The 288,358-nt window shown below is 47.6% G+C and overlaps 2 protein-coding genes across 4 annotated transcripts in view; one reads left to right on the top strand and one right to left on the bottom strand.

Annotated features, from left to right (window-relative positions):
• Positions 1-55,998: 55,998 nt before the first annotated feature.
• Positions 55,999-187,738, bottom strand: PAX5 (paired box 5). 2 transcript variants are annotated; one of them, XM_030968636.1, is made up of 10 exons: positions 187,644-187,738; positions 180,580-180,745; positions 176,143-176,340; positions 171,685-171,749; positions 169,625-169,753; positions 138,282-138,457; positions 115,083-115,212; positions 87,633-87,734; positions 63,883-63,969; positions 55,999-56,374 (listed from the first exon to the last, which is right to left on the bottom strand). In XM_030968636.1, exons 1-10 carry the CDS (start codon positions 187,687-187,689, stop codon positions 56,298-56,300), a joined length of 1,176 nt encoding a protein of 391 aa, XP_030824496.1. In that variant the 5' UTR covers positions 187,690-187,738; the 3' UTR covers positions 55,999-56,297. The 2 variants fall into 2 exon arrangements, with proteins under 2 accessions (XP_030824496.1, XP_030824497.1); XM_030968637.1 differs by lacking the exon at positions 187,644-187,738 and adding an exon at positions 184,730-184,939.
• A 24,832-nt stretch (positions 187,739-212,570) lies between these two features.
• ZCCHC7 (zinc finger CCHC-type containing 7) overlaps positions 212,571-288,358 on the top strand; it is a 93,742-nt gene continuing 17,954 nt past the window's right edge. The window contains exons 1-8 of one of the 2 annotated variants that reach the window (XM_030969018.1): positions 212,571-212,653; positions 213,304-213,343; positions 216,062-216,164; positions 217,848-218,564; positions 274,257-274,300; positions 275,437-275,562; positions 276,569-276,739; positions 284,889-284,924. In XM_030969018.1, the coding sequence (XP_030824878.1) occupies positions 216,155-216,164; positions 217,848-218,564; positions 274,257-274,300; positions 275,437-275,562; positions 276,569-276,739; positions 284,889-284,924 (1,104 nt within the window). In that variant the 5' untranslated portion in view covers positions 212,571-212,653; positions 213,304-213,343; positions 216,062-216,154. Of the gene's footprint in view, positions 212,813-213,303; positions 213,344-216,061; positions 216,165-217,847; positions 218,565-274,256; positions 274,301-275,436; positions 275,563-276,568; positions 276,740-284,888; positions 284,925-288,358 lie in introns of both variants that reach the window. The other variant, XM_030969017.1, reaches the window with a different exon arrangement.

The following is a 288,358-nucleotide window of genomic DNA, read 5'->3' as shown; positions in this document are numbered from 1 at the left end:
TACCAGGGTGGGATATGCAAACAATGTAAGTTAGCAGATAACACTGGTGTTACCTGTCAAAGAGAAGATCAAGCCTTCGGGACATTCTGAAGATCAAGTGAGCACTCTCTCAGTGTCCACATGAGTGTTTAGTCTGAGTCAAGTTCTTAAGGCATTCTGTCCCTCCACTGGCTGAGCCTACAGGCATCAACTAAATACCCCAGCTGGGGTAGGGAGGAAACCCCAAAATGACATGGCTTTCCAGAAGGACCTTGACAGGACTCATTACAGATATTGGCATTTGAACATCTTTGCAAATCTAATCCAAACTGCTCAGCTGCTGGAAATAAATGGAAATAAAACAAACCACCTGTCTTGGTTTGAAATATAGGTGTCTGCTAAGGAAGGCAGGAGCCTCCCTTGGAATGGAAAATATGTCCCCCTTCCCTTTGAATTATTATAATTTTGAAATTAAGGGGCTTTCAGGCAAAGACACAAGAAAAGGAATAACAGTTCTTTACTAGTTTGTATAACAAGACAAACAAACAACAACAGTGGCAGCAACAACAAACAAAACCGGAAACCCAGTAGCAGCCTTCTTGACCGCAGGCACTTCCCTCTTGGTGTACTTACGTTCACAGCCAGCAGGGGCACTAGCGGCTCCCGGCCGGGCAGGGCGGGTGCGATGATTCCCCATGGCTGCAGGGGGCGCTGTGGAGCGAGTTGGTAATGTCGACGCAGCTGGCAGAAAGGAATGGAGAAGGAACTTCCTTCACGAACTCACAGAGGGAGCCGATCCTGGTGTCCTGTCTGAATAGCAAAAGGACTTGTAGTAGGAACCCCTGAGTTGCTAGATGGGAAGGCGGGGATAAGCACAGCCCCGGAGCGGTAGATGAGATCTATCAGAAGCTGTATTAGAACTCTCCCGGCAGGCTGGTGTCAGTGTAGTGAAAAACCCAGAGCAGTGGCCGAGGAACAGCAGGGGGGCTGGGCATCAACAATCTGGCTGCAGAACACCAAAGGGAGGCACTGTCTGTGAGGGGAAAGGGGATTGGGGGTCCCAGGGGTTTCCCCTGAGACACGTATGAAGATGGTGAAAGGGTTCTTTGTTTGGTGAGGCAGGGTGTTAATAAGGTCCCAATGCAACGGCCCCTCTTTAGAGCAGAGCTCCACTCACAGTAAAAGGCAGCAGGAGACAGAACCCTGCAGTGAATTCTTCCCACAGCGACCACAGCCTTCGCCTCTGAAGCCGAAAGAGAGACTGAGCTAGCAGCTGCCCCAGGTCCTTCTTTCCCAGTCCAGTTCTAGAGGTATCTCTGTCCCTCCGAGAGAAACCCACAGATAAGAGAAGTTCGGCCAGATGCCCTCCTCCCCTAAGCTTGGCAACTTCTTTTGTCTCTCTTAAGTACCCAGTTCTTATTGTTCTGTAGCAACAAAATGGGGGGAAGTTCCTATGAGGAAGAAAAAAACAAACGGAGAAATGCTTAACTCCAAAAAACAAATGGAGAAACGCTTAGCTCCAAAAATATTACATGCTGTTCTAGAAAACTGGGGTGGGAACCTAATAAAGGTGTGTGGCTTCAGTGCTGTGTAGAGACAAATGTATAAGGAAACTTTGGTGGAAGCCCAGGGAGGAATAGACCAATGGGTTGAACTACAAATCTGCTTTGTAGAAATGTTTTTTCAAGATTTTATTCCTAAACAGGAGGTAGAACAAAGTGATTCTAGCATGCCAAAACCAGGCAGATCCTGAGAGTCCAGAGGCTTTAAAATGTCTTTTTATGGGAAGAAATTGGCTTCACATGCAAAGTCATCAGCACACTGAATTGTTAAATCAGCTGTCTGAAATCAGAGCTTTGGAGTCTAAAATAGACATTTATTATGGACAAAATAGCCCCTTTCTATGTCCATACGTGACATGGAAATACTGTCACTTGCCTTGGAGACATGAAAGGCATTCAGCCAGGTCACATTTTTTTTGCCTAGCAGCAGACATGGCTATAAGCACAAGAACAGTAAGGAACGCAGTGCCCAAAAACCTTCCCTACATTGAGTCAAAGGGCAGGCACTGGTGCCCAGAATCTTCAGGAACAAATAACATTGTCTTGGACCTCTAAAGGATCAAAACATGAAAGCAATCAAAGAGGTGACCAGATGTATCTATTGAGTCCCAAGTATCACTACATATGAGACATCCACTGAAGCAGGAGATCCTCTTTGATGACAACATATGAGAGCAGTGACAGCTCTCAGGGGATCCATGGGAGATGGCAGATGTGCAACAATTGACAACCACCTTGGCAGGGACTTGACAAGAGTAGAGCCTTTGTGCCTCAACAAAGTCTAGTTTTCTCTGTAAAAGTAACTCGTCTTCCTCCTTTGCTATTGGTTGGAATGTTAGTGCAAAAAGGGAAAAGCATGAATTGCCCAGCAGCAGCAGGCAGCTTCTAATTTCTCACCTATTCTTAGCAAATGACAGAGGGACAGGAAGACTGACTCCAAACCTGTCCTGGACAGGCCTCTTATACGCAATATTCTGGGGCTGCAATAGCTACCATAGCTTGGTGCAGAGATTGAATGTAAGGATGGTTCAGCAACTAAGTTTTATCTCAGAGCCCTTCCATAGGTCTCACACAGAGGTATTTTGGACGCTGGATTTATCCTTGGATGTAGAACAGCATAGAAAATGAAGAATAAGAGTAGAATCCCTTTTCAGCTTTGAATTGCAGATGATATCTCATAACTATCACTTTTAGAAAGAAAAGGAGAAATACTTAGCTGGGGCCTATCACAAAATCAACATCCTTCAAGCTCAAGCAGAGATCTGGAAAAATAGTCTCCATCACTAATCTGAATCCAGTTGTACCTTGATGCACTTCATTACAGCATTTTTCAGGAGGAGTGAGAGAGACCAATCTGATTTTTATTTATACCTCAACATATGTTCTATTCTTAGAGAGGCTATAAATGGGCTTGCAGCCCTGTCCCCAGGAGATGGCTGGGGGCTGAGGAGCCATCAGGGCAGAGAAAGCCTCCATGATCAGACTGCAAGTTCCTACTGTTATAAATGAGGTCCCCTATGTCTAATTTAATAAACCACAAACTTAAAATTTAGAAGCAGTTTTAATTGAGATAAAATAATAATCCAGTAGTTCAGAAAAGAAAAGTTTAGCAGTGGTTCAGATAAAGCATAAGTAAAACTGACCGGGGTACAAACCCGACAGGGGTGCAGGGAAGGCTTCCCACCCTGCCTCACATACAAAAGGTGTTATAAGTAAAAAAAAGCTGACAATTTTTAAAAAGGTAGCAGAGTGAACAAGTTAAACCAGCTGCTGCCAAGGTGGAGTTCTACCTGTTTGCTATTGTAATTGCCGGTTGTTTTCGTTAACTACTCCTTTGATAGCCCTTCTCCTTGGACAGTGAAAGGAGGGGACATGAAGAGGGGACATCAGAAGGCCTGCAAAATAACTTCGCCACCAGCATGCCATAGGAAGCCACCCCACCAAACTTACCAAAAGACCCCAAAAACAACGAGCCAACACAGAATTAAGAGATCAAAATGATGTCTGGACGTGAGGAACAAAGTACCGAGCCTGCAGAGATGCTGAGAACCTTTGTTGCCCCTCGCCCTGAGCAAAGACCTCAGCTGGAGCCAGGACTCCGGGACGGCAAAACCCAAAAGTTGCAACACGGGGTACATCCCCACTGCTGTCGTGAGGAGGGGACCCCCAGCTCTGCCCCCTAGAGGACAAAGCTGCACATTCCCCCTCCTCCGAGCCACCCTGGGAGCGACGACGGTGAGACCGCGGACCCGTCGAGCTTCCCAAACTTAAGCTGATCACTTTTAATAAAGGCATTAAAAAGGAGAGAAGATCTCCTACCCTGTTTATTTCAAAAGGCAAAAGGATCCAAACACAACTTATGTACTGTATGCTAATACATGTTCATCAATATTCTCCTGTAAATCTCCTCCTATTTTCGATTCTTGAGATTTATGTCACTATACTACAGAGTGCATACTCCACCTGTTGCCAAGGGGTCGTTTTGGCTTTTTGGGGTCTTTCCAGAGGAAGGCTGACAGCCTTCCTCGCTGTCCTCTGAATAACCTGGCAAGTTGGGCATGTGCATTAGGCTTTGTTTTATGTAAGTACTACTATTTTAGATTCCCTATTTGGAATTGTCCCAGCTTTATTCATCTCAAGGCTGATGCTGCCTTGGGAGTTGTCTTAACTTTGCCAATTCCGCTTTGGAAGTTTTCCTAACTTTGTTCATCCTCAAGGCTGATTCTGTTTTAGGATATTGCTTATCTCAATACTCCATCTTGTATCCTATTTTCTCATGAACATCTGAAAACATCTGTTTTGTGACACTAATTATGTATCATTTTCCACTATTACTTTTTAACAGATATTTTCTAAAATACCAATGTAGTTACAATTGTCAGCATGAATCACATTCATTTCTCACACTACCCCTCCCCCCCACCCCCCGAATTGTCCACTTGCCCACTTGTTGGTGGGGCTAATGCCCGGATGGCTGCAAAGAATGCTGGGGAAATCAAGCTGCGGGAGGAAGTTTAGGACATAAAAGTAGCTAACTGCAGCACAATAGGAGTCCTTTTGCTTTGCGTTGCTAGGTGGGGGCGGGGGCTCACTTGTAGGATCCGCTCGGTACGCCCCCCCGCCCTTGGTTTTTCCTTCCTGTGGTTGTACTTCCCTGCCTTACCGTTCCCACAAACCAGCTTGTCATCGTGACGACCTTGTGCTACACTGCCTCCCCAGCGGAGCGGGCGCTGCTCCCGCCAGCCGCCCCGTTGTGCTTCCCGGGCACAGCCGCCTGTCGCTGGCACCGGCTACACCCAGCTGCGCCCGTGCTCTGCAGCACGAGCCCGCTTGCATCCAGCCACCATGCACGGCCGGCACCGCTGCTGTGTTTCTGCGCTGCCCGCCTGCACCGCCCTGCTGAAGCACCGGCCCGTGTCGGCCAGCCTGCCGCTGCCGTGCCCGCAGCCGCCAGCCGCCCGCCCTGGGAGCCTGCAGCTGCTCCAGGATTGCGCCCCGGCCAAGACAACCTGCTCCCCGCCGACAGAAGGAACACGCAGCCTCATACCGTTTGGAAATCGCGCCCAGCCCGCCACGGGACCTGTGCAAATACACTGCAGTTTGCAGCGCGCAGGCTCCAGCTGCTAAGCTGATGCTGACAAAGAGCTTTTTGTGGTAACGCTGTCCCTGACTTCTGTTTCTTTATCTCTCTTTCCCCCTCCTTGCTCCTTTTCCTATCTCCCTTTAGTAAAAACACTTATCCTTTTTATCAACAAACGTTTCTCAGATATAATATGGCTGCACTTGCACTTTATTTCTGTCCGAGAAATCTATCAAAAAGAACCCTTCCCAACTCTCCCTTTTATAGATGAATGGGACGAAGGGACAAAGTCAATGTTATAGTCACTACTTACAAAAGTAAAACATCAGCAACAACTTGTGGTTTCCATTTAACGCCTGTGCAAAAGACTTCTGAATCACTCTAATGATTTCACTCCAGATTTCTGAGTGCAGGTGTAATAGAGATTTAAAAGTAATTGGCTGGGAGAAAGAAGATACTGCCCTGAAGAGTGCAGGTTGGTGCACTGGATGGTTGTTGTAGATACCTTTCCCCTGCCCTCTCCCCCCTCCCCTCCGTTTTAGTGGAATCAATGTTTTTTATTCCATTAGGAATTAGTCGCTGAACAAAGCTCCTAGTGTAGCATGTTAGAGCTGCTCAGGCTCCTAAACCAAAGGTTTCTGGTCCTCACTCATATTTCCCCCTCATTTCTCCATATATTTTAAGGTGAATTTACCTGAATAATTGATATGCTGAATGATTGGTGGGCTAAAAACCCCTGAGAGGTAAGCTCTTCTAACACACCCAAGTTCACCTTATTTTTGTGTTGTACCATTGTCTGTCCCCCAGCACAAAGTTGACTGACCTCCCTAGCTGCAGATGTAGCTAAGGTAGCTAAGCACCCCGAGGGCACCCTGGATGTTAATGATCTCTGGATTCAGGATGCAGGGAGGGAACTGGGTAGTGTCAGGGAGGGGAGAAACCTCCAGTCCTGGTATCTCCATGCAGAAGTGTCCCACTATGCCCATGTGCTGATCTGGTAGAGAGCTCCCGATCTGGGTATCTTGTGGGGAGCTGTAGACCCAGCTGAGGGTCAGGAGAGTATGCTGGGGTTTCCAGGAGACTGTGAAGATGATATGAGTCCATGATATGAGTTCACTGAGAGCAGGTGAGAGGAAAATCTGCAAGTGGGCATGCACACAGGAGAGAATTCTGTTGGATGTAAGAATTTCATTGCCGTCAGGATTGACAGTTTGGCATTAACAGGTGGAGATAGAAAACCCCCAACACATGGAAGTGGCAAGATAGCCCCATGCCAAGTCAGGGTATGGACCCCTTGGTGTTCCCCTGGGGTGTCAAGCCCTTGTGGGGCACCCCTGGGTCTGCGGAGGACTTGTGCATGGTAATCCCCCTTCTTGACTGTAAGGGGCAGAGGCAGTTACCAGCCTCAGATACCCCTGGGTCCCCTGCAAGGCAGCTATGAGGATATATGCTGTGAGCACAGTGAGCCTCTACATTTCCTCCATCTGTTTTAGCTACAGCAAGGCTTCCTCCCAGATGGCGCTAATTTTACAGCAGCTGAAGATGTGTCCTGAGGCTCTCACCTTAGTCATGTACCCTTTTAACTTCTGATTTCCTGGATTTGTCACACACCCTGTAGATTAAAACATAGTATTTTATCTCTGAATCATTAACTTTTGTTGCTTTCTTACGCGCGCTTTAATCTTTTTCTGCTCCAGACAGCTCTGAATATAAATAGTTCAATAACACATGTCCTCTTTACTTAAAGACTGTCATTTATATGACTGGAAGTATGAATGTGCAGTATGTTAACAGTGATGCCATAAAGAGGCTAAAATAATTAACCACTTTGCTGGAGTTAGTGGATTCAAGGGCACAGGAACACGTTCATAAGCTCATGCTACAAGTTTCAAGAATGAGGCTAGGAAATGGGAAAAAGCAAAGGCTTAAGTAGATAGTTGGCATGAAAGGTTTGGTCAGACAGTGTGCAAGCACCTGCTGAGCACCAAGGACTGCAAATACTTGTGTGGGTGCATCTCCTAGACCTGTAAGGACCAGCAAACAGCAGCTGGTGCAGAGGGATGCCCAGGAGAGCCCAGACTCATCCAGAGGGGAGCAGAATGACAGCAACAAAACTAATGGAATTCCTCCAGAAAAAGAGCAGCATGCTATCTCTGCTACTGCTTGGTAAATCTCCAAGTGACAGGAAAGGCGCTTCTAACTCATGTGGCAGTAGAAACCTTGTCTCTGTGTCTTCATTGTATGCTGTGCTGCCTGCTCTTAGGGTTCTTAAGAGACTGTCCAGTTCCACTCCCTGCCATGCACAGGGACACTTCCTGCTAGACTGGGTTGCTCCAACTTGTTCTTGAAGACTTCTAGGCATGAGGCAGCCGCATCTTCTCTGCACAACCTATACCAGTCTATCACCACCCTCACAGATATATTTCTTCCTAATATACCATGTAGTCCAGCCCTCTGCCAGTATGAAGCTATTCCCTCTTGCCTCCCTTCATGCTCTTGTCCAAAGTCTCTCTCCAGCTCATCAACCATGGGGGCAACCTGTGAGCTGACTTGCATGCCATAGGTTTAAATGGTGCAGCTGGTCTCAGTGGCTCATAAGTGGTGTGTGTGTGTCTTTTACAGTTGCTCCTGGGTTGTCCTTCCTGTCATTAATCAAAGTCTTGAGGTCACTGTTCTGTGCCTCCATGAAATGTTGGTCCCATAGACTGCTGACTGAAATGCTCTGACAGATGCTGAGACTGGATGGCCAGAGACTTCAGCTGCAATGAAAAGTGCAGCCAGCAATGCATCTGTTCACTGTCCATGGCCGTGAACATCGATACTGAAGTCTGCTGTAAAGTGATGTTAAACATCATGGCATCTGCAGCCAATGGTATTTTCTGACCACATCCTTCCCCAGTCACTGTCTGGAACAACTGCTGGTGGTATCAATGGGGTGCTTGCCTCCATTTGCCCGTGACTCTGCATAGTCTGCTTGTGGAGTTTCCCTTATAAATATTGCATAATGGGAAAGAAGCTGCTAGCTCAAGTAAAGTATTACAGGCTTAAAGTAAAGTATTACAAGGGTTCACATTCCCCAAACTGTGGCATTCCAGCTTAGGAGAAGAAGCTGAATGGATTTGAAGTGAAATCTGTAGCAAAATGAGCTGAACCAAATCAAAACTACAACTCCCCTTAATGAAAGTACACACTTGCCCAAGAGGTGTTTGCTCTCCTAGAAATGCTAGTGGGGAGGGAGAAGAAGTGTATTGGGGACTATAATTATATTTCTGGCATGTTGAGATTGATGTGTAGGGCACTTAAGGGTTATTTTGGTGTGGAAGTTGGAGTTCCTCAGGTTTTGCCCCTCTTCCTTTGAAGCTAACCCCAGGTTTAAAGCAAAGCCACTGACACATCCAGATGAGTCACTAACCCTGACATTGGGAATGATGCCAGGGATAACTAGCAGCTACTTCTGCAAATCTAAATGTTTCTCACAGAGTACATTGCTGTTATTCCTAGGTACCTAACTTTCTCTATCACCATCCTGGGGATGAACTGTTTCTTGACTGTGTGAAGTTAGATCTCAGTGTCACATCTCTCTTAACTTGCCAGATTTTGTCCAGCTTGTTCAAGACACTGCATGCAAGTTTTCTGAGCTTCAGGAGAACCATGCACAATGCCTAAGACTAGGAGATAACCAAATCAGGAATTCCTGTGGAACATAGCTCTATCACCCTGGAAAAAATTCTATCCTAAAACAAAGGAATAGATGCAAGGAGGGTAAGAGAGGATGCCATACCCAGACATAACAATGGACATAACAAAGGAGCAGATGGCCAGAAACATTTCTACTTACCCATTATATGCATTATCAGTGTTTGATTGTCCTATGTAAGACCAACTTTTTTTTTATGTTTTCTTTTTTTTTCTTCAGAGGTATCTTTTCTGTCTCTTTTTCCAGTCCCCTTAACACTGAAACAATGAGAGTGCTATCACAGATTACAGGCAGGTCAGAGAGGGCAAATTACGTGCCAAAATAGTCTCTCTGAAGGGTCTTGTTGGTATAATGTGATAAGGTATGTGATAAGTCAAAATTAGTGTTGCATAACATTCTTCCAGTACTTGTTGTAGTTATTGTTGCAGTACATGGAGTGACTCACTTTCTGCCAAGCTGCTGCTGGTTTCTGCTGAAACTTTCCAAAGGCATTTGTTGGTTTATTGTTCACTAATTCCTGCTTGTTATTCCTTCCTTTTTAACCAAGACATGCTCACTTTTCCTTGATGATATTTCTCTGGATTAAATGCAGAGAATTTATATATAATTATATATTTTTATTATTTATATAAATATATATATATTTATAATAACAAAATGTAATTTTATTCAGAGGAATAAGAAACTAATAGAAAAGTAATTCTGAAAGCCTAATGACTATTAACCTAAAAGGCTAATAGAAAAGTAATTTTGAAAGTCCTAAAAAGGGTAAGAAATTTGATTTATAGGGACCGAAAAGACCTAAAAGTCTAGAGCCTGTGTGACCCGTGTCTGGAGATCTTGATGGAAAACAAATGCTTGGGACTAGGCCAGGAGGAAAGGGTAAAGTGTGCTGCTAGGCCAGTTCCCAGGAACCAGCAAGCCAAGACTAAGCATAATGTGTTGGACAATACCCCTGTGCATTTGAGAGGACTGGGCTGTGGGCCTGTGAGCTGATTTACCTGGGGTGAAGATCGAGCCAATGTGTGGTAACCGCTCCTGTAGTCTAGTTCTGCAAGGTCAGAAATAGTCATGAAGGGTTTCTGCTGGCACCAGTGGGACTCAAGTGATCCAACCCATGAGGAGGAGGCAGACATTGTTATATATTAATTACCAGTAGTAAAAACCAATTGTCATGTCCTGTTTCTTCCTTCTAAAGAAGTAGTTGCAGAGGTTTTTGGCTTCATGCCTCAGAGGATAGCCTTTTGGTGGCATTGCTGTTGGAGAGACTACTCTGTTCACCCGGTGTACTGCCTCAGCCACTTATGTTTTATCAGTTATGGAATACAGAATCATAGAAACAGCTAGCAGGCTAACTAGGCAATTACCACAGTTGTTCATTTTTTAAAGGAAAAAACTGTGAGGAAGTATTTCTGATACTTTGTGATAGTCATTCTTCTAGTTTGAGTATCAGCAATGGCAAGAGTATGTGCAGATCCAGTCAGGCACATTGAGAGGAGTGCCTGATTTGTCTTAGATACTGTGACATCAAAAGCCTTCCCTTCTTCCCTATTTCTCCATTATCTTACTCCTCAATTACTCCCACTAATGTGTTCCCTCCCTTGTACATGTGCAAAAGGCACCAGATACGCTGTGCAACCCAGGGTGCTGCCCAGTGTCCATGTTTATCATTCATATGTTCCTGCACTACTGATACACTTCCTGCACCCCCAGGGAATAGGATTCAGATTAAAGGAAAAATGTAGTTGGCCAAAGTGAACAATTATATGAAACAAAGGAAAATAACTACTACATATACTTAATAGCAGTCAATTATTATGAGTTCTGGACCACTGTTCAGGCATAGAATTACAAACCTTAATTATATTGTCACCTTTCATCTCTGATTGCCCACAAGTGAATATATTTACTGTAACTCCTGCTGATGGGAGGAAATTGAGGGCATTCCAAGTAAGGTGGGATAGGAGAGCTGGGGAAAAAAATGAGAGTCAACATGATGATGGCTGCACAAGTGGGCAACAACTGTATTCCAGGACCTTATAAATTAAAAATACTTCCAGAGAGACAAGTACAAATTTGATGAATTTTGTGCTTTTCTTCTCCTTCCTTCCCACTTCCCATACCCTTGCCACCACCAGCATTGCCTCTCTAATTTGAAGTAATGCCTCCTATCAGATCATTGTCCCTGCTTTGTCACTGGCCTGTCACAATGCAAAATCTGTCACACTGGGGCTCTGGAGAGGGTGGGTGCTGCTGCAAGAGGTGGCTGTGGGTCCGTGCCAGGACAGGGTGATTCTGCTGGTCACAAGCACAAATGTTGGATGCTCAGGATCTGCAAACTGTGCAGCTGGGCAGCCACACAGCACTGGTGTCTCCTCATAGAAAGCGAAGCATTTTGGTACTTGCCTGAAATCTTCCTATTGGGCTGAAGAGGTTTGCCTGTTTTTCTTTTTTTCTCCCCCTTCATTCTGAAGATTTTTTTCAAGACCTTTCAAACTGGCAGTGTGTGAGCAGAGGTGTTCCTGATGAATGAAATTAAGGGGCCTCATTAAGGGTTTGCTCCCCACTAGCATGCACACCAGGGCTGAGCTCAGCAGAGCTGGATCTGGACCTGCCAACAGCGTGTTTTTGACACGTGTTGCCATGGCTACGCAGGATGAGTTAATGTGACGGAACCGGCACACAGAGCAGAGGGCTTGCTGCGGATGCGGCCAGTGCACATGGCCATGTTGGAGGCGGCGCACGTTCACACCGGTTTATTACCCTCATGTAGCGGCAAGACTTCCTGCTGTGGTTTTGAAAGCTTGGGCTTCCAACTCTATCTGAGCTCGACGGCTGGGCTGTGCCACCACTGCCTCAGCCCCTTGGCTGCCTGCCAGTCCCTGTGCTGGCTAGAGAGTCGGTGCTTGCACCCTGAACTTGTCTCCACCATGGACACCACAATTAAGGCAGAGAAGGGATGGCTGCCCAGAGCTGGAAGCCTAGACAAACAGCATCAAACCCAAAGTTTGGTGGTTGACCCTGGCTGTCCAGGCTGCAGGGTTCTTTTCAGCCAGCTTTACCAGCACCCTCATATCTACCCACAGACATCATACTCTTATCATCTGCTTTCTCACGTTTTCTGTGATTAATTTCTTTTTACCGTCATATTGTGAAAAACTGCTCTCCTCTATTTAAATATTCAGTGCAGCATCTTTTGTGATTTCCTGCAATTGCAGTATATTGACCTCTGAATTTCACAGCTGGTTTGTGCTGATTTACCCTATGAAGCTTTCTCTCTGTTGTAAACATTTATGTGTCTATCCTGCACTGCCACTGTGGCTGCTGATAGCTGAGCCATGTGAAATCTAGTCAGTCATTACTGCTCGATCTTTGCTGACATAAAGTCTAAAAAGCACTCCTGGTCCAGGGTTATCGATGGGGTTTTACATCATTCAGACAGACCCATGGACTTGTGGTCACAAACTTCCCATTGGTGCTGGTGTGTTCGTCTGCCAATGTAGATTCTGGCAGCTTGAAGAAACATGTCGAGCAAACTGGGATGAGGAACCCTATTTTGCTGTGGGTTATATTTTTTTAAATTTATATTTCCATAAAGTGAAACTCAGGCTACAACTTTAACAGGTGAAAAAAAAACCACACAACATTTTTAACTCTGTGAAAGGCCAATAGCATCTAGTGAAAGGCATCACTGGGCACATCAGGATTGGACTAGAAGATTGGTAAAAGTTCCTTCCAACCCAAACTTCTGCTATTCTATGATTCTATCAGAAAGTTGCAACACAGCTTTATAAATGGCTTAACAGAATAAGAAAGCAAGAATAAAACTGAGGAAGTGAAAACAAATTTTATCGCCTTAGAAATACATAAATTCATTTGATTCTGTTGAACTATCACTTGTTTTTTGTAAGGTTGCTTGTTTTTTGATTTTAAGTAATGGATCCGCTTTGTAATACATTTTGATGCTGGAACAACTGCATTTTCTGGCTGACAGCTCTCACCCAGACTCCTGAAACTTTCAGAAAACCTGTTTACCTGTACTTCTAAATAGAAAAAAAAAATTATTAAGAATCTTTAAAAACTGATTGGATTGCAAAAGCAGTCCTCAGCAAGAGCAGTTCATTGCCATACCAGTATGCAGGAGGTCTAGTGCAGCTGACAGGCTGCTGTGACAACTCCTGGACATGATGCTCCATGTGAGTGTTCATTAGCCCTGTGGAAACTCCCCTTACCTGGCCCATTTCTGGGGGTGGTTCAACTCTTACCCATCATTCATCTGCTCTAGCTCATCCATGGGACTGTCACCACAGTTACTGCCAGGGGGACCTGCGAAGTGTCAAGGGCGACTGACGACATGTGTCTGGGCTAATGGTCACTGGGGACCAAGGGGAGTTCTCTCCTAGATCTTATGTGTGAGAGGCAAGGGCTGGAGGAGTAGGGACGCCTTGCAGGTCAACAATTATATTTGCCTTTTGTGTTGGCAACAGGGTTCTGGTGCTTATGACCATGAGATTCTCTTAGAGAACTGAAGCCTGCCTGAAAGAGATGGGATCCGCCCATCCAAGCGCAGAAAAAGTATCTTTGGCAACAAGGTGGCCAGTCTGATAGAGAACTGCCAACTAGGACCTGTAGGGTGGAGAAGGGATCACCAAAACAAGGTGAGAAAGTGGTAGACAAACAAAGAATATGGGGCAGATGAAGGGAACTTGCTATCAACAAAACAGGGCTAAAAGGGGGTCCGTCACAGGGGTACCCACATAAAGCAGAAAGACCCTACTAGAGAGAGTTGTGGAGAAAGCTTTCATATCCTTTTTGGGAGACCAGCATGTGGGGGTCCTGCTTGTGACAGTGGTCACAAGGGTTTTCAGGTGAGGTGAGAGACGAGAATGTTGACTCCATGATCAGAAGGCTTGATTTATTATTTTATGATATATATATATATTACATTATAACTATACTACAAAGAAAAGGAAGGAAAGGTTTCCAGAACCTAGCTATGCTAAGACTAGAATAGAAAGAATGATAACAAACCAGCTCTCTCGGACTCTGTCCGAGATAGCTTGGTCCTGGATTGGCCATTAACTATAAACATGCAAGCTGGGCCAATCCAGACGGACCTGTTGCATTCCGCAGCAGCAGATAACCATGGTTTACATCTCGTTGCTGAAACTTCTCAGCTTCAGCAGGAAAACTCCTAAGAAAGGATTTTTCATAAAAGGAATGTCTGCAACACCCGCTCTGTAATCATCCTACACCAACACATTCCACATGGGACATGACCAGGGGAAATGAGGGTTCTGTTGTGCTTTAGCAGAATTATACTGTCATTGGGATCATGGAAAGGTGGTGATATATCTCAAAAATTCTGCACTGAGTGAATATGAGCTCTTCAGAAAGGACAAATTGGGAATGCAGGCAGGGAGACGTGAGAGAAAACAAGTCTCTGACTTGTGACAGGTGATGAGGCCAGTAGGAAAATCAGGGCAGGGTGTACTTAGTTTTGGTAGGGTGGAAAAGGTAGGCAATTGTTAAACAATCTGTATAGAACCTTAAATCCATGGCACCTGATGGGATGCATCTGTAAGAGCTAAAGGAGTGAGCTGGTGTCATTGCAGCGCCTTTGTTGATTAACTCTGAGAGGTTGTGGTGATATGAAGAGATGGAAAGAAGAAAACAGATGTCACTCCTTTATAAAGAAGGAGAAGAAGGAAGATCCTGGAAACTACAGACCTACCAGCCTCACACTGATTGGTTGGTAAGTAATAGAGCATATATTCCAGAAAGCCATTTCCAAATGGATGGAGAAGAAAGTGGTGACTGTGAGTTGTCACTATAGATTTACAAAGGGAAAGCCATGGCTGTCCAGCCTGATAGCTTCTACAAAGAAAACGCTCAGTGGAGAGGGAGAGAAAAAGGGCTGTTTCTTTGACTTTAAACAAGGCTTTGAACATTACCTCCCATAAAATACTCCTAGGGAAACTGATGAAGTGGATAAATTAATTGAGAGCTGATGAAACAATGGGTCCATAATGATGTTATGAGTGACAAGAAGTCCTGCTGGTGGCAGAGACTAATGGTGCACCTCAGGGACTCATACCATCGTCAATCTCCTTTAACATTTTGGCTAATAGCCTAGATGATGGGGCAGAGTGCATCCTCAAAAAATTCTCAGGCAGTACAAAGGTGTGAGCAAGTAAATGTGCTGCCTGTTAGAAGGGGCAGGCAGAAAAACTGGACAAAGTGTTCTACAACGAGAAATGTGGGGAGGGGGGCACCTTCTGTGGAGGAATAATCCCAATTATGGACAAGCTGCAGAATAATGGACTGGGAAGTAACTTTGCAGATCAGAAGCTCAGCATCCTGTTGGATAGAAGGTGAAAGTGAGCCAGTAATGTGTTCTCATGGCAGAGAGGGCTGATTGTCTTTGGTCTACATTTGGAGATGTCATCAGCAGGATGTGATTCTGCCCTTTGCTCAGCACTGATCTGGACTTCTGGCTACAACACTGTGCTTCTCTGTACAAAAGATACAGACCTACTGGAAGAGGTCATTAAAATGCTGGAGGCACAGGAGTGTATAGTCATATAGGGAGAGGCTGAGAGCACTGGGGCTGTCCAGCCTGGGGAAAGGGAGGTTCAGGGGAGATCTTGTCAGTGTGTACAAATACCTGATGCAGAGGAGCAAAGACTTCAGAACCAGGTTTTCACAGTGGTAAGCAATGACCCAATTAGAGTATATTGACAGAAGATTTTAAAAAAATTCAAGAAGCCTCAGGCTGTGCCAGGGGAGCTTCAGGATGGACATCGGGGGAATTCCTTCACAGAAATGGTGGCTGAGCATTGGAATGGACTGCCTACAGAAGTGGTGGAATCACTATCCCTGGACATGTTCAAGAAATGACTGGACATGGCACTCAATCCTCTGGTCTGGTTGACAAGGTCATGATCAGTCATAGGTTGGACTATGTTAATGGTCTAAGAGGTCTTTCCAAACCTGACTCAGTAAGTCTGTAAAAATAATTTTCATTTAAACAAGAAAAAAACTTTGGTGTGAGGGTGATTGAGCACTGGAACGGGTTTGTTCAAGAGAAGTCATGGTGCCTCCGACATACTCAAACCCAGACTTGACTTGGTCTGGAGAAACCTGCTGTAGGTGAACCTGTGATGAGACAAGGACTGGACAAGATGATCTCCAGAGTTCTCTATTAACCTCAGCCATGCTGTGATCCTAGGATCTTCCTGAGGCACAAGTGACAGAAGACCTGATCTGTGGAGTCTACATCCTGTTGACCACACTGTCAAAAGATGGATGCTGGAGGAAAAAATCCATGTGGGCACAGTCCTGCACCAGAAAGAAGCAGAAACAATGTCCCTTTTTCTAGGGTGAATCCTCTTTTGTGCAGCTAGAGTAAGAGAAATTATCTTTCCCTCATAAAAACATTCAGAGTTACCATGGAGGGTCACTATTGATCAACCATAGACCTCAGCTTACTAATTGTAGACTCCAGTTGGGCACAGGAATGTGTAGTAGATGCTGTTTCCTTTTTATTATCTATGTAATTTAGAAATAGCTGAAGATCAAATATGGACCTAGGCACGTTATTATTGCCACTATGTGTTTAAATCACTCTTCTTGATTATTTGGATTTACTTATCTTCTTCACTCTTGCTTTAAATTATTTTGCTAGTTTAGGGTTAGATGTTGCCATTCCAACATATAGCAAGCAGGTTGGTCTAACAAGAGCAGGTCCACTCTGGTCTATAAAGTCCATTTAGTTTAAATGTTACAACAACTAACCTGAAATGAGAAAGTTTAAGAAAAGTTGTCATGTTTCTCTGCAAAGATGCTTTGCAAGCCTGTGCTGGCCTTTACGCCAGGAATTTTCATTACTTTTAAGAAGAATAATCATGTCAATGAGTGAATGTCAGTAGATGAACACCTCATCTACTTAAAGCCATGATATCCAAGCAAAGCTAGTTGTTCTCAAATTGGGGCCAGGCTCCGTGGTGAGGGGCGGGAGGCTGTGCACAAAGGCTGTTCTCTCTACTTCACCTCTGACCACAGCAGTCACAGCCTGGAACAGCACAGGAGCTACCATCTCTCTCTGCTCAGGGGAGCTTGTAGTTCAGCAAACTGAAAGACAACTTTTTATCATGCCATCTGCTGCACACTGGCTCCCTGTGAGGAGCAACTTTGGTGGGCATGTTGTAATGTAGGGTTGAGATGGCACCAGAGGAGTCCATGTTCAGCAGAGACATTAATGCCAGTATCCATTCGTGCCAAAGTAATGAGGGGTAAGACCGCATGTCACAGTCATTAATGAATGGTGAAGTTCTGTACAGGACTTCTGAAGCTTCACATTTTTGTTCAAAGGCTCTGATCTGGGATGGTTTTCCAACAGGGAGGAGTCTGCTTTTCTCCCTCTCTCTGCCCAACTTGCAGTGATTACAAACTGAAGTTTTGACTCCAGCAGCAGCTGTCTATGCTTCTTTCTGACTTCTTCCCCCTCCCTGAGGCACAGAACCCTCTACACAGAGATTTATAAAAGAAAATAAATTACTGCATTCTCTAGATTTGCCTTCTAGTCCTGGAAATATTCTTTGCCGATAGGGGAAAAACTTTCTCACTTAACTGCAAAGTGAAAACCAATGTTTTCATTTCTCATTGTTATTCTGGAACATACAAGTTTAAAAAAGAACACTAGCAAACAAATTTAGGTCAAATGGTAAAAGCAATACTGCTGTGGTTGATGCTGTTTAAGCACCTCATATTCTAATCCTTCTATTGCAAGAGCAAGGAAGTAAAGTCTTTTACTGCCTAGGGGCCTGAACAGACTTGAGGGGTGGGCCAGTGCAAACCTCACAGACTGCAGCAAAGCAAAGTGCAAAAGTCCTACACCTGTGCTGGGACAATCCCAGCTACATCTACCAGCTGGGCAGAGAAGTGATTGAGAGCACCTCTGTGGAGAAGGACTTGGAGGTGATGGTCGATAAAAACCCAATATGAGCCATCAGTGTGCACTTGCAGCTGAGAAAGCCAAAGGAATTCTGGGCTTTATCCAAAGTGTAGGCAGCAGGTTGAAAGAGGGGAATCTGCTCCTCTGGCCTTGTGAGACTACCCAGAGCACTGCATATAGTTGTGGTGCATCCAACATAAGAAGGACATGGAACTCTTGGAGCAAGTCCAGATGAGGCCATGAAGTTGATAAGAGGACTGGAGCACATCCCCTATGAAGACAGGCTGAGAAAGGTGGGGCTGTTCAGCCTGGAGAAGATAAAGTTGTGTGGAGACCCCATAGCAACCCTCCAGTATCTAAAGGATACTTCTGGTACCTACAGAGAAGCTGAAAAAAGATTCTCCATCAAAAACTGCAGTGACAGGACAAGGAGAAATGAAGGAAAATTGAAAGAGGTTATTCCAATTTATGTTAACTATTAGGAAGAAATTTTCCACTCTGAGGGTGGTGAGATACAAGAACAGGCTGCCCAGGGAGGTTATGAATTCCCCAAGCCTAGCAGTGTTCAAGGCCAGGTTACATAAGGCCTTGAGCCACCCAGTCTAGTGGCAGGTGACCTTGCCTATAATGGGAGGTTCAGACTAGATGATCTTTAAGGTCCATTCAAATACCTTAACATTCTACGATTTTATGACTCTATACCTGCTGCCTGAGGGCCCTTCTCAATCAATTCCTGCTTCTGGATGTTAATGGACAATGCAAGCTTTGGCCTTGACCATGATGGTGGGGAATCCTCCGGAAGAAGCTCATTCTCTTTCATGCTGATGGTAGTGATGGGTGACCTGGATGCTCATCCGTACTGCCTGACCTGGCTGCAGCCAGGCCAGGGATGGAACCAGATGATGCTGTTCACACAGAGAAGGGAATATTGTAGAAATCACAAGAGCAAATGTGTAGTGATGTCTTGCTCATGATGAGAAAAGTATGTCTGGTTATGACCCAGTTTTCACTAAGTGTACCAACTAATGGAGCAAGAGACAGAAAAGATTTCTGAAGTCCACCTGAAGTGTAATTCAAACCTATCCTGAGAGAGGTCATGATAAGTAAGATAAATTTCTATCTTTCCTTTCCTTTACAATATCAACCTTTGGCTTCTAAAAGTTTGCTTAAACAATGATAGTTTGCTGGTGCCTTCATGAACTCACTAACTCTCTAGGGCTACAGATATGTCAGATCTTGCAGCAGCTGGTAGAGACAGATACATGTTTCTTGGTCCTTTGAAAAAAGCTCTGGAATTAAACACTCTAGGCAAAGGAAAGTATTTTATGGAGCTTTTTGTGATAGAAAATAGCTGTTCAATTCTAATTTCACTAAGGTAGTGCCATTGATGCTTTAAAAAAAATCTTCATTTTCTATCAAATGTTCTAGCTTTCTGTACTGCTTTCATTAATAGCTGCAGACAAAATGATGGGATGTTGGCCTGTAAGAAATTCCTTGGATGCAAGAGGCAGATAAAATAATATGCATATTTTTCAGATCAAAACACTGGTTCTGCGTCTGCAGATATCCCATCCCTTACATCAAAGAGTGTCAGTTGAGAAAGACATGCATGGTCAGACTTGCAAGTCTGTCCCACCCCTTTTTACTAGTTCTTCTCACTCCAGCTTTTCTCCAGGTGTCTTCTTGCTTTTTTAATCTCTTAGATTTCCTTTGGTGATCTGGTGTGTTTCTTCTTCAAGTCAATGCTGCTTTGCAGCTCCATGCCCCAGACAATTAGGTGTTTTCTCTTGCCAGCAAAAAGCTGCAGCCGCTGAGCATCCAAGACTGATCATTGTAGACTGTGGAGACTTGGGATGAGACCCTGAGCCGACAGAAGATCTGTTAAAATGCAGTGAAGGTCACATGGATTTTTTTTCTGTAGGTCTCTGCTCGAAGAGCCTCAGATTCTGTAAATGTTTTGAAACAGAAGGTGTTTGGAAAGTGGTTCTGAAAGGCTTGCACAGTAAAGTTTTCATCTAATTGAGAAATTCTGAAATAAATTCTGTTGCCAGTACAACCTAACTCTAAATATTCAGAAACAAGAGATCTTTCCAAATTACATGTAACTCATTAATGTCCTTGTCATAGGTTTTGTCAGCCCGGACTGACAGCTCCTGAGCACCAGGAAGATATCTGTGTTCCCTAATGAGGCCCTTCCTGGTGACAGATAAGTGCAGTGATCATTTGTGCCCCGTTCGCTAATCACTTCAGCTCCACTAGTTGGCTGGAAAGACTGTGTCCAGTCAAAACGTGTGAAGCATGTCCCTCCTTATAGAGCCCAGTGCTGCTGCCAAGCCTGGCTGACCCCCAGGGACCAGCCTGAGCACCCAGCTCTCTGGTGCTAACTTTTGATATGATGCCACATCTTCCTTCACCTGAGCCACAGCAAGGTATTCTTGGGACAGAAGGAGCAAAGGAATGTTAAACAGGGAATGGTGCTTCTTCAAAGAATGAAAATTTTATTACCAAAATGAAAAAGAATACTTTTCCCTTTGGTTGTATCAGCTAACTAACATTTTCAGAGATATAATGGGAAACAACTTTTTTGCTCCCTGCTGAAATAAATAATTTTGAAACCTTGAAAGAAGAAGTGCATGAAACATGGAATTAGCTTACTAAAACTAGATGGACAGGAGTTTGGGTTTTTTGTTTTGTTTTGTTTTGTTTTGTTTTTTTTACAAAAGCATTACTAATTAGAAGAAATACCAAAGAAAACTATCTGTGAAAATTTGATCTAGCAAAGGTGTGTTGATGCATTTCCCTCCAGAATTACAGGTCACCTCTCTGACAATATCTCTGCACATTTTATCAGTAGTTTTTTAGATTTCACTTTTTCTACCTTTTAACTAATAAAGGCTGACCCATTTAAGGTAACATCTTGCCTGAGCCAGGAGCGGTTTCACTCACTGATATGCCTTGATATTGTAGAAGACAGCCAACAAGCAAGCTTCCTGGAGAAGCATGATTGCACCACACCCCTTGGCTCAAGCAGTCAGGTTCATATAATCATGGAGTTGTTAAAGTTTGACACAAGTTCTAGGGTCTTTGAGCCCAACCATAATACCAGCACCACCATGTTACCTCTAAATTTTGTTCCAGGCAGTTGCTTTTTCTTGGCATCACTAGTAATACTGGCTGTCATTTCTCCTACCTCCAAAAATGCTACTGTGACCAGTCTGCTCTATGTGGCAGAGGTTTTTTCTTCACTCAGTTTTTCGTCTTCAGAGTTTCTAAGGATATTAACACCATGCAAGGCTGACAATATGAATTCCGACAGAAGATAATTGCATGAGTCCTTTGTTGCTGAGCCCTTTCAGTGTCTCAACACTGTCAGTTTCCATTTTTTTCAAACACTTGTGTCAGAGGTGCCCACCACACACGGGGAGACCAGGAGGTCCTTGGCCAAAACTGCTTTGAAGACTGGAACAAGTGTATTCTCAGAGAATTAATTTTTTTTTTTTAACAAAATGGAGATGGATGGATGGATGGATGGATGGATGGATGGATGGATGGATGGATGGATGGATGGATGGATGGATGGATGGATGGAAATGCAGGTTCCAAGGTGTACCTCAAGCAAGCTAATGCCTCATGTGAGGGACCAGAGTGGACACGCCATGATCAGAGCAGCCCTGGGTCCCACAGGGGTGGCAGGATCCATCCTGTGTGATGGAGCCACAGCTCCTTCCTGTGTAGGCATGAGTTTGGCAGAGGGAAGCTGACTGCCCTGGCAGCACTGGCACAGCTCTCTGTGGTCAGCACCGTGCAGCTTGACATGGGACAGGGCTATATCTCAGCCAGACCCAATACACACAGCAGCACCACTATTCCTGCAGAGGAAAAAACAGGCACAAAACCCAGCAAAACTTCAAAAGAAGGTGGTGCATATGTTTCCAACAAGAACTATTATGAACATAAGGACAATTTTTTGCTTCTTCAGGCATCCTTTTGGAAGAGCCTGTCCAGGGTGGGAGGACAGTACCTGAGGCTCTGCGTGGCTCTCAAGACATGTGAAGGGTCCCGAAAGAGAAGTTTCCCAGTTTTGCCTAGGTACATTTTTTTACAAAATCCCTTGTCTGTAGCATTCTTGTGAGCGTGAGTGGTCAAAAATTCCACACACACATACTTTAGAGTTATTTCATTAATTTATTTATAGTCCCCCTGCATTATTCATAATCCCTAGTGGCACTTAATAACATGGGTTAGAGGTGGCCTTGGCAGTGCTGGGGTAACAGTTGGACTTTCTGGTCTTAGAGGCCTTTTCCAACCTAAGTGATTCTATTATTTTGTGATTCTGTTTCTCAGTGCTACCAACCGATGGTTCTTCATCCATCCAGGAGCACAGACCTAGATTAATTTCTAGCTTTAATGAGAACCTTTATGTCATTATGCCATAATTTTTTTTGCTTGTTCTGGCTATTAGCCAGAATTAGCCCATGAAGTGGGTCATGAACTTTTTCAGCACATTGTGGTTTAAAACATTCATTTTACCCAAAGAGGGAGGTCTCAGCATATGTGTTAATTTTGAGAAAATCAGAAATTTCTGCTACAGAAACTTCCAAAAGATATTTTTAATTTTGGAATCTTTTTATTTTAAAGCAACGTAGAGCAGCAGTTTGAGGTTTGGTTTGGTTTCTTGGGAGAAGGGGGGGCAGAGAGTTGGCAGAGGGAGGAGGGGTTCCCTTAGTTCCATTTTCATGCTTGCCATATTTCGAAGTGCTATAAAGAATGCAAAATAAAAGTATTTGAAAAGGCTTCAGTTCCCCTATGAAATGCCAGGGTTGTGGAATGCCACCTTTCAGAATCAAATCACTCTGAATAGTAATTCTAGAAATACTTATTTCACTCTGAATCAGAATGACAAATTTTGAAACCCTGGTGTTTCTCTTAAGCTAGAAACTGTAGATTTTGCCTGGCTAACAGCTTTCCACACTCCACCTGCTGTTCATTCAACATGCTGAACATATGCTTGTTCATATCAACAATGCTGATCAGGCCAGAGGGGAGTTGGTAAGGGGCTGCTTGAGTAAATATTTCTTTCACTTCCTACTTCACTATTTAAGTTTCCATGTTTTCTTGTGTTGTCTCAAGATTTCCTCTCTAAAGGGCTGATCTCCTGCAGCATTTTGCTGCTGCTGTGACCCCAATACAAGATGCCAAGCTGATTCTCAGTCCTTGCTATGACTCTGTCCCCAAAGTAACAGAAGCTGTGGCATTGGAGCACCAATGGTAAGGACAAAAGGAAAATAATTTGACCAAATCAAAGGTACAAACCCAGTAGCTTACATTTTGACTGCACTGTGTTGTGTGTCCAGCCACTCTAATGTCTGTGGGATGCACCAAGGGGTGATGCTGACAGGCAAAGTTTAACTCAGTATTCCTGATAAGGGCTGCAGGCAGGGACAAGCAAATATTCCTCTCACAGGGACCAAAGGCAGCAGGCTGTCACTATTGCAGCCCCTGCAGAGAGCCCTCCTCTCTGGGAGGCATCTTACACCTGCAGCCAGTACCTGTGTTTGCCACATCCACTGTCCTGATCAGGACACTGTCCTGATGCATTGGTATAGGGAGAGCCAAGCCTCAGCAGGACACAGGGCTGACAGTGTTGTGGGACTAGGTGGAGTAGGAGATTGTGCACAACTGAGGAAAAAAAACAGAAAAAGAGAAGTTTAAAAATGTGGTTTTCAATGAGCTGAACTCACTCATATGCATCACTCCAGGAAGCCCAGGAGAGTGTCTCCAGTAACTCTCATCTGCTGGGGAACACATTGAGTGGAAAAGTAAAATCAGCCTGAGCCTGACCTGCAGACTTGTGCTTAGGCTGTGTGACCTTTTTTCTCCCCAGGTCAGCACTGCTGTCCTGGTTCCAGCCACTGATGCAGGAGGCATAGGGATGAGAAAACTGATGTTGGTCTGGAAGTCCACCTGCTACCTGGCTGACACAGCTCCACTGGGAAGAGAAACAGCTTCCCAGTCCACCCATCACTAGCACCAGGGCTGGCCAGTGACAGACTTATTGCTTCCCAAAGTAATGCCACCTGCCTGATAAGGGAAGTGGTGACATCCATGGCAGGCAGTTTGGCTTAGTTAGTTCATGGATACCCTGGGACTGGCAAGTAATTGCTGGTTTCTTGCTTCAGTAAAATTTGGGAAAATAGGTAGAAGAAACATGGATCTTTGCTATCCTCTGCTATCATATTCAGTCAAGTCATTAACTCTACTCTCTTCCTAGTCTGCCTCCAGTTAGCCGTTAATTTCAGGTGCTAAAAATGTAATTTAGTGTCTGCACGAGACCAAGAAGGAGAATATAATTCACTCGACTGCCTCTTATGGGACCTGTACATAAAGCAAATGAACCCAGACTTGCTGTTATATAAAAGTTGGTTTTAGCAGGGGAAAAAAATCAGTATAAGCAGACAACTGGCAAAGTCAACTGTCAAAAATTACAAGCTCAAATGGACTCAGTCAAAAACACTCTATCTCCAGTTGAAAGGGCTAGGTATTTGTCAACCAGGTGTAATTAGAATCTGATGAAGTGCTATGGTGTCACAACATAATGCATGCAACAATGTGGCCTTGATATAAAGCCCTTTTCCTTCCCCACGGCATCCCTTCTGCATCCTCAGATTTATGTAGCGTCTTGGCCATGGGCAAGTGAAATGAACAGTTTAGAGCTGACAGAAACAGTTGATGATACCTCCATGTTTAACCCAAAAAGAAGGAAAATCTATGGATGCCCATTCAACCTGAAACTCTAAGAAATCATTAGTAGGCCAAGTTCAATGATGATGACAAAAGAAATTTAGGGGTGAAATGGAATTATTGGCATTTGCTTAAATTTGCCAGTTTCGATAGCACAGGAGACAGATCTGTGCTGAAGAGCTTGCAAGAGGAAATATAGTTCAGGGTATGTACACAGCACTGGGCTGGCAACTGCTGAAATGACAGGCATTGACCAATCCTCTCCCTGCCCTGGCTGGGCTCAGCTCAGCTGCTCTTGGCTGTCTCCTGGTGAGGAGTGAAATCTCTGTCCATCATCTAGTTCATGTGCATGGGAGGGAGTAGCCACCTCCTAAGATGTCTTGACCTTAGGATGTCTGAGGACTTTGAAGTCCCTTTTTGTCAGCAAACCTGAAGTGGGACCAATGTGATGCCTCCAAAATATGTTACCTGTCTCCTCATACAAGATGCCATTCTGTCTGTTGGGCCAAATTTTCACAATCCTTCTTCAGGTCAGGGAGGGTGCTCTTGTGCTTCTGGTATCATGAATGCTTTGTTGCTGGTTTGGGTGGCCTGTTACCCTTCTGCTGAAAACTAAAAGCAGAGTAAGCGGTGTTCAAATTCAGCCCAAGTCTGATGCACACAAAGCTGTTTCCTTCCCTGTTGCAGCATTACATGACCTTCCTTATGGATTGTTGTTCTCAGTAAAGCATGAAGTCTCCCAAATACTTATGAAATGTCAGGTTTCAGTTTTATTTTAAACTGGATTGTCCAGAAGCTAAAGGATGGTCTGCAAATGCAGTCCTCCCTTTATGAAACCCTAAGCACAGAGAAGGAAATTCTGCCCATTTTTAGCCTTTCTGGTTTAGTTTTGGTTTAAAAATTTTGGAGAGATTTTATTGGGTTTGTATCATATAAGAAAAAAGAGTATTACTTCCAAGTGGCAGATAGATTAATCTAAGCCTAACTGACAAAGGATTATAGAGTTCTTCCTGCAAAAATAAACAGATTTTTGTCATTAACGTTTCAATTTTTAAAAAACGTTATCATTATTGTCTTTTACTTGATACTTCATGGTAGAACTTTAATTTCTTTGGGCTAAAGCTAGTCAATTTTAGAGCTATGGTTTTTGACAAACCCAGAAAATATGTTCCATTGTTGGAAAATCCCTTTGCTGACTATTACCGTCTGTAACCAATCAGTCCCACTCTTTATACTTTGACTTAGTTTCAAGTATTGTGTCCTGGTTTAAAGGACAGGTGTCTGCCAAGGAAGGTGAGAAATTCCTTTGGAATGGAAAATATGACCCTCTTTCCCACAAATTATTGTAACTTAGAAATTACGGAGCTGTCAGGCAAAGATATAGGAAAAGGAATAATAGTTCATTACTAGAATATAAATGTATATCTATAAAACAAAGCAAACAAATAACAACAAACAACAGCAGCACCAACAAACTAAGCTACAGTCCCAAGCACAGACCCAGCCCCAAGCATAGACCCAGTCCCAGTCCCAGTCCCAGTCCCAGTCCCAGTCCCAGTCCCAGTCCCAGTCCCAGTCCCAGTCCCAGTCCCAGTCCCAGCCCCAGTCCCAGTCCCAGTCCCAGCCCCAGTCCCAGTCCCAGTCCCAGTCCCAGTCCCAGCCCCAGCACAGTCCCAGCCCCAGTGCCAGTCCCAGTCCCAGCCCCAGCCCCAGTCCCAGTCCCAGTCCCAGCCCCAAGCCCAGTCCCAGCCCCAGTCCCAGTCCCAGTCCCAGCCCCAGTCCCAGTCCCAGTCCCAGTCCCAGTCCCAGTCCCAGTCCCAGTCCCAGTCCCAGTCCCAGTCCCAGTCCCAGTCCCAGTCCCAGTCCCAGTCCCAGCCCCAGTCCCAGTCCCAGTCCCAGTCCCAGTCCCAGTCCCAGTCCCAGTCCCAGTCCCAGTCCCAGCCCCAGTCCCAGTCCCAGTCCCAGCCCCAGCCCCAGCCCAGTCCCAGTCCCAGTCCCAGTCCCAGTCCCAGTCCCAGTCCCAGTCCCAGTCCCAGTCCCAATCCCAGCACAGCCCCAGTCCCAGCACAGACCCAGTCCCAGTCCCAGCCCCAGTCCCAGCCCCAGTCCCAGCCCCAGTCCCAGTCCCAGTCCCAGCACAGTCCCAGTCCCAGTCCCAGTCACAGCCCCAGTCCCAGTCCCAGTCCCAGTCCCAGTCCCAGTCCCAGTCCCAGTCCCAATCCCAGCCCCAGTCCCAGTCCCAGTCCCAGTCCCAGTCCCAGTCCCAGCCCAGTCCCAGTCCCAGTCCCAGTCCCAGTCCCAGTCCCAGTCCCAGTCCCAGTCCCAGTCCCAGTCCCAGTCCCAGTCCCAGTCCCAGTCCCAGTCCCAGTCCCAGTCCCAGCACAGCCCCAGTCCCAGTCCCAGTCCCAGTCCCAGCCCAGTCCCAGTCCCAGTCCCAGTCCCAGTCCCAGTCCCAGTCCCAGCCCCAGTCCCAGCCCCAGTCCCAGTCCCAGTCCCAGCCCAGCCCCAGTCCCAGTCCCAGTCCCAGTCCCAGTCCCAGTCCCAGTCCCAGTCCCAGTCCCAGTCCCAGTCCCAGTCCCAGTCCCAGTCCCAGCACAGCCCCAGTCCCAGTCCCAGTCCCAGTCCCAGCCCCAGTCCCAGTCCCAGCACAGCCCCAGTCCCAGTCCCAGTCCCAGCCCCAGTCCCAATCCCAGTCCCAGTCCCAGTCCCAGTCCCAGTCCCAGCCTCTCTCGGCACTTTGCCCTCCGGTGCAGTTCCGGGCACCGCCAGCAGGGGCGCCGGTGGCTCCCGGCCGGCAGGGGATGCGGTGATTCCCCCGCGGCTGCAGGGGGCGCTGTGGCGCCAGCTCGGCCGCCTCTCCCTTATGGGGCAATGGCGGGTGAGCCAGCGGCAGAGGGAGGAAAGGGGCTTTCTTTAAAACTTCAGAGACCAGCTGGTCTCAGTGCCCCTCTGTGTGGTGAAATGCACTGTAGCAGGAACCTTGGAGCAGCAAGCTGAAACGAGTGGCAAACAAAATGTAGCAGATACTCTGTAGCCATAGCAGGAGCCATGGGATGTCCTGGCAGGCATGGGCTGTTGGGTTAAGTATAGTGAAAAACCCAGAGCACTGGCAGAAAAATAGTGGGGCTGGCCAGTGGTAGCCAGGCTCCTGCGAACAGCCAGGAGATGCTCCCTCGGAGTGGGGGTGAGGGGGTTGTGGTCCCGGATTTTCCACTGAGGCACCCAAATAGATCGTGAGGATCCTTCCCAGTGAGACTGGGTGGTGAAAAAAGGTCCCATTTCAATGGCCACTCTTCCAAGCAAAGCCTCACTCAAAGTAGGAGAAGCAGTAAATGGCTGGACTCCATGGTGGCAGTGAATTTTCTACACAGTACCAACAACTCGACTGTTCCCCTCCAGCCCAGTCCCTAACACCCTCTCCCCCACACCTCCCCAAGCCAAATCTTGCACTGTCTCTGCTCTTCCCAAGAGAAGGCCCCTCAGCTATAAGAGTGCAGCCAGCTGCACCCTCCCCCTCCTCCCTGGCTCCATCTTTTATCTCTCTTAAGTGTCATCATTATCTCTTAGGCAACAAATGGTAGAAAATTCCCTGAGATAAAGAAGAAGAACAAAAATCCTAACTCTAACACATTGCCATCCAACATTTTTCCCTCAGTTTCTCCAGAGGTGGTGCCAGAGGTAGGAAGGTACTGCTGCAGATTGGTGAGGGTAGATATAAACTGCAACCCAGCTCTGCAGGAATGCAAATGAGGCAAAAGCTCCCCTTCATCTCCACCTGTGGTCACACACCAGTCCTTCCTTGGGATTTCTGAAATTTCCTTTGATCTTGAGGATTATGAATATCAGAGGGCATCTTACCTCATTAGGACCCTCGTATGGTAAGAATTGCAGGGAAGGATTTTCAATCTAATGCTTTATTTATTTTCCTTTTCTTTAAGGGATACAAACCATCCAGCTGAAGTGCCTGTATGGGTCTTCTTTTCTTCCCCACACCCAAGGTCAGGCAAGACACTAAAAATGGTGGATTGTTCTGCCATGGAGACATCAGACAAACTGCTCACAGTGTGGCAGTTTGTCTGGCATAAATATGGTATTGCCGGCAATAAAATATGTTTTCATGAATCCTGCTAAAGTGAAGCCTCCCACTGGGAGAACACTTGTCTACCCTGATTGAGGGACGTAGCTTCTGTAAGGGCATGCAGTGGATGAGAGCCAGGGGAAGGAGGGTGCTGCTGGGTGAACAAGGACTTGTCTATCCTGCAGGCACCAGGAGGCTGAAGGCTGGGACTGTGTGGTGAGGACATGGTTCCTGATGTAATCCTCAAGAACGCTGGACCACTGCAGACCATGGGGTGAGTTAACCAGTGGAGATGTGTGTATATGTACTACTCGTGTACACATAAAGCAGCAGACACGCAATCTTATCACTTAATTCCTCTGCTGCTCCTCATTACTGTTTGCAACAGCAAAGAAAACATTTTAAACATACCTCCTGCTGTCTTAGTTCTACAATAATCCATACTTTAACAAATTCTGGCACATGTAGTAAGCAATGTGTCTATAACTAATTTCTTACAAAATATGATGGGTCTGTTTCCCCTTGATCTCCTCATCAGAATAACCGCTTGCTGTTTTTTTTCCCTGTGATTTTAAATTCACCTTCTTGCTTCATGCAGTGAAGCAGCTTGAGCAGACTTGAGAACTTAAATGGCATCAAAATAGTTCAGTTATTAATTTCCACACTTACAGTTCTGTTTAGATGTCCTAATCTGCAAGCCCTGTGATGAAAGAAGCACTCATGGGTGTGCTCAGTAGATTTTCTCCTGCTCTTCATCGATGACAACCACTCATTTCCCATGGCAGCTCTTTCATCTATATACTCCCATTCTCTAATCAGGTATAAATATTTGCATGGTGCTTCCCACCTTTCTCAGCAAAAATGAAGACTTTTTTCTCGTGAAGGTTGGATTTATAAAGATGGAATGGCTAACCTGGAGAACAGCCCTTGGCAGAGCTCTGTGCAACGGGACAGCCACTCTGAAGAGCAAGTGTGCATACACAGAGCTTCTTTAGTTCAGCTGTTAACTTTGCCCAACCAACTTTATTCAGGGGGGTCTTGATATAAAACACAAAGATGTTAATTCACTTTGGACATGGCTTCCTTGACAGAAGCTGTGAAAAACTTGTGTTTTTCACTGGAAAGTAGTAAGTTGTGGCTCCAAAGTCCCAGATACAGAAGGAACCATCTCACCTAAATGCAACTTTGGGTAGAAGATTAAACTGGGGCTTTTTAGCAGAAGATAAACTGTAAACTAAACTAAACTGTGTCAGGGTTTAAGGAGATGCTGGAGGAAATGCTGGTCTTGGGGTAACAGGGCACTCCACAAGAGTGTGTGCTGGAGTGCAGGATCTGAACTGCAGACTTACTGGCTACGTCGTACATTCTCCTCTCACCCTGCAGAAGAGGTAGCAGTGGTGCTTTGGAAGCCTACAAAGGCTCCACAAACAGTCCTGAATGTGTCTATCCTGAATGTCAGGTGCTGGCATAAATATGGTATTGCCTGCAACAAAATATGTTTTCATGAATCCTACTAAAGTTGGAGGAAGTCCTCTGTTTCTTGGAAGTCTGTGCTTCTTGGCAGACAACTTCTCTGGCACGAATAAATAAGAAGTTCATAATTCACTTTAATAAAACAATTATTCTTTTTAATTAAGATAAGCGTCACATACATTTGCTAGCAGTTCCTCTATGCCTATCTGAGAACACCTTGCCATGAGAGACTTCTATCAGAACTGACTTTGCAACTAATAATATAGTCTTCATCACTTAACTCAAAAGTCCCTATTGGCTTTAGCACAGTGAAGCATTAAGGAAATGAAATATTAAAAAAAAAATCATACCCTGAAGTTTGATTTGTTGAAAGCATTTCCTAAACTGACAAGCTACATGCCGTGTCTAGGAAACCCACAGGGAACTTTCAAAACTTGAGCAGCAGTTTCTAATCACTGACTATCATTAGCATTTTAGTGAATAGATTTTTGATAAGAAAAATCTTTGCCCTGTGAAAAAAAGAGAACCAAATAACCTGACATTTTTAGTGCAAACAGAACTTCTCTTTAATTATTCCTTTAGCTATCCTCTAGGCACTGGGCGCAACAGTGAGTGGTTCTGTTGTGCTCCAGCAGACGGTCCAATGTTCTGAAAGCAAATGCTGACATCATGCCAAAACTTTACACAGTCACTTACATATTATTGTCATGGGATATGTCTTCTGCCATACACAGAGGTGAGGCAGAGGGTGCGTTCCTATGTAGATGGCAGATCAGCATTTCTGGTGGACCTCATGGCAGTTAAGCTGTGCCAGTGGTGTTTCACAGCTACCTGTAGTGCAGGGTGTTGCATCATGAGACCACAGCAATGTGGGTGGGACCCCTAATTCGGGACAATACTGGAAGGTACGCACTAGGGCAACTATTGCAGAGAAAGCTTTGGGTGTTACAAGCTTAAGGACATGGAGGGAGTTTCAGTTTTCTTGCAGGCTGTTTTAATGGACTCAGGTCAGCACGATGAGGTTCAGCAAGAAGTGCTGGATCCTGCCCTTGGGTCACAACAGCCTCAGGCAGCTTCAGGCTGAGCAAGAGTGGATGGAAAGTTGGAGAAGGACTTGGGTGTACTGGTTGACAGCCCAGGTGTGCTCAGGAGGCCAAGAAGGCAAATGGCACCTGGCCAGTATAAGGAATAGTGTTGCCAGCAGGCCCAGGGCAGTCATTGCCTCTCTGCTCAGGGCACTGTTAAGATCTCATCTTGAGTGCCCAGTTTTGAGCCCCTCAGTTCAGGAAAGAGACTGAGGTGCTGGGGCATGTCCAGAAAAATGGATTGGGCTGGGGTAGGGTCTTAGCAAAAGAGTGGCTGAGGGAGCTGGAGAGGCTCAGCCTGGGCAAAATGAGGCTCAGGGGAAACCTTCTGTCTCACTACAACTCCCCGACAGGAGGGTGGGGCCAGGTGGGAGTCATGCTCTGCTCCCAGGGAACAACAACCGGACAAGAGGAAATGGCCTCAAATTGTGACAGAGAGGTTTTAGGTTAGATATTAGGGAAAATATCTTCACTGAAAGGGTTGTTCAGCCCTAATTACAGGCATACAGGCTGCTCAGGGCAGTGCTAAAATCCCTATCCCTGAAGGGTTTTAAAAGCCATGTGGGTGTGGCACTTGGGTACATAGGTTAATGGTGGCCTTGGAAATACTGAGGGTACAGTTGGACATTATGGTCTCTGAAGGCTTTTCAAGCTGAAATGATTCTTCAGATGGGAGGGGAGGACTAAATGGATAGAGAGTAGGGTTAGATTAGATAATAGGAAAATTTCTTGACAATAGGAGTGGTGAGGCACAAGAGAAGTTGTTGATACCACAGCCCCAGAAATGTTCCAGACAAGGGCTGGAATAAGATGATCTTTAAGGTCCATTCTAACCCAGGTGATTCTATGATTTTATGAATCTATGGCTAGATGATGCCCTGAACTTGCATCTACAGGGCTAGAGAAACCTGGCAGAGGTGAACGAAAGTCTCAGTGTTATAGAAATTGTCCCTAAACAGGGGAACCAACAAATGAAGCAGAACCAGGACCAGGTTTACCAAGATGTTAATCTCTGCACAGCTGAATAGTTGTGCCTGCCACAATCCCTGCAGCCTCAATGGATCAAGAATCAGGACCAGCAGTTAGTATGGATTAGAGAACAGCCCAGCTGGGCTGCCAGCCACTCTTCACCCTGGCAGACTGTTCCTCCTTCATGTATCTCACCATGAACTGCAACATTTTTTCCAGCTTTTCACTGGGTAAACATTACTTTCCTGGGCTGTGAGAGTGCTTTAGGTGCTCTCGCCAAACACCATGGCATGCACCCTGTCAATAAAAATAACTAATCTGTTATTTTTAGAAATTATTCTAAGTGTGTGGCCAGAAAGAGAGATGGGGCAAGTCCTTTGTGATGTGAAGAAGCAGTGCTGAATAATAGCCTTTGGGTTTCACCCCTTGGTGTTTTAGCATGAACTTAGGGACTGAGGCTGGAGGAAGGGGCTACCTCAGCAAAAGCAGTGCCAAGTTTTCCTTGAGATGTGGCTGGCCTTGCCTGTATGCAGAGTAGGACAAAAACTATGGATTTGGAGAAGGCTCTGGGAAGGTTGCCAGAAACACTCGCTGTCATCCACTGTGCTGGAGTCTACCAGGGAAAATTGGTTGAGGACTCACCGAGGTCAGCAGCTCTGCCTGGCGTGCCTTCACCCACCCCATCACTGCTTGCTTCTGCTGGTGATAGGCAGGACCACATCAGGCAGGGGTCAGCACTGAACTGGGAAATGTGGGTGGGAGCAGGACCTGTGGGATAAAGCAAGGACAAGTGGCACAGGAGGTCCTGCATGCAGCAGGTGAAATGCTCACTCAAAGCCACCCAACACATCTCTGGTTTCCTGAGGGAGAACATGGCTTCCAAAGGCTGCTTTATCCATGGGCCCTGTCCCTGCCCACATGCAGCAGAGGACACATCGCCTCAAGGCTTGGCCTGCCTACAGGGGAGTGGATGGGGCATGGGAGGGGACATGGTGGAGCAGGTAGGACTGTTTTGTGGGGTCTGAGCAGCCCTTGCTGTGGTGTTGGGTGTTTTTGGGACCAAGAGGGAAAGGAGAGGGCTGGAGCTAGGGTTGAAGTGCCACGGCTGGATTTTTTAACAAAGATGAAGTAGAAGGAGACATGAAGAGCTCACAGTGCCTTTTCTCCTCTGTCCCCACCTCTATGTGCCCAAGTTGCCCGTGGCTGCTCAGCCGCCTCCCACCTGACAGGGAGGAGGCATGGGTCTGACAGTGTTCAGTGGAGAAAAGGGATGGGGAAGAGACAGAGGCGGCTACAATCCCCGCTTGAAGCTGATAATTAATAAATGAAATGCCCTGGGACTCCACTAAAGCTTCCTCAGATGACTTATCTGTCGTGGGCTCGGCAAAGCATTAAATGGCCATTTTCTGACAGAATGACTTCACTGCGCCAGAGCTTCCTTGACTTTGTGAGGAATATTTCTCCCCTCCTCCCACCCCTTGTTTTTTTTTTAAATCTTCTCTCTTTCTTCCTCCCTCCCTCCCTCTCCTTTTCTCTCTCCCTGGTTGACGGCTCTAGTTCATTTCTGCCTATTTAATTGGGCCCCGGATGAATTTACTCGACAGGGCCATTCATCATGTGGCAGCGGCTGGCGGACGAGCCCAGGGGGAGTGGGGCTGACAGCTCCAGCAGCCTTGGATGCTGCCTGACTCTGGAAGTTCACATATTTGGGCATTAGTGCAGCTATTAGTTTAACAAGCTTCGTTTATCCCTGTCACTACCACTTCAGCTTCCCATGTAATAATTTGAAATGTAGATTACTGCTAGACAAATGGGACAGAGCAAGAGTACACAGGAGGGAAAAAAGTGACATGGATTGCTTGTTACGAGCTGGCTTTTTTTTCCCCCTTCCCTCTTTTAATCCCTTCCAATGTGAATGCTTTGATTAACTTAATATTCACATTATTTCTACTGTAAGCAGTTTGTCACCTGTGTACTTCCCTTTTTAGAAAATAGTTGGTAGGGATTTATTGACCCAAAGAAGAGGTTTAAAGCAATTATACAGGTGTCCAGGGGCCAAGGTCTGTGCACACACAGCCTCCTCCATAGGAGCTGCTGGAGGTCAGTCTCTGCCAGCCAGATATACCTATGGACTCCAAACCTGAGCCTTTTAAGGACAGGTCTGTTCTGCATGGTGGAATTCATCTAAGATGTTGCAGCAGAGCAACATAGCACATTTATTCAGCCTTCCAGCTTCTGTTTCCAAGGCTTCTGACTACCATGTTGGTTCTGCGCTGTAGGAGTCAAAATAGAACAACTGTCTCCAATGTTTAGAGACAAGTGTGGTTTGCCACTTCTAACCCAGGAGTAAAGGTGATGCTGCAGGACCTCCACCCCCAAACCTTCACAGGTTTTATTGCACTCTTGTTGAAGTTCAATGCATAGTACCTGAGGTGGGAAGGCCAGAAAGAGACACATATCACCTGCCCTGTCTCCCAGAATGAGAGAGCTCTTTATACCATCAGCCTTTCTCAGCAAGTCCAAGGCCAGCACCAAATTTGTCTTTTGAAGCTACACCTAGAGGAGTCAACAGCGAAAAATTCCTTTTTTTGCAAAGGATCCAGTTATCCCCCCAACTTAAATGTGTTCAAGATATCCTGTGTTTGTCCAACATAATTCTTGATTCCCATTGTGTCTCTGCTCAGTGCAGGAGCTCTTCTCTGCTAGATTGCAGCCTGGTGCTCAAAGCTCAACCTTTTCAGACCAGATAGGTCAAGCTGTTTTCAAACTGACCCTTGGAAGAACCAAAGGGGCTGCTCTTCCTTCAGTTTCTCAAATCAAGGTTTCCAGGCTGTGAGTTATTCTAGGAGACTTATAAAAAGCCATGTCCAATTTGCCTATGTATTTCCTGACTCCGAAACACTTTCCTTTGCTGTGGTACTCAGAACAGAGTTCCCCAAGCCCTACCAAGGGCACCCCTAGCCCATGTCTCCAAGTATCAAATCTACACAGCTTTTAAATGACTCCAGGGATGGTGACTCAACTTCCCTCCTTCCTACAAGTCTGGGAACATTTAATGCACTTACCTGCCTGAGTTTGCATTTCATCATGCGAAAGATTTATTTGTCAAGTAAAACCAGCATACTCTGCAGATTTTACTTATCTACCAAATCAGATACTCCACTAACCTGTGGCACCTGACATTATCACTATGGTATTGGGAATTCCTTCCTGCTCCCTGATAGAGCTAAGTGGGGTTCACAAATTCTGCTCTGGGGGAATTCTGATTATTCATCACTCTGGTCTGCACTAGAGCACAATAAATCACTAAAACCCAGAAAGTTCTTCAGATAATTTTCTATATTTGAATTCCTTTGGAGACACTGACAAATATAATAAGAAAACAGCCAAATCTTCCTAAATGGAAGTTGCCTAAATTCCCTGGAGTTAGAGATAGGTGCGCTCTGTATCTCTGGAATTGCAATTATGGTGGAGAACTCCTTGCACGGAACAGGCTGGCAACTTTTTGGATGTGATCACTGGCATTACCATGATTTGCTTTTCTCCCACTCTTTCCTTATTTGCACAGTAAGATCTCCAAGGTGCTGCTTGTGATATGTTGTTATCCCTTTCCAAGTCACTGCAAAGTGACACAATTCATTTATCCCTCTCTCTTCTGCAACCCTGAGACTCTCCTGGGGGCCTCAGCAGCTGGTTTCTTCCCTTAATGAAAAGCGCTCACAGGTCCGTGTCAAGCCCAGAGGCAGCTGATTTTCTTTCATCATCAACAAGCTGGAGTGTAGCAACCAGACAAACAGCCACTGTCCTGTTCCTCCATCACTATGTCTGGGACAAAGAGGAAGGTCCTGGCTTGACCCTGGGACAAATCTCAGCCTTTCACTCCTGGATTTGCTTTGCAAAACCCCTTCAGGATTTCTCCTCTTCTCTATCCTATTCCACCCTTGAAGATCTTTGGGAATGCAGCAGGAGACCACATCTTCCTGTAATGCAGGGTATACTGCAAGAGATCCAGGGTCAGTGGGAGGGGGAGCTATTCTGGGGGGAAAACCCAGAATGAGAAATAAGGGGGGGGGGGGGGGATGTTGGTGGGAGACCAGACAATTGCAGTGATTAATGGGTGCTTTTCTCTATTGGAAATTGAACTCTTGGAAATTCAGAGTTCTGCAAAAGACAGAACATTCCTGGGCTTCCTGGCTGAGCTGGATCTCAGAGTCCCCAGCCATCTGTAGCTTCTGCCCTGCTAGGATGGGTCAGCCCCAGGGTGCCCTCAGGGCTCTGGCCTTCAGAAACAGAAGAAAATACATTGGTTTAAGGTCCTCCAGCTTGCCTGTCCCTCCATCTAGAGAGCTTCTTCCCTAGCAGTGCAGCTAGTGTTTGTCTGCTCCCTGGATGGCTTCCAGGCTACCCCAGGCACCTTCATCCATTTGTTACTAAATGCATCAAAAATAATAACTTCTCTGAAGCCACATTAGTCAATGCAGGAATGCTGGAGCTATAACTGAGCACATCTAAGGTCATGTGGTTTCTGACCTGTGTCACCACTTGAAAATCTTCCCAGGCTGTGCTGAAAAACTCCTGGTAAGGAGGTAGGACTCACTGATCTCCAATTTCCTGCAGCACCATTTCAATCACAATACAGACTTAACAAAATTGTTCAGAAGCTAGAGTTTTTTGGACACCACTTCCACTGGAATGCCTGTGACTTTGTAATGAGGTGAATTGGATCTTCCAAGATGGCAGTGCCACTGTTCACACAGTAGTCTCTTCTTTGCAGATGGTTCAACAGAGGATTGTTCTCCAGTACCATCTATTAGGAATCACCAAGTTCCTGGGCTCTGATGAACCCAAGGCATGCCTTCTGACAACAAATGCATCCTGTTGAAATGCACATGTGAATCCAGCTGATACCTCAGAATGGGAGTTATTTCCCCACCACCCACCTGTCAAAGCTGAAGATCTCAAAGCTCCTATCTCCAGCATTTTTCTGCTCCATTTCCAGGAGGTGCTGGCTCTTCTGGAGAAGGGCAGTTGCAGACCAAGTGAAGAACAGATGACCCTGATCAGCAGCACCACGATTTGTTGCTAGTTTTGCAGGCACTTCCCTCATCCATTCTGGCTCTTCTCCTTTTGAGAAGAACTAGGAATTGTTGTCTGTATTGTAATTAATTACAAGATATCATTTAATTATTAATCAGCTATTAAGTAACCATGAGTAGTTTTAGAAGGCTTTACATGCTCCCTAATTTTGCAAGACAGCTTTTCTAAATGAAAATATTTTTATACCCTAATGAAATGCCTCTTTGAATAAAAGCAGGAACATGACACATACAAAGTCAGGGAGTAAGCCCTAAGGCAACATATTGAGTTCTTCAGATGACTTCTTTCTTCTGAATTACAACACATCAATTCTCTATGAACTGTGAAGGGAAGTTTTTTAGTCTGTCAAGTACCAATGCTTCCTCAAACTTGCATCCCCTTGACCCTCTGCAGCTTCTACAATTACATGAAAGTAGTTCTAGGGAAGTAGAGGCCGAACTTTGCTCCCAAGTACCAAGTCACAGGTCAGGAGGGAACGGCCTTAAATTATGCCAAGGGAGGTTTAGTTTGACTATTTGGAAAAAAATTCTTCATTAAAAGGGCTGTGAAACCCTTGCAGAGGCTTCACTGGGCAGTGGTAGTGTCACCATCCCTGGAAGGATTTAAAAGATATATATATGTATATCTTATATATATATATATATGTGGTGCTTGTAGACACGGTTTGGTGGTGGCCTTGGCAATGCTGACCTGATGGTTGGACTTGATCTTAAGAACCTTTTCCAACTTAAATGATGTTATAGTTCCATGATAATTCTCTTCTTTCCAAGCTAGCATGGAGCAGGATTGTGTGGAGTGAGCTAAGCAGTGCTCTTGGGTACTTATGAAAGAGTGATTTTCCATCATCTGCTGTGGTACTGACACCCACCTGCCTTGGAGATATGACCCTTCCTTGTCTACTCTGAAATATGGGGTTTTCTCCCTGGTTTGTTTTTTCTACAGGATTTGTCTTTGCTCACCCTTTGCAAAACACATTCTACAGCATCTTGCATGGTCACATATGTCACATGGAGAGAATTTGAGAATCCCATTTTAAGGTTGTCTGAGGTCTGCTGAGGCTAAACTGTTGCTGCTGTCCAATCAAATCCAAAAAAGCCATGATGACTCCTGGAGGCACACCAACAAGACCACTTAATTCACTAAGTGTTTAGCCATGGATAATCATTCTGAGTAAGTAGAAAATGTCAGACTCATAGATGCATCTGAAAAGGAGATTTTCCTCACCAAGCAGCAGTCTTTCAAGCACTCTTCTTCCCAAAGAATTGGGGACAAACAAGAGTGATTTCCCATCTCAGGAAACAGATTTCCATCAAACAATAATCCTGACCCTAAGTAAGCAGGATTGGTGCAGGACAAATAAAATCTGGTGTATGTTGTTCCCCTTTACCTGACATGAAAAGCTATTAGCTCCTAGCAGAAATTATACTATGTGAACAGATCCCACCAGAACAGCTATTTGGACTACTTGTGATTTTCTATTTGTTTATTAGATTTGAGACCCAAAAGCAAACACATAATCCACAGCTTTTCAATTAGTGGTGGAGCGTGTGTGTACTGAAACCTCATTTAACCTCAGGAAACTTCCCTCCCCATCTGCCAAACATTTCTCTTTCCTTTATGACTCAAGGCTAAAAAAAAACCCCAAAACCAACTTCACTCAACATTCAGGCAGTAATTATGAGATTGTATTTTACAAATGGAACATAAATAAAATTACATAGCTAATTAAGATGTATCATGAACTGAAGCTCATTTCTATGATACTAATTGCATCTTTCACCTCCCTGTTAAATGGATTTGATGGTCTGAAAATAAGCCATTCATTTTATGCAGGGGAGATTTCCATGAGCAGCAACTGCTGGCTGTCCAGTGGGATGTTAGGTGTCCCTAGTTAGACCAAAAAATAACTGGGTGAATTGATGACCCTTTTTACCAGTCCTTTGAGGAACGTGAATTTGAATGTGTCAGATATTTTTTCTGCCCCAGCATCTTCTTTTGCAAGACACGCCTGACCAAAGGAACAAAATTCATTGGAACAAGGCAAGTTTTTAAAAAACACTTACCTACTTCCACTTTCCTGCACAGACTAGACAGGTTAAAAATTGGCTTGGGCACTGCCACCTTTACATAGTAAAAGTCATCCACAGCATTTGTTGTTTTAACTCAACAAGTAATTTAGCTTAGTAAGTTAAATTCAAAACAAGTGAGTAGCTTTAGTATCGTAATTGTTTACAATTCTGTACAATAGACAGCTGCCAGCACCATGTGGCTCAAGAAGGTGTATTAGTTATTGCTAACATAAGACCTGGAAAGCATGATCTGAAGTCTTCACTCTGCAGAGGGTGTTCCTTACAGACTTGGCCAAGTCCTAGGATCTTCCCATTCCTTCCTCGCAGTAGGGATGCAGTTCTGTACATGTATGTAAGTGTATTTAGTACCTCTAATACAGACATCAGTCTGGAATTTCTGAGGACTGCCTTTCTAACAAAATTCTGAAAATCACCACATGAGGGACAGAAATCTAGGATCTGAGAAAGAGAGGGACAGATGAATTTTTGAAGATTGGATGCTTTAAATCCTGCATTGAAGGAGAACAGAGAGGCATTGCTATGCCATTGCAGGCAGGAAGTGCTTTGGCAGATCTCTGTGATCTCATGCCATTCTACTCAGAGGTGCAGGAGAATGGGACCTGCACTGGCAGGTGACCCTCATTCCTCCAGTTCTCATTGGAAAGTGTTTCTCAGCTATTAGCAGCTCTGGAGAAAGGGCACAGGATCTGTGGAGGCTGAAGTACACCCCCAGGAAAACTGCTACTTTTCTCCCAAAGGGCTGCTCCTGTTTGAACATGAGGTCCAATTTCCTGTCAGTGATAGATAAAATGTCCATTGTGTGGCTTTTACACCAGGCAAGAGAAACAGTGCAGATGCAAATGTTGCACATCTGATGATTTGAGACAATTTTTGCTACAGAAAGAATCACACATTTGGAGAATGAAGCACTGTTTCAATGAAATATGGGATAGATCTCACAGCTGGCAGGTGGTGATGAATGGTGGTATTAAGCACTGGATCCAGCAGCCCAGGTGAGGTCCAGCCAGACGAAGCTTGAGCATGTGCTCCAAGGAGGTGTGTGCACAAGCACACATTTATGTTCACACATGTGAAGAGAGTGAGCCACACAGATCAACACAGACTCATAAAGCACATACATGAACACAGAGAAGACCAGTTCTTCTCTTGTTGAGTAGGACAGAGTCCATCAGTGGGGATATATACACATCCCTTCAAGAATATATATCCCTCCAGCAGTAGACCACAGATTTTGTCTGCTTGGTAGTTGCCCTTGTATCCCTGAGCCTTCCCTGGGACAAACTTGTAAGGGCCCTGTATGAGATGTTATTTCCAATGGGTTCATATTTTGGTTCCCAACTGCTTCTCTTCCCCTGTGCTCCTCTGGGCTTGTAGAAGTGGGTATTGAATGGGCACCATGGATGTATGTCAAGAGCAAAGCCAGATGACAGGGCTTTTCAGGGATTGGTTTCGTCTGTGTCTGATGCACTCAGCTGCATCTTCTGATTTTCGCAATTCTGGGCTTCTGTTCTGGATTCAGACAGTACATAGGGTCTGTGACTGAAGTTACAGTTTGCCTTAATGAAACTTTACTCCATTAATTATTCCAAATGCTCATATTTACAGAAATCTGACCTCTCAGAGGTGGCCTGCAGAAGACAGGAGATCTGGGGTATCTTGTTTTGGCATCCTGGTTCCAATTTGTCTGACACTTCAGAATACCTTAATTACAAATTAGAGATGGATAGAAGAAATTGCAATAATCCCTGCCCCATTTAATGATTTTGTTCAACACTGTTTCCAAAGTGCACAAATACCATCAGGACCAGAGTGCAAACCAGCCCCAGGAACACCACTTGCTCCTGGGAACATCACCTTGGCTCTGGGAATTCCCATCAACTGGCATTTCCCTCTCCTCACCCTGGCCCCTGCGTCCTGCATGTTGGGTCACCCACATAGAAGTGACGAGATCCCTACAGAAGCAGTGCCCTAGCTTCAAAAAGTGGAAATTTTTCTTATTCGTTTGCCCCTCATTCCTCTCCATGTATTGCCCGTTCTGGGTGTGATTCTTTACCTGTTCCCAGTAATCACACAAAGCAGTGGAAACAGCAAATCATAATCAATGCTGTTTCTTCCTATTACAAAAGAGACATTATAAAGTGAAAACACAAAGATAATTTTATTTTTAATAATTTTATTTTTACTAATAGTCTAATATGCATATGAGAAAGGTATTTGGCATTTTCTACACCTCCAACTCTTTTCTTCATGCATTGCTGAGCAGGCTGTACCAGAGTTTAAATCCATTTAAATCCACTTAAATCCACTTCAGAACTCAGTACATACACAGCCAAAGGATTTCATGATACAATGGTACTTCCTAGTTGTGCTTTAAAAATTTAGCCATTTCTTTCCTCAAAGTTTCCTGGTTGGAGAAGTAAATTACTGCTAATAACGAAATTCAAATCAGACCTGATATTTAGAATGAGGTAGACTGTGCCACTCTACTTACCTCAGCAATTTGTAGGCTTGTGTTGAATATTACCAATACTTACTAGAAATGGCTTTGTTTTGCTGTGTAGCAGACGTTATCCTGCCCAAAGCTCCTCCAGAGTTCTCTCTTAGCTGTTGCTTGTCAAATGCTGTCTTGCAATAAGCTACTGATTTTTGCATTTTATTCCCTAGATGAAGTGTATTACAAATAGACAGTGTGATTAGTGTTGCACACTGAGCCCATGATAGGAAGGCTTTAAGGACCAATCAGCACTATAAGGAGTTGTTTCAGCAGTCAGACCTTGCCCATGTCCCACATTGGTCTCATCCCTCTTTGGCAGCAACACAGTCCAGCTCCTGGCACCACAATAAAGTCCTTCCTCCTCTCCTCTCCACCACCAGCCTTGTCCCCAGCTTCACAACACTCCCAGCCTTTTTCTCTTTGGGGCCCTTGTTTGCCTCACTGACACAAGAAAAAACTGCACAGGTGTCCATGCTTTCCTGCCAGATGGAACGATCATGGGAAGCCTGGGGTAAGCAGCTCACAGAGATGGGCCCTGAAGGAGTGGATGGACTGACCTCAGGCAAAGTGCATAGTGCCACCCATGTCAGGGTTTACTCATTCCCATCCTTGACTTCCATTCTGCTAAGCAGGCAAAAAGGCCTCTCGTCCCACTAAACAGGGGCAGCACACCTGCCCTTCAAACAAGGGCAGCCATCCGCCATTGCAAGGCACCCAGTGGGCTGCAAAGTGACTCCAGGGCCTGTTTTCACAGAAAGTTGAACACTTTTATGTATTTATCCTTGAAGAGATGTCCCTTTCCTATGCCTCAGCAGCTGGTCACTGGCATAGTAGTGGTCCTGACACCCAAACTCCATCCTGCGGAGAAGGTGAAGCACACCACACAGGTAGCCCTGTGTGTGAACTTGCCCAAGCAGAGTCACTGGGTGGACTGAGTAGTCTGTGGGCCACAAACTGGACAATGAGCGAGGAATTAAGGTTTCAAGTCAGCTGGGTTTGTGATGTGCTCCCTCTTCCAGCCCCACATCTGAAAACCAATGACAACTTCTGAGGAGTGTCAATGCCACTCTCACAGTCCTTGCTGCAGTACTTATCATGGGATCAAGGGTATGTGGAACATTTTCCTGCATTTTCCCTAGCTGCAGTGTGTTTTCTAATCCTTAGCAGAGTAGTTATAGTGCCCTGAGCCACTAATGCCCTGTGAGAGCCCTACTTCTAAAACAGCAACTGCTTCATCAGAAACACAGGAGAAACCCTTCCTCCATTCTGGATTCTCAGCACATTTCGGGGCCCTTGTTTGTTCAGATAGCAGTCTTATAATTCCCTAATCAAAAAAGTTTTAAAAAACTACTGTGTTTTCTGAAAGTTGTTGTCCTATTCAGCAAAGAATCATCTCATGTCCTTATAACTTACACCATTACTCTTCTTGATTAACAACAAAAACTGATGAGCTGGCCTTTCCAGGGCCCATAAGCAGAATCAGCCAAGCATAAAATATAAGAGAAGGGAAAACAATTAAAAGTTATTTTAGTTGTTACATCAGAGTTGAATGTTATATTTGCTTTTTTTAACCTGTACAGTATGAAAACTTCTGCTGCACACACATTTCTCTTCCAGCGATGGTATGTGGATATACTGAGTCAGAGTTTCATATTGGTCACATTAGTTATGGACTAGTAAGCAATATGCATGTGATAGTTTTCAGCCTTCCTTTTGTGATTGTGAAAGAAATGGACAGGCAGAGAATTGTTATGTTAGCTGGGACTATAGGGTTTATGGGAGAGGCCTATCCAGATCTTTGGTCCTTGCAAGGCTCTATGTGCATGGTGGTATTTCCAGCTGAGAAGGAGCAGGCAGAGAGCACTGCAAGCTGACAGTTGTAAAGGAAAGAGGACAGCCCCTTAAACGTGGTGCAAATACAAGTTTCCGCATTTCACGGGCAAGCTCCAGGCAAGGTTGTTGTCCTGGCAGCTAAAAAGCTTTCCATTTAGATTCAGACTATAAGAGAGGCAGAATGTGGTGGTACATAGCACTGAGGAGGAAAGGGCATGGCGCAGGTGTGCCAAGAATATGAAAATAATATCAACCAGGTACAACTGTCTGCAACATAGCAAGGAGGGAAGTACCATTGGGGCAGCATGCATGCTATTCATGAAATGCATGGCATGAAACAGGAAATTGTAGTGACAATTTCAAAAAACACATAAATCACAAGAAGTAAAAAAATTAGAAAGCATCTTGATATTATGCTGTGGTTGTGTCCTAAGATACTTTATTTTACAGAATATGTTCCTAGGTATAATAGATTTTAAAGAATCAGCCAAGATCTTCTCATTTAAATTTTTATTGATTATATAATAATATATTGAAAAATCATCCACACACTGGCACCTACTAAATAGGTGCTGAGGGAGACATCCAGCAAAACCAGCCAGCAGAGATTATGTGTGAGGGAGAGACAATGTCCAAGCTGAGTCTGGAGGTCTGAGTTCTGCAAGGACTTCCAGGAGCTGGATTTCATGAAACTTGGGGCCCCTTCCAACTAAGAATGTTTCTAGGACCTTCTAAGGTTCTCCAACACTTCCAGCTGACTCCAGAGCCAGGCTGTACAGATAAACCTACAGCAAGTTCCTGCAGGACTGGCATACAGACATCCAGAGATGTGAGGCTGGTGTGCCAGACTCCTCCCCTTTCTTACCATATAGACACTCTGAATTACATTTTCCTGTGCTAATGGAACATTTTAGTTATCCTATGCTTGCATCAGCTGTATATAAATGAAAAAGACCTTAATATGTTTGTTAATGAAAAAGTTACAGTAATATATTAAAGAAGAGTTTATTTAACTTTATTTAATTTAAAGGCCACTTAGTAGACTAAGCCTTAATGATCTACAGTAAATGTATTTTTTCAAAAGATTTCTCCATTATTGGGTATTCTTAGACAAGACTCCACATTTCATATATAGGATTTAGATAAATTGCTGCTCTGGGTAACACAGTGTGATAAGGAGACATTAATTCATGCTAAATTACAAAGACATTCCTTCAGAGGAATTATTCTATCCCTATGAATATAAAAGACAACCTCTCTATCTGGGCATTTCCTGGGAAGTGAGACATTCTGTGCATTACACCAAACTGCACATGTATTCATTAAAATAACATTAATCACAATGACTACATTTGTCAGTTCCACCTTAATTAAGCATTGCTGCCATAATGGACAATTTAAAGAGTTATAAGAGGCTGTTTACAAGGGGGTTAATAGAGTTAGAATTAAGTGGTCTTCTATCAGGTGTGATTTTCCAGGTGCTGTGAGGTGGCAGAGGCTTAATAGGAACATAGGATGGAAAGCATGACTGGAGCATCACCCTCATGATCTGAATGTGCTACCTGCTGGCTGGGATGGAGTGCCCTGGTTTTGGCTGAAATAATTTTCTTCCCAGTACCTGGTGCAGTGTTGCGTTTTGGATTCAGGATGAGAATAAAATTGATAACACATGCATGTTTGGTTGATGCTAAGTAGTGCTTATCTTAATTAAAGGACTTTTCTTTTGCCCACAAATTGTTCCATTTCCCAACAGAGAGAAGGTGAGAAAGCAGCTGGGAGAAAGCACGGCCAGGGCAGCTGTCCCAAATTGCTCAAAGGGATATTCTGCACCACAGAATATCATGTCCAGCATATAAATTAGGGGAGCTAGCCAGGAACCAGTCCTTCCTTCCACAGGGCACTTGCACGTTTTAGCACCACTGTGTTTTTTGCACATACAGATGAGATTGCACAGCATGATGCAAAAATTTATACCTTTTGGAAGTTCTCTGTGGGATTCATTCCTATTCTGTTGATATTTCTGCAAAACATGTCCCCTTGCTAATTCCTAGCCTTTACTTGTATTGTGGGTTGCTGCAGACTGCCAAATTCTCCCCATTTTGCTGTGGGTGGGTCAGTTTTTCATGTGTATGGTAACAAACATTGGCTCTGCAGTTTTGGCTACATTTTCAACGCTTATTGCATTGAAGCAAGGGCATGTAATTCAGTTTCAGGGGGGCCCAAAGCCTCTTGTCCAGCAGGGCTTTGGAGGGAGAACGAGTGAGAGTTACTACAAATTTGTAGGCAGAAAGAAGTCCATCTAGCTGAGTGGCAGCTGGAGAATGCTTGTCAGTTCACTGTTCAGGTATGATCAGTAGCCCCACTGCTTTGGAAACACTGCTGTAAAAAGACACTTCCTAGAGGCTTCAAGAAAGTGAATGTACATATAAGGAATTTTCTTCCTAGGGCATTTCAAATTTTTGGGTTTTTTTTAAAGGAAGGAAAATAGATCATGAAATCTTAAGACAGAAGCCGTAAGTCATCACCAGCTGTCTGTGACATTATTTCCAGATGTTCCTGCTCTTAGCCACCATGGCCCACTGCAGGAATCCTGGCAAAGGAGCTGTCACTTTGATCTCTTTGTACCAGCTTCTGTGTACCCACCATCTCTGCTCCTGTCGTTCCTGGCTGGACTGCATCTTGCCCTTGTCTGCAAAATCTGTTACAATACAGAGACATTCCTTTGCTTAACCAAGGGTCTGCATTTCCTATTCATTAGAAGTATAGATGACAATTCCCGGGCATCTTGAACAATGGCCATTTGTATGAAGGTTTGAGCTAAAACCATATTTGCATCCTTGAAGGGCATTCTCACTGAAGAAAGCAGTATGGGGCCTAACACCTGAAGAGACAGGAGGATTCCATGCCTCTCACTGCAATTTTGTCAGGTCTAATCCCACTGTTCTGCTACCAGCAGGCTGCCTTGGCATTTCACATCCAGACGTGGAAGGGCTTAATGAGGAACGGGCACTGCCTGCCTGCTGCAGGACATATGACTCATTTCTCTTTTAACCTAGCAAGGCTGAAAGACAGCAGAAGTACAAAAAGTATAAAAAACAGAGCAAGAAATGGCAATCCCTGCCATTGCACAGGACAGCCACCACATGGCTCCCAGTGTTCCCCTGTAAAGTCCCTTTGCTGCTAGGCCATGAATCTCTACTGAAAGCTGACTGAGCACTGGCACAGGCTCTGCAAGGAAAAGTCAGTTTGGTTCATTTACTCACTGCCATCCTCAAAAAGTGCTGCAAGATGCACTAGGGCAATCTCAGAACCATAGAAAGTTGGAGCTAGGAGGAGATGGAAGAAAGCCTTGTCTCTGGGGGGACTTTGCCTGGCAACCAGTTAATGTCTCACATGAGGCAGGCAGTCAGCAGGAGATCACCAAACACACTGTACCCCAGTGTCACCCTGTTTTTTTAAGATTTTCTAGGCCTTCTGATGTTGACATTCTTGTGGTGAACTTTCTCAGACACTTTCTGTAAATAACTGATTGTTTTGTCTTCTTTTATGGAGGAGGAGAAAGTTGATGGACTGTTGGTTTGACCAGTGTCATTGGAGAGGTGTCCCTGTCACCCTCCAATCCACTGTCACTTTTGGAAAACTATAAATGTTGGAGTCGGAAAATAAACTTTCTCTTTCTTCCTTCACCGTGAGAACGGTGGCGTGCTTGTGCTCTTTCGTGTCTTATAGCGACACCCCAGAGACATTCTCCAATCAGATGGCAAAAGATCTCTACCAATGGACTGCAGTGGGACACAGAACTGGGCCAATGGTGTCCTGCCAGCAGGCTTGGGGCTGTGGAAACTTTGCTTTCTGGTTTGGGGGGGGGGGTGATTTGGTTTGGGGCTTTTTGAAGCTTGCTTTTTGAGTGGAGGCCGTTTTCTGAGAGTTGTCGTTTGGGAGCTTTTTTGAGACTTTTTGGCTTTGGGCTTTTTGAGTGTAGGGGCCTTTTGGGTCATGTGCCTTTTCCTTTGGCTCCAGCTTGCCCACTGGCTCACTACTCACTTGCCCAGGCCCCAGCCCGTGTTTTGTCCCTTTTGCCCTGGCCCCAGACTGCATTTTGGCTCTTGCTCGCTCTCATGTCTGTCCTGCCTCCCCGTGTCCCTGGCCAACGTCCCGGCTGCTTCGTCTCTGCGTCCCTGCCTGAGCCGCCTGTGTCCAAGTCCACCATTTCCGAGCCAGCCCGCCGCAGCAATCCTCGCCGCCGCCCTGTCCGGGGCTCTGCGCCCGGCCCAGAGCGCCCCTCGCCGGGGGTCGCTGCGGCGGAGCCGTGCCCAGGCGGGCAGCGTGCACAGCCCCCGACCTTCCGTGGTAATGCTCCCTCTGCCTCTGCCTCTCCTTCTCTTTCTCTCTCCTCTCGCGGACTCCTTTCCCATTCTCCTTCCTTCTTTTCTGTCTTTTCTAGCCCTTTGTTTTGGGTAACTACTTTGGCTTTTTGGTTTCTTGTTCTCAGATACTATGCTTGCCTCGTTTGGCTTTATTTCATTCCTGGCCATTCATTTTAAAAAGAACTCCTGCAGTTCTCCACAGTGAAATATGACAATGGCAAACACCAGCTTGCAGCAGTGAGCTGGGCAATGGCACTGGGAGGTTGTTGCTTCAGTCCACATAGGGTGGGGGAAGTGAAGGGCTATTCCAAAAGCTGTGCATCTCAAAGAGCTGCAAGGTGCACATGGTGCATGAAGAATGCAACAGGACATCAGGAGAGGAGCAACAGGGGTGGAGCAAAATGCAACAAATCCAGCCTGACTGGACAAGTACTGCTGTGTGAACTTGGCAATTATGGAAAACTGATTTTTGAACACCTGTTCTTCTTAACTGCACTCCATTATACTGCATGGTCAAGTGTAAGAATACCCACTCCATTCTGAAATACAACTGCCTTGTAGCATCCCTGCTTTATGCTGCCAGCACAGACTGCAGGCTTCTTCCCAAAGGGGAGCTTGCTGGTTAGGATGTATGCTGCTGGTGGACTCAATTCTGCCTCTCTCTGCCCATTGTCTATGAGCCCAATGACTATGATTTTATTTATCTACAATTATTTACTGAATTGTGAAAAGTTCTGGGAGTCCTACTTGTTTAAAACTGAAATGTATGGTACTGGGACACAGACCCATTGTCCTGAGCTTCCTGGAGGACTTTAACTGTCAAAATCAATATCAATGTTTATTATAAGGAGTGCATTGCTGTAGAAAATTTAACATGGTCAGCAGCTCAGTGTTCAGGTAGCCTTTTGTTTAATCCTGCCAAAACAGAATGGGAGAGGAAAAAAGGAAGAGTGGTAGTGACAAAACTCAAGGGTTGAGACAAAAACAGGTTAACCAAAGGATGGAGAAAAATAAAAACAAAGGCATCCATTCACCACCTCCCACAAATAGACTGAGAGTGATAGGAGTCCCTAGGCAACATTTGCTTTTGAAAAACTCCCTCCACAGTTTCTGCTGGTGAGTATGGCACTGTATTTTACAGATATCCTTTTGGTCAGTTGGTGTCAGCCCTCCAGTTGCCCCTCTACCAGTTTTTTTCCCACCCAAGGCATCTCTCTGACCCTTGATACTATGCTAGTTTGCTCAGTGAGAGCCAGTTTTTGGTGTGTTACCAACCCTGTTTCAGCCACAAATCAAATGGCACCATACTATGAAGTAGCACCATACGGCTGCCATGAAGGTAATTAACTCCATCCCAGCTAAATGGGGTACACATATCATCCTTAGGAATTCAGACAGTGTGAGGGTGAAAGTTCTGGACACCTTCACTGTCATTCCTTTTTTGTCAATTACATGGCTTTGTTGGGACTTTGAGCAACATGGCCTAGTGGAACATGTTCCTAGGTCAGGGGCAGGGAGAGTCCTTCCACCCTCCAGGGCCCAGTGCAACCCTGTCTCATCTGGGGTCAGCAGTTACACAGGCAGAAGCTGAGGTCTTCCCATCTGTCCTACACTCTACAAGAGATTTTGGCTTGGAGCAAAAAGGCTGCTGGGGCAAAAATACACATGCCTGGGAGCCTCTTTCCCTCAGCAGCCAGAGGACACCCTGTCCCACAGAAGAATGGTTGGCAATACAACAGAGCCCTGCTCCAAAGCAGGGAAGGCCTTAGCAAACCACTGTGGTCTTCAGACAGGAGAGATGCCTTCAGGTTCTTCTGAAAAGTACCTGACTCCAGTCCCCAGCAAACCCTTCTGTCTTGCACCTAGGGTTGTCCTGGAGGGTGCCTCTGCTCCATGGGGAGAACAATCAGTCCACAGGACCAGGAACACTTGAGAACCTGACACCCTTCACCACCACTGACCTCATAATTTTGTGGTGGCCTGAGCTCTGCCACAGCATGGAGCACCTTACTGGGTCCAACCATGCTGCATTGGGGAGGGTGTTTGGTGACACTGGGCTGCAATGAATGACCATCTCTAATGGATGTTTTGTTCTGAGGGCCTTCGATGTCCCACTTCAAATGCAACTACCTGGTGATTTTTCCTGAGAAAGGCAGGACACAAGGTGAGGACAAGAGTGAAATCAGGCATTTTGAACTTAAAAAAATTACTTTTATTTTAGGAACCAATAAAATTATGGTAAATATTTACAAATAATTATCTCACATAAAGGTTACATAAAACCAAATGTCCACAAGTAACAGTCACTCTCATGAAAAGACACACAGATATTGAACTACGCCAATCTTATTGCATGTTTCTTCAACTAATCTAAAAATAAAAAGTGTTGCAGTCAACCATTTAACTTAGAATAAAATCACAAATTCCAGTATTGACAGGAAAAAGAATTAAAAAAAAAAAAGAAAGGAAGAAAAAAACCCCTTCAAATGGCCCCTCCTTTTTGACCCATGCCTTAGCACCCCTGGTCCCCAGCCCACCTCCCTTTCCGCTACCCAAAACAAAACCCAAAATAAAATCCCCAAAATAATGTTCGACATCTTTGGCAAATTGGCACCGCTGTAATTACATTCAAATATTATAACACACAAAAGCAACACACAGCACTAAGGAAAAAACACCAAGATTTCAAGTTTGTTCTTTTCCTACTAGAAAAAAAGAATACAAAACATACACATTTTAAGAAGCATTTTTTCATCTGTTTTGCAACAGATGTTATCCCCTACTTTCAAAGGCAATTCAACTGTTATTTTTAGGATTTTTTTTGTAAATTATTTTTTGTTTGTAAGTACTTCTCAAGGTGAGGAGGCATTTCTTTTTCTCCCTCTCTTTCTTTTTCCTCTCTTTTTAAAGAAGTAAGGTTCAATGCAGGCATTGCAGACTTTGGTGGATACAATAGATATGTATTTCTTTGATGCTAGAAGTCCCTAATACATAGTTGTTTGTCTGTAAGAAAAAAAAGTTTGTCCTTTTTTTCTTGGAAAGGAATTCCATTTGCAATGAAATGAGTTTCTGTAATTTCAAAATGTACAAAGGCCACTACAGAAAGTGAAAAACCAGGACAAGATTTTTTCCCCACAAGAGGCTGAGCAAATGGAAAGGCAGGTCTAAATGCCCACCGGCCATTTTTCCCACCTAATTTAGACAAGGCAGAGCCAGAAACCCTGGACACAGGGGTCTGGCTGGGTGGGGTCTGGGGCTGATGCAGGACTAGGATCCACGTCTCCACAACCCCTGCAAGCTTCTGAGATACTCAAGTGTGCCTACACATACAGGTGTGTAGACAGAAATTCCTACATGCATGCCTGGTCACCCAGAAATGCTGCAGCTGTGTCCAACTCAGTCCTTTCAGTCTGGCTCCCACCATGCAGCTTCTGCATTCTGTGAGCCTTTCATGGGACTGGTGAGGGAGGCCACTGCTGGAGCTGACACCTATGCCAGCTGTGATGCCAAGGTGAGCAATGTGGACACCACTTTGACATGCTTTTCACTCAGCATTTGCATGTCAAGTCTCATTAACTCAATCAAAAAAAGATCATTAATTGCTTTTGATCCTTTCAGATCCTTTCGTTTGTCATACTGTGGTAACATGTACCTGTGATAAGAGCAGATCTGAGAAACTGCAGGGCTTCCTAGCTGGCATCCCCAGCCTTGTGTTGCTACTGAGCACTCTGCCTCCAGAGCGGAGCGGCGGTTGGCTGCAGCTCAGAATGCGTGCCCAGTGCCTCTGTCAGTGCAGGCTGCCTGGCCCAGCCCTGCCTAACAGCACCCACATGTGACCATCACGCACGCCTAGCGAGACTTCGGGGCATGTTAGCCAAGAGCTGCTGGTCATCTAACATCTCATCAATGAATCCAGAAGAAAAACCAGGTTTTTCTAGAATTTGCTGGGACAGAGTCATGGGGTGGGTCAGCCTAGTGCTCTGCTACCTCTTGGGCCTCATGCTTCCTAGCGGCACATGCATGCAGAGAAGAGCAAGGTACTGGGAAGGACACTTGGTCAGAGCTATGTTGGAGCCAGTGACAGCTACACAAATTGACTCTACTACAGGCCACAGCTCTTGAAGCTGTGGGTACCCACGTCTGGAAATGAGCAAGAACATTACATGGCTTCCTTTCTCCTTCAAACTGAAGGATGTGTAAAATACATAAATTAAAGAAAAAGAAAACCAGGAATATAACCCCATTAGCTAAGACCAGCATAGCAAAGCATTTATCAACATCTGGTAGCTGCTAAGACCTGGCACAGTGGGGCTATCACACCTCCCCACCTCCCCATGCTGCTGTCTCCCATTGCACTGCCCTTACTGCAGCACCAAGAGGACTCAGTCACAGGGAGTCAAGGAGGGGTGACAGATTGTGAGCTCCATGTACCCTGGTGCTGCTTCTTTCCTCACCATCTCTTTTCCAAGTGCCTCAAGCACTGATGTTGTTGTACCAACTGCCAGTCCAATCAGAGAACTTCTCAGACATCTTGGAAAGAACAGTCACTCTCTGGCCCCATGACACCAGACCCCCATTGTTTTTCTACTTCAACAGTGATCAAAGAAAACTTCTGATCTGTTGATCCAGTCTTGAGACATCCAGAGCTCTGCAGTCAGTAGAGCTGCCTAACAATAATATGTCCATAACTGAACCTTCAGACACAATGATAAACAAACTCAGTGTCCACAACATTTTGTGTCTTCCTTGTTGTCATAGTCCGACTGCATTTAACTGAAGGTTTCCTCGACAAGTCAAAATTCCCCTCATTCATGCAATCCTGATTCTGGCCTCTATTGACTTAGTCTTACAGCAGCATTTTTCCTCTTCACCTTTCAGATTTAATTTCTTAGCCTGTGTCAGCAATGTATTTGATAAAATTATTGCTGGAGTGTCAAGTACTGGAAAACCCTCCATCTAACCAAGCCTGTAACAGAGTTCAGTGCTGAAACTGCCTGAAGGCACTTCATGGGGTTGATTTCTGCAAGGGTTTAGTAATGATTCACTGCTCCGCAGGGCACTGAAGGAAAGGATTAGCAGGGCACCCCAAACCCTAGCACTGGACTGGCTGTCTCCCCTCCCTGCAGCCCCTAAGGATCATTTGCTTCCCATCTCCACCTCACACAGTAGCCCCTCCCCCATGAAACAGTGAGGCCACAGAGACGGATGGAGGCAGGCAATCCTCTGTCCTCCCCAGATGACCACCTTCTACCAACAGTGGCTTTCAAAGATGCCCCCCAAGGAGGAGGATTCCCACTGTGAAGACTTTCCTCAGAAAGTCTTTCTGAGGAAATCAGTTCGTAAATCTCAGGTGAAATATTCCCGCAACCAGAAAGTACTGTCAAGAAGCGCCATTTCCAGCAGCATGGCATGAATACTCCATGGTCTACCTGGTACTGGCTGTTCATGACAGATAGATGTCCCAGCAGATGTGAGTGAGCCATGGCTGCCATGTTTTGGGAGATGGGTCAGGCACAAGTCCCTGCTTCACATGTACAAGGGTGGGAGTTTTGGGTTTCCCCTCAGTAGCTGTCTGTGCATCCAGAGTACCTGGGATGGAGCCCACCAGTATGCCTGGCAGGCCAAGGGCTGCCCTGATGAAAGCCTTGAGACCAGTCAGGCCTGAGCACATTCACACATCCATCACCTGGAGGAAACACACCTGTCATGTCTTTCTAAAGTCCCCAGCCCAACTACAAGCACTTCTGGCATGAATATAGATATAACATCTGCTGAAATCTCATGTTTGGTCTTCTCAACATTATCTGAATTAATGTAGGTCATAAAATTCATGCTGCTGAGGAAACAAGTAAAAGTAATGTGATTGCAGGAGAGTAGGCAGAGTGGGTGAAGGACCCAATGCCAATGAGCTGCAGTTCCCTCACTGGTCATACACACTTTTTTAGGCAAGCCTGATGGTGTCCCAACAGCTAGTGTAACTCAGCACACCTCTGCTCCAGATACATCACCAGCAATGGTGGTCAAACCCTTGTTTCTCATCTCTTCAGCAAAGGCACTGGACAGACACAGCCCTTCCTGAGCTCACAGAGAAGGTGCATGTGCTTAGAGTGGAGACAATGCACATCCCTTGGCCAGGGTCGTGCACAGGGACAAAAATGCCCTTTCCAGTATTGTCCAAGGAGTGAAAGCAATCATGGGGTATGCAGAGAGTTATGAACCCAAATCAGGGCTTCAGAAGATTCCTTGTATAAATTTTCCGTGCTGTAATTTGTCTTTTGTGAAAAACAAGTGTGTATCAAAAATTAATTGCTGGAAGAATAAAAATAGCACTCATTTCACTGATAAGTTTATCACAAAACTTACTTCTGGGTTAGTTTAAAAGACTCTGGCTAAAATCCCTGATGGGACCTATGAACATCATGCTGAAATGTCACTGAGCTAGTGGGACCTGGATGTCTCCATGCTAAGGATTGGAACACATCTGCCCTGGAAAATTGGAAATGATGGCTGCATTTCCATACCATGAGAAGATGCCACTGGAATGGGAGAAGGAATCTCTCAGCAGATCAGTAGCCACTACAGATACCAGATATGCAGCACAAGTGATGAGGTGGGAAGGGAAAAGAGAGAATAGTGTTAACTCAGCAGCTGCCAGAGAAAGGTTTGTGCAGCTGGAACCTGGTGAATACCTGCTTGAATGTTCCTCCACAGGAGTGCATCTCAAGTTTGACACCAACAGCCTTTCTTCTGCAGGCAACCACCAACAGAAGAGCCCAGGCAGCTCTGGGTGGATGAGGATGGTTGGGTTGGGAGTAAGGAGGCTACAGCCAGGTCTTCATCTTAACAGGACCAGGGGGCTTCTCCACTGCCCTCAGGAGGGAAGGGATGGGGTCATGCCCATCATCCTTATATGGCTGGGGTTGTCTGTGCCTTGGTCTGGGCTAGGGGGAGGCTTCAGGGAGAGATCAGCAGTTCTCCTGGCTCCATGCAGAGGCAGTGATTGGTGTAGCTCCTTAGTGGTCATTCATAGCTGCTCTGCTCTCTTAATTTAGCCCCCCACAAGGTGCATATTGAAACGTGTGACTATTAGTGCTTCCTATTCAAGTAGGAGGGAAGAAACACAGAATTAGCAGAGCAAAAGTCCCCTCAGGCATGTCTGGACTACAGTGCTGGAATCTGCAATGCCTTCACAGAAATGTACAGACACCCCGAAACAAGTAATTTCCCTGTCAGCTTGGCTTGGAAAGTGAGTGCAGCTGCCCTCATGCCTGATACCCCCCACTCAATATATGCACTTAACAGAAATCATAACCACAGTATTTCTCTGCCTTCCCCTTGGGGTTTTCATGACTGGGATTTAGCACACAATCTGTAGAGATATATGTAAGGTGTCAACTGTTATTTAGGAATTCTTTCCTGGAATTAACTTGAAACCAGTGAATTTGTTCCAGTGTTTAGTATGATGACAAATGAACATAAATTAATATTAAGCAGTAAAGTATCACAAGATTGCCTATGTCTTTCAGTTGCCCATGTGTTTGATACCAGCATATAGCATGATCACACACAACTGTCAAATAGGATGCTCTATATAGAAACAACATCAGCCCAAAATACAGCTACAATGAGTGTTAACCTGGTTCAAAGTTGCTTAAAGCTTACTGAGTTCTTTGAATCAGTGCACCAATTTCAAAACACACTTTTGGATGTGTTTTGACTTCATTCTTGTACAGTGTTGCTGTTTATGCTTAAGCTACTCTTACAGTAATACAAACAAGCAAATATTTACAGTGGTGTGCTTGCGTAAAGTTGAGCAGACTGATTTTTTCTTTGCCACACACAAAAAAAAAAAAAAAAAAAAAAAAAAAAAAAAAAGAAGAAGAAAAGAAAATTGCCTTAAGTCTCACAGCCTGTTTCAGTGTGCAGCAAGAGGGAGCTGCCCCAAGGGGAGCTGCTCACACCTCTTCCTTATCCCCAGATACAGCCATGGCACCCGCAGGCGATTAAAGCAGTGGCCAGCCGGCTGCAAAGAACGTGAAGCTACCACACAGTTTTGACCACACAGAGCTCCAGGAGTGCCACTTCCTCCTGTTTCTCTGTTTGATTCAGGACCCAACCAGATTTAAGAATACAATAATCAGTTCAACAAGCTTTAAGAGCAAAATTTCAATGATCATGTTCCTACTAGGTACTTTCTCCTTCCCTTTTGGAGAGGCTGGCATGGTGGCAGCAAGATGAGTCGTCGCGGCTCTCCCAGATGCGTGTGCCGTCAGCGCCGATGCCCTGAGCGCCGGCGTCAGTGGCGGTCATAGGCGGCGGCAGCAGCTGGTGCGGCTGCTCCACGGGCTGTAGCGCTGTAGTAGTAGGGGGAGCCTGTGAGAGATGAGACCACTGTGAGGAAGACAAAGGTGGAGAGCTGCCAGCTTGCAGTGTTCTGACAATGGGTGATAGAGAGCACTCCAGCCAAAGCTTCAATGAAGGCTGGGTAAATAGAATGAAAATTGCATTCATTCATTCATTCTGCATGAGAAGAAGGCTAGCACTGCTCTGCATTGCTGCTTGCCATTCAATACCTTCTTCCATTCCTTCACTCAAAACATCAACTTCATTTACTTCATGAAAAGAAGTTAATTACTTTTCAGAACAGAAAATCAAGATATTCCAACCCCAACATACTACCATACTCTGACTTCTTTTAATTTTCCCCCTCCTTTTAGAAGGAGGAGGTTGACCCCCAAAGTATTCCAATTATTTCAATGAAAGCACTTGTTTACCAAGAAAAGGTCTGAAAAATATTGGTGAAAATTCTCTGTCCTGCAGGGCTAAGCACTGGTGGGTAGGATGATTACCCAAGGATTGCCAGGACTATTTGTTTGAATGAGGAAGAGTCTTTGGTATCCAGAGATACCAAACTGTCCAGCCAGCACCAGTTTTAAGAAACCTTCCAAGCACACCTGCAATGAAAGCAACTCCAATCCACCCTAAAAAGGGAATTTTCTCTCTTCAAGGTGCTACCAGTTTGGTGTGGAAGTCACCAGTGTCTTTGAATCAGTGCACCAATTTCAAAACACACTTTTGGATGTGTTTTGACTTCATTCTTGTACAGTGTTGCTGTTTATGCTTAAGCTACTCTTACAGTAATACAAACAAGCAAATATTTTGTCTTATACAAAATGTCTTTATACAAAAAGGGAATTTTCTCTCTTCAAGGTGCTACCAGTTTGGTCTGGAAGTCACCAGTTTCACATGCAAGAGATGTGAGGCACATCACAGTGTGGAAAAACCCCTCTGGAAGGACTCATACTCAGCCACATTCATCTGAGACCATCAGGGAGGTTTGGATGAGCAACAATGAGCCAATGCAAGTAACAGCTCTGGAGTAGTAAGGGCTGCAGGGTTTGTTTTCATGAGTGGCCCTGTCTGAGAGCTGCCTTCCATCCTAAGCTCCCTGCCTTCAATACACATGGGACAGCAGTCTATCAGACACTGTGAAGGGTCTTCACAGCCCTGGATGTGACTTGCTGCAGAAGCAGTGACTTCTGCTGCTTCAGTGACACAGAGGAGCTGGCCCCACCAGGAAAAGGTGATGCCACCACCTCAGTGGGGACTGTGGACCCCTTAGGAAAGCATCAGTGGCAGTGAAGCCAAAGGTGCATTTTTTGGTTGTTCCCTTCCCATCCCAGACTAGCAAACACTGCTCCTGCAGGTCCAATGGTTGCCCAGCCCCTAGGCATGGCCTGAGTGTAGCAGTGCCCCAGTCATTCTACCACCATGGCCCTGCACACCCTCTGGAGCTGGAAGGGGAACCCAGCTGGCATGCCTGGTGCTGTTGATAACGTGCTCTGAGCTGAGTCAAGAGCCTTCCCCTCTGGGAGGCTGGAGAGCCTCCTGCTGTCTCCTCTTATTGTACAGCCTCCCGAGGAACACTTTGCTGTTCACTCCAAAATTATCTGAGTGATTACTTGAGGGCTGCTGGTTCAAAAGCCCAGGCACAGAGTGAGAATCACACAGGGATTTTAGGCTACCCTAATCCCTAAAATCAGGGTAATTTGCTGTTAACCATTAGCAAAATGCAGGGCTACCTCACTGCCGTGGGTCCAACAGGCTCAATCTGACAGGCAAGCCCAGCTGTTCCTTCTAGGCTGCTTTTGTCCAGAGAGCCACATCAGGAGATCAGCTCAGCTTTCATCACCAGCCTCCAGCTTTTCATTTCCAAAGGAGCACAAGCTAATACAACCAAAAAACAGACCACAGGCAGCATTTGCTCTTGCCCAATATGTGCAATGTGCTGCTCAGCACAGTTGGTCAGAGAAGAAAACTTCATCATGGTCAGTATCCTACCACAGCATGTGGCACTCTGATTCTGGAACCTTGAGGGATCAGAAACAGAGGACTTTGGCTACTGGAATGTGTCTCCTGAACTGTGCTGTGGCAAAACAGGAGCTTGTACACAGTGTGTGGGTCTGTGTTGTCCTCAGTTGCATCCTTACTGATGCAGACATCCAAAATCAGACAAACCCACTGTGAAGTGTTTAAACAAAGTAAAGCAATCTTCAGGAGTGTGGTCCTAGCTGACTAGAAAGACAGTTTTACTGTACACAAGAATACTCAAAGAGAGTCCGTGAAATCACTGACCGGGATAAACACTTGCAAAGATGTCTTTATACAAACTCCTAGGCAGGAGTCAATCTGACCTAGGTTTATTTACTAAAAGCAAAAATAATTTAAGCCATAGTCAATGGTGTTAAAGCAGATCCCTTCAGCAGGTCATCATTCCACTTATGTTTACACAAGTGTAGTCTTGTGTTATCAGTTGAGGCACCACAACTGCTATCCTGGGTTGGACAGATAGTCTTCTTCCAGGTAACTGACATCAGGTTAAGGAGCCCCAGCCTCACGAGCTGTATTTCCTGGAGAATACTGGAAAGCTTCACAAGGACAGTGAAAACCATTCTCATGGGTAGCCTAAAATTAAATGCTGTATACTTCATATCCCAGCCAAACTCAAGCCACTGAAAGCAGATAAAACTTCCCTGGTTGAATTGGCTACTCTTGAATGAGCAAAGGCAACCTTGAAATGTGCATGCCATGTCTAGCTGGGGTTTTGAGGATGTTCTTCGGGAGCTGCCCTCTTGGGGTGCCCAGTTTGTTGGCCCATGTCCCCTCATGGCCAGTCCAGCTGCACAGACGTCCCTGGGGATCATGGCAGGCAGTACCTTGAGGTAAAACAGCTCACAGGCCAGTGCAGAGGCAGGTGGAATGCTGTCCTCACCCACCACAGCACCAGGAGCTCAATGTGGAGCAGGCACTGATGGTGGTCATCAGAGATCCCAGTCCCCACTGGCATCAGCACTAGCACTAGTCATGGCAGCTCAGCTCAGGCAGGAGGAAAAACACACAGGTGGAATCCAGCGGCACCAAACAATTTCACTCTGACTCATGGAGCAGTGTGTGGGTCCCACCAGAGCTGGATGCAGTGCTTTCTGAGGTTTTGGGGTAAATGGGGTCTTTTGAGGGTCAGAGCCTTTGTTTTCACACTCCCTCTTCCTCTACATCTGTTCTGACTCAATGCAGCTACAAAAAGCCCAATATTTCTCCCATGCATTCCAAAGGCCTTGCATTTCTCTCAAGTTAGATTTTGCCAGTTTGCCTTTCAGCTGTGCAATCAAATAAGCTTGTATTTAAAGTGAAAAATGAAATCACTCACTCTTCCTGTCACCATGCCCCCATCCAGAACAGACTAGTCCATCCTTCTGTCATTTTTCCTTTCTAATTCATGCTATCATCAATTTACTTCTTGACACAGTCATTTCTAGTGCCTACTTGTTCTCTAATCTTTCCACAGAATCCCACAGAGGAATTGAATCTAATCCTAATTGAGAGACTCCAAGCCCTGCCCTTGCATGATGCCTTGCCAGAACTGGCAGACATGGCCCGGGGATGGTGCAGCCAAACCCCCCCAGCCCACACACAGGGATCACATCTGCATGTGAGCAGGGAAACTGCATCAGACAGAACCCACAGTGAGCAGGATTCAGGCAAATGCTACAAGACAACCAAAACTGACTTTTTTTCTTCATTAGACAGTGTTGCTGTTATCTGTCCTTACCAGGCACATGTTGAGCTGATCCTATGCTGGTGTCCACCAGTACGTGCCAACAGCCTGAGCCCTAGACATGCATGTTTGCCTCTCATGCGCTCATGCATGTGCCTCTGTGTGCATCCCTGCACTGTACTGCTTGCAGGTCATTTGCAGGACAATATGGGGAAAAAAATAAAGGAAAAAGATGTTCCTTCCCTGAACTCTTTGTCTGGCTATGAGATGGAGATACCCACTTCAGCCACTAAGCCAGACCATACAAGTGGCCAGGGTTTATGTCCTCTTCCCAGCACATTCCCGCAGGAACTTGGGGACTGTCCTCACTCTTGCTGTGGTTGAGGTCAGACTGAGTCATTCCCCACAGCAAACATTCTCTCTGACACCAAGAGAGGTGTGGGCGCCACCAGGGTGATGCAGGATGCAAGAACATGAAGACACTGCAAAGCTGCAGCAGATAACTGACTTCTGCCCCTGCTTCTGTTGACCATTCTAAAGGACTGTGGCTTGATTGTCTGCTCTTCCCCAGGAGCCATGGGGCACAGAATTTGGGACTGCCCCAGAGCAGAGGGAGCACATTCCCCCATCTGCACTGGTTTCACGACAGCTGGGACAGAAGAGGCTTGGTGTGTGGTGCAGAGGTGAGAAGCATCAAAGCCAGGGCAGAGCAGACAGCAGGGTAATGGTGAGTAGCTGGTGTTCTGCTGGGGCCAGACAACCTATTCCCAGTGTCTGCATGAACATGGTTCTGCCTTCCCCTGAAGACACCACCACACACCCCTCCTTGCTGCTCCACACATACGGGACAAAGACTGGGGACTAAAAACCAAAGCTTTCTCAGTATTCTCATCTCTCTCTTTTTACTCTCCCCCAGATATAATTTTTCAATCCAAGTATCCTTTCCTCCACTTGCAAATCATGGCATTTCTGCTTTTAGTTCCTCTTTCACAGGTCTCAGACTTGTGTGATTGCTGTGGTGCAATTCTTCCTTGCCAGCACAGGGAATTAATTGAATGTAGGTGCTGCTAAGTGCTTACAGTATTACACTTTCATCTCAGTGAAAGGAGCAGGACTTTGTAAAACAAACTGTGTCAGGCAATGTACCAGTCCTGATTAATTTTGTCAAGGTTTCTGCTTTGAGGCTGATACTGCCAGAGCTTGTTCTCGGGAGAGAATTACTAAATGCACTCACGTATACTCCTGAGAGGAGTGGAAGCATCCTGGATATAGTTCAAATTAACCTATTCTCCACTGCGTGTGCCCAGGCTCATCACACAGCACCTTCTGAGCGTGCAGGGAGACTTGGAGCAGGTTTAAAGGCCCTGCCACAGACTCCTACTTGCCCTAAAGTACCAGTGGGATTAGCAGGCATTAGGGAGAAGGGATTGTAGGATCAGCCTTCGAGTGACAAAGGTAGAGCTGTGGATAAGAGGGATCTCTGTAAGGCACAAGAGACATCTGACCCACTGACTGTAGTTGATTGCAGACACATTCTTGATCAGATCATACCACAGTACCTGGACCTACCCATGGTCAGACAGGGGATTCCCTCTCCAGGAAACTCCAGCCCCCCCAGTTCTGTGATCAGATTGAACTGAAATGGTAAGTTCATCTTTAGGCTCGCTGCAGAACAAAAACTCATGTTTCTTTTTTTTTTTTTAATGCTGAAATCAAAGTATATTGAAGAGGACAAAAATAAGGAAGCCAAGATTATATGTTTTACGTTTTCCAACAGAAAAAAAAATCAGCATTGACATTATAGCATGAAACACTTCAATTTCAAAAAAGCTACAGTTTCTGGAAAAATATTATAGCCTCTGATTCTTTTTGCCCTTGCCTCATTTAAACACATGTTCACAGCATGCTGCTGGGTAAATGCATGAAGAAATCTGCTGAAGAAATCCCCTCCAGCCAGGGAATTAGCTTTGCTGTAAGAAGCACACTATGCCCATAACCGTTCATATGTCAAAGATCAGTCAGAATTTGCCCCCAAAATGCATGATCCAAAAAGGAAATGAGAAAAAGAGGATCAGTGCAGAAAAAAGGATATGGCACAGGTAAAAGGTCCTGGCAGCAAGCAGTTGTCTCATGACTGGCCTCTGTATAAAGTCTTCTGCTGACCCAGACCTACCCATCTTCAGCATCTTCAAGGCATCACAGGGACCTACCCTGCCCAACACTGTGGACAGCATGCTCTGAGCTGGTACAGGTCCATCACCTCCAATAAAGAGCTGAGCAGGCCATGGCTGCAACCTACTGCTGACAGAATGGAAGGGCCACTGCCCACACTGGTGGGGTTGCTCAGGAATGGCTTTGGGGCGGCTCCAGAAAGAGTGCACACCCTTCTAATGGAGGTGAATATCCCCAGGCAGGAAGATAGTAAACAGCCCAGGAGCCTCTCCAGAAGTCCTGTCTTCATGCAGAAGAGCAGGATGAGAGCTGGGTTGTCATTTACTTTTAGTATCATGCCAATTTCTTTAACACTTCAGAAGGAAACTCTTTTTTAAGGGTTTTTTTTGTTGTTGTTGTTGTTTTACACAAAACCTGGCTTCCCAGGCCTATCCATGATGCAGAGCATTGCTGAAGCAGCTTTCCTGATTCAAAAGGAGCTGCAAAATGAGAAATGAAGAAAGCATGGTGTGTGCTCTTGCCTCTGGCAAAAGCATCTTCCCCATGCTGCTCAACCAAAATTCTGCCAGCACCACTGGCTGTGGCCATGGAAACAGTGGGTTTAAGCACGGGGACTCCCCTGGCTTTGTGCAGCTATGCCCATCCATATTAGCTGAAGATCTGTCTGTTGATTTATGATGGAAGCGCTAACAAACCCTTAAATGTGGCACAGCAAATAACAGCATTATACCAGCACCATGGCATGAGAGGCAGAGGCTGTCTATTGCTCCCGAAGGATTTGTTTAAGGACAAGAACCATGATGAATACAGCCTGGGTGGTTCAATTACATGGGGACTCAATTACTTAAAACAAAGAAACTGGATGAAAAAAGTATGACAAAAATTCAAAATTATTTCACTGCTGGAGGTCACATATAACAGCCCTGTCATCCATAAATCTGGAAATCTCTAAGGCATGCTACTCCTGTGTTGAGAGATGACAATTAATTGGTATTTTACTTACCTCATCCATGCAAATTATGCAGGGAAAAATTCTAATTACTGCATGCTACATGTATATAAGGTCAAAGTGGGCCAGCTTTTGACGGGGTGTAAAATGGATTATGTTTATCCTTCACATGAGGGCCATGATCCTGCAGGAGTTACAGGGCTTCTGTCTCCCATTGCTCATAAGGACCATGCTGGCATCAGTGAGGCTGTACCAGTGGTCTCTTGCTGAGGAGAGATGGAGTGGGCATACACACAACTGGGAAGCAAACACAACATGAGATCAGGGAGAAATGCAAAGCACACACACAAGCAAGCAGCAATGTCATAGGAAGCAGTGGAGCTTACAATTGGCTGCAAGCAAACTGACATCACAAGTTTTGTCTGAACAGGGTCCCATACCCTCAAAAAACTTGGTGACCCTGCTTTCCAGCAATACTCTATGTCTCTGGATGGATTTTTGTCAGAAGCAGGAAGACAAGACATTTGGGCCGTCTTGTTGGCAAAGTGAACCAAGAGTAATCATGCATCCCAGTGGGGACCTGCAGTCCCATTCTGGGTCTAAACATGACTGAGGACAAGCTAGGACACACATTTTGCCCATCCCAGGGCTGGACAAACACTGCACACCTTGCACTGATCTCTCTAGACAGGGGTGAACACTTACCCAGGAGTCCAGGGTTGGGAAACCTCCAGGAGTCGTTGTATGTTGAATATTGTGGGTGGCTGTATGGGCTCCCAGAAAACTCGCTCCCTAAGTTAAAGAGATAAAGACAGAATAAAAGGTCATTTGATTTGAGATGACAGTTACCATTTTGATGTAAAGGGGCTCTCCAGTGTGTGCTCTGCTCTACTGACAGCCACAGTAAAAGCACTGGTGGACACTCTACCTTGAGGAAGGGGAATATGGAATAAAGGATTAAGTAAATGGTGCACACATCTTTTACGTGTCTTTTTTGTGCTGCAGCCCAGGCCTCTGGGACACACTGATGGGGCTGGCCTTTGCCTCTCCAGCCCTACAGGACTCAGGTGAGAAGCACAATACAAGGACAGAGCCGTCCAGATGGTCTCTGCTGCAGGATAAGACGTACCAGACAGTTTCTAGAAATTGGATACCCTTCATGGAAAACTTGTCATGGTCACAGATATTTCTCCAACACTGTAACCCAAGGAGAGGGATGTTTGCTTTAGTTTCAGACAGATTTGAACCCTGCAGATAAAAGCACAAAAAATGCTTGAAAAATTATGGCTATTTATCTCCCCATCAGCTCGCATTCTTCCCATCTGTTTGTTCTCTTCATATGTCACCTGCTTCATACTTCAGTTGCAAGGTCTTCAGAACAGAGCCTTGCACCATGGGGCTGTGACCTGGCCCCTCCACCACACAAATGCCAACACTGCTGCTGTTTTATTAGGAAATATTCCTTGAATTACAGATTTCCTCCTCTCTCTCTTTGTTCCTCCTTCCCTTCTCCCTCTCCCACATGTAAATATATAAAAGCACGGCACAGCAGGAGAAAGGGTATGTTTCCTAAGGCAAGATTTGAGGGCTGACAGGCCACAGCAGATCCTTGCCACGACCTTTGCCTGCTTTGGTCCTTGGCGCTGGCATAGCCATGACCCCATATCCAGGAGCTGCCATAACCCCAGCTAGGCAGTGGACCCCTGACAGTGTGTCCTGAGCAGCTCAAGCACCCTTGTCCCGTACAATCTATAGACCCAACCTGGAAACCACATCTGGCTCTCCTGGCCAGTGAGTAGCCATGGTTTTGACCGTTTACTGGCACACTGGTGCCAGGGAAGAGGGGATGATGCTCTGGTCACCAAAACATATGGTAAGGTCCAGGATGGCTTGATCTCCACATGATTCTGCTTCAGTGAAAACAAGCTGCCTCTCTGCCTGCATCACAAGATGAACAGACTGAGTGTGCTGACAGCCGGACCAGCCCATCACTAGTCTGCTACAGGAAGTCTCTGTTAGCATCTCTTCCTTGTTTCTTTTCTGCAGCCCTTTGGACCCATGACACTTACTAGGAGCAACCTACTCTCTCTCCCCAACACAGCTTCCATAGAGAGAAGGGCCAAAATATGCAGCAGCAAGTGCTTCCACACTTAGCACACCTTGCTGTGCCAACAACTCTTCACAAGCTCAGAGTAGGGTTTTCCTTATTGCCTCTAAGGAATGGCAGTAGTTCACCCTGTGCCATGAAAAATTGAGCTGTTTCAAACCTTCCTTCACAGGGAAGTACATAGTACCTACAATTCTTCTCAGCTCTGTCCCTATGGCTGATGGATGACTTCAGTGCCTGAAGGTTACCTCTGTCAGAGTGCTCATTCTAAACGAGTAAGGCACAGCAAAGTTGACAATGCCTAAAGAGATGCTCAGCATACTGCAGCCACTTGACATACTGCAGCCAGTGGCAAGAGCATCCCCATTGCCTTCCACCAGACAGGGATCCCTCTCTCTCCTGCAGGACACAGAAGCTTCTCTTATGTCCTTTCTGCCTCTGCATCAAAACACTTGAGGCTGTTGTCTCACCCAGAGTCCTCCCTGATTTTTCCCTGCTTCTATAGCTCCTGGGCATCCTGCTCATCTCTGGCCCAGCCTGTGTTTCTGGTATTTGCCCAAGCCTGCAAAGCACACAGGCAAAGGTCTGTCTGGGAACTTCACTTGTGAGAGTCACAATTGTTTCCCAGGCCTGAAGTCACGGTCACATTCTCCTGCCAATGTGTGGCACACTGAAATCCTTTCATTCTCTGGGTACCTGTTCTACAAGAAGGCTATCACACACCACCTTTCCCAGGGGTCTCATTTCTTCCTTTCCACAGGGAAGTGAGATTTTCAAAGGTTTAGCTCTGGTTGAGTTGCGCAAAACAGCTGTGCTGCCTGACTGACATGACACACAAAAGCAGATGGGAGTGAGCCTTGCTGCTACACCCTTCCTGAGAGCTGTGCAGTGCATGGACCCAGGCACAGAGTGGACAGGACAGGAGATGTAGATCGCTGTTGTGGGCTCTTTGCACAGAGCGCACAGAAAAGCTTGTCCTGTCATTCCTGCACCAGGAGCACTCCAGGCTTGGAAAAAAGCTCACAATGAGCTGTTTTATGCCTGCAAGAGCTTCATCCCAAGGGGAAGCATTCTCCCCTTGGACAACATGACACCTCATTTTCAGCTCTCCCAGCACTCTCCTTTCCCTTGATCCTTTCCTCCCTTCTTCCATCCCCCTCTCCCTCCCCTGTCCTATTCTCCTGGAGCTGCACAGACACAGTCCATTCCATGCTGATGCTGTGCATGCCATGGAGTGGGCAGCAGCACTTTCCAAGCGTTTATCACTGCTGCAGCAGGGCTGTGGGTGGGAATGGGCTGACATTTCATTGTTTCATCCTCTCCTGTCTTGCCCTCCTCCCCCACCATCCCCACTGCCCTCCTCCCCACACTCACACACAGACACACATCGCGGACCCTCTCTGGGGGATGCTCCAGTGCCTGTCAGGCTGAGGCTTCCAATTCTCTGTTTTTTATGCCTCAGTGGTCAGGGTGTCAAGCTCCTGCAGTACAGACCAGCCAGAAGCCCGAGGAGTCACTGAGCACCATCAGCTCAGTGACAGTATTGCTCACTTCTTAACATACTCTGCATATCCATCAGCCTTGCTGGAGCAGGGGGAGGGGAAAAGAAAAAGAGAGAGAGAGAGAGAGAGAGAAGGAGGGAAAGAAGGAAAATGAGAGGAAAGAAACATAGAAACGTGGAAGAAGGGAGGGGAAAAAGAGAAGTGGGGGAGAAAATTTCAAGCCCTGTTTATTACCACCACAACACTTGGGCAGACAAATGGTACAGCCCTAAGTGAAACTAAGGTAGATGAATGAACATTGCATGACTGCTTCACAAATTTCACCAGATATTCCAACGTCCATCAACTACACTTCTTGACAGCACTTCTTAGCAGACAGCCCTCGCCCCATTCAAAAACAAACACCACGGATCAGCCATCCAAGGATGCACACACGCGCAGTATGTTGCGCACACTGACTGTCACAACATGAGGAAAGGGTGGGAATCACACACATGCCTCCTTCATGTAATATGAAATAAGCTTTCTCCGCCGTAGTTCTCACCTCCATGAAACACAAAGACACAAAACAAAGGATTCCTGTGAGAGTTAGCTCACCTCTTTGACACAAACCTGTCTCTACACTCCACATACGGCTTTAGCCCTAAAGGGGTCAGACCGTTCCATCATGCTCCCAGAAGTAGAGGTGAGGGGAAAGAACAAAGGCTGATTCCCAATAACACTGCTGCTACAAACCAGTGGCAAGCCCCGGGACATGCAGTCCACCCTGAGACAGTGGGACAAAGATAGACAGTCGGATGGTGGTGGATGGGCCTTCTGCTGCTGCAAAACAGTACTGTCCACTCTGCTGCATTCTTTCTCTGGGGACCCCAACTCATGTTTATCAGTCTTCTTGATTTTAAGGTAAGCTTCCTGAAAGTCTTCTTCCCAATTTGTAGAGAAGCTGAAAAGCATTTCAAGAACGAAGAAATAAATGAAAAAATATCACCATGTTTTTCATACTCCTGTGGCTTTAGAGAACTGCTGCTGCAGGCACATCCATGTACCAGTAGTGGGAATGGGCCAAGAGGGTAAGGAAAAACTTTGTGCCCTGCAGAAAGGCAGAAGGATGTCAAAGCATGACCAGCTCTGACAGAGGCCATGTTCAGCCAAGGTGTGGAAACTTCCCAGGATGGAAAAAGCCTGACCACTGTCACTACACTACATCATTCAACATGTAGAGCATCTGGCTGCAGCCCTATGAAGCATAGCAGTCATGAGTCCTAGGACTGCGCGACAGCACCAGCAGAAAACAGCAGATTAGTCATTGTCCAGCTGATGGTACTTTTGGACTGAAATGCAGAATTTGTGCAAATAGTCTGCAAAGGAGCTTCATATGCCATTTCTAAGTATAACACATAAGAAAGACCTCATGAATCAGAAGCTCCAGAGCCAGTACAGTGCAACAGGAATGTTGGAGGTTAGGACTTTTCCTTTTTTTTTCCTTCTCTGAGGGAATTTTCTCCCATTTGTTTCCTCTGAGATGATAACTATGATACTTAAGAGACAAAAGACGTGGCTTGGAGGAGGGGGGCTCTAAGCTGGGGGGCTTTCTCTCAGGAAGTGCACAAATGTTCCAAGATTTTGGCTGGGGAGTGAGGGACTGCGCTCCGCCTTAGCTCTCGCCCTCACTCTCAGGATCAGAGGAGGGACGGTCATGGTCTTGGTGCCAGGCTGCTGCTGTGGGGAGAATTTGCCATCACTGCAGGGTTCTGTTCTTCACTGCTTCTCCCTTTGGTAAGCCTTTGCTTGTTGAAGCCACCATTGAACTGGGACTTTTTCAACACTGGAAACAACCCTTCCCATCTGCTCAAGTGCCTTAGGGGAAAATCTGGGACTACAACCTGTCCCCCCTCCAGAAGGAGCCTGGCTGCCACTGCCCAGTCCCGCTGTCTTCTGCCACTGCTTTGTGCTTTGTGCTACGCTTTACCCAACAGCCTGTGTCTGCCGAGACCCCCACAGCTCCTGGCATACCTTCGAGTTCTTGCTACACTTTGTTTTGCCACCCCAGATATGGTCGCCCCTGCTGTTCCAGCCTGAGGCTCCTGCTACAGTGCATTTCAGCAGCCAGTGAGGCACTAAGATCAGCTGCTCCCCATGCATTTGCCAAGGAAGCCCCTTTTCTGGAAGCCCCTTTTCGGGAAGCTCCATTTCTGGAAACCCCTTTCCTCCCTCTGCCGCTGGCTCACCCGCCATTGCCCCATGAGGGAGAGGCGGCCGAGCTGGCGCCACAGCGCCCCCTGCAGCCGCGGGGGAATCACCGCATCCCCTGCCGGCCGGGAGCCACCGGCGCCCCTGCTGGCCGTGCCCGGAACTGCACCGGAGGGCAAAGTGCCGAGAGAGGCTGGGACTGGGACTGGGACTGGGACTGGGACTGGGGCTGTGCTGGGACTGGGACTGGGACTGGGGCTGGGGCTGGGACTGGGGCTGGGACTGGGACTGGGACTGGGACTGGGACTGGGACTGGGACTGGGACTGGGACTGGGGCTGTGCTGGGACTGGGACTGGGACTGGGACTGGGACTGGGACTGGGACTGGGACTGGGGCTGTGCTTGGGACTGGGACTGGGACTGGGGCTGGGACTGGGGCTGGGACTGGGACTGGGACTGGGACTGGGACTGGGGCTGTGCTGGGACTGGGACTGGGACTGGGGCTGGGACTGGGGCTGGGACTGGGACTGGGACTGGGACTGGGGCTGGGGCTGGGACTGGGGCTGGGACTGGGACTGGGACTGGGACTGGGACTGGGGCTGGGGCTGGGACTGGGACTGGGACTGGGACTGGGACTGGGGCTGGGGCTGGGTCTGGGACTGGGGCTGGGACTGGGACTGGGACTGGGACTGGGACTGGGACTGGGACTGGGGCTGTGCTGGGACTGGGACTGGGACTGGGGCTGGGACTGGGGCTGGGACTGGGGCTGGGACTGGGACTGGGACTGGGGCTGGGACTGGGACTGGGACTGGGGCTGGGACTGGGACTGGGACTGGGACTGGGACTGGGACTGGGACTGTGCTGGGACTGGGACTGGGACTGGGACTGAGGCTGGGGCTGTGCTGGGACTGGGACTGGGACTGGGGCTGTGCTGGGACTGGGACTGGGACTGGGACTGGGGCTGGGACTGGGGCTGGGACTGGGACTGGGGCTGTGCTGGGACTGGGACTGGGACTGGGACTGGGACTGGGGCTGGGACTGGGGCTGGGACTGGGACTGGGGCTGTGCTGGGACTGGGACTGGGTCTGTGCCTTTGTTTGTTTGTTGGTGCTCCTGTTGTTTGTTTGCCTTGTTTTATTTGTTTGTTTGTTTAAGTAAAGAACTGTTATTCCTTTTCCCTTATCTTTGCCTGACAGCTCCATCATTTCAAAGTCATAATAACTTGAAGGGTAGGAGGTAATATTTTCCATTCCAAGGGAGGCTCCCACCTTCCTTGGCAGGCACCTGTCTTTCAAACCAAGACAGAACCATCTACATGCCGACAGACACGGGTTCGGACACTTTTTGCTGAGTTTTCTCAGACACCAGGTTTTTGCACAAGCATTTGGGACATGGAGAAGCCATGAGGAACATGGGGGTAGAAGTTTGGTATCCATGTAACAGTTACTAGTAAGGCGGGTTATGCAGCTGCAGGTGATATAACATGAAGGTATGCAATGGACTCTCCTCCCTGCCACAGCCATGTGACAGCTCCCAGCTGTCACCCAACAGGGAGAGTGACCATGATCAGGCAGCCATGCCATCCCTTCAGCCAGAGTTGTTGCAGCCTCTGGTTTCTCCACTAGTGTCCACTGCTGGGCCTTTTTGTTAATCAAGCTCTGCATTTAGGACAATGTGTTACTCAGCCCTTCCATCTGGCAAGAAATGAAAAGAAACCAGGAGAAATGGTATTCAATAAACACAACTGCTTAAGAGACAAGAACAGAAGGTATGGGGACAAAATGCGGAGTTAGGCCAGAGCAGCAATATCTTCAACATTCCTTCTGGGGGTTTGGGATAAGTTTAAAAGCTATCTGCTGTATTTGTCCCTAGGTTGGTTTTCTGCAGACAAACCCATCTCCCTGTATGTCTATACTCCTGGTGCCTCTACCTTTCCCTTCTGCTGAGGGATCTTACTGTTACTTTTCAAAATTAACATTCTCATGACTTCTATTTGTTTTCTATAGTTTTATTTTGAGGAAGTAATCACATGGATCATAAATTTCTTCAGCGAATTCCAATAACCATCATTACCCTGGTAAGCAAAGACATGCTTGAATGCATGGGGAGCAGGCATAAGCACTGCACTGAGCCAAGTGTTCACACCCACACATCCCTGGCTGACTCTGTGAGGCAGAAGCTATCCAAACACAGTCTGGAAATTTGTTACATCAAAGTTCTGCTGGCCACAGGGCCAGTCACTGCCTGAGCTGAAGGATATAAATCAAAGCAGAAGCTTCTTGTCACCCTGGGCCAATACCACCCCAGAGTTTCATGATCCAGCAGTTCAGGCAACATCCCACATAAAGTCAGAGGGACAAACAACTATAGGTTACCAGGAAAAGGGTCTGGGCTTTCAGTAGAGAACAACAGCATGGTTTTCCCTCAGTAAAATAAACTTTCCTCTCCACATCAAGCTATTGCAGTGATTTAGGGTGAGAGAGAATGAGGTTTGCAGTCCTGTGTAGGAAGCTGCTGCCTCTGAAGCTCACAGGAGTCATTCCACTAGAAGTTTTCCCCATGAAAAGGAGAGCTGGGAAAAACCTTTCAGCTGATACTCCACATCACATGTAAAAAATGTTATTTCACGTCACTAACATATTTTTGACAATTCAGACAAAACACTTCAGTGAGAGTCATGGATTTGGGTTTGGTTTTTGTTTTTTTTTTAAATCAGTTGTTTTCCAAACAAATATGTTCCTTTTAAATTCAGAGAAATACTAAATACTAAATTTCAAACTGAGGTCAGTGAGGCTAAAAAAAAAAAAGAAAACTTAGCCAAAAGTCTCAGTGGTAAACGAACCATACCTTTGAAAGGAAGAAAAAACTGTACCTTTGAAGAAAAGACCAGAGTAATTCTTATTGTTGGTTTTTGTTTTGATTGAATCTTGGACTTTCTTCTAACTTCAACATTCATTAGCAAATAGCAGGATCAGAGATATACATTGCTGTAATCCAAGAATATCAGCTGCATTTAAGCAGGGGGAGTAGCAACCCTGGGCATGCCACAGGCCAGCCACCGTCATCTGCCAGGTGTTCTGGTCCCTCACCTGCTCTTTGGGCAGAAGTCCCACTGGAGGAAGGAAATGGATCACCCTGCTTTCAGCTCTGCAGACCAAGCATGCTTGGCTGCCAGCTTGCCTGCTCTAGACCGAGCAGTATACATGCTGCAGAAGTGCCAAAAATGGGGCAAAATACCAAACTACACTCCTACTGTAACAAAGCAGGTATTTCCGAAATAGCGTTGTCCCCCCCTCACCCCCGCTGGGAAGAAGCTGAGCAGAAAAATACCCTGTATCTAGCAAAAGCCTTCCATGATCCATCCCATTTGTTTCAATGAAGATACTCAGGGTCATAACCAACTAACACCCAGGACAAGCCGGTGGGATTCATAGATGAATCTTTGAAGGGCAGGCTTGGAGAATGTTCTCAAGACTGTGTCGCCAGAAACTATGCCAGAATGAATGTCACATCCAACATATGTCAATGGATGCTGCAGCCAGATCCCCCAGAAGGATCTGGCAGCCTGGGGGGCCAATATGCCCCTTTCAGATGCCACTCTTGTGCCCATTCCTGCAAGCAATGCAAACACCACCCCAAAGAGACATATCTTCACTCTGAGCAGAGTGACGCATGATGGAGCCCACGTGGTACTTGGGCTAGCATGGGTTGTTGTGGGAAGAAGCTTTAATAAAAATAAATGTTTCCGAAGGAGGCTGAAAAACGTCATTTTGGAAAACCTCTTCAGTGAGTAGATTCAAAAAAAGGGAGCTGCTTTTCAACACACCTGAGGTCCTCTGCATCAAAATGGGAAGCTGCTCTGATTGAACCTGCACTTACCTGGCATGGTATCGAGCAATCTATTTATTCTCACAGGAAAGAAGTGAAAAAAGCATTATAATGGAGAAGTGGAAATGCTTTCAGTACAATTAATATCCCACCATCAGCCTTTTTTATTCCAATGATGGAATTGAAAAGAATAGATTTCAGCAGAAGAACAGCCCTCACAGATGTTTATAAGAAAAACTTAGACAGGACAAAACCTTCACTTGTTGATCTTAAATGAAAAAAACCCTGACAAACAGTGAGTCCTTAGAGCAGTAAGCCCTTTACCCATGTTCTTTCAACACAACACAACAAAACTACATCAAATATTTCATCTACCTTTAGCCGAGACAGAGTGTCTGGAGCTGTGATGTGCTGCAACCATCAGGCCAACCCCAAGATACTGGCATTCACAGGATCCTAGGCAATGCCACTAATCTGTATTAATAATTAGACAGCATTCTGCCTGTAGGAATAACTACCAGAAAATGTGGCAATAATTGTTAGTTACAGGGGCCAGTGGTACAAGCCAGACTCTACTTTGGCTGCTGAGCATCTGCAACATCCTCCTTAAACAAATCTGAACAAACAGAGGAATACTTTTGTTTTGTAAGAACTATTTTCTCTCCTAAAAACATGAGGAACGACACACTTTTCTTTTTCCCCAAGAAGCTACAATATATACATTTCTATAAAGAAATATACAAAACTATACACTTCATGTTCATTTACCTACAGACACTATCACAGCAATCCAGCTGGATGCCCCCTGGAGAAATGCTGGGGACAAAAGCCAGGGTCTGCTCTCATAGCAGGTGGGGTATTGCACACAGAGCCAAGGGGACCAGGCATTCTTTTTCTGGGATGTCAGGGCTGCAGCAGCAAGGGTGCACATACAGAAACACACCCCACATATAAGGACAGACACACACACACACTAACAAGACCTGACAACATGGACACACAGATATGTGCATGCTCCTTACACACGCAGGCTTGTAAATCCACTGGCAAATCTGCTGTAAGTGGATCAATGGATCACTTATAATCATCTATGACCCCTCATACACTCACACTCACCAAAAAAACATCCAGCCCATGTCTGTCCCATCTTGAAGTCATTGATTAACCCTTCAGAGAGTGGCTGAGGTGCAGCCATCTCCTAAATTTTCACCCATGTGATTTCAAAATGAAATTAGCCCCTACTTTGGCTAATTGCTCCTGCACATCAGGCAAGGAGAAGTTTATTACAGTTGAGAATAAACATTGTCTTACATTCAGAGAGCATCTCTGCAAAGTTCCAAGACCCATCTAGACTGCCAATTAACTTCTAATGAATTTGAATATAATTATGTGGTTACACAGTTTGGCCAGTCTTTCTCCCTTATTTTATCTTTACATTATCCAACACTGGTCAAAGATGTAGTATTTTAACAGTTCTGAGTGGGCTGTCATATTGTAAGAAAACATGCAGATTTTTGTAACGCTACTGCATTTCCAAGAAGCTATGAGGCACAGAAATCCCATCGATGACTAATGAGTTGTGGGTTAAGGTGGACGTACCTTGCTGAGAAGTCACTGTAGTATTCTCGACCCGTGCTGCCTGCCATAAAATTTTAATGCTGCTTCTGACATATTTATGAAATACCTCACCTAGTCTTTGCAGGATGACAAAAAGATTTACATCTGCAATTACTGCAAGCACATAGGTTTTAGCTATGCACTTTAAACTTTTGTACACAAAGGTATTTAACTTTAATACAACAAAGGTAGGTGGTGCCACAGAGCAACCATATTGGAACTGCATTAGGAGAGATTCATTTCTCTATACAAGAGGACAATTGCCCAACTCATCTGAATATAAGATGGCATTGCAATTAATTGCAATGAGGGATTCGCCCCTTGCCTCTCAGCTGCCACTGTAGAGTCATCTCCCCTCTCCACCAGCCACTAGCCTGCAGACTCTAGGGATCCCAGGTGCACCTAGCATCAGGAAGCTGCACTGTGATATCAGTGATAACAAGATCAGCAAGATCAGCAAGCCACACTTGGCCATGTGCAGAGCCTAAGCACCAGTGCTGCCAGATATGGGGCTAGGAACACACTGCTGTTCTGTCTGGCTGCTGCAGCTGCCCATACCAGACTGTCTCTCCTTAAGCCTGGTTGGTGGGGCTGCTGCAACCCTCTCAAAGCCCCCTTGCACCCTGGGCAGAGTACAGGTGAGTGGCAAAAGGTGGATGAACATCACAGAGAGAATGCAGGGCACTGAGTACACAAAGGGGCAGGCTAGATGAGGGTCTCAGAGCAGACAAGGGACATGTGGCAGATGCGAAGCACAGAGTGGACAAGGGTCATGGAGCAGACAAGCAGCACAGGGGATGCATCCACACAGAACACCACTCCATGCCTTTGTGCCTATGCACTCCCAACCTGAGCAGAAGCAGCCCTGTGACACACCAGGGCAGTCACCATTTTACCTTCTTTGCTCCAGACTTACCTGCTTGGTAGTGCAGGTGGGATGAAAGGTAAACAACTGACTCAGAGAAAGTAAGTTTTGCAATATGGATTCATCCCAATTTGGTGTAAAAGGTCACAAGAAGTATATTGCGGAATTAAAATATCTGAGCTAGGCAGCAGAAATATTGCAGTTGGATCAGGTGAAAACATTCCACTCCATGCTTCATCCTGACTTGAGCCTTTTCTATAACTTCAGCCTTCATAATGACACTGCAACATGCGGCCACCTCCAGGAATTACACAATTTACCTCATAGCAGAAGATATAATGTTACATGCCATAATAACATAGACTACAAATATTGTAAAGCCTGGAAATCAAACATTTTGGCAACTTGATACATGCACATTGCTGCTGACATGGAGGCTGTCTTCAATTATATTCTAATGCAGGTGTGGGAACACGAGCAGGAAAGCATCTGCGTGACTGAGGGAGCATCCTCCCACATCAGCACTGTCTCAGGCATTCCTCTACTGCCCCAGTCCTCGGTGACTCCCAGACCCCATCATGGACTGGCCATGGCTCACCTGGGACTGGTACAGCAGCCCCAGGAGAGGGCCAGGTCCTGCCCTTTCTGCCAAGGTGGCAGCATCATTGAGAGATGGAAAAGTCTCCTGTGCTCACCTCCTGTGTAGATAAACTCTGTAAACTGAGCATCTGTAATCTCAGCATCTCAGCTATTCTGCAAGACCAGGTTTTCAGCTGCAGGCTTCATCTACGCCTGGTCTGGGCTTTAGCACACTATCAGGGTCTGCTTTCCCCACTTTGTGATTGTGGGAAGCTTGAAATACAGACACACATCCCCAGAAGAGAGAATGTCAGGTCTTCTTTCTGACACCAGAGATGATGCAAATGAATGCCTAAGTGACAAAAGACAGATAATTTCTCAATTAATTTCCACTGCACTGCTTTGCTTCTACACCACATCCACATTACAGTCATCCATTAAAGGCAGAGAATAAAATCTTGTCAGTCAATCTCAGATGTCTGGGAACGTGGCAGCTCGGTCCTCTGGCACAACAGATGGGACATTTTGCTGGTAAATTCTTGGTAGCCTACACCATTTCCAAATAATGTCTGCAGCTGCTTAGCCTGATTTGATCCAGCTGAATCAGCCAAAAATGGTACCAAAGAAGAGAAGACACAGGAGGAGAAGGAAGTCTCCTTCCACACATAGCAAGTTAATTCTTGATGGCATCATGATTTGTCATGGTACATGCCCCAGGGGACACATGGCTCCTAACAGCCCAGTGCATACCTTACAGGGACCAAGCTCCTCATTGCCATCTGGCATTATGTTTCCTGACTTTAGTAAATGTGCAAGAATCAAAGACAAGCTAGCCTGAGCTGAGATGGCTCTTTCACACTGAAGAAGGCTGGTAAGAGAAAAAGATGGGGCCACACCAACACCCTGTGCCCACACCTTTAACAGACAAAGCAAGCAGGCCTTCTCCCACCTGGGCATTGTTTGTCCCACCATGGAGTCTGTGCACACCTCTCCACACGAGTAAGACATCCCACGTTCAACCAGCAGTTACTTGTGACAAGCTGCTGGTGGGGTAAAGCACCTAAGACTGACAGGATTTAATGCAACTGCTGCTGAAAGGACATCAAGTCAGTACAAGAGTGCAGCTTTTAGTCTTTTTATGTAGTAATTGAAGAAGCGATATTTAAACTTCCCAGCTTACTCTACAGTCACTGCAGAGCCTTATCCCAAATCTACTGAGGTCATAAAAGACTGATGACTTTTTCTCATCTGAAGTGCCCCGGTGCCATATTTGCTGACAGAAACAAATGAACACATACCTCTTTCTGGAGACTTCTCACTACCTCATGCAGGCTGTCGCTCTTCTCCTGGCCCAGAACATGCCTCTCGTGAGTAGGAGACACATCCTCAAACTCTCAGCTCCTGCATCCCCTGTCCAGGGGTTCACACCTGCCTCCACACAGCTGACCACACAATAGGTTTCCAATACAAACACTGCTTCCTACAGATTAATAGCCTCTGCTTCAAACTGTGTTTTCAGAGGAAATTTCTGCTGTGGAAAAGGGGCAGTTCTTGGAGCACCTTCCTTCATTTTTACTACAGTATGCCATTTTGATTAAAAGTCCTCACTTGATTTTCATTCTTTCTGTTACCCCATTTTATTTCTTTTGCACTGATCACATTACATTGAATTGCACTACACTGCAATCTATTGTAATGTCCAAGCATTTTCACTTGTTTTGATAAAGTCTCAAGGAATCCAGAAAATCCTGGGAAGAGAATACTTTATCATAGCATTTCAATTTGTGCCATAGGCTTAAGTTCTGAGAACTGCAGTTTACCACAGGGCAGATGTTATGTGTTCAGACAGTTCTAACTGCAAGCAAACCCTCTCCAGCAACAATCATAAAGAAGTCAAACCTACCATCTCAGAAAATAAGTCCAGCAAGTAGCAAAAATACTGAATTCATAAACAACAGCCTGCAGGAGAATGGCGGCTAAGTCCTCTCAAAACCTCTACAGGGGTCATCCTCCCATGGCAGAGGGGAATGTTCAGGGAGCGGGGGATGCTTGGGTTCAGGATCTAGCCTGCAGCATTTCCTTGGCCACAAAAATGCTGGAAGCAGGAGGCTTCCATCTCATTACAGGACAACTTCTTGACACCTTGAAGCTGGGCAGAGATTGAACCCCTGTCACCCTGAGCTAGGCACATTGCTCAGTGCATACAGAAACCCAGGCTGGGGATGGTGTATGAGAAGCCCCCTCTAAGACAAGAATCTCAGCAAGAGGTGGGCTAGCCAGGGTCTAACACTCAGGAGGAAAGAAAACGCATCATCCCAACGCTCACCACATGCAAGCACTGGACAGTTGGCCATTGAGCTCGGATGTGATGGGAATGTAGACTTTACTCTCCCATCACTGTTACCAGCTGCCATGCTGTGAGGTATGGCAGAAAAAGAGCAGCATGTCACATTCCTGCCCATGGACACAGTGGGCCATGAAGTGCTTTCCACTCTGCTTACTTTGGGGATCTCGGCATTTGCTCATTGTCAAACGAAATTTGTCTGGAACTGCCTGATTGATTTGATGGCTAGTCTGGCTGCTTCACACACCCCACATGTAAGGTCATCTGATGCCTGAGCCACAGCTGGCAACCCTGACAGATGCTGGGCACTTTGCAGGGCTCAAAGCTCCGACAACTTGCTGTTCTCAACCATGACACTTTCATAGTCTCCAGTTTTTTTAAACTCTGTGCTGACATAACACAAAGGAGACACAACCATGAAAAACAGAATGAAATTATAATCTGTGTTGTGTGCTCTCACATGGCTATTTCTCTTCTCTGAGAAACCGCACTACGTGCAAGGCAGTTGAGTTCAGTCCTGCAAGTCCAGGTCAGCTCTAGCTGTTCCTTCCTTGCTCACAGGCAATGCCTGTGTGAGGCTCAGAACACTGGTGCTTGAATCACAGAATCACAGACAAGCACAATGGTTTGAGTTGGACAGAACTTTAAAGTTCATGTAGTCCCAACACCTGCCATGGAACTACCCCAGGAACTGTACCATTCCACTATCACAGGTTGCTACAACCCCTTCAACCTGGCCTTGGACAGTCCCAGGGATGTGGCAGCCACAGCTTCTCTGGGCAACCTGTGCAATGTCTTACCACTCTCATAGCTCTGCTACACTAATCCAAGCTGCAGCTTTCCAAAATCAGAACTATTGTAGGTCTCATGGCTTTCTGATTACAGTTATCTTTTCCTTATTGTGATTTCACCAAAGGACAGCTGTCTGTAATGAATAAACAAGAGCAGACAGGAGTGGACCCATGAAATGCAGAGGATGCAGCAGTGTGCCTCACCCTTGCCATGACACATCTGGCTGGTCAACAAGCTGTCTCAGCCAGCACATTGGGGATGCATTATCTGGTCAGCCATTGTCAGCACTGTCTTTGAGAGCCAGCAGAACAATGATCTTTTAGCAAACTCTCTGTAAAGCTGTTCCTGCCTTTGCAAAGGAGGATTGCAGTGCCCCTGCACCCTCTACATACAGGGAGAGTGTCCTTAGTGCCCAGAGGGGACCCTGGGAGCTGCCTGGGTAGGGGTGAACTGATCCTGCATAAGACAAACTCTTAAAATCAGACCCACGTGCCAGGACCTACACAGCATATTAGTGAACTTGTAACACATCATCTTTAAATTTCTGCCTCTAGATATTTTGGAGCAGTTCATTGTAGCTGCCAGCACACGGGGTCTCAAAATTACTGTATTGTAGAGGACAGAAAAATGTTTAGTAACATAACCTCCCCTTAAAAGGAAAGAAACAAACCAGCAACAAAAGACTTCATAAATTCTCACTATTGCTTTTATAACCACCAATCTTGCTTAAAGGTGGGCAACACATCGGACCCGTAACACTGAACAATCACTAACAGAGAACCATTCTCAGCTGCCACCAGGGTCCTTCTGTGGGTACCTTGGAGAGGGAATGGTCCCATGGCTCCCTTCTGGTGATGCAGGTCAGAGCCCTGTGCCACCAGCTGCATGCCTCTCTCTCTCCTCCCATCTTCAGGGACCATGGGCAGACATTGTGCAGCAGCATCCCATCACTGCCCAGTGCACCATCCTCTGCAGTGATGCTCCATGAGCTTCGCAGCCACACACAACCCAGAAGTCTTGGCTAAAGCTCCAGAAGAAATTACCACAAGCCCTGGTTTCCATCCCTCAATACTAAAAATCCCCAGCCTCAACATTCTGATCCAAAGAGCAGCTTAACTTGAACACTGGTATCTGAACAGAGCACCCCCCTCTCCCAAGGGAGCGTCATTCAGCTCCTGGAGCCCCAAACCCTGGCACCATCCTGGGGTGGGGAGGGGACAGTTTTGGCATGGAGGACTGGCTGGAAGATGCACCCCAACCCACAGCCCCCTATGTCACCACTGCTGGCTGACGAGATAGATGGATTTGACTGAAGGTAGCCAAACTGTCACTCAGGACGGTACTCTTCTGGCTGGATCTACTGGAGGATGGGCTTGCCTGAGCCTCTGTCAGGGATTTCAAAGGGAACAAGCAGCTGAGTGGGGATCTGACAGCTCTGCCGAATTAGGGCTATTTGCATGCTAATTTCTACCGTGCTTAACTCACTGGCAGACCTAGAGCAAGAGGCAGCCTCTGCGTGTTTGGAACAATGCTTGACTGATCTAGCTGCGTTAACGAGCAAATTATGGTAATTTTGTTATTACAAATGCATAGAAATTTCCAAAGAATAGAGTGATACAATATGTTTTCTCTCCTCCTCCTCACTCCTACATACAGACCTCTTTGTTTATACACACTTCACCTTGCTTACTTATGTTTAGATATGCACAATGTCTTACCTCGACAGGAGGAGGCAGAAATTATGGACAGAGCAGAGAGGGCCAGCAAAGCAGAGTGGTCTGCCTTTGCCATGTGTGGGACACTGGGGACCACATCCTCAGCTGGAGTAAAGAGCAGAGAGCCTAACTGACCCCAGATGAGGATTGCTCTACAAGGCAAAAGTGGATCAGTAGATCCAAAGGCTGTAGGCTTTCCAGCATTTCATCTTCCTGCCCTCTTCAGCATAATTTCTAAGTTAATTCCATGAAATAATATTTGACAACATCATATTGAAAACAATATAGATTTTATCTATATTCTGTGCAAGCACAGTAATTACATTCCTGACAGATGAGAACCAAAAAGTCTCTAGACTTCCAAGATTCTGGCAGACCCTCATGCAAAATGTATACAAGCAGAGTATAAACATATACCATCTACCTGACTGTTTCATTATTAATTAAGAGAATAATTTGTCAGCTGGTACGCAATTTGCCCCAAGGTATTTGTGATGGCACGTCACATACTCCATCATAGGTGATGAAACTTCTCTGGGATTTCTCTCCCAAGACTACAAAAGGGTGGGGAGACACTTCTATAGCCTCAGACCTGGGGAAAAATGCAAAAAGTTGCTTAACCAGAGAAAGCCACATCAGCACTTCTGCCCTTCAGTAGCAGGCCTTCTGACTGTGGCATTGAAGCTTTGGATATTCTGGAGAGCATCTGCAGGGGCTGAAGTTGTCTTAGGGGTGCACCAGTGGACATCTGGGTTTGGGTTTGAGCTGCATGAGCTGTCAAAAAGGTGCAGGTGGCTATAATCCGAACACACATACTTATCCCAGTCACAACAACAGCATGGAGCAGGTGGAAACAATGGCACACTTGGGCATCACTTCCAAGCTCTGAGGAGGTAACTTGCAAACTTTCTGCTGCAGCAAAGAATTGTTAAGGTTTATTCCTCATTTGCTTTAGGTCCATCTAACATAAGGGGCCAGAATCTCCTTTTACTCTCACTGTCCAGAACAATGTCAGTGTTCAAGTAACAAAGCAGTTCCAGCATTATGCTGGACAACAGAAGAGGACCTGGTTCTCTGATGCCCTTTGACATCCCACATACTGCAATTTGGTTCTCTGCCTCTGGTTTTAGGCATTTTATCTCTCAGCTGCTTCTCATTTATTTCCTAAGTATTGTCACGAGATTACAACATGCTGTTGCCAAACTTTGGCAAAGGTAGAGCCAGATCAAAAATAACTAAAAAAACATAGTTTAAAAAACCCTAAAAATAGTTTAAAAATAACTAAAAAAACTATGAATAAAGTCTTCAGTGTGCCAGTGGATCCAAATTCCACCAATCTCTACAGACTGGATCCTGATAGTCCCACTCATCCAAATGTCTGCCTCCTAACCCCTCCAGGACACAAGGCTGGCATTCTGGCCCCCTGCACCCCTTGCTGCAGGCAGGGTGCCAGTGGACTCAGGAAGGATATCATCCCTTGCAGACTCTGTATGAGGAATAGCCCAAATAGGACAAAGTCAACACAGCCTTACTACTCCTCAGCCTCAAAATCTGCCAGCCACAATTAAAAAATGCATTTGAAAGCCACATGTTTTGTTTGCAACATCATCTCCTTCCCCTTCACACATTAGAGTAAGCATCTTCTCCTAGATAAAAGATTGCTAATGACAGCATTGGTATTTTTTATGCCTTTCTTTTCAAAGCCCAGTTTTGAATGTCAGTGTTTTCAGGTCCCTTTAGTCGGGTAATTGCACATAGACTTCTTATAAAGGAAATTCATTTGTTCAGGGTCACTGCATGGTTTTTCATTAAAAACAAATTACCGGTGTTCAGAAAGGACATCTGGGTTTCAAGAGTCCCATTAATGACTATATTCTCAGCATCACTGTTCTGGAGAGTCTACCCTTTCCTGTCACCCAGTATGCAGAACCTGCCAGGAGAGGAGGGGATGGGGTGAACAGCAGCCCTGGGGAGGGGAAAAGGGGTGGCAGAGCAGGGGCTTCAACCCTGGAGTTGTGAAGAAGGAATGGGGGAAGGAGACAGAAACTGAGGGGAAACAGGGGTTGCTGTCCCAGCACTTCTAACTGGGACAAGAACTGGAATAAGGATAAGCAAGTTATCATGGCTACTTGCATATTAGCAGCATCCAGCTCAGATGCAGCATCATAAGCATGACGGCAAGGGCACACACACGCTGGTGAACACAGGTGTGGTTTGTCCAAACCCCTGTCTCAGCAATGAAATTGCTGCAAACCCTCTGCCCCAGTGCTGTCAGGGCTCAAATGGGACACAGCTTCTGGGATGGGTTGCTTGGAGCAGGCACACATACTGTAGCTCTTGCACCACTCCTCATGTTTCCCCTCTGTACGCTTGCTGATGACAACCATCTACCCCACACATGGAAGAACACTGACTTTCACATACTTCTTGGGAGCAAACAGATGGACACGAGTAGTGATCTGTGAGGAGAGACCTGAGCCGGTGCTGGAAACAAGCTGGTGGTTTGTGAAGCTACAAAGGATCAAGGAAAAACCCCAGGCAAGCAGCACTGGTCCCAGCCAGCATGCCAGCTCCAATCAGCAGGGCAGCAGAGCCCATGAAGGAGGACTAATAGCACTGGAGAGAAAGCCCAGCCTTCCAGAGGTGAGGGAGATGTGGCACTTGTATGGTGTCTGTGACTCCAACAGCTGCTTCAGAAGCTGTGCTTCCATTTGAACACTTCACCTTAGGAAAGAGCTCTGAGGCCCCCACACTGGCCACAGAGTAAACCCCCTAGAAATATTGCATTTCCTAGTGCGCACCCAGCTTGCTTCTGCTGAGCTCCCAAAGTGAGGTCTGAGGCAGTAAAAGGAGCAGAGGAGGCAGAAACTGCAAGCAGAAGACAGCACCATCTCCATCCAAAGAAGAAAACAGCCACAGGACCATATCTCTGTAATGGAGCAAGCACTGCCTGGTGGCACAAGGCTTCATGTTGTAAGTACATGACCGGGTGGAGAAGATGCAGTTTGCTCCAGCCTGCTCTTCCCCAGATATTTTCCTCCAGAAAGGAAAAGCTGCTGGGAAAACACTGCTCCATGTTTCCAAAGCAATAGCACCTTAGGGGCACAGTCACAGTGTGTACAAATAGTAACAACAGTATCAAATTATTGGGGATAATTTCTGCATACCGTATCTTAGTAACCTGTGGGATCCTGCGCCCCAAGATGATGCTGAGGGCACGAATCTAGTAGGAACCAACAGGGGATTAAAGCTTTAAACAGATAATGAAAATACACAGAGAGCTGCACTAGGCAAAATGAACATTTACAAGGAATATAAACTTCCATGTTCAAGGCATCAGCCACCAGAAAATGAGGGTTAAAGAGAAGTGTTCATTCTGTACAAGCTGCTCCAGGCACTTCTATGTCCCCTCCCCCAGGTGAGATTGCTGGCTGTTCCTGGGATCCTGTGGCTTCCCATGACATACCGCATGATAGAGTCAACGTTGATGCTTGCTCCCAGCATGTCCAGGAATAGCAATAGTCACCAATCTTATGTTGGATCTACCCACCTTCCTCCTGTCATTAATAGTCTCCCAGAGGAAAAAGTGAGTCAAGCATGGGGCATGGAGCACAGGCAAACAGGATGCCAAGCCAGGGGCTGGAAGAAGATTCCACTGGACTGCTGCAGAGTGAGACCATGGTCACAGGATGGAAAAGGAATGTGCAAAGTGATTTTTCCCAGTCTCTGGGTAGACATTAGGATCTTTCCTATGACAGAAAAGATGTCTATAGGGCCCCCTCCAGCCTCAAAGTGGGATTCCCGGCTCAGTCATTTAAGGGTAACTAGAGCAGAAGTGTCTCCTCTGTGTGGACTGATGGCACCACTCCTTTACAGAGAGGGGCCTGATCTCCATCTGTAAACAGCTTCCTGACTCCATCCCCACTCACAGTATAAGGCAGAAACATATGAATTTCTGCAGCACATTTCCAGCAGTGCCTCAGTTGAAACACTGAGTCATGGAATGACCAGTCATTTCAGGATGGAAAGGTCTTCAGGAAGTGCAGGATCAGCAATAAGACCAGGGCAGAATACTCAGGGTTTCACCCACCATGGTCTTGAAAATCCTCAAGCATGGAGACTGCACAACCCCTCAGCAACCTGTTCCACCACTGGGCTCACCTCCTGGGGGAAAAGTTTGGAGACTTTTGTCATACCCGGTTGCATCTTGCTTGTTTTGAGTTCTATCAGTTATTTATTTGTTTTAAGGGGGCTCAAACCAGAACTATTCCCACTGTGGGTCCATAAGTTCCAAGTGAGGGGGGATAATTTCTTCTCTCCAGCTCCTGCCCAGGACAATGCTGATCATTCTCACAAGCAGGGCAAATAACAGACTGATGGTCAGCTCTCAGTCTGCCTCATCCCTGTAGCCCCTCCAGGAACTAAACAGTCTTCAGCCTGTTTTGTAGCAAAGTGCTCCTTTTCCTGGTGCAGGATCATTTGGTTTGTCCTTGCTGGGTTTCCCGCTCCTCCCCAGCCTATGTGCCTCCACATCACCGCTCTGCTCTAGAGCCTGCTGATAGCATCATGCAGGTTGGCACCCTCTGAACACTTGACAGGATGGGTTCTCTTCTAGTTGTGGATGAAGCTGTGAACCAAGAGAGACCTCCAGCCGTACCCTGCAGTTCTATGCGTAGTACCAGCACCCACCTGGAGTGTGCCAATAGGCACTACCTCTGAGCTTGACCACGCAGCCTGTTGTTTTCCACCTACGTATACATTTGTCCCCACCGTGGCATTTCACTTGCACCCTGTGACATCAGAGCACTGTGGGTGCTGGCACCTCAGCACAGCTCAGACAGCTCCCCTCCAGTCAATTCTACAGGGTGACAGCCACCAAAAGGCAGGAGAAGCTTGCAGGGCCATGGCCTGCAGAGGAAACACATTCATGGGAGCCTCAAACAATGCCAGCCGTCAGTCCCTAGAGCTCCAGACTGAAATCAAACCACGTGTTTGCTTGTTTGGTTCCTTCAGAGAAATGCATTTGAATAGTTTATTCTCTGCCATAGCAGACAAGCCATATAAAAATGGAAATTCACTGCTGATATGCAAGTCCCTTGTTTTGCAGGAAAGGAAGGAGGAAATGTGAAATTTTGAGCATGTGTTTGAACAAGTCATGGAGATGCAGCAGAAACAGGCTCCTATGTACCTCCTTGCCTGTGGGAGAGATAAGGAAGGACCTGGGTCTGGCAGGAGGCAAAAGTGCTCCTGCTAGGATGAGCTGTGATGGGGGCTGGAGAAAAGATAAGGACAGAATATGAAGCTGAATCCACACATCTTGCAATTGCAAGAGAGTGTGAAGGTCTCCTGTGTCCCATAGGCAAGCTGCAGACCCCAGTAGGTGTGGTACACCCAGCATGGTAAGGACTGGGTTTACTCATATCAGCAGGGGCAACGGCCGTAGCAACAAGCATGCAACAAAACACTGCTTATGCGTTATCATGTATACATTTTTCCCATGTCTCTAACCACTTAACTCACACAATTGCTTAATTACAAGCAGAAATTCAGGGCTAATGATTAAAAATCTAATCAAGGAAGCACATTTCTAGCAAAGGCTTCAAAAACTAGAACAAGGCAGAGGCAGGTCGTGAGATGAATTCCTGAGAGCCAGCAGAACAAACGCATGCCTGTGCTTGGGCATGAGAATTTGGCCATTTTGGAACAAGCAGAGATGTGCCAATGGTAGCAGACTGTGTCTGTCACCTGCCTTACTGTCAGCCCCTCAGGGACTATGGTGCTTACCCTAGCAAGGCTCTAAAACTGGTCCTGCAAAGGACAGGAGTCAAAGAAGGATTGAGAAGGCATTTTGGATGCTAGTTAGCAAATTCTCACTTAAATGAGACAGAGAACCTACAGGAATTGCAGCTGACCTTCACACTAGCTGGAGCAGAAGGTTGTTATTAAAGGAACCAGTGAGAGGAACAGTGCAGTTATTCAATATAATGGGTCACACAAGCCTATATGTAGTTAAAAATAAAATCTATTACCTGGGAAAATCAGCTCAGATGACTCTACATCACTGAACCTATACTGTACCTCCTCTGGCTGAGAACCATTAAGCCCCACATCCTGCAGCTCTGCCAACCCACCCTAGCAGGTGCTCCCAAAGAACGGGTAACTGCCCAGAAAAGACAGGAGTGCAGTTGCCCCACTACTCCTTGCTGCCAGGACCCAGAAGTCACCATCCTACTCTGAACTGAGTGTGGACCTGCAGCCAACAGTGCTAAAGGATGGCATCAGTTATGTGACATACCTGCAGAACCTGCTCTGCCCACCCCAGGCACCTGCACAACTTCTGCTTCTGCTGCCACACAGGCAAGCAGTAGCCAGCAGCTGGCTCACGTAGCAGTAGCAGTAGCAGCTGCTGGCATTTCTGACTGCAAGGTTCCAAAATGGGAAGGAAATTACAGAAGTAGAGTGTCCTGGGAACAACCTGGCATCCATTCCCATGAGTCAGGTTTGCACGGAGGAAGTCTGAGGTCAGGACATGTCCAGCCTCCAGGGCCAATGGCCTCACCACTGGGGCAGCACAGAGGGACAGTGCTGGGAGAAATCTGGAGAGTTACAGCAAAGCCTGAGTCAGGTGAGCAGAGCCTGGCACAGCCCAATATGGAGCAATCTCCAGGCTCCACAAAAGGGTGGCTGGAGCTCCTTCAGCACTTCAGTGCCAACACTTGGCTTTGGCACTCTGCAGGCTATGCAGCCTCCTGTGCTGGGGAGCCTGGTCCTACTTCACTCAGGATCACTCCACACCTACCCTTTGGCACTGTGGCTTTTACCTCAGCACACAACATTTACAGCACACAACATTTCTCTCCTGAAATACTATTTGTTTTCCTTTTACGTTTTCTTTCTCCCCGACTCTGAAGACTCACCAGGCACCATTCCTGTCAGTGCTGGAGCGGAGTAGCTGCCCTGTCCAGCAGGAGGGACGTGTGGAGGGTATCCTGGGAGGGTTGTACTTGCCAGCTCGCGACCTGAGAAATCAAACCAACAAATCACCACGTGAGCATTGCGACAAGCAGGCATGGTTTTACATCTCCCCAAGCACCCAGAACACAGCCATGCATTTGTCATCACTGCTCTGCGAGGACCAGCATGGGATTTCCATCCTGGCAGGGAGGGCAGGCACAGTTTTGTTTTCTCTATAAGCTGCCACAAAGCTCCAATAAAGTGCAAGACTGGAAGGTGAAGAGCAGAGCTCTGCAGGGAGAGGAACACACCCGCCTGAACTCCAGCTGCTCACCCCTACTCCCAAATTCCTCTAAAGCTTAGATTTGTAAAGTCAAAAGCAGTGAAATGGGAAATAACACAGATCTTAATGACATTTTGCCAGAAAACTCCCTAGAAAATCACATGCAAAAGCTGAGACTGTTTGAGATGTAAATACAATGCAGGCATCTGTTTTATCTCTTGTTAAAGAGAAAAAAAAGGAACAAAAACAAGGCATTGAGACATGAAGGTGGTTTAAAATATAGTTTGTCACAGTGCCAGAGGAAGAGTTAAATTTACAGACACAGCCTGATGCACTGCTCTTTCCTTAGCTACAGAAACATGTTTTAGTCAAGTACCAACAGTACTTCCATGGAAATAACCCCACAAAAGCAGAAAGTGGGATGTCTTCCATCTATTTCTGCCCCTGGACCAGGGGTCTGGGCTACCCCCTCTTCCTTCACCCTCTCCCAGACACATCTCCCATCACCTTCGAGGACACGTGTCTGCTGGCAGTGCAAAGACAGGAGGTCAGATATCATGGCTCACAAAGAGCCACAGAACTGTTTCCTCAGTCATGCCTGGACTCTGCTCCTGTGTGGAGCTTCTGGAACTGTCACCATCCCTTCATGCTGCCGCAGTGAGATTTTGGGTAAACCACTGTCACGTGTGGCCACAAGAGACCCTCCAGAAGAAAGGGATGCTCCTGTGATGTCATCAGGCAGGATCCATCCCTCACCCCAGAGGAAATCCTGGAGCTCAATCATGGTCTTCCGGGCTGCCACGGCATCCTTGGGCAGGACACTTAGCCAAGGACAAGTTGCTTTCAAGACACACACAGGCGCCTGGTAGCACTGACCCTGCAGCACCATGGCTTGGTCAGCAGCTGGACGTAGGCTCTGCAATCCACTCCCAGTGTGAGCACCACCCACACTACTCAGGCACCACTTCAGTTCACGGACCTGCCCCTTAGACCAGCCCCCCTGGCTCTGCCAACACCTCTGCCAGCCTGCCAAGTGGCTCCTTCAAGGCCAGGGGAAAATAAGGGGTCCCTCAGATCCAAAGCACAGCTCAGAGGCAGTGGCTATGCATGAGATGTTATCTCTGAAAAGCTGAGTGTACACCTCCTTTAAAAGAAAGGGACTCTGGGCTGCATGAAGCACCTGGCCCTTCCACTCTTCCAACCTCTACAGGACAGGGACCACCTGGCACCAGTCAGCTCCAAGATCCTGTTGGCCCAAACCAGCTCATTAGCAAAAATCAAGTTCCTTCCTTAAAAGGTAGCATTTGGATCAGCAAAAGTTATGTGACTTTGCTGATTTTAGCACTACTGACAAGAAAAAAAAGCACAGGTTCTCTTTTTTCACATTGTATTCTGTAGGCAATTGCTTTTAAGAAAGCCAACTTTTTTCAGGTCTCCAGAACTTGAAGAGATTGAAACTGAACGTTTTTACAAAAGCCAAAACAATTATTTTTAAAGTTTTTTAGTTTTTGTTTTTTTTTTGGTAAAGATTTTGAGCCCTAATTTCATTTTGATCTAAAAATCAAACTTAAAAATCTTCCTTTTTTGATATCTTTGAAGAAATGAGACTTCATCTGATGAGACACGAGACAGGTACACAAGTAATTGCAAATTGTGGGTCATAATCTCTGGGTCACGGCCACAAAGACTGCCTCCCCCTACCCTCAGATGAAGGGGTACATGCCAAAACTCTAGTATCACTGCAGTGATCTCTTAGCACATGCCCCACTTTCCTCCGCACTCAGTATCTGCAAATCAGGATGCAAGCTGTTCCTCTCAGGCCCTTCCTACAGAATATTTATGGTGCATTCACATCCTAAAAGAATTTAAGGTTCAAAACAATTGATTAATTTGTTCTCCAGTGCTAGGGAGAAGTCACGTCCCTTACGGAAGGGCATAATGAATTCTAATTATTCAATGCAGGCAGAAAATGGTTATTTTAGATTAAAATGTTCTCCCCTTATCACTGCCCGGCTTCCTTCTCTCCCACACAAAATTAAATGCTTTATGTCACCTCTACAGTCTGGAGAATACAAAAGTATCTGCAGTCTACATAAAGTCAGTCTCAGAAGCCAAGTTCACTGCCAGAGCTAGCAGGGACTCAGCTAACAGCTGTCCCTAAATGCAGATGAACATTTCACAGGCTGACTACTGCCATCTAGGAGCCCTCTGGAGACCCAGGAGGGAAAACAGGGCTCCTCCCTTCCTTGGTTGTACGGCGTCACTACAGAATGGCACAACACGTCTGCGCCCAAAGGTGCCTTGACCTGTGGGCAAGCTCCCCCTCCCAAACTGCCCCACACCGACTACACCCCACTCCTCACTTTCCATAGGTATCATAAAAACCTTGACATTTACTTCGGTATTTTGAAATATTACAAATAATTCACTTTCTCCAAACCACTGCCACACCCAGAATGACCAGGATCACTGTCAAGGGTACTGAGCAACATAACCATCACAAACCACAGTTAAACAAGTAGGACCTCTTCTCCGCAGTCAATACAGAAATATCACCCATTATCTATTCCACAGGTTTGGGCCGGTTTCCATTACATCCCATTTCCAAATGAAATGTTCTGTCATGTGTCAACCAACCTTCCTTGTAGGGTTCCCACAGCCAGGTCTCAGGTGGGGCTGAGGGGAGGCTGAGGGGGCTGACCAAAGGTGACCAAGGGCATAGCTGCAAGTGCTGCGATCCAACCTCATCCTGTGAATTCCATCCAATTTGCTTCCACCAAAAAAGAAAGACTAGAGCCATCCCATTCTCTACGAGATTTTCCCCCGTGCTGGCAAGCTTCAACTGCACTAAAACAATTGATTTAAGAGAAAAACACCAATCCACCTAGTACAAAGAGAGATTAAGAAGCAGCCTCTGCTCCAGGCTGTTCTGCCTTTCTTATACAGCAATGCACTCAAGAGGAAATGAATATCTGCATTTTAGCAGTGGGCCACACAGACATAGGAACCTAGGTCTCTTCAAGACATATTTTTTCCTGAATGTCTTTGTCCTGTGCAGAGTTAAAGATGGTGCAGAAGTATCTTTGGGCAGAGCTGCCTCCTTGCCTTGCTGTGCTGGTATTGTGCAGGACAGAGCAGCTCAGCTGCCAGCTCCAGCCTATAGAGAAGCTCAACTAGAGCAGAGCCTGGCAGGATTTTCCAAGGTAACCAACAATCTTTTTCCAACAACCTCTGCCAACAATTTTAAGCTCCATGTACCAAAATACCTTTCTGAGTCTTTCCTACGGTAGCCTCCCCATGGAGAGGCTGGTAGCCCCAGCAGCATTGGTACCTTCAGTGGTATCTGCTGACCTGAAACTGGTACACCTCCATGACAGAAGGAGCACACAGCAGCTCTAGTGCCCATTCTGCCTGGACTCTACCATCTCCTTTACTACATCACCTCCTCCAGACTGCTTCACCAGGCTCCTTCAGGTCCTGGTGAACATCTCCAAGGCAATGCTGACCCAACACTCATCTGATTTCCAGAAAGAAAATGTCTTAGGGGGAGCACGAGTGTTGTCATTGTGGAGAGTGGAGCAAACACCTCTGCTATGGACACGCCTGGGCATGTCAAAGGCTCTGCACACAGAAGATAGTCAACAAATGTCCATCCCTCCATTCACTAGGAGCTGGTAACACCCACAATGAAAGCAAATTATCATTTTGCAAAGAAAGTGTTAATAAGTAATTTTCTTCCATGAAAGAAATTTTGCCACCAGCTACAGGAGAGCTTAGCAGCAACCCCTGCACAGATGAAGCAAGCAGCGCTTGGGCATCAGCAAATGTCCCCGCTGCAGGACAAAAGCGCTGGGGCAGAGAGCAGCCTGCAGCAGCAAAGGGCTCTCCTCCCTCCAAACCACAGGGAAAAAAAAGGGAGCATTTTAGAAGCATTCCTCAATCCATCTACCTTCTTTAAAAAAATCAAAAGGCGGCAAAGAGCTTTTCCAAGTGTGTCTTGGTACACTACTGTGTGTAAACGTGAATCCAATTAACTTCAAATTTAACTACTAATGAAATTATCTCATTTTGCTATCAGCTCAGCTCTCATCCATGGCAGTAATTAACCACTGGGGGTTGTCACTCCCAGACACATGACACAAGGACTCCCCCAAGCTCAGGTGCTTCAAACCCGTGCAGAATTCATTACCCTGACAGTGTGAAAACCCTTCACTTTCAATACCACAGGGCACCAACACATTTTTTCCCTTTATCTAACAGATTGTCGGTAACAGTATGAAAGAAATGAGCCCACTGGACACGTAATTAATTACAGCAAAGGATACATCAGAAAATGTACGGGGTTCAGGTGGTGGAAGGGGGCTCACAGAGCCCCTTTGCCACTGTCTCACAACCACCAGCAGGGCTGGTGATTTTCCTTTCCACGATGCACCATGGTCTGCACTGAGGGAAGCCAGGCCTTTGCCCCTGCCCCGTGCTCACAGCAGGTGTGACTGCCACCAGCTCAGGAGCATGGTCAAGATTGAGGCAGCACTTTGGGTTAATGGGGTAATGCCACCTCTTCAGAGTCAGAGGTTCAACACAAAGAGGTCAGCAATAGTGAGAAAGTCAGTCCAGCAGTAAATCCTCCCACGCTCTTTGCAGGTATCATTACAAGACACCAGACCATGTGAAATGGCCACCCAAGGTAGCACACACCCCTGTCTGAATTACACAAGGTACCACCCAGCACCAGAGTGCTCCACCCAGCAGAGACCAGCACTGCCCTAGGCCCCACTTCAGGCATCCCTGCCCAAACCTGATCCCCCACAGACCTGTCCACAGCACAGATCAGACTCCTCCCTCCCAGATCCACACAGAGGCTGCTGCCTCACCTGATCCTTTGTGTCTTTCCAGAAAACTATTTTTCAAAATGCAGGTTTGCACTAGGCAAACTGACAATGAGGAGATGCTACCACACCAGCCCACAGAGTTGTCCAATGAGCTGGGCAGGTGCTTCCAAGCACCATCCCATTCAAACTGGGGTTCTACAGCTCCTTGCCTGGCAGCCTCTGTGTGTAAGGAATCCTTATGCTGGCTTCGTGCAGGAATGCCATGAAGCAGCTGCAGCAAGGCTCCAGCAGAATTGATAAACCACTTCCAGAAGGCATCCCAGACGGATTATCTTGGCTTTAGACTGTGCTCTCTTCAAAATGACCTTGCACGGTCTCTAAGACTCCACAATGTGATGGGAGGAGGATGGCACCCCTGCTGCGGTCATGTTCCTGGTCCTGTCACACAGCACCTCCCTCGTCAAGTGCCTTCAAACATTGCTGGCAGAGGAAGGACCTGCACGGGTGCTGTTCTGCTGCTAGGACCCCAGAGGACTGCTGGCCCCAGGTGCCTGCGCATGTTGCTCTCTCTTTGGTGGGCTTTGGCAGCCGTCTTGCCATAGCAGGCACCTGCTATCCCAGATATGAAGAAGCTGTGGTGCCTTACAGGAAGGGATGTCATTGCTTAACACCAGAAAGAAAAAGTAATTGGCAGCAATACTTTTTGGGTACCACTTCATCTCTGGGCAGCAAGTCCAAATTTCTAGACTATTTCAGTGAAATTGGTTACCAACACTGACTTTTATTCTGAAAAATCTGGTTCCCACTCATAAAAGCTCTTTTTCTTCTGCTCAATGAAGAATTTGATCATGCTAACCTGCTTGTTTCAACTGTTACCACAAAGAAAATGTCTTTGTGAAATGCACAACGCTGTCATCAGGAAAAGACCTGATGAGTTCCATCAATTGGCTCTTGGTCCCTTTGCCACCTGGGGATGTGTGTGAGTCACCCAGGGTGTACCCAGGGCAGCAGCATGGGGCATTGCAGTACCCAAACAAGAGAAAAGCATGTCCTAAAAGAGCTGTCTGGTTTTATCACACACAAAATACTGCTCCACAGCAGCAGCACACTCATTACTGCCTCAGGGTCCAAGGCCACTGAGCACATGCCCCAACATTTGGTCCTGCCCGAAAGTCGCTCAGACTCTGTATCCCATGGATGCCTGCAGTACAGCATTTCATGCCATTCCACTGGGAAAGGACATGTCACCAGCACAGGACTCCAACACACTGAATCGCTGCTGTTAATGAATAACTCCCCTCCTGTGCTCATCTTGCTCTATTTGTGGACATCAAACCAGTGTGGTGTGCTTACCATGATGAGTTACCTCTCCTGCACCTAATTAGAGGCAGATAAAACAGTGGTAACATACAGATCACCTGTAATGATTTTGCTGACTCGATTATTCTTCTGACAATTAGCTCTGGCTGCCAAAGCCTCACAGGAATGTCAAAGTCTACTTCCTACAAAGCAGGTAATGTCACAGGTATGACCATGAAATCAATAATGAGGCACAGCTCTTGCAGAGGGCATTCAGGTCAGACGGAACAGCCCTTAAATTAAACATTGATAAGCAGAACACAATTATCCATCATGTTTAAGTGCCTGCGTGAAATTAGCAGCCAGGGAATGGGAGCAGTGGGGGAAAGATTAGTGGAGGAGGTATTGAAATGCGCAGTGTCCACTGTGACTGGGGCTTCAAGGGCTCATGACAGTGGCACCGTAATCTGCTATCACAGCCATAAAATTCAGATTAAGCACACTGCACAGAAACAGGGGCTGCAGATGTGGGTCTGTTTTTCTCCTCATCTGCAAAGCAGCAGCAGATGTTTACAGCACTCCAAAGCTGCCTTTCATAGCTGGTGTCTCTGTTATTCTTTCCATTGACCCAATTACACTTTTAAAAGAGAGCCAGGGCAGGTAAAAAAGAAAGGAAGGAAGACCAATGCTTTCTGTCAGAGCAAAAATGCAGTGAGAAAGTACAGATGAATACCCCAGAATGTTTTCTCTGTGATTCCTAAGAAGGAGTCCTGGAGCTACAGAGTGTTCTGCCCTCAGTCCCATCTCCTCTGGACAACCTCTTTTGTGCTGCTGCATAAAACTCCTGTTCCTTCTTCTGTGCAGAAACAGAGCTCTTGCACCCTGTAAGAAACTCAATATTCCAGCTTGTCACATACTTTTTAGGGTTGCTAGGATGAGAAAGTTTTTTCTGCAGATCTGAGATGCACCATCATCCACCTTGATCTTCAAAGACCACCTGGTTCTCTCATCCCTCCTGTAACACATGCAAGGTTAGAATTCCACAGGTTGACCCCTTCATTCAACGCACACACTCACAATGCATTGGAGGGGGCATCTGTGTGGAAAATAGGGAAAAATACCCCAGGCAGACAACATCTTTGCAAGAACTCACTCTCACCCTAATTCTTGTGTGGCCAACAACTAGCCACACATTAAAATGCACCCGCATAATTTAGCCTTTCCCTGGCCCATGATAAATGACATCTTCAGGCCTTGCAAGGTTTCTCTCTGTTGAGCCCAGGTGAGGCTAGCAGGCCCACCAGCAGTTGGGGCATGGCAAGGGTCTCAGGTGCTCAGAGCTCTGCGTGTGCAGGGATGTGGGAAAGTGTGGGTATGCATGGGATGCATGGCAGAATGATGGAAACAATCCCACCACATTACATATATACACCACCATAACTTTATCATCTATCAAGGGGACACCAAAAGGCAAGGAGAGCAGATGGAGGTGAGAGCAAGGGTGATGAGATCTTGTGGGCAGACACGTGGTGGTCTGCGTCCATTAAATTCCTTTTGTGAGGCCCTTCCCCTCCCACACCTGCCTGGAGAACAACAGAGGAGCAGCAGGTTACAACCAGCATGGGGCATCCTGAAGCAGCTGCAGCAGAACCCTGCAGAAGAAGGTTCTTTGGGGGAGGCTGAGTCTGCCTGGCACAGCCTGCAAATCCCACAGAGGCCCATGTCCCTGCACAGCTACAGCAGGCCTAAACACCGGGAACTGCTCCCTTACTGAAGAGCACAGTCCCTCCCAAAGGAGGGGCCAAACAGACACACAGTGAGGAGGAGGTGGCACACCACAGAGGTCATGTCACATTTGCCTTTGAGCCAGTGCCAGACAAGAACTTTAATAATGAAACCTTTACACTAAGAGACAGAAATGTAAACCTGGAGTTTATGTAAGCAGAGAGCTGTTCATTTGCCATTTTAACGCCAAGAAGTTAATGGGTGTATTGAAAAAGTTCTGAAGATGCTAGAACATTTGATTTTCCTTTTTAAAAAGAAGTTAAATCTTAATTTCAAGATTAAAATTACTTTGCTATGTAAAATTTAAGATAGTGAGGACTGATACAAAAGGTGTCACAAATACAGCCAAGAAGCGCACACTGCTCTGGGCTGGTTTTACCTTATTTAGTACTTTCTGTTGTTAAACTTTCTTCAGATCTGGATTTCTTTAAGGAGGTATTTTGTTTGTCTATTTGTTGGGGGTTTGGTTTTGTTGTTTGTTTTTTTTTTAATATGAAATAGACCTGAACAAAGTAAAAATCTTTAATATTTTCGCAGTTGTTGGATCTGCAAGGCCTTGCCACAGCCAAAAGGATGGACCTTCATGAGCTCAGCGGGGACCCACAGAAAAGGCTACAGAGGCACAAGGACCCAACAGCCTAAGCTTGAATAAACCCCCACTTGTTCCTGGTCCAGGGGTCCGTCCCTCCACCAGTGTGGCAGAGAAGCACGTTCACAGATATCAAGTTTAAAGAGCAGGGGAAGGCAGCTCATTCTGGCCCTGACAGGATGGGATCTTCTGTTAGTTGAGATCTCAGAGATGAGACTCTGCTTACATAACACTGAAACTGGGTTTCAGGTCTGGTCAAAGTTTCACTCTTCCCATTCTTATTTCCACGGTTCACAATGCAAGGCAGGAAGAGCCAAAATTGCAGGCAGTTAGGATGTGGGAACTGCTGAAGCAGTGTGAGGGAAGCCAAGCAAGCTTCCAGAGGTTCTGGAAAACAAATGGAGCAGTGAATGTGGATTGGAAGCACAGATACACAAAGGTGTGTATAGGACCAAGACACACATGGGCTTGTCCTTCTGCTCTGGTCATTCTACTGGTGCCAGCTATACTGATCTGCAGTTTTCAGTGTTTCAGAAGGGATTCACTGCACACCAAGTGCTCTTCTTGGCAATTTGCATTAGTTTGAAAATGACATCAAGTGTTGTCTACAAAGGCAAAAAGCCCCATGTGTCTACTTATCTGAGAGACCAGTTAGCCTCCTCCTGTCAAACTGACATGTTTACAGCAGAAAGAAAAGAAATCCCACATAAAAAGAATGGGCTTACCATCATGGCAGGTCTTAGCCTACAAAATGTTATATTTTGGTTGAGTGCCATTCATCATGCAGTGTAATTCACAAGCAGCAATGAAATAAAACTTTCAAATAGAAATAATAAAACCAACTTTAAAGAGTTCAGAATTAAATAAATGCAAAAGAAACCAAATTCAAAAGCCAAAATATAAAATAACAATTCCAAACCAAAATACCTCTTCCTGCTAAAATGTAGGAAGTGCAGTTTGGCTGTTTTTCTGCTGTTGAGTAACACGCTTCTGCATTTCATATCACCTCACATCTTTGGTCTGATCAGCCTTACACACCTCACAACCACTGCCAAATTAAAGAAGGGGTTTTTTTTTTGCGTTATTTCTAAAATGTACTGTAGCCAGCATGCTACATGCAGTGAATGAAAGAAATAGGAGAATTAAACCACGCAATGAAACAGCTTTCTGACGAATAAAGCTATGGAGATTTTAGGCTCCATTTACTCCTCAATCTAATTTTGCCCTCCAATGCACATTATGTCTGAAATGGGATCTCTTGTGGTTTGATCAGTGCTCTTAACGCATGCAAAAGCAACATATTCCCTTTATTGTTGTTTTCCTTCTGCAGCACAGCAATACTTCTAATAAGAGCAGCACAGCAGGCTTGGTGAGACTGTCTCCACAATAATCACTGTGCTGCTGGAAAGATGCAGGATGACCAAGAGGATCAGCAGCATGAAAAGTTTGTGGTCTGGGGATCCCTGTTCATGTAAATACACAGCTAGAAGCTAAACACCCCAGAAAAATCAGTAGGGGGACTGAGTTACCAAGAGATATTTAAATAAAACATTTTCTCTTTTCTTCTTTTCCACTGTTTGGATTTTTTCACATGCCCAGAAGATGTCTTCTAGCTTCTCTTTGCAATGAAGAAGACTAGAAGGAAACTTCCATCAGTATGTCAAGAACTATGAACTCCTCTCACTGTAACAAGACTCCAGATAAGTCCTTGGAGCTACAAGGGAAAAACCAAACAGGACCTGTAGTATGAAAAGTAGCATTGTTAGCATTTCCCTGTGGTGGCATGGATGCTTCCAAAAATGAATGGATATGTATGGCATGTATGGGGAGAGGTGGCTGGCCTCCAACCTCTGCCTGATCACAAAACAGAAATCCAGACTTCTGCCAACCCCACATGTTCAGCCCATTTAACAAACATTTAACAGTTACGAAAAGGGACATGCCAGCCCTAAGGAGAGGTCCTGCACATTACTGGGGTCCACAGCCTTGGCTCAGGCTGGTAGCTGCCCTGGGAACAGAGACAATGCTCCCAAGGGAGGGCCTCCTTCCGCAGGGCTCAGATCTTCAGGATTCATCCCACAGACATGCTAAAAGACCTTGTTGTCCATAGGTAGCTCAGAGGGCTCATACCAGACTGTGCAATCCCAGGACCTTCCCAGGCACTGGGAAAGTGTGCAAGGAAAAATGGAGATGGCCTTTGAAGCACCAGATGCCACCATGGCCACTTCATGAAGGGCAGTGAGAATGCTAATGACCTGATACCCCACCCACCATGGGTGGGGCTGCCACTACCTGGGATGTGCTGTGCTGTGATCGCTGTGATGTGAACTGCATCAAAAGGTCCTATTGGTACAGGTGCTGCTTCAGAGCATCTGTATGACTAATTATATGATATGATTCATATGATATGATATGATATGACATATTATATGGTATGATATGATGATATGGTATGAGATATGATGATATGATATGATATGATATGATATGATATGATATGATATGATATGATATGATATGATACATTATGTCATATCAGGAGGGCCAGGGCAGCCCACCTCCTCCTCCCAGCCTGGCAGCTGGGGTGATACTGCACCCAGGTCTGAGAAGTACACAGGGTGGCCTGGAGAGGGTACTATCCAGGCACGCCTTCAGGCTGCAGAGCCCTGGGTCCCTGCCATGTCCTGGTGGGCTGGGATGATCCCCAGATTCATGATTCCCAGCCACGTGTGGGAAAGCAGGTAAGCTGATCCAGCCAAGCAACCAGGAAAGAGGGGAGGACATGGCTTTCCAGGGACCTTGTAAAGGACAGCACTGACATCCAGAGAGCTTTTGGGAGCATCAAGAGCAGAAGGAGAAGCCCAGACAGCACGCAACCCTGCCTCAGTGGGAATCCCTTTGGTCCCAAGCCACACCCTTGCACCCCCTGGCAGCACCCAAGGACTGATGATGCTCTGGCAGATCACATCCCTGCTCAGGACCATGGTGTGTCCAGCCAGGCTCAGTGCAGTGCTGCTGTGCCAGGAGTGCCAATGCTCAGCCAGATGCCAGGCAACCCCGGGCTTCACTGTCCTACCTGCTGCTATGCAGACAGGCACCTGCCCACGCAGGTGAGCCCTGTCAATGCTGACATGCGTGAACAGGACCCAGCAGCCTGCTGGTGCATCCAGAAACAGGAAGACATGAGTAATTGACAACTGGCTATTCAGCTTGCTACATAAGCACAGAGGAAAAGAAAATCCAACAGCTTCCACCAGTCTGTCTTGCAGTGACATTAAACCATTAAACCCATGCTGAAATTTTTCATCTCACAAAGATCAATATTTGTGATCTGCATCTGGAATTCATCTGAGATGGAGGCATTTCCAATCCAAGCATCATTGCTAATGTCATGAGTGTTTTTCTACTCCTCACAGAACAAATATGTACACTCTCAATTTTTACACCTTAATTAGGGTTCAACAAAGTCCAAGTCAACAACCTGTATGCTATTTTTCTGCTATTTAATGTTTTTTTTTAATCCTGGAATAAGATAAAAAGCTGAAATCAGGCACTTTACCTAAATTCTGTGATGGAAATAGTGAAGCTATGGAAATGTTGACACACTGGGGGTTTCAGTATTTTCCACCAAATATTCTCAGTTGTCAAGTGTGAAATGTTTTACTCCATTTAGCTGAAGGAACCTGAAACATCTCATTTGAAATAACTTTGAGACAAAATTGCATTTTTCATCTGCCCCATCAAGCAGCACAACCAAATTAGTATTTCCAAGTCCCATCTCTTTCCCAGCTTTCTAGTGGGTAGATAGCATCTCATGGCATAGTGAGATATGCATCTCAGCTGATGCACCATGTAGTTAAAAAATTACAAATGTGTGGATTACTTTATGGGAAGCATCCTCCAGTGAGTTCAGGCCAGAGAACAGAAGGGATTGTGGAAAGGCATCTTGCTCCAAGCCCTGTGTGATATTTCCCTTCTGCCACATTCAAGTAGGACTGAAGCAATCCATGAGGGCCAGCACCAGGATGGGGGGAGGCTGTAGGGATGCCCAGGACCATGGGACATCTCCACCCACCCCAAGACCTGGGGGCCATGCAGCCTGCCTGTGTCTGGGTGAGACACTTGGGGTTGCTTGATCCTCAGCCATTACCCTTCAAGTGGGAACTCCCAGCTCACATTTTGACCTGCCTGCTCCTCAGCTGAAGACAGCGACCATGGACAAAAACAGGATAGGAGAGTGGCCAGAGGGGGTCCCTGGCCAACAGCGGCCATCATGGTGTCAGGATTTATAACTGTATTAAATGGTATGACAGTTGGCCACAATAAATCAGCTTCCCCTCTTTCCAAATCACAGACAATAAAAGGTTTGGCAGTGAAAGTAATTCATCATCATAAAGACTTGAGACGTTCCAGCCTTCAATTTCACTCACATTCTCAATACACCAGAGAGGAGTGTCAGAGTTTTAGGGGAGAAGAAAGACGGGGAGAGAAGAAAGGGGAAAATAATTAAAAGAAAACATGAAGAAAGATTGGGCAGGAATAATTAGAAAGGTTGGAGAAAGGAGTACATTCAGGACAGCACTTTAGATGATGCCGCAGAGCTGTTCTGTTCTCTGCAGGGCGTATGTGATGCTGAGCAAGGTTGATGTGCCCCTACCACTCCTATAGGTCCACGGGGAGGAGGGGCTGGGACAGTGTCCCAGAGGGATAGCCAAATTTCACACTCACTCCCTTCCTCTCCCAGACCTGTGGCGCCACCGCTGATCCCTGCTGCCTACAGCCTCTTTATGCCACTTAGTGGGGACAGAGGAATGAAGGAGATGACAGCGGCTGGTGCTGGTGGAGCACCATGCCCACAACCATGGCAGTGCATTCTCCTCCATGAGGACTGCAAATTCATTCTGTATCCACCCAGCAGGAGGGACCTCCCCTGCTGCGCCAGGGGCCAGCTGCAGCCAGAAGAGCTCAGAGCAGCCAGCACAGAAGGGGAGAATTTTGTTGAGGGTCTGCAGACTGTGTCTTGCAGAGGGAAGCACAGAAGTAACTTTGTGGTCTACAAGCCCTTGGGTGACACGATGCACAGGAGCAGTGGCTTTCCATCTCTCCAAGGGGTCAAGTACAGGGGATAGGCACTCCTGTCTACCACATGCTGGTCAGGGCAGGGAGGCAACGTCACACAGAGCACCACAGAGCTGCTTTATGCATGTCACAGTAGGGCCCAATGATATCCTAGTCGTATGTTCAGAACTTAAGATCATGTCTCATGAAAACCTGAATTAATATCAAAACTTGAAGGTAGTGAAGTCCCCAGAAGAGATGGATAAAATCTGTCTCCTGAGTAGGGAGGATGCACTCATGGATGAGTGTAAGGCCACAGCAGCTGTACCTCTTTTGGTCAAAAATCTGACTGCAGAATGAACACTGGTCCCTCTAGAGTGGACAAAGCCATTGGGATGCTCTGGGGCAGGACACAGGGATTCGTGGAGCACCTCCTGGTATGGCCTCGGCAGCTGCAGGCGAAGACACACAAAGCAGAAGTGTGCTCTGCAACCCTGTACCGCATGTTCATGCGTCAGGTGTGATGTATGTCCCGTGTGTCTCTGTTACTGCCAGTATTCCCTTATTCCTGCCATGACCATCCCTAGTGCAGCCCCACAGGGAGAGATGGACAATGCTCTGCAGAGAACTCAGGGGCCAGATGCAGCTTTGTCACCCAGGCTAGGCTGGGCAATGCCCTGGCTCCACAAGATTCATAGTTTGTGATTCAGTGTCTATACCAGACAGCTTGGCTGTCTCTGCATCAGCATGGGGGTGAAGCTGGACCTGGATGCATTTGGAACTGCCTTTACTGGCTAGCATACACAGCTCAGGCAACAGAGGACACAATTTTCCTACAGTGTGAACAGCTGCCAGACCTGTTCAAGGCTACACCAAGGCCTGGGAATAGCTTGTGTCCATGTGCCATATAACTACATTAACAAGGACAAAAGGAGCAAAAACAAGGCCTCTGTTTAGCAATGAGCACGTGATTTGCTGACAGTCTTATCCACAGCCCCCAGCATCACTCCTTATGGACCTTGCAATTAGTGCAGCTGTAGCAGCAGCTGCTGCCCCCCCCACCACATTCTTCCACACACTACATACTCTTGCAGTCTAAGTCCCAGTGGTCAAGGACCATCCTTCCCCCAGGAGGATGCTAACATCTGGGGAGACCACAAGGTCTGGACCCAAAAGTGCCAGAGATGAAGCCAGCTGGGGAGGGGATAACCCACACATCCCTCTTTAGAGGGATACTGCTGATACATGAGCCTTTTTCAGCAGTTAGTGTTCAAAAAAGGTATAATGTCATCACAGGGCTGTGCTCAAGGATTTCAGATTGTTGTAATGAATGTACAGTGAAAAGAAGGAAAATTCCAGAGGGACCCCAACACTCCTTTCACTCTCTTTACTGAATTTACTTTTGAGCCACATCTGTGTGAAAATCACAAGCCAGGTGTCAAGTCTGTGGCAGCACAGGCAGTCCCCATCCCTGCTGATTCTTGTGGGATTTCCACAAGTGATATTCCTCACTGCTGGTAAATGTGCCAATTCTATCAAGCAGCTCAAAGCCAGGCAACTTGTATTTTGATGAAGTGCCAGTTACATTTTTCTTTTTTTCTACTTCATTTTTCTTTTTGTGTATTTTTTATTACAGTTCAACATTTTTAGGAGAAATTATACAAAACCCAAAATTCACACATTTTTTGCCTTAATGTAACATGAAATCCTAAAGAAACAATAGTTCATTGCAAAAAAAAACCCCAAACAAACAAAACAAACAAACAAACAAACAAAACAAAACAAAAAAACCCCATAGGCTTATAAAATCTCTATTCTTGGTTAACACAGTGTTTTCCAGGGACAGAACTACAGGAAGAGCTCTTTCAAAGAATAGAGAATGTAAGCAAGAACTTTCCTCAAAAAATACACTGCAGCATTATTAAAACATTACTTCAAACATTTTACACTTTGCAGTTTTTCTTTCTTGAGTCATCTTAAGTTTCACCTAGATTTCTCCCAGATTTCTCCTAGATTAAAAAAATTAAATCATGCTCACACCTTCTTAATGGTAGGAAGGTGTGAGGACACAGTAGACAGCAGGTATCCTCCTGGCACACTCTCCATTGCTCCAGAGTGCACAAAAACCCAGAATTGTCTCTTTTATGATTTCCTCTACTCGCTTCCCAAAACTACTGGCCTGATAGCTCACAGTCTATTCACTGCAAACACATAATCTCTCTAACTGGTCAGGTATCATTTAAGAATTAATTTCTAGTAAGCAAATAAAGGCCACGTATCATCAGTGGTAGAACAGAACTGTTTACATCAGAAAAGCTCTCTAGGATCACCGAGTCCAGCCATTCCCCAGCAGTGCTGAGGGCACCCATAGCCCATGTCTCCAAGTGCCACATCCACATGGCTTATAAATCCTTCCAGGGATGGCAACTCCACCACTGTCCTGGGCAGCCTGTGCCAGGGATGAACAGCCCTTTCACTGAAGATGTTTTCCCCATATCTGCTGTAAGCCTTCCCCAGCATATCTTGAGACCGTGTTCTCTTGTCCTGTTCTTGTTCCCTGGAGGCAGAACCAGACTCTGACTTGGCTCCACCCTCCTGTCAGGAGGCTGTAGAAAGACAGAAGGCCCCCCATGTCTCCTTTTCTCCAGTATGAGCCCCTTAGCTCCCTCACCACACCTAATAACACTTGAGTGCCAGACCCTTCCTGGCTCCATTAATTGCCACTGGACACATTCCAGCACCTCAATATCTTTCAGAGGTCTTCAACAGCTGCCATCAAAACAACTACCTTGTCCTAGAAACAACTTCTGCAGCTTCACTCAGATTGCCACTAGATTTTATTGTTGTGGTGTGCAGAAGCACAGATGTCAATGCATCCTGCTACTCACCTGGAAATATCATTTTGGTGGCTTGCACAGAAACTCTCAAATGTTTTGTTATTGTTGTGAGCCAAACGAAAAAGCAATTCAGGAAGCATTTAGGCTAATTAGAATACTTTCCTTTCCTTTCTTTATTTTCTTTTTTATTATTATTATTTCCAAATTAGAGATCTACAACAGATTTCAGCATTTATCTGGCAGTGAGAAATTCTACCTGTCAGCTGAACTAGCCATTGTAAAAGCTGCCAGCCAGCCCTGAGCACCTGAACCCCCCGGCAGCCATGGGGTGGGTGGCACAGCTGCGTGTGAGCATCCCCAGGACCCAAACACCAGCATGAGACACTGTGCATGAAGTCTGCAGAGCACTTTCCACCCACCAATATGGAGCTGGCTTGACATCCTCTTTTTTTCAGGGTGCTTCAGACTGCTATAGGCACAAGACGAGGCTGCTCAGCATGCCTGCAGAACAAGCTCTAGGCCCACCACAATAAGGACCACCACAAAGGCACCAGACCCTCTTGTCTTAATCCTCCTGCTATAGCTGCTCAATTTAAAATTGCATTTATTATCCATACCACAGTGGTATTTGGGGCAGGGGGAAACAGATTTAATTAATTAGACATTGCAAAATCCTTAAGTAAAAGATGCTATGTAAATGCAAATTGTTATTATACATGCTTTGCACCAAAATATGTTTACCATAGTTAAATTCAACATTTAAATCCACAGCCAAACTCCCAACAGAGTCAGACTGTACATCATCAAAAGAGGCAGTTAATAGCCTGGGTCTTAGTGGGGTACAAGTGCCCTCGTTTGCTTTCTCAAATGCACTTCTTCTTTAATAGCAAGATAAGAATTCATAAAAATGGAAAAACTCAACAGTGTCGCAGTTAGACTCTGTCTTCTCATTAAAAATTACACTTTTGTTTTTCACATTGGCTGCTTTACACAGGAGTTTATGCGGCCTTTTCTCAAGTCTTTAACATGGCAGATCCTATTGTGAGTGAGGAATAGATTATTGGGAAATGTATCTGCACTTTTATCCCTTAAATGTAGAAACTAAGCTGTGACTCTTAGCATAACTCTTCACTATAAACTATCCATCTACCAACACCAATCCGCACTTCAAAACAGTCCTGCAAAAGTTAAAGTACAATTCTGTGATTATATTCCATGTTTAAACAAGATCAACATTTCCAGGTAGGGACAGGTTATATGACAGGTTATATGACCTGTATATAGCCTCAGAAGAAGACTTTTTATTGTTATTACAACTAGGCAACAACAACAACAAAAAACACCAAAGCATTTTTCTAGAAGAAAAATGTAGTATTAACAAACCCAATTTTTTTTTACTTTCTTCAAAACTGTGCTAATTTGAGGATAGGGACAGGAGGGGAGGAAAAAAAGAAGGAAAGAAGGAGTTGTGGAAAAGTTACATTACTCTTATTTCAGAGAGTTGGAACAGGAAGTACAAATTGAAGTAACTTTTCTTTGAAAAAAAAATTTTTAATCTTAAATCAAAATAATGCAATTCCTTTCAGTCCACTGGTGAAAGCACAACTGTAAAACTGCTGCTGACTACCAGCTGGATAACAATTTTACCCCGTATCTTCAGGTGACTCTTCTTTCTCTCTCCAGGGTAGGTCCATCCCACCTGTGCAGGTCCAGCTTAAACTAAGCACTCCTCCTTCCCTCAATAGTCATTGGAAAGAAACACGCATATTCTGATGAGAATCCCCAACCTTATATGCAGAAATTCTTTGGACAAGTCACCTTCTGCAGGTGTTTTCTTCTTTCCACCTGGAGCTTTTGCTACAGGGATGACCAACCACAGAGCTCCTAAATGATGAGACATCAGCAAAGACAGCCCAGTGCTGTGCCACTGTGAGAATCAAATATATGCAGGTAACCAAGGGGGCCAGAATCCACAGCTAAAGTATAAAAAGTAGATTTATTCCATCACCATGCTGGTACTACAGGGATAAATACACTGCTAACTTTCATCTTAGCAGAGACAAAAAGTGTGTGGGCTGTTCCCAGCCTCACATATCAACAGGCCCGTGTAACACTTCACAACAGTGTGAATTTCTTCTGTGCTTGTATGATCTCTGCTTTTTTCTCTCTCCCAAGAGAGGGAGCTCAAAAATGCCTGAAAGAGGGTCTTCAAATCTCTATAAACATCTATGTTATCTCTACACAGAAATTCTATTTCTCAGAAAAGACAGAGTATAAAGGATAGAGGATAATTTATGTTTTCCCACACTGTTATTCTCCAGACCTTGGCATTTCCAATTGCAAAGCCACCTAAATTGTCATCCTCCTCAACAGATCTTTGTACAACATTTTTGTCCCAGTCACTCTTAAAATACAAAGTAGTAACTGCTACTTGTTTAATGGACAAATAGTGTTTTCTAATGAAACCAGGTTTCTCATTGTGGTCAGCAAGATCTGGATTTAGACCTGAATTCATGATAATAAACAACCTACAACTGCCGAATCAGCTAGATAGGTTCATAGGTTCTTAGGTTCATTGTTTTTGACTACAGTAATGTACAAATTAAAATAAACATCCCCTTTCTCCCCCAGGAACTGCCACCAGCAGATTTCACAACGCTTTTCCCATCATTATTAAGGCATATTTTTACTTCTTCTTAATGAATTACTAACCCTGTATCACACTTTTGCACCTCTAAAATAATAGCAGTCTTCACTGTAAACATCAGGTGTGCATGAAAGAAAGTTCTGTTTCAATATGTATTCCTCAAAGGCATCTATTTGGAGCTTTTTTTGCTCCTAAATGTCACAGTATTGTTTCAACCAGACACAAAAAATACGTAGTTGTCTCAGATGCCCATCAAAAATGGTCCATAACAGGCAGATCAAATACAGCTCAAGACAGAGGAAAAGCATTCCTTCCTTGGCTCCTGCCAGCATTACATTCAGAAAGCAGAGTTAAACTTTAGTCTTAAGCACAGCAAAACTAAAAATTAAAGACAAGTGGAACTTGGGAAGAGATTGTGACTTAGTTCTGACGTGGGATGAGTACCCAGAATCCAGCTAAGACCCAGCACAGAAAGTTAGCCTTTCCTTCTTTTGTTGGCCAAAGGGTTCAGTCTGTGACCACATTCCACCTCACCTATCCAGACTGGTTAAATATTCTATATATTGGAATAATTACCAATATAGCGAGACGGGACATGCCTTGGCTTGTCTGGCCCTTGCTGCTGAACCAAACAGCGGCATTGTTGTGTTTCACCCCAGAGACACCTTTGGCCAGCTGGATGCTGCAGCTGGGTGCATGGAGACCAGCCCAGGCTTGCAGGAGCTCAGCTTTACCTTGGTGGAGAAGCTTTAAGGCCATGGTGAAGGAAAGGAGTCGGTTCTGATGGAGGGTTTGGATCCAGAGCTTTATCCTGGCCCACAGGCCTCTGAATGCAGCAGCAGCTCCAGCAGAACTCCCTGAGCCCGTGGCTGCTGCTCCTTTAACCCCGGGGAGAGGGGCAGGGAAGGGGTGGGGAGCCACCAAGCAGGGACAGGAGGGGAGGGACAAAGGGACAAAGGACACCTGGATGGCCCAAATGTCCCCCAGGGGTGGAGGGCATCTCTTGAATCTGCCCATCACTCAACGCCCTTCTGGAATGCCAGGATTGACAGACAGTGCTCAGCAGGGGTCAGGGAGGGAAAGGAGAGGTGGCTGACACACCTGGGGAAGAAATCTTCCAGGAGAAACCCAGGGTATCTGGGGCAAACCATGACATCACACCACAACAATTCTACCTGGATGTGCATACCTCACCACATACTCTTAAGACTGAACCCTTAATTTTTCTTGTGTACCCCTAAGACTGCTAATTTCCAAAGCCATAAAAAGAAATAGGCCACATTTAAAGATATTTACACAACCCAAATGTCCTCTCTTCTGCTTACACTCTCCCAGCCATTACCAGAGGAACACAGCCCTTACAATCTTCATCAGAGAGGTTCTGTCAGGTCAAGAATCCCAGGGAAGGAGTTTGAAGGCTGGTATCCTTTCCTGGTCACTAGAAAGCAATAGGAGAAGATGAAATGGTCTCAAATTGCACCAGGGGGGAACCTTAGATTGGACATCTAGGAAATTGTCTGCGCTGAGAGGGCTGTCAGGCACTGAAACAGGCTGTCCACAACAGTGATGTCTCTGGAGGGATTTAAATGACATGTAGGCATTTGGAGACATTGCTAATCATAGACTTGGCAGCGCTGGATTAGTGGTTGGACTTGATGATCTTGGAGACCTTTCCCAAACTAAATGATTGTCTGGCTGGAAAAAGGAAAAGAATACAAAGATTCAAAACCACCACCCCCAAAAATGAAGCAATGGAAAGCAAAACCTCCATATTTTCCTTCCATGTTTTGTGGTACCTCTAAAATGTTCCCTTAAAATCATGTACAAAAAGCAAAATAAATTATGAGAAAGCTTCCTTAACCACCTACTCCATTTTCATGCCCCGGCTGGTACAGGCAGACCCAGAAGGTACCAGTGGTCCTAGTAATATGGACTGCAGGCTGTCCCACAGCCACCCTGGGCCCAATCCCACCAAAGAAGCAATGACACACAGCTCTACCCAGAAGCATGGAACCACAGAGTCAACCACAGAAACACAGGACAGCTGAGATTAGAAGAAGTTCTGGAGTTCACCCAGCCCAGCTAACTTGGCTATGCAAAAAAGTAGGTGTTGAGTCCAAATTCAATACCTAAACTCTAGCCTGTGGAATCAGGGGGTTTCCCCAGATCCCTCCAGACAAAGTCTGGTTTCTAGAGATGAATCCTCCATCCACAGGCTGAGAATGATCTGTTACCACTCTTCTGGAAGTGATCTACATCCTATTCCCACTTGTTTTCTTGTTAAAAAAAACAAGTCCTTTTGGATTGCATTGAGCTAAGTGCTGAAATACATTAGTCTTTAATCCTGGCAAGAGCTCAGCCTGGGATTTTAGAGTAGTGATTTCTTTCCTCTTACTGAAGGCCTCAGAATTCATGCAGTTCCACCATCTCATACGTAGATTCAGAAGGGACAAATATTACCTTCCATTCAACAAAACCCGGCAAAACAATGCTCATAAATTGCAGTTACATCATGATGGCACAAACAAAGTAGCATGAAGACTCAGGAAGCAGATGAGACTGAGCACTCCTAAGGAAAAACACATTGAGAGGCTAACTGAGCACTGCATTTCACCACAGAACAGTAGAGAGAAATGTCTTTTGACCTGCATTTATCCCATTTTAGCAACTGTTTTCCCTAACTAAAAAAACAGAACATTATTCCAGGAATATGGATTGCTAAACATAACCCTGTTACCTGCATTAGCCACAGATCTGTGCCACATACGAATAACTAACTACCTGGCACAATGTACTACACCTAAGATGTTGGATACATCCACAGTAATGAAAAGGTCAGGCTGATCTTCCCAGGGGTGGAGGATTCTGCTCTATGTTCAGTTCAGCTTCACATCTGGGATCACCTATATCTAGTGGCAGAGACCAGCAATGCAAGCCAGAGCAGATAACGGAGATGACAGCCATTGGGAATGTCTCTCTTTCTCCATCTCTTCCAAATAATAAACTGATGCTGATCCTGCTCTTGTTCTCTTTTTCTCACCTTTTTCATATGCATACAAAATAGGCAGCAAAGTCCATGGATTTGGCTCTCCACAGCCATTGTCTACAAGGCTGACCACAAAAAGAAGCAAGGAACATAACACTACCAGCTGTGGCTGCAAGTTTGCACACAGAAGACATAACTTGTCCATACTTGGCAGAGTCTTGGTCTCCTCCTGCATGTGAGGAAAAGTGGGTGAGCCAAGGGTGATAGAGATGTCCCAGCATGGAAGAAGACCAGGCTCCTCTACGCCATCATTTGCTAGACAAAAAGCCCACTGACAAAACTGTGCCCTGTGACACTTCTTTTAATGGAGTGATACAGAGTTCCCATCACCAGTCCAGTAAATGATGCTTCTCTGCCCCCGGGTGAGGTAAGCCTGATCAACAGCCACTCCTGGCTCTGCAAAAACATACTGACCCTGCTGCTGGACACAGACGGGCTGCTGCAGGTTCATCAATCCACCCACAGCGCAGCACTGGAGAGTCATATAAAGTTAGCAGTTTAACGCGGCTTTATCCTCTCAAAGTGACACCAACCATGCTGAAATCAGCAAGTCAAAGCAGGAAAAATGCATCTGGAGGTAATTAGTAACAATCACAAGCTGCTTGGAAACTGCTGACAACAGCAGCAATGTGCTGGGCCTATGTCATTGGCTTGTAAATAGAGAGAGCCCTTACAGGCTGTGGCAGCATGAAGTGACTGAAGGGATTTTTTTAACTTATTGTATAATGTGGTATAAAAACAATGCAAAGAAAGCAAATGGTTCTCTAATCAGAGATTTCGCTGGTGACCCACAGCACAACAGAGGTGGTCGATGAAGCAGTACTGAGAGCTGTGACTACATTTCTCCTTAGCAGCAAGTATTAGCATGAGTGTCAATGTTTAGCAACCCTTTAGCTTTCAATATCTATCCCATATGTTTGGATCTGCCAGCTGGCTAAGAGAGAGAAATGTTACATTTTCTACGAACAACTGCACAGAGGATCTTTGCCATCTTAAATCTCAACAATGCTTTGCCACCCACAACACAACCTAGTAACAAGAGCAATGAAAAACTGCAATCATAGTTCTGTTCTCAGACATACTTCCAATAAATTATTTTATAATCTTACAGATTTAAGACTGACACCATGAAAGAGACTAAGTTCTCTTCATATCTGGCAGCCCAGAGTACTTCAGTGCTTCTCATAAAGTTTAAGCTTGAACAGCATATACAGCTATAGAAAAAGACACAAGTGTTCCTGGCTCAAACTCATGGTTTTCATATTTTAAGTTTTTTACCTACTTTTCAGCCTTACCAATAGCCCCATTCTGTGTTGAAATATCATGCAGTTGTGTTCACAGCTCTGCTCCACACACACAACCAGAAAAGTTCCCAGTAGAAGCAATGTTTCCCACCACTGCTGCTCTGGGTACCATAACTCATTTGGCAGTGTTTTAAGCAGCTCTTGATCTCATTATACTGAAGCTGTTACAAAATTGTTTATAATCTGGAATGTCAACACAGAAGTGAGATTGACCTCAAGGCAATAACACCACCAAACACAGACTTAGGACTTTTGCTGGACTTTTATCCAATTAACCCTCACTTTTACAGTGGAAAACACACTACCTAGCATACTAAAATATGTTGCCCCCAAGGCTTTCAAGTTCATTCTCTGAGTTTGTTCACATACATCACAGGACAGCCTGTGTGAAACAAGGAAGAGTAGAAACACTCAAAAAAAGACAATAAATTAAAACCAATGCAACTTCCTGAATGTCAAGAGAAGACCAGAGGTAAGGCTGGCCATTCCTTCTCCAGTAAGGAGCAGTTCACATTGAAAATGCCATCACAGATCTGTGAGGCTTAGGCTCTTCTGAACTGAGCGGGGCAAGGACAAGGAGGTGGTTCTGGCAGGATTTCTCTGATGAATAAGGGCATTACCACTGAAGTGGGGCTGATACAAAGCTGACCTTTCTCCAGAGATTGTTACCTTATTGATACCCTATCATCCCCTGCCCATCCCAGCCACAGAACACTAAATCAATAACTGGATTTTACCACAGCTTTGGTCAGGCCACAGACCACAAAAAAAGCTCTGAGAAGGCAGAATAGGTGGTGTTCTTACAGACATTTGTTGGACCTAGCACTCATAACCACTGCAGTGCACCATTTCCCAGCTCCTGATTTTCAGAGACACCTACCACAGATTAAGGTCCCATGGCAATATGCACCTTACGCTTACAGAGGAAATAGGGTCAATAAATGTGTCTCCTTTTCCAAATTCCCTGTCCCACAAAGGAAACAGGATGGGTAAAGAGTTGTGACTGAAAAGACGACTTATATTACGGGAGAAAATAGAGGAATCTGTCCAGAACTACAGTGGGAAATGTACCAGCAAGTGTACTGTAATGGACATGCCTTGCACATTACAAAGTATAGCTTGCTATTGAATCCTCCCTGCTCCTGACAGCCTGCACAGCCCTTTCAGCTCCTCAGGAAGCCTCAGAGTAGGCACCATGACTCGGGCATACAATATGGGCCCAGATTGTGATGAGGATTTCTGGGTGCTTCCAGTGCATGACCACCAGAAAACAATTCCTATGGCTATTAGAAAGAGAACATGAAAGTATAGCAGATAGACAATTTCCTCCACAAACCTATCAAAAGGCATAGGTTTTAGAAGACTCCTGATATGCTCATGTAAATCTACATTTTTGAATGCTGTTGATAGAAAACTCTACAGCACTTTCAAATTAAAGATATAAATACCCAATGTCTTGAAGAATGCATTCTGTTGTAGCTGTCACTGTGGCATATTTAAGACTAATGGCATTTTTTTTTCTAGAGCCTGCTGTTCATAAAGCCCACTCCATGTTTTTGAGGAGAACTAGCAAATTTAATATTTGGAACCTTAGCTCAAGCGTAGGTAACATCACAGGGAGAACCTCTGTGAAATCCATATTGAACTCTGCAGCATCACCTCTGTAATAGGTTTTACTCTAACAAATGTGATCAATCAGTTCTCTACACTCTAAGGAAGTAGCAATGTGAGACACGTAAGAAGTGCTTAAACCATGGTAAAGAAAGAACTACCAGCCAAAACAGTTTTTGGCTGAACCTCATTTTGGCCAGGTGTAAATCCTGGATGAGCAGTCCCTTAGAAGATGACAGAGGCTATAGTTAGGTCTCTCCAAAGCCTTCCTTTCTCCAGCCTGAAAAATTCCAGCTCTGTCAGCCTTTCCTCATAGTGAGGTGTTCCAGCCCTCTGATCAAATAGGATGCCTCCTCTGGCCTGGCTCCAGCAGCTCCACATCCTTCCTGTGCTGGGCCTCAGGGCCAGAGGCAGCTCTGCAGGTGGGGTCTCACCTGAGCAGGCAGAGGGGCAGAATGGCCCCTCCCTGCCCTGCTGCCCATGCTGGGGGGTCAGGCAGCACAGGGGGGTTTCTGGCTCCCAGCACACATGGCCAGGGCAGGGACAGCTCTCACCCACCAGCACCCCAAGCCCTTCTCCCAGGGCTGCTGTGAGTCTGTTTGTCCTCTGGCTGGATCAATCCTGGGAGTAGCCCCAACCCAGGCGCAGCATCAGCATCTGGCCTTTTTAAACTTCATGAGATTCCCATGGGCCACTCCTAGGCATTTTCCAAGTCCCTCTTGGATGGCTCTATCTTTCAGGGGTGTCATGGCACTCTCAGACTGGTGTAATCTGCAAATCTGCTGAGGGTGCCCATGATCCTTCTATCTGTGTCACTGATGAAGATATTAGATAACACTGGCTCCAGCACAGACCCCTGCTGGACATACAGATATATCTGTATCAATGCTGTATCTCTTTACATCTTACAAGCCACACACCTCCAGAAGTCCCTCTTTCTGTCCATCCCCATCCATCCATCCATCCATCCATCCATCCATCCATCCATCCATCCATCCATCCATCCATCCATCCATCCATCCATCCCTAGACACCTTTCTTATCTGTGAGTCCAACACTCAAACCACCCATTCAGAACCAGACAGATATTGAAAGAAGTCTCTCCTATCCCTCTTCAAGGTACACATGTATTTCTTTCACTCTCCAATCTCTTCTGAATTCTCCTAAACTTTGTCAAGGAAAGCTGAAGACTGATACTTTACTGGGTTAAAACAACTTTGTAACAACACTTGTTTTCAAAACTTCTCCTATGCTGGATGAGATTTTAAGGCATTAAAGACATTGTAATACTTTATAAAAAACAGTATAATCTTCCACAGTTGCTACAAAATAAAGCATTACATCCAATCTTTGTCAAAACAGAGAAAATCCAATGAAATTTGCACCAATTAGACATAGAAGTAACACACTGAGCTAACATTCCTATGAAACACAGAGCCTTTAATTTTAAGAGCCCTCCTTTCTTCTGACTTGCACAACTAATTTGGGATACAATTTAATAATTAGCTTACCACTTGGCCAATTTTCTTGCAAGCAATGGGGTCAGTCCCAAATAAATAGGTGACCAAAGCATTTATCAGACCCTAGCTGTTTCTTAACTCTTGTCTACACCTGCTGAATAAATGCAGATGATTTGGCATTCCTTGAGCAAACAGCCTTTGGTTTTCATTTAAATGCTCAACTTTAGTGCACGGGTACAATTCAGAAATGGTATAAAATGAGCTTCCAAAATTCAGGCTAGTTTGAACTGTCATAAAAACTCCATCCAGTCAAACATACCAGGCACATTTATGAAAAAAATAGCTCCAAAGCCCAAAAGCAGAGGCAAGCATTCTGCTTTTCAGTGATGCGGTGGTATTCAAGATGTACTTTTGGGGTGGAGGGGCACATCCTTTCCTGAACAAGAGGATGGAGGTTCCATCTGTCAGCTACAAACATACACAAATGATTTACTCAAGCCATTCAGCTCTTTCAACAAGAGCTCCTATGAAATCACATTCAAAAAGAGACTTTTTGAGCAAATTACTCCACATATGACACAATTCTTCCATAAAGGACCTCATCATGCAATATGAAGGTACAGACAATTCACACTACTTACCAGTGTTTGAAAATCATTTACCTGTGACAATAGGATAGGACTGAGGCCCAGGAACACTTGCTCCCAAATCTGCCGAAGTAGGGCTGGTTATATTGGCCTTCATGTCATCCAATCCACCAGCTAGTGAGGCCATGGCTGAGTATTCTGTTGCCTGGAAAAAGAAACAAAAGACATTTTAGTGGAAATAAATTCACTAATCAAGAGGTTTTTTTGCCTCAGCCAACAGAAAGTAGATGCAATACAGAACTCAAAAATCCTTTGTTCAGCCAGTGTTAACGGCACTGCCCATTTACACTGGGCTTTTCAACATTCAAACTGTTCAATAAGTGGGTCTGTGCTTATCACCAGTGTTCTGGGAGAACACAAAAATAGGTTTACTTTATAAAACCAAAGACAAACTCATTAATATGTAACAAGGCTTTCCTGAAAGAGGAAAATTTGTATATTACCTGCCAAGTGCAAGCTACTTTCTATTTAGGAAAATGTTCATGCCTCTTAACCTCCACACTCTCCACATTTCAGTGCTGGCACTTAAGGGGACATGCACTAATGAGAAGGTGGGAACAGGTTTTCCATTTCCCTTTTCTTAGGAATGTTGCATTTCTTCATAACTTACAGGAAAAAGGTATGTATATACAAAGAGTTTGCTTAATGGATGCATTTGTAGATAACTGTTTCTAAATCCAAGTTATTTAAAAATAAATCACCTGACTCTAGTAAGAACACTGTGCCATTTCCAAATAATTTCATAATCTCATTACCTGAAAGAGGCTATGGTAAGCAAGCACAGATCTCAGAAATCAGAGTGTTTGTGTCCTATAACCCTGTTTAAGTCTCCATTGCTGCAGCGTTCTATAGCCAATGATACCAATACATGTAACTAAAGGATGTATATACATATGGCACAAAGCTTATCTTCATTTGCCCTTTTTCAATGATTTTTTATTGTCAGGATCATTCCACAAATCTGTGAAGTTTTCTTTCAAAGTTCTCTGTTCCCTGCTATCTGCCCTTTAAGTTTTAATCCCCTATTTGTGAGACAGCAGTCATACCCATATCAACTGGAGATTGACTTCAAATAAAGAACTACAGTGGGAACAGGAAACTGAAGAGCAGCCACTGTGATGCCAGTCTCTAATGAATTCCTGAAGATTAAGTCAATGCAGAAGCAGTGCAGAGATGAAGAAATGCAGATGAACCCAGGATCACATGGGGGTTTTTTGGGTAACCAAAACAAAACTCAGAAAAACGCAGAATCCCAGAGTGTTTTGGACTGGAAGGTACCTTAAAGACCAGTTTATTGTATATGCCCCCTCCCATGCAGGGACACTTTCCAGTAGACCAGGCTGCTCAAGGCCCCATCCAACCAAGCCTTGTACAGCTCCAGGGATGTGACATCAAAATAAGTTAATTTTTTTTTAAGGAAACAAAAGCTGATCTGAGTGAATACATCTTCCTTCTTCCCGCAAGTTTCTCTGACAAGCCAGCACATAATGTGGTGCTTGCCACTAACTCAGTACTTTGCCACTAACTGAGTACTCAGTACTCAGCCAGGAATACATGCTGGTATCTCTGTAGCTCAGGTCTCACTCAAACAGAAGGTAATTTACATGGATATAATCCTGTATTAACAGTTCTGTGTAATAAACATGTTTTTTCTGCAGACACCATTTGCATGAGTTAGGAGTACAGCCAGTCACCTTGAAGGATCCCCCATACAAACCTCTTGCAGATGAGCAAGCTAAATACATTTTACCAGGGACTAGCTGCTGGCCACCCTTGTCCTGCACCCAGCCCATGCATCTGAGTCCTCTGACTTGTTTCCTAGAATCCTACATAACCATTGCATTAAAGTTGTACTGTTCCTCAGTTCTTTCAGCTCAAGCCTCCTCCAACACCCTCTGTGCCCTCACTTTTGCCTTGCCATCATTCACCTAGGCCGTTTTCTCTACCACCACTGCTTCAAAGACTCCCACACCTCTGACTCATCCCCACTTCTGCTCCTGGGAGAGGACAGCCCTGGGAATCTCCCTCCTCTGCAGAGGATGCTGATAATGGTACCAGCCTTCCATCTTCCTGGAAGTGCAATCAAAGCTCCTTCTTCTCATTCAGCATGCCACTATAATGCATTTCTCAGCCTTCCCACACCATCCCATGTTTTCCTGAGTCTCCAACCCCACCTCTCCCCTATGCAGGGTACATGCACATATGGAGGCACTGCTAGATTTTTTCTTTCCCCAAAACCCTAATCTGGCAAAACATTAGAGAAACAATAGCCCTGCAGAGACATCCCAAGCAGCTGGGGATGCACAAGCATGGATGGGCTGGCAGCACAGCAGAGGAAAAACCTGTCCTTGTGTGCTGTTGTTTGGAATTTCTGGTATCTCTAGAAGAGCACATACAAATCCCTGGGGAGGCATGCCTGAATTCACGCATGTTGCTCTATGAAAGCCATAACCACACCATATGAAGACTAGAAAATCTCTTTGGATCCTCCCGTGAGGAAGATCCACCCCTCCCAACAGGCAGAGAATGAATGTGGTTTCCCAATTACGAAGTGAAAGCTGCACACGTGTAGTTTGGGAGGAAGCACCTAGCTGGAATGGGATCCTTGCCACGGGTCACGTGAGGGGACTGAGGAAGGAGGTGCACATCCCAAACTACAAACCCAACTGGAACCAGCCTAAGCCCTCAACTACAATTCTCAGACACAGGAATACATAACTCCATAGCTTGCTTCCCTTCAGGAGTCCAAGGAACTGACCCTGGGAGAAAAGGGACCAGAGTTAAGACTTTTAACCTGGAAAGACCTGGAAGTACCATGCAAATGACCTATGAGTAGCCCCCTGAGCTTGGAGAAAGTGACCATTTCTAGTGTCAACCAAGCAGCAATCAGAGTTTTGCATAACCTGGCAGGAGTCACAACACAGGTACCCTGTACTCTTCCATGTCACTGCACCATAGTGAGTTGGTGCAATATACAGTGGCACAGTCCCAAACCATGGAACATTTGCAGGAGGGACTGGAAGCATTACGGTTGCTCAGCACAGTGTGGATGAAGAGCCCATAGACAAGCAGCACTGTGGTAGGAATGAGCTGAAGATGTGCAAAATGGAGATCTAGGATCCTTCTCTGCTTTTGGTCCCAATAACTTCCTGCAGATGGGAGCTGCATGTCTTTTGCCATGGCCCAGCAACTTTTCCCAGAGGTAAGAATAGCGGGATTTTAAGGGATTTTCTGACTGTAAGGGATTTCCCAACTACTTTACTGTGCCCAGATCCCTTCTTGGAACGACCATCAGCTGAACACTAGCAGCCACAAGGAGCAAGCACTGACCACTGCTTCCAGCACTGAGGCAGAAGGGCAGGCTGAGGGGCAGCCCTTCTGATTGCCCCTCTCATCATGCATTCCCAGTGGAGGAGCAACCCCATCACATCGCATCACATCACGTCCACCTCTGCAGTTATAGTTTGCACCACAAAGCAGTGGGGTCAGGGCCAGCACGGGGCTGGCAGAGTGGCAGTGACCAGCACTTGCCTGTGGGCAGAAAAGAAAACATAGTGCTGCCAACAGCAAGGCACTGCAGAGAGGTGATGGTCAGCAGAGGCATCTTCTGGCCCCCAAGGAGTGGGGCATCAGGAGTGCAGAGCAGAGGAGCCTTCACCCTAAAACCACACTATGGGTACTGTCTGCAGCTCTCCTCACTCCCATGGAGGGACCAGGAGACTCCAGAACCCCCTGAAAAAGCAAAAACCCCCTCTCTTACGCTGTGGAGTCACAGTGTTTGGTGTTGAACCACTCATGAGGGGTACAGTGGTGTCCCCTCTTCCCATTCCCCCCAGGCAGATCTCTTCCTTTCAGGCATCCCATCTGGAGAGGAAAGGAAACCCCAGGGGAAGGCAGCACTCATGGAGCAGCCCCTCACCCCACGGCCTCACTGAGACCGCTCTGCTGAACCCTTCTGCCGACCCTTCCCAGGAGGTTCTCCAGCTAATTGGGGTGGCAGCAGCAGAAGGGATCTCTGATTTGGCTCCTGCACTTGTGTGCTCTCACTGTTGCTGGTGAGAAACAGCCCAGAATGACCATCATGGCCAGGGGTCCCTCCTTGTGCAGCCAGGAAGCCTGACCTTCTGCTTGGTAGGTGAAAAAGCAAGAGACGGGTGTTCATTACCCTAGAAATTACCTGAAAAATGACTGCCTGCGGTTGTACCACGCACTGTCTCATCAGCATGGAGCACCACTGCCATAGCATGGAGGAGAGAAAACACAGACATGTGAAACGAGGTATATATAAAAGAGAGATTGAGAAGGACAAACTGAAAGGAGGGGCAAGACCAGATCTTGTGTGCTCCCCTGCCCTATCCTACTCTGCTCTGGCTCGGCTCTGGCGGACAGAGCTGGGGGGAGTGGCTGCAGTGGTGAGGAGAGGAGTAATCTCTGTGTGCCTGTTAGCAGCAGCACAAGTTCTCTTGCAGCACAGGGTCTGCACAGTCCCTCCCCATTAGACGTCTCTGCGAAGTGCAAACAGGAAGGTTTCTGCTCTAAGTTTTGAATCTACCTCCATTACAAAAGTTTTATTTTTAACTATTAATCCCTTGGAGTGATGATTGTGATAGGCAAATGGTACGAAAAAGGGTGCAGGAAAGTTTCATAACTGTTTTCAAACCTACAGTACAGTAGAGAGGCAGATCTGTGCTGCACTACAGCAAAGCAGAGAGGGAGATCACAACCAGCTTCACCCTGCACTTTTTCTGGTGAAGATGAATGAATGTAACACACCAAAAAGTCAACCTACCCTCTGTGTACAGAAATTGTTTCTTTTATATTTACCTGGGATTTTATCATAAAGTGTCAGGAAAAGATGGATACACAGCAGGGAACAAGGCCACTCCCTGAAACACCCTGGTTTTTAGGTACCAATGTGGGAATGTCAGGGAGCTACGAGGCTGGAATGAGCCCTGCAGCAGTGCTGCAACCCATAAAGTGTGAGACAAATGTATCCTCTTTTCATCTCATCCCTTTTGTGGGGCACAGACCTCACAATGCTGCTGAAAAGAGACTGCACCAAGCAAAGACAGAGAAGAGCTGTCTGCTGCACAGGGCAAATGGCCATTAAAATGAGCCAGCTGGGGTCCACTGGGACCTGCACATGTTGCTTTTTTGCATCTGCTATATATTCCAAATCAGAACATCAGGCAGGCATGAAATAATACCTTCTGTGTTCTCCGGCCAGTGGCACAGCCCACAGCGCTGCTCAGGATGCAGCAGCAGCAGCAGCAGCTCAACAGGAGCTGAGACCATCAGTGCAAGGTGCCAGCTTGGGGTTTCAGGGCTTAGTCTGCCTCCTCACTTACCATGTGCTCTGCCTTCCTTCCTGACAGACGTGGTGCATCAAGAGCCTTCATTGCTAAATAAAACACTGAGGTCCCTGAAAGGCACAATGTTGTCCCCCAAATCACATCCACCACACCCCCTGGTCATCCCTGATGCCAGCAGCAAGCCAGACCTCACAACAAATATCTCGAAGTTATCACATCTTAATATTTTTAAATTAATTAATAAATAGAGGCAAAAGTGGCACATGCCAGGCAGGCTGTCCACAGAAACCCACACAGCAGCCTGACAAAGGGAAAAAATTTGTAATGTTAGCTGTGGTTCAAAGAGTTTAATCCAAAGCAGCTGTAATTCATCTCCCCAGGCTTTCAGAAACCCAGCAGCGCTTGCAGCTGCAGGCACCACTGCTGCTCTGCCTGGAATTTCATGGGAATGGACAACCCAGCCTAATGCTCTCCTACTCAGCCACCCAAGATATGGGTGGGAAAGGCTCCTGGAAACCTATACATCAAAGTCTCACCATGCTGCCTTCCAACCACCACCCCATTTAATAATTTACATGATATTCCCTGCACTGAGCACTGCTGACACCAAACCAAATCCTACTTTGGAACAAAGGTTATTTACACATCTAACTGGGACTGAACCCTAGTTTCTCTTTGTTTTCAGCCACATTGAGCTCATTGCCATCTCACAGAACGTGGAAGTTTGGTTTCAACCTTTTTCCCTAAGTTTAAACTGGGTATTTCTGAACCTCCCTTTCACAATACATATATTTTTATAAAAAGTTAACAGCTGTGCTTCATTTTAGCCCAAATCCAATTAGGATTGTACACATCCCCAGACATTCCTTTGAAGGCAGTGAGAATTAGCTTGTGCACCCTGCCATGAACACATTTACCCTCATACTTCAAAATAACTGACCTGTTTTTGACCCAATCTTCACATTATCTGCATAAGGGAAATTATATACTACATTTTACATTTCTACAGTACAATTCATAAGTGGGTGCAGATATTCTCAGATTTTCCAAAGGGACACCCAAATCAAATCTAAATGCCAAGAATTTACCTGTTGTTTTTCTTTTATACATATAAATAGCTGCATTTCCATTCACTCTTTGTTTCTCATTTTCATTTTGTTCTAATATCTGCATGTAAATGTCTGAAAATAGCATCTGTAATTGAAGATTATGAAGTATAGCCAGCTCCTGACAGGCTGCTAAGGAAGATGGATTATCCTCATTTTTCTGTAAATTTTGTCAATTTTGGAATTCATAAGCTATCAACACTGATCAAAATGTGACTGCACAGCTGTGTCAAAGCGGACAGCGCAGCACCGGCGCAGCTCCGAGGACAGCTCTCCCCAGCCACTCAGCCAGGGGCACACTCTGCAGGAATCCTTCCCGGCTGCCTGCGGTATCTACATCCCAATCACACTGCCCCCTCCACCCCTGAAAAAAAAAAATCAAATAAATAAGTAAATTGAAAGTACGCAAATTCTCTGGTGCGCCAATTCAGATCACAAAGCACAATTTATTGCATGTTCTCTCTTTTTATTTATCCCTAAGTAGTAAACACGATTTCCATTCAGGGGGTTCGTTATGTTCCACTCCTACCAGACAATCACAGCACACTTGAGGCAATTGTTTAGCCTCTTCCTCTCAATTTTCCCATTACTGGGAGTAAGTACTGTTGGGACTCTTTAATAGCCCGACTGCAGCCCATATCAATAACAGATGAGGTTTAATCGTCCAACACAAAAATTATTTAGGCTCAGTAAGGACATTCAATGTCATTTGCATAATGGCATTTCTATCCTGAGCACCTAACCCATCGTGCATAAACAAGACCCTGGGACCATAAATAATAATAAATCATGACGTCCATGCTCCTCTTGCTATAATAGGAGCCTCTCTATGTAGAAATTATTTCAGCAGGAAACGGGCACTATAATTTTAAAGACATGTGGCACTGCACAGGCCAGTAAATCACACCCGTGTGCACAGTCACACACACACACGTGCCAGTGAGGCTGCCCATAGCAAACAGCAAAACCCCATGGAGAAGCAGCACAGAACACTGCCCATGCTGGCTGCTGGATATGTTTTTAATATTGTTTCTTAGTCAGAGGTAGCAGGCTGAACAAAGCAACGCCTGAGTAGTGTGTGCAGTGCCTGGGCATGTGCTCGATGGACCTGTCAGTCTGCCAAATCCCTGCTGGGCAATCCCTCATGCCTGCTGTCCTTGGATCTCTGGGAAAGTCTAATGGGAAGAGAGCACTGACCTGCAGATGCCTAGATGGGTATTTTCCAAGCAAACCCTCCATGGGCCATTGCAGTCCCCAACGCCCAGCAGGGGCAGAAATGCCCAGTGAACTCTCTCAGAAGCATTGAGGATGAAATGCCCTCCAAGATCATTGAGTCCAACTGTTAACACTGCCAAGGCTGCCACTAAACTATGTCCTCAAGAGCCATAAACTTCCTTTTGTTCCAAAATGAAGCCTCCACTGAAAACCACGTAGGCCAGCCCAAGAGTGTTAAGTGTACACAACAAGCTAAGGTGGCTTTCCAGGTTTCAGTCTCGCCTGGCCACTAACAAGCACCTGGATGAACAGAAACAGCAACTCCACCACAGTGCCAAAGCCAACCTCTGTTTCCACCAGGATTTACTAGTTTCAACCTCATATATTTATCCTCAACAACTCTAGCACCTCTCTGTATAACACAAAAAATTGCTGTGTCTCCTGCCAGACACAAAATTATAGGATGACTCACCCAAGCCTCCACCCACCCTCATCAGCACTGCCCAATCCTGCACAGGCTCTTCCTTTCTGTCTCCATACCAGAGCCTCCCAGTTCAGTTTCTGCTGAGAAAAGCAGAAACTCCAGAACGGATTTTGTAGAAGCCTGCTCCCAGTTTCAGTGTTGCAACACCAGTGCCTACAACTGCCCCAACCCCCTCCAATTTCTTCTCTCCAGTCCTCCTCTCTCCAGCCTTCCTCCTCTTCCCATGGCTGCCCTCTCCTCCTTTGCACACAAACTTATAGGGGCATTTCTCTTCTTCCCTCATTTCCTGCCCTCTCCCCAGCACCAACTGAATTTTCTCAGCAGCCTCCACCATCCTATGTGCAATGCTAAAAAGGAGGCACCCAATCAAAGTAAAGCATGAGACACACAACTGAAATAAGCATAGCACAACCCACCCTAGTGGAAAAGCAGTTTACTTTTTGTAAACCCAGTAGAGAATTTAGGCTTTTATGCCTTAATTGCTACAAGATATTGTTGAAAAATGCTGTTTCTCAGGACAGGAACTGGACACTTTGCCTCTCAACACTAACATTTTCAGCCAGAGGAGGAGGGAAAAAATACAATCCTTGATCATGGTGGCCCCTCTACTTCCACTTAAGCACTAAGCATGACTGTGCAGAAAAGAAAACACAACCCTCAGCACAGTGAATTATTTCCTTATGGAGAAATACGAATCAGAAATGTGAATGCACTCTGAGAATGCATGAGGCTGGCACCAATATTGCCAGATCTTCAATCCATCTCACCGATGGCTCTTGACTTGAGAAGTCTTGTGCAAATTTTCAAGAACACTTGGTATTTGGGTAATGCTTTCACATGAACTACCCAAATGTGTTTCACAAATGCCATCTGAGAATCCTGTTATAGCATTTTTTGTATCATACTAAGCATTGTGTACAATAAACTGGTCTCAAAGTGGCGATTACCAAAACGGCAGATTACCAGGGTCCAAGTCTCACAGGGAGCCAAGGCCCCTGCAGTCACTGTACCTACAAAGGCACCAAACCTTGACACAGGGGAAAGCCAACAGAGAAAGCCACAGAGTTTGGTGTTTTGTGGCATGTCGCAAAGTCCAAGCTTAACAAATCCACATCAACTCATGAACTCCTGTATTTCAAAGCCAAACACCAAGCCAACACACATTCTTCATTCTCCAAAAGACTTTTGCTTTTCCTGTTTGTGCCATCATCCTGTGGAGGTCAGGAGCCTTCTGCCTTCCATTTTTGGGGGGTAAACTTTCCCTACAATGCTGAATTCCCCATCAAATCCCCATCAAATTCATCAATATAGAACTGATGTTATTTTCTAAAAAGGGCAAAAACAAACTAAAAAAAACACATTAAACAAAACCCCCATACTTTCCCAAAGCTTTTCTTCCATTTCTTCACCTTCACCTGAACTAGAATAGTAAAGGGCCACAGTATCGCAGGCCAGTTTTCAATACAGTGTGTTTATGGAAAAGACAAAAATCTTAAAGGTCTTTTCTAATCTGTATGATTGTATGGTTCTGTGCCTGGGCAGGTAGGAAATATAGGAAAAAGTAGGCTATTTGGAAAAAAAAAGATATTACAGAAAGGTTTGTAAGTCATTGGAATAGGCTGCCCAGGGAAACGGTGAAGTTACTATCCCTGTAAGTGCTCAAAAACATGTGCGTATGGGTGAGGACAGGGTTTAATGATGAATATGGTGGTGCCATTGGGCTGACAGATGGATTTGATCCTAAAGGTCTTTTCCAAACTTAACAAGTCTGTGATTCTATAAGTGCAAATGTTGTTTTCAGAAGCATTATGCGTCACTTTCTGATTACATGTCCTTGGAGACATGGGATTAGAAAGGCAGCAGGAACTGAACAAACTGTGCACTGACAGCAGGCAAAGTGACTGGCTTGGATATCTTAACCAGAGTGTTTTGTCCTGAAAACAAAAAGTGCCATGATGGCTGCTGGGAATGTGGAGTGGGGGAGATGCTCCCTGCCCTTCATGCATGCTGCAGGCATGCCTCATGCAAATGGAGGCCCTGGGCAAGGGAGTGTCAGGGGAGTGATGCAGTATTTGCTTTGATGCCCTTGCTTTGGGCAGGGAGATGGGCTCCTCACCTTCAGAAATATACCTATGAACACCAGAAATTGTTCACATATTGGTATGAAAAATTAAGCAAAACACAGACAAGCTGACAAGTCAGGGTACCTATGAGGTGCTGGCTCCAAGTAAAGAGACTCTGTCTGATGACACACAGAGCCTATTGCTGCTGGATGCCCCACTATCATGACAGGCTTCAGTGATGGACCCTCTATAGAGAAAAATCATCAAAGACAAAAGATTTTAGTGAAACATTTCAGTTTTTATCAAAACATTTTCTATTGCAAAGACAGGTCCAGCCAGGCACACTGGTGTTATAATAGTCACTATTCTGCTGCTAAAACTGCAGAAGACACCTGGGCACCACACCTCGGCCATGGAGCATCACCACAATCAAACAGCATCAGGCAACCAGAAGGAAATCCACCACCAGTATTACCTGAGCACCTCTTCCACCCCAAAAGCTACTCCAGTTCTTATGCCAGAGAGGTATTTGGGGTTATATTTTCAAATATATATATTTTCAAAATTTTTTAAAATATATATATTTTAAATATATATATTTTCAAAATTTCCTCTCCAGTCACAAGAACCAGAAAAGAACCACTTGAACAAAAACACAGACACAAGAGCTGTGCAGTTAACAAAATCTCCCACTGTTACCAAGCCTCACAGTTTGATAATGCCTGAAAGTCATTCATCAGGTACATAATCTGATGACAATCTCTTGTGTAACATAATTTAATTCATTACTTAATCCTGTGTTGCAATTATTTGGAGAGGTCCTAATAACCAGTGAAATACTCCAAGCCTAACAGAGCATCTGACAAGTGCAGTTCTTATGCCTGGCTCCACTCCATAGCTCCTATTCCAGGAATGCACTCATCACCTCGAGGACCTCATTCTCCCTCAGCCCTTTGTGAGTGACTTGTCTGGACTGACACGGACCTGAGGTCAGCCCTGAGCCTGAAGGGGATTTTTCAGGAGAAACCCTTGCCTCTCCAATGTTGCCCTTATTTCATTCCATTTTCAGGGTGAGAGGAGCAGAGCTGAAATAATGCCCCTACATGTTAATCTACTTTCTTAGTGCAGGAGCGCTGTCCTTTCAGGTTTTGGGTTTGGGGTTTGTTTGTTTGTTTGTTTTTGTTTGTGTGTTTGGAAAAATCTGCTGAAAAAAAAATCTAAGCAGCCACTATTCATATGAGCAGAGAGGATTTTTGAATCAGTCCTTTTTGTCTGGAACTGGCTTAGCTCCACAGTTGCTTTCTGTCATCATTCAGACACTGGTGTAGGTTGTTTTGTTCAACCCCATATTAAAAAAAAAGGCAACCCAAAACTATGGCATTCTTCTGAAAACCCAGCCTCTGCACTGAGCAAGTTTCTCAGACTCCTTGGCACTGCATGCCAAACAATTCTCCATCTCATCCTATACCCTGAGCAAACCAGTGCTGCTCTTCCTCTAACCACAGTTTTCATTGTAGCCACACCAAAGTTTTCGTTAAACACATAATAACAACTGGAATGAATACAGTGGATGAGCAGCAAGGGAGTGCTATGGCCCGGGCTGGAGGAAGTTCCAGAGATCCCTCAAAACAGGGCCAGCTATGGAGGCAGGCCATGCAGCTCAGGGGTTCATCTAGGTGGGTCTTGAAAATCACCACAGACAGAGATTGCACAACTTCACATCCTGCAGAGCCTCCGCTGTGTCAGTTCATGCCCCTGTCTGTGGTGCTCCCACTGTGTACTCCCATGAAGAGTCTGGCTCCTTCTGACTTGTTTTAGCACATCAAGGTCTTCAAGGGAGCATACTCCCATATTTGTCCATTATAAGGTGATGGACAAATCTAGAAAAAGTTCACAGAATGACTGTAAAACAACAGTGATTTCCAAACTAAGACTGGAAAATGTACTTGAAACTTGTCAGAGCCTGTGGGATCCAGCCATTTACTGAGGTCTACGTAGAGAAGTCTTGTTCCATTCTTCAAATGCTGGTCCAAGCCTTTCACCTTAAATATAATCTGAATGGGCCAGGCGCTAGTTAAATCAACAGGCAAGTGTGTTCACTCCCAGAGTTGTCCTTCCTTCTCTTATGGGGCTGACATAAACTTAGGGAGGTTGGTCCATTTTGACATAACTGGCCAACTAGTGCTGTTACATGGCATTGTCTGAGATTGGTGAAGGACCTTGTTTATCTCTCTAAACTAAAAAACAAAAAATTATTTATTGTGAAACAATAATAAACAAAGAAATGCAATTGCTCAATGCCAGTTCCCAAATTTCAAAGAAATGTGAACACTTCTATCAAGTTAAGAAGTGGGGAAAGCTTTTTTTAGATTTCCTACCTCTCTATCACACTTAGAAGCCACAGAAAATCTTCTGGAGGAGATCACCAGCTGCCTTTGCAAGATGTTGTGTTCTATGCAGTCACTAAGCTCTGGCTATAAAACTAGTGGAAGGTGCTGAGATGAAACCTGGTGTCTGGAAAAACATCCCCTTCCAGCATTACCCAACAAGAATGATGCTGTGGCTGCAATTTCCAAACATTTTACCAAGGTGTTGGGGGTTAGGATTTTTTCATTTTCTTTCATGGAATTTTACCCCAACTGTTGCTAAGAGAGAATAACGACTGCTATTTTAGAAACAAAAGAAAGGGCCAATGTGGGGAAGAGTGTGGCTGGCTACTTTCTTACCTGGGTGGGGGGGAATGTTTCTCTTAGGAGGGCAGAGACGTGAGATTTTGGCAGGGGGTTGGGAACTGGGCTCAGCTCCTCTCACTCTCAACACTGGAGGGGAGAGAGGCCCTAGTCACTGTGGGTCGGATTCACCACTAGCGCGGGGCTCCATCTCCTGCTGCCTTCTCCTACTGCGAGGGAAGCGCTGCTCGAAACAGCAGCCATTGCACTGGGACCTCATTAACACCCAACCTCACTAAAGAAAAGACCCTCACCATCCACTCAGTGTCTCAGGGGAAAACCCCGGGACCCTGAGGCCTCCCAGGGAGCCTCTCCCTGCCCTGTTCAGGAGCGCAGCTGCTGCAGCCCAGCCCCTTTCTGGATTTCTCACTACAGTGTAACCCAGTACCTGACACATTTCATTTGCCACTCTGGAGTCTGCCCCTCCCTGCCGGCCCAGCAGCCGCTCAGAGGTTCCGGCTGCAGCCCCTTCCTCTATTCAGCCAGGCCGCCATTGCCCCATGAGGGAGAGGCGGCCGAGCTGGCGCCACAGCGCCCCCTGCAGCCGCGGGGGAATCACCGCATCCCCTGCCGGCCGGGAGCCACCGGCGCCCCTGCTGGCCGTGCCCGGAACTGCACCGGAGGGCAAAGTGCCGAGAGAGGCTGGGGCTGGGGCTGGGACTGGGACTGGGACTGGGGCTGTGCTGGGACTGGGACTGGGACTGGGGCTGGGACTGGGACTGGGACTGGGACTGGGGCTGGGGCTGGGGCTGGGCTGGGACTGGGACTGGGACTGGGGCTGGGACTGGGACTGGGACTGGGACTGGGGCTGGGACTGGGACTGGGACTGGGACTGGGGCTGGGGCTGGGGCTGGGACTGGGGCTGGGACTGGGACTGGGACTGGGACTGGGGCTGGGGCTGGGGCTGGGACTGGGACTGGGACTGGGACTGGGGCTGGGACCGGGACTGGGACTGGGACAGGGACTGGGACTGGGACTGGGGCTGGGACTGGGACTGGGACAGGGACTGAGGTTCTGGGTCAGTGGGTCTGAGGTTCTGGCTGGGACTGGGTGTCTTGTTCTTTTCATTATTGCTGCCAGGGTTGTTTGTTCCCTTTGTTATACACACACATAGAACTGCTTTGCCTTGTTATACACATAAAAAGAACTTCTATTCCTTTTCTCATATCTTTGCCTGAAATCCCCTAATTTCAAAGTTTTAATAATTTGGAGGGAAGGAGGTAATATTTTTTCTATTCTGAAGGAGGTTTCCACCTTCGTTGCAAACACCTATCTTTCAAACCAAGACCCCAGCCTCTCAGGGAAAAAGCTCTCCTCCTCAGTAGCATATTTGTCCCTGAGGAGCTTGCAGAGCAGGGGAGAGCTGGTCTGCCTTTGCCAGCTGCTGGCCATGTCACATGTCACCCACATTCCCTTAGCACAAGCCTGCGCACAATGTGGGGAGCCTGCCAGGGGGAGAAGACATCCCTCCAGTTAACGCAGAGCAAAGAGACAAGAGACAAGGACAAAGGAGATGTGGGAGCACAAGCCACAGCAAGGCTGGCCTTTCCTTTAACTTATGAATTTGTATTTTTACATATAGTCATATTTGAGAGGAGTCAGGAGCTAAAAAGGGCATGTTTATAACCAGGAATACAATGCAATTCTCAAAGGAGCTGTCTACCTTGGTATTTTGGGATTCCTCCTCTTTGATGGGTCAAAGGGAGGAGGAGGTGACAAGGACTCCCCTGTGTAGGAAAAGCATTCAGACTTGGCAACCCTGGAGACAGAGATAGTCCCCAGACAGAGTCATGTAAGCTGGGGATGTAGCCCAGCAACCCCATTGCTCAGACTAGGAGAGAAGCATCATTTGCATCAGCTCCAGCCATCACTGAGGCTTCCCTAACACCATAACAGGCGCTTTGAGAGATCCAGCCTTTCAAATTCACCCTGAAATCCCTGAAATGTGCGTGCTGTTAGTCTTCCCCACCTTGGTCTCATTGCACTGACTGCCATCACAGCAGGGTGTGTGCAAGGAAACCCCAGCTCTCTCCTCTCCCAGAGCTTCTCTTCAGCACGGTCATGCTCCCAAGGTATTGCAGACCACAGGAAATGCTCCCTGTCACCTTCTGGAAAGCCTGCAGGAGAAATCCTGACCCCAGGATTCCCATTACTTCTAGACAAAGCGGGGAAGTTGGTCACCACCTGCTTCTACCAGGAGTGTCCTCTGGGGAGGGGCATTGGGCATTGAGTGCCGGGGGGGAGAAGGGCGTCCCTGTCTCTGTGCCAGACAGGAGAGGGGGCAGCCCCTGGATTATCCACCTGCCCTTCTTCGCACCTCTCTTGCTTACTCCAAGACCAGCCATTTCAATTCTGGACCCCCTCAGACATCCTCAGCTGCCCCTGAAAGCTGCAGGGCTGCTTTTCACAAGAATCATGTTGATGCAGGGAGACATTTGCTGGATACATGGCTCCTGTCATGCTCCTTCCCCAGAAAACTCTTCGCCTCCACAGCCCTACTGTCACACACAATACACACAGGTGTCATACAACAAAATCTGCTGTGACTGTCACCACCCAACACAGCCTGACATAACAAGGTGGCACACGCACAGAAATCTTTGCGGTCTTCAGAAGCTCATGCACAAAGAAATGCTCACAAGGAAGGGCAAAGGAGTGGGTATCCAAAAAGCAGGTACTGGCCAAAGGAGCTGTGCTTTCTGCTGCCATTTTAGAAGAAAAGCCTTTTCACTCACAAAAAAAAAAAAAAAAAAAGTTGATTTTAGCAGTAAGAAACACTATGGCTGGCTTCTTTCTCCCTTTTCAATGTAAACCAGAGCAGAACCAAAGAAGGTGGTGCATCCCTCTGCATCCCCAGCAGTGCAATGAAGGGACATAGAGCTCAGAGATGACGCTCTGTCCTGAGGAGACTTCAGCCTCTACAGCAGCCCAGGTGTTGCATGAAAGCATCTGAGACAGATGGTGGAGCTCTATCAGACACTTTTGCAGAATAACTTGATGATGCTGAGCTGGAGACAGCAGCTGACAGCATAGTCTTCAGGCTCAAAGTGCTTTGTGCATGGAGCAGGTCTAGGAAAAACCTCCTGCAAGGAGATGGGGGTAAGTGCCACTGTCATCTTCCTGAGGTTGCTGCAGTGTCACAGTGAAGCACTCCATTTTACAGCTCAGTACTGGCCCTCTCATCTTTTACCTGTTCAGTTTTTACTATTATTGAAAGGTTCTACTGGACAAGAAAAACTATTGCCAGCCTGAGATTTCCTTCTGAGTAATCTTTAAAGGGCACAACGGGCTGGCAGAGAGGGCTGCAGTAGGTAGGGGTACGCTCCCACTGCAGACCCATGCATTACCCAGTGGGAGCAGCTTGTTCCCGCACCACCCAAGCCCCTGACATGGCTTGCCATGGGGAGCAGCAGCAAAGCCAGCACTCAGGGAATCAACCACTGCAGCAAGGGGCCAGTTGCCGCACGCGGCGCCCAGCAGGAGCACAGCTCTCTCCCCACAGCCCCCGCAGAGGGCAGGGGTCACGGGTGCCTGTGCTCCCAGCTGCTGCCCCTGCACCGTCCTGCCTGCCTGCACCCCACGCCCTTTCCATTCGGGAGAGGTATTGATCTGCTGGCAGCAATGGGCTGGATAATTAGCCAGGAATTAGGGTTTCTATTACAGCCAGGAGGCTGCCCAGCTGATTTATCACCTGAATAATTTACTGTGATTGAAAGGAAATTAAAATGAACTCCATTTGACAACTGCGCTTTTATGGGCTTTAGTGAAGACTCAAAAGCCAAATTAATAGCCTGGTGTTGTTTGATAGTCTACTGAGAGTAAATATGGGAAGGTTTTTTGCCTCCTGATGTGCTCTCCTAGGCTTGATTTTAGAGCTGGGATTTTCTTCCCCTCCCACCAGTAAGGCTGCAGCCTGGAACAGGGGAGATTTCAGCTGTAAAAGCCACAGAACTCCTCTTGCTCCTCTCCCACCCACCCTCTCATTCTCTCTTCTGTGGGTACAGAGGATCACAGGGTCAGCAGACTGGGGATGAGCAGGCAGCCCCTGGCCCAGCCTGGCAGCACCAGCAGCCAGGGCTGCCAGCAGGGTGGCCTGAGGGAAGGGAAGGCAGGGGGGCAACGCAGCCACCCACAAAATCATCCTGCATCCCTCAGCCCCCTGTCACCACCCACAAAATCATCCTGCATCCCTCTGCCCCCTGTCACCGCCTCGGACCCCCGCCACTCCGGCAGAGCTGGGGTGCATCCCACCATAGTCCAGGGTGCTGACCCTGCAGCACTGTGCCCTCCTACCCTCTGCTGCCTGGACTCCTGCAGAGTGGGCAGAGCACTGCTACCTTCTGCGTCACCCTTCTTTGTCTTCATTGTTTTGCAATTTTTTATTTGTGTACATTTATTGAGCCACATATTATTGTTTCCTTTTCCTTTTTAACTTGTTTATCATGTAGTGCACCATGTAATGCAGCCATGGTTAAGAGTTTTCCTTGGAATGCTCAAATCATTCCGGCAAGTGGCAGATTGAGAAAATACTTGGTTCCTCAAACTATCCATGAATAATTTTCATAATTTTCACTGTTTCTGGCCAACATGAAGTTTTGGGAAGACAGAAACAAATATTAGCTCTGCATTTCTCAATAAAAGTGTGAGAGTATTTTCAGATGCTCAACAGCCTCTATCCACCCAAAGGTTTCCCAAGAAAAAACATATTTCTCATGCCCTGGGGACCAGGACCAAGCATGCAGTCCTGCAGCTCACAGAATCATTGCATGGGTTGCATTGGGAGCAATCTTAAAGATCATCTCATTTCAATACCCCTGGCACAGGCAGGGACACCTTTTAGTAGATTAATTCCTTCCTTCTGCTTGTCCAATAGCTGCACTTTGGGAGTGAGTCCTCTTAAAACCGAAATGCATTATATTTTCTGGCTTCATTAGGATTTTCCATTTTTCCCAAAGATCAAACTCCAGTAATGTAAGGGGGATTGTATATCTCACTCCTCTCAGAAGCTGCATTCCAGCCGCTCCTAGCAAAAAAACCCCAAGATTCCTCTTTCAAAGCTGGAGTGTACTTAGGCAGAAAGCAAAACTTGAAGATTTTCGAAAGAAGTTTATGCCCCTCTCTTGTTCAATTCAGAGAACTTCTTTGGTGCAACTCTCTCTGCATCAGGTTTCAACTTCATGCAATTCTTCCACTTTTTCCCAAATCATAAGTAATTTGGGGGGGATTCCTCGGCTATCTAAATTCTATTAGTTACCCAAATTCCATCTGCCTATCTCCAGATCCACATTTATCTGCACTCTGTGTCATGAATACCTGTGTTACTATATGTTTGCCAGGTTACTGGTTTCTGTATGCACAGAATATGCGAAAATACAGAAAATTTTATCCAGAAATCAATCTGATAACAGATATTTTGTTTAGTTCTAGCTTAAATAAGTGGGAAAGCACCAGCACAGGCCTAGGAATTATTTGCTATTAGCACCAGGCAGTTATCTTCTTAGCTGGTGACCTACATAGTGTTGAATCTGGTCACATCATGTTATGCCTCATTATGGCCCTGATCTAAACTTTATTGAAGTCAATAGAAATATTCCTCTTGGCTTCAATGAGTATTCGATTGGACCCATGTGTGAAACTGAAAGTACAAAAGAATCCATTTCTGTTGTGGACAGAAATCCAGCATGGATAATTCCTTTCTTTATTCTGAGAAAATTAACGCACTGTCTCTCCCATTGGGCCAATCCAGCTGTATATCCTTCACCCTGCATTTTTCACCCGTAGATGCATTAATCCTGCTCTCACAGCCTCCACAAGCAACCGGTCCAATAGCCCCGGACCTGCCCCCTGCCTGCCTCAATGGGGCTTTGCTGCACTTGTCCAGCCTCACAGACCTGAGGCCCTCAGGTCTCCTTGACTTCCCTGGGTCTCCAAGAACATCTCCTGTCTTTGTCAGTGCTGTGGCTGGAGAATTGCTTGAGTCAACAGTTCACAAAACAGATGGCACAGCCTTGGCCAGTCTGGGACAATTTCCCAAAGGTGCTGTGGAGAGCTCCTCCATCCTTCCTGGCTGGAACCAGAGGAAGCCATTGGAGGACAATCATCCCCACAGTCACACAGAGGGGTTTGCTGAGTACAGCCAGTGCTTCCAGTTCCTCCAGGTCTCAATGGACAATAGGCACTGGACAATTTTGCCACTCAGTGTTGCAACCTCAGCACAAGACAAGTGCCAGCTCCATATGAAGTCTGAACTCTCCCTGCAGTGACCATGAATAATGGGGGTTGCCTGCAGTAGAGGCCAGGCTGAAGTGTGTTGGTCTGACACAGGTGTAGGTGCAGAGCACAGCTCCAGGCCAGGCAGACAGGTAAGACCCACTCCTTTTGTCAGTTTGGTTTGTCCCAGGGGAATCTGGGGTGATGGCAACAGCAACAGCCTTCCCTGTGGGCAAAGCAGAGCCAGCACACCGGGGAGCAGCAGGGCCCATGCACACACACACACACAGAGCACAGAGAGAGTGGAAGCTGCTGTGAAGGTCTAAGAATTACAAAGTCTGGCATTACACAGTTGCAGGCACTGTCCCTGCAGGTGGATGAGACACACAAGCTGGCACACAGCAGCCATGTACAGAATGGCAGTGCAACACTGGTGTTGCAAACATACCACCATGTGCATTTCCATACCCGTGCCCAGAAAAAGTGAAATCAGTTTTCTGTGAACATTTGCAGCCTGTGCAATGTAATAATGGGCTGTTTGCAGAAAATGAGCACAAAAGGGCATAAACATAAGAGAAAGGCCTTCATTCTTACGAATTCCCTTAACAGAAGAATTCATTTTTATAGCAGGGCTCTGTCAGGGAGAGGTGGGCCGGAGTGCTTCTCAGTACTGACTTTATGTCATGGTTCCTTCCCACAACACATAGACATGAAAGGGCTTGATTCTGTTTGCACAGACACCCCTCAGCTCCTGGCTCCCTCTGCCACGAAAACTGCATGTTTTTCACGTCCCACACAGGCAGGGAACACATCTGTGCTGCAGAGCACACATGTACCTGTGCCCAGGTGCACCACTGGGTGTTAGGCTGCAAAACAAGGCAAGGAACAGCTGATGCCTTACTTCTGCCCCTTGATGCACAACTTCTGACAGTCTTTAATGGTGGGAGCACACGGTGGGACCCCTGCCTCACCCAACACACACAGCCATCGCTGTCTCTCTCAAAGCAATGTCTGATGCTTTATTTCCCTGTCACTGTCCAGTGGTTGCCTTCTCTCCCAACACAGTATGAGCCTTTCCCCAAATTCAAGTATCCCTTCCTCATCAGTCTCTGCCTAGATACCACAGTCTACAGCAGACGTGAAAGTTAATATGATTATTGCCAACAATACAGCATAGATTCACAAATTCACAGAATATTCTCAGTTGGAAGGGACCCACAAGGATCATTGACTCCAACTCTTAAGGAATTGAGGCCACAATCTTGGTGTTATTAGCATCATGGTCTAACCATGTCATAAGATGATAAATAACTCCAGAGGCCCCATTTTATGCAGGTTAACTGAGAGAAACATCAAGATGGGAAACTGAAGGAAGTGGATTGGAAGCATTCAAAGCAAAGGGTTACACACTGCTGAGCAATTACTCCCATGCAGCCCATCAGCCCCTCTGCCTACATGAAGGGCAATGGACCCAAAAAGGCAAGGATAAATTTTGTGCAGAAAATGCACCAGGAGGACTTTGGGCAGCACCTGGGAACCAAGCCTGATGAGGCTGCAAATACTGTGCTGTGCAGGAGGGACTTCTCTCCCCCTCACCATTGCCAAGGGCCTGCCACCGGCACGCGAGTGAGGAGGAAGACTTAGAGAGGAGCCACAAAACAGGAAGGAAAAGGGATCTACAGGGTCTATAGAGTAACAATTATGGCAATAAAATACCTGGGGTCCTCCCCAAGTTAGTAGTACTGGTACATCAGTAAGTTTTGTGCCAAAGCAAAATTAGTGGTATTCACTGGCTGCTGCTGGATCAAATTTCTAATAAAATGGGCAAACAGTGGGTCAGCAGCTCATACCAGTCTTCTTCCCACATCCTGTCTCCATGGGAAGGAGTATCCTTTCTCTACTTTCCTCTACCGAAAGAGCTTAAAGCTCCATACATCCACCACTGACTTTGCTCCTAAAACACCACTTTGGGGTCCAGCAGCACTTTGGACAGACAAATGTCACCAGCAGATCTTGCTTTACTACAGCAATCTAATCCAGGGACAACTCTGGTTTTCCAAGGCATGCCATTAATATCCTCAGTATTTGATTCCTCATTGATTTCTTTGGCCTTACTAATTGATGCAGACAGCTTCTCCACTTTGGCTAAGCATCATGACAGCTTTGCTTGACTCACCAAGGAGGTGAGACAAGGCTGTTTCTGTAAGGATGGGCTCACACAGCATCTCTGTGAACCACAGCAAGTCATGCAGATCACATCTGGTCATGCTGAACGTTACTCTTCACATACCATCAAAAAGCAGAAGCTGACCCCAAATAACCACAAGTTCTTAACCATGGTCTAGCCTTCCAAAAGCAAAGACCATATTGCAAGAAATATGAAAACAAACAACTAAAAATTTCTTTTGTAATTACATGTAAAAATGCCAGGCAATATGGTTCTGCAAATTGGATCTCATAATGCCAGATTTCTCAGCATCTTACTTGACTTCTCAGGGCATGCAAGGTGTATCCCGTTCATCATATTAATATCAGCATATCTCCTATTTTAATAATCTGGCTGCTTAGAGCCATTCTAGTCACAACTTCTTATGTGGCCCTGGGAGATCGTTTCTCCATCAAGAGCAAATACAAATATCCCGTATTTGATAATTGGGATAACACTTCAGCAATATCCTTATTCAAATCTCCCATTCTTCCTATAAAACCAGTAAAAGTTTATCTCTGAATAGACGTTCACTCACTGCTGGACTGTCTCCCATGAGCTGCAGCTGGCCATGACTAAGAGGCTCCAGACCAGAAAAACAAATCAAAAGACCCCTCCCATCACTGCTCCCTTTGCAGTGACTGTTTTGGCCTGTAAGTTTTTGCAGGAACAGATCTAACAAGACACAGCTGCGAGGTGACCAGTGCTGGAAAGGCTTGCCATAGCCTTGGGTACGGAGCCTGCCGTCCCCAGCATCCCCCGGGTTCGGATGGGATAACCACCATCTAGTGGCCCGTGAAGGCCACTTCACCTTCCCGAGGCAGGGACGGCCTGACTTCCCATCTCCTTCCAGCTTCAGGTCTGCAGAGATTCGCAGCACACACAAATCGGGCAAAGCACAAAAACAGCAGAAGATGGTGAAAAGCAAATGTCTCTATGAATTAAATAAAAAATGGCAGATGAGCTTAAAGGCATGAGGAATTCCTACTCTATCATAGCATTTTCAGCATAAGTAAATATTTTTTTAAAAAAGTATGCACATTCCTTAACTGAAGCCACAATGGTAGTAGGCAGCCACGAGAGCATCTCCCATGGCCCCCAAATGTATAGATTCTTCCAAGGGGAATCAGTGTTAGAAAAGTCCATCCACCTTGCTAAAAAGCATGTCTGATATTAAGACCACTGAAGATTAATGGCTGAATACATCATTAAGTAGCAAGCTAGACCAATATCGGTGCTGACAGCAATATATTAATTTCTACCTCCTTCTCAGCAGCTAAATTAAATACTGCCACCTAAGAAGAAGAACACAGAGAGACATAGCTAATCGGTTTTTTCATGTGCTTCTATACTATGACTGCAAAAATTGAATTTTTCCAAAATATTAGTGCCAAGTCCTCCTCAAACACACTGTAGATCCATAGGTGCAATTAATTTATCTTCACATACTAATCAGATGTTGCGGCAAATAGCCAGTTACATGTCTAATAGGCCATTTCTGGATACAAAAATCTGATTTGTGTCCACTCACTGTGAACCAAAATTAGGCACTGAGCTTTGCATGTCTTCTCCTTGTTACCTGCACTGCCTGCTTTTGATCTAACAAAAAACATCAGAAGTTGTGGTGCTCTTTAAAGATTCTTTTGATGCCACTGGTCCAGATCAGGTATCATTTCATAGCCAAACACTTGCTGATGTTTGCACAATGAGTGTTTAGCTTAATTTTCTAATAGGTTTTAATAGCTAACACGGGCTTGGCTGAAATGAGCTTGACAAGACGTGTCTCCATATTTGTCAACTGAAACTGAAAAGCCTTTGGTCATGTACACCAAACAGATCTCTGCCAGTGGAAAGCATATCAGAAAAACATGGAATATTTGCACTAGTACCTGCTCTGGTTTGATGGGCTCAGTTGTTGTGAAAATGTCAGAATAATGTTGTCTCTCAAAGACACGATCCAACACTTCTAGCTGCTGCTGGGTGAAAAGGTCTCCTCGCATCTGCTTCCGAAGAAAATCTCTGCTTGGTAGAGAATGGCCATTTGGTACTGGAGATTCCTGAATACCTTTCAAAGAGGAGAGAGAAGAGGAAAAATGAGTAGTCTCATGATGTGACCTAAAGCCTACAGCAGAGTGTCTTATTTTAACCCTTGAACAGATGTAGGTACAGTATGGCGAAGTCATGAAGACTTTTTGAGAGGTTACAGTTTGCTGGAACACACACTGTACAGTCTTGCATTACAGGCAACCCTTAACCCATCAACAGCTTCACACATTATTTAAAGGCAGGATACAGGATAACAATCACATTTTTGCCTGCTTCACGTTTACTGTACCAGCTGGGAAGCTGTGTGGTTCATGGTCTGTGTGTAAGAGAACACAGAGGATCAGCAGGCGGCCTGATGATGACAGTCACAGTCAGTTTGGGTCAGCTCCAGCAGAATGCTTTGTCCAGTCACCACCCACACACTCTGTCCCCCTCCCGTGCTACCTGCAAGTCCTGCTCAGCTCCATCCACGCTGAGCTCTGAGCGCTGCCACAGACTCTCTGAGAAGCTCTGTCAGCAGCACCAGCCCAGCCTGTGTTGTACTAAGGTGGGGAATCCCTGGGCTGAGTTACCACTGCAACATCCTCAGCCAGTCCAAGATGCACTCCTGACCCTCCAATTCACTTTGTATTTCTCCAGCTTACTGGCAGGACCCAAACCTGGGCTCCAAAGCATATTTTCCTCCTTCTCCCCTTTGGCAGAGATTTTTAGCAGGAGTCATAAGTGACTGACCATGGCTGAAAAGCCATGAGACAAGTTTAAAAAATATTTGATTGGCAGTCTGAAAAGACTCTTGCACTACATGGACTTGTTTCAATTTGCTTTTTGCAGATTCACAGTGGTTTCCTACTTTTCCTTCACCTGTCAGTGCTGGAAATATGTATTTTATGCACAGAAAACTGAGATCTGCAGTATTCCCAGGACTCCAGGAGGTGGAACTCCAAGAACAACAGTAAATATCAGATTTCTTCTCCAGATGGCAACATTGAACTAGACAGAGGGAGGAAATGTTTTAAAAATAGCATCTAGCTGCCAGAGTAGTTCTGAGGAGCAGAATTTAAATGCATCCTTAACAGCAAGATTTCCATGAGTGCTGCAGTTGCTTACAGTCCAAGAAGTCTGCAGAGGAATATCATCACCTAGACCTCCTCTGGCAGATTCTGCATCAAGGTTTTTGATTGTAAGTATAGAGGAGATCTGATAGAGGCAATCTGCACAAAAACTGCCCATTGCTGTAGACATCAGTTGCGACCACAAGCACATGCTGGCCATCAGTAATACGAGGGATGCTTGGTGGACAAGATTTTTTACAAAGGACTATTGATTTAAGATCATCCTTCAGCAGAGATGGATTTTGCAAAAAATGCTATCTATCCAGAAAATGAGGCTTCTTTAATGCAGAGTCCTCAGACTGGGGGACCAACATAGGGAAATACCTTTCAGCCTCAGTTGCTAATGCTGAATTTAAGCCAAACTCCCCTTATACGGAACAGACATTTGATGTTAGCAGTTACTGCTGGAAACTCCCTTCTCAATCTGAGCTCAGCAATTTCAAAGACAACAACATTATATATACCCTTCCTAGAGAAAGCAATGCAATTTTATCAAGGGTAGATTATGGCTTTTGTGAAGTGGAAGGATCAGTTTGTTCCACACAGTAAGGGAAACAAAAACCTGAAGCTGTGGTCTGAGTAGGATGTCCAAGTATGAAAAGGTACAGAGGGATACAAGAAAGCAGTGTATTTTTTTTTTCTTTTTTTTTTTATTATTCTAAATCAAATAATATCTAATAGACCTTGTGCTGAGTTTAGTCAACCATGGCTTATGGAATTAAAAATCTGTTTAGTAGCTGTATGGTATCACAGGGCCAGGGAGACCCTGTCTCTTGAGCATGGAAATGCTTGATGCTTGCTTTAAATTTCAGGTTAAACTGCTATTCACAATTTGGCATCAAAGTTAAAGCTTTATGCAGATTTGGGATCAAGGGGATGGCAAAAGGGAGTGAAATGATACAAGACAGTCATGAACTGAAAAGTGTTCTTGGAGATACCAGTACAGTCTGTGCACTGTTAGTGCATCCAGAGACTGGAAGTACAATGAGATCCCCTCGTGTTTGAAAATGGAGCAGTAGTCCCACTTTTCACCAACAGCACTTTTATTATGCAGATTTTTGGGAGCTAACACCTTGGAGAAGAAGAGGCCAATGAAAGGAAATCCTGGGCAGCGGCCTCAGCCAGAGAGAGGCACAGGGACAGTGCTGGGAAGGGTGTCCCACTCCAGACACCAGAGTGTGAATCCAGGTATAAAGGCACCATCGTGTGCCTGTGCCACCACATCCATGCATCTGTCCCAGCATCTATCCCCTTCATCCAAGGGGCACTGGGGCAGGGATGACCCTCAGGCACTGCCACCAAAGCACGAGGAAGAGGAAGGTATTTCTCTCTGCAAAGAAAGGATGAAGTCACGTGGAGATGGTAGAGGGGCTCTGGAGGGGTTTGGTCTCAAAGTCAGCATTTGGTATGTTGCTGGAAGCACAACATGTGCTGCAGCCAGAATGGGCTGCCAACTCACACCACGTGTACATCCCCGCTTGCCAACATCTCCGCACGCTGTGCTGAGGACATGAGATGGGATCAGTACAGCAGGCTGCCCTGGGATGAGGAACAACGCATGCAGCATTGGTGCCACGTAGGGGAGGGCAGGGGCTGGGCGGGACAGGGACCACTGAGGTGGCTGACACTGCCCCAAAGGAGCCACCCAAGCCTCCCTCACTGCGGCTATCACCCGCTCTCTGCGCCCTGTGAGCAAACGAATAGCTTGTTCTTTTGCACTCTGGGAATTTGCACCAAATTCAGACTAATTTCCTCTAAGTTCTGGATTCCATTGTAGAACTAAAGAACTTCCTGTACATGGCATAAGACACGCAGGAGTTCATGAAGGTCTTCAGGATGTGTTTGGCTGTTCGACATTATATAAATAATACCATTAACATTATACATTGTTTAGCTAGAATATCTTTGATAATTAAAATACTGTTGGAAGGCTTGAAACAATTTTAATTATAAATAGGCTCCAGGGAGCGATAAAAACATTTTTCATATAATCAGTGCATCCACATAGGGTTGCATTCACATGTTTTATTGATAATAACACTACATGTATACCTACCCATTCTGCAAAACAGTTCGTTCCCAATTCAATGGCGTCTTTCCAGAAATTCGAGTGAAGAGCACAGATATAGCACTCTCCTTAGCACAAAAGATTACATTCCTCCCAAACAAACATTTCACCCTTTATCTCTATAAGGCTGTGCATATGGGATAAGATGATGCCATTAGCCCACAATTTCCTGAACTACTTGTGCTGAAATGCATGGAGATGTAATGCACTGAGAGCTGCCATAGGGAGAGCCTGCACGTGCTGCTCCTCCAGCACAGGCCATGCCTGTTCAAACAGCCTCCCCACCCTCTGATTCGAGTCCCTCCCAGGCATCCCACCCAGCTCAGAGCACTGACTCAGTTTCCCACAGCTGCACACAGCTTGGAGAGCAATCCCCCCTCCAACCTGCAGCTGGAAGCCTTGTCATGTTGGGGACAGGTCTGCACAATGCCCTCTCTGGTTCCAGACTCACTGATGGGCATTTTCTTGGCAGGGAAAATGCAATCCTTTCCCACTCTGAAGTCCATGGACGCCTTCTGTTCACACCTTGCCCAGAAGAACTGACCTTGTGGTTTCACAACAAAAGGCAGACATGCTGCTAAAGAAACTGGCCTGCTTTGGACATAATCCAGGTATTAAACACAAGCAAAGACTTTCTGTGGCTAGCCAAAGTCTGAACAACCCACCAGAAGTGTGGGAAGAGTTAGTCACAGAAGACATCTGCCTCTGAGAAGAGATACCATCCACAGTCTTGCTGACAAAAGACTGCCCAAGTGATGTGAAAATCACCCAGAAAATATGGAATCGCTGCATGGTTTGGGTTGGAAAGGACCTTACACCATCAAGGTCCCGTCAGCTGCCATGGGCAGGGACACCTTCCACAGTTCAGGTTGCCCAAAGTCCTCTCTGACCTGTCCTTGGACATTGCAACTAATACATCTTTATTAATTAAGAGCAAGTTATTTTCTGAAGACCTAAGCAAGTAGCAAGATCAGTTTAAAGGACTTGATAAATTGAGACCTCATTTTTCTAATGCATTTCTGTGGTTAGATACTCATCCATGACATGCTTTCTGAAACAGCAGGACAATATTTGAAATTGCTAAATACAAGGAAACCAGAATTTTAGCAACCCTCACCAGACAATTCACTTGATTTAAAATACTATTTCTAAGACTACAGACCAAGATAAGAACAAAAGACGCTATCTTCACAAAATACTAAAGCATATTTAAAAACCTTAAAGCTTAGTATGAAAACAAGGCAAAATATAGAAAGACCAGTAAAAAGCACTGAAATATAGAAATGGTTCAGCTCCACCTTTTTTTATACTGATAAGGACATCAGCACAATTTCAGATAGTGATAGGACAAGGGGGAATGGTTTTAAACAGAAAAAAGAGAGATTTATATTACATGTTAGGAAGAAATTCTTCTTTGTGAGCATGGGCAGGCCCTGGCACAGGGTGCCCAGAGCAGCTGGGGCTGCCCTGCATCCCTGGCAGTGCCCAAGGCCAGGCTGGACACTGGGGCTGGGAGCAGCCTGGGGCAGTGGAAGGCGTCCCTGCCCACGGCAGGGTATGGAACAAGCTGGTCTTAAAGGTCCACTTCAACACAAAGTGCTTTATGATTCTACGAATCGGTTTAAATACTGTATTATAGTTTGGGGCAGACCTTGCCCTGGTGCATTTCCACTTGAGAGTGTCAGCAAGGTGACAACAGCTGAGAAACAGATGCCAACCACAAATCCAGCTGGACTAATATTTCCAATGCTATTAATAATAAAGGTGTGCCATGAGGTGTGCACCTCCATGGTAGATTCATCTGATGCAGCGCTCTTCTGAAGATAAAAGGATCTACTGGTTTCAGATTTTCAGGTCGTTTGTTTTCTTTTTTTGAGCAATACACTTATACAGGGTAAACCAAGGAAATACATAGCTAGTGCCATGAACAGCCTACATTCATAAAGGACATGATTTCTGCCTCTAATTTGTACTGTCCAACTTCATTACCTGTTATCATACCTAATTACTCCACCTTATAGGGAAATGCGGCTAATTAGGGAGGATGTTATTCACCACATTTAAAACATTATGAAGCAAATGAAATATTACCAGGAGGCAAAAAGGTGATTTGTTTTCTTGTAGCATGCCTGTAAATTAGTCTAAAGAAGATAAAGACTCTGTTTAATTACCACATGGAAGGTTTTGTTTAAAACGTAAGCTGAATTTTCGCACCACCTTCTCAGGATTGTATATATTTGGCAGACAGCTGCCCCAGAATGCTCTTCCCAGCAAAGCATTAGTTTCCACATATGCGAAGAGAGATCTTTGTATTTACACTATTCAAATTTTCTAAGCCCTGTAATTTCTTTTTTCTGAAGGACAATATCACTAAAAAGGGTCTTTATATTTTGAAGTGTATATAGCTGATCACTGTGCAAATATTTTCAAGAGAAATCACTGTATTTCACAAAGGTAGGTATGAGTTTTATCGTAGATCAAAGTGAGAAAGAAGGGGGAAAAATGATAAATCATCAGAGATCCAAAAATACTTTTCATTTGGAGAAGATATCAGGCCATTTCGGTGGCACTGATAGAGTCTCTGCTCTGTCTCCATTACCACTGAAGGCAGCCGGAGTCAGGAGCTGACTACGCTAGATTATATTCCCTATAAGATGGTCACCAATATATATATATCTGATCTTCAACCTCTATTGATTGACCAATTTCACAAGCAAAGACTGGTGAAATGAAGCTGAAATGAACATCATGCTTTAACTCATTGAACCCATCAGGCCTGAGTTAATCTCACTGCCCACTGTCTCTGATAGAATTCAATTGATCAATCATGTTTTGGTGATAGTACCATTTCAGTGGCTTATTGCTTCTTCATTTCAAGCCTTGACCTGTTAGATATACTTGGACCAGCTCAGCTCCTTCTGGAGACACAGAGACCCACATCTGCCAGCAGCACTGCATTGTCCTGACTCCAGGCACAGGAAAACTCAGGGGAGCACTGGTGAACACTCTCAGTTCCACATTCTGTTTTTACAGGTATTCTACCAACTTTGCAGTCAGGATGTGTGAGGACATGAGGAATCTGAATGGCCCAAACCCACTGCCCTCCTGTCAGTGCTTGGACAAGCAAGGACAGTGCCAGTTTGGCCATCTGGCTCCAGTCCTTGAGTGCAGCAAAAGTGGTGCACAATACCAGTACATAGGCAGACTGCCCCAGAACAATCCCAGCTGAGCACTGCCAGCACACTTGCACACGCCAGAAGCACAGGGCTGGTCAGAGTTCACCATGCCTGTGGCTAGCACTGGATGGCAAGGGGTCTTCAGGGATGTTTCATCTGCCATGTTAATGCAGAGCCAGCCTGAGTGCATCCCATTTGTCACCAGCCTGGCCTTCCCCCTGCCCTTTGCCCCTGCAGAGTCCCCTGCACTGCTGGAGCCAGGGGCCGTTTGGATTCTGCTGCACCTTGCTCCCAGCTGCCCTTACTCCAGCCAGCAGGAGCTGGAGGGCCCCTGGCTCTTCCCAGGCTGCCTTCACCCCATGCACAGCCCTGCAGACCAGGCTGCACCTCTGCAGCCCCCTGGGTGAGCCCTCACCACACCACACCACACTCCTTCCCGAGCCCCATCTGCGCTGCACAGCAAGGCCAGCCAGTGCCTGTGCATCCAGCACGAGGTTTGCTCTGGCTCTGGGGAGTGGAAGAGGCGAGACAAAAGGAGCTGTGCCGTGTCATTGGCCTGTCAGCGCTGCTCTTCCTAAAATGCTCAGCAGCACAGCAATTAGCACTTGTATCACCAGACACTCCTGGTCCTTCATGAGTGATGCAGCCCTTCTCCACCAAGAGAACATTTTGTCTTTTCTGTAAGGCAGCTGAAGGTCCTCCCTGGTGTACAAGGTGCAGTCAGGCTGTATGCCCCCCAGACACAGGAGCTGGAGCTGTGCCAGTACACCCTCGAGCTGCCACCCCACAGCATTGCTGCACATCTGCACAGCAAAGCTGGTTATGAGACTCACCAAAAATGTGAGTTTTATTTATTGAACAGAATTCCCATGAGATTACAGCTGTCCTCCTTCTACAGTTATTTTAACCCCACTGTAGCCATATATGGTACGTATCTCCAAGGAAAACCTGCAATCTCCATCATCCCACATGCCACAAAGATATGGTGGGACCTCACACCTCAGCAGCCCTGATGCTTGTGAATCTGACAGCGTATACATCTGAGCAAACATTTGTGCAAATAGTGCCACTGAGTGGAGCTGGATTGCTTGTGCACCTGCCCAGATACCATCAGGATGGACTTTGCTCGTGCCCCAAGCCTTGCCCACACAGGACACAGCCCTGCACCCTGCACAGTTTGCACCTGGGGGCAAACAGGGCCCCTGGCTGGGGGCCTTCCCACAGGTCAGAGCATCTGGCAGCAGGCCTGGGTTTGCTGTGCTCCAGCGAAGAGCTTTGCTGGGTGCTGCAGCAGAGCCAGCTGGACTGTGCCCTGCACTGCTGTAGGACCCCAGCACAGCTGGCTGCGCAGATGTGCCCAGCCCCGTGGGGATCCAGGCACAATCACCAGCAGCAATCTGCGGAGCAGCACGGGCTGCTGCCCTGGCCATCCCTAGCCTGGCAGCTCAGCCTCCACGCAGCATCCTCAGGGAACCACAGGGATGCCCATGGGCGCCAGCCCCGCCCTGTGGCAGAGTCTACCTGAGAACAGTGGCTGGGGGGACTGATGAAACCACTGCAAGTTTTGTGACTGCTCTTCTGCCACCGTTTTGCATTTAAACAACAGCAAAAATTATGTCAGAGACAGCACCCTGCATGGCGGGGAATTTAGAAGTGCAGAGATGAGGGTTGAGAGGAAGAGGCTGAGAAGAGCAGAGCAGACACCCACGCCTGGCACAGAGAGTGGGAACGTGCATCCCTCCATGGCTCCTGGGCCACAGCAGACTGTGGGCACCTGGAAAAGCCTCCAGCTTCAGGCACCCCTTGGCCAGCTGCAGTGTGATGTGGAAACATGCTTGTATTTCTGTAGTAACTAAGGTGAGTTATAACTCCTATAATTATACACAAAATGCCATGACAAGTTCCTTAAAAAATTATTATGTGAAACTGACTATTTTCTTAATCCATTTTTGTCAGCTGAGTTCAGCTTTAGAGACAGGCACTTTATATCATGTACTCCCAGTTCAAAGGGCATTTTTAAAAGGTTGTTAAAAGCTTGTTGAAACAGTTATAACATAGTTTATACCTACTTCCATACCATGTCATAGCATATATTTTCGTCAATTCTTTCAAAAAAATAATTTCTATGTATGCCCGGGTGACAAGGACTAATGCGGTTGCAGATGAAACTTTGCTCTGTGTAGGCCTGGAAATGCTAAAATAGCCTCTCGTTTCAAACGAGCAGAAGAGGATTATAAAAATACTAGGAGACAGAAATTTGACAGCCAAAGGAACGGCGGTGTTAGGAGAGGCAGCCCGATGGGGTCTGCACGAGCAGTGGCCAGCTCTGGAGCTCTGCTGGAGGTGGGAAGCCTGCAAGCAAGGCAAACCTCCTAAGAAATGCAGACAACTCCCAGACAGTAATGCTACTCCTCCTGAAATGCAAATTCCTAGCAGAACATTGAAGCTGTGCCACCAAGATATGATGAGGCTGGATTTACTAAAAGCAAAAGGAGAGAAAAAGCCCATGGAAGATGCAGCTTGCTCTACCAGCAGCAGTGCTCTGCATTGTCTCACAAATGAGGGGTGTCCTTGCACATTTCCTGGGCAATTATCCACAAAGACCACTAATAAAGAGTTCTTAATACCTGCAGGCTTTTCTTGTCCATAAATGAGATATCTCCTGATTTTACAAAATCACAAACAGTGGTCTCAAGCCTTCAAGTGTTGACATGAAGAATGAACCAATACCACAGATGACACCACCACAATGGTTTGCAGCCATAATGCAATACACAGGAAAAATCACTATTATAAAATGTAATATACAGCTACAGATTTTTACAAGTAACACAAACTGCAAGTGCAATGATATTTTTATATGTTTTATTTGCATGCATGAATTACCTGGGAGAAATTATGCTTTAAAAATCCTCCACAGCTGTATAATGTGGTTCTAACACTTAAATTTCTGCATACTTCTTACACCTAGGAGCCAGCGCTACTCTTTGGCTTCATTTCCTGTCTACCTGAACACAGACACGCTCTGCCACAGTGACCCAAGGCTGGAGAGCGCCCGAGGCACCACCATGCACTTTGCTGCATGGTCTGGCAGCTGCCAGAGCCAGGGAGGTCACCGGCAGTGCCCAAGAGATTGGCACTGATGGGAGGTGCCCACAGCTGCGCCTCCTGTGCTGGGCAGCCTCTGGCACCTTGCAGCCTCAGCACCTGTCAGAACTCAGTGCATCCCTCCGGGTGTCCAGAGCTGCTGGGACCCCGCCGGGGGCTCACAGACCCTGGCACACAGCCCAGAGCACCTGGGGGTTTGATTGTGACCCTTGGAGCAAGGTCAACTTTGTATGGGGACATGAAAGTCACTGAGGTTTGAATAGTATAATAACAAAATGATCACAGGGGGAAAAGGTAGATTTTAGGATTTTGGTATGGGGGTTATGGGGACAAGATGGAGGAATCTGGGCATGTTTACCCTTTCTTCTTCTTCTTCTTCTTGTCTATTTTCTGCAGTGATGTTGGCACTTTGGGATTGGTTGAGTAGAAGCTCACTGTCTAACATAGGTGACAGGTATTGGGAATTAAGTGTAAATATGTTATACATAGTTTGTAGTATAAAAGGACAGCACCACTGTGGTCAGAGTGCCTGTGGCTGCCCTGCTGAGCAGATCTCGACTGGGCAGAAAGAAAATTTTATAGATAAGAATTAATAAACAACCTCAAGACCAACAAGTGAAGAGTCCAGACTCGTTCTTTAGCCACGTGGGCTGAAGCAGAGACACCCTGCACATCTCGGGGCAGCAAGGAACAACCAAAACCCGAGAAGCACCCACCTCCAGGAGGGAGAGTGCCATGCTGCTGTCACCACCCCAGCTCTCACCACTGCAGCTTGGAAGATCTTGTCAGCTAGCACATGAGATGCTGTGGATGAATGGGGTGTGCAGAGCAAAATCTGGTGGGATGAGGGGTGGACACTGTCTCTCCCAATGTCTATGAGGTTTTTGACATGGTTTCCCACACCTCCTCCTGGAGAAACTGGTGGGAGGAAAAGTGGGCTTACAGCAGCCTTCTGAAATTCAGCAAATACAAATGCCAAGTCTCGCACTGGAGAAAACATAATCCAGGAGTGCACCCCAAGGAGGGATCAGCCTGGCTGGGAAGCCGGTCTGTTGAAGGGGCCCTGAGGGTGCTGGTGGACACCCAACTCAGTAAGAATGAGCATTGTGCTGCTGTGGCCCAGCAGGATGCTGGGCTGCATCCACAAAAGTGTTGCCAACAGAGAGAGAGAAGTCATTGCCACGCTGCAGTCAGTATCTGGAATGTCGTGCTCAGTTTTGGACACCACTGTGCCAAACAGATGTGGACAGGCTGGAGAAGGGCCACAGACATGAACCCAGGGCTGGGTAGCTGCCATAAAAGCAGAGGCTGAGTGATCTGAGTTTGTTCAGCCTTAGGAAAAGCAGGCTTAGAGGAGACCTTGTGGTCACGTTCCACTCATAAAAGTGTGCCTGCATAGGAGATGAAGACTCCCTTTTTTACAAGGAATCACATGGAAAAGATATGGGGTAATGGGTGCAAGTGAGTCCTGGGGAGATTCCAGCTGGACGCACAAAGAAAATTATTTGCCATGAGAGCAAGCAGCCACTGTAATAACCTCTGCAGGGAAGAGCTGGATTCCTCAATGCTGGGCACTCCTAGGATTTGGCCAGGCAGGGCATTGGACTGTCTCATCTAGACCATGCTTTTGCCAACAAAGTTTGGGCCAGACAGTGCTTGAGGCCCCTTCCAGCCTGGTGTTCTAGGATTATGCATGAAAAAGGTAAATGGTGACCCAACAAAAACATGCCTCTGTATATGATTGTGTTTCATGGTTCTGCTGTAAATGTTCTGACACATTGGAGACTGAAAAAATTAAACAGCCGAGATTTTACTTTTAAGGAAAAACAGTGTAGCCCTTTTCTAATTGCTGCAATTAATTAGTGTCACCTAAACATTAATTATTTATCCTGCAGTAAACTTAGCAATCTACAGTACAACTCCCCTGATGCTGTGCTTATCACACAGAAGCCTTTATTAAGCACGTGTGGGTGAATCTCCCTGCATGTATTTGTGTTATTTCAAAACCTGATTTAATTCACTGTGAGGCTGAGGGGATCACTGTTTGGGCCACACCACAGAAATTCTTGCAAAGATCTCTTGAGCTGGAGAGACAGATCTTTTGCTCATCCCTGCAGTTTCAGTTGAGACAAAGACTCCAGGAACATCCTCACCACACCAGCAGGTGAGGCTGACCTCTGGGCCAGTTTTTCTAATCTCAATTATTTCCATTCCATCTAATGAGATAACTGCTCCAGGAGAAGAAAAATTTTTTTAACTTATCTAATTTTCTATATATATAAATATATATGGAGAAGGAGAAAGAGAGAGAAAGAGAGAGATGGCTAGATCTCCGGAAATAAATTTGGAAGACCGCTGTATCCAATGTTTCTCAACAGCCAGACGTTGCAAACTGGTGGTTTCCATGACTCAGTGAGGGTGGTCTGAGGGTGAATGCCTGGCCTGGCAGACAAAGTCTTGTCTCTCTGTGTTTGCATGGTGCCACAGGAGCCAAGGGCACAAATCTCACTGCAACTGCAAAGCTGCAGTGATGGGGAAATTTTCAAGACATTTCATTCAATAGAAAAGCACTTGTAGACTGAAACTGAATCCTGTTCTCAAGCAGAGAGCATTTCTGAAGAACTGTGTGACACAAAGCCCTACTGGGGAAAACACTCAGCATGTGGGTAGACCCCATCCAGAGACTTTAAAAGGACATTTATTTTAGTTTTACAGTTTAAAGTCATTTCAGCGCTTTAATTGAAATTAGTCAGCTTATATGGAATCATAGAATCACAAAATCAATTACATTGGAAAATTTTCTAAGATTGTTAAGACCAGCCATTTACCCAGGTCAGCCAAGACCACACTAGTCCATGTTCCTAAGCAGCATGTCTACAAATATTTTAAATCCCACTAGGCATAGTGCCTGTACCACTGGCCTGGATAGCCTGTTTCAATGTTTGGCACCCATTTCAGCGAATAATTTTTTCATAATATCTAATCTAAACCAGTCACAGCTGAAGGTAATTTTCTCTCGCCCTGTCACAGAATCCCAAACTGCTTTGGGTTGGAAGGGACCTTAAAGCTCATCTCATTCCACCTCCCACTGTCCCAGGCTGCTCCAAGCCCCATCCAGTCTGGCCTTGGGCACTGCCAGGGATCCAGGGGCAGCCCCAGCTGCTCTGGGCACCCTGTGCCAGGGCCTGCCCACCCTGCCAGGGAACAATTCCTTCCCAATGTCCCATCTAACTCTGCTCTCTGTGAGTCTGAAGACATCACCCCCTGCGCTGTTATCTATCTTCTACCTATCTATCTATCTATCTATCTATCTATCTATCTATCTATCTATCTATCTATCTATCTATCTATCTATCTATCTATCTATCTATCTATCTATCTATCTATCTATCTATCTATCGTCTACACTCAGAAGTATTTGAAGGTAAATAAGCCATCATTCCTCATGACTAACCAAGCCTGGGCAAGCACCAGTCCCTCCTCACCCACCAGCTACTCCTGCTATTTATGTAAAAGACAAAAACTTTTCCTTTAGAGAGGTGTACAGAATCTTTAAGAGAGGTTCATTAGTATTTATCATGGTTTCACTTGCCCATCTCTTTTTGACTTTATTCTCTTTAGAAAGGAAGGAAGCACACTGAGGATGCACACTGCCTAAAATGTTTCTTCCTTACATACATACACATGTGTATACATAAACATTTACATGTAGCCCTGTGTTCTTCACACAACCATGCAGAACCATGTCCACTTCCCCACAACCCAGCCGAAGGCACAAGCGGCAAAACAAAACCATACAGGACTCACAAAAATTACTAGATTGCACTACTGTACTTTTAGGTAAAATCTCTGAAAGAAACCTTTCTTAAAAAGACAAAAAAGGAAGAGGGAGAGGGAGAGGGAGAGGGAGAGGGAGAGGGAGAGGGAGAGGGAGAAAGAGAAAGAGAAAGAGAAAGAGAAAGAGAAAGAGAAAGAGAAAGAGAAAGAGAAAGAGAAAGAGAAAGAGAAAGAGAAAGAGAAAGAGAAAGAGAAAGAGAAAGAGAAAGAGAAAGAGAAAGAGAAAGAGAAAGAGAAAGAGAAAGAGAAAGAGAAAGAGAAAGAGAAAGAGAAAGAGAAAGAGAAAGAGAAAGAGAAAGAGAAAGAAAGAGAAAGAGAAAGAGAGAGAGAGAGAGAGAGGGAAAGGGAAAGGGAAAGGGAAAGGGAAAGGGAAAGGGAAAGGGAAAGGGAAAGGGAAAGGGAAAGGAAAGGGAAAGGGAAAAGGAAAAGAAAAAGAAAAAGAAAAAGAAAAAGAAAAGAAGAAGAAGAAGAAGAAGAAGAAGAAGAAGAAGAAGAAGAAGAAGAAGAAGAAGAAGAAGAAGAAGGAGAAAAAGAAAAAGAAAAAGAAAAAGAAAAAGAAAAAGAAAAGAAAAGAAAAAGAAAAGAAAAAGAAAAGAAAAAGAAAAAGAAAAAGAAAAAGAAAAAGAAAAAGAAAAAGAAAAGAAAAGAAAAAGAAAAAAGAAAACTTGTAACATGTGACTCTGCTACTGCTGCAAAAGAGGGTGGCCAGGCGCTTGGACAGGGGGGCTGCTAACTGCCCCAGTAGGAACTGAGGGGTCCCTGCCCTATCATCCATGCCAATTTTCCTCTCGCTGGCGGTACTGTGGCAAGCAATGGCTGAGGGTCTGCTCAGCACTGGGATTCCCCGGGAGCACACTGCTGGCGCCCTGCACCTGCATCGCTGCCCAGATGCCCACCTGCACCGCCGAGCCCCTCAAGCACCGTGGAATCCTGTCATGTCCTGTGCCCGGCCTTCGGGAGGGCAGCCTGTGCGCCAGGGCTGCCCACCAGCTCCAACGCCTCCTTTCGCCACTGGAATGTGGGCACCAGTTGTTACCATAACACACTCAATTGTTCTCAGCAGTGCTCCAGCAAATAAAGCCATTAATTACAGCCTTTCCCTCAGCCGCTGTTGGCTGGAGCAGCAATCAATGTGCAACCCCTCATTGCCTGCTCTCGGGGAGCAGAGACAGATGCCATAAAAATGATGCGCAGCCCGCGCGAGCGCCGCCGGCTCTGCGCCGGGAGCGGCCGCCACGCTGCTCTGACACGCGATACCATATTTATTTGGCCTGCACAGCCGTGGGGGAAGGCATGCCATTAGGCGATTATTTTTATCTTGTAACGTCAATTTACTTATACTGATTGGCTTCCTGCCGCCAAATATCAATTAAATTGCAAATGCCTGCTGAAGCTTATTTTATGTCTCTTTTCGCTCATTTCCCTTCTCTTTCTTTCTTTCTGTCTTTCTTTCTTTCTTTCTTTCTTTCTTTCTTTCTTTCTTTCTTTCTTTCTTTCTTCCTTTCTTCCTTTCTTCCTTTCTTCCTTTCTTGCCTTTCTTTCCTTTCTTTCCTTTCTTTCCTTTCCTTTCTTTCCTTTCTTTCCTTTCTTTCCTTTCTTTCTCTCTCTCTCTCTCTCTGTTTCCCCTTCTTTTTCTTAGAGGGCAGGAGAGAGAGAGAGGGAGAGAGAACCAGAGAACCCTATGTTCAAACATAATTTAGTTTATTTCCCTTTCCATATCTCAAAGGAAAATCTATATCTCCCCTTGGAAGGCCATTTGCCCTCTGTTATTGGGATCTGAGGTATCACAGCAGTGGGCAATTTGTTTCAGCTGACTATCGCCAGCCCATCAGGACTCCTCAGACCTCTGCCATTTCAATGCAATTGTATCTGATATTTCCATTTATGATTTGTTTTAACAGCTGCCAGTACCCACCAGATGAACGGGTTTCAGACCTCACGGGGTGTGCCCACCCCTTCCTGCCACAGCCACCTCCTGTCCCAAGATGTTTATCATCTTGCTGATGCAGCTTGTCCCACTGTCAGAGACCTTGTTAGCTCAGGCTGCTGTCCCCTGACAGCTGTGCCTCAGGAGGTGACAGGGTGGCCAGAGCTGCCGCAGACCGTAAGCTGTGCCCGTGACAAAGAGCTGCACAGCGGGCACGCACACATGGTGAGCACTGGGAGCAGGAACCTATCCAGGTGGGCTCACCTTACTTTCTCATGGCCATGGGGGCTGCACCTGTTCACACCCACTCCCAGGCAGCGCTTGGGGAAAGTCTAACCCAGACATGGGACCTGCTGGCACCAAGGCAATGTGTTAGACATCGCACTCTCACTGCTGCGACCTTCCAGAGCCATGGAGAGCTCTGGCACAAGGCCCCAGAGCATCACAGGCAAACACACACCCCATCACAGCGTCTAGAGCACCTCTGCCCATGCCTGCAGGAGAGAGAAAGGGAATGGGACCACATTACACTGATGGGGATGGAGGGCTCAAGGTGAGCATCAATGATCAAACCAAATACCTCTGGCAGGCAGAGACTGACAGCAGCACTGAGAATTGGAGGGGACCAAGAACGGTAAAGCACAGTTGAAATGCAACCAGGATGGAAAGAAGAACACCAACCACAAATGAGGAACCCTCAGGTGCAGACCACACCTAACCCTGACTTCCCAGAGTTCATGGGTTCACCAAGGGAAAAAACAGATCCCAAGTCCAAGAAAACTCATCTACAGCCTCTCCAGATGCAGAGACAGCCTTTCTGCCTTTACCTGTGCTGTGCACACACACTGGGCCCTTGAGTGGGTGGGTGCAGAGGAAGGGGCACGCAGGGGCACAGCATGAGAGCACACACGTTGCCACACATGCACCTTCATCCAGCCAAGCACTGAACACATTGTAATCTCCTATCAGCCAAGTCCTACCTGCTACAACTGTCTGAAATGAGTCAAAAACTCTTTGGCAATTTAGAAAAATGCAGGTGAGTTTATTCTGAGCTTGCCAGGTGTCAGGGTGATTGTCACATCATTGCCAGTTATCTTCACAACAAGGTTTTGGACCTTTTCGTAAAGGTTGAGCAAGGTTTAAAAACCTGGGCCCATGTATTTGAACAATGCAGCCAGAGAGCAAGAGAACAAACAGTGAGGAATGCACCAATGAGCACATACACACCAACAACTGTGTCTTCAGTTAAAACATACTTACTCTGTATGTATATGTATGCATAGTGACCATTTATATTCCATCTGTCCATCTATATAGCTATTACCTGTGTAGAGATGTTCATAAAGAAAAAATCAAGGGTACTAGAAAAGACGTCTTCACCCTTGGCAGTGTTGATTATTGACTGGTTCATTCAGTTCCTGATGGAGATAGTGTGATTGCCTGGAATGTACCTTGCAGGTTTCTAAACTGAAGGCTCCAGAATCAATTTTGTGGTAACTGGTTAGATGTGACCAGCTTACAAACTCAGCATGGGTGTCAGGAAGCAAACTCAAGTAGCACCATTACCGTTTTTAAATACCAGGGGTGAGGAAAGGCTCCTGGTTGGGCAAGTCACAGGACAGAGCAGAGATTAACAATTTTGACTTGCTTTCATCTCCAAGGTGACAAACAGGTACACATCAGGTCATGGCTGGTGGTGCACAATGATGCTGAAGCTCACAGCTTGCAGGGGAAGATCTGTCACTCCTGGAGTGAGGACAGTGCCCACAGCCCGTGCTGGGTGAGCCTGGCTTGGCTGGAGATGCCCAATTCCCCCGCTGTCTGAGAGCTCCACTCTTGCGGTGGCTGTGCTAAGGGCAGCCCCACCCTATGCCAGCTCCCCGGGGTCTGCCCAGAGAGTGGCAGCACAGAGGATATGAGCTTCCTGGAAGGCTTGGCAAGAACTTGTCCTTGGTGGCCCAAGGCTTCTGCCCCAGCGGTGACCAGGGGAACCACACATGGATACTCCACTGTGAACAAATTTTCCACTTCTCTGAGTGGAGAAGTAGCACCAGCTTCATTCACACTCTGGAGTCAAATCATCAACTCAACAGCTCCATTTTCATCCATAACCTCCTAAGAGAAAGCATTCTTGGGAATTTGCTTCAGCTGTGACAAGGATCTGGAAGTGAGACTCAGCGTTCAGAAACAAGACCAAGGAGTTCCAGAGGTTTACTCTGATTTGACACACCAGATACTAACTTCATGTGGAACCACAACAGATTCCAGCATCCCCACATCCTGATATTCTTCTTTAAAGTAAACGGGCCCTATAAGGTGCTGTGGTGCTCAAAGCACCAGGTACCAAGTGCTGCTGCAACAAGTAACATGTAGGTGTAAGAGAGGGAGAATAGGTAAACTGAACAATTACACAAATTTAAAACTCAAAGACACAACCTAAACTGTTCCAAAACAATCTTCCTTGGATTCAGGCATGCCTATAATTATGTTCCTCCCATCTCTGAGCCCTCATAACAGTTCTGGGCCACTCCCCATTGCCAGCCAAGGCCATGAGAGATGGGGACTGTTCTTTGTCCCCTGACTGGTGCTAGGCAGAAAAACACAGGCTCTGCTCTACCAAAAACCTCCCTCTTCCAGAAATGCCAACTTCTGTGTCCTCCTGCCCGAGAGAAAATCAGTGTGAGAATGGGGAGAGGATGGGTAGGTGCTCGTTCTCAAGGAACCAACTGGAAACCCAAGGAATCAGAGAAGAAAAAGACTGCTGCATGACTATTTCTTATTAGTTGACGTTCAGACAAAAAAAGTCAGGCACTGTCAAGCATGAAATCTTGTTGGGACAATAGAGATGGAATTGCTACTGCTGACAGCAATGTTTACAAGGGCATGATGCGTCGATGCTGCACAGCATGAAACCAGCAGCCCCATCTAGCTCTGTGAATTGTAACAAGAGGCAAAATATCCCATTTGGGACAGATAGGAGTTGTACCACCAAAAACAACCTCTCAGGTGTAAAATCCATTACAGGTGGATGGAAGGAAATGCAGAGGAGCCCAGCTGGCACAGCAGGAGGCTCCTGAGTGCTCTCCAGCCAAAGCACACAGCAAACATTGTCTCTGAGAGATGACGTGCCTGTGGGTTTGAGGGCTTCCCATCACCTCCAGCCAAGAAAAGGTGGAAAAAAGGGAGCAGGACCGTGCTCCTCACACTGTAGGCTCTGGCATCCAGCCAGAAGGTATTGCTTAAGTATTTCCAGGCAACATGCAAGATATTGGACTATCTGCCTGCCTTGAGGCACTCTGAGCCCTGTTATCAGGCTGCTGAGAAACCAGTACCATTTCTGAAAGGTCTGAGTTTTTTAAAAGCCTCCACCAACAAACCTGTCTAACTCAAAGGAACTGTATACAGGGCAGTGTGGCAGCTGAGTCCAACAAGCCCTAAAACTGATAATTTGGACACCTTCCAAAGAATAGTCTGACAGTCAAATGTCCCAGGGACAGCAGAAAATTGCATTGCAGGGAAAGTGAAAAGAGAAGGAGTACCTTGACTGCAAAGTTCAACAATAATTGTTCAGAATTATAGGGGGGGGAGGCTGAAGCCTGTTTAGCCCATATAAGACATTCTGTTGTCTTCACCTGAAATGCTCAGCCACCAGGAAGCCTTTGATGTGCACACTTGTGCAGCAGCTGCTCACAGCTTCTCCCTTAGGGTTCTGCTTCTCTGTCTCCTGAAGCACTGAGATGCAAAAGGAGGATATGTATCCTGGCCATTAGATGCAGCAGTGTGGGGGTGAGCAGGGCCCACTCCAGCAGAGCTCTGTGACAGCTCATCAGGCAAACCCAGCAGCCCAGCAGTTACTGCAGCATCAAAGGGAAATGAGGCTCTGCTGTGTGAGATGGCCACCACTCGACCAAAGCTGTTCTGACAGAGGTTTCCTCGCTGTAAGTTTGCTCTCTTCATATTTTGTTGACTAAAAGTTCATGTGAATCATGTAAAGAACCTGAAAGAAGCACCTTGTGATGGCATCATTCCCACAAAAGCAGCATCCCACAGACCTTGTCTGCTCTGCTAATCAGCATCTCTGAAGTCCTGATCTAGAGGAAGGTGTCCCTGTCCATAGCAGGGCGGTCAGACTAGATGGCCTTTAGAGATGGCCTTCCAAACCAAACATTCTGTGATTCTATCATTCCAGGTCCTGTGAGGGACGTATTTTCCCTGCCTCTGTGACATTTTGTGAGATGTCAGAGAACCATAATGACAGGCTGCACAAAGTTTCTGATCAAATAAGCTGCTGATGGTGGATGCACATCCCTACTCAGTCTGCAACCAAAGAAAACCAGAGAGCAGCTGATGCAGTCTACAGATGTTTCACTGCAGCCAGCACCCCGTTACAGAGCTACAGGTAAGCAGTTTTATGGAGTGTCCATGTGATCAGAAAACCATCACATTTCACTGATGTTGGTACCTGACAGAATTTCAATACCTGACCTCCACTGTAGACATAATTTTTGCCATGCTCAAATCATCCAGATCAGTGTCCAGCTGATAGGAGATTTTTAACTGGATTTCCTTTCAATATAAGACATCTCAGCCAAGAATCCTTGGCTCCTAACCTCCAGCTGCAATATGGATCTGCAGGAGCAAAGGATAATCAGTCTCCAGCTAGAGCTATTACCTTACAGGAATTATCATACGTGTATATTGACTGCAAATATCTCTTAGCTGAATCTCAGATGAGATAAAACATTGGCAAGCTCCACACTCACATCTCACAGTCATCTGCAGAGAAGACATTGTTTGCTTTCACAGGACCAACTGCTCTTTGCATCTCTGAAGTCATGGGCACCATCGTGTGGTGAGTCACTGCTCCCGAAGGAGCAGTCCACAAGACCAAGGAAGAAGTTGTGGAGGCACCTCCCTAGCTAAGGCTCATGAAGAAAATGGAGACAACAAAGGCCAGGGCTCTGAAACTAAATCCTAGCTCAAGAGAAGTTGCTCCAGCATTATAGGTGGAGTGAAGTGGCATGAGTGCACTCCTGTCATGACAGGAGTACAGAGAAACAGACCTCAGACCACTTGGGGCAGACTGCACACAAAACAGAAAGGGGCTAGCTGAGTATCTCATTGAATACCAGGTGTAGTTGAAGGTTCCTGCCCATGGCTGGAACGAAGCGTCCTCTGAGGGTCCTTCCCACTCAAACTAGTCCACGATTCTGTGATTTTATGGACATGAAATGGGGAAATAAGCTGAAATCAGTCTTGTTGTGGAAGTTCAGCAAAACACCAGTGCAATACATCGTCCAGCAGACACTCATAAGTCCTACTGGAGCAGGTAGGGACACCCATCTCTAGATTTCCCCAATTTGGACTTCCTTTTCCATCTGTAAAGTCTTCTCAAGTAAAAAAAAAAAAGAATAAGAAGAGGGATTTGGTTTTTTCAGCACATCTGGGTGCACCTAAAATACATCTTTTGGTGCTGCTGTTGATGGCTGTTGCTGCTCTGCTGAGCTGCTGGATGCCTAGAGCCCCAGAGGCCAGTGGGCAGGCACAGGCTGCCTGTGCCTCAGGAGGTGCAGGCCATGCACACAGCCTGAGCACCGGGGGCTGATGGCACATTCCTGTGCCCTGCACATGCTTCAGCCGCTGTGTGACTGCTGAGAAGCACATCCTCCCCTGTGCCCACCTTCACATATCTTCATATCCTCCCCTGTGCCCATCTGCTGTCCCATGGCAGAGCAAGCCCTGACCCGAGGTTTGTGCTTCAGCAAGGAAACCACCGCCTCTTGTAAGCACCACAGCTCTCCCTGAGCTCTGCCATACCCATCACCATGCCACGACAAAGTCCTAAAGGGGCTCTTCTCAAGGGCAGGCACATCCAGGAAATACAGACAGCCTGCAAGCATGAATCCAACACTCCTGCAGACTCGGTATGACCAGCTATTTATGTAATTAGCTAAAACCTAGAGCAAGTGACTGCAAAATGCAGTCACCAAGCCTGATGCAAATAATCCCCAATGGCACTATTCTGCAAATACCAGGAGAGGGCAAAATGGGCAGGATTCAATCAACGCTGCATAACCACCTCTAGCAATGCAAACCCTCAGTGCAAAGAACACACACAAAGGATATGCCAGACAAAAAAAGAACTGGAGAGAGCTGCCAGCCTCAGGACACCTCCCTTTCCTGCCTCTCTCTGCTTTTGCTCTGAATGCTCACGGGGAACTTCGCGACCGGCAACAACAGCAATTACAGCTTACACTATCAACTGCAGAGCTTCCCAAAGCACCAACACAAAGTGGTTTTCCACTATCATTCAGGATTTCACGAGGCTCTCATTTCAGTCAAGGAAAGAATTCTGATTTTAAAATTCCAGTAAACTTGAATTGCTTGAACCAGCTGCGACAGCAGCGAATCTCAGTCCCTACATGACAATCCTGGTACTAGGGCTGCGCTTTGTGGGAAGGCAGCTGACCTGACACTACCTGCAGAACTCTCTACTTCTTCCCTAGGGGCAGAAGCACACTTGGGGGGTGTAGGGAGACCCTGGCCTAGCCACATCCTCACCCTGGTGGTCACCCCACCTTACAGATGGAACAAGGCAATGGAAAACCCATTACTGCTTTGGGCACAGAGAAAGCCTGACACAGAACTATATGATGCTTGGAGAGCTCTTGATATGACAGCGTTGCCAAATCATTTACCTTATGCTCTGGGGTCGGACCTTTTGTGTAGGAATAGTGCCCTGCCTCTTTCCAACCATCACCTGTGACTGGCCAAATCTCTCTTCCAGGCTGAGACACTGCACCTCCTCTAAGTTCCCCTCATCCCAAACACGTTTGAAAATCAAGCATTTGTTGTAACAGTGCAGATGTATGCTGACCCAAGAGACACTGATGTACAGACAGGGAAAAGGGGAAAATCCAGCATCACACATCATGATCTGAAATGTGTGACCCTCCTCGCACAGAAGCACCTTGTTCAAGAGTGGCATGTGAAGGAAACTAACCACCAAAGGGCCAAACAATCCAAACAATCTTTTCTTGATTTTGTTCTTCAGAACTCTCAGAACTGCCATAATTTTAAAAATAGAGTATTAATTGTGAAAGTTTTTGAGTAATATAATTTACCCACTGTAAGGCAAGACTTTTGTCACCTCACTGTTTATATGTATATGTGGCAGATGCATTAGAGACACACAGATACATGCTCTGTACAGGCACATAGGTACATACATGCATTGTGACTGCACCTCAGCATTTCCTCCTCTCTGGAGTCTACTGATTCCTTCATAAATCAGAATTATCCATCTTGCTCATGACTTTTCTACTTATTTTCTATTAGCATTTATAATAAACAGCCATCAAAACTGACAAGTCCTGGTTTTCCACAAAACTGCTTCTTCTTTCAAAAATGCATTCCTATGAAAGAACCCTGGCCAGCCCCAGCACTGGCACCATCAGGATGATCTGACAAGTCACCTACCCCTAAACTGATTTTCAGCAAAATTTATATGAAGAGGTTGTTCTTTGAAAAGCATCTAGCAGTTGACAGCTCCTGATGAGAACAGCTGGAGCTACAGCAGGGCTGTAAGGAGTGTTGGAAGTCTGGGCTTTTCATTAACACAGCTCTGAGAAAATCCCTGCTCCACTGAAGCCAGTCGCAAACTGGCAGGGCTTCACCTCAGAGCCAGAGGAGAGCTCTCTAGAAAACAGGGGCCCTGGGGACCGCATTAGGAGAGAAGTGACAAACATGCTTGATGTGCACACCAGACAGCTGGTAACCTGCGTGCTCAGAGAGGGCAGCTGTGCTGGCAGGGAGTTCTCCTGCGCTGAGCTGCGAACAGGTGAGCGGCACTGCTGGCCGGGGCAGGACCAGCCCAGCCCTCAGACCCCTCCGACGCGAGGCACGGGCGCACCCTCACCTGCAAACCGCTGCCCACCAGGCACTGCCCTGCAGCCGGCCGTGGCCATGCGCACGGGCTCCCACAGAGGCCATGAGCTGGCAGCAGAGCCCCGAGCTCAGGGATGCGGGCAAGCCCCGTGTCCTGAGGCCATGAGCTGGCAGCTCAGGGATGCAGCAGAGCTCAGGCAAGCCCCTGTCCAGCCTGCCAGGGCGTCACAGGGAAGCTGGGACTCACCCTGACAGTGAAATGGGGAATGCTCCCCTGTCTGACAGAACTGAAGGCTGCACGAGGAGGATCTCAGCCCGCAGGCTTGATCACCTGGCTTGGCAGAGCCTGGAATTTCCCTCCCAGAATTCTGTCCCACCTGAGCACAGCAGGCAAACACTTTGCTCTCCAACATGAGAACAGCTCCATTTGGAGGCTGAAATGGCCTTTTGCTTCATTTCTGTGAATTTAGACATGCAGAACTTTTTCTCAGAAACTGAGGCTACCTTATTTTAATGCTGCTGTTGTGGAGATCTGAGCTGGCCTATACTTATTATTTTCCCTAGGATTTCATGAGGAATGAAATTTCAAGGAGAAATCCTGTGCCAGTTGAGCTGCTCCTGTTAATGTCTGGGATGGCTGGATCAGCATCAATGAGCCCCCAGGTGCAGGGTGGTTCTTGGAACACTCAAGGGCTTAATTCTTAAATTAAACTCCTCCTTCAGACATCCCCAAGCACCTACGTGTGACATCACTGCTGGTGTCAAATCAGCATGGCCAGAGCCTGCTGCCACGTCAGCACATTCAGGATGGACCATGTAAGGTACACAAAAGGCAAATGCAAAAACTGAAAGAAAACTACAAGTGCTCCCAGAAATTATGTCCAAGAACTGAAAAATGAGCTGCCAATGAAATCTTAAAAATTAAATAGAAGTTCCCCCAAAAGTAGATTGCTCTGGATATAGCATAGATGAAGCCATCATTGCAATGTAATAGCAAAGCCCACACGAAACTCTACTTAAAATTGTATCAGTGTCTGTGTGGTGAGAGAAAACCATTTCTTCTGAAGAGATAAAGAAATAATGGGACAAATAGCCCAAGCCACTGTGCAACCCCAGGAATGGAACCCTGAACGCAAAGGACAGTCTACATCAGCAGGAGAAACTCAGATCAGTACTTGCCAGCCCTGCAAGACCCCATACTCTTCAGAAGCTTCATCTCACTGTAGTCCCTGGACTTATTCCTTGGGGTAAAGACAGCTCCAGTGAGTAAGTGCTGCTGAAGTGGGGCCAGAAGTCATTAAAGGGAACTCCAGCACTTCCTGAGGACTCTGGAGGGTGTTTCTTTCTCTTTCCCCTCTGTGTGGGCTTGGACGTCTCCCCTTGTTTAACCTGATTGCAGTACAGAGTGAGTTTTTTGATTTTTATGTATTTTCCCACTGCCGCTTTTCAGCTACTGCAGTGGGATCTGTGCATCCCAGGTGCTCCATGTAGGCATCTCCCCAGCGCGCCACAGAGCCTGGAGGCCTGGTCAGCCCCCTCCCATTGCCTTGGGAAGTCTCTCCATGTGTCCCTTCCTACTCACCACTGCCCGGACTGACTCTTAACTCTTTTGATGTAATAAACCTGAAGTTTATATTGGCTGGGGATTTTTTTCTCTCCATAACCTCCTGCATTTTCCCCCTCAGTGTTTGTCTGCTTTTAACTGTTTCCCTTGCAGTTAAGATTCCCAAAGGGTTCAGTCCTTTGCACATCACTTGCATGGTGCAGAAGACCCCCAGAAAGTTCTGGGCAGGATACCATCAGTCCCCAACACCATCAGGCTCTGGTCACTGTCTGAAGTGAGCTGAATAATAGGGACTTATGTCAGCACTGGACCTCATCAGTGGCCAATCTGTGCACTGAACTCCATCACCTGCTGATGCTGAGAGTGTGGGCAGGCAGTACAAACACCTCTGTGGCTCTGTCACCATCCATACCCCTAGGGCAGCTCAATGACCTCTCATTCAGCAAGGCCCCTCTGCTGGGGATGCCCCAGCACCCTGAGTCAAAAGTGCCTAAATCAACTCCAGAAACCACAAAGACTAATAAATCTTGGGTGGGTAGAGAGCCCATCCCTTCTCAGGAGGGGACAGGGCTTTTACAGCAGAGCAGATGCTCACTAGAGGTGTCCTGGGATGAGCAGGGAGCACAGGGAGGCAGCACTGACTGCCAGGGAGAGGGGTGTCTGAGTGGGCAGAGGGGTCCTGCCTTCCAGCCCTCAGAGACCAACAATTCCAGCATTTGAACGAGTACTATTTCTATCACCAGGGTACCCACAGCAAGATCTACTTTAGCTTTATGAAAATTTGAAAGCCATAGCTGGAAAGGGACATTTACACACTCCTGACTAACTTCATGGCTGGCAGGGCTCTCCTCATAGCCCTGGGCCCTCCAGGGAGCTGCAGGCTGGCACAGCTCTCAGCGCACAGGGCTTTGCCACGGCACAGAGCTCCGGGATGAGGCGGGAGCTCTCTGCTGCCACGGACAGGACACTGGGGCCACGAGGGCACAACAGACACATGTTTGTGTCCACCTAAAGGAGGGGGAGCAGCAGAATGCCCCCAAACATTGTCCACATACACCCACTGCAATTCATGGCACAACTGCAGACAGTCACAGAGATGTGGATGTCACACCTGACTGTTCTGGGAAAAGCTTAGCACCAGCTGTGGTTTTGGTGTTCAACTTTTAAAGTGGACCTCAAACAAAAGCAGAAAAGAATACTTTACACGCCTTTCCAGGAGCCTCCTAGAGTTGACACCTCGGCACATTGTCCCTTGACCACAAGAGGAGATGACACAAGAACCTGGCAGCACTTACTCCATGTTAGGCTCTCTTTGGAACCACTGACCCTCTCATGCAGTCTCCAAGACATTTGTGCTCACCGCCCTCCAAACCTCTGCCTAGCTGTGAGTGTATTTTCTTGTTTCTGTCCCTCTGGGAAAACATAGCTCATGGGCTCTGTGATGGAGAAAGACACAAAATACAGAAACACTCACTCGTGCTGAGTGGTATGCTTTACTTCTCTCTGTCTCTCTATCACTGACATGTCACTGACTTGGCCCACCAAGTCACTGACTCTTGTCCACCTTTGTCACTGCCAAGCACTTCTCCAGCTGATCTCCACAGTGGCCGTGGTGCTGGTGTCATTGGAAATATCCCTGTATTATATCCCATATCAGTTTCCATGCGCTGGCCAGCCCTGCTTGGAACCCAGACATGCCTAACCCAGGGCATCCCTTCCTGACAACACAGTGACTGCAGAATGGGATGGTTCTGCAATGTCTTACAGACACTGTGTGTAATCCTCTGTGTGCAATCCACCATCGTGCGCAATCCTTCTCATTTCCTTCTCATTTCCTTCTCATTTCTGTTAGTGTCCCAGCCCCTCTTGGAGCCCTATTCTCTCAGACAGAAGGCTGTGACCCAAACACCTGGGAGCACACCATATCCGTGATTAAAGGCATTTCTCAAAGAGCTCAGTCAAGGGAAGAAAGCACCAGCATTTACATCATCACACCAGATGCTGACAGCAATGTCGGATTATAGCTGGTGAGAATGGAAACAAAATAAAACAACTGGTACAAGTGGAAGTTCCCAGCCACACTGCTTTCAATTCTCCAAACTCCTCCACTGCTGGGAAGTCTTTGTTAAGACTGAATGTTAGATTCTCTGCAGCTCTTTGCTGCACGTATCTAAATCTGCCTGATGTCTCAGGCAGTAAGGAGCAGACACTTGCACCTTGTGCGCCACTTTGTTGAGGATGTCCTGCTGAATTTGGGCAGACCAGGCCACAGACAGTTTGCTTATGGTCGCACAGAGCCTTTTGAATCGGCTGCATCTACAAAAGGGAAGCACAGAGCCCAGCTGGTCTAGCACAGCCCGCGTCCTGGAGAGGAAACAGGTTCCCCTCCTGCCACCATGGCTGCACCTGAGCTGAGCAGTGAGGGGCCCCTCTGTGCCAACCCCTGCATTACCTGACAGGCTGAAAGGTGCCAGCTTGCACACTGCAGCATTGTGCCAGGGCAGTGATAGCCCTGGAGTGGGATTTTGGTTTTGTGTTTCTTTTTTCCACAAGTTGGACTTTGGTGATCCTCGTGGGTCCCTTTCAGCTCAGGGTATTCTGTGATTTTAGCCACAGCAGGATGGGCCACATGACATTGTGCCCACTGTCAGTCTCTATTTTAATAGCCTGCAGGTAATGTTAGGGGCATGACAGAGTCCTGGACTTCTAGAGAAACTGCTGTATGCAAGCAGATTTCAGACCGACTTAGCTGCTGTTAATGTTCACCTGCTGCCCCTGTTACCTGTTGGTATTAAGGGTTTCTGCACATTTCTGCGTCAGAAGTGAAGCACAAGCATACTTCTGGCAGGTCAGGCACTCCTACCCCGACACAACCTGAAGCAATTGCTCCAAAAAAGCATTGTTGCCCTGTGGGAAGCAGTGCTTTGCATAAAGCAAGGAGGAGCCAGAAGAGTGGAGATTCTTGTAAGTGCTCCAGCTCTGCTCACAAGCCCACCAGCAGCCAGTCTCATCTCGCTGTAAGAGCACAGGACCAGATTCCTCCTGCAGCCCCAGGCCAGCCCTGACAGCATCCCCAGCTGCAGCAGAGCACAGACAGCAGCTGCCTGCCCCGAAGGCAGAATTTGTGTCCAGGCGTGCCCAGGCTGAGCCCAGGCTGAGCAGCTCAGGCCCTCTGAGCCCAGCAAGCAGAGGGCTCTGCACAGGGTGCAGCATCACTACACCCAGCAGGTAGGGGCCAGCACCACCCATCCTCCCCTTGCTGTGAGCACTCTTGGCAAGGGCAGCAGGCACAGCATGGTTCCCACAGAGCACAGGCTCCTCAAGATGCCAGAGGCCTTTGCTGGAGGCGTGTCACTCTCCCATTGCGGCAGGCCCAGCACACAAGGAGATCCGGGTGAGAAGCACATCCCATGCCTCAGGCCTGCATTCTTGCTGCAGCATCCCTCTCAGCTGGCATGGCACAAACACAGCAATTGCTGTGCTTGCTCTGGGGCACGAGCCCTTCTGACACCTCTTCCACACCTGCACAGCCCTGCAGGATGGAGACCAGGGCTAGCAAAGGAAGGAGTGAAGGGAGAAGGAGGGTTGAGCCCTGCCTGGCCCTTCTTCCCCCATCATCCTCAGTGAATCCCCCAGAGCACTTATGGCCCAGCAACCTCTCTTGTCCCCAAAACAGGTCCTGACCCCAGTCTCCAATGCACTTGTGGACAAAAGTGTCTTTTGCTCTTTTCTCAGTGCTCGACGAGGACTGTTTAGCCCCACTTCAGAAAGCTCTGACTTTAAGACAGGAGATGCTCAGCACTTCCCAAAATGTGTCAGGTGTCCATCCTGAAATCAGCACTGCTCACCCGAGCAGCTGCCGCTGGTGCAGTGAAACCAGCCCCTACACACAGGCTGGCTGTCAGCACTGGATGGAGCACTCAGCTTGCTCTGACCAGGGGTCTTGCTGCCCTAAAACAGACCCTGCTGAGAGCAGGCACCCCGTCACGGTCACTCTGTGCACTCCTGCTGCCCATCTGCACCTCTACAACCCTCCCTGAGGTGCAGGCCTGGGCAAACCTGCCACCACTGCACCTGAGGAGGCAATGGGCAGGCAGAGGAGCCAGGAGGCTGCCCAGCATCCTCCACTGCTGAGGCTGCAGCAGCTGCCTTGTCTCACTGCACGACAGCCTGCTCCTCATGCCAGTCTCCAGTAGCATGTCCTTTAACCAAAAGTGAAAGCAAGTGATCCCCCACCAAGGCACATCTGCTCCAAGTCCCTATTACAGCAGGGGAAAAAATGACACCTTCAGCTATAAAAACCAATAAAGACTGTCTGATTTGGTTTGCCCCTGTTGCTACCCAGGAAGCTCCCCACTGGGTTAAATACTGGTGACATCTGCTAATAAAATGTCATGAGTGAGGAGAACAAAACTGATTACTGAATTATCTCAAGTGCTCAGTGCAGCTGGAAGGGCAAGTCCCTCGCACCTCACCCCCAGGCCGAGGGCAGCCACACATCTGTACAGCCCTGCACAGCCAGTGGCTCCAGGAACGTGTGCAGGGAGGCAGAGCAGCAGGCACTCACCTTCCACAGCTACAGACAAAGGACACAGCGCCAGGGGCTCTCTGGGGACAGAGCCTCCCCAGAGTCAGGAAACGGCTACATTAGCTCTGCCACCTGGGCACCCACATCCTCACACAGGCCAAAATCAGGTGGCATGCTTCTCCTTATATCAGAGGAATGTGTAGCAAGTACAGAGCCCTGGGACTCCTCCACGAGCACAATGCCCCTACCCAGACCCAGCCAGAAGGACCCTGTGGTAAGCAGGACAGGGAGGGTGCTATGGGTGCTCCTGGGGCTCCCCCCTAACAGCCAAAGATGCTGCAGGACCTGACTATGCCTCTCCAAACCTGCAGCCCTGAGCCTATTACAAAAGCAGTTTAAGCAGCCTGCTGAGGACAGCATTACTGTCCAGCCCAGGAGCTCAAACCCCATGACTCATCCTGCCAAACTGGGGGTTGCTTCAGCAATCACGGGCACATTTCTGAACGTGAGCTGAGAAAAGCTGAGAAGGTTCTCAGCTCTACTTCTGGAACTGCTTTTGCTTTTCAAGGAAACACTTAATCCTTTTCTCTGCAGTTAAAGCAGTATCTTCTGACTGACACCCAAAAAATGGCTCTGTGGCACAGGAGCCATTTGGTATCAGTACAGACAGCCTGTCTCCTGACCTGGCTGATAAAACATAAAACTTCTACCCTACCTGCTTTAATGCATATATTTAACTATGCATTTACAACCTAGATTTGGAAAAAAAAAGCAGGTGTACAATCACAGAATTAAGTAACAATCGTATATTTAGCAAGAACCTGAGCACAAAGAGCTTTATACTTCCACCATCAAATTAGTTCCCATGCAGCTGAAACTGGCCCCCCAGCCCCTTGCTGGTTCTCTCCCCATTCAGTACGTCTGGGTCCACTTTGCAACCTGACCATGTGTTTGCACTAAAGGATGCACGCGGCCCTGTTGGTACAGCTCAGGCACCAGGCTGCTGATTCTAGCTGTGTGTCCCCCAGGGGATGGGGGTGGGCTGGGGTGCCACTGCAGCTTCAGCCTGCCTGCACCAGAAGGGTTGGGGCAGCAAGGGGCAGGGGGCAGTGCTGGGATCTGGACCTGCTCTGCTTGCAGGGCACTGCTGGACCTGCACCAGCAGCAGGAGCTGAGGAACGTGGATGCTCCTCAGCAAGAGGCAGGAGGCTGATTCAGCAGGAAAGGTGGTCACCCCCCCTCCACCTGCCCTCTGCATCCTCAGCTGAGAAAGCCCCACTGCAGTTCTGGTGTCCCCTCTGCTATACAAATTGTGTCCACAGCCATGGCCTCAGCCTCTCTATGTAGGTCCTTCCAAAATGAAAGTAATGCTTTAAACTAAAGGTACATTAAAAAGACACCAGCAGGGAATTTCTCCTCATGTACCTTCCACTCCACCTCTGGTGCCTTTCTGTCTAAAACATTGTTTTCAGGAGGATGCAGAACAAAACAGGACCACACACTCTGTGCATCTGAGGAGTGTATCAACAATAACCAACCCCAACTGGACTGTGCTTACTCCCACCCTTCAAGGCTGACAAATGTCCCTGGTGAAGCAAGTCCTGGGAGAACCAGCACAGCAGATGTCTGTGCAGTTAATTTTCTGTCACTTTGCAGATACTTCCTACTTCAGGGAGAGACAGAGTCAACACAACTGCGTCTCTTCCCCTGTTTACTGGCAGGAGGAAAAAGTTCCACAGTGTGGAGGAAGGCTTGGCTCCAAACTGACACACTGCCATAGATTTCCAAAACCCCTGGAGAAGGCCCTGCTCCTGGCCACTGGGTCCCTGGGATGGGCCCTGGCTTGTGTGTGACCTTGGCAAAGTCCAGCTGCACCGCAGGGGATGTCCAGAGCCCCGTCACAGCACAGAGCCCCAGCACGCAGCCCTGCCCAGCCCTGCCCAGCGCAGCAGGCACTCCCCAAACCCAGCCCCTGCTACCTTCGTCCCGCTTGCGCTTGTTGCTCTCGGCGCCGGGGGAGGCGATGCCCAGGATCCCACTGATGGAGTAGGACGAGCCAGCAGAGTCGGTGCTCACGGAGGACACCTGGGTGACTGATCCTGTGGAGGCTGCAAGGCAAGGACAGGCAGTCAGCCACCAGCTCACCCAAAAGCCACTGGCCCCCGTGGTGTGAAGGAGGGCTGGGGCTCAGCTGGCCATCGTGGCCCCTGCGGCTCAGGAAGAGCCCTCACCCACGCCAGCCGTGCCCATGCACCCCAGCAGCATGCCGCAGCAGCCCGGGGCAGGGGTGGCAGGAGAGGCATGGCCAGCCCTTGCCCCATCACAAGGGGTTGGGTCTGTGTGCTGAGGGACAGGAGATGCTTTTCCTCAGCAGTCAGACACCCCATCTCACACAAGGCTCATGGAAAAGCTCATTGCCTGGGACAGCAGAGGCCCTCCAGGGACACAGCAGCCCAGCAAGGTGGGCAGAGCTTGCTGGGAGCACAGTCATGCACAGAGAGGAGCTGCCACAAGAGGGTACCCGGGACAGGACCCTCCCGGGAGTAGGGCACCCTGTGCCTGCTGCACTGTGCTGTCTGCGTCCTGTCAGACCACACCACTAGCCTCTGGCCATGGAGACCTTGCACACCTGCACTTGCCTAGGGATGGGTGGCTGAAAGACCCTGAGGTTCCCAGAAAAATGACCCAAATCCATTTTGCTTTGGAAGAGCCCTCAGGAAAGGGTCCTGTTTGTGTCCAGCAAGGGCAGTCACTCAAGGGCAGTGTGGATGTGCCAGATTGCACAGCAAACACTGCCCTCGTGATGTTGTGGGTGTCCAAGGCTTCACAGGAGCAGGCAGAGGAGCACCACCATCACCTCCATCAGCTTACAGGCTCAGCCTGTCCTGCCATGTCCTAGAAGTCACCACAAACCCCAAGGACAGGATGGGGGGTTACACATGTGGGACCACACCAAGACCCCAAGACAGGACTCACAGGGAGCAAACCCATGTCAGGAATCCATGATCCCTCTATCAACTCCAAGCTCCAAGAAAAAAGATTTTTCTTCCCTGTTCTTGACTTTTTCAAGAAGAGAAACACTTAAGCCACCACAGTGAGATAATGGGAGCTTTTCTTCCTCGAGATTGTTTTGGCATTTTCTGGAGAGAAAGGCTAAGGGCACAGGGTCAACAGCATGACTCCTCTGACAAACTGAAAAGGGGCAGGCTGCTCTGCACCTTCCCTCCCTTTCTCCCAGTACCAGCACGCCCTTGCCAAGAGAGGAGCAGCAAGCATTTCACCATATCACAGGTGACAACACAGAGGCAGAGAGAAACTAGGGCCCCCCACCACTTCCTATGAAGCAAGGGCTGACCAGTGCCCTGGTGGGTTTGATGGAACAGGGACAAGGAGAGAGCAGCCCCGAGCCCCTCCATCCCTGCTGCATTGCAGCACAGAAACACCCACCCTCCTCACAGAGACACTCAGCCAAGAGAAGGGTTGCGGTGCCTCAGCAGCCTGGGGGTCTCCTCTGGGTCACCCTCCACCAGCATCACCTCCCTCAGGCTGCAGCATCACTGCTCTGAGGATGAATTAAAAGTTTCAGAAAGTTTTGCTACCTCTTCACTCAAGACTGCAAGTGCACAAAGAACTATGGAAGGGATGGTTGATAGATGGAAAAAACACATTCAAAACTACTTACTGACTAATGATGCAGAAAATGTTATGAATAAGTATCCCTTTCTTGATTTATTACTTTAATTATCTGACATTCTATAGACCCCTATTAGTGGGGTTTTTTTGGTTTAGATTTCAATTTTCTGTCTCATGGTGAAAGCTATTTATCATAATAATCAGTAAAATTCAAAACCTTTTAGCAGTATTTATAAAATTCATTTACTATGTTCAGCCCTTGGAGAATGACAAAGAAGGCACATTAGCACGTGTGCTGAAGTGTTTTATGCAGAATTATCTGTCCATAAGAATGATTAAAAGTTCTTCAGAATATTTGTAATCCATTATTATTTTTTAATGTATTTTTAAAAAAAGTTTTCCTTACCTATGCTGTGACTGGAAGCCGGGACCTGCTGATTGGGTGGCTGCTGCACCTTGGTCCTTATGATCCTGTGAGTAATGTAAAAACATGACCACTTAGCCTTAGGCATGCAATGGCAGGAGGCATTAGACACTATTTTTTCAGTGCAGGACACCTACATCAATACAAAAAATGCCTTTCTGCATATGTTTCCCTCACCATTCACTGAAAGACCAGAGTTTGGCAGGTGGACGCAGGAGCACATCTGTGCCCCCAGCCCCAGCTGTTAGAGTCATCAGGGTGACATTCTACAGAGTCACAGAATGGTTTGGGTTGGAAGAGACAACAGCTGACAGCAGGTCACCTGTCCAACCTCCCTGCTCAAGCAAGGTCATCCCAGAGCAACCAACCAGGATCGCATCTGCATGGTTCTCAGCATGCTCCAGAGCCTGGTGTTTGGTGCCTTTGAGGACCTCTCTGCTGAGAGGACCAGTCCTCACTGCCCAGGAGAGAGAAACCCACAGCTGTCTGGGCAGCCAGCAGGCCAGCACCCCCTCCCCAGGGAGCTGGGACCTTCTGAGACCAACGCCCCAGCAGGCTGTGGTCTGGATGCTGGGACACATTTGCAAGGCTGTTCCAGGTTTGGCACTCGCATGGCTAGAGGCACTTGGACACCTCGGGAAAGGATCAGCTTAGCCAATTTTTTTTTTTTTTTTTATGTGTTGGCATAAATGCTAATCTTAAAAACTGAATGACCACATTTGCCATCACTGGGTACATGCAGTCATTGCTCTGATTGATAGTGACAGCAGTGAGAAAAAATTCAGAGACACGGGTAAAGCAGAAGGCACGTGTGGTGTGCAGGACAGAGGGTACCTGCCACGAGGGGAGATTCTGGGGACATGCTACACACATTATTGACCTGCCCACGTGCTAGGAAGAAAGCACAGACAGGGTCAGAAATGCCTCTGGAGATCTCAGGTGCAGCAGAACTGGAACAGGCTGGAAGGAACCGGCTCAGCACACACTGCCAGCCCCAGGCACTGTCACAGCAGCAATGCCAGAGTGAACACTGCCCCTCCGTGTGCCTGACAAACTCCATTCCTGCGGGAGGGGAGGGGAGGGGAGGGGGGAGGGGAGGGGGGAGGGGAGGGGAGGGAGGGGAGGGGGGGGGGGGGAGGGGGGGGGAGGGAGGGGGGGGGGGAGGGGAGGGGAGGGAGGGAGGGGAGGGGAGGGGAGGGGGGGAGGGAGGGGAGGGGAGGAGAGGGGAGGAGAGGAGGAGAGGAGAGGAGAGGGAGGAGGGAGAGGGAGGAGAGGAGAGGAGAGGAGGAGGAGAGGAGAGAGGAGAGGAGAGGAGAGGAGAGGAGAGGAGAGGAGAGGAGAGGAGAGGAGAGGAGAGGAGGAGAGGAGAGAGAGGAGAGGAGAGGAGAGGAGAGAGGAGAGGAGAGGAGAGGAGAGGAGAGGAGAGGAGAGGAGAGGAGAGGAGGAGAGAGAGAGGAGAGGAGAGGAGAGGAGAGGAGAGGAGAGGAGAGGAGAGGAGAGGAGAGGAGAGAGAGGAGAGGAGAGGGAGAGGAGAGGAGAGGAGAGGGAGGAGAGGAGAGGAGAGGAGAGGAGAGGAGAGGAGAGGAGAGGGCTGAACCTGCAGGAATTCACAGCAGCTCCTTGCTGGCAAGCCCCCCTAAGCAGGCCCAGGGAGCAGCACTGGTGACACCCAGCTCCATCCCAGAGAAGGATGCACTGCCATCCCCGTCCCCTCCCATTCCTGGAGGATCTGATGGAGGCTGCAGAGGTCTGGTCTGTCCACAAGGCATCTCCCAGCTGCCAGCCCCAGAATGGAGCTGCTGGGTGTCTGCACACCCAGGGGATTGGTTACAGCCACAGACCCAGAAGAGCCAGCCCAGTGAGAGGGGCAGGAACAGCTGGGACAGCAGAGAGACAGACCATGCGTGGTCCAACAGCCCACTGCACAGGGCTGCTGTGGTGAAGAAAGGGTGTCCAGGGCCTTCTGACACATAAACATCTTTATCTCTGGAGGAACGGAGACTGGAGCACTTGAAAGCAGCTGGACAGCTCTCAGCTGATTTGAGCAAAGCTAATCACAATGATTAATTAATTCTTAACCACACAGACTTGCTTCTGCTATTGAAGAGTGGCCTATTATTAAAATTAATGTTATTAATTAATAATAATTATTATTATTCACTCTTACATGGAGGCAGCATCTCAGATTTGTCTGCTGGAAGGCCCCCTCGATAGCAGGGATGAGCTGCAGGAGGCCATCCCCATAAACCCCAGTGTTCCACAGGAGCAGCATCAGCACCATGGGAGGGAACAACGGAGCCCTGACACCGTGGGGACAGGGACAGAGAGCCATGGGGACAGGGACAGAGAGCACATCTGGCACCATGGGGACAGGGACAGAGAGCCAGAGCAGGGCCTCTGTCCTCCCCATCCAGAAATGCACTTGCGGCAGGGCAGGAACCACTCAGCGAGACCAAGGCCCGGGTTTGTGCTGACCAGGCAGCCCCTCATTGGTACCTCAGTGGTGGACAAGGGTATTGGGGCAGGGGCTGCATCCTTTCCCCCCAGCAAAGCCCCAAAGTACACACTCAGTGTTAAATGTGAGGATAAACCCCACAGACTGCTGGAACTGCAGGATTTAGCATTAAAGGCAAGTGTTTTGATGTGAACTCCAGGTTCTTTGTCACATTGTTGCTCAGTCTGGGTTTTCACGGTGAGCTCCTAAGCTGGCAAAAACAATTCTCTGGGTAAACAGATTGACTCAAACACATTGCATGCATTTCTTAAAAGGGATTGCAAACCTTTGAGGAAAGGAGATCTTAGCCAGAGTCACAAGCAGATGAGAAAGAATTAGATTTACACACAAAACTTGTGACAGATCATGAACTGGGCTTCTGATACAAGGGCAGTAGGGCTGTGGGCATTATGAGTGTGGAAGCATACAAGGATACAGCAACAGGAACACGGAAACTGGCTCAAAATATGAGTGGGAGCTACTTAAATCTCCCTTTTCCCTAGAGCTGTGACTGCCTTTTTGGTAGTTTTTTGGAGGACATGGGACATTCTCCTACACAAGCAGAGGACTGCTTGTAACAGCCACGCTTCTCTCATGACTCGTTGACGTTAACAGAAGCAGAGCTTTTCCCTAGGTATTTGATATTTTCCTTTGGTTTTCCTGGTGTCTGTAATATTTCTCAAACCCTCTTTAAAGACACCATGTCCACAGAGTTACTGCATGATGCTCTGGAGCCCCCAAGGCAGGGGCTCCCAAGCAGCAAGGCTGCACATGAACTGACCCATTTTTTCTTTTAATTCCACCAACTCATGACTCGACATTTAGCCCATCAGGACAGAGGCTGCACTCTCCCCTAACGCTGGGGAAGCCACTCCGGCTACTCAAGCGGCAACTCCATGAATGCAAATCAGATTGGGATAGCCAATAAAGGAATATTGCATCAATTTATTTCACGTCTGGACACAAATGAGAGATTTTATAGCGAGCTGCATTCAAAGAATTTGCATGCAGTTACACAAGTGAAAATCATCTCACCGGCGTGGTGAGGAGGAAGCCCAGAACAGAGTGAAAATTAACAAACCCTGCCTGCCAGGGCCGTGGGTGCCCAAAAGCTCTGCTGCTCAAGTATTCATCTCTCACTGCTGCTCTGGCAGGGCTGGAGACGTCACGTAGTATTTCACTGGGTTTTTCCAGCCTTATACATCACTTGGCTCAGGGGGAACCGTGGCCACAGAAGATGTAATGGACAAGGCAGCAGGTTAGAGCCCCCAACCAGGCCTTCCATGAGCCCAGCCCTGACTTGCACAGCCATGGCAAAACACCCAAACATGGGACTCAGTCTCCAAATGAAATTCCCCTGCATTTTCACAAAAGCAGTTCCAGGCCACTTAAGTTCCCCAATACAAAAAGCAGGCAGTGAAAGCCCTCAGATACTACCAACCAAACTCCCCCATTGATATTCACACTGAACACAGGCCCGGCCAATGTCAGCAGCAGTCGGGTGTCAGGTGACAAAATGGAACCTCAGCCCCATGCCTTGGGTCCCTTTCTTACCCAGATGACTGCCACCCTACTCAATGGCCATCTGAGCTTCCCCTGGGCAAAGCCTGTCCCACTGAACCCTCACCCCACAGAGCAGAGCAGGGGCTTTGCTCGTAGCAAACACATAGGGTCATTCCCAGCAAGGAGCTCCGACTCTCAAACAGGGAAAGGATGGAAAAGAAGCCAAGGCTGGCAGAAGAACCCGCCCACGCCTAGGAAATCTTCATCATCTGTGCTGCTTCAGCACCGAGCTCAGCCCACAGCTGCTCCCAGGCCCAGGTGCCCTAAGGAAAGAGGTGAGGCTGCTTTTCTTACAAACGGCCCCAAACACCCAGTGCTACTCAAAGACAAAGCCATGTGACAGTGCTTCCATGCAGCATCCCACCGCAGAGCCACCACTTTACCTGTTAATGGAGCTGACACTGGGCACGGTGTCGTTGTCACACACTCGCTCAGCAAGGAGTCTGTCCCTGATTTCCCAGGCAAACATGGTGGGATTTTGGCGTTTGTACTCTGCAATTTTTTCAACGACTTTGGGTGTGGCGACCTTTGGTTTTGATCCTCCAATCACTCCAGGCTTAATACTCCCGGTTTCATAATACCTGGGACAACATCCAAAACAAAGCTTTGGTTATCACACACAGACAGAGAACATGCTCTGAGATTTATAGAGAACATCATTTCAAGGTAACCAAACCCCAGCAAATCCTGAGATACATCTTCACTTTCACATACGCATTTCCTGCCTGTGTGGTTCTTTATCACCTAATGGATTAACTTATAGTAATTGGAACTGGGCCTCAGGATACAATATATATTTTTCTGTAATAGCAAGACAAAAGAAACAACACAAGATTAAAGGGCATGCTGAGATCCAAAATTAACTGAAAATGTGCGTTATTAATCAGCAGTACTGGCAATAATAGAAACAAATCACACCAAAGACCACTTTTTGCAGTGGACTCTTCTGTAGCAAATTACTGTTTTTACAGAAATGCTGTCATTAATATCTACTGCTTGTTATGATTCAAAATGAAATCAACACTAGATATTGTATTTCATTTGCACCTCTGGAATAAATACACCAGCATATCTTTTTCCTGTTTTATGATTTTAGTATGTATATTATGGTTTTAATAGTTCCTGTTTTTCAAAATGTATCTTTTTCATCATTATGTTTTCAGTAGTTTCAATAACAAATTTGAGGGAAAGGGAGCTGCTCATGCTCTGGAGGGGTCCAGATGAAGCAGGGTTGGTTTCTGTGACCACCTCTTCCTCAGGTGCAGCATCTTCCCCACCACCAGCAGCTCTGCTGAAGCCAGAAAAGGTACCACCTTTCTGGTACCACCTTTCTCCACCCAGGAAAGGTGGAGAATGAGATCCCTAAAGCACTATAAATCTGACTGATTTTCCACATGTACATCACACAAGATCAACTTCTTTTGTTAGCTTTGCCATAACACACGGCAGCTGAGTTCCCTGGGCCCTGCCAGTCTCCCCCTTTAGTGTAGTCTTGACCCTGCTGTGAGGAGCAGAAGTCACATCTCACGTGCCGAGGGCCAGAACAGAGACCGAGAATGAGACTCGGCTCCTCCATACTGCAGTCAGGGCGTTCCACACAGGAGGCTCTCTCACAGCCCTGAACTCATTTGCATCTTGTGAATTTTCACATGACCAGATGAAAAATAAACCCCAACTAATAAGCTGCCACCCCGGCTGCCCTAATCCTGCACCCCCTTTCGCACGGAGCAGCCTCTCCCCCAGGTGCCCGCCGAGCTGCGCCCGCAGCAGCTCAGTCACAACTGCTCACTGCCCTGTGCCCCCATTCCTAGCTCAGAAAAAACTCACAAGCAGGAAGATAAGACTGCTTATTAATGTATTTTCCCTGCAACTATCTGACACAACCATTATACAAAAAAAAAAAAATTCTCCCATCTTTTGAGCCTGAGCAGAGCACAGTCTGCACAGCCAAAGTCTGCCTCCCTGCCTCCCTGAAACATGCAATCATGTTCATCAAATTTTTGCCTGGCTACCTCTTCTCAGTGTTTCTGGGAGAGCTCTGACACCAAATTGTTCACACATGTTCTCAGATACTTTGTGTGCAAATGTTGACTCAGGGCTACCAGCCTCCATGAGCCATTCATGCAACATCCATAATGGCAAGTGTTGAGTGTTAGAGATGGACTAACCCTCCTTCTGCCCCTAGATGCTATGAGCTTCAAGGCAGAGGGGAAAAATTTCGTTCCCCTTGCACTTCCACGAGGACATGACAAAACAATGGCAAACATGGCCCATAAACCTTCTAAAATCTTGCACCTCTACCCTTAAAACCTTGAGGCTGAGGTTGCTGGTGCTGCTTCTTTGAGGAGGATGTAGAACGCAGCCAGGGAACACTACAGACGCTACCAGACAACAACTCACAATTTTCTTAGATCAAGTCAAAATTGTGGATGTCACAAATGTTTCTTAGTGCTTCCTTGTGACAGTATCCAGGGCCAATGCCCTGCAGTCCTGGGCAGCCTGGCCAAGAGGAGCACTCCCAACAGGACAGGATGCTGTGCCTGTGCAGACCAGGCACGGCTTTCCCATGGCTGAGCCCACGCAGGAAAGCCAGAGAGGGCCCTCACCACCCCAGTGCTGCAGCTGTGATGAGCTCACTGGGGACAAAGCTCTGGGGCCTTCAGAGCAGCCAGAGCTCTCCTCTCTGGGCCCTTGAGCTCTGCCCACCTGCCCGCTCTCATGGCTCAGCCCAGGCACAGAGGAGCCCAAGGAAGGCTCACCCCGGTGCAGGATTGAGCCCAGATCCCTCCCTGCATGCAGGAGGGAGGGCATCACCCTGGGGACACGTGGGGACAGTCCTCACCCTGCCCTATCACAGACATCCCCCTCCTCTCCCCGGCAGCGAATCTGGGTGCAGACATGTTGTACTGCACTAAATTGCACAGTCACAAAGCCTGCAGGCTGCATGGCTCCAGCATTTCTGACTCCCATCCTCGTTTTAAAGGCAGAGATCGCTGCAGCCAGCACCATTCCATGCGCATCAGGTCAGGGCCTTTTGCTCCAGAGAGTTGCAAAGGCAGGTGTAGGGTGGGCACCACCACAGCACCTGCCTCTGAGGGTTAAGAGCTTCACTTGCCCTGCAACAGCTGGTTACCTGCCTCTGGATGGATTTTTAAAACTGCATCTAGTACTGAAAAATTCTGATAATAAAATTCCAAATGCAAGGATTTGTCATAAGGATTCCCATTTTTCACACGCATGCACACATGCAAGAAAACATATACACACAGAAATGCAATTACAGAGACATTTTACCCACTGTAATTATCAGTTAAGAAAATAATGAGCTATGAAATTCCAATTTATTGTTGACAACTTTCATGACAGAGCTCTGGAACCTCACTCTGAGCTCCATAGTGCAAATATACCTAACAGCAGACCTAATTGCCAGAAGTAAAACCATCAGACTTCTGCCTGGTGGATGAATACATTGCCTGTTTCCAAGCTGTGCGCTGGTCCTGATGGGAATTGGTGGCAGCTCCAATGCAACAGTGAGCACCACCAGCCAGACCCCACCAGCCAGGCGGGAGCAGGAGCTGTAACTGAGTGAAACAGCCCGTGGTGGGCAGCACAAAGCTCATGGAAAGTTGTCTCTACACCAGCTCTCGGTGTTTGTGTTCTCAAAACCCCAGAAGTGCATGTAGGCTGCAGGGAAGGCACATCCCTGTGAGGAAGGGTTGAGAGGGGAAGCAGGAGCGCCGAGGGCATGTGCGAAACTGGGACCTGTGATCCTGACAGACCTGAACACTGACACAGGCACTGACTGATCAACACATCCCCTGCGTGTTGCTATAAATTAAATGCCTTTAATTGTCTTTGCAGCTATGCTATGTTTGTAAGGAACTGGGAAAAAATTTAAAATAAAAATAGTGAAATGCTAAACAATGAAATTAACTGTGAAATCACAACAAACAACTCAATAATTAACTTTTCCAGATGATAAAGAAAAACGCTTTGTAAAAAAAAAATATTCCCCTTAATATAAGTTGCCGAAGTCTGTAAGAATACCTGGGGTTCAAAACCATTTGAAAATGGTAATTTACACAAATTAAGTTTAGGTTTGTTACAGAAGATTAAGAAATCAAAAAGGGAAAAAGCAAGCATGGTATTTTTTACCTGAATCTACACCAAATTTTAAACAGCCATCAGGAATAATATTAATTCAGAGTTTAATATCCTGTTGCCATAGTGTTTGGAGCAGCTCTTGGCCAAACAGAGAGCCACTCCCAAAGTAGCCAAAATATCTTTAAGATGGGTAGTAGTTACTCATGGTGTTCTGTGCTCTTTTAATCCAGTAGAAGACTGGAAAAAGATGTTTGATTATAAACAGTGGGATAGATTGCAGAATAGCTTGCATGAATGCATGTGCCGCAATATTGATGAAATATAAAATGATAATATTGTTTAAAAGGAGTTCTACTCAGGAAGAAAAACAAGTAATTTCCACAACTTCTACTTTGTTCACATTTTGCTGAATATGACTCCTAGATTTCCCTTCCTGTTCAGAGCAGACAGGTGCAGGACATGCACTACATATATATATGTAGCAAATACTCATGGCGTTCTGCACTTCATATTAGGACTAGAAGCTGTGACGGGGGCTAACAAGACCCACGGATATTGGCTGTTTCTTTCCACACCAGACACATAAAACCCGACTCCTCGGGAAGTCGCTCCCCTCCCTGCACTGCTCGCCTGTCCCCGTTTGTTGGCAGCCTCTAGCTCCGGGGCTGGCACCGGCGCTTCTGACGGACACGGAAGGATTCGCCGTCCCCCTTTACCTGCCGAGTATTTTGCTGACACAGCCGTGACTGACGCGGAGCTGCCGGGAGATGTCACACGGCCGGACCCCTTGGTGGGCGAGCTCCACGATCCTTTGGCGAACGACATCTGGGAGAGGGCGGCCGTTCACAAAAACACCCCCCAGCTGATTCACGCCTCCATGTCCTGCAACACACGGGGAGGGGGAGAGGACAAGAGCTGTGAGAGAGTTCCAGCTGCCTCGGCATGGCAGAACCTCCACCCCCCGAACCGCCTCCCCAGAACCGGCCCGATTTCCCCCGGAGCAGCGGGGAGGTGACCTCAGCGCCGCAATGGCACTGGCTGTGAGGAGGGGAGGGCCCTCCTGCCCGAGGGGGAAACGGCCCCGGGGAAGCCCTCGGTGACGCCCGGCACCGGAGCAGCCTCCTCCCGGAGCCGCGCCAGCGCCGCCGCCAGCTCGGGGCAGGCCCGGAGCCGTCCCGGGGAGCGGAGGCTCCTCGGAGCCACAAACAAGGCTGGGTGGTCACCCAGCCCACATACTGCCTCTGCCTAAGCACAGGGAGACACCTGAAATTAAACACGCCGTGTTTTGTTTGGGTTTTCCCCAGATGCCTTGAATTAATCAGGTGGGGGAAGGGGAAAAGAAAGAGAGAAAGAAAGAGAAAAAAAGGGAGAGAAGGAGAGAGACAGAGAGACAGACAGAAAGAAAGAAAGACAGAGAGACAGAAAGACAGATATTCTGCTCCTAGAATTTACAGCTATCTTTGCTGATATTGTGATCTCACAAATAAAACATGAACACTTGGGCAAGCCTAGTGTATGACTCATTTTTGAGCAGATTTTCACTGTTCACGTTTAGCAAAGCGAATTATATATCTGATGGGATCCAGGACCCACTTGGAGGAATAGCGGTGAAGCTGTGTAAACCCCATGAACACACATTAATCCCTCGTACTAGAAGGTAATATAATTAACCCTTATGTTGTTATTCATCTGACTACTTATATTACAGAGGGATAGAGAAGCTAAAAACAAGCCATAGAGATAGTATAGATGCCAATTCTGTAACAAAAGTAATACAGAAAATGTCTGCTTAAGAGGAATTGGAACTGTACTGACTAAGCTGGCAAGCCAAATGCCTCAGCGTTTAAAAAAATTTATACAGAGCTATTTTTATTTTAACCTTGTTATTTCACTATTGATAAACTGCTGTCAAACTTCGCAAACAGCTTTTAACATTATAAGGGCACATAATGAACCCGCACGGAATAGGCGATGTTCAAGGCTGTGGCGAGCAGACAGGAGCCTGCTGTGCCCTCAGTGGAGCGGGAGAGGCGGACTCTGCCAGCGGCCTGCGCTTCCCTGCGTGCCCGGGAGCGCACAGCGGCACTGGGACCCTGCCCCGGTCCGTGCCCGGGACGCCGAGACTCGGGTGAGACAGCTCCGCGGAGGCAAACGGGACCTGCCCGGAACGAGACCTCGGCTCCGCAGGGCTCTGAGTGCGAGGAATCGCGCACAGTTTGAGTGGGAAGATCCTGGAGTGGTGATCGGGCAGGGGAGGGAGGAGAGGAAGGAAGGAGAGGAAGGAGAGGAGGAAGGAAGGGGAGGGAGGGAGGGAGGGAGGGAGGGAGGAGGAAGGAAGGAAGGAAGGAAGGAAGGAAGGAAGAGGAAGAAGAAGGAAGGAAGGAAGGAAGGAAGAAGGAAGGAAAAGGAAGGAAGGAAGGAAGGAAGGAAGGAAGGAAGGAAGGAAGGAAGGAAGGAAGGAAGGAAGGAAGGAAGGAAGGAAGGAAGGAAGGAAGGAAGGAAGGAAGGAAGGAAATGAGAGAAAAATAATAAGAAACGAAAAGAAAGGGAAAGAACAGGAAGAAAAGGGTAGAGAAGGCATCATTAAGACGTGCCTTCCTCAGGGAAGGAGCCGACTTTACCCATGGAGCCCGTCCCCAGTCCCCGGAGTCTGGCGGGAACCGGGCCTGCCCAGGCCGGGAGCATGGACCCTCCAGGCGCCGGAAACAAAGGCTGAGGCCAGGGCTGTCCCTTCCTCAAACCCGCCACAGCCCTGGGCAGCGGCATCGGCGCCGAGCCCGGCTCCTGCCCGCCTGGGCCTCCCTGCCGGGGTCGCGCTCCCCGGCAGCTGCGGACCGGGGGCCCCGTCGGGCCGGGGGCTGCTGGAGCGGCGGGGAAACCGAGCTCCGTCCGCGCCTCGGTGCGGGGAGGAGGCAGCCGCCCCTGCCCTCCGCAGGGATGGGGGACGGGCAGAGGCTCGGGGGCTATTTCGGGAGCGGCAGCCCCGAGGAGGGCTCCGCGGGCCTAACCCAGAGCCATGGCGCAGCCGGCCGGGCGCGGAGTGAGGGGAAGCGAAGGGAGGCCGTCCTGGGGACCCGCCGACCCAGCGGGTCGGGGCCGCTCCGATCATGCCCAGCCCGCCTCGTCGTCCTCGCGTCCCTGGACGGAGGCGGCAAGGGGCTCTGCCCACGCGGGACGAGGAAGCAGCGGGAACCGGCGCCAGGAGGGACCGAAATCTCGCTCCGGACTGCCCCGGCCCCGGCCACCGCTCCCCGTGGCCGTGCTGCCCCCTCGCTCCTCCCGCTGCCGCCGGCTCCCCGTTCTCCTCTGCTTTTTTTCAATGGGGTCCCGACCCCACGTGCACCCTCACGCCCCCGAGAAGCCGCGGGTCCGGAGATCCGGAGATCGTTTGGCAGCAAATGACCTCGGAGGCTTCCCGGCCGCGGTTGGGACCGGAAAAAAGGCACCGGCGTTTTGGTTTTATTCCTTCTGTTTGCCCAGAAATTCCTGAGGACGACATGGACTTTCCAGAGCCGCGAGCGCCGGCAGAGGCGCCGCTGAAACCCGCCGCGGCCGCTGCCGCCTGGGCTGTCCGGCCCCGCACGGGGAGCCCGTGCTCCGCGGGCTCCCGTGGGCTCCGTGGGCTGCGTGTCCGCTCGCCGCCCACCGGGGCAAGGGGCGCTCGGCGGCGGGGACTCCGCGCCCGCCCCCAGCCCGCCCCGCACCGCGCGCTTCCCGACCTCAAAGTTCGCCTTTGACAAAAAGTGAATCGGTTTAATGCCAGGAGAGAAATAAACAAACGCGGAGGTCGAGCGCTTCACTGCCTGAGAGGGAAAGTCCGCTTTCACGGGGGCGCAGAGCCCGCCACCGGCCAGCGCCCCAGCTCCGCACGACCCCAGAAATGGAGCGCCGGGAAGAGGGACGGGAAATGGGCCGATGAAAGGCGAGCGCGGGGAGGACAAGGGAGAGAGGGAGGGAATCTCCAGCTCCGGAGCTCGGCGGTTTATTTTGCAAACAAATTTCTTTGAGCCAAAAGGCTGCGGCGCACCGGGAAATGAGATTAGTTCTACCTTAAATTCCCTCGCAATCTCTCGCCGTAATGCAGCGTTTAACTCGCCTTGAGAGAAGATGTCATTTCACATAACACTGTGCTAATGGATAAGTCTTCCCCGACCTCTCAAGCACAACAAATCTCGGGCGAACCCATCGCGCACGACCTGTTAACTTCACCGGCTGCCCGCTCCGCCGCCCCACGCCGCGATCGTGACCCCATTCTTCGGGGTTTAAAAAGACAAAAGTCTTCCCTCCGGCCCCGCTCCTCGCATTTCGCATTAGCTCAATTTGTTCAAGGTTTTGGGGGACTTCTATTTGTTTGTTTAGGGGTTTTGGTTGTTAAGGGTTTGGTTTTGTTTGTTTGTTTGTTTTTCTTTATTTCCAATTAACGAATTTCAAAATGTTGCAAAAGAGAAAGAATATCGTGCAGCAAACTTTTCCGTTCGTCGGAAATACCTGGCGGCTTTTTTCCCGAATATTTGATTTAGGGAGAGAAATAAGCATATGCACATACATGTAATATCTGTGTATTCATCTATGTACACCAGCGCGCGTCCGTATGAACTGATGGCTGTGCATACGTCTGGAGACGTGTTTATACATCCATCCGTACAGATACACACACGCGCGGTGACATCGGCTCCTTCTCCGCGGGAAAACAGCCCCGCACCGGCCGCTCCCGCAGCCCCGCTCCGCCGGCCGGCCGGCCGTGCGCCGGCACCCCGATCCTGCCCGGGCGACAACGTCGGCGGGCAGCCCGGCCCGGCCGCGGACGGAGACGATCGCGCGGAGCACGTCGCGGCCGCTCAGACAAGTTGAAGGGCAGGCACTTACTGTGCATCGCTGCGAACGGGTCGTGCTTACAGTGTATTTCCATCGGAGCGGTCCGGGGCCGGGCGACCTCGCCGAGCTGATCTCGATTCGCCGGCGGCGCTCGGGTTTCGGGCTGAGGGAGGGAGCCCGCGAAAAAGGACGGAGACCGACCAAAACCGAACAAACAAATAAAAAAAAACCAAACCAACACATAAAACAAAACAAAACAAACAAACAAACAAAAAAAAAAAAAAAAAAAAAAAACTAAAACCAAACGAAACAAACAAAAAAAAAAAAAAAAAAAAAAAAAAGGGGAAAAAAAAGGAAAAAAGGGAAAGACGACCAAAAAGGGGTGAAAAATAAAATAGAACAAAATCCCTCAAAAAGCGAAGAGTCCTGCCGCGTGACGGGTCGCGGTATCCAAGAGCGCCGGCCAAACGCGGCTCCCGAGCCGCTCGCAGCCTCCGGAGGCTCCGTCGGGGGGCCGCGGAGCGGCCGCGCCGGGCTCAGCCCCTGGCCTCAGCCGCTCCGCGGGCGGCTGCCGATGCGCAGCACCCACCGCCGGGATCCGGGGCGTTACTGGGCGCGGAGAGGGGCGAGCGCCTCTGTCCGGCGGACCGGAGCCCAGCGCTGCCCGCCCGACGGCTCTTTGTGCTGGCGGTGCCGGCGGCTGCGCGGCGGCGGCGGCGGCCGAGGCGGGCGGCGGCGGGGGCGGGCGCCCCGTCCGCGGGGCTCGGTCCCGGGGCGGTGGCGCTGCTCCGCCTGTGCCGCCCCCGCCGCGCCGCTCGCAGCAACTCGCGGCGCCGGGCGGGGCGGCGGCGGTGGGCGAGGGGAGCGGCGGGGGAAGGTGTGCGAGAGGGCGGGGAGCGGGATGGGGGCCGGGCTCGCCGCGGCCCCGCGGGACCGGGCCGCCCCGTCAGCGGCCGCCGTCCGACCTGGGGCGCCGGCGCGGCGCGACCATCGCTGCCCGCCCGCCCGCCCGCCCGCCCGCCGGCCGGGGCCGCGGCGCCCCTCCCCTCTGTCTGTCCGTCCTCCCTCCCCTCCGCCCGCCGTGGGCCGCCGGGGCGGCGGCGCCTGGCTGGCTCGGGCGGTGCGCCCGGCGCGCTGCCGGCCGCCGGCGGCCGCGGGGGTTGTGGCGGGCGGCGGAGGCGGGGCGGGGCCGGGCGGGGCGGGGCCGGGCGCGGCGGGGGGGCCGGGACCAGCCCCGCCCCGCGGCCCCGCGGCCCGCGCGCAGCGCGCGCGGAGAGGGGCGGCGGGCGGCGCTTCAGCACCGCGCGGAGGGACAGCGGCGGGGGCGGGGCCCGCCCGTCACTCAGCACCGCGGCCAATCGCAAAGTTAACCTGCCGGCGTCCCGCATTGGTCGCCGAGCGCCGGCGCTGCCTATTGGCGGGCATCGAGCCAATAAAGGAAGGTGGGCGTGGCCGCGGGGCGGTGGGGGCGCAGCCACTCGTGACCCAGCCGTGGGTGGGTCCCGCCGGGGGTGCGAGCCCGGACCCCCGACGGCCCGGCCCGGCCCGGCCCGGCCCGGCCCGTGCTGCTCCGCCGGCCCGACGCCGCTCCCCTGGCCCTTGGTCTCCCCGACGGCCGGACGGCGCGTGTCGGGACCGTGGGTCCCGGCACCCGCGGGAGCCCGGGCCGCGGTCAGCGAAGTTCTCGGCCGGCTCGTCCTGCCCGCGGTCGCGCTGGGGCTCGGCGGCGCCGCGCCCAGCAGCGGCGGGCTCCCCCTCAGGCCGCCGCGCCCGCGGGTCCCGCCCTGCGGCGGTACTGCCCCGGCCGAGCCCCTGACGGAGGCCCGGCCAGTCTGTCTCGCCGCACGGGTGACCCGGCGGCGGGGCACAGCCCGCCGCGCCGGCGGCCTGCCCGGGCCCCGCCGCACCGTGTTCTCCCACGGGGATCTTTGTGGGGACGCGGGTGCGGGAGAGCTCAGCCTGAGACGGGGCGAGACCTTCCGGTCCCGCTGAACCGTTTAGGTCACGGCGGCAGCGGGGCCGTGCCCCGGCCCGTCCTTGGGCCGCGCGGGGCCGGTGTCCGCTGCGGACGGGCGGGCGCGGGCCGAGTTTTCGTTGAAGTCGAAACTGGGGGGCGCGGCCGGGGCGCAGCGCGGAGCCGGCACGGCGTCCGGCCGAAGCACGGCGAGGGCCGATCCCCGCGCAACCCCGCAGCCCAGCCCGGGCCGTCGGGCGGCTCTCCCTGCTGCCGCTCGGCTCCTCGGCTCGGGGCCGCCGTCGGGGATGGCGGGCAGGCTGGGCCCGGCGCGGAGGGGACGAGCGGGCAAGCGAGACCGGCTCACATCCTGCCCGGCCCCAGTCCCTGCCATGACCCCCCTGTTCTCCTCCTGCTTGTCGCTCACCAGGTACTGAGGTGAAGACCCCTCGGCCCAGCTCTTTACAGGGGCCAGAGGCGCAGAGGCTTTGGAGCGCCTTGTCACGGGGCCCCGGCCCGTCCTCGTTATCCTGCCAGGCCCAGGCAGCGCTGTCGGTGCTGCTGCCCCTGCGGCCATCCCCGCTCCCGGCCGCCTCCGCCGCGCCATGAAATGCTTTATCGATTAAACGATTATTCAGGCGATTTAACTAATAAAAGGCCCCATCGATCGCTTCGAAATTACATTCCGCCACCGAGCCGCCAGGCCGCCTCCGCGCCCTCCGCCGCCCGCGCCGCCGCCGCGCTGCCCGCGGGGACGCCGTGACGGGGCTCGGCAGCCTCCGGCCAGTGCCCGGTGCCTGTGCCACTGCCCGCCTGCCGCAGCGCGGGGCACACGGACACCAGGGTGCCTCTCCACGGCTGGCGGAGCTCTCGGCAGCCCGCCGCCGCCCCGACGGCCTCGCGGGGAGCTGGTCCCACCCCGCCCGGTTCGCCTCGCGTCCCCGCTCACGTCGGCGCCCCCCTTGTCCGCGGAGCCGCCGGGCTCCCCGCAGCCCCTGGCCCGAGTCCCACCTGTGCGGCCGGCTCGGGATGTCGCGTAGGTTTTCTCCAGCTCCATTCCGGCTCTTCAGGACTTGGGGAAACGGAGGCAAGAAAAAGTTTCCACGTCGTATTGCAACCTCTTCCTTTTCCCTCTTTCTTTTTTTCTTTTCTTTTTATTGTTTTGTCTTCTCTTCTCTTTTCTTGTATTTTCCGTTTTTCTTTTCCTCCTTTCTGTTTTCTTGTCTTTTCTTCTTTATTTTTTCCCCTTCTTTCTTTTCTTTATTTTCCTTCTTTATTTTTTCTCTTTTTTTCCTTTCCTTTTTTTTTTTTTTTTTGTGAGGGGCTCTCTCAGGTTGGAATAATTCAACTCTTCCGCTCCCCGCCGAGCTTTTGCAGCTGATCACTGAGCTGAAACTAAACGTTTTAGGTGGAAAAAAGCCTCTGAAGGAACCGTGAAATGATTAAGAAACTAAAGAGCTCCTCGCCATGTGAGATCATGTCCTGTTCTCTAAAACATCACAAGATGTCCCCAGACGCAGCCAAAACCCAGGAAAACTCTGACATGTTCTGTAGCAGGAATCAAAGTTTGCTCGCAGCCGGCCGCCCCCCGAGCGCTCCGCCGCCCCGGCGGCGGCGGCGGCACCTGCCCGTTCTGCCTCCGCTGCCCCAACCTGTCACCAACTTTTCAGCAGACCGACTTCCCCTTCCCGGGCCGGGGTGACGCTGCCGCCCCCGGGGCCGCGCTCCCCGCCGGGCCGGGCCGGGCCGCCGCAGGGGCGGGACAGGGAGCCGTCTGCGGGAGAGAGCCTCGCATCCCTCCGGGCCTGCCCTGCCCTTCCCTGCCCCGCGCCCCTCGGCCAGGGACAGCCCCTGGACTGCGGCGGGCACCGGAGAGCAACGGCCCGGTGGAAGCGCGGCGGGCCCTGGGCAGGATTTTCCCGGCCCGGGGGGGCTTCACTCGGGCTTCCTCCCCCCGTACCTCCCGTTCACGTGGCGGATGCAGACCCACGGCCGCGAGTGAGGGTGGGGAGAGTTAAAGGGAAAAAAATCACGCGGCTTCGACCGCTCCCAAGTTTATTGGTTTATTTTTCAGCAAAACGACTGTGGGGGGAAGGGGGAAATAGCAGCCTTTTCCAAAGGGCAAAACAAATTTCGGCTCCAAGCTGGCGGGCAGTCCCGCTTCTCGCGCCCACCAGCGCCTGCAGCCACGCGCCCGCGCACACCCGCGCCCCGAGCCCCTCTCCCACGGAACCCGCCGCGACACGGAACCGATCCGCTGGCGTGGGCGCAGGTGGGCTCCGCTCTGCTCCCCTGCCCGAGCTTCCCGGTCTGCCCCACGGCCGCCGTGATGTCGAGCAAGGGGCAGCGGGGTTCGGGAGCGGGCACACGGCCGGTGCCCGTGCGCGCAGCGGCCCGCGGAGCCCCGCTCGGGGTGCTGCCGGTCCGGGGGCTGTGCCGGGGGTAGAGACGCGAGGCCAACGAAGGGGCTCTCTCCCGCTGACTCGCCCGGCACAGCCTTGCCACCCCCACCACGCCGGCCCCGCTGAGCGCTAACATGGACACAACTCTGTTTCCACACTCTATTTTTTCCCTCCCGGCCATCCCTCCGCCTTCGACGCAGTCGCATCCTAAGACCGGCGGCCTCACGGGGTTCCGCGGCTGGGCTGGGCCCGGCCCTACGGGACCGCCGGCCGCCCGGCTCCGAAAGTGAGGCCGACTGTGGCCTCTCTCCCTTTTGCTACCCTTCCCACCAAGCTCTCTTCGCTCTCAATTTCTTACACAGAAACAGCCTCGCCGGAGCTTTCCGCCGGCTCGCCCTGAAACGCGACCTGCCGCTCCGGGGTGGGGGGCTCTTCGCTGGGGGAGGTGCCCCCACAGAAGCGGCGCAAATGCGGGGCAGACCCCGAGTCCCTTTCTCGTCCCTTGGCGCTCGCCTCGCCTCTCCCGGCCGAGCTGGCCTCGGCAACGCGAGCAGCGCGGCGGAGCTCCTCTGACCTCACGTAGGGAAAGGAACGAAAACCAGTTTATTGTCCTAAAAACAGGCTGCAGGGCTCCCGCCTCCCCTCCCGCCACCCGACACGGCCTGAGAGAGACCATGGGGGAGCGGCGGCGCGGCCGCAGCGGGGCAGGCCAGGCTCCACGCGTGTGCCAGCGCGGCCGTGGCTGCGGAGACGTGCGAGCACCGGCCCGCGTGGGCCCGCGGGCTCAGCAGCTCTGCGGCGTGCGCAGCTCTGCGGGATGGGAGAGCAGGAGCCGTCCCCAGCCGCTGTGCCGCGTGGCGGGGCCGCGCGGGCTACCCCCGGTGCCGCTCGGCCATCCCCGCTGCCGCGCTAACGAAAGCAAGGCGGCGGCTGAGGCGGGGAGCGGCCCTCCTCGCCCCTGGCCAGCGGGGCAGGGCCGGGACCCGCTCTGCCGGCCCCGCGGTGACCCCCGGAGCGCGGCTGCGGGACCCCGGCGCGCCCAGCCCCGACCCCGCGGTGCCGGGACCGGCGTCTGAGGCCCGGTGCGAGGGCCGGCGGCTCACGGACGCCGGGAAGAAGCCGCTGCTGTGTCCAGGCAGGGGCAGTGCCTTGGGAGCCGGCAGGGCTGGGGGCTGCCAGGAGCCCCACAGGACGGTCCCTGGAAAATGCTCCGCTCTCAGCAGAGCAGCATCTGAGGGGGCACAGACACGTGCCACGGCAGAAATCCCCGGGGAAGCGGGTCTCGGGGTCAGATCACCCCGACGCTGCGGCCACAGCCGAGGGCCCCCGACGTTGGCATGTTCCGGAGCACGCTGTGGAGCGACGCTGTGCTTTCTGCACGCGGAAGGGTAAAAGCACAGCGAGGAGGAAAAAAAACGTGGCTCAGCAGAATTCTGGGTTTGGAGTTTTCCTAGGACAGTTATTGTTTCCTGCCCTCAGTGAAGAGAGGAGATCACGAACCCGGGCCAACCTTTTGTCCTTTTATATCTGATGCATAACGTTAGGACGTGAAGGGTTATCCTCCCATCCTACAACGCTCGCACTCGTCCTGCGACGCCCGAGACTGCGAGGGGCTTGGCCTAACACCTGTCACCCAAAACACCTTGAGCGGCCGGAGCAGAGCGCCTCGCTTCCCCAGGTACTGGCCTCAGCTGCTCCGAGAGCTGTCTCCTCTCCCCGTATTTGAGGGGGTTGGAGGGGCACAGGTTGCAGGGAGCACCCGAAGACACGCACCACCTTTACAGTTACCTGCATTTTCTCATATTTGTGTAAAGCACATCGACACCAAAGACGGGAGAGGGGGAGCGCTGCTACAAATTCTACCAATTCAGTTCCGTTGGGCAGCATTAGGGGAAGGGGGGAGGGAGGAGGGAAGGTGCGGCGGGGAGTGCTGCTGATTTGGAAATAGCCAGTGCTCCTCTGCAGCACTACAGTCTCTTTTTCCTCCGATGTCTGTCGTTTTAAATTCAAAGCAGAGATCTATCAGCGATCCTGGCCCAGTGTGTTCCCAGAGAAAAAGTCACATCTGAGATGGGCATGCTAATTAGACCGAAGCAATTTAAAAGGTGTTCGGTGGGCAGTGCTGTAAAGTTGAGAGCGCTTAGGTACTTTAATATCGTGAGTGATCTTTACAAGAGCTGTGCACGGAAAGCCATCAGAAAAAGAGGTTTGGAAGAGGAGCTGGTCCACACGGAGGAAGTGTGCTGTCCCCTCAGACAGTGATTTTTGCCGCTGGACATGAACGACGGGAGGTGCTGAGTGTCCTGCCCGGACTCCATGCCCCTGTCCCGCCTAGTCAGTACAGAGAGAAGCCAGAGCCGAGGCAGCACAGCTGACAAAAGCAGCGGGTTTTATTTTTGAGAGCGTGAGAGGAGGGCAGGAAATTATGAGAGACTTCTCTTTTTCAGCCAATATTCATAACTATTTTTCTTTCCTCTCACCTACCAGTAAGTTCTGTCTCAGCTGTGCTGCCAGTTGCCTCATTGTCGTTGGTGTATTCCCAGGGGTCTTTCTGCGGCGCAGTCCACAGAGTCACTCCCAGCACCATGACTGAGTGAAATGCTTTTCTAAAAGACCTGCACGGAGCTTTTCTGTCTGGCACTCGGAGGCCTGCTCCCCTTGCTGGCCCTTAGGACTATTTTTCTCCAGTCCACCACCATACTGACTGGGGCCTGCCTGGTTTTGGATATAAACCTGTGTCGAAGCAGAAGTTAGCCTTCTTTATCACAGCAATGAATACCCCAAACCTATTTCATCAGCCTAGTGTAGAAGTTCTCAGGATTGCAATGAACACTTCAGTCTCCTCCCTCAGTCACTTTCACTGATCTCGAATGTGGTTGCTTTGATAGTTAAAAAGACACGGTTTTAAAAGTCAGCTTTGCAGAACCTTCTGCCTGGTCAAATGCTTGCTTCACAGCTGAAAATGTGCCAGGATCCAAGGGAGGCCAAGCCCCACCAGGTGCAGGCTTCTAGGTCTTCCGGAGAGCTCTGCGCGGAGCCCCACGGTATGCTCTGAGATTACTGCAGGAAGGCGGTGGAGCGAGGGCCGGGCCTCCCGGGAGCGCAGCAGCATGCTCGGGCCATCAGAGGCCCGGCAGCTCGGGCTTCCCCGGCCTCTGCACAGCGGCCGCTCCTTCAGACCCGGGAAGGGCGAGGGAGCGCACCGCCCGCCCGAGAGCTGGAGCGGCCCTCGGGGCAGCCCCCGGAGGAAATGTGCTCGCTCGGATGCAGCGGCAGCGGCGGGATGAGCGCTGCCTGTGTGACCAACGCACAGCGGAGGAAAGGCTCCTGAGGCTCTCCGGGGGTCTGTGGATAGAGAGCAGCCCTAGGGAAAGGGGGGAGAGGGGCCAAACTGCTGATTCCTTTGCTGGTCGGAAGGTGCCGCGGAGTGCCTAGGGACTGCAGAGGTCTGGGCAGAGCACAGAGCAGGAATTGAACCTTCGCAGCTGTAGGTCGGGGACCTCCTGAAACAGCACCCTTGGAGTCCACCCTTTGTCACCGTGTGCGGAGTTCGATGACGGCCCTGGGTGCCTCATCAAAGTGGGATGCCCGGAGGGGCAGATTGTCACCTCTCTTCTGCTTCACACACAATAGAGATTCTGGCTACAGGCCGCTGTGCTCGGCGAGCAACTTGCTAAGCTGTTAGCCTCGCCGAGCACAGCCTAAAAGCATCTTCCCATGGACATTTTAAGAGGAAGTGTCCATTATAGCTATGTTGCAAAGTAAACAAACCAAGAATTCGTTTGGTTTGGGTTTTTTAATGGGGTCTTTAGCTAGAAATAGTCGACTTCACTACGTAATGCTTGCTTTTCCAGTCTCTCTTGAGAAACTTAAAAAAAATCACCTCAGGTTCATGTTGTGCTGTAACTTCTGTGTTTGCTGCAATTAAAATGATGAAAAAGGTCAAATTGATTCCTTAGCTGTTGATAATTTCTGTGAGAAGAGGTAGTTTGGAAGACTGGCATTTAAATCACTGAATAGTCTGCTTCCAAAAATTACCCACCAAGAAGAAAATACAGTGTATTATGTGAGCCCATCGCTAGACATAGAAGTGTTCTGAAAGTGCAAGCAGAAGACAGGATGCTAAAGAATCTAAGGCTTCCTCAGAGCTCAAAAGCAGACATATTCAATAAATTAGCTGTTACCTTTCCTAGATTAGGTTTCCTGTTATTAAACTAATTCTCCACTACTGATTGTAAAAAAGGTTGGTGGGTCACAGTCTCCAAACATGTAATTAACTCTAATCAAATAAATGGAGAGGATCAGAAACTGGGTAGCAGCAGAGTCCAACATGGTCCAGGATCTTTCCAGATCAGGTGCTTAATGCCTACAGAAGCACAGTACAATATTCTCCTGATCCTCCTTGGTTAGCCAGAGGTTGATTGTTAAGTAAGCACATCCCTTTGTTGACATTCTGCCACACACACACATAGATGCCGCCGTAAATCCTAGCTGCCAAAGGATTTTTCATCCTACCATATTTTCCTTCCAAAGAGTTTTCAAATTTCCACTTGAGAATTTACCACAAACCTCGTATCAGCTGCTTTAGATAGGTGTTTTAACCATGATTTTTCAGTGGCCTATAGAAAGGTTTCCATCCATGGTTTTAGGAAACAATTCTGTCAAGGCAAGAATGTGTAAACATGCATTTAATCATGCTAGTCAGCAGGCCTTTGTGCATGTCCACAGCACATATTCAGAAGAAGAGAAGTACATGAAAGAGGGATGAAAATGTTGGTACATTTTCAACCCCTAGGCCACATTGTTACAGACAAGGAAGTTTCTCATTCACAGCAGCCCTGGGTAGAAGCCCCACTAGACACCGGTCTGGGGAGGGTTTGGGCTGCATGAGGAGGGCTGTACACCTTGGGGTGCCAGATTTGTCTCTAAAATGGGTTTTGTGATAAGGGACTAGGGCAGCACACACTCCCTAACAGCATTTTGCTAGATTTTCACAATGTGGGCCAGAAACAACTCGGATATTCATCTCACTACTGTGGGCAATCAAATGTCCCTTAGACAGGAGGCTGTCCTGTGGGAAAGCTCCCTGAACTGGCCCATGAGCACAGATCCTGCTGGAAGGGGCATGTGGCTGGAAGGGACACTGGGATCGTGTTCCGGGGATGAGGACCAGCAAGGTGCTGCAGGGATGGGAAGGGATGTGTGACATCAGCGACACGTTGTGCAGGGCTGTGGCAGAGCAGCTCACAGGGGCAGCCAGGGGATTTCCCACACAGCACCTGCAGCCAGGCCCACTCAGATGCCAGGAAGGAGCAAACGACGGGCAGGCATGCACAGAGGTCACATACTCTGATTCTGATGCTCAGGCTTTCCACCAGCACATCGTCCTCAGACCCAGCTAGAATGGTCTCTGACAAAGGGGAAATGGCCAAATCATGGCAGAGGGGCAGGCCCTGTGAATTGCATCATCCTTTGGGTGACTCCACAATGTCTGGTCACAGACTCACAGCATGAGCCAGGTTGGCAAAGACCTTTGGGAGGACCATCAAGTCCCAGCTATAACCCAGCAGCTCCTCATCAGCTAAACCATGGCACTGAGTGCCACATCCAGGCTCTGTTAAACCCCTCCAGGGCCAGTGACCCCACACCTCCCCGGGCAGCCCATGCCAGTGCCCAACCCTCTTTCAGTGGAGAATTTTTTCCTGATGTCCAGCCTGGCCTTCCCCTGGTGCAGCTCAGGCTGTGCCCTGTGGTTCTGCCCGTGTCACCTGGGAGCAGAGCCCAGCCCCACCTGGGCACAGCCACCTTTCAGGAGCTGCAGAGGGTGAGGAGGTGTCCCCTGAGCCTCCTCTTCTGCAGGATAAACAGCCGCAGATCCCTGAGCTGCTCCCCCCAGGAGCTGTGCTCCAGAGCCCTCCCCAGCCTTGCTGCCCTTCTCTGGACACGCTCCAGCCCGTCCATGTCCTCCCTAAATTGGGGGCCCAGAACTGCACACAGCATTCACAGTACTGGTCAATGCCAGCCTGGCAACCTCTTCCACAACAACACCACCTCTGCTCAGCACCAGCATGTTTCTGGGGACCATTTCCTCTGTTCTGCCAAGACACTCGCAGTCCAGGCCAGACCTCTCCTCCTTGCTGGTCCTCTCCCACCCCTGTTGAACTCTGCTGCTTGCCCATCAGGCTGTTCTGTTGCACGGCGCTGCTTGGCAGGGCACTGCTCTGCCTGCCACCAGGGTCAGAAAAATACCTCTTACATGGAAAGGGAAAAACAAAACAGGAAAAGAGGCATTTATTATTTGTACTTTATCAGTGATGTTACTTTAATAGGTTGGGAAGATTTCTTGCCTTTTCATGTCAAGAAGTAAGTCCCCCTTTTTGCTTCTGCAGCATTTCTCTCACCTGTTCCAAAGCTATTAGTCTCTTATACATTGCCATGCAAATAAAACAAAGCACTTTCTCCCCCTGGAAATGCTTCTGGGTACTATTTCAATCCCCTGGACCTTGAAGAATGTCCCAAGTGGCAGCAACAGCTTCCAGAGGGCCCAAATCCTGCTGCGTCCTGGCATCTCCCAGCCCTTCACCTTCATTGCTTGCAAAGCTGGGAGCCCCACCGCTCCCGTGGTACACAAAGCAGCTGCTCCCCACATCCCACACACGAGCAGGGGAACCGCGTGTGCATGGAGCTACACGTGGAATTTCCCCGTGGAATTCATCCCACAAGGAGCCTGCAAGGTGATGGTGGATGCAGGGTGTGCAGGGGGGCAGTCACTCTTATTGGTCCTGCTGCATACAGCAACAGGTCAGGGTGCTTTCAGTTCTTGCATTCCTTTGAGAATAATCACCACATGAGATTGTTTTTCTCCTCTCCTTAGGTATTTTTGGTATAATTTCTCTTTCTTTATTTGCATCCACTTTGATTTTGCAGGGGTGGGGGCTGTGTTTGGAGCAGATGACAAAGAGCTCTGCTTTTTCTCATCACACTGTAAATGGTCATTAGCTGGGGACTTTAAGAACAATGCAGAAATCTATTTCATTAACTCCAGATTCTGCTTACCTCCAATTATACAGCTCTATGAAAATTACCAAGTGTGAAATATAAAAATGTTGTCTTGTAATTGAAACCTTTTTTTAGGCAAATTTTGAAATCAATAAGAAGAAAATTAAAAAGGAGTGGTTTGGTAACATTTACCCTGTTTGCTCAATATATATCTATAACCACCATGAAAAGCCATTTGCTTCATGATACATTCTGCAGGAAAGGATGCTGAACAGATCTGGAGAGGCACTTTAGACAAGGGTATGATATAACAGGACACAGGGAGTGGCTTCCCAGTGCCAGAGGGCAGGGCTGGCTGGGATCTTGGCAATGAGGAATTGTTCCCTGGCAGGGTGGGCAGGCCCTGGCACAGGGTGCCCAGAGCAGCTGGGGCTGCCCCTGCATCCCTGGCAGTGCCCAAGGCCAGGCTGGACACTGGCACAGTGGGAGGTGTCCCTGCCATGGCTGGGGTGGGATGGGATGGTTCTTGAGATCATTCCCAACCAAAACTGTTCTGTGATTCCACATTGCTCCCTGGAGAGTGCTGTATCACTGCCCACTCAGCTGCTCAAACTGGAAGAAAAGATTCACTTTCCACCACCTCTGTTTCTCAGTCTCAGAGAGTTGAACTGTGGCTCCAGGGATGAAACAGTGTCCGAAAAATGCCCAGGTGTGTTCCTCTCCACACGGCTCATGGCATGAGAGAGACTGAAGATAAACCCTCGTATTTAGTGTCACTAAAGCGGAACAAAACATTCTTTAGGGGAATTTCCTCACTGCTTTTACCGCTCTGCTCTGATATTTACTTCGCTCATTAGTGCTGCTATTTTAGTTCTGTCTCTATTTCTTGCCCTGTGGGGTATGCATTATTTTGAGTATTGTGACCAATCTGGGGGAAGTTTTTTCAGAAATTTTGCAGCAAGGCACATGGGATGTCACTTGTTTCCCGAAGGACAAGTTGTTGCCAGTTGCCAGTTGCCCTGCTGGAAGTCCCCTCTGGATCCTCCAATTGTGACAAAGATCTCGGTTTTTTGATAGGACTGCCTTTTTGTCTTTCCCTCCCTGCCTGTAGGAGTTTCCAAAGAAATCACACACAGAAACCACAGTCCAAACTGCTCCCACAGCACAGGACAGGTGGAACTTGTCACCTTGGTGAAGGAAGGTGTTCAGATCTGGTCAGAGGTCTGTGAGTCCACCTGGTGTGTGCAGAGCAGCTTGGCACGGGTGATCAGTGGGTGCTTTCCCATCTCTCTGTCTCGCTGCCTGCTCCAGCAGAGAGGACAACAAAACTACCACAGTGGCCCTCCTCAAAAGTAGCTCTCAGCCTGAGAAGGGAAGTGTGGTTGTACCAGATGGACAGTGAGGGAAATCACAAGGAGAATAATGGGTTCAGCCTGGAAAAATAGGCTGTAGCGTGGAAGAGGGTGTTGGTGGGCATTTGAGATGGAGTAAGGGTTATATGCATGCTAAGGTCTGCTGGGTGCGTGTGATCAGGGCAAAAAGACTCCAGGATGAACTAGGCGATGAGCAAGGTGAAGATCAGAAACCTTCCAGTGCTATTGTTTTACCCTTTTGTCTCAGATTTTGAGACACTTTTTCTGAAAATCCTGCCACTTTGGCTCCTGCGAGGCTCCTCAGGCTGCCAACTCTCTACAGAGAGACCAAGGCATTTCACCTGGGCAGAACTGCAGAGAAAAGATTCAAGTGGCAGCTTTTGGGCATTCCAAGCTCACAGTAAGTGAGGGGGCTCCATTTTAGAAGGGAAAACTGACTTCTGCTAACTACATTGACATGCTGTGGCCGGTGACTCAACAGTTCTGACTGCTGAGGGTTCCTCCTTATCTGTAGAGGTGGCACTTACGCATGGCAGGAGTTTTGATGACTGCCATGGCTAAGGACATCAGGAGCGAGCACAGGCATCCTGAGGGCAGAGGGAGCCCAGACTGTCTGTGCCCATCCCTGGCATCAGTCTGTGCCAAGGCGAGGGAGCAGACCCACCGTGTGCCCTGTCACTTCCACAACAGCAGGGACATCCCGTGCTCAGAGAGACAGAGCACAAGGGACGCAGCTTGGCCCCTTTCCTCCCAGCCTTCCTCACACCCACACTGGCTTATAGAGGTGCCACAGCAGGAGAGGGCTCGGCCACAGCCTGCCTTCCTGGCACTCAGGCAGCCGTGCCAGCTTCACCAACACAGACACTCCTTCTCCTGCTCCTAACAGTGTGGGTTGCTTTTTTTCCCAAAAGAGTACCACTAGCAGGCTTTGTCCACCCATCAAAGCCTTTTCAAGATGCAGTCATGGTGAGACAGCAGACCTGAAATGCAGATCCTTGTCCTGTACAGGTAAGCCACCCGGCTCTCATACTAATTAATTATATGAACATGGTGAATCCTGCCTTGCAGCTGGATGAAATTCAATCTAACAACTTCATTTTCTCTGGTTCAATACCAGCATTTTAAAATATAAAATTCAGCTGTGTACTGCAGTCTTTACTCCAACCTTGAGGACAGAGGCCTGAAATTTTAAAATCATACAGAAAAAAAAAATAAGGACTTTCCTACTTGCTGTATTTGCTATCTGAATACTGCAAATGATTTTAAAAACAGAGTTGTACATGTATATCAGATATCATTTGAAGTAATGAGTGTATTTTTCTAATTTTCGCAATGCCAACCTAACAACCCATTTCCAATATCATGCATAATAATTAATTTGTTTTCTGTATAGTAATAAGATTAACAACTTCACATTTACACGGGGTACTGAGTTATGTTCAAATAAAATAAGTTCTAATGAGAAAAATTGGAAGTGGCAGCAAATCAATGTTCCACTCAGCAATCCAAGTTTATGTGTGTTTGTCTATCTTTCCTGCATGATTTTTGTCAAAGTTCCACTGTAAACAAGATAATTTCTTTCATGTTGGGTTAGCCTGGGTAAATATGTTTAATGAACAACAAATACATTGTAAACATTGAAATAAATCTAAATGCCTCAGAAAACATCCTGGAAGCTATAGGGTGATTCAACGGACAGTATGCTAAATAGGAGGCCTCACTGTGTGAACTCCCCACAGAGAGGAAGCTGACACCCCCACGGCCTGATTTCAAACTAATTCTTAAATGCTTTATTTTAAAAGACCTGCCCATATAAAATGTATCTCTCAAAGTATCTTGTTTTTGTCAATCAAACTGGGAAATTTGCTTTCCTATCAGTAAAATATTGAAACAGTAGCCGAAACTAGTGAATTCTAACTAAGCAGGACAAACACGAGGGAGATTTGTAGCTTTTTCTAGAGGTGGATATTCATGGAAGAGCCAGTGCTCCAATACTCTGCAGCGCCTGTCTGAAACTAAACCTCCAGGATTTGTTCTAACAGCCCTTTCTCCAGGACTCCCGGCTAAGCAAACCACAGGAATGAGTCATTCTCCAGAGTGTTTATGTACTGACACTAGGGAAGGAGCCTCTGGTTTCACAGCCAAGGCAGCTGAGCTCTGCCCACTGCAGTGTGGGTACCTGCCAGGTACCTATTCCAGCAGGTGCCTGGAAACTTCCTGCACAGATGGAGCCCCTATCACCAGGCAAAGCTTGCACCTCTTCCCAGGGCAAGTGGGCCAAAGTGAGCCCAGCCGTGGTGCCAGGGCACCCCAGCACAGCCCGAGGACAGCCCAGCCCAACCTGCAGATGGAGAGTGGTGAAAATGAAGCAGCTATTAATAACTTGTTTGTATCGTTTCCGGTGCACTTGTTTCCTTGCCTAATTATAGGTGACTCAAGGTTCACTGCCCAACTGCATGGCCATCACTTCCCACAAGACCTTCAGCTGCTGACGCCTTCACAAGATTGTAAAAGTCTGGGCTGAGATTTTCCACATGGTGTATGTGACGCAGACCATGGCTTGCCTCTTGGGGTTCCTGCTTGCTTGTCTATTTGTTTTAGAAAAGCCTTTGATTACAACTGGTAATTTCTTAATGATATAACAACCACAGAATCATAGATTATCCTAAGTTGGAACAGACCCACAAGGCCCAGCAAAGTCTAATTCCTGACATTCACTGGTGTAAGCCTAAGACAACTTATTTTTCACAATGAATTTGTTTCAGAATGCTGCTTTGACCATTTTTGCCATGAGAACTTCACATTTTTGGGCTCGGGGACTCTTCCAGCTGACACAGAAAGCTGTACATGTTGAGGACACTGTGAACCGCTGGTTCCTGTGTGGTCTGTGGACATTATATCACTGGCTGTTCAAACCCCCAGATTCTCACACACACTGAGCAGCATCTTATATTCCAGCTCCTACTTCTCGCCAGCCCAGCCGTGTGCTGGCTTCATGAGGTCAGTGAGGAGTGTGTTTCAGTCTGGTCTGAATGGGGAACCCTTCAGCCTAGGCTTTGGCCTCCCAGGGAAGGAAACAAGGCTCAGCAGCCAAGAGAATTCAGATCCTTCCCTAGCATGGGACTGTCATATTCTGAGCACATAGTGCAGCCTGTCTGCCTACTGACAAGCAACAGTCTGCCTCCCTCCACCACAGGAGCAGCCTAAGAGGCTTTCTGAGACATTTCTCATCTGCTGTGTGAGGGGAATTCAACTAAACAGCACCACTATTTGCTTCCTCCACGTTCTCCTAGACTCATAGAATCATTTAGGTTAGTAAAAGACCCTTAACAGCACCGAGTAGAGAAAACTTCTCACCTTGCTCCAGCACTACCATATGAAACTCTGCCACTTGTATTCTTCTGGTCCACTCTGCTCCCACTGTGTGCAATACCTGGACAGCCCCGGTCACCATGCAGAGATCAGCAATTTTTGCTAGTTCCACTGCTGCAATAAGTAGCAGCTCAACTGGATGCTCAACAGGATGTTGAGCTAGTTATCTACTACTTATACTTGCAATGGAATTAGCTGAAATTGCAATGTTTAAAAATTGCTCCATGTAGATCATCATGACCATGACATTCCTGCACTGGCCGCGGTCTTTGCCACCCTGCTTCCTTCAGCTCAGGAGTGGTGCCAGCCCTGTGCCCCCAGTGCCTCCTGCCAGCTCAGCAGCCACCACAGGCTGGCTTTCCATCGCCCTGGCAAAGGGCACAGAGCTTTGCCTCCCCAGAGAAGTGCTGCCCTGAGCCTGCTTTGCCTAGGCTTAATATGTCCTTGCACAGGAGACACGGTGTTCTGCTCCTGCAGGGTCCCCAGGGATGGGCTTCTCCAGCTTCTAAGAGAGGGACCAACTACCCCAAGGCAAACCCAGTGGACGCCTCACAGAGCAGCTCTCATGTGGATGCCTCACTACCAGCCTCACCTGGGCTCCTCTTTGCCCAGCAGCACACTTGCATGGCAGCTTCTTTGGTTCACAACCAGCACAGACCCTGTGAATACAGAGATCTCCAGTGACAAGGGCCAGACACTGTGCCCAAATAGTGGTGTCTAGACATGCCACCACGGGCTGCCCCACCCACAGCTCTGTGGGGATGGGCAGGAGTTCTCCTGGAACGCATCTGCACAGACTAAGGCAGGAGGAATGAAGCCAGGATAAGACTAACTGGACACTGTTAACCTCACAATTGCTTTTCTGTTTTTCCTCCAGAAGGGAAAAGGGAAAGAGGCTGTGGGATGTGTGGTGGCCTCATGGCTAATGTTGCTGCATCTGTCCAAACAACTGTTAGCTCCAGCTGTCACACTTGCAGGCACCTCAGCTTGGGCTGCTTTTGGTGTTTTTTTGCCTGCACTGGCTGTGCAGTCTGTGTTACCCTTCCCTACTGCAAGCCTTGCAGGAGACATCTAGGGCTTGGTCCTGTGCCCAGCCAGCTGCCCCCAAAGGCCCTTCAGATCAGTGATGGCTTCATAAATGCCCAGGGGAACAGTGACCAAGCTCTTCAGGGTGCTGCAGGGGTGAGGCTTCACGTGCCATGAGCTGTGACACACCAGAAGCGAGAGGGCTTGTGCAGGTGTCTCTGTCTGAGTTGTTGTTCCACCTGGAGATGCAGACCACGTAGCCCCTGCGGTTCATCAGTCCTCAACATCCACAGCAATGGCATCAGGAGAGAGCAGAATCTGAGAGCTTACTTTGCCTTCCTGAACTCCCAGCATCACTCTCCTGGTCTACCCATCCTTGGAGCAAGAGGAGCAGCCTCTGCTGGGACCTTCTTCCCATACACAAGCGCTGCAAAGCCCACCAAGAAGAAACACGGTGTGGGAGCAGGCTCTGGAGTTGCGTGGAATGGGGCATGTGGCTTACATCCCCAGCCTGAGCAGACTGTGTTTCACTCCCTGGGTGCTGCCTGATCTGCATTCTGGAGGACCCCCACCTTCAGCCCTTCACCAGCACTGCTGTGGTTACTGCCAGCTCATAGCAGAGGCTGTGGCACCCACCAAGGCTGGCAGGGCCTCTCAGGGTCTGTCCTCTCACAGCCACAGCTCCTGGCTAGACAGGGCCCAGGGCCAAACTGAGGGCTCAGGTGGGGCTTGGGAAACAGAACAGGGGCTCACCTTATGCAGAAGAAGCTGCAGGGTGAGGTGGAAAACTAGCCAGGCTGGATTTTACTGGAAATTCTCAGGTACCAAAGGAAGGTCATCTGGACTGTGAAAAGTAGACCTACACCTACCAGGAGTGCGACCTCTGGGATTCATTCCTGCAGATGTATTGATGGTCTATGTTCCAGATTTGTGACAAAACAGGGTAAAATCTCTGCTGATGCTCTTCCCAGGGTGAGAGAGACGTGCACAATTGTGAATCCCTAGAAGACAGGCAGTGGAAGAGCTAAGTGAATCACCTGGGGGTGAGAAACAAAGCTGAGACACAGCCAGAGTGACCCTGGGGCTGGCAGCCCAGACCTCTCCCAACAGGGGCACACAGCAAGGAGAAGAGGGGAGGATGGGGTGGAGGGGTGCTCTGCACTGAGGCCATGCAGACACCTCCGAGTGTCCTGCTGAGGGAGCACGGAGCTCTGGGCAGCGCCTCGGAAGCAGAGGGGTGGCACTGGCTCTGTGTCACCTCACCAGGTCCCATCCTGCCCTCCTGCCCAGGCCAGACAGGGATCAGGGGAAGGCACTCAGGGAGGAGCCACACAGGGTGTAAAGGGCTGGAAACCTTGTGGGCCCAGCCTGCATGGGCTGCTGGAGCTGTCCAAGACATTGAAAATGCTATCTGTAGGCACCTTCTAGGAGAGAAGGAATTTGACAGAGGGGGCTGCTCAGTGCAGCAGACACTCTCAGAGCATGACCCAGCATTTGGAGCATTTCAGGCCAAGGATAAGTTAGTCTGAAGCAGAAATCTCTTCCACAGGCACCCAGCAGGAACAGTCCATTTCTCACCAAAGGCTGCACATGTCTCAGGTTGGCTGTGCACGCCTCTGCACACCTCGCATCAGGGAGCTGTGCTCCAAGGCTTCCTGGAAAATTTATTCTGCAAGCACTTAAAATTTCATCATCTGAGACAGAAAACTTGTAGGAAAAGCAATGTTAGAAAACACCAAAATCTTGGTGGTAAAATACCCAGACAGGAATATCCTACAGCTGTGTTTGCTAGTGAGGGTATTTACTAGCCTAAAGTCATCACTCCTTCCTAGTGCCTCAAACATTCACAGTAAATGGAGAGACAGACACCATGTCTCCAGCTGGCACAGACTGACTCTGCTCCAGATCTGTGCTAATACCCTTGTTTACATATGGCCTGACACACTCTTAATGTTAACAAGTAAATAGAAGCCTGTGGCTCGATTTACTATGCAATTACACTTGCAAAATAAGAAGGAAAAATAAGCTCGTATTAAGCACTGATACGCACATTTTATTCAAGCACAAGTGGCACATGACAATGTGGATTTGCCCTTTGAGATGTCAGAGTTTAATGAAGTAGGAGAAATCCTGCAGAGAGTAGCACAGGACTTAGATTTCTCCTTATGAGGATTAACTTCATGCCCCTGTTTAGAAAAACAAACATCTTCTGCAGTAAATGAAAGTAGTCCTCTAGCTCAGGATAGCCTTTTACCATCACTGCTAGATTACTTTGTCCTCTGCTGGCCTATTCCTGACAATACACATATTTGTAGCTGGACCTGCAACCCCTTGGGTCACAAGGCCCCAGGGTCCTGGAAGTGACAGACTTCTGCATGCATCGGGTCCAGACTGCTTTTTTTCCCCATAAAAAATAATGTATGCTCATATCTACATCTTGTTCTGGTGAAGGAGACCGGCAGTCTTGCGAAGTGCACTGGAGGGTAGCCTGTGGTTGTGTAGTGGATCACTGTCTCTCATGCTCACAGTGAAAGGCTGTCCTGCCTGTTGTTTCCTGGACAAAATGTGATTTTGCCACAGTCCCGGGGCACTGCCTAAGCATCACTGAAACTGCTTGGCTTTGGTTCATTTCCCAGCAGAGACTTATTGACAGACTTGTTGTTAGGCTGCCTTTATCAGCAGAACAGAGGTTGTGCCTGCAGATCATCCTGCTCTGCTCCCGATGCCCTCGAGGGCAGGTTCCCCCACAGGCATGGTGCCTGCCCAAAGGACTCTGCAGCTGGATGCAGCCCGGGGGGCCCCACAGACCTGATGGAACTCATCCAGCTGGAAAACTAGTAGCTGCATTACCCAGTCAGACTGAGGCTCAGCTGCCAGCTGAGCTGGGGAAGAGAAATATTCATTCTGGGGGAAGAAGTGACTTTCCTGGGACAATTCCTCTTCATGCTTCCATGAAGTCCCTGCTCAACCCTTAATTTCAGAAATTTAGGGTTCAGAAATTTCTACAGAAAGTGAAAAATGTTCCATCACCTTCCAAATGAACAGGTGGGCTGTGGAAGGTGCTATGCTATGTACCTGGGAGAGGTGAACACCCCATACTGAAAGTGCTTGTCTGTCAGTACAAGAGACCACAGCAGACTTTCCACTGACTGCGACAGATGTTTCATGGCGACTGCAGACAATGTCAGAGCCCAGGAGCTGGAGCCCCTGCAGTGGCCATGTGGCAACCCTTGCAGCAGTTGCACTCACTGTCACCAGCCATTTGGCTGCACCTGGCTGGAGCTGGTGGCTTGTACACCACAAGCTTCTGGTAGGGTGGAAAGCAAGGCAGGGAAGAGGAGCAAGCAAGGACTGATGACACAGTTGCATAACTCATTGTTTAGGGAAATTCAGCTAAAAATAGTCCATGGGCTGGTTTTGGGTTTACATGAAGAAAAAACAGAATTTTGGCCTCTCTCCTGATTTGACTGCAAACCAGAAATCTGGGGGAGCAGCATGTTACCCTGCTGATGCTCATGGACTCCTGTCACACCTCCAGGCATGGTGAGCAGACGTCCAGGATACACCTCCACACAGCCTTAAGGACTGTTTGGACAAACTCTCAGAACTCCAGCAGAAAGGTCAACAGAAGCCAACATCCTCCTGCTCCAACATTCTGCCTACCAGAGAATGGGGTCACAGGACAATTCAGGTGCAAGGGACCTCAAGAACTCTCTAAATAATCCTCTGCTCACAGAAGGGCCAGCTATGAGACCAGATCAGCATGCTGTACTTTTTACTCATCCTGTTCTTGAGAGCTCCTAACGATGGGAACTCCATCATTCTGGTCTCATTTAGCAACAATATTTGCTGCTGCTGCTGCAGAGCAAATCCTTGGACCAGCTGAACGCAGAGGGTGGAGCAGCTGATTTACTTTCAGGCAGGTGACTTTCCTCCTCTTCCTTTTGTATTTGTGATCAAACCAATGAAATCAAGCAATCTGGAGTCCTGGGTGGGTCCTCTGTTATGCCCTTCTTCTTCTCTCTCAATGTACATTATGTTTAGGCATAATCATCCTCCCATAAGGCACTGCCATTCTTACATTTTAATTAACACAGAATAACAAACTTGTAAACTCTGAGCAGATTTGATTTGGAACATGTTGATGCATTTGGCACCAGAAAGTGGGTCACTGATTATATTCCCTCTATGCATCTGGTACCTGTTGTTCACTTTATGCTGCCATGCCAGGAACACAGGTGCTAAAATTTGAACACTACTGCTCTGGATTTATATGTCTATAGTGCATTCAGTGCACAATGTCTTTAACTTATCTTTCACCTTCTGATAGTGCTACTAAGCAGGATTATTGCTTTTTAAGGTTGTGCCTTTTTGCAATAACCCCCCAAAAGGAAAGAAGTCTTCCAAAGAGATCCATGCATAAGCGAAGGGATGAAACAGAGAATTTATTCATAACGCTTGTGCATGGCTTTCAGACTGACATCTGTACATTAAGAATATGTAAAAGTACCAATTTCATGCTCTGACAGCTTATTTCGCATTGATGGGGGATAATGGGGAAAATGCCATGGGAATGCCAAATGTCAAAGCAGTACATAATGCAAAGCATTCACACATTGTCTCTTGGGCCATCACCGGTGGTTCCTTAAGGGAAATTTTCCAGTAAAAGAGAGAAACAGAGACTGGGTCCAGCCAAAAGAAAATCAAAATCATGAAGTCAAAGCTAAGAACTATTGGCAGTGCAGCACCAAGTCTTCAAGCACAGAACCTTTTCTGGCTTTGAATTGTCTTTTCACTTCTGTCAAAGATGAAATACACATACATTCATTTCAGAAGCTGCAGATAAGCACCAAATGGTTTCCCATGGAGGGTCTGAACATTCTTACCATTCTTACTGGCACCCTCTTTTCAATAACTTATTTTCAGAAATTGTGGATGTTCAGAAAGGTAGCCTCTCCCCTTAATCCCAGGACCCTCAGCCCAGGAACTACAGCAGAAGTGTTGTTCTCTAGGAGAGGCTGGCTCAGGAGCGAGAGGAACTCAGGACAATTACCTGCTCTTTTCATCAGAGGAGTGATGTTACAGGTTTTGCCCTTAAAATGCTGGAGATTCTTATCTAATGGAATTGGGAGAGAGGCAGAACATTGTTGCAATTATTTTGCTCATTTAGTGAGAAAATTAAAGTGATTGAGGAAAGGAAATATTTTCTCTGACAAGAGTCAGTATGTTATAAAATTCATTCTGTCCTCCAGCAAGCATGCCCTACCCAATGGCACTGTCAGTGCTTTGACCCAGTGCCCGGACAGTTACCTGCTGTGACAGAGAAGGCAGGTGGGCACAAAGGACACGCTGCTGTGACACCAGTGCACAACATCCCTTGGTGCCTAATCTGTATCCCTCCATGGACTCTCCGTGCTGCTCCCCTACACAGCTCCATCTTCACCCTCTTCTCTCCGCCTCCCTCTGCATTCCACCTGCCCCCCACTCCCTGTGCCTCTTTCCCAGGTTCCTATATACCCGAGCCTTTGGCTCTCTGCCCAGTTTGACCCTGGTTCTCCTGACTGTCAGCTTTGGTGGCTTTGACTTCACAGAGTCCTTCCCCTCCCTCAACCCATGCCCCCCACTCCCCACATGCTCCTCTGGTCCTCCACTGACTCACGCGGCTGAAACTGTAATTAACAGGCTCTGAAGCACTGTAGAGCTGGCTCTAAGGAGCTAAATAATTACACTCCCTCCTCTCTCCCGCTGCTCCGTTTGAAGCAGTAAAGTGGAGCACTGGGAAGAGGAGGAGCGGATCAGGTGGGGGGTGGGAATTTAATTAACTTCTGAAGCGTTCCTGTTCCTGCTGCAGACAGCTGAGGATGATGATGGGCTGTGGCTCAGGAGGTTGCAGAGGTCCGAACACCATGTGGTGACTGACGTCCCTGTGGTCTGTGCCCAGAACCAGTGGCTTTGGGAGCTGCACATCACTTCCACACTGTGATGAAGGGAGACCCGGTCAGGGCACAGCACTTGAGGTCTGCCAGGGTACCACACTGATGATTTTCAAGCCATTTCACTGTAAAGTCGTTTAAAGCATCATTCCTGTGACATGGGCAGAGCAATTTGCTGCTGATGAAGTGGGAGGCAAGGTGGGGAAATGTTATCTGCAGAGGGATATGTCAGCCACCTCCTCCCTGTCCTGGTTCAGTTCCTCATCTCATGGCCTGGGGCTCTGCCCTGCCTCTCCCTGCCTGCTTGCCTGGTGTTTCCTGAACTATTTCAGCCCTCCTGCACCTACCACCTCCCCAGTATTGGTTCCATATGAGGCCAGTGCAGAGAATCCTGCCTGCTCCTGCCTGGCAGAGTGGGGCAGGTCCATCTTTGATCTTCAAGGAGGATGAGTGGTTTATCGTCTCAAAGCTCACCTCTTTTACTGGATCAGGACAGATGAAAAGGGAGTTCACATGCCCAGATGCACAACACAAAAAAAAAAAACCATCAGTTGCAGCTTCCAGGTGAAAACAATACGACTGTCAGGAGATAGTCTATGCAAGTCAAAGACAACTCCCCTGGGCACAGGTGAGAAGTAAGTACAGCCCACTTGATTCAACAAGTCCAGGTAAAAAGTGTGTTTGACAAGACTGCAAAATGAGGCTCCTAAAAAAACAATTGTTGCCCAAATAGAGTTAATTAACCTCCTTGCATGCCTACAATTTTCAATCATGTCTTCATGTTCCTCCACAGTGGTAGAAACATCACCCAATGTTTCCACCATGGCCAAGTGCCCTGAGATTTTCCTCAGCAACCCCCTTGGACAGGGCGTCACCTTCCAGTTGTGAAGTCCTCTAGGAATGCCAGGTGAAGCTGCATCTCTCATAAGCCTTTTCATCTCATAGGGTTGGTGTCTAGCAAAGTTAGAGGAGCAGGAGCCAGCACCCTGACACAGACACTTTATTTATGTTTAATAGGCCCGAGGCATATTCTGGGTGCTTTTCATGCTGTTACCCTCAGAACTTTTGTGCTCCCTCCACATTTAGAAAAACACTTTGGAAAGAATCGACTAGAAAATAAAATTTCGGAGTCGTTTCTGACGGCTGTTGGCCCCAGCTCAGAGCCACCGAGGATCCCCCGATGCTGGGAGCCGAGCGGAGCTGAAGATGCAGCGGGGAGCAGCATCAGGCTCCAGAAAGGCCGCGCATTCTGGGGTGCCACCTGCCGGCACCTGGATCGCGAGCGACAGGTTACACCCCGGGAAATGCCCCTCTTCCTTCCTTTTCCTTTTTTGAGCGCATACAGCTTTTGGTGGAAAGAACGACGGTCTCCACCCGACTCCTGCAATCTGGAGGGCTGCAGGAGACACAGCTCTGTCCCCAGGCATTGAGGCTGCTGCAAAGCCACCTGTCCCTGCAGCAGGCACGGTGCAGCACGGCGGCGTGCCCGCTCCTTCCTGCGGTGTTTGTACAGCCACGGCGCGCTGCTCACGGCAGGGCACGGGCAAGGGTCCCGTGAGGATGGATGCTCCTTTTCCCTGCGCTGACGGGGCTCCTGATGGGTCCGAGCACATCCAGCGGTCAGAACCCCCCGGCCCTCCCCGGGGATCCCGCTGTCCCGAGCCGGGTGCGGGGGGCGCCGGTGCCGCAGCCGCACAGCCCGGACGAGACCTCCAGCTCCCAGCACAGGCTGGCAGGCAGAGAAAGCTGTTCCAAAGCCGGCTGTTCTGCAGCCTTGCGGTCCGGGAGATGCCTCCTGGCGCCCTGAACAGCTCAGGAAGCTGGGAGCTGTGGGGAAGAGGGGACGTTCTCCGGGCTCAGCACTTCCAACGGGGTGCCAGGCAGTGACACCTCCTCGTCTCCGGGCCACACGTGAGCACCCCGGCCTCAGGCTCTGTGCCAAGCTTCTCTCCCCCATGGCTGAATCACTGGCTCACCAAAGGCAGCATGTTCAGGGGAGCAGGGGGACAGTTTGGGCTGGGCTCAGGTGTGCAGCAGGTGAAGTTTGTCACTCCTACCATGTAATAGTGCTCAAAGCAAAGGCAGCAGCCCGACCCAACTGCCTTGACAGACAAAGGGGTGCAAGGGGGAAAGTGCCAGGCCCTGAGGATCACTCCCGAGTCCTGCTGGATTGAATGCAGGCACCTCCGTCTGCTCCTCTGCAGCAGCCAAGTGCCCTGCAGCAAGGCTGGACTGGAGCTGTGGCGCTGCCACCCAGGGTGAATGATGTCCCTTGACTGTGGTGGCCCTGGGGCACAGAGTCCCTTAGGACAGGTGACTGGCAATGGATGGCTCAGAGGCAGTTGCCAACATTTTGCTATGATGCCGCCCGAAAGAACTTCCTTTTGGGGGCAAATCCAGCAAGAATGGGTCCTTGAAAGAGAAAAACACCACCGTAGTCAGCGCTAAATCCAAATGCTCTAATCTTTGTCCTGCAGTTATTATAAATATGCTCCGGGGAAACATACCTGACCTGCAGGTATGTTTCTCCAAAGGTGTGTTTTACACCATTTCATGGTTTAACACCATTTCACCATCGCACCTTTCTCCAAAGGTGTGTTTTACACCAGTAGCTGTGCAGTGGAGCCAGTGGGGCAGGGCCTGGTGGCCACTGCCCAGCCCAGCACCCCAGCCAGAAGAGGGCCATCCCAGCTCCAGCATCAGGCACCTGCCTAGGGATGGGGACAAGCCAAGGCCACAGCAGGATGGCAGCCTGCAAAGAGCGGTCAGGGTCAGGAATTTGGGAAACAGGTCACACACAGCACAGGTTCCAGGGGCTATCCTCAGGGTCCTGACAGTTGCATAACATTCTGCAGTTCTAGCTCATCTTTTAATCATCTTAACAGCATATATTTTACAGCAATTAATTACCTGATACATTTGAGTAGGTTTCATAACATCCAGAAGCATTAAAAGCATTTTGTTTTGAAAGGTGCCATGATAAGATCAGAGCAAAGTACCTGAGGCCAGTGCCAGGTGTCACAGCTATGTCAGGTTCCACTCGCTCTCTGCCAGAAGATAAAACCTTTCTACTTGTGGGTGGGATTTGTTCACTCCTTCCCAGTCCTAGAGCCTGGGGGATCAGAGAAACACATTATTGTGCCTTTCAAGAGGCAGTTTTGCAGCCCACACATACCTGCCCGTGCTAGCGTTCACAGAGGTAAAGCACGGGTCATAATTACACCACCAGCAATGCTGATAATAGAGTACTAGCACTGCATTAAGGAAACCCCCAAAGTCTGAAAGCCCTACAGAAAATGAGACAGAAAATGAAAGCTCTGGGCTCTGTGGATGTGGCAGCGCATGCGTGTCTGTCTGCACAGACAGACAGACAGCCCTGCTGGCCCCAGTGCAGTGGGCAGCACGGAGGGGCAGCTCTGTGTAACAGCACAGCACTGTATCCGATGCAGCAGACACAGCTGGAATCTCCCCCAACTCCTTGCATTTCTCCCTCATCCCCCGTGCCTGTCCTGCCCCTGGCAGGCTCTGCCTGACCCGTGCTGCAGGCCAGCCCAGCTGCTGTGCTCCCAGAAGCAGAAGCCCAGCACACACAGCCCTGCACAGCTCTGTTTGGCAGTGTTACACAGGATGTCTGCAAGGGCTCCTCTCTGCCCTGTGTGTGCCGGTCCCAGAGCTTGCCAGGGCAGCTGCTCCCTGCTCAGAGGATGTGTGTATGTGCAGGCGCAGCCCCCGCAGGGAGGCAGGGTCCCTGGCAAACGGGCAGCACCAGCAAGGGCAGCCTGCACCAGCTGTGAGGCCCTGCTGGTCAGCAAGGGCGCCAGGCAGGGAAGTGTGGGCCCCGCACCCCCGAGGGGGTGTGGGGACACTGGGACCCCTGCGAGGTCACTGGGGAGACAGCGAGGCTGGCCCTGCTGGGTGCCACCAGCACACCTGCGCCCAGGTGTCTCACCCAGCACACCTGCACTGCTGGGGACAGGGCAGGCTGGCAGCCCAGTGCAGCACGGATGGCAGCATTTAGGGTGTGTGTAAGCTGTGTGTACGTACCTGCACGCTCAGACACATGCCCTGTGTCCCTCTCAGGGCTGCCGCAGCTCTGCTCTGGAGATGGACTGCGAGCTGGGGATGTCCCCTGCAGAAAAGATGGCTCTGGGGACACTCTAGGACCCCTTCCAACATCCTCATGGGCTCCAGGAGACCTGGAGAGGGACTTTGGACAGGGGTGGGAGTGACAGAACACGAGGAAGGGATTCTCACTGACAGAGGCAGGGTTAGAAGGGAGACTGGGAAGGAATTGCTCCCTGTGAACATCGGCAGGCCCTGGCACAAGGTGCCCAGACAGCTGGGGCTGCCCCTGGACCCTTGGAAATGTCCCAGGCCAGGCTGGACACTGGGCTTGGAGCACGCCGCTCTAGTGGCAGCGGTCCCTGTCCCTATCCCTGTCACTGTCCCTATCCCTGTCACTGTCCCTGTCCCAGCGCTGTCCCTGTCCCTGTCCCTGTCGCTGTCCCTGCCCCTGTCCCCGTTCCTGTCCCCCTTCATGGAGAGGGCCTGGATGAACTTCAAGGCCCTTTCACAGCCCGTCTCTTCTCGGGTCACGCTTCCCGCGGTGCCGGAGCGGGCTCTGTCTGCTCCGCACACGGAGACGCGGTCCTCTCACAGGACTGTGCCAGGGGGCAGTGCGCGGGGCTCTGGAAAGCCCCATCCCCGCGCACCCGATTTTCGCTAAATTCTCCCCAAAGCCGCGTTCCCGCCGGGCCCCTGGGGGCGGGGCCGAGGCTGAGGGGAGCGGGGCGGGGCCTGGCGCGGGGCGGGGCCGGAAGCACGTGGCCGGACGCTGGGGCCAGGCCACCGCCACTTCCTGCTCGGCCGGTCCCGGCGCGGCCGGCACGGAACTGCGGCACCGGGGAGCGCTGGCGGTGAGTGCTGCCACCGCCGGGGCTGAGTGGGTGGGCCGGTCCGTCCTTCAGTCCGCCAGTCAGTCAGTCAGTCCGTCAGTCGGTCATTCAGTCAGTCCGCCCGCCCGCCCGTCCCAGTATCGAGTGCTGATACCGACTGGGCTCCGGTATCGGCAGTGAGTGAGTATCGTCCGTGACTACCGGCACCCGGCCCCACCCGGCTCCGGCACCTCCCAGCCCGACCGCGACCCCTCCCTGCACGGCGGGCCCCACTCCCCGAGGCCCCGGCCCGCTTCCGCCCGGCCCGTGGCGGCTGCAGCGCAACCGGGATCGCCCCGCGTCCGGCCCCGGTGTCCGTGACCCTGGCCCAGCCTCGGTCTGCTCCTCCGGGAGCAGCCCCGGTCCCGGCGGCCCTGGAGTTCCGGAGCAGGCTCTGCTGTGCCCGACCCGCTCCGCCGTCGGTGCTGGGGTGTGCGTTCCTTCCTTCCCCGGGATATTCGCCGCTTCCCGGGATCCCCAGTCCCCATCTGTTCCCACTCACCAGGCACATGCAGCCCTAGGACCCCAGGAAAAGCATGTTACTCTTAAACATGATCTGCAAAATGCCTGTGGGGAAAAAATAATCCTCAGAAAGGCTTGAAGTGAACGTGAAATGTTTTGTTGTTTTCCAGGGTTCGGGCGTGGAAGAGATATTCCTGTGGTCTCTTGAAGGTATAGCTGTCACTAGAAAATGCTGTCTTCTTCTCCAGAGCTTTGCTTCTCTCTTTGCACCTCATTTAAAGAAACTCCGGAGCAGTTGTGTCTCCTCAAATAGCAAATGGGACAAGGATGGGGTTTGCATCTCAGTTTTAGCCAAAAATCGCTGTTAGATCACAGAAAATGTGGGCAGAGGCAGCTCCCAGCCCACCTCCTGATCCTTTTCCTTGTTCCTCTGCAGGGGCTTCTGCACTGCAGGTGGGGCAGCCACAGGTGACTGCAGCTGCAGCCTCACCTGGGCAGCAGGTGAGGGCTGTGCCCTTCTCACCTGCTCTGAGAGCCACGTGGTGAAGCACAGCCAGGTTAGAATCACATCAGGCACAGAAACAGAGCAGGGGAAGAAAAACAGTCTCCTGACACTGGCCTCTGTGAATAAATATATCTTTGGGCAGGTTTTCATAAATACATTTAGGTTTGATGTTTTGATACTTTCCCAGGTGTGATTTCCATTGCAGTCATGAGCTCCATGGTGATAATTTTCTCATGGAATCCAGGCAATGCAGGGTGCACAAGCAGCTACAGCAGCTGAAGTGAAAGTTTTCATTCACTTGCTGTGGAAGGTTTAAATTCTTTGTCAGTTTCACACTGTCTGTGCCCCTGCATTGCGTGAGCAATCTGAAGCATCAGGCAGTCTATGTACCACTAATATAACTGAATTAAAGCTGGCTTCTACTCTCCTGCTGTCTGACCCTGTGTTTAGATGGGGCAGCATGGTGATTTCCTTGGAAGAGCTTTCTTTCCCGTTTTTTCTTTCCCATTTTGCACTCTGTAACAGCCTGACAACAGGGCTGTGTTTTGCCTTCCAAGGCTGTAGAGAGCATGTTTGCTTCTCTGTTCTCAGTTATCCAAAAGGGTTAGATTTGGCAGTGGAGATCGAGCAGAGAATGATAAATAAGGAAGTGTTTGGAACTCGCTGATGGTGTGTGATGGAAGCAGTGCACTTGTCTGAAAAGGCACGTGCAGCGGAAGAAGTAATCTCTGTGTTTGAGTTTGCGTTTAGAGGTTTTTAAGAAATCTCAGTGTTGGAAGTTTCTAAGGAGTCTCAGTGTTTGTAGCTGAGCGCGGAGAGCTCTGGAAGCTGTTAGAAGCTGGGAAAGCAGGAGCAGCAGGAGTGCTGCAGGGCAGCAGTGGGAGGGAGGGGCTGGCAGGGACGGTCGAGGCAGATGAGCAGGAATGGCCTGGGAAGGACTGCCCTGAGCCTCTTACTTCAGAGTCCCTCCTGCAGAGGGGTGAGCCCTGAGCACCCCAAACCCGCTTTGGGATTTTGGCTGAGTGTTCTTACTAACTTGTTTGTTTTTTCTTGTGTGTTGGCCTTGCTCTTCCTCCCTGCTTCGAGTTGCCAGTGGCACCTCCCTTTGACTGCCTGGTGCTGCTGCCACTCCTGCTGCTGCATCACGTGTGGGATGTCAGGATTCTGTGGCTCAGATGAAAAATGCTGGCAAGCAGTGTTTGAAAATTATCCCTGTCATTGCCAACTGCAGCCATTTGCAGTTTTGTTAATGGTTAGAAGGACCTCAGATGTCTGTGATTTTTTATTTTTAACATTGGTAGTCCTTTAGTTGAACTTGAAGGTGGTCCTTACTGCCTGAGAGACAGTCAGGTGCTTTTGAGGAAGGTTGTGCTCTGGGATCAGGTAGGAGGGCAGTTCCTCTTGGTAGAGGGATGGGGTTCTCCTGTTGCCAGGGCTTTGAAGTTGTTTTTTTTTTTTTTAATTAAGGTAATCTAGTTCCAAAGTAGGATGTATCAGTGTGTTGTTGCTCCCTGCAGCCTATCAAATCAGGTAGTCTGTGGAGGGCCAATGTTTTTAATGTGTTCTGCACGCTCAGGTGTGAGGAGTGTCTTTATGGTAGTCCAGCTGTAACCAAGATGTTTGGAACACAAGCCCTTTGAGGAATGTTTGAAGGAGCTGGGGTTGTTTAGCCTGGAGAAGAGGAGGCTCAGAGGTGACCTTATTGCTCTCTACAACTCCCTGAAGGGAGGTTGCAGACAGGTGGGGTTGGTCTCTTCCACCAGGCAGCACTGACAGAACCAGAGGACACAGTCTCAACTCAGGGAAGGGATAGGTTGGATATTAGGAAGAAAATTCTCCCAGAAATAATAATAAAGTACTGGAATGTTCTTCCCAAGGAGGTGGTAGAATCACCATCTCTGGATGTGTTTAAAAAGGACTGGACAAGGCACTTGGTGCTGTAGTTGAGGTGTTAGGGCACAGGTTGGACTGGATGATCTTAGAGGTCTCTTCCAACCTCATCATTCTGTGAAGATCGGTGTGGCACTTGGAGGTGAGCACAGTTGAGAGAACAGGGACCCTGGAGGTCCCTTCCAGCCAAAACCCTGCTATGGTTCTGTGGAAGGGAATGTTTGCCCCTAGTCTAAACTTTTCACTGGCAGAAGGAAATGTGAAGTTGCAGTCAGGTCCTTCTCTGAGTTACCTGTGTGAACTCAGTGAGACACTGCTTCAGCTTGCCAGTCTGGAAAACAGCAGGACTTTGTTGAGCTTCTCTTCCCTGTCCTTGAGGCTGTGTGTGTGTCTGCTTTGCTGTGGGATGCCTGACGTGGCTGTTTGTCTTTCCTGAAGAGGAAGGGCATGGCTGTGGCCTGAGTGTGAGGATGGTGGGCAGCAGGTGCTCAGGTTGTGTGTGGTGCTGATGTTGGGTGTTTCTTGTTTCCCAGGCGTACGTGCTGAGCAAGAGGAAGAGCCCTTCATCGCCCCAGTCACGTGTGGAGTGAGAGCAGGAGGAGCTGTGCTTTGACCTGCTGAGCAGGATGGATCAAAGTGAGTGCAGTGCTGGCTGCCTGTTTGTGCTGTGAAGTGCCCATGAGTCAGCTCCCTGGGCGCCTGGGAGACACCAGGGCTGTTCAGCTGCAAGTTTTTAGCAGTAGTCACTGCTCACTGTGTGTGACTTTATCCACTGGGGACAGAAGGGGAGGAAGGAGTACCTGGATTCTGTTTTGGAGCTCACTAAAAACGCAGCATCTTCAGGAGGATTTGTTACTTTCCTACATTGCTGAAGGCCTCTTCTCACACCTCGTAAGCACATGTAAATATTGTGAATGTGCTTGATTGGAGCTCTGGTCTTGCTGTGTGGGTAGGAGCAGGCTCCAACCTATTTGAAACAGGGACGCTGTGTGAAATTGACAAAAATGTTGACGTTTGGGGCCTTTATTTGGTCTGTTAGATGTTTTTCTAACTACAGCCATTCAGGTGCTATTGTACTTTTTCTTCCTTTCTACAGCATCTGAAGCTAGGTAGTGGTGTAAAGTAGGTTTGTTGCCTCTAGTTACCACCTTGTTTTTTCTATATTTAGCATATTAGGTGTTGTGTTTACTTAGGAACCAGGGTAAGAGCAGACAGCCTTCTTAATGGGAGCCTTTGGGTTCTTTAAATACCGTCATCACACATGTTACATCTGTACAAAGCTCACAAATCTGAATTTTTGTATGTGTGTGCGACTAAGTGGACTTAAACAGTACCATGCAACTCTTCTTCACCAGCCAGAAAGCTGAACTTCATCAGGCAGTTTTCATGTCTAGAAAAAGCTGTATGAATTCCATGGGAGTAACTAATGCAGAAATACAGACAGACTTTTAGAGGAAGTGTCCCGTGTCTTGTACTCCGTGTTTGGTGTGGTCACGAACACGAAGTGAGGTGGTCTCTGGGAGGCAGGGTGACTTTAGGACATCCCTGTTTTACCAGCCTTGCAAGGGAGCAGGCTGTGAGCTCTGAGCACACGCGCCCCTGGGCTGGCATCACAGGACGGCTGAGGTGGGAAGGAGCCTCTGGCAGTTTCAGCCCTGATTTAAAGCAATGACCTGGTGGTGCTTGCTCAGGGCTGTGTCTAGCTGAGGTTTGAAGGTCCTCAAGGATGGAGGCTCCTGAGCCTTTCTGGACAACAGAGTTACATTTAAGTGGAAACCCCTGTATTTTGTTATTTTGTGGCCATTCCCTTTCAAGTTCTTGCTGGGCAGTACAGTGGCGGTTCTGTCTTGTTTATTCGCCGTGCCCCAGGTGTTTGTGAGTGTGAATAAATCCTTCTGAGCTTCCCCTCCCTGTGCAGTAGCAGTCCCTGCTTGACCTTCTAGGACACGTGTTCCAATCCCTTAATGGTTTCAGTGGCTCCTTGTTGCACTCACTCCAGTCTGGAGAGCCCGAGCAGTTCACAGTGCTCTGGGTGTGGCCTGATGACCTCCCAGGTGCGGGAGGGGAGAACTCAGTAATTGCCCCTTTCAGAGGCCAAAGCAGTTGAGCTGCAGTAGTAGTTATGGTTAATGCAAATGCATCCTTAATTAGCTTTTGCTGTTCCACATTGAAGCACAAGTGGCTGTTACATCTGCTCAGTTTGTTGGTCTGTGTGCAGGGCTCTACGACTCACCTGAGCAATTTCAAGACCAAAGGTATCACTTGAAGGTTTATTTTGGACATGTGACCATTCTGATTTAACCATTTGATTTTTTGTAGATTCAGACTCTTCACTTTCCAGAATATTTACTGGGTATGATGGTCCTGAAAATACTGAAGTGTATGAAGATGAGCTTTATCTCGAGGAGTCATCCAGTGAGGAGAGTGTTGATAGTGAGGTGGAGTTTCATCTCTATAGCCAGATCCACTATTCCCAGGATCTTGGAGAAATCAGCACACTAGAAATGGATGAGGAAGCTGATGCTGGAGAAGTCATGGGTCAAAGTTCAGGTCTAGCTGAGAAACAGGATGAAGATGAGAACCTCACTGAGCTCACTGATGGTGGCACTCAGCTTTCAGATGAGCCCGAGGTCATTGTCCTGTCTGACACCCCAGAGGAGGACAGCATCTACAAAAGCAAGGCAAAGAGGTCAAGATGCTCCTCGTCAGCTCCAGGTAAAACACACACCCGCCCGGTATCCTCCACACCAAATCACACCAAAGCTGCTGGATGTAGTGCCCGGTGCCCCCCTGGATCTGGTGTGGGCACACCAAGGAAGAGGAGCAGCCCTAGTGGGAGGCCTGCCCCTGTCCTTTCTGCTGGACCTGAAGGCCCCCAGGACGTGTTGGTGATAGAGAACAGCTCGGAGGAGGAGGAGAGCCTGATCTCGGACGGCGAGAACATCGAGAGCTGGATGCTCCTGGGAGCGGGTGCTGATGACACGGATGGAGACATCATGCTGAACCTCGAGGGCTGTGCCACTCCTGCCAGGAAAGGTCAGTGCTTTTTATTGGCTTGGTTGTTCTTGTATGGGGACAGCAGTTTGTCTGCAGTGACGCTGATGCCAGTATTGAGAGATGCACAGAAAGCAAATACGTTCATGGCAAAGCCGTGGTAAATGAAATGGTCATTATTTGTTCCATTTCAGTACCTTTATTTCAGCAACATGGCATGCAGAAGGAAAAACCAGCATTTTTCCTGGTGGAAATTTAGAAGTATTATCAGAGTGGTTTATACTGTGAGCTTTTCAACCTTGCCATGTATTTTGTGTTTCTGAGACTGTGTAAGAAGTTGCTGTGTGCCAGACCAGAGACCTTTCGGCTCAGGACAGGGGTGAGCTGTAACAGGAAGGAGGTGAAGGGCAGAGGGGAGACCTGAGCATTTCCCCTGTCTGCATTCAGCAGGTGACTGCCCCCTCAGCACTCTTTACAGTTTGTGCTGTTCATCTGAAGCTGTCTGACTCTTCCCATGTGGATTCTGCCCTGAATCCAGAGAGGTTTTTTCCCAGCCACTGAAGTCTGACATTGTGGTGTTCTGATAAACGTTCCTCCCCATTACAGCAAAGAAGGCCATGAAGGTGGGTGTCAGTGCCACAGAGTTTGAGCAGGTGTCTGTAATAACCATGGTGTATAACATGTGCTGTGTCACCAGCAGCTGCAAACTCAGCCACGATTTCCTCTTGCTCCCTGCTCTCCTGGGGCACAAAGGCCATTACTAGGAACAGCATCCGCCCTGCCAGGTTGAGGGAAATCATCACTCAGACGAAGGCGGGAGAAGGAAATAAAGGAGAGAAGTTTATAAATGAAGTGAAATAGACCATACTTTGAAAGAAGTTAAAAAACTATGTTTGCCAAACTTTGTTTGGTGCACATGTCAGTGAGGAGGTTTTGCATGGAGCATTCTGTGACCCTGATCTGCAGGCTGACTTCAGTGGGGATTTTTGTCAGAGTGCCTATAAACAGTGCTGCTGTTCTGCTGCTGTTCTGCACTGTTTGGGAGGAAAGAGGTGAAGCCTTTGCCTTCTTTGGTGAAACACATATTTCAGGGCCATAAATGTTTGATACCCTTCTGCTGGAGTTGTGTGTGTTTCTGCATAGCTTAGCACAGTTCGTGGCTGCACAGGCTTCTTCATAAAGCACTCTGTCTCTGCATCAGAGGCCCTAATAAGCACACCATGTTTGGAATTCATGTAGTTTCTTCCTCCTTACAAATCTTTTAAAAGTTTCTAAGAATTGCCTTGCAGGGGTGCCAGTGCTGACTGAGGGGGCTGTTAAAAATCAAATGGATGTTTGGTACCGGGGGCAGTTTTTGCTAAGTTATGCCTCGTTTTTGTGACAAACATTGTAATGTTTCTGCTTTGTAGCGAATGTTGGCAATAAGCAAGCCACATACAGAGCAGATAGCAGGGCTAGAATTTCCCTGCACTGTGTGAATGGGTCACACTGGTCAGAACTAAAATTGTTCTGTAGAGTGTAGGGAATACGAACAGGTTTAGTGGGCAGTCAAAGGCAGTCATAAATACACCTGCTTTTCTCCTGCTCTGGTTCTGTTCTCAACAGTAGTCCAGAACCTTCTCCAAACTCCTCCAGATTCGGGTGGATGGATTCCAGTAGCTCTGGTGCACAAAAGTTTGGCTTAGCTTCTCCTTTTCTAACACACACTGTGATCCCCATGCAAAGACATAGGCTTAGGATAAATTGTGTTCCAGGTGTGTGTGTGTAATAGGAAACCAGAACAGCATCACAATAGTTGTAGGGAATAGAAACTGTAAGTGGTCCTAGTGTGCAGTAACTGATTTGTTTACTGACCTTGTATCTGTCATCCTAAGAACAATAATATGTAACTTGTGTAAGGGAAGGTGTCCTTGCCCATGGCAGGGGTTTGGAACAAGGTGATCTTTATGGCCTCTTGGAACCAAAATCATTCTGGGATTTTGTGATTCTATAAATGACTCTGCTGAAACATGAATATAAAACTTTTTGGTTCAAAGAAATGTATTTTACAAATATGTGTATTGACAAATTACCCTCTCAGAGATATTCTCTGTTTATTCATTTAAAATATTTCGGGACATGCACAGTTCCGTTTTCAGGGTTTCTAGGGAATGAGAGAGGTGTTTTGGTGGCAACGCTGTATATAAATGACAACGTTAAGGGCCCGTGGTATCAGTAGGTATGATCCTAGTGTGTGAGAGCTCAGGAGGCCCTGCCTTTGCCTTCTCCACTGGAGCTGCCTGTGAGTGGACATTGGACTGGCCTCCCGTGACAGTGCTGTGGTGTTCAGTGTCCAGTTTGCTTCCCGTGGAAAAGGGAGCTGGAACGTGAGCAGTCCTCTGGCGGCGAGAGCAGCCAGTTGTGTCACTCATTTGATGAGTCTGTCTTCAAAGCTGAGTCCCTGAGCAGAGCTGCTGAGCTTCCACTGCCTCAGAAACAGCTCCTGAAGGGAAAGAATGGAGCACAGCTCCTTATTCTGCTCACTCCCCTACACCTCACCCACCCAACCTGCCCTTGTCTAACAACCTTATTATTTTAATATTCCCTGTAAACAAATGATGCTGTCCTGGTGCCTCTAGTGCTCAGAGAGTCTTTCCCCTCTGCAGCTCCAGTTTCCAGCATCAGTGGTGAAGGAAAGAGGTGTAGTTTGGCTGTGGGGCATGAGCCCTGGGTGCTGGTGGCAGATCAAGGTTTACCTGCTGGTCCTCACCTGTCTTCCTTTGGGTTTGTGGCTGGCCCACGAGTGTTCCATGCACAGATGGGAGTTCCCTCCCCTCTGCCCTGCTTCCTTCCCCATGGTTTTAGGTGCCTGTCAGGTTTTGGTTTTGTTTGTCTAATACCGCACTATGCCACAGCATATTTTTGCCTGTATTTCTGTAAAATTCCAAAAGGCAGGACCAGGTACCTGTGTGTTCCCACCTGTCAGGGGTGGTTTTCCTGGTGTGACTGTAAGAAAATGCCTGATGATGCTGCTGGCTGCTGTGCTTACAGAGTCCTGCCTTCTTCCAGGTGTTTCAAAAATGGCTAAATCAGCAAATCTAGGTCTGTGGTATAGTCTGCACTCTTTATTTAAAGTTTAGGGGTCCATAATAAAGGGTGCAAAAGGAACCATTCTGAACTGTGCCGTGCACTATTGCAGAGAATTCATTTCCAGTGTCAGAGTTTCCATGTCTTTAGAGGAGTGTTCTCCCCTCCCACCCCTCTCTCTGCTTTGCAGTAAGAGTTTATATGATAAGAACGTTAATCTCCTGTAGTTGGAAGTCTTTCATCCATTTCTTCATTAAAACCTTCCTTTTAACATATTTCTTCTTCCATGAATGGCTGCAATCCTAATCTCTCTCTTTTTTTTTTTTTTTTTTTTTTTTCCTTTTTTTTTTTTTTTGGGGTGGGGGGGAAAGACAGCTTTCAGAGCTGCAGCATTGATGTCCGGCCACTAAGGGGTACAAAAAGCAATTTATCTTCTCTCTGTTATGTCCTTTGCCCGCCTTTCTCAGAGGCTGGGTGTGAGTATGATTGCACTCTGGGCTTGGCAAGTTTGTGCTGTGTGGCTGCTTCTGACTCCGAAGAGCACTTGTAAAATGAAAAGGAGAAAAAAAGAAGCGTGTTTGAACATGTAGTGAATGAAAACATAACAATATGACTAAAATGGAGAAGAAAATTAATTTGAAAGCATTTAATTTTTGCCTCTTCCCTAAGAAATAATATAGGAAGGAGTCTTCTGTTTAGTGGCAGTAACTGCAGCTTACAGAGTCAGAATGGAAATAGCAGTCTCCAATAAATTTGACTTTTTATCTCTATCAGAAAGGAAATGCCCTTTGTGAACTATCGGTGTTTGAAATGGCTTCCTCTAGACATTGACCTTAAATTTATCTTAACTGTGGGGCACTGCAGAAACTACAAAAAAATCTGACCACATCTGTATTTCTTTTCTCTGTGTTCTGTTATTCAGATCCCTCAGTTTGTTTCTAAATGGTGAAAAGGTGTAAGCTTACAACAAAATACAGTGAGTTGTGCTTTGCTTCTTTTCCCTGACAGCTGCTTTTGAATGTGACCTTTGCATCCTACAGTATGGTTTTGTTCTGGAGTCTTGTGATTTGTAGCAACAACTTATTTTTTCCTTCCATACTTTTTTCCTACTTACTTATTTTTTTTCCTACCCTTTTTCCTACCATTTTTGGTAGTCATACCAAAAATGACTACCATAAATTTTTAATTTTTCTAGGCCAGATAAGTGCTCTGTATAGAGTCACACTTCCCTTTGCTTATTGGGTACCCAAGTTGTGGAATCACTGGGTTCCGTCTCAAGCGAAGTTGCTTTCAGAAGTGAAAAGATTTCCAGGTGGAAATTTCTTCCGCAATCAAAATATTTTTGCTGTTAATACCTCGACGTGTTACCACTGGTATGTAGAGGTGTGTGCTGCGTTTCCTAAAGGCAGCGGGGCTCCGTGCTGTGATGCATGTGCCAGCTGCAGTGTGACCAAAGCCCTGAGCAGGGATTTGTGTCCTGGTGGCTCTGTGGTGGCAGGCTGCTGTGCTGGCTGTGCCCATGTCCCTGCTCCAGGGGTGCCCCAGCCCCTGTGACGCTGCCTGGAGCAGTGTGGGCTGCAGGAGCCTGTCAGGCCAGCGGGTGGAGAGGCACACAGGAAGGTGTCTGTCTCTAAAATCCGTGTTTTTAGCAGCCGGCTGTGCTGGGGGCTGTGCTGGTGTGGCTGTGTGCATGGGGAGTGCCACCGTGGGCTGATGCACAGGAGGGCAAGGCCACGCTGTCCTGGCCAGGCTGTGGTGGCCCCAGGTCAGCACAGAGCTCCTGCTGTCCCTGTCCCTGCCCGCAGAGCCAGCCAGGCTGGGCTGGGGCCCCTTGGAGGGAGGCACAGCTGGGTCACAGTGCTGCTGGGCAGCAGAGCCCCTTCCCATGCGCTGCTGAGCCCCTCTGTGGCTGCTTCTCCCTGCTGAGCCCCATCATCTGGGGGGTTTTCCTGTGCTTTGGGGGGCTTCTTCTCGATTGTGTCTGCTGGAACCCTGCCGTCATGGAAATGTGGTGGGAGTGGTTTGTGCGTGAGCTCCTGCAGCAGAACGCACCCCGGAGCGGGAGCGAGTCAGCAGTGGGAATCCACCTACCCCTCCGAAGATACAGCACATGCATATGGATATTTTGATTAAAGAAAAAATCTTAATCTTCTTCACCGTGTTATGTGGATACACTCGAATCTCTTGATTATTTAAGAAAAAAAATTAATAAAACTAATAAAGTTCCTTTGCAAATCCAAAGAGATCGAGGCTAAGCACATCCTGCAACCTGAGCAACCCCTTGTATCTGTTCAGACTCCGTCACTGCTGTGGACCTGGCTCTCATTTACATTTCCTCTGGCTGGGGATTGCTGACTAGGTTTTCTGCAAGAGTGCCCATGCTTACATGGTCATATATTCTGTGTGACTTTTTTTCACTTTTCCCACCTTTTTTTTCCTCTGTTTTGGTGATAGTTATAAGGGGATTTCCCATCCTTCTGTTATCGGTTTGATTTTTCCTCCTTGTCCCTGTTTCTTTGGGTTTCTTACAGGTGATAACAAACTGTCATACTGCAACTGAATTTTTGAACGTTGATGGGAAAGTGATTTAATCCTTTTGAAGGAGAAGCTCTAGGTGTTTCAAAAAAGTGCAGTAGAGACTATTCTGGATACAAAGGACATAGGGAAGAATTGAAGTTTGGGGTGGGCAGGCAGGTGTAGGGGGACAGGGATCTGACCCTGCAACACCTCTGCAGTGGTGCTGACCATGAGGCAGGGCTGTGTGTCACTCCTTTTACTTTAAATCTGCAGGAAATGCAGAATGGCTCCTCAGGCTGCTGCAGCACTTGTGCATGGTCAAGTACACACATGCCTGTGGCATAGGCTGGCCCAGCCTGGGGTGATGGCAGTGGTGGTCTTTCTATTCTGTTAATGTGTATAACTGGTGTTTCCAGAGCTCATCTTGGTGAGTGCAGTGTGTTGTGACTGTATCGCACACGGAACAGCCCTGCTCCAAGGGCTTTGCCAGGGCAGGGTTGTGACTGCAGGGCACACGCTGCTGAGCGTGGGTGCACGCTGCAGCTCCTCTGCTCAGGGCCCCCAGCACTCCCTGCACAATCCCCCACCAGCATGACAGGTTTTGTAATCGTGGGATTGGGTTTGAGCTGTTTCTTTTTACCTGGCGGTGTTGAGCAGTGGCACGGTTTCCCACCTGCTGGTCTCAGCCACTCCTCTCCCTGGTGGTGGTGTTTGACTGCTTTTCCTCTAAAGCTTTTCCTGATGTCTCTGATTTCATGTAATATGGGACATTCCCAGCTACCCAGAATATGTCCTGTCACAAAATGATGTTAGCAGTAAGGAAAGAAGAAAATTGAAGCTCTCTGTCCAGTCCTGGAGTTTTGTTGGTGGATGTGGTTTGCCAAGGGTAACACGTCTCCCATGCACTGCTGAGAGCCACATGCACAGAACCAGCTGCAGAGGTGTTTCTGTCACCAGTCTGGTGTGGTTTGGCACTGGCTTGGTGCACTCTGCCCTCAGTTTGGTGTGAGTTCTGCGTGTTCCTTTGCTGCCTTGGCACAGCCTCAGGTGTGTGTGGCGATTGGTGTTCCTTTTTTCCCACTTTTGGAGTGGGGATGAGGAAAATGCCCTCAGAGAGCCTGAGCAGGCCCATTGGAGACAGCAGGTTCCAGTGACAGTCAGAGGGCAAAAAGGTGCTTTTAAGTGGGCAGATTTCAGTGCACTTTGCTGTCCTGCATTGTGCTGTGTGGGTGGTTGTGGTGTGCCTGTCCTTCCTCCGAGCCCCCGAGGCACCAGGAACAGCCAGGCATCCTCAGGACAAATCTTCCTCCATCAACTCCTTTAAAACCTCAGCAGCCAGGCCGTGAGGGGGGAGCATGGGGGAAGCTGCCAGATGCTCTTTTCGGTCTCTTTTTGAAACTCTCTGTGCATGGTGAAGCACCAGAGCTGGCCGTACCCTGCTGGAGCGGGGCAGCGCGGCGGCCCTGCCTCCTGCTGCACTGCCCTTCCCAAGGTAAGGCGCCTCTGCGACGGGGGCTTGTGCTTTTGGAGCTTTACCTGCCGGGCCTGGGGACCCTCCCTCGCTCCCCCTGGGGCCAGGGCTGTGGGGCTGGCTCCCCAGGGTGTGTGGGATGCACACCCTGTGTGAGCACAGGCACACTGTGTGTGTGCAGCTGTGTGTGCTGGGCATTCCCCTGCCCTGCGCTGCCGGGCAGTGTCTGGGCAGAGCAGCCTGAAGGGGGACAGTGGCCAGCTTGGAACAGTGTCACTGGTGTCCCGTGGCCTGCCCGTGAGAGGGGCAGCAGCGTGCCCAGCCCTGGCTCTGTGTCAGAGCCTTCAGCCAGTGACAGCCCAGCACAAAGCTGAGCTGTGCCCCAGGCTGGCTCCAGGACACAGGCAAAGCTGGCAGCCTTTGTACTTCAGGCTGAATGGCTGTGTGCTGAGGGGATGTCCTCACCAAGTTTTTAATTATTATAACTTTTTTTGGAGTATGAAGACCAGAGAAGAGATCCCTCTAAGAAATCTGTGTCAGCAGTTGGAGCAGAGAGACAATTCAGCCGGCATTGGTGCTGTGTGTGTCCGTGTGTGTCACGTTGGGGTGTGTTTGTGTGACTGAGATTTTCAGAGAGCAAGCCCAGGTGTTTAAAACACGCTCTTTTGTTAAAAATGAAGCCTAGAAGCCAAGCTTTGGTCACTCACTTGTGATTTTTGTGACAGGGTTTTTTCGTTTTGAGGAGCAGCTTAGTGCAGGTGAAACAGGGCCGTACTTGTTGTCATTTCCCTAAAAATGCAGCGACTTAGTGGTGGCTGGAGGTCACGGTCCTTTGTGTTGAGCTGTGGTTTCTCTCTCAGGATGTGGTGAGTGGGCCCCAAGGGCTGCTGCTCCAGGGCCATCAGTCCCTGCCGGGCTCTGGGGCCAGCAGGGACCCCACAAACCGCCCTGCCCCAAATCCCTGCGTGGGCACCTTCCTCACACCGCGCTGCTCCCTTACAAACCAGCCCGGCTGCTGTTGGGCAGCCTTGTGCTGCTGCTGAGGAAAATTCTTACTTTGCAAAACAACAGCAAAAATATCCTTGGAAATGCGAATGGCATGTTTTTGAGGCATCAGTGATGTGGTTTTATGGTTTTTAACACAAATGACATGTTTGTGACGTATGTCAGTGATGTAATTTTTTTTTTCCTTTTTGCATCACACACGTGCAATCTCCAAAGGAGAAAAGCTGAAAACCGCTTTTTCCTTTTATGGAAATGCACATTTGAAAATAATTTCCCAGTGAACTTAAATAATTACAAGGAGCACATGGAATTTTAGATTTGAAAGCTTGACTAATCCTGAGTGGCTTTGTGAAGCTTGAAATCTTCAGGAATTTGAAGGAGAAAGCAGGCTCTTTAGGAGCTGAATTCTTCACATTCTTCAGAAAATTTTTCTGGTCCTACTTTATTTTAGTGTTGTAGGAAAGGCTGAAAATTTATAAGGGGTAATTTCGCTGAGACTTTATTTCTTTTTAGTTTGGCAAATACCTGATGTCTTTTCCATCAGTAAGACTGAGACCATTTCTCAGTCAATGTTCTTCCATTGCCACTCCAGGTTTTGTCTTATAGGGAAGAGACTCACCCAAAAATAGATATAAATGGAAAACATGCCCCAAAGTCCTGGTCAGTGCTTCAGAAAATGTTTAGAAGCAAGAACAGTTCATTCATTCAGGTGTTGCTCTTCTCTCCTGTAGTTGCTCTGAGAATATAAGCCTGCAAAGGGAACAACTGGGCAGGTGGGATGGGCAGGTGAGGTTTAATATATCCAGTTAGTAATTTTATTTTTTAATGTTATACTTACCATCCACAAGGAAAACATGAAAACTACTGTTAAATGTCAGTTCATTCAAGGACACAGAAAAGCATTAAAAATGCTCTTCCAGCCTGAATGGAGGATTTAGACAGCCAGCGAGTTCTTTTCAGTTTGTTTTCTAACATTTACCTTTGTTATTGTAATTTCAAAATTTTTAATAAAACAAAATGCTACATGAGGAGCAATTATGTACAAAACAAATGAAAAATTGGAGTCATCAGACAATTCTTATCCAGGAAAAGAAAAAACAAAAAGTAAGAAAATCAAAATGACATCAAGGGTTCAGTATCAGGCTGTTTTCACCCAGCCACACACTAAAAATTATAAGTTCTAATTTTTGACCCAATGTCAATAGTTAATACCTAATTAATAGAGCAGTATCTTTAATATTTACACAAACTGTAGTGTTAACATAGATCTTCAAAATAATACTTGATTGTATCTTTCCAGAAACAATTATGCTACCTGTGTGCCTTTGATCTCTGTACATTCAAATTGTATTTAACAACATTAATCCTTGTATATTTATTTACGGCAAAATCTTTGCTTGTATGCATTTAGTATCTCTAATTGCACAAATGCTAAATGTTTAAAATTACGTTTGTTGCTTCTTCTTTCATTTTACTCTCCCACTCCTATTTGGTCTTTTTGTTTTGTTGTGTTGGGGGTTTTTTGTTTGGTGTTTTGATTTTTTTTGTTTGGTTTGGTTTTGAGGTTTTTTGTTTGGTTTTGGGTTTGGTTTAGGTTTTTTTATTTGTTTTTTTTTTTTTTTGGAGAGAGATTCCTTAAAATACATGATGATTACTTTTAAAATGCTAAATAAGTTGGAAAGAAACGAAAAATGGGAAAAATCCTTGTTTCACTACAAGTTGGGAAAAGCACAGTAATTATGGGTTTTTTCCTTTAAAAGGAAGGTCTCACTTTCCTTTTTTTGGTAGTTTTGGCAACAAGTAATAATGATAATAATTCGGATAGACTTTGGCACAAGTTGCTTTGGAAACTGAAAAATTACTGGTATGTCACATATATTATTGGAGAAGTTAAACTTTTCAGTCTTCTTAGTGCAGTCACAGGGTCTGTACTAGGAAATGTGTTTTGTTGCTGAAGTGTGGTCTCAGGATGAGTGCTCTCTTTGCTTTGATGCTGCCCCATCTCATCCTTGGGCTTGAGCAGGAATCCTCAGCGCTGGGGAAGGGAAGGAAGGAGTGGCAGGAGTTGTGCTGGGGCTCTGTGTGTGTCCACAGAGACAGAGTCAGTCCTGCTGCCCCGTCCCAATGCTTATTTCTGACCCTGAAGGAGCAAAAACATTGCTGGGGTTTTTCTAGTGCGCTCTTCTTTTTCTCTCTACTTTTCCTGATTAAAAATTTATTCATCCTTTCCAATTCTACCAGTGAGTTACAGTATCACCCAAAGTGCATTAAATGCCCTCTCCCCACCTTGCCTTTGAGAGTTCAAATTACACTCCTTGGCCTTTTTGCTCTGTCCCCAAAGTAATCCCCTGACATAGTTTCAAATAATAGGGAGCTCATCTTTGGAATTATGCAGGTAATACCTTTGGTGGCACGTGTGATAGTTTGAAAGATACTGTCAGGTTATTATTTAATTGGAATACTGGCAATGTCATATTTTTAAATTATTCATGCTTTTTGAAAACTATGGTGAAGACTAGAAAGCAGCCAGCTGTGTAGTAGCCTTAAAATGTACATTGGTTACCACAATTAAAAAAAAAACCAAAAAAACCCAAACCAAAACAAAAAACCTGAAAAACACACCAAAGGAGGCAGAAGAAAGAAAACAGCTATTAAATACCATTTTGCAGGCATGAGTTATTTTCCATGGCTGATTAAAGAGCATCTCCTGAATCGTGTTGCTCGAGGATGTTCAGTGTCAGCAAATTTGAGGGTCTGTGATGTTTAGGGCTTATTGCATTTGTGGGTTGCTAAAGTGTCATGCCTAAGGACAAAAGTGTGTAAATATGAAGACATCTGAATTTCACACCTTTGTGAAGCTAAACTGATGAGTTTCCTGACAAAAGCCATTCCAGCTCAGCCTCGGGTTTTGAACACAAGAGGTCTGGGACATGGCAAGGATCTCACATTCTTACACGTATGGAAAAGCAGAAATCCAGCTCAGTCTTTGGAAGGCAGGGTGTTTGTCTGGGGCCTCTAGTTCCTAACCACAGATGACCCTGCATTGTAGAGAACCCCTGCAGGGCAGGTGGCATTGCCAGCTCGGGTGCAGGTGACCCAGAGGATGGCATCACCTCGAGAATTACCATCCCAGAGCACAGGGCATCCATCCCCAGCGCAGCAGAGACTCCTGCCGAGGCTGCGGGGCACTCCACCCCATGGAAAGGGGAAATGTGCTGCCCACGAGGCAGGAAACTCTGGCAGAAGTGTGTTATTTTTGCTCACATTTTTAACGTAGATGCGCTTGGAGCATTAATGTGTGTGTGAGCGAGGGGGATGCGGAGTTTGCCTGTGTTTGTCTGTGGAGGCAGGCAGGCACGCAGGGATGCTGCGCGGGGCTGGGGAGCACAGGGAGCAGGCACGGCCTGGAGCCGGAGCTCCGGCAGGCTCCTGCCCAGCCCGGCCGGCTGCAGAGGCTCTGCTCCGGCCGGGAGCGGGGCGGACAGACGGCAGGAGGGGCGGCAGGGATCCCAGAGCCGTTCCGGGGATCCCAGAGCCGCTCCGGGAATCCCAGAGCCGTTCCGGGGATCCCAGAGCCGCTCCGGGAATCCCAGAGCCGTTCCGGGGATCCCAGAGCCGCTCCAGGTTCAGCAGAGCCGCTCCGGGGATCCCAGAGCCGTTCCGGGGATCCCAGAGCCGCTCCGGGGATCCCAAAGCCGTTCCGGGGATCCCAGAGCCGCTCCGGGAATCCCAGAGCCGTTCCGGGGATCCCAGAGCCGCTCCAGGTTCAGCAGAGCCGCTCCAGGTTCAGCAGAGCCGCTCCGGGGATCCCAGAGCCGTTCCGGGGATCCCAGAGCCGCTCCGGGGATCCCAGAGCCGTTCCGGGGATCCCAGAGCCGCTCCGGGGATCCCAGAGCCGCTCCAGGGACGGCAGAGCCCCTCCGGGTTCAGCAGAGCCGCTCCGGGGAGCCCAGAGGCGGTCCGAGGACGGCAAAGCCGCTCCTCTGGGCAGCAGAGTTGCGGCGCTCCCGGCCGTGTGCGGCCCCTGGCGCTCAGCTCGCTCTGCGGAAACTGTAGCGGCTCCTCCGGTGGCTAGGAAAGGGAAATTTGCTTGTTTAATGACAAGGCTTCCTTAATTCTAGCCAAGATCCACAACACACACTGCTAAACACCTGGTTCTGTTATTTTTTTAATCAGGAAAGCAATAGTAAAACTTTGAAAAGCTTTTAATTGCATGTTCTCACTGAGAAACTCACTTTAGTGACAGAAATTACAAAGGCTAAACCTTATTTCTGGCAGTTAATTCCGTCTTTGAGGTGTGTTCTGATGAGGCCCACGCAGTCAGAGCCCCGAGTGGGATGTGCTCCTGGCCGTGTCACCTGCTCTGTGCCCCAGCGTGGTGTCGTGCTCCCGCCAGGTGTGTGCTGACACAGATCTGCTCATGGTGTGGTTGGTGCTCCTCACCTGCCGAGCAGTCATCTTCAGGTGTTCATTGTGCCAGGGATCTGAAGCCTCCTCTTGGCTTCTGCTACTGCTGCCAGAGGAAAACCTAGTGCACGAAGGACACTTCAGCGTGTGCCCATTTTCTTTCATTTTGGCTGTTATTTCTGGAATCCTGGCTGCCCCACTTGAGGTGGGTCAGTACAAGTAATAAACACACGTATAATTACAAAACACAAATTTCTTTTGGGTCCGATGATAGCTCAGACTATTAAATTAGTGAATTGAGTGAAGTTCTTCCTATTTCTTCCTATATTGCAGAGACCCCCTTAAACCAAATAAATTCATTGGCTTTGAGCAGTAAAAGTACTGTGCTGCTCTTTACAGGAAGAAGTAATAGTGCTAAAGTGATGTTCTTTTAGCCCTGGCGTAACTGTGAGGTCAAAGCAGACACAGTACAAAACTGTCCTCCAAAATCGTAGAAAAATATCTTCTGGGGTATTATTATAATTGAGCACAGATTCTGAAGCTAAAAGTCTTATTTATGATTTGTTTCCTGTCTTCACTATGGCAGATTTCCTTTAATTTGAAAAACCAAAAAGGAGGGAAAAAAAGGAGTTCTGTTCTTAACAGATCCACAAATGTTGCTAGCAGTTGCTTCAGTTTGAGGTTACTCAAAGTTCTGTTCTGCTCCATCATTACGGTGTCACTGAGCACTGCAGTGTTGTTTTCAGTATTAATATCCTGATTTTGGGGAGAAATTTTAAGACACATTAAATGCCAAGGAAATTAGGGGAGATACAGAATTTAATTTATGCAGTATTTCAATGCTTGGAAATGTATCGAAGACTGGAAAATAATTGCTTATCTTTTTAAGGGAATTTTTAGTTTTCTTGAATATGTGACCTTTCATCATCTGAATTTTAAAGTTGATAGCATTTCAATGCTTTTGCAATAATTCTGGCTAACTTCTGTTTCATTTAAAAGAGAAATTATGTGCAAGAATAACATTTACTATAGTTACTAAGTTGAAGAATCAAGTATTTGGACGCTAAGCAGGGCATTTTTAAAGTGAATACTTATCTTTAATAATGTTACATTAGTTGTAAACAATATATTACAATATATCAGTGGAACTTATCCCTAAAGAATTTTAAAATAAATGTTACTTTATGGTATACCTTGTCTCAAACTCAGATATTTTTCGGAACTTGGTTCTCAAAGCTGCCTGGGTGGGACGGAGATTGATGTATCTCTCGTGGTTGAGGCCTGTGATAATGTTGGTAGGTTAATGTTTTTTAAACCCTGAGGGGAAAAAAACAGACGAACAAACAAAACCCACACAGACAACTAGCACTAAAGAAAGAAAAAAGTACTTAGAACAATAAAACCCAACAATGTTCAAATTGCCCCGGCATTTAATTAACAATTGGAGCAGTGTGCAGTGAGTGCTCACTGAGAGCAGCAGGGAGGTTTTGCTCAGCAGAACGCTCACACGTGCTTGGCCTCGGTTGGTGAGTTGTGTCCTCCAGATCCAGGGCTGTGCTCACCTGGCTGCACCTGGCTGCAGGGCGAGGCTGGGCATGTCACTGCAGCAGGAGCACCTCAGTTCACACTGTGAGTGTCAACACTCAGTGGAAGAGCAGCCATGGGGCACTTGTAAAAAATGGGAGTATTTGCTCTATGTTTCACCCTCCTGCCACCCCACAGCCCTGCCAGAGCCCTGGTACTGCCAAACCCTGGGAAATGGCACCTCCAGGTGTTCTGCAGGATGACCTGGGATGGCCATGTCAGTTGGCGCAGGCCAGGGGAGGTTTTAATTTTTCATAGGATCACAGAATCACGGACTGCTTTGGATCAGAAGGGATCCTAAAGCCCATCCTGCTCCTCTCCCTGCCATGGCAGGGACACCTCCCACTGTGCCAGTGTCCAGCCTGGCCTTGGGCACTGCCAGGGATGCAGGGGCAGCCCCAGCTGCTCTGGGCACCCTGTGCCAGGGCCTGCCCACCCTGCCAGGGAACAATTCCTCATTGCCAAGATCCCATCTAACCCAGCCTTCTGTCAGCGTGAGGCTGCTTTTGATGTCCTGATCTGAATTGTAACCTATTGTTTGTTTAAAGCTTTGTGGGAGGGTCCAGTGAAACACTCAGACACCTCCAAAGAACCCTTCCCACCCAGGTGACTGTGGCTGGCAGTGTGGCTGTCCACAGTGTCCCACACCAGGCAGCACTGCAGCCTGGCCACTCTGCTTCCTTTTCCACATTTGCTGAATTGTGAATAAAGCCCACAATGTGGCATGCTACAAATAATGTTTGTCTTCTTCTGGCTGCTTGGTATACTTTATACAGAGTGATGTTGGTGAAATCAGGATCCATATTGTAAAGTGTTTCTTTTTTTTCCCAATCATTTCTCTAACAGGTGGACATATACTGCTTTAACTCCTTTAGATACAAAAGCAGAGTTCTTTTCAAAATTTAGGCAAAACCCTTTCACCTGGCCGGTGAAGAGCTACTTTCCTCACTTAAGGAAAATAATATTTTTACCATCTTTTCAGCAGCAGTTGAAAGATATGTAAATACTGTGGCCCTTTGACTGTATTAGTGTGTCAAGAGGCTCCAGAAGAGCTGGAGAGGCACCTTGTATGAGCACCTGGAGTGGCAGTGCAAGTTGAAATGGCTTCAACTGCCCGAGGGCAGGGATGGATGGGATATTGGCAATGAGGAATTGCTCCCTGTGAGGGTGTGAGGCCCTGGCACAGCTGGGGCTGCCCTGGATCCCTGGCAGTGCCCAAGGCCAGGCTGGACACTGGGGCTGGAGCAGCCTGGGACAGTGGGAGGTGTCCCTGCCGTGGCAGGGCTGGGGCTGAGTCAGACGTGGGGTCTCTGTGTGGTTCTGGAGTCGCTCTGTGGTGCCTGGGGCTCGCAGCACAGGCTCTGGGCAGGGGTGTGGGTCAGTGCAGCAGTGACACCATTCTCACCAGAGCACACTGAACCCGGTGTGAACAACAGCACTTTGAGAGCTTTTGGTTGTTAAAAGCCGTGGCAGTCTCCCAACTATTGTGTTTAAAACACAGTGATGTAAAACAACTGCATTTTTTAAAACGAACATTGGCTTTCCTTAACTGTCAGCCCAGATACAGTATGCTGAAGTAACCATTAAACTTTTTGTTCTTATAGGAATAATTGTTTAGCAAACACAATAATATATGAAAATATATTGTTTATTTAATTCCCAGAGGGGAAAAAAGGAGAAATTAATAAAGGAAAAATTAATCTTAATAATCTTAATATGTAGCACATGGGGTTTGGGTGAAGAGGACAGCACAGGGGTTCAAAAAGGCATGGGAGCTTAGAGCTCTAATAATTGACAGTCCTCCAGATGTCTGCTGTCAGTTTGTGTTCATCGTGACGTAAAAAAAAGATGCAGATATGCATAATTTATCAATGCCACGCACAAGACTATATGGATCTCATTTTAAAATTAAGATGAAAGATTCTCATTTCTGACACTTCTATGTAAAAAAATATTTTAGGGTGTCCCTGTCAAGGGTAGGAGCTGAAATCTGTATTTCATCTATTTAGACAAGTGCTGCTTTTACTACGGCAGTGTTTGCACAAATAAATGTATTTTTAGTGAAGCCCTGAGTCTGGGCATGGGGTACCACTGCTTTAGTGGTGAGCCAAGGTGTGGAGGAGTTGGGTGGTGGGGCCCAGCATGTCCATGGGAGCTGGAAAATGGACTGGCCGAAAAATCACACTGTTTAGTCCCTAATATATTTCAGATTTTTTGGTGGTCTTGCCTTTTATTTTATCATGGGAGAAATACAAGAGGGTTTCATGCTGTGCCTTGATTTTAGTGTATCTGGACACGCAACTGAGATGAGAATGCAGCAGAGAGGAGTAACCTGTGTAAATCTGTACTGGCATCTTTGTAGGAAAGAGGTGGAGCTTATTTTTTTTCCCTGTCACTGTTAGTGGTGTGTTCCTTAAATATGATGGATTTATGAATATGTTGAACATGTCTTTCCTTTTTTTGTCTTATTTCTGTGCTCCTGACTTGCGGGCGTAATGGCTGAACAATGAGCCGTGTGGTGTGACAGGTAAATTTCACAATTTACCTGCTGTAATGGTGTGCTCTGTGCTGCTGTTCAATCATCTCAGAATTTTACTTGCCTGATTAGTTGAGTGCAGCAGATTTTCAATTTAAATGTAACTTCATCTGCTTGATTAAAAATGTAACAGAACATTATCTGTTGCAAATAAATTTCAGAGGAAAAGATGATTTTGCCTGTTTAAAAATAACATCTGTTTATATTGGCTGGGAGCAGATGATTAATACCTCTCTAATTTCGAGGTTTACCAGTCCAGCTCACCTGTCTCTTTGCATGGATAGCTGAAATTGATGGCTGTCGGGTATAAACATTTACCTGTTGATGTTTATTTGATGGATTTCTTTTTTAAGGATAATATAGAATCCCATCATTGGGCATTCATTTATTTGCTGCTCATCAAGATGATTGACAGTTTTGCCAGCAACAGAGGAAAAGGCTTTCCTCCCTGGCACGCACCGGCGGAATTCAGCGCTGAGCGATAAGTGCCTTGCCGGGGAGCACAGATCCCCAGATTTGTGGTTCCACTGTTTGTTTTGGGGAGCTGAGGGGAGGCTGTGGCCGGTGCTGGGTGTCTGACAGGTACTGAGCGCTGCTCCTGCAGGGCTGGTGGCTTGTGCAGGCCACAGGGCATCCCCAGGGCAGCTGCTCTGCTGGAGCATCCCAGGCCAGCGCAGGGCTCTCCCGGCTGGGGTGACCCCAGCACAGAGGGATCCATGGGGCTGGCACTGTCCTGCTGAGAGGGAGCACCACCGCTGCTGTCCCTGGCACCAGCAGCCAGTGCACACAGGATGCCAGCTGCTCCTGGCTGCCGCCAGCCGCCAGCCAGTCCTGGCTGTGACTGTGTTTGCAGGGGTCTTACGTTGAAGGAAGAGACGAGGATCTGACTCCATGCATCAGAAGGCTTGATTTATTATTTTATGATACACATTACATTAAAACTATACTAAAATAATAGAAGAAAAGGTTTCATCAGAAGGCTAGCTAAGCTAAGAATAGAAAGGAAAGGAATGATGACAAAGGCAGCTGTCTCGGACTCTCTCTCCGAGCCAGCTGGGCTGTGATTGGCCATTAATTACGAACATCTAAGATGGGCCAATCACAGATGCACCTGTTGCATTCCACAGCAGCAGATAATCAATGTTTACATTTTGTTCCTGAGGCCTCTCAGCTTCTCAGGAGGGAAGATCCTAAGGAAAGGATTTTTCATAAAAAGATGTCTGCGACACTGGCCATCCTCAGCAGGCCCCAGCACCCGCTCCTCAGTGAGTCCCAGGGGTGCCACTGCCCAGCACCCTGCAGCCCCTGCAGCCTGCTGCTCCCAGCTGCTCCATCTGAGGCTCCTGCTCTTCCCTGCTTGCATTAAAAGAAAATCCTTCTTTTCCTATGAGTAATAATAATAATACTACAAAATTTATAATAACAATAAATACAAAAAGTTTATTTACGGAATTTGTTCCTATTATGGGTAAGGAGGGGTTTGTTTCTGTTATGGGTAACGAAGTTGAAAAATTGTCAAAAGTCCAGTTTTAAGAGCTAGGAAGAAATTTCAGTGTACTTATCTTCCCTTGACAAAGTCATGTTATCACATTCTGTCTGTTTTGGCTTACATGGAAGGTGTGTCCACTAGTCTTTCTTTCTTTCACATCCCTTAAAAACAAAAAATCTGCAAATAATCCTATATTTACCCAAATAGATGGTTTTTATCCTTTGATCTGAAGCAGGAAGGTGAAATTAATAAAGCTATTTACAATAATGGAGTTGTAAAATGAAATGGATGTGGGCTTAGTAGCAAACCTAGAAAATAGATGTTAATATCATGAGGATGAAAAATTGTCAAAGATTTTCTTTCTTAAGAAAAGGCCTCTATTTTTGATGTTTATTATGAACATGCCAGAGGAGCAATATTTACTGTTATTGCTTTACTATTTACGTATTTTACTATTATAAAGGCTGGAATGCTGTAGGAGTCCCAAGGGTGAGAGCAGACACAGCTCCCTGTAGAGCTGGGGGTGAGCAGGGTCGGACAGCACCACTGGTGCTGGGGAGCTGCTCTGCAGAGCTCTGCCCACCCCTGCACTGGGTTGTGCCCCTGTATTCCTATTGCTTCCTCCAGGTTTGGGTTTTTTAATCCAGAAATTAGATGTTACACAAAGATCTACAGCCTCTTCATCTCGCTCATCTCCTAAAGCTATGAAAAAATAATTATTTCTGTGAGAGATCAAGACGTGTTTCAATTCAATTCATATTAAGGCAGCTGAGGAAAATGCTGTAAAAGTCTTGTCTTTGAGTGGAAACTAACTGTGCACACCTGGGTCACAGTGACACAGCATCCAGGGACAGGGCCTGCAGCTCCCGCTTCTCTGCCATTTTGCTGTGGCTGGATTCCAGCCCATGGTGGCTTTGCTGTGCAGCTTACATCTAAGGCTGCTGCTGAAGAAAGTAAATGCAGTGTTGATCCACGCTCTCCTCATGTCCACAGCTGGGTTTTGTCCCAGGCTAAGCAGCAATGCTTTCTTTCCCCATTTATTCTTCCTGAGCCTGCGTATTCCCAGCCTTTCATGACCCCATTACATTGTTCCTGCAGCATAAAGTGACAACAGCTCGGCAAGGGAACTAAAACTCTGATGTCAGTGTCTGTGTGTGGCTGACAATGCCCTCCCCACATAATTCTCTGTGTCAAGGGGAGCCTCCCTTCTTCATAAACCAGATGTGGTACACAGGTTACCTGTGGAGTTGGTTTTTTTTCTGTAACATTTTGGAAAACTCGCATCAAAAGTTCATCTCTTTTCCAGTGGTTTTTAAATTGTCAAATGCACACATAAAAATCAGTCCAATACCAGATTGATTCTCCTGTCTCTGAAGTTGGCATCAAAACCAATTCTCCCTTCCCAGCTGTGGCATCTCCTTCAAACACACCTCACTTCCAGACAGACAGAGTCCTGAATGAGGAAAGCAGCCCTTTGTGTTCAGCTTTTCCTTTGGCATGTTTTCAGGAGTTTTTGGTGTATGTTATTACACATGTGAATCATATAATTCCCCTAAATACGTAGGTTTGTTAACATACAGCCTTGACACCACCAGAGGCTTCTGTGTTTGTCAGCTCGAGACATGAATGTCTTTTACTGGGCACCTCTGTGAACATAGCAAATCACGTCCACTTTGGAGAAAAACCCTTTCTTTCTGAATTGCCATTTGTTTTGTATTGTTTTGCCCTCTGTATAGTAAATACAGAGGAGTTCTGTGTGCTGGGCATGTAAATAAACCTGTTAGGTTTGGGGGTTTTTAGTATAGTCTATTTCTCTTTATTATATATGAGTGAAAGGGTTATTGTATTTTCAGATCTAGAAGCTCAAGACTAATCCAGGCTGCGTGGAAAACAAGGGGGTGTACTTCAGAGGATTTGCTGGAGTTGGGCTATTGTTGGTCTCAAAACACAGCCTCAATGGGCCTAGATGACCTCATCTTTTGCTGCCTGCTAATCCACCACCTCCATTTTCACCATGTCTCAGAAAAGTTTATTTAAGGAGACTTGCCGTGGAATAATAGCTGACGCTTTGCATAAGTCATAAAGTCAAAGTTAAACAAGTACATCTGTGTTGTACATTGTGTACTGAACACTGAAGGAAAAAACTTCAAAATTTGCCATTGGACTAGATTTTTATAATAATGCTTTAATTTTATAGGGTGACATTAAAGCATAAAGCAGCCTCATGCAGTCCACAGCCAGCGTTTCTGTTTAGTATCTGTGCGTCACTTGTCAGATTTTGAAATGCAGGTACTTTGAGTCAAGGCCAGGAAAACAGGAGCTGCCTTTGAGTGGGATCTCCTTCCCTGTGTGCTCACACCTCTGCCCCAGCCCTGGAAGTGTTCACGGCTGCATCAGATGGGGCATGGAGCAGTGTCATCTAGGGCAAGGTGTCCATGCCCATGACAGGGAGGTTGGATTGGAGCGACTTCAAGGTCTCTCCCAACCCAATCCATTGCATTATTCAATGTTTCTGGGGTCCCTGAATGTGCCACTCATGTCAGAGCCCTCCAGACCCATGTCACAGCTGTGACTGGACATGACCAGGTTGTTCTTCAGGTGTGGATTCTGTCATTGCAGCTGCACCCAGTAGCTGAAGTTGTCTGTGGTACTGAGAAATGCCATCTCTCTCTAAGGATAATTGGAAAGTATGATTTTACCACCCATTGTAATTGGAAGCCTCAGCCTCTTTGTGCCACAAAGAAGAAATGCTCTGCAGAGGTCCTTGCTTTTGATTTTTCCAAGGAGCTGGAATCTAGTTATGTTCTATGTAAAGCTGCCAATAAGAGTTAACTGTGAAAGAGAAAAAAGGCAAAGCAGAACTGCGAAAATATTTTCATGGTCCTACCTCCAATTATTGTTAAGCTAGCTAGTAGGCAAGAGATACGTGGAGTGCAGTTATTTGGCCAGTCACAGAACCAAAAAATAGGACTTGGAGGTTAAGAAGCTGAAGTTCCCCATATAAACATTTAGAGTCAGAGTTGATCCCCCAATCTCTGAGTCATACCACCAAGGTCTGCAGCCATTGCACTGGCAGTTGGACCATGACCTATCAGCGTTTTCATTCTGCCGGAGATCTCCCTGTGGCTGTGCCTCGTGCCTGCTTTGGCTCCATCCCCTGCCTCTCAGGAAACCCCACACCTGCTTTGCTTTGCTGCTGCACCCCTTTCCCCATCCCTGTGTCCTCTCCTCACCTTCTTCATGCCCCTCCTGTCCCACTCCAGCCGAGGATCAGATCCAGGTGCCCAGCAGACAGTGGTGTGGCCGTGTTGCACAGAGCCCACCCGCAGGTGAGAGGGTGCAGGCGGTGCCCTGCAGCCTGTGTGGCGCTGAGCCCTGTCGCCTGGCTGTCCTGCTGCAGAGGCGCTGGGTGGATGGGCCGGGCAGGGGCTGGAGCTGGTCAGTTCAGCCGGACACTGGCACGGTCAGCGCTGTGCCCGCGCTGCCCACTCCAGCTCCCGTGGTTCCTCAGCAGGTCAGGGAGGCTCCGCGCTGCTGGCTCTCATCTCCCCGCTCACAGAGCGCAGCACCACGCGCAGTGGTGGCCTGGGAATGCCCCCTTGGCAGGCTGGGGGCGATGCTGGCTGGCCGGGGCCAGCAGCATCGGTGCCCCGTGGCGGTGCCCAGCTCGGGGTGTGACTGCCAGGGCACTCACAGCGTCCTCCTCGTGGGCAGCATGGAGCAGCTGCCTGGGGACAGGCCACGACAGCACTCTGGCAGCAGCAAAATTGCACTCCACAGAGAAACGCCGAGTTCCTTGCCCTCTCAGAGGAAAAATAAAAATCTCAAACCTGTGGAGTTAAGGGCTTTGAGATGAATTTGTTAGTTCTCACATCCCAGTCATCTCCTTGCAGACACAACCATGCCAGGTTGCTCAAACCCTTCAAAGCTGTGATGATAGGAATTTATACACTGATTTTATACCCTGAATAACAGTGTAGAGGGCGAGGGGAGCACAATTCATGGCTGCATAACTCAGTTATGATAGGCCTTGTTAAAATGTCACTTAGAAAGTGCTTCTCCACTGATTTGTTTTTGTGCCATTTTTGTAATCCACACCAGTAGTGTTACAGTAAATGTGTATGTATTTTAAAGTTCTTTATCTGAGCATGCTTACCTGAAATCCAAGGTAAGAAGGGACATACTGCAATAACAGGTAGCTGTAAATTGCTGTGTATATGCTTTTGTTGTTTTGCGGTTTGGGTCTGGCAATGGGATGTTTTCCTCTTGCCGTTTGCATTATATTCTCCTGTTTTTACCAATACTAATGTGTGTTGACAGCTAGAAAAGTGATTGCAGTCTTACTGTCTGTTTGAAAGCAAGTTTGTTTACTTTTTTAAACAATTTTACTAATAAAAATAAGTTTACTAGTAGAAGTAACTTTACTAAGATTTTACAATCCCTTGCTCATGAAGCAGTGTAAGATCCCCTACAGATATGCTATATTCAGACTTCCTGATTTTTAGTGCTTAAGGTTTGTTTGCACAGTTAGGGCAAAATTATTCCAAAAAATTGATGGGATTTGGTAAACATGATTCTTCAGACAAAATTACGCTTTTCCTGCTGTTGGTCAGCAACCTGCAGCATTACAACCTCCTACCTTAAAAACCTGCCCAGGGGCTTTGTGGCTCCACAGATTTTTAGTAGTTTCCTTGTTATTTACAGAACATTGGGAAAACTCACTCATCCGTAGCAAAAAAAGATATTCCTGGAACTCCAGCTTTCCCCACACTGAGTGACCATGACAAAGTTGGTTTTTTTTCCTGTTTCACACATTTTTGCTGTGCTCAGCCCCACATTGGCTGGTCCGAGTGACAGACCAGGGTCCCTTGGGCAGGCTCAGCCGGGCAGGATGGGGCTGGGCAGGCAATCCCCATCAGGGTGGGCACTTGGCTGCCCCTTGGCACCCTGGGGGTGCCTGCTGTGGCCAGAACCCCCTCAAAGGAGTGGGGAAGGAGCACAGGAGCAGCCCTGGGCTTTGTGCCCGTCAGAGCAGCCTCCTCCCCTGCTCTCCTTGCTGCTGTGCCCAGTGCGTGTGTGTCGGGATCTGTAGCTGCTCACAGTGACCCCGAGATAAGTTAGAAAGTCTCTTTTCCCAGCCTGGTGCTTGAAGAAGGAGTCAGAGCTCTTCATTTCTCAGTCTCAAGGTTGTTTATTGTTCCTTATCTATAAAATCCTTTCTCCTGTCCTGCCCAGGTCTGCTCAGCAGGACAGTCAGAGGCACTCTGCCTGCCCCAGGGAGGTGTTATCTTTTTATACTAAAAACTACATGTACAATATTTACAGTGACTTCCCAATACCTGTCACCTATGTTAGACACTGAGCTTCTACTCTAAACCAATCCAAAAGTGCCAACATCACCCAGAAGATGGAGGCCAAGAAGAAGAAGGAGAAAGGCTGGACATGCCCAGATTCCTCCATCTTGCCCCCTGAACCCCCATACCAGAAACTCTAAAATCTACTTTTCCACCCCATGATAACGTCACTATTATTCTACTTAAACTGTCGTGGCTTGCAGATCTTCATCTAGGGTTGGTAACTTGCTCCATGGGTCACAATCAAACCCACAGGGGCATTCTGGGCTCTGTGCCAGGGTGTCTGAGCCCCCTGGCAGGGTCTGGGCTGCTCAGGACAGACAGAGGGAGGTGCTGGGTGCTGACACGTGTGAGAGCCCGAGACACTGAAAAGGAGGTGAGGAGAACTCACCTTATCTGAGATCAGTGTTCCCAGGGAATGCATTCCCGGGACAAACAGCATATGATGTGTGAAATAGCTACAGGAACTGGATTGTCATCAACTTTCTATACAAACTGGTGCAATTCTTCTGTGCAGCATAAATGGTGTTATGAAAATGTAAAGTTCATTAGCAAGCTGTGTATTTTTTATCCACTTGCATGTAATTTAGAGATTATATACTGTAATAGGATTTATAATATTATGCTGTTTAATCTTTATGGTGCTGCACACACGTTAAGCACAGCTAGCAGGATCCAGTGCTTGCCTTCAACATACGACAACGAGCAACACATGCTGATCTGCAGGACTTTTGTTTCTTTTATCAGCATTAATGGTAATAAAGAGCTGTAAGCACTGCACAACACAAATCCAGTGGACTCATCATCTTACTTTGGAGGACAGGGTGGTGCGGGTTTGAGGAAAATTTCTGTTAGATGTGGAGGGTGTTTGTATTTCCATGTCAGAAACTACTGTGCTTGAGGATGTGTTTTGAAAAGCGACCTAGAATGTGCCACGTTAGCCAGAGAAAAGATGGTAATTTTCTTGAACCTGAGGAGTTAAAATTCTGCAACCATCTTGTACATAAAGCTGTAAGCTAAGTGGTTTGGGAATAGGTAATTTCTCCTTTACAGTCTGGATGTACAAGAAAAGCAAAGGCCCAGAAATGTCAGAATGACCGCTGGAAGCAGAGGGTGCCGTGATAGACACTGCACTGCTTTTAATGGGTGTTAAAATCTTAGTCCAAGTGGACTTGGGCTTTGTGTCCTTCCTCAGTACAAAATGCTTCCAGGCATCCCTTTATCAACCCATTCTTTCTAAAATACATCCTTCTACTTTGCTGTTTAACCCTAAAATATCACACAAAGGTGAGCTTCTGCAGAACCTAATTTTACGTGGGATTCAGAATGTCAGGTGGCATTCACCACCCAAAAAAGGCCCTTTCCAGTAGACCTAACTTGTGTCTCCTGTGTTTCTGGCTGGATGCAGGAGGCCGTGCCCCTCTTTCCTGTGCCTGGTCAGGGATGTCCAGCACACCAGGTGCTCCTGCCAGGCATTTCTTGTCTTTCCCAGAACACTGAGGACATTCGCTTTGTGGTGAGCTGTAGCCACAGCAGCAGGGGAGGAGGATGAGGTGGTGCTTCATCTGTCAGTGCTGCGTTGGGTGACAGAGAGGGAAACTTCCACCCTACTGGTGGCTCTGCTCTGTCGAGTTCAGCATAGGGCATAGATTGTAGTGACACACCTTCACCTGGTAACAGCTGTGTGCTGGACTGAACCTGGCTGTTAAACTGTTAAAAATTCCTTGGTAACAGGAAAAATGTGACTTGCGTCCACATTCTGTCATCAGAGTATTTCCATTAAAATTGATCAGGCATTACATCCTCAAAGGCTGTAATTTTACACCAATTTTGAGAGACAGTGCTGATTTTTCCCTTGTTTAAGTCTACACTGAGCAATCGTGAAAGAGCTGCTGGTCTTCTGAAGTACAGAATATTTTAGAAGGAGGGATGAGACATTAGAATTTCTGTGTTGATGACAAGCTGTGTCTTGTGAAAGAGAAAACAGAGTTTCAACATTAATCCAGTGTAAGTTATGATGAGCCAGGAAGTAGTGATCCCCTGTATTGTTATAGGACACGAAATAAAATGATGTGGACACACAACTCTCCAAGGTGGAAAAAGAGTTTAATTTCTGACTCCAACATTTATAGATTTCCAAAAGTGACGGTGGATTGGAGGATGACAGTGACACCTCTCCAGTGACACTGGACAAACCAAGAGTCCATCAAATTTCTCCTCCTCCATAAAAAAAATACTAAACAATAAGTTATTTACATAAAGTGTGTGAGAAAGTTTGTTACAAGAATGTAAACATCAGAAGGCTTAGAAAAACTTTAACAAAGGGAGCAACACCCCTGGGCTTGGCCTACACCAAGAGCTGGTTGCCTTTCAAACAGAGAAAAGAAGCAGAACCAGGCCTTTGTGTGAAGCAGAAGAAATTAGAGAAATTCAGAAGCTGGGGATAACTTATAACCAGTATGGTTATAGCCCCTGAGTTTTTCCTTTGTTAGAAAAGCCACTGTGTAATATATTTGTGAAAAGCACCCGGTGTCCCATGCCTGCCTTGCCGAGAACCAAACCAGGGCCGTTTCTGCCCCCAGAGGTGATGCAGAGCGCTGATGTCTGTGTGCAGGAGCAGGGCTGTGGTGTCACCCCTGAGCAGGGACCTGGCTCTGGCTGGCTTTGTGCCCCTGCCCGGGGCTGTGGCACGCACGGCGGTCACAGACATCTTTTATGGAAAATCCTTCCTTAGGATTTTGCCTCCTGAGAAGCTGAGAGGCCTCAGGAACGAAATGTAAACAATGGTTATCTGCTGCTGTGGAATGCAACAGGTGCATCTGTGATTGGCCCATGCCGGATGTTTGTAATTAATGGCCAATCACAGTCAGCTGGCTCGGAGAGAGAGCTGAGCCACAAACCTTTGTTATCATTCTTTCTTTCCTATTCTATTCTTAGCTAGCCTTCTGATGAAAAGGCTATTCTTTTAGTATAGTTTTAATGTAATATATATAATAAAATAATAAATCAAGCCTTCTGAAACATGGAGTGGGATCCTCGTCTCGTCCCTCATCCTGGGCCCCTGTGAGCACGGTCACACACGGCATGGGCACTGTGCTCCTGTGCTCCTGCCCTGCCCCAGCTGCGGCTCTGGGGCTGCGAGGGGCTGAGCCGTGCTCAGCAAGCCTCCCTGGGACAGAGACATCCACGCACGGCTGGCGTCTGAGCATGCAGCCCAACAAAGTGGCTGTCACCCCACAAACCTACCCAAAATGTCCTTTTCTTTCTGACCCCTTCCTGTACAGCTTTTCTTCATTTTTTATACAAAATGTCAACTTTTTAGCGTTTGGGTTATTCCTTAGAATGGAGCTTTTCTTTGTGTGAAATAAGCTTTGGGTGTTTATTTAGATGTTCACTGAAACTGTGTAGAGAGCAGTAATTGTGTGGTACTAAAGAATTAATCCATTTAGTCATGGGAAGCCCTACTTAGCCTTTTTTTCTCTCTTTTTTTTTTTTTAGCATAAGAGGCAATTTTAAGGCACTACAACTTTATTTAGAAATTTCATTTTAATAATCGTTTTGATAAACTTGTTTTCATCTGGGAAAAAGTGAACTACTTGTATTCTCTTATTTTAAGAAGAATCGTTGCTTTCTGTAGAACTCTATTTTTGTGCTTCTGTTGCCTTTATTCTTCAATTTCCAAATGGACAATGTTCTTGTAAAACAAGTCCTTCTAACTATTTTATGGAGGCTGCTAAGCCAGCTTAGGGAATCTTAACATTTAAGCATATAATTGTCTACTTAGAGCCCTAGACTGGTAAAATAATGTCCAAAGCTTCCTGTACCTCCTGCGTCTTGCCTTTCAGTCCCGTTAAAGCTGTCATGCTTGGGGGTTTTTTTGTTGCTTTGGTTTTTCTAGCCTCCCCAAGCATATTCTTGCTCTCACTGTACTGCTGCTGTCTCTCTCAGGAGCGCGGCGGGGAAGTGTTTGTTTCCTGGCTGCTCAGACCCTTTCCAGCAGGATTCCAGCGTGTCTCCATCAGCCTGGGAGGGTCCAGGGCCGTTCCAGCATGGCCAGGGTGCGTCCCCCGAGTGCTGGTCCCCGGGGCCAGGAGCTGCTGCCCGTGGCTGTGGCACAGGGGACAGGGGCAGGGGGACACCAGGGCCCTGGGGACAAAGCGCTGCTGCCCGTGGGGCTGCTGTGTCCCCAAGGGTGTCCCCGTGTCTGCACAGTGACAGCCTCAGGTGCCTCCTGCCTCGTGTTTCATGGCTTTAGAAAAATGCCTGAAGTCACATACAGTGCAAAATCAGAGCCCAAGGAGCATTTGGGCAGTGCTCTCAGGCACGTGGTGGGGCTCCTGGGCTGTCCTGTGCAGGGCAAGGAGCTGGACCCCATCCTCCAGCTGGGAATATTCTGGGATTCTGTGGTCACACATTGGAAAGTGCAGCATGTGTTGAGTGCTGGAACCCAACGGACTCTTGGGTTCAGAGCTCTTCAGCTCTACCTCTTTTCCTGTTGTTCCTGTGAAGTGGTAGGGAGGAAATTGTTGAAAATGAACCAACAGTGAAAATGAACCAACCGAAGATATTTACCAGTAGCATAAAGGTGACACTGTCCGCTGTTTGCCTGAAAAATTATAGTCCATCAGGAAACAAAGTGAAAATGCTTTTAAAATGAGTCTGTTTGGGCCAGAGCAGAGCAGCGTATGGACTGGGAGCTGCCACTGGATGGCTGGTTCTTGTTCTCCCAAACCTTGTGTATCCCTGGCACAAGAGAATTTCAACTCGGTTGTTACTTTATACCTGTCAAATATAATATCTTCATTGTAGTAGTGCTGAAGTAGCAGATCTTTTTGAATCCCTTTGTAATCAGAAGTGTGTTTAACTTGAATGTTAGCAGATTATCTGGCAAGAATAGAACAGGTAAAAAGTTAAGACACATGGGTTGTTGGTTGCAGAAATGCAATTATTTTTGTTTTGCCATCAGCAAAGGGTATTGTGCATGTCAGTATTTCTTGGATTGGCAACCTGATTCTCAGTCACTTAAAATTGTGTCTGTGTTTGTGATGTTAAATGCTGTCATTACACAAAACTACACATTGCAAATGCATTCAGAGAGGATGGATGTGACACTTTGTGGCAGCCTTCGTTCAGATTTCCTTCAGTCAGATTTCCTTCAGTCAGATTTCCTTCAGTCAGATTTCCTGGACAGCACCTGGTACCCATGCTTTGGGTAGGAAAACAGCAGATGGGGTGGTCCTCTCAGCAGCTGTAATGTCAAAAACCCATTGCTTGTTTTAATGTAAAAAAGAAAATTTTAAAAACCCAAAAAGGTCTAAAATCATCTCCTCAGCATTGCTTGGGTGTTCAGGGCCACCCTGACAATCTCTGTCTTCTGCACAGGACATTTGTGGGGTGGCTGTGTGCTTGGTTTTCACACAGGATGGCTATTTAATTATTTTCTGGTGGTTGGGCATTTCCTGGCTTTGTCCAATTTATCTTGGTGGCTTTGCCATCCCATCTCTGGTCCTCAGTACAGGACGTGGTGAAGATTTGCAGCTGAGCTCAGGAAAACAGCAAAAATGGATACTTCTGACCCAAATTCAAAGCTGTGTTATCATTGCTGAAGTACCAACCTCAAAAGGCATGCCTGGAGATCACACCAAAATTTTTCCTTTTTCCTGCTCATTGTTTTGTTCTGTTGTTTGTCTTTTAAATGGATTTTTCATCAGACGTACATCTTTAAAAAAATCAATTTAATTGTTTTAATGAGATTTATTGTTTTTAGGCAGTGCCCTGTGGTTTGCTTCATATAATTACAAAGCAAGGTGCAGCTGCAGCAGAGTATTGGTGAGGGAAGAAAAGAGTGCGTAAAGGAAAAATGCCAAAAATCTCTAGGCAAGGGCTCTCTTGGCCAAGGCAGCAGCTAACCTACATGCTCATTATTTGCCAGCTCCCTCATTCCCTCTGGGAGCCGAGGAAGAAATCCTTGCAGGACTGAGATGTGCTTTGGGTTAGGCGCCTTTGGCAGCTCTTTGGCTCCTTACCTGCAGGGGAAGGCTGCATTTGGGGTACCTGAACTTGCAGCCCCTCACAATGGTGACGGATGGTCTCACCCGCTCCAGAGAGCTGGATGGTTTCCTGTGCAGAGAGTGGCAGGAGATGGGAGCGCTGGGGGCAGCAGTTCTGCTCATGCCCTGCTGTCTCTGGACGCTTGGCCCACCTGTGCCTGAGGTTTTCTGTGGGGCAGGCAGGGTGCAGAACTGCACCCTCCGGCTCCTCTCTCACGAGAAGGGGAGTCACCATTGTTTATTCTCCCTATTTTTCTCAAAAGGCAGCGAACTGTAATGGAAAGGGAGGTGCAGCACCTGGCTGAACCCTGCAGGAGCAGCACCCATTTCCACCCTGCATGGGTTTGGGCTGCAGCTGCTGCCGATCAGCCCAGGCCCCAGATGGTGCTGCCTAATCCCCAGGAGAATCGTGTCCTGGAGGCAGCTCTTATCGCTCCAGACCGCTGCAGACATTGTCTGCAAGTCTGCCACGACGGGAATAATACAAACATGCAATGCGTGAGTTTCACTTCCTCGAGCAGCACAAAGACACAGGAAGTGAAGTTAAACATTACAAGAACAGGGCTCACATTACCGAAAGCTGAGCTATTTTTGCTGCCCCAATAAGGTACTGGTGGTTTGGGGGGCACGGGGCACACTGGAACCTGCCAGTGGTGTTGTGCCGCTGAGAATTGCGGTGTAGAACCGTTGTGAAGAACATTTTTGCATTTGTTTTGTCGGCGCTGCCAGTTGCCGTTGGCTCACCTGGGTGACGCTGCAGGCGCTGCTCTCTGGAGCTGTGGAAATGCTCAGGTTCCTCAGATCTCCTGTGCAGTGTGTCCTGGCTGGCTGTCCTGGCAGGTGTAGCGCAGACAGTCTCTGCTCCTTTCCTGTGCCCTGGCAATGAGATGGAATATCTCCAGACACTCTGTTATTGAATTATTTTGGTGCTACAGAGCAGGCATAATTTTGCACTCTCTTGTCTATTTCCTTCCACGTGTGCCTTTAGAAATTGTCCATGTTAGGCTTTTGATAACCTGATTTTAATTTTAAAAAGCAGTCTGAATCAGTTACTCCTGGCAAGTGGTGCAGGTTGTGTTCATGTGTGTCTTGATTTTTTTGTCACCTCCAAGGCTTCATTTTGATCTCCACAGCAGTTATGAACATGCTTCAGTGGAGGCCAAGGTGTAGCACTGGCTCAACAGCTTCTGGTTAAATTTAAAAATAAAATAAAATAAAAATATATTTGAAAAAACCCAAACTTAAACATTGATGGAATCATGTTCATAATGACAGATTATTGTCAGTTTATCATCAGCGTCTTGTTTTTTACTGAGCTGTAAAGCCTGTGCTGATTTCACGTTGTACCTGATTTATATTGTGCTGAGTTGTTCCACCCCATACCTGAAAAATTACAAAGGTACTCAGGTTCCTGGTGGCTCTTTCTGGTGCTGTATAAAAGCCTCTTTTATTGCCTAATATATAGCCCACTGCTCTGGGATCAAAAAATAAAATATCTCAGGCAGTTCTGTGGAAAATGTCTGTCTAAGTCTCTGTAACCTTGCAACTGGAGTAATAATTTGGGTGGTTTATGCTTTATTTAAAAGAAAGCAAACAAAAATGATTTGACTTTTCGTTTGAAACCACTTTGAAGTCCTGTGGCATTTTTTTCCACATTAAACAAGAGAACAAAAGTCACACAGTACATTATTGACAGTTTTAGTCTAATGTAGGTCCAGCTGCACTCAGAGGAGAGCACAGATAAATGTTTTTCCCTATTTTAAATAACTGCATCCCAGCCAATAGAGTTTTGGTGAGGATGTACATGTCTGGAGGTGTCATTACTCAGACTTCTTTCAGTTAAAACTGTTTCATAAAGAACTACTCAATTTTTTCTCTCTAGTTTAATTTTGGCAAAAGCTGGTGGAGGGCCTAATATTTCCGAGCAAGAGCGATGCTAGAAAGCTTTTATACATTCAGTTTGCGTCCCTAAATAATTATTTTTAGCATTATTTATACCGCGTGCGGGTTTCCCGGGCACACGTCGTCTCATTGCAGCAACTCTAGGAACACAACAGAACAATCCACTCTCCGGAGCTGAATATACAAGATAAAAGATGTTTGAGATTAATATGCAAACATTTGGAAAACAATGGGAATGGAAGTTGGCTTTCCTGAGTAACAGAACAGCCAGAGACAAAGCGGGTGGGAGAAGGGGGCTGTGACCCCGGGAGCACAGACATGCAGAATTTGGGCATTGCTGGTGTGAGCAGCAGGCCAGGTACGGCAGGGTGTGTGCACAATGTCACCACAGAAAATGAGTGCTGCAGGAATGAACTTCCCTGTTTGTACTTGAAAGGTTCCTCTGTGTTCTCTTTAATTTCAACAGCATTGATATTCTGTTTGCTTTATGAAACCCTTTATTACAAACAGTTATGAATATGAACATCTCATTTGACTGCTGATGAACAGAGGGGAAAATCTAAATTAAAACTTTAAATACCACTATTTAATTACCCAAATGGCTTTGACTGTGTTAAAGAGTGCCTGGGATTATTCTGTTTTTCAATTTGTTTTAATGCTTCCTCGGTAAAAGCTGATGGATTCCCAAGCCCATTGCTGTCACTGATGAACTATATAAAGATAAATGACATTATGGTAAATTCCACTTAATGACACATTTTTAATTTTCAGAACACAGACATTTTCTGGCTAGTGAATGAAGGCTAATTACCTCAAGATCAGAACAAAATAACTCCTCATTTTGAAAGATAATAGAAAAGAAATGTTGCAGATTAATGATGCTATTTATCTTTAAAAGAAAAAAAACTCTATCTTTATCCTGATAGTGCAGTTCCCCAAGGAACACAGTTATAAAATGAATCTGAAGTCGCAACTTAATAGGTTATTAAAATTATTTGAGTGTGGGCTCCTCTGGTTCAGCCTTTCCATAAATTTAAATTGGAGGTCTGCTGTATTTCTAAAGGAAGCAGCTTGTTTACGAGGCCACAGGGAGCAGACGGGGTGCTGACAAAAGGCACGCCTCACCCCGTGCTGGAGCTCCTTTTCTAAGCCTGAATGGAACTGATATGTTTCAGGAACAGTTGAGAGAAAAGTTTAAAATGTCTGAATTGTGTTACACCGGTGTCTTTTCTTTCCAGCGTGTGTCGTGATAAGAGTGAGTGGGAATAAAGGGCACGGAGGTGAATCTGCAGTGGGGACACAGCCACAGACAGCCGTGAGGCTCCAGCTCCAGAGGCGCTGTGGCTGCTGGCACAGGTGGCACAGGTGGCACCCCTGGCTCTTGCTGCACTCCTGAGCTCTGCAGACTCACCTTTAAAAGAGAGGGATGGGAAAACATCCAGTAATACAGCAGACCTCCAATTCAAATGTATGGAAGGGCTGAGCCAGAGGAGCCCACACTCAAATAAGTTTAATAACCTATTAAGTTGTGATTTCAGGTCCATTTCATAAGTGAGTGTGAGCTCTGCAGGTGTTGCTCAGGGTGTCCTGCTCGTCCATCACTGTCCCCAGCCAGATCACAGGAACATTCTGTCCCTCTCCCTCCTGACATGACACGTGTGTCGTGGAAGCAAATTCCTGTCAGATACTCACCTGTACAAAAATTCAGTTGAAAAAGGAGATTTTCATCCATGAAAATACCTTTTGTGTCTGTTGTTGCTAAATCCTGGGGCTCTGGGCCCTGGTGCTCTGTGAGTGCAGCTGCTGGGCTGTGCTGAGTGTGAGGGAGCCTCCTCTGTGCTGGCTCTCCTCAGCTTTCCAAGCACCGTGGCCACTCCGTGGGACATGCTCTGTGGCTTGGCCCTGCCTGACTTCACTCTGGAGCAGGAGCTGACAGGTGAGCTCACCTGAACAGGTTGGGAAGGAGTTCTTGGCGTTTCCAAGGCTGGAACACTGGAAGGTGGAGGAAAATCCCGCCAGCCAGATTCAGATATCGTGGGCTGAAGGCACAACTGGGTTTTGGGGCTGGTTTTTGTTTTCTCTCCTGTCTGTTCATGAGGCAGTGTGTCATTTTGCCTTGACCAAGGTCAGCTATGTGCTGTGGCTCAGTCCACAGAGGGGCTGGGATCTGCTGGTGCCACTGGTGCTGCAGGAGGCCCTAGGGATGGCTGTGTCCCCTGTGTCAGCTGCAGCGAGGGGACTCGGGTCACTGCTGCTACCTCTTCCCAAGCTGCTCAACCTCCTCTGCCTTGCGGCAAATTAGTTAGGTATTAATTACTGACTTAAATACCGAGTTCAATATTTAAGTAGATCCTGTGCTTCAGTGAGCTCCCATCCTGTGCGGGGTTTCCAGCAGTGTGTGTCCCTCCCAGCCCCTCGCGCTGCTCCTGCCCAGGGGCAGTGTCACGGCTGGAGAGGCTGCCCAGGGACCAGTGCCCTGTCTCCTCTCTGTGTCCCTCGCAGCCGCAGAGGTGCTCCAGCCATGGCCACGCAGCCGCCACAGGGCTGGTGACATCCCTCCCACTGGTGCCACTGCATCTGCCCCTTCCCCTCCTGCTCGCCCAAACCTTCCTGAGGAGGCTCTGGAAACCCCCGTGGTACTCCTGAAAGAGTGATCTGAAGGGAGCATTTTATACTGTTTATCTTCTTTGGGTACAAATTGTGCCCAAAAGGATGGATATGTAGTCCTAAAAAATGTGTTGCTGGCAATTCTATATATGTCTGTTGGGTTTCGTGCTATCTGTTAGGCATGATGGAATACATGGGCTTGTGTGTGGGGTTAAAGAAGGGTTAGAATAGAGTTAAAACCCCAGCCTGCTCATTCACTGACAAAATGCAACACTTCTGATGGCAATGGTCAGGAACAACACTTTCAGCACTTCTGGTGCTACTGTATTTTTGGTGCTATTGTATTTTTTAATTTTTCACAGCTCTGACTATTTTGTGCATGTTCCTTCCACTCATCTCTTGCAGTAACATCTTTGCTTTTTGCCTGGACTTTCCTTTTGGGTTGTGCATCTGCTTTGCAGACGTTGGTGACCTGTGGTCTGGTAAAAATGCATGATCTGGAGATCATCATACACAATTAATATAGATGGTGCCAAAGTAAAGAGGGAAATACAGAGCAGCTTAATTTTGATGGAGCTGAAAAATGGTTATGCATTGGGTTTTTACAAAGTCTTGGCAAACCTAGGAGGTCTCACCCCTGTAGTTTAAGATTCCGCTGTGGGTATTTGGTGTGGATGACTCAGCAGTTCATGGAACAGCATTTTCTGTTTCTCCATGTGGGGAAGTGTGATGTGAGCACATTCTCTATCCTAAGGACTCTGGGTTAGCTCGTGCAGGGGCTCCCGTGCCAGGGCAGTCCCAGTGAGTCAGGAGCCAGCCAGCGCCCCTGGCAACGTCCCATGTCATCTGCTGTGTCTTCCAGAAGCCCAGCAGGTCATTCAGGAATGCTCACCAGCAAAAACCCCTTTCTGTAAGGAAAAGGTTTATTTTCACAAGGCTAGGTTCGTAAGGCCAGCTGAGGTTGCCTCGGTTCTTGAACTTTGTTTTTGAAAATTGTGTGTCAGTTTTACTTTTTGCAATTTAGGTTTTTGGAGGCTTGGGATTGTGAGGATAGTCTTGAGAAAAAGCCTCTTTTAGGTACATTGTGATATCAAAACTATGGTTTTTGCTTGTGTAATTATGATAATACATATATAGAATTCAAATGGTATGTATCACCTAGGGTTTAATAACAGTACAGTGCTTTAGGATGACATTTGTAGAGTCAGTTTTTCCTGATTTATTGTAGGAGTGCATAGAATATCACAAATAGACATGGGAATATTTTGCCAATATTTCTGATGGATTCTGCCAGGAGAAACTGCAATTTTTATTTTTTAGTTTATATGGCTTTGGGTTTTCTGTTGGACAGTTGTCAATATGACTGAGGAGATGTCATTTAAAAAAAATAAAATTTTCATTTACATGATGTTATCCATGGCTGTTGTGGCTCATATCTAGCATTCATACATAAATTCCTCCAATTGTACTAATGGAATTCCAGTCCCAGGCAGCAGCATTTTACAACACCATAGCAAAAAAGCAATGTCTGAAACTAGGAGTGTCTCTAAGAAGTTCTTTCATGTTGAAGCAAAAATGTGCTCAGCAGAAAGAAATGTAAATTTAGGGAAAATCTCCAATTTCCTATTCTATGCAAAGCTTTGATTTTTTGCTGATTCAGGCAGTAGGGTTGACATTGGAGCTTCTCATTTCTTCTGAAATAATCACTTTTTACTTTGGAACAGCCTTTCATTTTTCACAGCACTATCTTCTGAAACAGTCCACTTTGTATGTATGAATCTGTTTTTCTCCAGATAACACAGAAAGTAAAACTATTAGAAACAGGTTCCCATCTATTACTTTCCGGAGTCCATAGAGAAATACTAATTTTCAGTGGCACCCATTTGGGAACTTCACGGATGTCTTTTGCCCCCCTTTCAAAAAAAGACAGAAAGAGGAAGAAGGAAATGCATCTGTAGTCTAAATTGACTGTGCCAAATAAAACATTAAATTTCAAAAGGACGTGTAAAAAGGCAGATGGTTGATGGTAATAAAGCTGTCAGTAAAAGCCTGGTGGCTGAGGAGGATTGCAGGGCCGGTCCTGGAGGGGTCCAGAACCATCTCTGGAGCTGCAGGCCCTGCCTGCTGGGTGATGGTCAGCACTCTTGGTCATCCCTTGGGTCTCACACAGCTCTGCCCTCACACAAGCACAATTTTAACTTTTCCTTAGGAGTGGGCTTATGTTTTATGATGGTACAGTGAGCATATCCTAAACAAGAAGCCTGGGTAGATTTGCCTTTTTTTTGACATGAGGACAACCTGATCTGCTTGCATCCCTGGCCTGATTACTGCTGGTATTAAAAACACCCCAGACTCATTAGGGTTCCATTAAGGTTTGCTTTGTATATGCATTTCCATTCATTGTTTCTCTCTTCCGATCGCTTATACTTTTCCAGTATCTTTTTTCCATGGGAATAAAAATCCCCAATCCCCCCTGCTGCTGCTTTGCTCTGAGGGAGTCCCTTCTGTCTGGCTCAGGTTTTTCAGTGGACATGTCTTGTGCACCCAGGTGCTTCCTGACTTTCCTCTGTGCTGATCACACCGCTACCACTACCCCCCACCCTGGGCAGATGTGCTGTGCCCAGATGTGCCCAGCAGATGTGCTGTGCTCTGTGTCCCTCCCATCCTGGCGGCTGTGCCAGAGGCTGCTCCCCTCTGCAGAGGTCATGCAAGCGTGGGGGCTGCACTGGGCACCCTGCCCTTCTCCCTGCTCCTGTCCCCAGTGCTCACTCTTGGTTTCAGGGTGCATTAGGAGGCTGTGCTGCACCGAGACACCCCACGGCTGCTGCAGGCCTGCATGACAAAGTTTCGTGTGTTCTTTTGGAGAATTAAATTTTGCATATTCCAAAAAGCAGATGGTTTTCAGAGCATGCCTTTGGGAGCAGTCAGCTCTGTGTGCAAGTATTTAGGTTTTCTCCAGCCACTGTTCTTGTTGCTGGTGTTTGTGTCGCCCACTCCCGTTACAGTTACCTCAAGTGGCCCAAGTTAGGATGTTTTACAAGACCTTTCTGTTGGAGAAGGTCTGTCCCAAAGTAGCTCCTTGAGTGTTCCTGGCACCTCTCTCCATGAGCCATAGGTAGCAAATGACAGAGCCAGTGCTCCTGTCAATGTCACGGCCTCGCGTCGCCATGCTGAAAGGTATCTCCTCCATTTATTGTTCCCTGGTAGTTGTTTCTTTGGGAGCAGGCCTCTTGTATAGCTATTTGTTGAACTGTGTACCTACTGAATTAGTCAAAGACCTGTATAAAACCATTTTTTTCTTTTCCTCTTTACCCCTCCCCCAAACTTGCTTTTGTTATGTATTGGCTTGCTAATCCTTGTGTTGAGCAGTATCAGACATCACCTTTCTTGGGGGCACTTAGTCCACTCTTCCGCTTTCTTTGTCAAAGGGCTCCCTTAATAGGAGAAGTCAACAGGGAGGACAAAAGGGATTGAAAGTTGTATTTAATCGGGGTCAGAGAGGTGGTGTTCAGAGTGACGGGCCCACAGGCAGGCTGGCCTTTTATGCTTTCCGACACAGATGGTCCCAGAGCATTCAGCTAAGTGAAGAGAAAGCTGCCCAGTGAAAGCTATTGTGGGGCAGCATCGTTACAGTTGAGAAGGGTTGCCAGGGGTAACTGGAGAGTATCACCAGCATCCTGTGATCACTAGTCTGTGCCATTGAAAACCCCAGACCCAGGATCGTTCTGGGTCCCTTGGCATCCTCCCCACGCTCTGGCATAAGCAGCAATGGCTCATGCTACCTTCTTAAAATTTAATATCACTGTTTTTACTTTGAGGCACATAAACTGTAGAGTCATTTGCATTTCTTAATTTCAAAGTAGCCACCTTCTGCAAAATATACAGCCACTTGCTTTGGAACATATTGCTTTTCTTCCCCCAGGGAACATTCTAATAATATTTGAACTTATTAAGATAACACTGTGTTTACAGAAACTTAATTTTTTAACATTTTTCTGAGTGCATGAATAGCTGAATTAAAAAAAAAAGAGAAGGAAGATAAAAAAAAAGGAGCTTATGTAATTCGGCATGAATAAAGACTGCAGGCATGTGCAAAAGCTTTGGAAACTGTGCCCAGAAGAGCCCCAGGAGTTTGCCACGGTACCTCCTTTGGTCTAACCAGTGGCACAGCACAGCAGGTAAAATATGTTCCTGACAAAATAGTTGAATGCTGCTTTTCTTTTTGAACAGCAGCAGCCCTACTGATTTCGTGTTGAAACCATAGGTGCTGGTGATTATGGTAACATTTCACCTGGTAACTCAGGTGAAATGCTGTTTGAAAGAGCAAATACAAGCAGAAGCCTTGAGTAGAAGCACAAGAAGGTCGGCACTGAAAGTTCATTGGTGCCCAGGAGCCATCCCTCAGCAGGTGCCAGCACAGCTGTGGCCACGGAGAGCAGCCCTGGGCGCAGTCCTGGGCACCCTGGGGCAGGTCTGTAAGGGGCAGATGCACAGCCAGCTGTGCTGCTAGTGTCCAGGGTAGAACCAGCTGTGCTGCCCAGTGTCCCCTGTAGAACCAGCTGTGCCACATGGTGTCTGGTGCAGAACCACCTGTGCTGCTAATGTCCAGTGTAGAACCAGCTGTGCTGCCCGGTTTCCTGTGCAGAACCAGCTGTGCCACCTGGTGTGTGGTGTAGATCCAGCTGTGCTACCCACCATCCAGCCCAGATCCAGCTGAGCTGTCCAGCCCAGATCCAGCTGTGCTGCTCAATGCCCAGCCCAGATCCAGCTGTGCTGCCCAGCCCAGATCCAGCTGTGCTGCTCGGTGCCCAGCCCGGATCCAGCTGTGTGGCTCGATGCCCAGCCCAGATCCAGCTGTGCTGCCCAGCTCAGATCCAGCTGTGCTGCTCAGTGCCCAGCCCGGATCCAGCTGTGCTGCTCGGTGCCCAGCCGAGATCCAGCTGTGCTGCTCGGTGCTCAGCCGAGATCCATCTGTGCTGCTCAGTGCCCAGCCCGGATCCAGCTGTGCTGCCCAGCCGAGATCCAGCTGTGCTGCTCGGTGCCCAGCCGAGATCCAGCTGTGCTGCTCAGTGCCCAGCCCGGATCCAGCTGTGCTGCCCAGCCCAGATCCAGCTGTGCTGCTCGGTGCCCAGCCCAGATCCAGCTGTGCTGTCCAGCCCAGATCCAGCTGTGCCACTTGCCAGCACCTGCACACCCAGAGCACCTGCACTGACTGTGGGTGACAGCCAGGCCAGGCTGTGGGACAGGGGGTGATGGGCACAGCCTGGGATCACACACAGGATCAGACAGGGATCACACACAGGGATCACAGCCAGGGATCACAGCCAGGGATCACACACAGGATCACACACAGGGATCACAGACGGATACCGGGGACCCACAGGATCACAGCCAGGGATGGCCAAGGGATCACACAGGGATCACAGCCTGGGATCACACACAGGGATCACAGCCAGGGATCACAGCCTGGGATCACACACGGATCACAGGCCGGCCACAGGCACACAGGACCGCGGGATCACACCAGGATCAGGGCACAGGGGACACAACACACCCCCCAAACACGACCCCCCACCCACAAAGCCAACACAGGTCAAGCGGAACACCGCCAGGATCACACACAGGATCACACACAGGGATCACACACAGGGATCACAGCACAGGGATCACACACAGGGATCACAGCCTGGGATCACAGCCTGGGATCACACACAGGGATCACAGCCCAGGGATCACAGCCTGGGATCACACACAGGGATCACACACAGGGATCACACACAGCCTGGGATCACACACAGGGATCACACACAGGGATCACACAGCCCAGGGATCACAGACAGGGATCACAGCCAGGGATCACACACAGGGATCACAGCCAGGGATCACACACAGGGATTACAGCCAGGGATCACACACAGGGATCACAGCCAGGGATCACACACAGGGATCACACACAGGGATCACACACAGGGATCACAGACAGGATCACAGCCCAGGGATCACACACAGGGATCAAAGCCTGGGATCACACACAGGGATCACAGCCCAGGGATCACAGCCTGGGATCACACACAGGGATCACAGCCTGGGATCACAGCCCAGGGATCACACACAGGGATCACACACAGGGATCACACACAGGGATCACAGCCCAGGGGTCTCACACAGGGATCACAGCCAGGGATCACAGCCTGGGATCACACACAGTGATCACAGCCTGGGATCACACACAGGGATCACAGCCCAGGGATCACACACAGGGATCACAACCCAGGGATCCCAGCCCAGCCCTGGCCCTGTCATTGGCCTTCAGTCCCCATCAGTCACCATGAGAGCGCCGCCTGCCACAGTGGAAGCATCACAGCACTGCTGTTTGTGTGATGTCAGCCACACAGGGAGTCCCCACACAGGCTACCATATGACTCAAATTTCAGTCCAAATTTGGATATTTGAATTCAAAAGTGGTTGGTTTGGACATTTCAGGGCTTCTAGACATTTTTAGCAGGGCAGATATTGCCTACCATTAAGCAGCTCCCATTCTCCGCTTGTTTGCTCCCTGCTTAGGTCACTGAGGTGTTCCACTCTGAGCCCTCCTCTGGCATCAGTGACAGTGGTGGCACCTGCAGGGATGACACCTGGGTCTTCCACAGCACTCCCTTTTTGTGTGGTGGCAGGGCAGGGTGCTACGGGTGAAACACCCTGTTTGTGGGTTTGTTATGGCACTGTCAGATTGCAGAGGAAAGGGAGGTTGCGCTGGGCTTTGTCAATGCAAGCAGCCTTGGAAGTCAAAAGTATAATCTTCATTATAATGAAACAGAAATAATGAAGGCTGGAGGCAGGTGTGTAATTCAAAGAGCGTGTTGTCAGAGACAATGGCAAAAACGAAATCAGTATTTCTACAGCTTCCGAGATATGTTCTTCTCAGGCAACCAGTGAATTTATCATTCTTTGTATTTCCAAAAGAGGGAGGCTAGCTATGCATTCCTTTCTCAGATTAAATAGTTGGTCCACTTGTTTTCCAGATTTTTAATGTTGCTGGTGAGTGCTGTAATCTGTTTGCTTTAAATAGTGTGTTTACTTGCCTGCATTTACATTGAGTAGGTGGCTTTTTATGTTTATACCTCATTCTCTTTTTTTAAAACCATTTGAAGATCTGCTGGGTAACAAATTGCAGATTACCATTCCCTTATGCTTTCCTCTGCAGCTCTGTTAAAAAAAAATAATTATAATGTAATCACATCTTTCCTAGTGCATCATCGAGTTTGTTGATCTTATACAAACACAGATGTAAATGAAAGCAAGTGTAGAAATAGTGCATCCCAAATGTAGTTTCTTCACAATTTCTTTAAAATTAATATCTGATTTTCAGACTTATCTAGTAGGTGCAAAATACATGTCTGATTTCAGTCATACCTGAATCATCTGAATCGCTAATGGCAAAAGGAGATGCAAACTTGAGCATCCCAGCATTTCTTTATTGCTCATACATCAAGCACTTGAAATGAAATTGTTTGAGGTTGTACTCAGCAGAGTCCTTGCTGCCACCCAGAATTCAAAACATTTTGGGAGTTTCCTGCCTCTGGTCTTGCCCTGAATTAGGGAGGTGAGTGTCTGGGAAGAAGTCTGTACCTCTGGTTTTCAATTGGCAGCTAAGATTTGGTTGTTTTCCCTAATCCAGAAGCTCTTGTCATCAAGGCAGCCCTCGCGGCAGCTCAGAGCTGACAGAACCAGGTGTGTGGTGGCTTTGCTGCATCCTGGGAGCCACAGGCTGGCATGCTGCTCCTGCCAGGATGGCCAGTGCTGGCCCAGCCCTGGCACAGGCAGGGCTTCCAGCAGATGTCTCGGGTTTTGGTTGTTCCTTGCTGCCCCGAGATGTGCAGGGTGTCTCTGCTTCGGCCCACGTGGCTGAAGAACGAGTCTGGACTCTTCACTTGTCGGTCTTGAGGTTGTTTATTAATTCTTATCTATAAAATTTTCTTTCTGCCCAGTCGAGATCTGCTCAGCAGGGCAGCCACAGGCACTCTGACCACGGTGGTGCTGTCCTTTTATACTACAAACTATGTATAACATATTTACACTTAATTCCCAATACCTATCACCTATGTTAGACAGTGAGCTTCTACTCTAAACCAATCCCAAAGTGCCAACATCACTGCAGAAAATGGAGAACAAGAAGAAGAAGAAAGGCTGGACACGCCCAAGTTCTTCCATCTTGTCTCCGTAACCCCCATACCAAAAATCCCAAAATCTACAATTTCCCCCTGTGATAATTTTATTATTACACTATTCAAACCTCAGCGACTTTCAGGTCCCCATACAAAGCTGGTAACCTGCTCCAGGGGTCAAAATCAAATCCCCAGGTGTTCTGGGCTGTGTGCCAGGGTCTCTGAGCCCCCTGGCGGGGTCCCAGGCAACTCTGGACACCCAGAGGGATGCACTGAGTTCAACACATTTGTGGCTTCCTGCAGGCTCAGGTGCAGTGATCCAGGGCTGGATGTGGCACTGGTGCAGCCTCTGGTAGCAGTGTGGGGTGAGCCCACAGCTCTGCCATCGTCCCCGTTTGGGGTCACTCACTGGGGACACTTGTGGCCACATCTCTCCTCACAGAGAAAAGCAAGGCACAATCCTTCCCAAGAATACTTCTGGGTTTCACATTCTCTGAACCTCAGAGAAAATAATAATTTCATTTATTTATTATAATATTATTATTGTGTTTATTATTATCCCATTTGCTGTGCCTGTGTTGTGCCGCAGTAGAATGCAATAAGGAGATTGTTTACCCACAGTGATGGTGTTTTTTTTCCTTGGCCTGTCAGGGCCAGATGTGTGTGTGTGTGTGGGGACTGTCACTGACAGTCACGAGACTCTGTGCAGTGTGAGCAGGGTTGAGTGCTTGGCAGATTCAGTTTTGATGTAGTGTAACATAGTGTAATATAATGTAGAATAATACAGAATAATAAAGTAATTAGCCTTCTGATAAGATGGAGTCCTCCCCATCATTTCTCCCTGCCACAGGGGTCATCCTGTTTCAATAGAGACTTGCCAAGCAGCTCAGGACTGGTCTTTGGACAGCCTTGGGACCACCAGCATGGCCACCACAGTGGCATGCCTGGCTCCTCTTGCCCAGGGGCTGTCTGCAGGAGGGTGGGCCATGGGGTGTTCCCAGCCCCCTGCTCCTCTTGGCCAGTCTGTTGTGGTGCGTGTTCTGCTGTGAGTCTGTTCTGGTGTGAGATGGTGCCAGCTCTCCAGGGCTCTCTCCTCACGTGGGCCGTGTGTTCCCTTCCCAGCTCAGCAGGGAACAGGACAGATGTGAGCCCTGGTGGCTCCTGTGCCCTGGCTGCAGAATGGAGCGTGGATCCTGTGCTCCAGGGCTCCTCTTGTCTCCCTCTCCCTGCCACAGCCCAGCCAAAGATGGTGCAAGCTGCAGAGAGTGTCTGCAGTGTTTGCTTGGAGCCCTGACAAGCTACCACCCTGCTCAGGAAATTTGGTTGATTGCACATTTTAAACGACGCCTTGGTGATTTTTTTCAGTGTTAGGACTGGTTGGTTTTTTCCCAGTGCTGCTAGGTAGAAGCAGGATCTGCGTTGCAACCAGCCCTCAGTCATGGGTTCAGACATCCCTTCCTCTTGGCCAGAAAAAGGGGAAAATAACTCCTGAATCAAAGATCTCAGGAGTTATTGCCCAGGTCTGTGACATAGAAGCTATATTTAGTCAGTTGCACAGTAGAACCATGATTCTGCTGCAGCACAGGGGACTTTCACCTGAGGTACACGGGCAAAACTCTTCAGATGATCGAGTCTTTGTCAGAAAGGAGTGACTTAAATCACAACTTCTGATGTGCAGCAGCTCTCTTGGACTAATACAAACATTTCCCATTCTCTTCAGCTCAGTCACATGAAGTAATTGACCTGAATTAGATAACTGCATATTTTAAAGAATACTGCTGTTTAAAAATCAGCATTGAAACAAAAAAGAAGAAACTTTAATCAAGCAATATATTGTAAAGTAAATGAAAAAAATATAAATATGAAGTGCATAACATTTTCCTATTAGAACAGCAAAAATTTGAGGCTTGCAGTATTTGAATTTAGGTAGGAAGAGCTAGCATATAATAAGCCTTCCATTTATACTGATGTCAGGAGGAAGTGATATTAAATGTCGTAAGTCCTGTTTTAAAACTAATTAGATTCAGGTTACCCATTCAGTACTGCTGTTGTCTGATTCATTTTCAGTAAAGGCTTGTTAAATTCTCAGAATTCAAATGCTTAAAATCAAGTATAGACGTGTGAGCTCTCCTAGTCCCTGTGTTCTGTTCTGTGTCTTGGGCTGTGAAAAAATGGAAAACTTGGAAAAATGGAAACTTGGGCAGCCCCCACCGGGACTGATGTGGTGCTGGTCCCTCCTCCTGGCAGCACCTGGGCAACAGGTGCAGACACCCAGCTCCTCAGGTGTATGGACAGCTCATATGCGTAGAGAACCTAATTTTAGTAGATAAGGGAGAAAGTTTTGTTCATTACAACAGCGTACCTAAAATATGAGATGGTTTTCGGTAGCAGTGAGAAGGATTTTCCTATTGCTGTGATATCTGTGCAAGGAAAAAAAAAGGGGGGAAAAAAAGAAAAAATGCCTAACAAGCAAACAGAAAAGAAACCAAAACCACAGAGACAAATTATCAAAGTATAAATAACTATGTCTTTAGCATTGTAGGAGGTGCTTTTGACCCCACCATTGAAGTGTCAATTGCGGTTATACGGCACGCACAAAATAGAAAGTAGAAAATAATGAGAGAAAAATCAAGGACACACTATTTGCAAAAACTGTTCTGTTTTATTTATTAATGGTAGAAAGAGCATTTTCTTCCCATGCTGCAGGGGAATGCTGTCCCTGCTCCTGGGGTGTCTGCACCCCCTGTTGAGATGGCTGTGCCAGTGTACATGGGACACAGAGATTAAATCAGGGTCTCAGATTCATTTCATCTCCTTGCAGCACTGAGAAATTCTTAAACAAGCAAAACATGAATTCTCTCTCTGAGAATTGTTAGTTGCTGATTGTACAGAGAACATTTCCTTTTCCCCATTTTTCTTTGGAAAGAGAAGGAAGGAAACAGGGTGACATCTCTTCTGCTGTGGTCCTTGTTGCAAGGACAGAACTGTTGTAGCCAGTGAGATTTAGCAGTTCTTGGCAAGGCCCCTTCATTTCTCATCACCCCAAAATTGTGCCTCTTAAGCACAGAATGACATGTTTCTACAAAACTGTTTTCTGTTGTGAGCAGAATTTTCTTTTCTGTTCCCAAGAAAAGGATGTCTTTTACATGTGAAACAAGGTAACGCCAAAAAATCATCACTGCCGTGGAAGAGGAGGTTGCGTTCTTCCTCTATCTTTGCAGTGTTACAGTCTCCACCCCAGAGCGTAAGAGCCTGAATGAGGGATGTGGGACTCCAGGGGCTCTCCCAAATGCAGTTTATTGTATCCAAGAGTTACAGCAGCCCAGGGCTGTGGGTGACAGCGCTGTGCCCACAGCTGTCAGCTCCAGCTGCAGGCAGCCCTGGAGACCCTTTGGGTTTGGTTACAATGCATTATAGACTTTTCTTTTGGTTACATTGCATTATAGACTTTTCTTTGCTGAGCATCTCAATACAGCAGAAACAATCTGTACCTTAACTTTTATCTACAGCTTATCATAACTACTGTAATTACCATATTCATGTTACTGCTCTCCAATCACTAACAGTCAGTACATTACAGTTCAAGCTGGAAGTTGTTTTTCAGTTTTCTTGCAGTGGGAAATTCTGAGACCTTTTTTCTGCTTGCCACATTTGCTGCCTTGTTTGCCTGTGCTCTCTTTCTGCTTGGTACAAACATCTTCTTGTTTGGGGTGGGTTTATCCTTTGCTCTGAGCCATAAAAACCCCTTCTAACTAACACACCCTTTGCCTCCTTGGTTATCCAGTGAGACTGGCTCAGCAATTCTTTTCTTCTATATCAAAACTTGCTTCCATCTCTATTCCTTCATCAGACTCTACATTTAAAAATCTTTCTGCTAGGCACACAGATCTGTGAGACTATCTTGTCAAACTTTCACCCTTCCCAACCCCACAGAGCCCAGAGTAAGACCAGTCTCAAGACATGTGACCTTCAGCAGCAGATGCTGGTGCTGTTTGGTGCGTTTTTGTTCCAAATCTCTGCAGTCCTTCGTGGCAGTTTGAGAGCAGAGCGCCGTCTGTGCTGGGACGCATCAGTTACTCTGGGAACAGCAGCTGCAGCACCTTGTACATGCTGTACCAGCCATGGCCAAGGTGCTGGGAGGATCCTTCAAGCTCTTCCTGCTGTAGAAGTGCTCAGGGATGGCCTGAAGGATGTGCCTGTGGTGGTGAGGCCATGAGGGCCCAGGAAGAGCAGAGCAGAGCAGAGTGCTTACCCTGGAGCTTTCTCCTCCCAGAGCAGCTGTGCTGCTGCACATCCTCAGGTGCATCAGTGCCTTGTTTCCAATCCCTGCCAGGAGACCTGTGTCACTGCATTGCTCCTCTCTTTCCTTGCCAAGATCAAGCTTGAAGAAGCCCTAACGTGTGGGGGCACCCAGGTGCCTGCAGATGGAGAGATTTCCTCAAACAGAGTGACTACAAACCTGTGAGGTGGTGTTAATTTCTGTTACCCGAATTGAAGTATTCTGTTCAGTAGGAATACTTTTGAGGAACCTCCTGCTTATGATTCCCATTGCTATCATCATCAGGAGGATCAAAAATGGAAAACCAGGAATTTCACCCGCTCTGTGTCTCCAAACTGCATTTCTGCTCTCAGAGTAATGCAATTTCCCACATCCTGACTCTGACCAGGCTCTTTGGGAGTCCTTTTGTCTGGAGCTCATTCCAGAACCCGCGGAAAAGATGGAAGTGCTGAGACCTTCCACCTTCAGGTCTGTTTGGGTCATTCTCCTCCCAGGCATGCTGTGGGGGTCCTCCTCATGTTCCAAGAGCTGCTTGTGGGAGCCTGGTCTGAGCCTGAGCATGGGAAGGAATCACCAGAGCTGGGATGATTTAGCTTGCCTTTGCCCAGTGGGCCATTTATCAGCACAAAAGAAAGTTGAACCAAAATTCTGGCCCATTCCCAAAGACTGGCACTCAGCCTGCATTGAAATGTGATTTATTTCTTCCTGGGTTAAAGATTTTGGGAATTTCAGAGAAAAAGTTAAGATCCCCAATTAAGCTTGACAAATTTGAGATATTCATCTACATCAATACTATTCCAACTCAGGGATTATTTCCCTATTTTATTGTTTATGGCAGCATCAGGAGAGCCGTGCTGTTTCTCCAGGATGCAGCTACTGGTGAATGGTTTTAGGTTTGTGATTCAACTGAAGCATTGAATTTCCAAGAAGCAATTAATTTCCAAGAAGCTTTAAATCTGGATTTCATTGCAGGGAGACGTGTCACATTGTTGGCACATACCTTACACGGCTTCTTTTAGCCACAGGGCCTTTGGCACATCACACACCCACAAGAGCAAGGTTCTGGGGACTTTGTTGTCTCTTTTTTATTTACATTTATATTTCATACATTTTGTATTTGTGATAAAAGGTGCAATATGCTGGCCAAGCAGCCACGACTGTGGATCCTCTCTACAGGGCAGGACCGCAGCGAGGGTGCTCCCCATGCTCAGGGTGTTCCCCAGGGTGTTCCTTCAGGCTGAGGGTGTCACTCAGGCACAGGGTGTTGTTCTCCATGTCAGGGTGCTGCCCAGGCTCAGCAGGCACCCCTGCATGCGCTGCAGACTGCATGAGGTGCAGCAGTGCTGTGCCCCACTGGGCTGGGGGCTGCAGCAGCAGGCACGGCACACACAGCCCTGCCCAGGGGCTGATTTGGGGCTGGGGGCTCCCCTGGCCCCAGCCTGGCCTCGAGGAGGCCGTGCACCCTGACAGAGCCACCGCTGAGCAGAGCAGTGTGCAAACCCAGGGCACACAGGGAATATTTCTGTATCTGCTCTGAGGTGCCCCCAGGGCAGCACTGACTGTGACCCTCATCCATGGAGGAAGTTTCCTGGACTTCAAGACAGACTGGAACCCACAGAAGTGTGGAATAGATTATAGAGAGCAGTGCAGGTGTGTCACTTGGTGAGAAATTGAGAGTTTGGGGTTTTTAGTATGTTGTGGATGGCAGCAAGATGGAGGGCACAGGGTGTCATCCTGGGTTTCTTCTTCATGTTTCTTCTTCCTCCTTCTCCATGGGTTTGGGGGCGTTCTGTAATTGGGCAGAAAAGTCCCCATTGCAGCTCTTTGGGATCAGTTATTGGGTTAAAAAGGGAAATAATCCAGGTGTCAGCTCTTAATTGGATAGTTTAGCTTTAAAGGACCTTGGAACAAGACATTGTTGGCCATTTTGTAGCGCTTTTCCAGTGTGCAGATAAGAGAATGATAAACAAGAACCGAAAGACCAAAAACACCCAGTGTGTCTCTCTTGCCCAGCACAGAACCACTCCAGGAGGGTCTCCCTGGACAGGGGAGCCCCAGGGAGGGCCCAGCAGAGCCCCAGGAGTCGGGAATCAGTAACAGGTACCCAACACAGGAGCAGCGCGGTGACAGCCTGAGGAGGATAGGATGCTCTGAGGAGCCCTGTGCTGCTGCTGCTGCCACAGGGCTCCTCAGAGCATCTGTGACACTGCAGCCCAGCCCTCGCAGCCCCACAGCCCTGCCGTACCCCTGAGCTCCCTGTCCGTCCGTCTGTCCGTCCCACAGGGGCTCGCTGGGTACAGGTCTGCTGTAACTCAGGCTGTGACCACAGCAAATCCTGCAGACACCTTGTCAGATGAACGACACTAGAAAACAGAAATCATTACTCCTGTTTTGAAATTATAATTGCATCTCCAAATGGTGAAACAAATGGTTTAAGGGTTCATAGGGAATTTAGGATAGTTTAGGCAATATATATGTGAGCATATGGTATTCATTATTCTACTCGTACGGGACTGCGATAACTTAGACCAGTCTAAGACCTTTTTGGGCACTAACATACTCTGAAATTTCCCTTTTTTTATTACTGTACTTTTGGGTTTATCCCTGTGTTCATTTTCTCACAGGTAATTCTGAGTTAGTATTTATTATTTTTCTCTTCACCAAGGATTGGAGGAATCTAAAAGGTATTTCAGACAACTCAATCAAATAGCTAAAAAGGTTTTCTCTTCAAAGTAAAGTATTATTCACTTTTCAGTCATATAGAAAATAGTCCAAAAGTGAAATCTTGATGCACCCGATGAGAACAATAGATTTGTATTCAGCCTTTCCTTCTCTAAATTAGAAATCACAGTATAGACAATGGGATTTCTAAATCATATATTATACCTTATTCTCTGGTGGGAATAAAATGTTCATGTTTGCCTCCTTTTCTCTGTTTAACTTTGACTGCTGTGAACACTAGGAAGAATAACCCTGCAGCTTTTCTTTTCTTTTTTTTTTTTTTTTTTAATCTATTCACTTTATACTTTTCAGACAGATTTTTCCCCGGGGTGAAACAAAGGTTAACTGAAATTTCCTCTGTTGTGTACCTGAACGAATCAGCAGTTTGAGAAGGAAATCCCATTGATGGGCAAAGAGAGTGACAGGCTCTATTTAAAGAATTCCCCCGACTGTGTGGTAGACCAACCATGCCATGAATTTAACTGTTCCTGTGGTCCCCATACTTGTACCCACCAAAAAGAGAGAAAAACCTACTTTGTTCTGCAAATGTTGCGCTAAGCTTTGAAAATCATGAGCCGCTGAGTTTTGTGAATTAACATGGCCAGCAGTGGCCAGTGCTGAAGGAAGCAGTGTTACAGCACAGACAGAAAACAGACAGGAAATTATGCACACTTACATAATGGAAAGGGCACCCTACGTGTTCATGTTTAGCATGTGTCCCTGCATTTCAGCAGTTTGGTGGTACAAATATTCCACCAAAATATGATTTACAGAATCTTGTCTTTTGCTTTGTTGGCTGCACATTTTTATTCCCACTTGGTTCATGGGGCCTTTACCCACACAGAGCTGCTGAATAAATGGATCTGAGGGAGACCCAGAAGGGCACACGTGTGGAGGGGGCGTAGGAGGGTCAGTGGAGAGGCTGTTTGGCACAGAAATGGGGAACAGGGATAAAATATGGTGTCAGGACCTGACTCCATTACAGAGGCAGGATGCACCAGCACTGCAGCGATTTCTGCAGTTATTACAGTGTGCTTGAGCACCATCCCTGCCTGCTCAGTGCTCTGACCCCATGTGTGCTGTGCTCGGCGGTGTCCATGTCAGCCACTCCATTCCCCCAGCTCAGCAGACACGCTGCTGGGGGATGCAGCTCCAGCCCTGCCCAGCTGCCAGGCCTTTCCTCTCTGGCAGGGATGGTTAACTCTTCCCCCATGGGCTGCTCAAGTTTGTCTAAAGTAACTTTTACAGCTCATAGGGGGGGTTTCCCACTTTTGCAGGGCTGCTCAGAAGTGTGTGAGTCTCTTTTCCTGTTTGAATTCTGGTTTGCTTTTGGCCAACTCTGCCTTTGCTTCAGTCAACTGCTTACATTTTAATTAATTTCAAAATGGGTCCAGTATTGTTAGTTGGATTTTGTGATGCTTTTCAAAAATGGCAGATAGAGGTTGCTAAAAATAAAGCATTGCAGGGATTTCCCTACTGCCAAAACATCTGCACATTACTGGCACATACATGACTTTAGGTATGAAGGGGAGAGGCGAGAGAGCCTCTTTTTGCCAGGAGAAAATGTCTCAAATTGAACTTCTGTCAACAATTCCATCGACTGATTTCCCTGAGGGAGATATGGATCTCTTTGAATGCTGTCTTAAAGAGATATTGACAGGTATTCCATTGAGCAGCAGGTGTTTTGTTTTTAGGTAAACCGTCTCTTTGTTACCAAGGAAAAGTTGAGAAATCCCGAGAAATGTCTGAGAAAAGCGCACCAGGGTTGGTGCTGCTCCCCTCCACGGGGCTGTGTGAGCAGCTGGGGTGTGCAGGGGGGGCTGCAGCCCCTGGCCACCCCTGAGGAGGGGTCCCTGCGGGGACAGACCTGGAGCTGCTGCCCTGGGAGCCACGGCCAGCATGAGCAGGAACAGCCTCCTGCCCCTGGGGCAGGTGTGCAGGGAGCTGGGCACGGGGGCGGGCTGCACACCTGTGAGACACACGGACATGGCCAGACACACGGACAGCGCCCTGCGTGCGCACACAGACAGAGACAGACACACGGACATGGCCAGACACACGGACAGCGCGCTGCAGACACACAGACACACACAGACACACGGACAGCCCCCTGCACACACACACACACACAGAGCACCCTGCAGACGCACAGACACACAGACAGTGCCCTGCACACACGCACAGACAGACACACAGACATGTTTATCTGCTCCTGGAGCACCTGTGCCCAGGTGCAGGTGTGCCGAGTGCCGTGCCCACACACTGCCACATTCCTGTGCCTTACAGGACCCGGGCTGGCGAGCCCCCCTCGGGTCTGTTCCAGGACAGTGCCTGGCTGTGCCCTGGCACCCTGTCCTTCCCGTGCCTTTGGGGAGCAGGGCTGCTTGGGCACAGAAAATGTGAAGCTCATTATAGCAAGCTCCATTACCCCAAGAATCATCTTGGGTCACACATAATCAGGAATTTTCAGATGTATGTAATATGTCACATTGGGAAATTCTTACAGATCCAGTGATTTTTAGGGGTTTTAAGGCTCATAATTTTAAAATGCTCTTCCACTAGCAGCACAAGCGGTGTCCTGGTAGGGTAAATATTGTTCAGAGATATTCTGAAACAGTCCTTGCCATGGAGATCTTACAGTGGAATATAATTAGAGTTCTCTATTCTGTAATATGCTACATTAATTAGCAGTCAAAATCCAATTTTTAAAGCCCAGCTTTGAAATGTATTTGCCCTTCAGGCCCATGTATCATTGTGCCACAGCTTGAAGTGTCCCGTGTTACAGGGCTGATCATAACATAAAATAAATAAAATACATCTCGTCGTGCATTTTCCAATTAGCAGGAAGGGGGGCCATGACCACTTGCCTCCTTCTTTTGTGAAAAGGGTTGCTTTATTTTCAGAGTGGGATGTCCAGCTCTGCAGGTCCTCTGTTGCTGAGGAGGGTGATGACACAAGCCCTCGCAGGGCAGGCAGAGCTTGTGTGAGGCCGGGTTTTGTCCCAGCCCCGCTGAGTGGAACAGGAGGGTGATTTTGGGGGGTCACAGCCATGCCCAGCAGCGCCTGCCCCGCCTGGCCGGGGCAGCCCCATCAGCTGCTGGGTCCCTGCTGGAGCAGCACGGCAGATAAGGAAATTTTGTGAACCCTTCATTGTTTCTTCTGAGTCAGGGTTTTGTTCCACGGAAGCAGATTGTTCCCCCGGGCAATTTCAGGTTTTGACTGCTGGTCCTCCTTCTCCCTCCTCCCCTCCTCTCCCTGTCTGGGATGAAAGAGGGGAGGTTTGAATGCTCATTGAACAGTGGTCCTAAATCTGGCTTCACCCCGAGCGCTGCTCAGAAATTTACATTTTCATGCTGGTGGAAGGATACATGTGAATCTCAATGATCTTTCAAAATTTTTCTTTAAATAAAAGCAAAGCTGTTGCTCGCCATTCATCCCATTGTGCAGGGGCAGAGGACAGCCAAAATGTGGTACTTGATAAAGGGAGAACCTTGTGCAGGGCTTCCATTTTCATATAAATGGTGTGTATTTTACATCCTCGTCCTCCCTGATCTGCAGTTTGACAACACCATTTTCTCAAAGTATAAATACAAGAAGTTAATACAGGAAAGTCTGCTGTAATTTTTTAGAATAGAAATATATATAATCATAATACAGGAATTCATCTTAATATTAAACCTAGGGTAGAAATTAATATAATTTTATAAAGGAGATAGCATTTAACAAATGAAAATAAGGAAGATTAAAAGCACAAATATATCAAAGATGTTCTTGTTTTATTTAACTCACAGAAAGCTTTAAGTAAATTTCATATGTGCAACTTCTCCTCAGAAAAAGGGGAAGATCCTGACAGAGATTGTCTGAATAAGACTTTGAACTCCTGTATTCTGAAGAATATAAATAAAACTAAAGCAAATGCAGAAACAAAGCAATCAGAGCCCTTCCTTGAGGCAGAAATCCACTTTCTGTGTGCATGCCCACCTTGAAAAGACCATGAAGTGCTGTGACGTGGCGCAGGCAGCGGCCTTGGAGGACACCAGGTGCAGGTGTCGTGCCAGGCTTGGCGAGGGATGGAGCTCCCAGCAAACCCTGTGCCTGCCCAGAGCCGCCCTCTCTGCCCCAGGTTGTGGTCGCGGGGTGGGGAAGATGATCCTGGGGCAGCCCGAGGGGTGGAGACCCAGCTGTGGTCCCTGAGCCACTCTGGGTGGATTTGGGGTGCCAGCTGCCCGCCTGCCCCGGGCAAAGCCACGGGGAGGCTGCTCCCACCTGGGTGACAAAAGAGGTGACAAGTCCTGCAGGCTGCAGAGAGGTGGCATCAGGGGACCCCAGCACCCCGAGGTGCTGCTGGGCGAGCCAAGGGAGCAGCCAGGACAATGCAGGAGTGGCCAGGAACCACCCACCACTGGGATTGCCTGCAGGACACATTAATTCACCCTAATAAGCAAACAAAACCAGAAGGAAGGGGAAGGATCTGTCAATTTGAGAAGACTTTTGTGATTTATTTTGTGATCTAGAGCCAGACAAAACACTGTGGTCAGCGAGAAATATTGCAGATTTTTCTATGTGTCTCTACAGCAGGATTTCTACTTGGTTGCAGAAGCAAAACTCTCCCTAGGTGTTTCAGTCTGAAGAACTTACTGTGTGTGAAAACAAAGCCTTGTGCAATCTATTGCGAATTAGAATTAACTTTTATATCACCAAACAGATTTAGTAAAGGGAGATTTGGTTGTAATATTTCATTCAGCATTAAAGCTCTTATATTTATTTTCTGAGTGGAGCAGTTTTAGCTTCTTGTATTAGGAGTATTTGAATCATTGTATCATGGTTTTCCCCCGTGAAGCTGGGGATTTTGACAGTGAAGAAGAGAAACTTGGTTGGTTTGCCCTCAGGAAGGACATGCTTAGTGATTAACAGGAGTTAATTCGCTGGTAATTTTGATCTGTGACCATTCTGCATGTGCATTTCTGTGCAACACGGCACTTGCAGTGCTGACTGCCAAGGCAGAGCTTTGAATTACAAATACCTTTTTCTTTATGAATTAATTTCCTTAACAGGCATTTAAGCCATAAATAATGCACTGAAATATGACAGCGTTTCTTTGCTTTTACTGCTCAGCCTCAGAGGGTTTGGTTTTCCCAGGAGTGTGCCCAGGCTCGCTGCTGCCTGGGGCAGGCTGTGTCCCTGTCCCACCCGCGATGCAGCGGCACTGGGCTGGCCCTGCCGGGGCTGCTGCGCTCCTGGCATGGCACTCACCGCGTGTGCCACCACTCAGGGTCACTCCTCATTCACAGCACGTCATTAACTGCCCAGTTCGTGCGCTGTCAATGTCTCGGTGGCAGCATGAGCAAGTGTTGAGAACAGAAATACCTGAGGGCGTTGCTGAGGTGAGAGCATGTGCTGTGAGCCCTGACTGCTGGATGAAGAGCAGCAGTAACCAGGGGCTGTGCTCCAAAGCACCTGAGTGACACACCTCGTGTCCCGACACTACATCACACGCCTCAGCCAAAATTACTGACTTCTTCAGTAGATGAAGGGGAAGACATAAAATTATAGATGGTACAGTTTTAGTTTGTAGTCATCCACCTTCTAATGGAAATGAATAGTACAATCAAAACTGGAGACATTTTTGCCGTCTGTAAATGGTAATGATGTTGTGATTTTTGTTAGTAACGCGGATGCCTCAGATTGAGATGCAGGATCACGATGGGACAGTTTGCATTGAAAGGTGTGCAGACGTGCAGGATTACTGTGCACACAGGTTGCAGTGCTGGCTGTGAAGCCCAGAGCCATGTGCTGGGGTGGATCCTCCGGCAGCGGTGAGGGAGCCCAGCTGTGTGTGTGTGCAGCCCGAGCGCAGAGCCGTGTGCACATGCAGGATTTCGACAGCTCTGCCTGCATCCCTGCTCCTTTAGCTTGCCGCCCTTCCAGTTCCTTCCTGGTTTGTTTCTTTTCCCTCCTGCCAGCCCAAAGGCTGCATGTGAGAAGGTGATGGCGTGACAGTCGATACTTCAGTGTGTCCTCCTGATTTATTGCACGTTACCAAATGCTGTTTGGAAACAGATTTGCTCAGCTTACAGTCTGGGTGTCTGAGGTTGTGCTCAGGCATGCTGGCATGCAGCAGTCAGGATGCAGGGCTGGTGAATTGGCACGGAGGAAAGGTGTGAGCTCTGCAGAAACTTCTTGTTCCGTGTGCTCCCACACTTGCAGCCTCGGGGCTGGAGCTGGGCACCCCCAGGAATGCAGGCAGGGGCAGCTCCAAGGGCTGCAGTCAGGATCTTGGGAGCCCATGCCTCTGGAAGAATTAAATCCCCACCTGAATTTAAACCCCAGGGGTCAGGACAAGAGGGTGGTGTCAGAAAAACTTCTCTCAGTAGCTGCACCTGTGCTGATGCTCAGGTGAGGCAAATTTGGTGCCCAGTGGGTCAGCAGCTTTCCTTTACCAAAGACGGAAATAATTTCTCTGCTTTACTGCATCAAAACCTGTTAGCAAGTTCAATAACTGCAGTAATCATCATGTTGACTGTATTATAGAAAAATATTTATATAAAATAAATATAATTAATTTTAATTTTGTTTTTCAGGAGAAATTGATGTGAACTGGTCGATCTCTCATAAAGACTTAGAGGTAAATACAACCAAATTTTCCTATAATTCTTTATTTTGTTGCTTATTAACAAGCAGAATTAAGTAAATGGGATTGAAAAACCCCTCTGTGGTGTTTTTGTGGGCAATTAGCAGTGTCCTCTCACAGGGGGAAGGAGTTCTTGAGTTGGGGCTGGCAGAGGCAGGAAGGGACAGGGGTGCCAAGAGTGGCAGTGCTTCCACAGACCTTGCAGGGTGACATCAGCTCTTCCTTCCTGGTGTCTCTGGAGCCCCAGAGCTGTTTGAGGGCAGCATGGCCCCTTCCAGGCAGCCCTGGGAGCCAGCAGAGTGTGGAGCCTGCGTGGGCTCGTCAGGGGCAGCGTGGGGACACTGCGGCCCAGAGATCCCAGGCGAGCTGCTGCAGCATCCAGCAGGAGTGAGCTTCAGCTGCTCTCTCCAGCTCCTTCCCTTTCTCCTGCCAGTGTCCAGTACAGCTGGTACAATCAAGTGACATTCACAAATTCTTTCCCTGAGAAGAAATGGTATTTTTATACCTCTCCTGTTCACTCATCCACAATTTCATGTATTTTTTTTAAACTTGTGATGTTTACTAGGCAATGACAGTTGAAGTTAGGATTTTCAATTCTGGCTGCCTATACAGAAAGTATGTGTGAGGTCACTGGGAGAGAGAGTTGTTTCCAGCTTCTCTTTTTCTTTTTTTTCCTTTTAAAGTCTTTCTTTACAATTGCAAATTGCAGATTTCATCCAGACTTGTCTAGCATTGTACTTTGTCCAAGCAGTTTGCCTTAATAAGTGAAAGGGAATATGTAACTTGCATTTGCAATTGATGTTAATTTTATTTGTGTTCTGGAGAAAATTCCAGCTTGTTGTGACATAGCACAGTAAGTAAATCTTGGCTAATTGAGGGAAAGCTTCACAAGTGCAGTTTTAAATAGCAAAAAAGAATGTCCCGAAGCAGAAGTTCGAATGAGAACTTTCCTTCCAGACAAAGCAGGTTTCTCTGTAGCAGAATTACCCATTCTAAATCTGGATGTGTAAATTGTACATGGGAAACATTAGATTTCTGCTGGATCACTGCCAGCAGTGACCTTTATAATTCCCAGTTCCCTAAGCACAGAATCTCAAGTGGTAAATGCATTTCTCTCTGTGTTTCACCAGGCACAGATCTCCAACTATGCGGGCGTGAGGCACAGCAGCATGCGGTACTACAGAGCGGACAAAAACGTTACTTGTAGGAACTGCCACAGACCAGGACATTTGTCCAAGAACTGTCCCACTCCAAAGGTAAATGCAATGCTTAAATCACTTGAACATTCAGCTGTTTTCCTAATATACCTTTGTGCTTGCTGTTAGAAGCGTTGTTTCAGTGGTTTATCCTTTCTTTGAAGCTGTCCTCTGAGTTGCAGGGTAGATTGGACAAAGTCAGTTTTCTGTGTGAAAGTATCCCTCTGTTTGGCAATGTCATTGCTTTGATTGTTTTTATAAAAGAAAAACGTGTAGAATTATATCATATAGAATCATATTGAGTGGCTTGTGTTGGAAGGGACTTTAAAGATTAACTTGTTCCACCCCCTGCCATGGGCAGAAACAACTTCCACTAAACCATATGGCTGTAAACTGGGAAAAAAAAAATCAAATGCCATACAGAAACACCCTTTTTTTTTCATATGGTTAAACAGTTGGCAAGTGTAAAATATTTTGTAATTGTACTTTCAACAAGGAGAATCTATTGAATCAGAAATACAGCCTTAGTAAATAAGTGAAAGCAGAAAATATAATGAGCCATGGTATGAACAGTGTTAAAAACCGTGGACAAGAGAAAACTGGAACTAACTTTAAGAAGCTCAGATGGGTGCCGCATATTCCAAAAGTTTGTCCTGTGGTTAGGGGTTGAAAAGTCAGTCAGTACACTATAAAGAAGTGGGAGCCATTGCACGACAGCCTGGATTTAGCAACCCTCACAACAGAATCTGTGAAACCCTCGGTCCTTGCGGCTGTTACCCACAAGGACACTCAGAATGAGCACATCCCTCACGACCCTCAGGGGGAAACACCCTCACTCACTGGGAAAATTGGCTTCACAGAGGTGCAGGTTTGGCCTCAGAATAACTGGCTGTGTGTTACTTTTGTCCCTCCATGTGCTGAATTGTGTGAGGCTGTGCTGCAGAGTCTGGATGGCAGCGAGTGCCCCCCCAGCTCCCCCCAGCACAGCCCCTGCGGGGGCCACAGGGCTGGAAGGATCTACTGGAACACTGTCACTTTGCATGATTCTACTTTTGTTTCTCCACAGAAAGTTCCCCCGTGCTGTCTGTGTGCAGGGAGAGACCATCTGCAGCACAGCTGCCCAGCACGTTTCTGCCTGAACTGCTGCTTGCCCGGGCACTATTTCAGGGAATGCCTGGAGAGAGCCTACTGGAACAAGCACTGCAACCGCTGTGACATGAAGGGCCACTATGCTGATGTGAGTATGGCCCTTGGCACAGACACCAGGCCTGCTTTGGTGTGTGTCAGTCAAAAACTGCATTTACAATGGCTACAATCTCTTCCTGATACTGTGATTTTACATGGCGCCTGTTTGTATATGCATATGAAAGTGTTTAGTCACTGCTTTACACTGTCAGAGTTTTCATGGAGAATGGTTGAAAGAAAACAAACCAAAGCATTGTCAACACCTGGTCTTTAGTTTGGTTCAGTTCAGCAGTGGAGGACACAAAGGTCCTTTTTCCTGGGGAAGGAAAGGGGTAGGGAGGTTGAAATCAGGAGACGCAGTGCTGCAAGTGTACCGGGAAGGAGTAAAGAGTAACTCTGATGCATCAGGAATTCCAGATCCATAGTGCTTTCACTGTGATCAGATATTAATCAGTGAAAATACTATTAGAGAGAAGTAGTTTGAAGGCTTTGGGTTTGACAAGATCTACTAAAATAAGACAGAAGAAAATGAATGGGGGAACAAACATAGTTGTCTCTTTCATCTTGTATTACATTATTATGGTCTCATATGTCCCCAAAATTCAGTCCTATATGTAGCAGTCAAGCTTTCATGATATTTTTTTCTCTTGAATTAAACAGAAATAAGAATAAAAGGCAAATTGTGATAATTTTGGCATACATTCGCCTTTCAGTTTCTAACTATAAATATGGCCTGTATGTTTGGTTTTCAAATACACCTGTGAGATTCCATAATTTTTTTAAATAATAATTTTAATCATAATTTTATGAAAAAATCCATTTTTTTGAAACTCAGAAATATTTGAATCTCTTTCTAAATGTCTCCTTCCTGCCTTTATTTTTTCTGTTTGGTCAAAGAGCATGTCACAGTGGTACATGAGATGTGCAAAGGTCAGCTGGTGTATTTGGGAGTTACTATTTTGTAGGATATTTGAATGTGTGCCAGATGTACTTTTGCTTATAGCTAATGTGCCCACAATAAAGAATATGAATTGTACGTTTCTGCACCCTCACTCTGATAGGCAGTGAGACAAAATTGCAAACCGTAATGAAGCGTCTTTTCTTTGCCTTATTTTCTCTTTTTTACATTTTATGACATCGGTTTCATAAACTGAGGTTCTTTTCTTTAAAGAACTGTGAGTGCTTATCATACAAGTATTGAAATCCTACCTGAGCAGTAGGTAGGATTAGGCAGGTTATCAGGAACATCACAGCCTGTATTTTTTCTGCTCATTTGGGTCCACCTTTAATCACAAAGGTTTTTCTTTGAAACTTTGGGCAGTTCTTGTGCACTCCTGCATGGGAGGTGTGAAGCTGCCTGTGTCATTCACCTGGGTGAATACTGGGGCATCAGAGCAGGAGCTTACCTGCCCAGTCCTCAGAGAGAGAGATGGCATGGCAGAGCAGAGGCAGAGCAATCAAAACCAACAGTAAATCTTTCCTGAGATCAGAGCAGAAAACCTGTGAAGCCAACAGGTGGTCAAGACACAAAAGGCACACTTGGACAGGACAAGGTTGCTCCTCATGGCCTCAAGGTGTTTTTTGTATCTGGGATGTTCATAGTGGAAGAAAACCAGGAATGTTCCCATACTGAAACCTTACTTTGTGGAGGGGAGCACCAGAGAAGTCAAATGGAAGAGAACGTGAGTGTTCCTACAAATCTGTAAGCACTAGCCCGTTACCAAAACTGGGTAACAGCCAGTGTCTGGGTATCTGGCCAAAAGCTGCAGGGGAGCACGAGGGTGAAACAGCCCAGCCATGGCAGCAGGCACCTCGTGCTTGGTGCCTGAGTGTAACTGAGTTTTTAGTGCAGGGACAGCGGGTAGGGGATGTCCCAGGGAGAGCTGGGGGTCCCAGACTGCCAGCTGCACATGTGCACCGAGCCAGGGGGCAGGAACCATGGTGGTGGCATGTTGGGATGGGTGCATAAACATAATACACATGGGGTGATTCAAGGCTGTTTTGTAAAGGAATTCCCACTTCTCATGGATCTCTGGAGTTCTTCAAAGGCGCAGGTTGACAAGCATGTGTGTAAACATGATCCAGTTGACACAGTCTGCAAACTCCAAAAGGCGTTTTACAAAGTTCCTGGCCAAAAGCTTTCAAGCAAACTAAACAGGCATGGAGTAAGAGGATAAAGGTGGGATATGCTAGTGTGACATGGAAAGGGTCGACAGTGGGGCCACAAGAGTGGCTGAGAAGACTGAATGACTTACAGAGTCAGTGCTTGAGCCAGCTGTGCGGAGCTGCCCAAGAACTCTAAGGGTCAGAGAGAGAACACAATAAACTGGCAATTGACATTGAGTGGCGATAAATGTAAAGTAAAACAATCCCATCTTGCCATATGGAATAACAGGTTCTGCATATTACTGTTCAGCACTCCAATCCTAGTTATGAGATATGATTCCACAAAAAAATCAGTTTAGTCTTCACAAGCTGTAAAAAAGAAAACCAAGCTGGTGAAACGTTAGGAATCGTCAGGAAAGCAGGAGCACCTGGGCAAAGCTTTGGTCCCTGTCTTCTGTATCCCTCAGCATGGCCACAGCTCCTCAGCCTGCAAGGGAGGTGCCAGAGGGAAGGATCTGTAAAGAGCTTCAGAATCATCTGTGATGGGAGACAGTGGTCAGGGGTTATCATTTCTTCCAGTACACCTGGCAATAGAAGCCAGGTTGAGAAGAGACAGTCCAAGGTGACTCTGTGTGGTCAGCAGCAGACCTGGAGGCTCCTTTCTGAGAGATGCAGATCTGCCCTGCCTCCAGAGGAAATGGGAGCAGTTCGTGGGAGAGAAATCACGCAATCCTACAACACCAGATTGGAAGGGACTTCATGGATCACCTGATCATCACTGCCAACATTTCTTGGCAAAAGCATGGTCTACACAAGACAGTCCAGCCAAATCCTAAGAGTGTCCACTTCTGGGGAATCCATCACTTCCCTCAAGAGACGATTGTTCTCATCGTGAAAAGATTTCTCCTGTGTCCACCTGAGATCTCCCCAGGAGTAACTTGGAGCTATCACCCCTTGTCTTTCCCATGTGACTTCTTGTAAAAAAGGGAAATCTCCATCTTCTTGTTACCAAACGTGTAATGAAATGCTTTGGATGCTCAAAGGAAGTTGTAATTTGTCCTTCTCAGCAAGTTTACTCCGCTTTACTGTAACACAGAGGGTGCAGAACAGGCTCTTGTGCACAGTCTTGCAGACTGACTTCCCACTTTGGTCCAGAAGTGAATGTGAGGCAGTTCAAGGTACTTCACCTTGTTTGCTTAGGAAACATTCACAGTTATTTAAACCATTTTAAGGTCATACATTTATGCCCTGCTAGATCAGTCTCTTCTCCTGAGATAGTGCTGAGAACATACAGAGTCCTCTTTGCTGGAGGTGTTCTGGAAGCAGCCCAGCCTCGCATGGTTTCCTTGGGAGGGTTTTTGACTGATCCAGTGGCAGTTCAGTGGATGTCATGAGCCTTGTGGTTGGTGTGCAGCCTCACCTGCCAGCAGCTGGGCTGGGAGAAGGGCTCCGTGAATCTGCAGGAAGCAGGCAGAGGGGCAGTGTCTCCATGTATACCTGGGGAAACCAGCATGCAGGTGCTCGGTGAGCTGGATGGCTCTCCAGGAGCTGGCAGACAGCAGTGCCCAGGTGCTTGGTGCCCTGTAGCCATGCTGTGTGTGATGGCCCCATCCGAATGCCCAAATACCATTGTTGTCAGCACTCCTTCCCATGAACCAGCTGGGTGCTTCAACTGGCATCTTCTCAGTATATTCTGAGAACATTCTGATCGTGCAAACTGCCGCTGGCCTCTTCTCTCCAGGCAGGTTCCTTCAGCCTTTGTTGTTTCTGGCACACTGCGCTGGGCAGGGCTGGAGGTGCTGGGCTCATTCCACAGGAGCAGCTGGCATCCATGCGGCCCGTTTTCCCTGGGCACAGAGCACGATGTTTGCTGTGTCTCCTGAGCTCCCCAGTGTCCTTCCCCACGCTCCACCCCTCTGGCTGTCCCCATGCACCCGAGGGTGAGCACACGGCCGTGCCACCAAGGCCAGGGTGACACCGCAGTCACCCAGCCCTGCCCGCCCAGCACCGGCAGCTGTTTGCACTGCCAGCGTGGGGAGAGGTCTCGACATCTGCTTGTGCAGGAGTGCCTTTGAAGAGAAGCATTGTGTGTTTTCCGCGGCAGTTCCCATGCGGAGGTGATGAAAAGTGTGTGTTTTGGCAAATCTTTTGTTTTATTGTGGTGGCTTGCAGCGGGGCAGCTCCAAGCAGCCGCTGCCTCTTTGACAAAGCACCAGAGGATTCTGTTAAAAAGTTGTGTTTAGTAATTGTAGTCGTCGTGTCAGACCATAACTGACTCGGAGCTGAAGGATTTTTGCGAGATGAGTAGCTATGCCAGCAGGGACCCAAGTCTCCTGGGCCAGCCGCGCTCTCATTAAGATTTGCCGCTAGCCGTGGCGGTGTTCGGCAAGTATGTGACGTGCATGCTGTTATTGTATGCTTGGCTTGTCAGCCTGCAGCTTTCTGACACTCACTTATGTCACTCTTTATTCAGAGACGAAGAAGCTTTTGATAATTTGACAAGACAAGCTCTTAAACGATCTAGGTCATGGCCTTCACTGTCTGTGATTGTGAACATATTTCCTGAAAGCCCTGTCACTCATCACAGCTACATTTTCTCCCGGGGAGCCGCGGGCCCGTCCCGGTCTCCTGTCAGCGCGTGCATTTTGGTTATTCATACGCCAAATACAGTAGCGGGCTCTGCTCGCCTTTGGCCGGCGCTCGCATGTTAGCGGGGCTAATCCTTCGCCCGCGCCCGCGTCCCGCCGCGCCGCCGTCGAGGGCCCTCGGCGCGAGGCAGACGCCCGGCCGAGGGGAGCGGAAAGCAGCAAAGGCCGCTTAGTGCCGGTTTTGTGTTTGCTCATTGTTGTGGAAATATGAGAACTGGTGGCAAGGGCCTCGTCTATTGAGCTCTCGAGTCCCGGTCTGCTGTCAGGGGCTGTTTGAGATTGAGTGTTTTATTTTCTTTGATGTTCACATTGGAGAATAGGGAAGTGGGAATTAAACAACAGATGCATTAAGCCGTTGTTCTGGTAAAACAATAATTAGCACCTGATAAAATTCAATATGGGTCAAAATGTGCAGCACCCAGTCTCGATTCTCCCATTATGGCGCCGTGCAGCGGGTCAGCCTCAGGCACGAGTGGCCGCCCTTGCACAGGGCCGTGGCAGCGGTGGCACAGCTCTGGGGACAGCAGTGGCCCTGGGGACAGCAGAGGTGCGGCTCTAGGGACAGCAGTGGCTTTGGGGGACAGCGGTGGCTCTGGGGACAATGGTGGCATGGCTCCAGGGACAGTGGTTCTCTAGGGACAGCCGTGGCTCTGAGGGACAGCGGTCGCTCTGGGGACAGCTGTGGCACGACTCTGGGGACAGCAGTGGTTTTGAGGGACAGCGGTGGCACTGGGCACAGCAGTGGCTCTGTGGACAGCAGTGGCTTTGGAGACAGCACTGGCTTAGGGGACAGCAGTGGCACAGCTCTGGGGACAGCGGCGGCCCTGGGGACAGCAGTGGCCCAAGGTGTCAGCAGGTGTGAGCCCGCTGCCCTTGGCGCATGCCGTGGCAGTGGCTCTGCCCTCTGGAGTGGGCACCTTTTGTGCTGCTACATCTAAATGTGAGTAAGGTCAGACCACTGGGGCAGGAAATAAATGCAATTTTATTTTAATGTAGTTCATCACGCTGCCATTGTAGCTGGGTACCATGGGGGCTTTTCTCTAAAGGAGGGCCATTCATGGTTAAGTTATTTTGAACAAATAAGGAAAATGGTGGGTTTGGCAGTGGTTCTGCCTGGCTATGCTGTCTGCCATAGCAAACCTCTCTGCCTCATTTGAGGAGCCAGTATTTGGTAGTAATTATTAATCATACTATTTGTCATTCCACGATATAAGATGCAGATAACAGCCCTGAGCTGATGCAAAGTAACAAGGTTCCTGGTAAAAAGCATCATCTGTAAAGAGCTGGTGTTTAACAGTGACCCCTCCTCAGCTGTTGTACGCCACTTGAGCAGTATTTCCCCAAGCCACCACCTGAATGAAGGAATATCTTTAGCCTTTCCTCACCACCTTCATCCTCTCCTTCTTCTGGTTTTCCCTCAGCCTTACAACATCCCTGAGGATAAAACCCACCTCTGGACAGCACCACGCAGGGGCTGGGGCTGTGCCTCTCACAAGGTTTTGACAAGAGCGCTACCAGCTGTGGTTCTCACTCAGAGCTACAGATTTTTGCTCAAAGTGATCTTTGTGTCCAGAGCAGAAAAAATACCCAACCAAACAATTATTCAAAAACAAGTAATTTTGATGATGATGAGGATGATGATTATTAAATAGCAGTCATGTGAGTAAAGGTCATAGCACAGAGTGGCATTTTGCCAGGATAGGACAACTCACTGATTGCAATTGTTCAACCATATTAGCCCAGGCACACTGTGGTAATCGAAAAGTATCCAGAACTAATGTATAAATAACTGCCTGCTACCCCTGAGCTGGACCAGCACAGCTGTCCTGCACAGCTGAAACCTCCTCAGCTCTCAGGGAGATGCTAAGAGCTCTGGTACAATATTTTTACAGGCTACAGAGTGTTTATGTGTTGCTCTCTGAACCCTGGCTAAGTTAGGGAAGGAGGAAAATCCTTTTGTTTGTGCTCAAAGACAGCTTCAGTGTGTTCAAACTGTCAGATCCTCGGTGAGGAATGTGATGTCCTTCACACATTTCCTTCATAGAAATATTAATATAAAACTCAAATATTTACACACAGCATTTGAGTAAGAGGAGAAATGTTGAACCATTACACAGAACAGATTGTAGATTTTTCTGCAGACAATTATGTTACTGGTGGAATGAATAATAAATAATATCATTTCCATCACATCTGGGGAAAACACACTGTATGTGTCACAGGGTGACTAGCAAAAACTTGGATTTTATTTTGAGAGATACTGGTTGTGGTGCGTTTTTTTTTAATTAACACGCTACATCAAAATAAAAGAAGGCAAGAATTTGGGCACGAGTGAAAAATTTATTCGAAATCTAAAGAAGTGTTAATAGTAGTCATTTGCAAGTAGTCATGAGGCTTCAGTATTCGAAATTGCTGCAGCGTATTATGGAGAAGCCGTGGAATACTACATTTCTTTTTCTTTTCTTAAAATGAAGGTTGGCAAACCAAGTTGCTAATTGTTCAAATGAGTACGGTGCTGTTCTTATAAGAAGGTAAATTTCTAAAGAGAAGTGAAAGCCCTCCGCTGCAGTAGCTGTGTACCAAAATGACAAAAAGTGACAGAATTTCCGTGTCTGTCTGTGCCTCAGGGGCCATCAGAAATATCGTACATTTTGTAAAAGCATTAAGAACCTCTGAGAGAGTGATCTGACCTTTATTGACCACCAGCATGTTCTGATTTTGTTTTAAAGATCCACGTTTTCCTCTTTACCGTTTCTCGTGTGTCCCTCAGGTCAATTGTGTCGCTTCTGCGACTCAAAAACCTGCTTGGTTTTTTTTTTTTTTCCCAAGGGCTGCGCTTAGGACTTGGTATGAAAGTCTGGCAATTTAATAAAAATTAAAAGTGAAAAAAAAAAGCAAGTCATTGTAAAAATAGCAACATTAAAGCAATCTGTTATGGTTCTTGTTTACAACTCATCTGACATGAGGCTGCTGAGGATTATTACATGTAACAATTATATTTTGATTAGGAAAGAGATACGTACAAAAAAGATAAAATATTTCCGTTCGTTCATGAAAGGAAGGCACCTTGTGATTTAATTTCTAGAGCATTATGTGAATTTAAAATGTCAGAAAATGTAGAATTTAAATCCGCCCCTGTTTGTTTTGCAGCATTAATGCTTCCTACAGTCACGAACACACTGCTCTCCCAAACTTCTGCCCCTCGGAGAAAAAGGGCAGAGAGAAAACTGTTACTGGCTTTCTGACAATGGCAGGGAGTGTGTTAAACCAGTGTAAAATTCAATTAAACTGTCTAGCCGGGTTTTTGAAGCTGAAATGCAGACCCTTTCAGTTAAGCTTCTTATTTTCCTGTGACCGACACCAGTGGATACTGTGTTATGCCAAAACCAACAGGCTGTAAAGCACCTTGTTTCATGCTCCTAGCTGATCAATATTTTTATTTTCCAGGCTTGCCCAGAAATATGGAGGCAGTATCACCTAACAGTAAGTAGAAACACCTTTTTTATTTTCTTCTACACCCAACCTATTTACTCCTCTGTGAACTGCTGACCATAAAATATAGATAAGCATCTTCTCTGAGAAGATAATAAACATCTCAAGAGTTTTTGAACTGAAGAAGGCAATGAAATGCTGTCACTATTTTTTAAGCATCTTTAAAACTTCTGTTTTCATTTTAATACTGTAATAATTTAATTAGTGCTTTGCCTCTTTTCTCTCAGTGACCACATTTACACATGGAAAGAGCGTTAAATTTTAAGTTGGGGTGCACAGCAGAAGCAGTAATCCCATCTCAGATATCCCAGATGCTGGTAATTAGTCACTCTGTGTGACAAAGCTTTCTTCTTAGATGAGTGAAATAAATCTCAGTTAGAGTGGAGACATGAATTTGAGGAAAAACACCTCTTAAACTTTTGCAGATAATTTATAATTAGTCAGGATATAGCCGTGACTGCTTGTTTGGCCTGCCTTAATTGATTGTTAATCCCTGAAACAAGAAAATAAAACTTTGTGAATCTGTACCAGTTTATTACTTAGGATTTTTCCTCTTATGTAAAATAGATATAAAAATACAACAAAATGCATAGAAATTTGGTTAATATTGAAACCTCGAACAGTATTTAACCAGTAAAAACAAATTCTTGCATTGGCGTCACAGTTCTTAAATGTATTAATTTCTAAAATTGTCAAACATAAAAACACCTTTAAAAAATCAGCGATTTGTTGTTCCTCTGAACTTTTCATTGCTCCCCAGATCAGCCTTACACGAATTTCGCTGTTACAGATAATTAACCCCTGTTCTCTGCTCTTGACAAAGTAGAAAAGTTTCTCCACTACTTTTCTTTTTGGATCTTTGGTTTTTTCTCTGAAGCAGTAGATGGGATGTGCTTTATAATTTGTGCCTCCACCTCTTCATGGCAGTGGAATGCTCTTTTTTCTGCTTTTTTCTTCAAAACTCAATGAATAGAAGAAATCTGCACTTTAAACCTCTCATTTGTGTTTTGTGCATAATGATTCTAACACAAAGATCTGCCCTGGAAATCCTCCACCCTTCCTGAGAATTTACTTTTAAACAGATTTGGTAAAGAGTTTTTGTTGGTTTGGTTGGTTTTGTTTTGTTTTGTTTTGTTTTTAAAACATTATAAGCCAAAAAAAGGTGCATTCACTGAGTATTTTTGTTTGTCTTGGTTTGGTTTGGTTTTAAAATGGATGAAGGAAAAAGGTAAATGCTGTCTTTCTGTATAATCCCGAAGGGTGCACGTAAAAACAATTTCTGAAACGTTTATAGCACTTGGAACTTAATAGTCAGATAGCAATATTTGGTGCAGTAACATCCTGGGTTCTGTTTTTTACTGAGATAAAGATGTAAAGTAATTTTAATCCTACCTGCTTGAATGAAAATTCCTCAAAAAGTGCGTTGCTATCAACAGTTATAAAATATTTATGTCTGTAAAAAAAAAGCAGTGGGCAGCTTAAACTTGACCAAGCGCTGTGCCAGGGCAAAATTTGAGGTATCTTGAGGTAGGAAATTATTTCTGTGGATTTTTTAGAAAGCATTCAGGGTTTACACTTAATATAAAGTAAAGCTAAGAAAATGTGTCAAAACAAGTTCTTGTTAGAAAATGTAGTGGTTACAAATATGGGCATATTATTAAAAGTACTCCTTGGGAAATTTATGGTGCTTTTTAGGGTCATTTTGAAATGTGGTCAAATAGGCACACTCACAGATTAATTGGTATTGCATCAGGCCCTACCTTCCAATAAATTTTTACTTCCAATAAGATTTTTACTTTGCAGTGATTTGCAGTTTTTCTGCAAAGAATACACATTTCTGGCACGTGGGAAATGTTTTCCACCCCTTCATTTCTTGCATGGGAAGAAGAGTACCTTTGGCTCAAAGTTACATTAGCAGTTGGATAAGCCTGGAATTTAAAAATTTATATGGTAAAAGACATGGCTGATATTTGCAATAAGTAAATGAAAGGAAGCTGCATTCTCTGAATTGTTTACAATTTATGTTTTATTATTCCCTTTAAATTTTCTCTTTTGCACACAAAGCAGAGCAGAAGTAAATAGTGTTCTGGCAAGAAACAAAACTTCTAAATTAGAATTAGAATTATATGTAATGTTTAAATGTATTCTATATATATAGCTGTAAGATTGTAACAAAAAGCCAAGTTTTTTTACTCTCATATCAGCACTGTAGTATTTCACCATAGAAATTATCGTACAATTTTCCTGTTGTAGGAAAATTAAATATTTTGGTACAAAGAGGAGAGCGGCATTAGGAAAAATACCACAGGTTTAACAGAAAACTGGTGTTGTGGCTGTCATGGCCCACAGAGGCTGCCCAGCTGTTGGGGGCCACAGGAGAGCTTTTCCTGCCCTTCAGCCAGGGGCACAAGCACTGGAGTTAAACTGGTTTTGGTAACTTGGTGGCCAGCGTCCCACATGTGCACGTCCATGTACGTGCAGAGGAACTGGGTGCTCAGTTTGGTGATAATACGCTGGATTTTGGCACCGTTCACAGAGGGCTGTCACAGAGTTTGTCCGAGTGTTTTGCCTTCTGTAAAGTATTCTTATTTAATTTCTATGAACGCTGGTGAATAACCAGCCGGCCTTCCCTGTCAGTCCTTCATGAGGCTGTTGGTTATTTCATTCATTTTGGGTCACTTTCCTAGGAGATGGACTGCCATCTATTGACTCCTCGGAGCCCCTGCACAGTGTGCGGGGCTGCTCGAACAATGACTCAATAACAAACCCTCTCTGCTCTTGGCCATGGTGGTGGGATTTGTTGACGTTGGCCATGGTGACAAATTTGAGCACATTGCAAATAATTTGTTGTATGGGCAGAAACATCTTATTCCAGCCAAAACAGACTGCCAGCGCAAGGAATCTTATGAAGAAGTGGCAAAAAGGATTGTAAGCAGAATATTTTAATTTGCCTTTTGATGGAAAAAAAGATTATCATAAGGCATGCAGTGAAGCTTAAATCTAAGGGCTGTGTGATAATCAAAGCTTTATAAGTGGCTGAAAGTACTTTCTTTGAACTTATTCTTTCAACTCTTTTAACTAAAATTATTCTGAAAAAAGAAGGCAAAGTCAGCAGAAAAATCCAACTCCCACTGTGGTTTAAAATACTATGTAATAACCTTTTTAAGATGGTGATTTAAAACTTTTACAGATCATTTTCATCACAACTACACTCCGAATTTCTCCTGTATCAGAGAACGGCAATTATATTTGTCAAAATATATTTCAAGTTTTATTCATGTATTTTGTGAATTAGTTCATACCCACTAAGGTTTATCAAAGGGGTTATTGTCAATCAAATAACAGGACAAAGACTTCTTTGACAGAGTCAGGATAAACAGTTTTGATCATAGCTTGCTGGAGTGTCAGTGATGATACATGTGATT

Source organism: Camarhynchus parvulus, chromosome Z (assembly GCF_901933205.1).
Source record: "Camarhynchus parvulus chromosome Z, STF_HiC, whole genome shotgun sequence".
NCBI lineage: Eukaryota > Metazoa > Chordata > Aves > Passeriformes > Thraupidae > Camarhynchus > Camarhynchus parvulus.
Note: the sequence above shows the minus strand (reverse complement) of the source record. Positions and strands in the feature narration are given on the sequence as shown.

Coding starts and splice junctions, on each gene's coding strand:
- PAX5 (XM_030968636.1), bottom strand. CDS start 187,689: ATGGAGCTGGAGAAAACCTACGCGACATCCCGAGCCGGCCGCACAG. Junction 176,341..180,579: donor GTCAGCAAAATACTCGGCAG/GTAAAGGGGGAC, acceptor ATGTTGTCCCAG/GTATTATGAAACCGGGAGTA. Junction 169,754..171,684: donor GGCTTCCAGTCACAGCATAG/GTAAGGAAAACT, acceptor CTTGCCTTGCAG/CCTCCACAGGATCAGTCACC.